The sequence below is a fragment of the Mesoplodon bidens genome (genome assembly GCF_964165515.1).
Source record: "Mesoplodon bidens genome assembly, chromosome: X".
Classification (NCBI taxonomy): domain Eukaryota; kingdom Metazoa; phylum Chordata; class Mammalia; order Artiodactyla; family Ziphiidae; genus Mesoplodon; species Mesoplodon bidens.
Window position 1 is genome coordinate 97420773 of NC_138163.1, and position 278669 is coordinate 97699441.

The 278669-nt window shown below is 48.7% G+C and overlaps 16 protein-coding genes and 2 long non-coding RNA genes across 37 annotated transcripts; 6 read left to right on the forward strand and 12 right to left on the reverse strand.

Annotated features, from left to right (window-relative positions):
- The first annotated feature begins 1675 nt into the window (after nucleotides 1-1675).
- Nucleotides 1676-6279, forward strand: PIM2 (Pim-2 proto-oncogene, serine/threonine kinase). The gene is made up of 6 exons (XM_081222033.1): nucleotides 1676-1844; nucleotides 1978-2087; nucleotides 2786-2836; nucleotides 4738-5110; nucleotides 5552-5728; nucleotides 5826-6279. Exons 1-6 carry the CDS (start codon nucleotides 1784-1786, stop codon nucleotides 5987-5989), a joined length of 936 nt encoding a protein of 311 aa, XP_081078159.1. The 5' UTR covers nucleotides 1676-1783; the 3' UTR covers nucleotides 5990-6279.
- Nucleotides 6280-8091: 1812 nt separating this feature from the next.
- On the forward strand, nucleotides 8092-16271 carry SLC35A2 (solute carrier family 35 member A2; the record flags this gene model as incomplete). Of its 4 annotated transcripts, none has more annotated exons than XM_081221756.1 (5): nucleotides 8092-8651; nucleotides 10165-10347; nucleotides 12892-13043; nucleotides 14532-14678; nucleotides 15997-16271. In XM_081221756.1, exons 1-5 carry the CDS (start codon nucleotides 8561-8563, stop codon nucleotides 16162-16164), a joined length of 741 nt encoding a protein of 246 aa, XP_081077882.1. In that variant the 5' UTR covers nucleotides 8092-8560. The 4 variants fall into 4 exon arrangements, with proteins under 4 accessions (XP_081077882.1, XP_081077880.1, XP_081077881.1 ...); XM_081221755.1 differs by lacking the exon at nucleotides 15997-16271 and adding an exon at nucleotides 15770-15830 and having other exon boundaries at nucleotides 8098-8651; nucleotides 13942-14678; XM_081221753.1 differs by having other exon boundaries at nucleotides 8100-8651; nucleotides 13942-14678; nucleotides 15997-16144.
- A 59-nt stretch (nucleotides 16272-16330) lies between these two features.
- PQBP1 (polyglutamine binding protein 1) lies at nucleotides 16331-20076 on the reverse strand. 3 transcript variants are annotated; one of them, XM_081222071.1, is made up of 7 exons: nucleotides 19979-20076; nucleotides 19391-19475; nucleotides 17744-17855; nucleotides 17435-17547; nucleotides 16969-17253; nucleotides 16712-16775; nucleotides 16331-16545 (listed from the first exon to the last, which is right to left on the reverse strand). In XM_081222071.1, exons 1-7 carry the CDS (start codon nucleotides 20033-20035, stop codon nucleotides 16389-16391), a joined length of 873 nt encoding a protein of 290 aa, XP_081078197.1. In that variant the 5' UTR covers nucleotides 20036-20076; the 3' UTR covers nucleotides 16331-16388. The 3 variants fall into 3 exon arrangements, with proteins under 3 accessions (XP_081078197.1, XP_081078198.1, XP_081078199.1); XM_081222072.1 differs by lacking the exon at nucleotides 19979-20076 and adding an exon at nucleotides 19823-19958; XM_081222073.1 differs by lacking the exon at nucleotides 19979-20076 and adding an exon at nucleotides 19586-19685.
- Nucleotides 19990-23889, forward strand: TIMM17B (translocase of inner mitochondrial membrane 17B; the record flags this gene model as incomplete). Of its 2 annotated transcripts, XM_081222075.1 has the most annotated exons (6): nucleotides 20060-20157; nucleotides 20943-21042; nucleotides 22117-22180; nucleotides 23100-23228; nucleotides 23315-23425; nucleotides 23516-23889. In XM_081222075.1, 6 exons carry the CDS (start codon nucleotides 20132-20134, stop codon nucleotides 23602-23604), a joined length of 519 nt encoding a protein of 172 aa, XP_081078201.1. In that variant the 3' UTR covers nucleotides 23605-23889. The 2 variants fall into 2 exon arrangements, with proteins under 2 accessions (XP_081078200.1, XP_081078201.1); XM_081222074.1 differs by lacking the exon at nucleotides 20943-21042 and having other exon boundaries at nucleotides 19990-20157.
- A 1380-nt stretch (nucleotides 23890-25269) lies between these two features.
- Nucleotides 25270-40921, forward strand: LOC308609558. 2 transcript variants are annotated; one of them, XR_014014304.1, is made up of 4 exons: nucleotides 25270-25387; nucleotides 27015-27324; nucleotides 31367-31418; nucleotides 40835-40921. It is a non-coding gene; the product is annotated as an uncharacterized lncRNA (long non-coding RNA). The 2 variants fall into 2 exon arrangements; XR_014014305.1 differs by lacking the exon at nucleotides 40835-40921 and adding an exon at nucleotides 38765-38855.
- A 5332-nt stretch (nucleotides 40922-46253) lies between these two features.
- On the forward strand, nucleotides 46254-51673 carry PCSK1N (proprotein convertase subtilisin/kexin type 1 inhibitor). Its single transcript, XM_081221971.1, has 3 exons — nucleotides 46254-46446; nucleotides 50451-50923; nucleotides 51312-51673. The coding sequence occupies exons 1-3, from the start codon at nucleotides 46333-46335 to the stop codon at nucleotides 51502-51504; spliced, it is 780 nt and encodes a 259-aa protein (XP_081078097.1). The 5' UTR covers nucleotides 46254-46332; the 3' UTR covers nucleotides 51505-51673.
- A 1084-nt stretch (nucleotides 51674-52757) lies between these two features.
- ERAS (ES cell expressed Ras) lies at nucleotides 52758-57197 on the reverse strand. Its single transcript, XM_081222082.1, has 3 exons — nucleotides 56303-57197; nucleotides 55996-56053; nucleotides 52758-53743 (listed from the first exon to the last, which is right to left on the reverse strand). The coding sequence occupies exon 3, from the start codon at nucleotides 53697-53699 to the stop codon at nucleotides 52998-53000; it is 702 nt and encodes a 233-aa protein (XP_081078208.1). The 5' UTR covers nucleotides 53700-53743; nucleotides 55996-56053; nucleotides 56303-57197; the 3' UTR covers nucleotides 52758-52997.
- Nucleotides 57198-57299: 102 nt separating this feature from the next.
- Nucleotides 57300-77225, reverse strand: HDAC6 (histone deacetylase 6). 4 transcript variants are annotated; one of them, XM_081222079.1, is made up of 29 exons: nucleotides 77090-77225; nucleotides 75937-76059; nucleotides 75706-75834; nucleotides 75482-75570; nucleotides 73456-73540; nucleotides 73327-73367; nucleotides 72499-72595; nucleotides 72255-72352; nucleotides 70925-71029; nucleotides 70732-70800; nucleotides 65691-65817; nucleotides 65529-65594; nucleotides 65378-65437; nucleotides 65210-65299; nucleotides 64803-64909; nucleotides 64646-64713; nucleotides 64235-64406; nucleotides 64012-64140; nucleotides 63674-63842; nucleotides 63230-63363; nucleotides 62628-62696; nucleotides 62326-62518; nucleotides 60698-60847; nucleotides 59200-59374; nucleotides 58623-59089; nucleotides 58435-58539; nucleotides 58155-58301; nucleotides 57929-58057; nucleotides 57300-57721 (listed from the first exon to the last, which is right to left on the reverse strand). In XM_081222079.1, the coding sequence occupies exons 2-29, from the start codon at nucleotides 76027-76029 to the stop codon at nucleotides 57653-57655; spliced, it is 3432 nt and encodes a 1143-aa protein (XP_081078205.1). In that variant the 5' UTR covers nucleotides 76030-76059; nucleotides 77090-77225; the 3' UTR covers nucleotides 57300-57652. The 4 variants fall into 4 exon arrangements, with proteins under 4 accessions (XP_081078205.1, XP_081078204.1, XP_081078202.1 ...); XM_081222078.1 differs by having other exon boundaries at nucleotides 75706-75831; nucleotides 75919-76059; XM_081222076.1 differs by having other exon boundaries at nucleotides 75919-76059.
- Nucleotides 77226-84176: 6951 nt separating this feature from the next.
- Nucleotides 84177-92994, reverse strand: GATA1 (GATA binding protein 1). 2 transcript variants are annotated; one of them, XM_081221501.1, is made up of 6 exons: nucleotides 92807-92994; nucleotides 87080-87318; nucleotides 86196-86573; nucleotides 85931-86076; nucleotides 85272-85397; nucleotides 84177-84830 (listed from the first exon to the last, which is right to left on the reverse strand). In XM_081221501.1, the coding sequence occupies exons 2-6, from the start codon at nucleotides 87297-87299 to the stop codon at nucleotides 84462-84464; spliced, it is 1239 nt and encodes a 412-aa protein (XP_081077627.1). In that variant the 5' UTR covers nucleotides 87300-87318; nucleotides 92807-92994; the 3' UTR covers nucleotides 84177-84461. The 2 variants fall into 2 exon arrangements, with proteins under 2 accessions (XP_081077627.1, XP_081077628.1); XM_081221502.1 differs by lacking the exon at nucleotides 92807-92994 and having other exon boundaries at nucleotides 87080-87358.
- Nucleotides 92995-97112: 4118 nt separating this feature from the next.
- On the reverse strand, nucleotides 97113-107046 carry GLOD5 (glyoxalase domain containing 5; the record flags this gene model as incomplete). The annotated part of the gene is given in 5 exon segments (XM_081221503.1): nucleotides 97113-97241; nucleotides 98515-98545; nucleotides 98547-98665; nucleotides 101910-102047; nucleotides 106773-107046. Coding segments are annotated over 5 exon segments (444 nt in total). The 5' UTR covers nucleotides 106800-107046.
- Nucleotides 107047-156579: 49533 nt separating this feature from the next.
- On the reverse strand, nucleotides 156580-168850 carry SUV39H1 (SUV39H1 histone lysine methyltransferase). 2 transcript variants are annotated; one of them, XM_081221499.1, is made up of 6 exons: nucleotides 168779-168850; nucleotides 166511-166656; nucleotides 164556-165218; nucleotides 159080-159226; nucleotides 158868-158997; nucleotides 156580-158129 (listed from the first exon to the last, which is right to left on the reverse strand). In XM_081221499.1, the coding sequence occupies exons 1-6, from the start codon at nucleotides 168795-168797 to the stop codon at nucleotides 157996-157998; spliced, it is 1239 nt and encodes a 412-aa protein (XP_081077625.1). In that variant the 5' UTR covers nucleotides 168798-168850; the 3' UTR covers nucleotides 156580-157995. The 2 variants fall into 2 exon arrangements, with proteins under 2 accessions (XP_081077625.1, XP_081077626.1); XM_081221500.1 differs by lacking the exon at nucleotides 156580-158129 and having other exon boundaries at nucleotides 158875-158997; nucleotides 164569-165218.
- A 5043-nt stretch (nucleotides 168851-173893) lies between these two features.
- On the reverse strand, nucleotides 173894-180702 carry WAS (WASP actin nucleation promoting factor). Its single transcript, XM_081222034.1, has 12 exons — nucleotides 180518-180702; nucleotides 180007-180147; nucleotides 178947-179033; nucleotides 178737-178839; nucleotides 178583-178624; nucleotides 178436-178489; nucleotides 177601-177775; nucleotides 176571-176613; nucleotides 176214-176367; nucleotides 175598-176004; nucleotides 175242-175356; nucleotides 173894-174199 (listed from the first exon to the last, which is right to left on the reverse strand). The coding sequence occupies exons 1-12, from the start codon at nucleotides 180647-180649 to the stop codon at nucleotides 174144-174146; spliced, it is 1509 nt and encodes a 502-aa protein (XP_081078160.1). The 5' UTR covers nucleotides 180650-180702; the 3' UTR covers nucleotides 173894-174143.
- Nucleotides 180703-209178: 28476 nt separating this feature from the next.
- WDR13 (WD repeat domain 13) lies at nucleotides 209179-215501 on the reverse strand. Its single transcript, XM_081221757.1, is given in 11 exon segments — nucleotides 209179-209452; nucleotides 209853-209971; nucleotides 210846-210987; nucleotides 211088-211268; nucleotides 211992-212299; nucleotides 212908-213038; nucleotides 213151-213260; nucleotides 213974-214180; nucleotides 214889-214968; nucleotides 215308-215374; nucleotides 215376-215501. Coding segments are annotated over 11 exon segments (1641 nt in total). The 5' UTR covers nucleotides 215487-215501; the 3' UTR covers nucleotides 209179-209267.
- A 10691-nt stretch (nucleotides 215502-226192) lies between these two features.
- RBM3 (RNA binding motif protein 3) lies at nucleotides 226193-229845 on the reverse strand. Of its 4 annotated transcripts, none has more exons than XM_081223231.1 (7): nucleotides 229735-229845; nucleotides 229003-229122; nucleotides 228659-228765; nucleotides 227907-228012; nucleotides 227712-227805; nucleotides 227139-227217; nucleotides 226193-226803 (listed from the first exon to the last, which is right to left on the reverse strand). In XM_081223231.1, exons 2-6 carry the CDS (start codon nucleotides 229103-229105, stop codon nucleotides 227160-227162), a joined length of 468 nt encoding a protein of 155 aa, XP_081079357.1. In that variant the 5' UTR covers nucleotides 229106-229122; nucleotides 229735-229845; the 3' UTR covers nucleotides 226193-226803; nucleotides 227139-227159. The 4 variants fall into 4 exon arrangements, with proteins under 4 accessions (XP_081079357.1, XP_081079356.1, XP_081079355.1 ...); XM_081223230.1 differs by having other exon boundaries at nucleotides 227135-227217; XM_081223229.1 differs by having other exon boundaries at nucleotides 227139-227220.
- An 8156-nt stretch (nucleotides 229846-238001) lies between these two features.
- On the reverse strand, nucleotides 238002-252051 carry TBC1D25 (TBC1 domain family member 25). Its single transcript, XM_081221937.1, has 6 exons — nucleotides 251778-252051; nucleotides 250073-250182; nucleotides 248949-249103; nucleotides 240194-240321; nucleotides 239865-240053; nucleotides 238002-239595 (listed from the first exon to the last, which is right to left on the reverse strand). The coding sequence occupies exons 1-6, from the start codon at nucleotides 251892-251894 to the stop codon at nucleotides 238234-238236; spliced, it is 2061 nt and encodes a 686-aa protein (XP_081078063.1). The 5' UTR covers nucleotides 251895-252051; the 3' UTR covers nucleotides 238002-238233.
- A 2567-nt stretch (nucleotides 252052-254618) lies between these two features.
- EBP (EBP cholestenol delta-isomerase) lies at nucleotides 254619-258881 on the reverse strand. Its single transcript, XM_081222809.1, has 5 exons — nucleotides 258789-258881; nucleotides 257538-257893; nucleotides 255970-256006; nucleotides 255715-255845; nucleotides 254619-255088 (listed from the first exon to the last, which is right to left on the reverse strand). Exons 2-5 carry the CDS (start codon nucleotides 257836-257838, stop codon nucleotides 254865-254867), a joined length of 693 nt encoding a protein of 230 aa, XP_081078935.1. The 5' UTR covers nucleotides 257839-257893; nucleotides 258789-258881; the 3' UTR covers nucleotides 254619-254864.
- On the forward strand, nucleotides 257915-268390 carry LOC308609212. The gene is made up of 3 exons (XR_014014287.1): nucleotides 257915-258313; nucleotides 260403-260469; nucleotides 268326-268390. It is a non-coding gene; the product is annotated as an uncharacterized lncRNA (long non-coding RNA).
- On the reverse strand, nucleotides 258904-270905 carry PORCN (porcupine O-acyltransferase). Of its 5 annotated transcripts, none has more exons than XM_081222804.1 (15): nucleotides 270573-270905; nucleotides 269734-269906; nucleotides 268315-268507; nucleotides 267947-267990; nucleotides 267380-267561; nucleotides 267168-267298; nucleotides 267036-267053; nucleotides 265799-265813; nucleotides 265574-265699; nucleotides 265313-265413; nucleotides 264182-264258; nucleotides 264025-264088; nucleotides 263820-263905; nucleotides 262458-262568; nucleotides 258904-259083 (listed from the first exon to the last, which is right to left on the reverse strand). In XM_081222804.1, exons 2-15 carry the CDS (start codon nucleotides 269867-269869, stop codon nucleotides 258985-258987), a joined length of 1383 nt encoding a protein of 460 aa, XP_081078930.1. In that variant the 5' UTR covers nucleotides 269870-269906; nucleotides 270573-270905; the 3' UTR covers nucleotides 258904-258984. The 5 variants fall into 5 exon arrangements, with proteins under 5 accessions (XP_081078930.1, XP_081078929.1, XP_081078931.1 ...); XM_081222803.1 differs by lacking the exon at nucleotides 258904-259083 and adding an exon at nucleotides 260068-260321 and having other exon boundaries at nucleotides 270573-270897; XM_081222805.1 differs by lacking the exons at nucleotides 258904-259083; nucleotides 267036-267053 and adding an exon at nucleotides 260068-260321 and having other exon boundaries at nucleotides 270573-270896.
- Nucleotides 270906-278669: the final 7764 nt, after the last annotated feature.

The following is a 278669-nucleotide window of genomic DNA, read 5'->3' on the forward strand; positions in this document are numbered from 1 at the left end:
AGGGCTTATTTCCAGGTGTGTCAGATGGTGACTGAGTGTGGGACTCCATCTGTGACAGTTTGTGTCTGTTTCTGAGACAAGTGCATGTCTGTGTGGGTCTGTCTGTGACAGTGCATCTGTGGTTTCTTTCTGATAGGGTGGATGTCCGTTTGTATTCCTGTGACAGATTCTGGGTAGCTATTTCTGGACAGTTTCAGTGACAACACTGCATGTCTGCTGGTGTGTGTGTGTGTCTGTGACTGGGTCAATCCATGTCTGTTTTTGTGACACTGCCTATCTGTGGCTCTATCACATAAGTATATGTCTGCCTTTGGAGCAGTGCATGTGTGTCTTGAGCATCTGTGTGTCTTCCTGTGACAGACTCTGGGTCTCATTTCTGGGACAGTACAAGTCTTTCTGTGACACTGTATGTCTGATGGTGCCAGTATCTTTGTGACAAGTTCTGGTGGTATGTCTGACAGGACATTTCTGTGTCTTTGTCACATGGCAGTGTAGGTCTATGTGAATCTATCTGGAGTGCCTTTCTGTAACAGTGCATCTCTGGTGTCATTCGGGGACATAATTTTCTGGCAGCATGCCTGCCTGACAGTAGATTTCAGCCTCTGTGTGACAGTACATATGTACATGTGTGTCTAGGACAAGTTCATGTGAATGTGTCTGGCCGTATGTGTATTTCTCACATGGTGCTTCTGTGTGTGTGTCTTTGGAGTGCATGTCTGTCCGCCTGCAGCATGAGGCCTATTTTTCCCAAATTGGTGACTGAGGGTATTTTACCACCTCCCTGAGCCCTCGTAGCCCCTCTCTCTCTCATCCAGAAGCACAGCCCAAGCCACCACCACTCTGGCTTGCTCCCACCCCCAAGAACCCCACCCCCCTCGCCATTCCAGATTCTAGACCTGCTGACTGGGTTCATGGCTGGGTCAAGCCAGGTCTGTCTACGTTAAGGGTTCCACAAACACCCCACAGGCCGTGGCCTCCGGGCATGGGAACGGTGCCTTGGACCAGCGCTTCCCCTGAGGTGGTTGTCAGGGAGGTTAGCCCTCCCTGACGGCTGAACAGGTTCTTCCAGGATCCCCGGCTTCAGTTTCCGGGCGGAGGCCGCCGGGCGCTTAGAGGGCTCTGGTCCTGGTTTGAGGAGCACCCTTCCGGAGACAGGGTCCTGGATAACCACAGGCCGGGATTCTTAGAACCCTTAGAGGGCCTGGCGTTATCTCCGCGCTAATCTCGAGGCAGCGGCGGCCGACCAACTTCCTAGGAAAGGAGGCGGTGCAGTTTTTTGTTAAGTTTATATATTCACATACAGACACATATAAAAACAACTCCGCGCAACAACCAAAACAAACGCGCTTGCTGCAAAAGGGATTCCCAAAACCAGTTTCCTCTTCGCACGCGCCCCCTCATTTGCATGCAGACCCCGCCCCCGCGGAAGATCCGGGCATGTTATTTGCATAACGGGGTACTTGAAACGTTGAGGGTGGCATGCAAATAAGGGCTGGCTCCGATTGGCTGGGGTACAGCAGGTGCTGCGTCCGGATTGATCAAAGCCAAGTGGGCGGGGCCGTCGCCCGGGGCGACTCTCTCGGGAAGCTCGTGCCCTGCCTCAGTAGCGTCGGGGCTGGCGCGCGCGGCGAATTTTAGCGTTGCGCCTGTTGCCGGCTCTTCTGGGCCACCAGTTTCCTTACCTTCCACCCTGGTGCCCCTCAGTCCTGGTTTCCCGGCCTCGCTACCCCGGGCGTCCACGCCTTGCGGGCTCAACGGACTCAATCTACGCAGCTCCTCCTCCATGTTGACTAAGCCTCTTCAGGGGCTCCCGGTGGCCCCCATGACCCCCACGCCGCCGCCAGGTGAGAGACTCGCCTACCGCGCGACCAGGCCGGGCGGGCTGAAGTGGTTGAGGGCGGCGCGGGGGGAGGGGGAGAGGGTCGCGGCCGGCCTCAGCACGCCGCCACCCTGACTTCCTCGCCTCCGCCTGCGTAGGAGGCAAGGACCGGGAAGCGTTCGAGGCCGAGTACCGACTCGGCCCCCTCCTGGGTAAGGGGGGCTTTGGCACCGTCTTCGCAGGACATCGCGTCACAGACCGACTCCAGGTATCCACCACGAGGGTCTTGGGAGGGCCAGGTGTGTGTGTGGCAGCGGCGGGAGCCCCGGGGCTGGGATGCTAATTGAGCAGGGAATGAGCCTACAGTGTGCGAGTGGTAGGGTCTTGAGGGCCGGGATCCGGTTTGCTGAGGGTGTCTGAGTGCGCGCGCGCGCGCCTGTGTGTGTGTGGCGGTCCAGGTGGGTATGTGGGGGAAGGGGGTGTTTCAGGGCAAGGATTCTGGAAGTCCAGGGAGTGAGACTGGAGAGTGGGGGGTCGTGAGGACTCTAGACCTTGCGATCCAGGAGAGGTGTAAATATGTGGGAAGGTGGGGACCTAGAGTTGAGATTTTTGGGATTTTGGAGGCAGGTGTCCAGGGTGGAGCCGTGAGGACCAGGACCACCCCTACAGGGTTGGGGTGTCCTGGGGCTGGATGGGAAGATCGAGGGCTTGGGGCGTTAGGAAATTCAGAACTCGTCACGTGGAGTGAGGGGTCCTGAAGCCTTGAGAAGGAAGAGCCCAGGGCCAAAGATGGTGGGAGAGGTGTACTTGGTTTTGGAGACTTGGAGGGCAGGGGAGAAGCTCCAGCTCATTTGGGGTTGTGGTGTGGAGTGGTTGGTTGGGACCAGAAAGACTAGGGTGAGGGTCCAGACCGGGAGAGGTCTGAGGGTCATGTGCTGGCCCCCTCATCTCAGCCCGCTTCTTCAGGTGGCCATCAAAGTGATCCCCCGGAATCGCGTGCTGGGCTGGTCCCCCTGGGTGAGTATCTTTGCAGTCCTTTTTGACCTGGCGACGCCATCTCTGACGATGGATTTCGCCTTTCTATGGTTTGTATAACTCCTTGGGCCCTGTAACGGTGAGAAGAACACTCCTACCAGCCCATGTTTACTCCTCTGTGGTGATATCCATACCTCCATACAGTTCTGACTCACCCCAGTTCCCCTAGAGCCCTGGATTCTCCCCTCCCACCCTCCTTTCTCAGCCTCCAAACGTTGCCTCAGGGGCTGCCCGCAGGGCATGCTGGTGAGGAAAGAGGGGCAGAGGTCATTGGTTGCCATGGTGACGGTGGCTGCTTCTCTTCTGCCTTAGAGCGCTAATGGACAACAGGGCGGGTCTGGGCAAGTTGTAGGGGCGGGAGCGCTCCCTGGCGGGCTCTGGGGAAACTGCGCCTGAGCAGGCTGTGGGACCCAGAGGGAGAAGGTGCGCCTGCGCAGTAGCGGAATTTTCATCACCGTGAGAAAACCTGTCTGCGGCTGTGCAAGTCAGTGCACTGGCCGGCAGAGGGCCCTAGCTCAGGCAGGAAGGCTGCTTCTGGCAGTCCGTGTGCCCGCGCAGGGCTTCGAGAGTGGGGCGGGTTTTGTGAGCAGTAACACGTATGCCTTTTATTGAGCACCGACTGTATGCCTCAGACTTTGCTTCATCATAAAAGCTTACTGTGTTCCAAGTTCCACTAAGTACTTTCATTCAACACGGTTCTAGATGCTTGGTGACAGTGACAAAATATCACATAATGACACTATTGAGTTCTTACTTTGTGCCAGTTCCTTTGCAGTTAATCACTTTTAGCCACTTAACAACTGTATATTAGCACCTAGAACGTGCCAGGTACAATTCTAGGCACTTGGCAAAATATTACATTTATTGAGAGCTCTTTTTGTGCTAGTCCTTTTCTACTAGTTGCTTTCACCTATTTAACAACTATGTATTGAGCTCTGCCCTGTTACCAAGCATTGTTCTAGTGTTTGAGCTATGGCAATGAACAAAGCAGACAAACCGTCACACAATAATAGTATTTATTGAGTGCTAACTGTGTCAGATTCTATGCTATAAAGTGCTTTTATCTATTTAAGGAACATTTATCAAGCAACACTGTGTGTAAGGTACTATTCTAGTCTCTTTACAGATGTCAGTGGACAAAACAGATAAATTACTACGTAATAGTGTTTATCAGTTGCCTCTGCTGAAGGCCTTTTGTTAAGGCCTTCAAATAACCACCTTCATTTATTCCTCAAACATTTCCTGAGGGAATTAATTCCCTGGTGGTCCAGTGGTTGAGATTCGGCACTTTCACTGCTGTGGCCCAGGTTCAGTCCCTGGTTGGGGAACTAGGATCCTGCAAGCGGCACAGCCCAAAAAAAAAAAAAAAAAGAACTGAGCTCCTATTACATGCCAGATGTGCAAAGGCTTTGGCTTTTTTAAAATTAATTTTTATTGGAATATAGTTGATTCACAATGTTGTGTTAGTTTCTGCTGTACAGCAAAGTGAATCAGTTATAAATATACATATATCCACTTCTACTTTTTTTAGATTCTTTCCCAATATAGGTCATTACAGAGTATTGAATAGAGCTCCCTGTGCTATACAGTAGGTCCTTACTAGTTATCTGTTTTACATATAGTAGTGTTCACATGTCAATCCCAATCTCCCAATTTATCCCTCCCCACCCCATAGCCTTAAGCTTGAATCGCCTTCCCAATGGCTGTGTGAGTTTTAAGCCCTTAAGATGAGAGAACTGAGGCCCAGGGAAGGAAGCAGGTTGCTCAAGGTCACACAGTCAGGAGGCTGAGGAGCTATGATTTAAGTTCAGGCGAGAAGTCAGCCTCAAAGCTGCTAGCCTGATGTCTGTATTCTCTTTTCTCTCCCTGCTCCCCCCGCCCAGTCAGACTCAGTCACATGCCCACTGGAAGTGGCACTGCTATGGAAGGTGGGTGCAGGTGGTGGACACCCTGGTGTGATCCGCCTGCTTGACTGGTTCGAGACACCAGAGGGCTTCATGCTGGTCCTTGAGCGGCCTCTGCCTGCCCAGGATCTCTTTGACTACATCACAGAGCAGGGCCCGTTGGGTGAAGGCCGAAGCCGCTGTCTCTTTGCCCAGGTAGTGGCAGCTGTTCGGCACTGCCACGCCCGTGGAGTTGTCCATCGTGACATCAAGGATGAGAACATCCTGATGGACCTCCGCTGGGGCTGTGCCAAACTCATTGATTTTGGTTCTGGCGCCCTGCTTCATGATGAACCCTACACTGACTTTGATGGTAAGGCTTCCCTAAATCTCTGGGGGCGGGGGGAGTTTTCACCTTTTATCTTTTTGGCCTCTTGACATTTGACCTCCAGTGCCGGGATATCCTGTAACCCTTGATCTATAGTACACCTTTATAAGGTTCTTGAATTTCAATATTAGGGGCTTTCAAGCCTCGCCCTCTAATAAGTCCATCTTCTGACAGTGCCCTGATCTTGTTCTGGGCTCTTATTCTGATGGGGGGATCCTGCTATTATCCTGAGTCTTCTTTTTCTGGTAAGGAGGTCCTACTGTACCTTTTAAGTGCTTTTATTCCATTGAGCTTCTATTCTGGTGAGGGGACCCTGCTCATACAGTGAGTTCTCTTAATTCCAGTGAAGCAACCATACTTCCTGGGGAGGGTGGGATGGGAGAAGGGCATTATCAGAGAATGGTCTAACCTGTGGCTTATGTGCAGGGACAAGGGTGTACAGCCCCCCGGAGTGGATCTCTCGTCACCAGTACCACGCACTCCCAGCCACTGTCTGGTCACTGGGTATCCTCCTCTATGACATGGTATGTGGGGACATTCCCTTTGAGAGAGACCAGGAGATTCTGGAGGCTGAGCTCCACTTCCCTGCCCACGTCTCCCCAGGTGAGGCCCCACCTGCCCTAGCCCACCAAACTTCATCCCTCCCAGGGATTGGTGCCCCCAACTCACTGCTAATCTCCTGTGTGCTTCTCATCTGCAGACTGTTGTGCCCTAATCCGCCGGTGCCTGGCCCCCAAACCCTCTGCCCGACCCACACTGGAGGAGATCCTGCTGGACCCCTGGATGCAGATACCAGCCGAGGATGCATCCCTCAACACTCCCAAAGGGAGTTCCACCCCTTTGGCCTGGTCCCTACTGCCCTAGTCCTGGCCAGGGCCCCCATTAGTTGGAATAGCCATCCCATGGCCACGCCACAGGGATAGATGGACATCTGTTGATCTGGTTTTACAGGTCATTAAAAATCCAGTGTTACTAGGGTCAGAGATTGGGGATCAGGGGTCAGAAGACATAAGCCAAGTTTACCTAGTCCCCATCCCAATCCTGCTAAGGAGCCTTCCTCCCAGAACGTATGCTCTGTTATTCTGGAGGGGGTCCTTCTTTGCTTCTTGTTTTGTTAAGGGTGTTTATTTGGTTGAAATTACTTACATTCTGAGCCTCCAGGGCTCTTATTCTGATGAGCAGTAGCCCCTACACTGGCACCTCCTGCTACCACCACACAAATTTAGTTGAAATGCTCTGACTTGGGCAAGGGTGCTTTCCTTCCAATCCTCCAGCGGCTCTTAGTTTAGCAAAGGGACACTTTCCCCTAGCCTAGGGTCCCATATTCAGTCAAGCTGCTTGCCTACCTCAGCCCAGGGTTGTTTATTCTGGGGGAGGTAAGCCCTATTGTTGTCCCAGGGCTTTTGTGTGTGTGTGTGTGTGTGTGTGTGTGTGTGAGGGGACCCTACTCTTTTATCCCAAGTGCTCTTATTCTGGTGAGGAGAAACCCCACTTTCATGATTTGGGAGGGGATGGGAGATGGACACTACTAGAGTCCACTAGGATGGGGTGGATGGTTTTGGGGGGATGGGTTGGGGGAAATAAATCTTGTTGTTTGTTCTCCTAGGGCCCCACCCTCCACCTTTTTTGGGTTCTTGTTGCCTCCTGAGCCAGGGTTGTCCAGTTGCTGAAATGTAAATACTTATGTATTGGGGAAGGAGAGCTCCAACTGTATCTTCCTCTTCCTTCTCCCCCGCCTGGATTATTTAAAAAGCCATGTGTGGAAACCCACTATTTAATAAACGTAATAGAATCAGAAGCGACTGGCCATTTGTAGATGTGGTGAGGCATTCGTGGAGCATCTACTGAATGCTGAGCCAAGAGGGAGATGGATTGGACCTCTCTGCCCACGGGAAGCCTCAGTCTTGTGGTGCCATCCTGAAGGTCTTTTATGGGTTCATTTAAGGTGAAAGAAAAACTTGATTTCCCCCTCAGCTCTTACGTAGCACCCCGTATGTGCAGAAGGGCTGCTTTGGAGATACCGTAGACATTGAAGATGTATGGGACACATTCCCAAATCAAAGATGGTCAGCTCAGAGGCAGAAAAAACTCCTTTCCCCCAACCCCAGGGGAGGAAATACCTTCCCCATGGGAGAAGAAAAGCCCTTTCTGGGGCTTGGTGAGGGCAGGGCGGGGGTGGAGCGCTGACAGGAATCTTCCTAGCCCGCCCTTGTTTTCTAATAACCTCCAAGGTGGAGTCACCTGTTTTGCCCCTACCTTTTTCACCTCTTCCTTGTCTTCTTACCTGTTCATCCCGCTCACTTCAACTTCCTCAACTCTTGACTTACCTGCCCTGCCCTATTCTATCATAGTTGCACTTGTCCCGACCTCAGCTGTACCTTCTCTTGCCCTGCTTTCAACAGCTAATCTAGGGAATTTCCTGGCGGTCCAGTGGTTAGGACTAGGTGCTAGTCCTAACTGAGGTGGCCCGGGTTCAATCCCTGGTCGAGGAACTCAGATCATGCAAGCCAGGCAGCGTGGCAAAAAACAAAAAACGGGGCTTCCCTGGTGGCGCAGTGGTTGAGAGTCCGCCTGCCGATGCGGGGGACACGGGTTCGTGCCCCGGTCCGGGGAGATCCCACATGCCGCGGAGCGGCTGGACCCGTGAGCCATGGCCGCTGGGCCTGCGCGTCCGGAGCCTGTGCTCCGCAACGGGAGAGGCCACAACAGTGAGAGGTCCGCGTACCGCAAAAAAAAAAAAAACAACTAAGCTGTAAACCTCTCACCTGCTGGCTTACCTACCCCCTTCTCACTTTTCTATTCTTAATGGTGACTCACTTGTCCTCCCTTCTCAGCCTGAACTCTCCTGTGCCATTTCACTAGTGTATCCTCAACTGCCCTGCCTTTATCTGCTCGCTTACCTGCCTGACCCTCACCTGCCCTGCTCCCTCAAAGTCTCACTTCCCTCCCAGGAGCCCTCTGTCACTCCAGGGGGCGGGGGTTGGCCTCGCCGGCAGAAGGGGAAAGAACTTCAGTCCAACCCGGAAGGACCCAGGAGTTTTGATGCAGAAAGGGCGGTGCCATCAGAAGGTGGCAATAAAGAGCCGAGACAGGAGACGGACAGCGGAACCAAAGAGACGAGGAGACAGAATGGGCGGGCGATATGGAAAGCGGGGTCAAAGAAGATGAGGGCGGGTTTAGTCATGGGAGTAGGCTAAAGAGGCTCTGTAAAGACGGCGGGAGACTGAGCCGGCTGCGTGCCCTGTCTCCGGATCCCAACGGAATTTGGAAATCCTGAGGCCACTCTTAAACTAGCGTTCAGGAGCGAACGGGGAGAGTCACCGCTCTGGGCAGCTTCTCGCTCGCCCCATCCCCACCCTGGGGTCCCGGAACCGGAAGTAACAGACACGGAAGTGGCCTACTGTTGCCGAGGGGACGGGCCAGGCAGATGCCAACATGGCAGCGGTGGGGTCCGGGGGTTCCCCCGCGGCGGCCGGGCCAGGGGCGGTCTCCGCAGGGGCGTTGGAGCCTGGGACCGCGACTGCGGGTGAGACAGGCTGTGGCTGAGCAGTCGGTGGCGGGCCGGGGGGCGGGATCGCTGGGGGGTCAGAAAGGTTCCTCACTGAGGCGAGAGGGAGCATCCCGTACGGACCACCTATGTGTGGGGAGTGGGGGGTGGGAGGAGGACGTGTGTTTTGGGGGCGGGGAAGAGACCATTCTGAGGGTGATGGGGAGGTCCCTTCTGCAAATGGGGAGTAGAGACCATTCTGAGTTGGAGGCGGGTGTTTCCTTTTGGGGAGGCTAAGACCACTAAGACCATTCTGAGTGTGTGTGGGGGTCCGTCCTTATACAAGGGAGAGACCATTCTGAGAGCGGGAGAGTTCTTCCTTACAGAAGGGAGGGGCTGTTCTGAGAGTAGTGGTTTCTTCCTTGTAAAGGGACAGGGGTATTGTGAGTTAGGGTGGGGCGGGTTCTTCCTTATATGACTTAGAATGTTTTGAGGATAGGGATGTCCACTATATGGGGAGAAGACCGTTCTGGGGGTCCCTTCCTGATGGAGATAGTTCATTGTATGTTGCAGTGGGAGGGGCCTTCCTTATATGGCGGAGAAAGGACGTTCTGAGGGTGCCAGGCCACTCCTTATAATGGGGAGAGTTCACTGTGAGTGTGAGCAGGACAAGGGGTAATTCCTTGGCTGGAGGTGGGGGTATGCGGTGGTGGGAGGATGATTGGTGTATAGGGAAATATTTCCTTATATCGTTAAGGGACCCAGACCATTCTTAGTGGAGGAACCATTTACTACATGGGGTTCAGTCCTTTGGACAGTGAGGGAATCATTTCTTATATTTGTTAGACCATTCTGGGGCAGGGGGGAATCAGTCATCATAGGCGGGAGGGGTTGGAGAGACCATTCTGAGTGTAAGGGAATGGAATAATTTAGATGAGAGAAAGTTCCTCAGGGGATGGACATGCCTTATACAGTGGTCTCATTCCTTGTATTAGGGTATCATTTTTCACATAAGACAATCCTTCACTAAATAGAACCATCATTTCATATACATCTTTGGTTGTTCATCCATAAAATGGGAACACTGATAGTTCCTTCAGAGATCAGAGCCATGTAGGGGTCTGTTGAGGTGATCCATATAAATCCCTTATCCCAGTGATAGGCACGCAGTAAGCACTCAATAAATGTCGAGGATACAGTTGATATTCTGCCCAGGGCAGGGTTGCTTCTCACTCAGGGGAGGGAGAGAGAGGGCTGAGGTGGGTGTCCAGGACCTGCCCCACCCATTTCCTGACACCTCAGCAAGGATTCCAGGTATGGGCTGGACAGGGCGAGGCCCACTTCTCCCTTTCTGGCTCTTCCTGCCTGTGGCTGAGGCAGTGGAAGCTGGCAGGGATGGGACTCACGTTGGGTCAGGATAGGCAGGCAGAAGGAGGAAGTAGCGGTGGCTAGGAGGATCCTGGTCGAGAAAGGAGAGGGGAGGGTGGTAGTGTGGTTATGCCACAGCAGCTTTTGACCCCTTCTTCCCCCTTACTCCTTCCATTCCCCACAGCTCGCCGGCGCCTCAAATACATATCCCTAGCTGTGCTGGTGGTCCAGAATGCCTCCCTCATCCTCAGCATCCGCTATGCCCGCACATTGCCTGGGGACCGCTTCTTTGCCACCACTGCTGTGGTCATGGCTGAAGTGCTCAAAGGTCTCACTTGCCTGCTGCTGCTCTTCGCACAGAAGAGGGGTATGAGCCAGGGAGGGGGGCTGCAGGGAGGGGGCTGCATTGGAGTCGGTGGGTGGCAGTGTGTGTGTGTGTGTGTGTGTGTGTGTGCGCGTGTGCGCGCGCGCGCGCGCGTACCCGCTCCCACGTGGAGGATTTGGTTGGGGGAGTATCTCTGTGTCTATGAAAATGCCTGGGGACTGTGTAAGTGCGGCTTGGCTGCCTTGTACCTCCAGCTATGAGTAGCTGCATCCACATGTTTATACCCCTAACTCCCCAGGAGCTGGCCAGTAGACACTGAAGGAATGAGACAGTCTGTGCCCATAAGGTAGCAGGTGACCCTTACATGATGATTTATTGATTTCTCTCTAACTTTTCATTATGGAGAATTTCAAACACAAAATCAGAGAAAATAATAAAATGGTAAAATATCCACATCCCATCACCGAGATTCAACAACGATCAACTCCTGGCCACTCTGCCATTAAACAGCATCAGTGATTATCCACTCACTACCAATCTATGTGTCTGTTTACCTACTCCTGCACCTTGTTCTATTGAAGTATGTCCCACATGAAGTATTATTTTGAAGTAAATTCCCTCTTATTATCTTGGGTAAATATTTCGGTACATTTAAAATAATGACTTCAATCAGTCATGACTGCTAGAAATCGTACATCCAAAAATTAACAATAATTTTTTAAGTTAATAAAATAATCAAATATCCAGTCAGTGTTTAAATTCGTAATGATTTCTCAAATGTCATAAAAGTTTTAAAAACTGTGTTTGAATCAGGTTTATATAAAGTCAGTGCTTTGTAATTGGTTGGTGTCTTCTAGGTCAGCTAGCCTCTAGGTTCCCCTCCAACTGTTTTTTTTTCTCTGTTCTCGAAGACATAAGGTTGTTTGTCTTGTAGACTTTGGGTAGCCTGGATTTTGCTGAGTGCCTCCCAGTGGTCTCATTTAACATGTTCTTCTGTCCTCTATATTTCCTATAAGTTGAATTTATTTACTAATTTAAACAGCTCCCCAAAGGCCTTCTTCTTTAAAATGTTGCCCAGTCATTTCTCTATAGAGGCCTCGCATGCGGCTCTGCCCTAGGTATTTACACTGAAGAAAGCATTCTCACCCACTCATTAGCACCATTAGCACTCATTAGGAACTCATCTGCTCTGTTCTAGATTGATTCTGAGACGGTTCGAGTGAACACTGTGGCAGGCCGTGTTCTGGCTGTGGAGGTGGACATGTTAGCGATGCAGACGTGCATCTTGCCCTCAGGGGGCTGATATTTTAGATGGGGAGAAACAAATAGCTACAGGTTAATCACAGCTTTCATTTCTTATCTATAATTTCATCAACCCCCCCCCCCGTTTTATTTTTTTTTAGTTTTCTCATTTGGTGTGAATGTGTCACGGGTCACTGCAGAAATATGAATGTGCTTGATTACGGTGTGCAGCCCCGTATACCTGGTGTGTGTTATGTGAAATATATAGCATATATGCTGTGTTACCTTTCTAACACCTGGACATTTTTGAACACCCAAACCCCTGGGCCCAGGGAATTTGGGTAAAGGGTTAGAGATTGATAATTACTCCTGGGATTAATGCCATGAAGGGCAAGGGCAGGGTTTTGTGAATGAGCATCAGCAGGAGTTCCTGCAGTAACCTTGTGCAGTGGTTGTGGGGTTTTCCCTGAGGAGGGACACTCAGATGAGTCTTAGAAGATGAACTGCAAAAAAGTGGGGTGAGATTTGCAAAGGTCTTATTATATAGGAAAGTATTCTCATTTACTGATTGGAGCAGGTCCCAACCAGACTTTCTGCTTTAGAGTCAAGCCTGCATTCTTCCATGTGACAGGGGCAAATGCTTGGTGTGTGGGGGGCTGACAGAAGGAGGCGGCCAAGTGGAAGATGGCCCCTGCCCTCAGGCAGCTCTCAGGCTACGAAGGAACTAGAAAAAGTCTAAAAGTTGAGTCTAAGGGACTTCCCTGGCAGTCCAGTAGTTAAGACTTCGCCTTCCAATGCAGGGGGTGTGGGTTCATTCGATCCCTGGTCAGGGAGCTAAGATCCCACATGCCTCGCGGCCAAAAAACCAAAATGTAAAACAGAAGCAATATTGTAACAAATTCAATAAAGACTTTAAAAATGGTCCACATCAAAAAAATCTTAAAAAAAAAAAAATAAAATAAATAAAAGCTGAGTCTAAAACTTTCCCTCTGCTTGGTAAACAGCCTTCCACCCACACTCCTGGAGCTTCTACTTTCACAAGTTCCTAGTTAGTGCTGATTATTTCATTGCACAAACTGTACTGAGTGCTTGCCCCGGGGCTTTGTGCCAGGGAGGTGGGCTCTAAGATGAGTGAAATATGGTCTGTGATTCTCAGACTGAGTATCCGAAAGGCTTGCTGGAGACATGGTTGTACTGTAGAGAAACCGAGAGCGCAGACCTCATTCTAGCCCTCAGGGAGTCAGAGTGTGGTGGGGAGACACAGGACCAGGCCCAGTCCTGTCCTTTAGAGGATCCCCATCTTTGGAACTCAGTGCTAAACAGGGCTCTCCTCCCTCCACCTAGGTAACGTGAAGCACCTGGTTCTTTTCCTCCACGAGGCTGTCCTGGTGCAGTATGTGGACACACTCAAGCTCGCAGTGCCCTCTCTCATCTACACCTTGCAGAATAACCTCCAGTATGTTGCCATCTCCAACCTGCCAGCTGCCACTTTCCAGGTGAGCCCCAAGCCCAGGAACTGGCTGGGGTGGGGGATATAGGATGTTGGGGAGGGAGGGCTGCAGAGAGCAGGGGCTGTGTTTCCTCCAGAATGTCCTTGGATCTTCCTCAACCTCGGTTTCTTCATCTGTGAGAACTGGGAATGGAAATGGTAATAGTAGCTACTCACTGAGATGATTAAAAGAAGTAATATCTGGGAAGAGCCCTTGGTTGGTGATGGATAAGCTTTAGGCTATTTACAAGCAACCTTTAAGATGGTTAAAGAGCCTGGATTCAAATCCCAGCTCTACTTTCCAGCTGTGTGATATTGGGCAAGTCACGTAACCTCTCCATCTCATCTTTAAATTGGACATTACAATAACACACTTCATATGTGAGGATTAAATGAATTCATGTGAAGTGCTTAGACCCACACCTGGCACATAGTAAGCTCTATGTAAATGTTTACTGACGTCATTTCATGGCTGATTCATTTGTATCAACACATCCTTATCAAGACCTCCCTCATCAGGATGTTTACCATTCATTCATTACCTGCTGTGTGAGGTGCTTCACATACATCAATTGTATTTACAGATGGTATGTCAGGGCTCAAGACAGGGCAAGTGCTTTGTCCCTCGTCACACAGCTAGGACATGGGGTTGGGATGTGGACTTGGGTGTGGCCCAGGACGTTCTTGCACAGCCATCCTCCTGTGTACTTTCTGGGAGGCACCTCAGAGCTACTTAGCCGCATCTCAGTCAGTGGCCAGTGGCTGGATATTTTTGCTGTTTTTATGGTTATCTACCCCACCCTGTCCCTCCATTGTGCCTGGGGGCCCACAGTGGGTGCCGTCCCCGACATGTACGTGTTGGGGGTCGGGAGCAGCCCTCAGTGTCTTCCACATGCCACTCGCAGGTGACGTACCAGTTGAAGATCCTGACCACGGCACTGTTCTCCGTGCTTATGCTGAACCGCAGCCTTTCCCGGTTGCAGTGGGCCTCCCTGCTGCTCCTCTTCACCGGAGTCGCCATTGTCCAGGCACAGCAAGCCGGCGGTGGGGGCCCGCGGCCTCTGGATCAGAACCCTGGGGTGGGCCTAGCAGCTGTCGTGGCGTCCTGTCTGTCCTCGGGATTTGCAGGTGTCTACTTTGAGAAGATCCTCAAAGGCAGCTCAGGCTCCGTGTGGCTGCGCAACCTGCAGCTGGGCCTCTTCGGCACAGCCCTGGGCCTGGTGGGGCTCTGGTGGACCGAGGGCACTGCTGTAGCCCACCGCGGCTTCTTTTTCGGGTACACGCCTGCTGTCTGGGGCGTGGTGCTCAACCAGGCCTTCGGCGGGCTACTGGTGGCTGTTGTCGTCAAGTATGCCGACAATATCCTCAAGGGCTTTGCCACCTCCTTGTCCATTGTGCTGTCCACTGTTGCCTCCATCCGCCTCTTTGGCTTCCACGTGGACCCTTTGTTTGCCCTTGGCGCAGGGCTGGTCATCGGTGCCGTCTACCTCTACAGCCTGCCCCGAGGTGCAGCCAAAGCCATAGCTTCCGCGTCTGCCTCCACCTCTGGGCCCTGCACTCGCCAGCAGCCTCCGGGGCAGCCACCGCCACCGCAGCTGTCTTCCCACCGTGGAGACGTCAGCACGGAGCCCCTTCTGCCAAAGTCAGTGCTGGTGAAGTGAGGGCTGGCGGTGGTGGTGGGGGGAGACAGGGAGGGACACTGGGTGGAGGGTGTTGGGCATCTGCAGGACCCAAGTTGCCACCAGGGCCTGGCTCCCCTGGGGTTGGAAGGGTCTTTTCTTCCAGGTTGTCGAGACTTCTGGAAGCTTGTGGGACTAGGGCAGGGCATCCCGTGAACCCTTCCTTGTAGCCAGGGGTTTTTAGAGCTGCCTCCTCTGTCTCAGTCTAACCCCTTTGGGGACCGGGTTGGGGGTGTTGTCATTCAAGGCTTTTTTTGTCTGCCCCCCTCAGCCAGAGGCGTCCTGTGTCTCATGCCTGGGAGAGTCCCTCCCAGCAATCCCTCCACCTTTGTAGGGACAAATTGGACAAAAATCCTACAGCTCTTTAGTAATGACTGATGCCTACGTGTGGGGTTCTGATTCTGATAGCTTGAGGCCTTCTCTCCTCCCTGACAACCACACTGGATCATATTAGTAGCTCTTTTTGTGGCCTTGGGGCAGCTTCCCTAACACAGGGACTTGAAAATGGGCCTCTTGTGAGCACCCAGGGAGAGAGGAAGGGGGGCGACAGCTGAGAGTTTTGCATCAGCCCATTCAAGGGGAGGGTGCAGTAGGGGCCATTTGTTTGTGATTTGGGGGTTTGTGGTGTAATCAGATGAATGATCCAGGGTGTGGGAAAAATGGAGAAGGGAGGTCCTTGAAGTGGCCTGATCTCATGCAATCTAAGACACCATCCGTTGCTGGATGCAGGGTTATTTTCTAAGATAGATCCTGAGAGGAAAAATAAAGCTGCCAGCCACACTCGTGATACCCCACTGGCTGTATGAGGCACCCTTACTTCATGGGGAGGGGTGTCTTTAAATTGTTGAAATGTGGAACCTGCCCCCTGCACTCCCCAAAGCTTATTGACCCCTTAACTGTCTCCCAGGGTGTATATGGGGGTGTGTGTGTGTGTGTGTGCGCGCGCGCGCGTGCGTGTGCACAGTGCCTGGGCTGTCTTTGCTGTATGTACATGGGGCCGTTGGATCTTTATTTTTGATTAATTTGTTCTGATTTTTTGGGTTGTTTTGTTAAGGAACTGTAATGAACAAATGTCAGGATACCCAATGCCAAATAAAGATACTGTATTTATTTAGTCCACGTGTAGCTCTCTGACCCAGGGGACCCGCTCTCTCCACACGGGCTCTGTTACTAACCCTGGGGACTACCAGCCTCACTAGTCATCCTCGCTTGCTCAGGACGTCCACCTGCCAGCCCACCCCAGCTTTCTGTGTTTTTCTTTCCTCCCCGTTCCCACCACAGGTTGCTCACCAAGGTGAAGGGTTCCTAGCCGCTGGGATTGAAGACGCTGGCCTGGCCTCGCTCTCCCTTCTTGCCCTGGTCCAGCCAGGACCAAACGCTCTGATCAGTATTGGGAGGGGTAGACACCGAACCCCCTGTCCCCACACCCCCTCTCCCACGCAGGGCTGACATGACTAAACTCTGGCCCAGACAGGACCCAACCACCCCCATGCCCCTGCTACCCGTACACTATTTCTTAGGTGAGTTTTTGTAAATAAAACGTGTTTTGCATCTTGCTGGCTTGGGTTGGGAAGTCTCAAAAGTGTGAGAGAAGGAAGCACTCAGGTCTCATGGGCATGATTCACCGAAAAGCTTTTATTCAAAACCCCAGGGCGGGCCGGGGTGGGGAAGGTTCAGTCCTGTTGCTTGGTTCGGGAGGCCTCGGCATTGGCCCGGAGCACAGCCCCCGGGGATGGGTAAGGGCGCTGCTGGAAGAGGGGCCCGGCTGCTGTCGTGTCTGCACCCGTCTTGGCCTCATTCCGCTTGGGGAGTCCTGTTGACCACGTGCCCCTGGGGGTGACAAGGGGTGGGGGCGGGAATGTATAATATGTGTACTGTGGCAGGCACCTCCCACCCACAACTGACAAAGGGGGAAAGGAGACAGGAAGAAAGGAACGGTCAGCGGTGCAGTGAGTCAAGAGGAAAAAGGAAGGGCTCTTGAGGGGTGGTCAATTACCGGGGTGCATCTGAGTACGAGCTGGGGTCCATGGGGTCTAATTCTTCATCCTTCCGGCTTGCCACTGTGGAAGTAGGTGGCAGAGTGGGGTCTTCGACGGGGGGCACAAGGAGTCCCGGATCACCGAGCTCTCCCATCCCCGGAAGAAATGGAGCCTGAGGCTGCCAGGCCCCAGGCTCAGGCACTCGCGTGAAGCCAAGAGAGGGCTTCCTTACACTGTGCCCCCCTGGTGCCCCCCTTGCCTCACCCCAGCTTACCCTTCTTGTTCTTGGGGTAGGGAGCCAGATCCTCCCGGCGATGGTGGCGCCGTTCTTTGCCCTCTTCCCGGTCCACCTTGTCATACCCGCGGTCCCGGTCGCGATCCCTGTCCCGCTCTCTCTCTCTCTCCACCTTGTCATAACCACGCTCCCGGTCTCTGTCAGACTTCTCGTGGCTCCGTTCTGACTTCTCATGGCCGCGATCTGACTTCTCGTGACCTCGGTCCGATTTCTCGTGGCCCCGGTCCGATTTCTCATGGCTCCGATCCAACTTCTCCTCAGCATCTGGTGACTCAAAAGCCTTGTGACCTTCCTCCTCCCACCTCAGGACCCAGCAGCCTCTGCCTTCAACAGCCTCCTTTGCCTGGGGCTGGGTCTGCCTGGTCTTACCTGCCCTGGTCTTTTACCTGATCCCTCTTGGAGAACTGCTAGAACACCTGCGGCACCCTTGTATCTGCCAACTCACCTGCATTACTGCTCCTGAGCTTCTTGGCAGATTTGGAAACAATGGAGTTGGGATCATGTGGGGACAGCCAGGACACGAGGTCTGTGTCTGCATTCCAGTAGTAAGGGAGCCCGCTGCAGGGCAGTGGAAGGGAGGGAGGGAGGGAAGGAATGTCAGCACGGATATCCTCTCCTTGTAGCCTCAACTCTTGTCTCCCCAATCTCTGCCTGTACCTGCCCCATGCCAGGACCCTACAGGGAGGACCCCCAGATCTCTTCCCTTGTGGCCCCCATTTACCCCCAGCCCACGCCCCTGCATCCCCAGACTCACCAGGAAGGGTCAAACACCTTGTACCAGCTTGGTGGCAGGCCCTCCAACCGGGTAGCCTCATAGTCCACTGGATCATCATCATAGTCCTCGGCAATGATCTCTTCCTCTGGCTCTGGCAGGACAAGGAGGGAAGGAGGACAGCAGTAAGGACCAGAGGGATCCCCCACCCTGCACTCAGGGCCTGAGGAGACACACTCACATTCACATGGACCACGTGTGTGTGCCAGGTCTCAAGTGCCCTAAAAAATACTGTTCACATTCCAAATCCAAGTATCTGAATATCAGGATTTACCAAAAAATTTACCCAAATCTGTTCTGTTTCTGGGTTCAGATATGACATAATGTTACCTGAACTTATCTGGTTTCAGACTTTAGACAGGGATTCATTGAAAAAACATGTATCCATATTTATTCAGTTCCTGAGTTCAGATAGTATGTGATACCATACTATCCAAATCTATTTGGATAAAATTAGTTTCAACAGCAAGGGGTTTATCTAAAAATATGTCCAAATCTGTTCAGCTCCCAAGCTTGGCAAATATGAGGTTTCTGACTCCAGTATATTGACTAGCAAGTTTGGATAGCAAGGGATTTATCCAAACGCTTCTCTGAATCTATTCAGTTCCTGAGGCCTACAACTGTCGTCAGTTACTATCAACAGAATAAAAAAGGTGTATGAGTACCTGGACCTCCATACGTCTATAACAGATTTCACCTATGGATATAGCTAACAATGAAATGTATATGTCAGCAACAGCAGAGTGCTTGTCACACAACAGGCCCAAAATAGATGTCAGCTATAATCATCGGTATTGTTAGTAAGATATATACAATCAGCACGGGGCCTGGTACCAACAGCCTTAAAGTAAATGTCATATCAATGATCATTATCAGTATTATTAACCAAAGATCTGTGCTTGGCACACAACAGGCTTGTAATAGATGTCACTTATCAATAAAGTGAAAATAAGATGAGCTTTCCAGTACCTGGAACACCTTAGCCCAAACTAGATGCCAGCTTTTGCTATTATTTCCAATAAGGTAGAAATACTAGCAACAGCAGCACAGTAGGCCTAAATGATAGATCCTATCATTATTTTATATACTGTTTACCATAATGTGTATGACAGACACTTAAGTAGACCCAAAATACATGTCAGCTATTGATACCGTGAACAGTAAGGTACATATCACCAGCACAGTGCCTGGCTCCACAGTAGGTCTAAAATAATGTTATCTACTAGTATGGTAAAGAACAAAGTATTAGCATCCTGCCACTGTGCTTGGCCCACAGGAGGCTGCGGTAGATGTCAGCTTCTGTCAACTGTTACTATCCTTACTATTAGATAATTTGTAACCACTTCCAGGGATTGATGGATGGATTAAACTTGGGATATAGAAGACCCCAAAATACACGTCAGCTGCCAGTATTATTAAGGATGAAATGTCTATTCCCCGTCCCCACCCGCCTCCTCATACGGTAGGAATGGGTGTCAGGAATACGCATTGTTAACAATGAAATGCCTGCCACCCCACTGCTTGGTGCGAAGTAGGTCCATGCTAGGTATCAAGTGGCAGTATCAACAACAAAGTGCCTGTCAAGCCTGCCACATGGTAGGCCTATCTGCTTGCTCTTAGCTCTCTCACCGGGCTCCAGATGTTTGAGAATGCCTCTCTTGGCCAAGCGGGTCTGCAGCGCAACGGGCAGCGGCATAGCGGATAGCAGACAGACCTAGGGAAGAACAGACAGACCAAAAAACACCTCAGATGAGGACTGAATCTGATCTTGTAACCAAGCGCCTCCCCCCCAGCAAGTACTCATCTGGACCCCCACCTACCCACCTACACTAGGAGCTGGGCGACAGACCCTACGCTAAAAGGTGTAAGGGATAAATGGCAATATCACCAAAACTCTCAACAATCCTCCTCTCCCGGGCCGGGTGCTCCAGGACCGCGCCCCAGAAATGGGCTCACCCAACTTCCCCCGAAGACTACTGGGTGGAAGGAACCAAAGCGCTGGGATGGGGGAGCAGAGTGCAACACCTCCAGCTCCAAAAAATGCGCCCACCCCGACATTACCAATACAGTCACGCGGGTAATGGAAAGCTGATGGCCTGGCCGTCTCTCTCTCTCGTCTACACGACTCTCTTCTCCCAAAGCCCAGATCAAAGTCCTCTCTCTGAGCCTGAAGGAAACTGCACCACGCTCAGGCTGCAGCGAACAAAAGACGCAAACCTTGCTGGCCAATGAGAGTGCGCCTTGGTCTGACCTCTGGCAAAACGACCCAATCATTGCCCTGGAATAGGTGGAACGCTCGGTCGCCTGTGAGCATTTACGGTGGGGGTGTGGCCCGGCCGGTGTCAGACTGCGTGGCCGGACGTCGGCGCCATGGAGGAGTACGCTCGGGAGCCTTGGTACGGCGAGGGGCGCTGGCCTCGGGACTGTTGCTGGGGCGCCACGGCCAGCGGTGGGAGGCGGGCGGGGGAGGCACTGGCCACACAGCGCCACGTCCCAGACTCGGGAGACTCTTAGACGTTTGTTGTCTCCTTCTGCTCCCCTCCACTTGCTTCCTCCTACTCGGGCTCCGTTAAGAGGGGCCACAACTGTGTGCCTAAAGGAGAAGGTGCGGTGCAAGGACGAACCACTCCACGTTTCCCTTGCCTTCGTACCACCCAGTCTCTCTTTGTTAACGAAAAGACACACTGGCCAAATCCATTAAAGCCGAGGGGGTGGTGCGGTGTTGAGCGGTGCTGGATCATCCCCCCGGTCTGCGCTTGGTTTTTCCCAGTTGTACGGGTTAAAAAAAAAAAAAAGAGGGCGTAGCTTGGTTGGACGTGCTCATTGTGGGAAAAGGGGGTGCGAGCCCGTTCTGCTTTAGTAACAGTGCTAGCTTAACACTTCTGTAGCGCTTATTTAAACTTGCCAACTCTTTGCTTGTTATCAATTCATTTAATCATTGATAGTAGTAAAGCGGTTGATTCCTTGGTTGGCTGCGAAGGGGAGGGGCGCACAGGGCAAAGACGACTACTATTTTCCCTCCTTCGCACTACTTCTTGCTTAAATGAGGGGGAGAGTAATCTATTATCTGAAATTCTGCTTCCCACTTGGGTGACTTAGTTTCTCCCAGTTGGAAAGAGTCCTTGTGACACGGCAAGAGGGAGGGCTCACATTAACCCCATCCTCCCCTTCCCGCTTGCAGCCCATGGCGAATTGTGGATGATTGCGGTGGCGCCTTCACTATGGGTGTTATCGGCGGTGGAGTCTTCCAGGCCATTAAGGGCTTCCGCAATGCCCCTGTCGTGAGTCCTGGCCTTCCCTGGGTGGTGCGGGGGTCCTGCCCTGCCCACATGGGACACTGTTCTGAAAACTGCTTGGAGCTGCCAGTCACATGCACTTATTCATTCTGGTGCCTGCTCACCTACTATATGCCAGGCCTGGCTCCAGGATCTGGAAGTTTGGGGGAACTGCAAACATGATCTCTGCCCCTCACCCCCCAACCCAACTGGAGCTCCTCTGTGGAAATGCTGTGGTGTCAAAAGGGTCATCACCAAAACCTAAATGTGTGTGTGCAAAGCCAGTCAGATTTTACCTAGAGGCAGATTCTGGGTTGGAAGCCTGGATAGAGGGAAGTGACGGGAGTTTAACTGGCAGGAGGAGGACAGCCTTAAAGCTGAGAAAATGCTTTTAATTTAACGTAATCGATTCCTTCTCTCTCTCTCTCTCTCTCTCTCTCTCTCTCTCTCTCTCCCTCTCCCTGACAACCCCCCTCCCCTTCCTGGGAGACCTCATCAAATGTAATGACTTTAAATGCCATGCATTTGTCAAGGTCTCTGCAGTTTCTGTCTAGCCCTGTCCCTCCCCTCATCTCCTGGAGCTCTCTTTCCTGGATCTTTGTCCAGGTTTCTCCCTCTCATCCTCAAGGTCTCGGCATAAATGCCCCCCTCCTTAAAGAGGTCTTTCCTGACCCTTCAGCCACTGTCATAGCTCTTTATCCTATTTCCTCTAGGGTTCTTATTTCTGTCTGAAGCTACCTTATCTGTACCCTTATTTAGGATCCGTCTCCCCGACTATAATGTGAGCTCTGAGAGGGTAGGGGCCAGGTCTACCTTGTTTACTGCTGTATCCCTGCATACAGCACGGTGCCTGGCACATAGGTGCTAAGTAATGAATGAATGAATGATTTCTCATCCCAGCTCTGAGAGCACCTATATTGGGGTGCTCCCCAGCCCCCTAGTTCTTGGCCACTTCCCCACATCTCTACCCCTGCTACTCCTCCAGGTTTCCTGCCCCCATCCCTCTCTTAAAAGCTAGAAACCTTGTCTGCCAGTGGCCTCAACTGGGCTCTGATTTCCTTCCTCCTCACTTTCCTCCAGGGAATTCGGCACCGAATGAGAGGCAGTGTCAATGCTGTGAGGATCCGAGCCCCTCAGATTGGAGGTGAGAGGTTTGGGGAGACATGTGATAACAGAGTTGAGGTAGTTGCTCCTTTGAGTCTAGACTGCAAGTTGGGGGTCCAGATTCTAGTCCCAACTCTGCCTGGGACTTCCTGGGGGAGTGACGTTTCCCAACAATTTCATACGGGTGAGTTCTGGAGTTTAAATCCAGGACCTGGCTCTTCCCTGCTGTGTGACCTTGGGCTAGTGGCTTAACCTCTCTGAACCTCATCTGCAACATGGGGATGACAAAGCAGTAAGTTCTGTAATTTATGTAACTTAGGTAGTACTTACTAAGTGCTGGTTGCTCTGTTAAGCGCTTTGATAGTATTAACTAATATAAATTTTCAGAAGTCAAGTAACATGCAGTGCATAGATCAGGTCCTGGCACACAGTAAGACTTGAGTAAACATTTTAACTATTGTATTGTTAACTGGCTTTGCTAACCCCTTTCCTTCTCCCTGAAACCAAGGTCAGAATTCCAATTCTGTGTGGTAGTTACGAAAATCAAAGTTGCTCTGTTAAAAGCCATATAGAAGGGAGTTCCCTGGTGGCCTGGTGGTTAGGATTCCGGGCTTTCATTGCCGTCACCCGGGTTCAATCCCTGGTCCGAGAACTGAGAGGAATGAGTGCATGGGGAGGCCAAGAAAAAAAGCCATATAGAAGCAGATGAATCGACCCGTAAACACTTGTCAGCCCCCTATGAAGGTGAAGGGAGTGCCGATGGCAATTACAGGCAGATTGAAGGAGCTACCACAGAGACAGATGGGGGCTCTCCCCTAGGAGTTTGCCATCTGCCTTTGCCTCTGGGTTTTTCTCCCCGTTCTTTGCCAGAGCGTTCAGGCCTTGGGAGTCCCTGGACCCTGAGCCGTATATTCTGGGGATTCTCCACAAACACTAATTAGGCCATGGTCCCCCAACAGGTAGCTTCGCAGTGTGGGGGGGCCTGTTCTCCACCATCGACTGCGGTCTGGTGCGGCTGCGGGGCAAGGAAGATCCCTGGAACTCCATCACCAGTGGAGCATTGACCGGGGCTGTGCTGGCTGCCCGCAGTGAGTGCCCCATCCCCAGGCCCCAGCCCCTTCCACCCTATTCTGCCTGCTCTCACCCGTCTCCCCGTGCCTCCTCATTCCTCCAGGTGGCCCATTGGCCATGGTGGGCTCAGCAATGATGGGAGGCATTCTGTTGGCCCTCATCGAGGGTGTTGGCATCCTCCTCACTCGCTACACCGCCCAGCAGTTCCGCAATGGTGAGTTCCTGGTGAAGCTGGCCAGGGAGAGGTGGGAAATGCTCTGCCTTGCCTCCTCCACTCACCTTTATCTAATTCTCCCCACTGCAGCACCGCCATTCCTGGAGGACCCCAGCCAGCTGCCCCCTAAGGAGGGTACCCCGGCCCCAGGCTACCCCAGCTATCAGCAATACCACTGAGGAAGTGACCGCCTGTCATCGCCACCGTGGGAGCTCCTCCTTGGTTCCCTCCGCGATGATCTACCTCGGAAGGGAGGGCTGGCTCCCAGGTGGCCCTGGGACCCTCCAGAGAGGGCCTCTACTCTGTTCCCTTATCCCAGGTTGGGGGTGGGGCACCCCAGCTGCCCGGATGGACGGGTCCCTTCTCTCTCAGGCACCCCAGCCCCCACTCATATGTAACAAGCTCTCACCCCAGTCCCTTTGCATTGCGCCCTGATCAGTATTTAAAGCCAGTTTTGAAATGCCTATGTATGTACTCCTTGAGCCACCCACTGGAGCTGCTCACTAGGACAAGGGGTAGAACCCTCTTCAGGGACTTGGGAGCCCTAGGATTTGGAGTCCCACAGAGAGTGGGCTCTAGTAAAGGTTTGTGGGATGAATGTGTAGGAGGGGGAATGAATCCAGATGTGAGTAGTACATGAATAAGGGGGCCAAGTGTTGAATCACAAGCAGACAGAAGAGGAACAGGCTTGGGAAAGAAATGAGTGAACACAGGATTGCTGGGGTGGAGGGGTGGTTCAGCATGCCGCACCTCTGACCCCTCTCCCCCATGTCCCCATTGGAAAGACTGGGAAATCTGACCTCACAGTGAACTCTGTCTTTCTGGATACCAGTCACCCCGTTTGTGAAGATAATTCCCCCTCCATGTGGCCTCACCAGGGACCTGGGATGGAAGTAGGGGTCGGGGAGACCCAGCTTCCTTGAAGACAGTGCCCTTAATCTTCTCTTCTGCACTACAGAGAGATTCCTGCTCTGCGATGCTCAGGGTTGTCAGTATTTAAGGGTACCAGATGAGGTTTCGTTTTGGGGGCGGAGTGGGGGTTATGGGGGAGAGATTTTCTTGGATGGACATCAGCTCCAAACACTGTCTCGCATGCAAACACGTGTGGGGCAGACGCCTCCACTGGGGTGCAGATGGCCTCGTGGGAGACACACCAACTGTCCCTTTTATGCAAGCCATTGCAAAGAGGTGGAAATGCCCTCTCTCTTATACAGGCTCGCTCCCTGGGGGTGCAAATGCGGAGTTCTCAGGCCTCCCAAGGCCCCAACGAGGTCCTAGTGGTCCTCGGAGGTAGAACTGCAGCGCTGCTTGATGGACTCAGTGCCAGGCGCGGGTAGCAGGCGCCGTGCACACAGCTCTCAGTGCCCCAGCAGGGCCCTGGCCTCGAACTTGCCGACTCCATGGCCACGCCAGCAGCAGCAACACACCTGCCTGGGTAGGACCGGGATGCCAGTCAGACCCTGGGTATCCCAGGCTGCAACCCTTGTACTTCCAGGCCACTTCCTTTGGTCCCGCCCATTCGGTACACCTAGGCCGCGCCCTTCCTCACTTCCAGGCCCCATCCCCGCTGCGTTTCCAGACCCCACCCTGCTCCTATCAAACACAGGCCCGCTAGCTCTTCGGAGCCTTTTCCTTCCTTGAGCCCTCAGGTTCCGCCCACCTCAGGCTGCTGTGCTGTTCACAGACCCCAAGTCTCCAGGCCCCGCCCCCAGGTCCACCCGCTTCCTATCTTTCAGCCCTGCCCTCTAAGCCTCCCGCAGGCCCACGTTTCCCGCCCTCAGCAGCCTCTAGACCCTACCTCTTCCCGTCTTCAGACCCCGCCCTCTCCTGCTCCTTAAGGTCCCGCCGCTTCGGGAACCTCAAACGCCCGGGCGCCCCGCCCTCCTCCCACTTTGGGGGCCCCGCTCAAGGTCTCCGGGTCTGGAAGGATGTTGGAGCCGTGGGGCCGTGGAACGGTTCATGGTGAAGTTCAGGGCCTTGTGCTCTGGCTCCTGGGGCTGCCGGCTGGGCCGGGCGGGACCAGTACTGGGTTTAGTAGCGGAGGACTGGGCTTCGGCTGAGAGTTGTAGGGCGGCATCGAGTGGTGGTGGGGCATCGTGGGAGCCTAGCTGCCGCGGTGTCACCCGGCTCCTAGGTGGCGCTGGGGCGTCCGGTGTCGTGCAGGTCTCCGGAGTTGGGGGGAGTTGGAGCCAGGGCGAGTCCTCAGGCCCCGCCCCCTGACCTGACTGCGGGCCCGCTGCTCTTCCCAAAAGAAGGGAATGCGGGGTCACACCCCGGATGGTTTCCACCGGGGGTTGTGGGGGGGGATTGCAGAGACCCAGAAAAGGCAGGAGACGGGGAAGGCAAGAGTGAGAGAAACGGATGGCGAGAGAAGTAGGAATTGAGGGACATACACAGAGGGACATAGAGACACTAATGGACACGTAGAAAGACAGAGATGGAGGCAGAGAGACATACAAGAAATAAAGGAAAAGAGACAGAGACGAGGAGAAAGGGCAGAGACAGGAAGAGGAGCAAGAAGAAGCCGTTTGAGGGTCAGAAATGCAAGTAGGAAGACCCTCAGCGTCAAGGAGGCCAAGGCGGGAGAGAAGGCGAGGTGGCGGTGTAGAGTTCTGAGCTGGTTTGAGGGGCTGAGCCGACAAGGGTTGTCAGGCCAGGCCTCCTCAGGCTGCCTGCCCACTTACCCTCCAGCTCAGGGGCCTCAGAGAGGCAGAGATGCCCAAACTGCATTGCAGTCTCTCTCTCTGTCTCTCTCTCTGTCTCTCTCTCTCTCTCTCTCTCTCACCCTCTCTCTCTCTCTCTCTCTCTCTCTCTCTCACCCTCTCTCTCTCTCTCTCTCTCTCTCTCACCCTCTCTCTCTCTCTCTCTCTCTCTCTCTCTCTCTCTCTCATTTCCAACTTAATCCCATCTGTTTCTAATAAGGATTTCAGTGGCTCTCCCTCAGGTTCTTCCTTCCGGTCTCCCTCCCCGCCTGAGCCCCAACTCTGCCTCTATGCCTTGATCTGTCTCTCAGCTCTTTTTCCTCATTTCTCTGCTTTGATTTCTCTGGCTGGTGGCTCTCACCCTCCCTGAGTCCTGGGGTTTGCCATCCACCTGTCTGCATGCGGTGGGGAAGGGAAGATATTTGGTGGATGAGGAGGGTTAGAGAGGTGGACAGAATCAGAGAAGAGCAAGAGGTTCCAGCCCTGACAGTGGATTGGGGAAATCCCTTTGTCCACTTCCTCAGGCAGAGACCCTGAGAGGCTGGGGAGAGAGACCAGGGGAAATCAAAGACAGAGAGAAAAGATAGAGAGAGAGACAAATAGCCAGTTTACAGAGACATCAAAGGAGAAATGGAGTTGCAGGGAAAGAGATACCAAGAGAAAAAGCAGTACACATTAAAAAAAAAGGGAAAAGAGGGAATGAAAGTGAGGAGATAGAGACATTGGGAGAGACAGAGATAGCAAAGAAAAAAAGAGAAGCAAGGGGCAGAGAAAAAAAGAGAAGTGGGAGAAAGAGAAAGTAAGAGAGTCAGAAGAGTTGGGTGCATACCTTACTCTGAGTCTGGGAGTTCCTGGTCTGAGCGTTCTCATTTCCTCTGTTCTCTTAGTGGCAGTTGGAGAACGGGACCTGGCTGGGCAGGACAGCCCTGATAGCCCCACCCCTGCCTTCCCCAGGGATACACCTTTAGAGATCTACGCTCTGATGTCGGGACCTGGCAACCATCCCAAGGAGCCCATTTAGGGCCAACCTCTGGAACTGACCGATCGGGGCCATCTCCACGGGATCTGCAGTGTCATCAGATGCCCTGCAAGCCTGTGGAAGAGGAAGGATATGCCAGTGACCACTTCGGAGGTGACAGGGGAACCTTCCTTTCCTTACGCTCATTATACATATGAGGAAACTGAAAGCACAAAAAGGTAAAGCAACTTGCCCGTGCTTATACTGCCTGAAAGTGGCAAAGCTGGGATTTATAGTCTTATTTACGGTGTATAGAGTTTCAGAGGTCACTTGCAACATAATTTCCGGGACAACACATTATCCATCCTAATTGTGGGTGTTACTTGAAGGTTTTCATGGATGGTGTGAACTATTTTTTTAATAAATTTATTTATTTTTATTTATTTATTTTTGGCTGCGTTGGGTCTTTGTTGCTGTGTGCAGGCTTTCTCTATATGCGGCAAGCGGGGTCTACTTTTTGTTGCAGTGCCTGGGCTTCTCATTGCGGTAGCTTCTCTTGTTGTGGAGCATGGGCTCTAGGTGCACGGGCTTCAGTAGTTGCGGCTCGCAGGCTCAGGAGTGCAGGCTCAGTAGTTGTGGCGCACGGGCTTAGTTGATCTCGACATGTGAGATCTTCCCGGACCTGGGCTCGAACCTGTGTCCCCTGCATTGGAAGGCGATTCTTAACCATTGCACCACCAAGGAAGTCCTCTAGAGTGGATTTCTTGAGTGGAGTTAAACAGTAGCAGCAAAACAGGCTAGAGTGTGTTTGAAGAGAAAAAACTGCCCCAACTGTTAGCTCCCATTCCTGATGGGCTGGGTCTTGCTGATAGGGTTGTAATGACTTCAGCAGAAGTATTCTCTGAGGCCAACAGCCAATTTTTACAAGATCAAGGTTTGGGATTATTTTTTTAAGGGAAATGTGAGAGGACCTATAGAAAGAAAGCTACCTTCTGAGGTATTTAAAAGATGAGCTATTACATTTTTGTCAGATTGAGGTAGGAGTGTGAGTCTGCATGAGAGAGAGAGAGAGAGAGAGAGAGAGAGAGAGAGAGAGAGAGAGTGAGAGAGAGAGAGATCAAGATTGAGAGATCCAGCAATCAAATTCATAGTACTGTAGTCTGAGAAAACACACAAGGTAGTTTCGTTTTTTCCCTAAGTGACAGAGGGAATCCATAGCAGGTCAAAAGTAACAGGGTGAGAGATATTTTACTTGGTTACTAGAAGGTATCAAGGTACAGTAATAGTCAAGATTAATAGTGAAGTAAAAAGAAAAAAAGGTGCTGAAGAATCAGAAAATTAATCTTGTTCTGTCACCTTGAGCAGAAGCCATCCAAGTCTGCAGTCATCAGCTTCTGGAGAATTCCTAAGAATCCTCAGTTTGAAGCCTATTAATAAGGTCTTTTTCGCTGAGGCTCAAGGGCAGTTTTCCCTTTGATCATGCAGACTTTTTTGGAAATGCAGCTTGAACCTATTATGGAGACATCTGGAGGCATCACACGAGTCTCTAGTAGTATGAAGTCACATTGGCCTGTAAGAGAGTAGAATCTAGGATTTGAGGTGCAATTACAAAACACTTAGGGTAGTCTGTTATTAACTCAGAAGTAGCTAGCTATAGGTGGTCCCCAGAGGGGTTAGAGCTTATTGCCATCAAGGCTAATGGCAATACTTTAGTCCCTGGAAGTTTGAGGGTTAGGATTAGAAGTTTGTTGATTTTACTTTCCAGATTCCATTAGGTCTCTCTACTTTTTCTGAAGATTATAGGTGATAATGGCTGTAGAGTTTCTGAGGAAGTTAAAACTTTACAGAGTTTTTAAATAACAGAGTTCTTTAAATAAGTGCAATGCCTGTCCCTGCTACTGGAGAGGTAAGTTGAGTCGGGAATACAAAAGCAAGCAGTTTCCCTACCTTTACAGTGATAACTCTCTGACCAGTAGGAAAAACTCAGTTCACCTGGAAAATAAACCACAGCCAGAACTTGCTCATAGCCCTTTGGAGGTGTTCAAAAGAGCCTCAAGCTATTGGTTTCTATCCACACCCTACCTTTTCAGTCTTTGTCATGATTGTTATGAGGTGTGACATGCAAGGGAACCATCTCAGCAAGACCCTTAAAGTTACCCCATCAATGTTGGTTCAGTGTGAAGGCCAATTTATCTCTGCTATTGTGGCTATTATCATGAAGCATTTTTGTTAACCTCCACTCTTCTTATGGTGATCTCAAGTGTCAATTGGAGAAAAAACACACAACATAAGAGCTGTGAGTTGAGTTTTATTCAGTGTTTCTGAAAACTGGGAACTGCTTCAAAGAGGTAGGGGAGGAACTAGTAAATGTATAATTTTTTTGGCTGGGAAATACATGTAGCCAAGTATGCATCTTGGTAAAAGATTACTGCTAATCACACACACACACGCGCACATACACACGCGCGCACACACACACACACACACACCATATCTCAGTTAAGGATTTTAGTGCTTATCTATATATGGGAAGATGCAAGAATCTGGGGTCATTGAAATTCTTCTTTAGATATGCATCTTAACTATCTAGGGGCCCATATATCCAAAACATAGAATGTTTCCCCCTGAATTCCTTTCAGGGTATACCTGTAGGTGAGTGATTGCAACGGCTCCTCGTAGAATTGGAATGGTAGGCAACATTCTTTGTTTACACAAGTAATGGAAAGCTATATAGAAATTCCTTCATTTGTTGTCCATTTTGATAAGGGTTTTGTAGTGGCTTCAGATGAATATGAAATTATCACTGTAAAAGGCTAGTTACATTTCCCTATGAAAGGAGAAGGGGAGAATTTTGGCTGCAGGAAAATGCGATTTGACATAAACATACTCAAAAGAGGGTTATTATAGCTGGTTTAAACAATAATTCAGGCAATTTGACAATTTTATCAAGGCATACTATTAAAAAATAAGCACTTCTTAATCCCCAAATACAGAAATGAAGAGGAGGGTGTCTCCTATGTTAAACAAAATGATCTCTCTCCTTGAGACAGATAAAACAAGCAAGCTTGGGATTCCTCTGGTGGTCCAGCGGTTAAGACTCCACGCTTCCAATGCAGGGGGCCGGGGTTCCATCCCTGGTCAGGGAACTAGATACCACATGCCGCAACAAAAGATCCTGCAGGCCTCAACAAAGATCCTGAGTACCGCAGCTGAGACCTGGTGCAGCCAAATAAATAAATAAATGTTAAAAAAAATAAAAGAAGCAAGCTCTTCGTGTGGTTTTTTGCCCTTTTGTTCTAAGGAATCTCTCAAATGGACAATCTTGTTCATGGCAAAAGTTTCTCAAAGTGGTTATTTCAATTCCAAAATTTCCCTGGTGAAAATTGCCACTTAGATAATGTGTTGACATTACAGTGAGAAAACATGAAGGAAGCAACCGTGCCTGCAAGGGGCACGGTTTTAGACTGAGAAGTTCTCCCGAGAACTGCAGTGTTCCAGAAGGGTGGTGCTTGTGTGACTTGGTGTCTCCAGATTTTGGCCAAAGGCCAATCATCACTGATATTGGGCCAGGAATAAAAACCTTCCTGATTCTGGGCAGATGAAACTAAACAAAGCAATTCTCAGGGACACAAAAACAAGACTGAGGAAAGTTCACGTAAGGTTTTTTTTTTTTAGTGGTGAGGTACACATAACGTTAAATTTACCTCAACCATTTTTTGTGTGTGTGTGTGTGGTTCACGGGCCTCTCACTGTTGTGGCCTCTCCTGCTGCAGAGCACAGGCTCCGGACGCGCAGGCTCGGCGGCCATGGCTCACGGGCCCAGCTGCTCCGCGGCATGTGGGATCTTCCCGGACAGGGGCACAAACCCGGGTCCCCTCCATCGGCAGGTGGACTCTCAACCACTGTGCCACCAGGGAAGCCCTACCTCAACCATTTTTTTTTTTTTTTTTGCGGTACGCGGGCCTCTCACTGTTGTGGCCTCTCCCGTTGCAGAGCGCAGGCTCAGTGGCCATGGCTCACGGACACAGCCGCTCCGTGGCATGTGGGATCTTCCCAGACCGGGGCACGAACCCGTGTCCCCTGCATCGGCAGGCGGACTCTCAACCACTGCGCCACCAGGGAAGCCCTCAACCATTTTTAAGTGCACAGTTTGGTGGTATTAAATACATTCATAATGTTGTTCAACTATCACCACCATCTATCTTCCTAGCTCTTTTCATCTTGTGAAGCTGAAATTCTGTACTCCTTAAACAATAACTCCCCATTCTCTCCTCCCCCTAGCTCCTGGCACCCACCATTCTACTTTCTGTCTCTATGAATTTGACTACCTCATGTAAGTAGAATCATACAGTATTTGTCTTTTTGTGACTGGCTTATTGCACTTTGCATAACAACCACCTTGCATAACAACCACAAGGTTCATCCATGTTGTAGCATGTGTCAGAATTTCCTTCCTTTTTAAAGCTGAATAATATTCTGTTTTATGTATATACCACATTTTGCTTATCTATTCATCCACCATTGGATGCTTGGGTTGCTTCCACATTTTAGCTATTGTGAATAATGCTGCTATGAACAGAGGTATACAAATAGCTCTTCAAGACCCTGCTTCCACATGATGTGATCCAAAGTAGGTTTGTCCAAAGGACGCTGGTCTGAGAAGACTTTTTGACTTCTTCAGCCCCCAGGGACAGCTGGAGAATAGAGTATCACAAATATGCTCATTCTCTCCCTATAGACTTTCCCACTTCTTGCAAAATAACACTCATCTGTGTAATTAAATATAACACTCATACTATACAAGTGGACAGACTATAGGAGCAGTGGTAGAGAGGTAGAAAACAACTTTACCAAATAACAAAGCATATCTGATCAGGTAACCAAAGTCCTGGGGAACCTTTTCCCTGGGAAAACAAAGAAATCCAAGGCAGAAAGTTCTATATTCAATTCACTGTGTACTTACTCCCAGACACTGGCAAGGAGGTGTAACTCAATTAGCTGAAGGCACGAGGGGTTACAGATGTGTGCACTACTGTGTTTTAAAAAAAAGTTATTGGGGCCTCCCTGGTGGCGCAGTGGTTGAGAGTCCGCCTGCCGATGCAGGGGATACGGGTTCGTGCCCCGGTCTGGGAGGATCCCATATGCCGCGGAGCGGCTGGGCCCGTGAGCCATGGCCGCTGGGCCTGCGCATCCGGAGCCTGTGCTCCGCAACGGGAGAGGCCACAACAGTGAGAGGCCCGCATACCGCAAAAAGAAAAAGAAAAAAAAAAAAAAAAAAAAAAAAAAAAAAGTTATTGGATTTGAGATCGTGTTAGGTAGTTTTATAGTTTCAGTGTACGAATCTTGTACTTATTTTTCAGTGTTTTTATTCTTTTTTAAAAACTTTATTTTATTTATTTATTTTTGGCTGTGTTGGGTCTTTGTTGCTGCATGCAGGCTTTCTCTACTTGCAGCAAGAGGGGGCTACTCTTCGTTGCGGTGTGCGGGCTTCTCATGGCGGTGGCTTCTCTCTTTGTGGAGCACAGGCTCTAGGTGCATGGGCTTCAGTAGTTGCAGCACGCGGGCTCAGTAGTTGTGGCTCATGGGCTCTAGAGTGCAGGCTCAGTAGTTATGGCGCACGGACTTAGTTGCTCCGCGGCATGTGGGATCTTCCCGGACCAGTGCTTGAACCTGTGTCCCCTGCATTGGCAGGCAGATTCTCAACCACCATGCCACAAGGGAAGCCCATTTTTATTCTTTTTGATGCTATTGTATTGTCGTTGTTTTCTGGCCGCACCGCGTGGCATGTGGGATCTTAGTTCCCCAACCACGGATGGAACCCATGCCCCCTGCAGTGGAAGCGTGGGGCCTTAACCACTGGACCTCCAGGGAAGTCCTGGAATTGTTTTCTTAATTTCATTTTTGGATTGTTCATTGCCAGTGTATGGAAATACAACTGAATTTTGTAATGTTGACCTTGTATCCTGAAACCTTGCTGGTCTCATTTATTAGGTCTAAACAGATTCCCTGTGGATTTTTTTTTTTTTTTTTTTGGTGATACGCGGGCCTCTCACTTTTGTGGCCTGTCCCGTTGCGGAGCACAGGCTCCGGATGCACAGGCTCAGCGGCCATGGCTCACGGGCCCAGCCTATCCGCGGCATGTGGGATCTTCCCGGACCGGGGCATGAACCCGTGTCCCCTGCATCGGCAGGCGGACTCTCAACCACTGCACCACCAGGGAAGCCCTCTTGTGGATTCTTTTAAGACTATCCATGTACAAGATCATGTCATTTGCGAACAGAAATGATTTCACTTCTGCCTTTCCAATGTGAATGCCTTTTATCTCCCTTTCTTGCCTAATTGCCCTGGCTAGCACCTTCAGCACAATGTCAAATAGAAGTGGTAAAGCAAACATCTTTGTCTTAATCCTGATCCTTGGGGGAAAAGCTTTCAGCCTTTCACCATTAAGTATGACGTTAGGTTCTTTGGAGCATTCTCTGCTGCGTCTTGGGGTGTGTGGATGGACTGGCTTCCTGGTGGGATTGGTAACCCCTTTTCCATCCAGGATGGGTGGCTCCAACCACCTTCAGGAAAGGCGTTCTAGTTATCTTTCCTTTTCTTCTTTCTTTTTTTAAGAAACTATTTAATTTTTAAAATATTTGTGGTTGATTTTTGCACAATGAAGTTTCAGCTTCTCAACCTTTTCCCCCGCCTGGGGCTGCGGACCCAGACTGGCCTGGATCTGCCGTCCTTCTCATTCCCACGTCCCTCCCCCCACTTCCTCCAGGGTCTGTCCACTTGTCACTGTGTTGTGCTGGGGATTGGCACTGAGGTGGCATGAGATTCCACTTGTGTAGAACTTTGTTGAGTAAAGATCAGTTTCTTGTGACAAAAAAAACGAAGTGTGATATTAGCTGTGGGGTTTTTGTCCTTTACCATGTCGAGGAAGTTTTCTTCTACTCCTAGGTTGTTGATGATATGTTGTTGATTCACGATAAAAACGTATGAAGGGGTGTTGAATTTTGTCAAATGCTTTTCCTACTTCTGTTGAGTTGATCGTGTGGTTCTTGTACTTTATTCTATTGTTATGGCCTACTATATTAATTGATTTCAGATATTAAACAACCTTACATTCCCGGGATAAATCCCACTTGGTCATGGTGTATAATCCTTTTTATATGTTGTTGGCTTTAGTTTGCTAGAATGTTTTTTTAATTTAATTTTATTTATTTTTTTATACAGCAGGTTCTTATTAGTCATCCATTTTATACACATCAGTGTATACATGTCAATCCCAATCTCCCAATTCATCACACCACCACCCCTAGTTTGCTAGAATTTTGAAGAGGGGTTTTGAGTTTACATTCATAAGAGATATTGCTCTGTACTTTTGTAGGGTTGCCTTTGTCTGGTTTTGCTTTTGGCCTCATAGAATGAGTTGAAAAATGTTCTCTCCTCTTCAATTTTGGGGAGGAGTTTGTGAAAATTTTCTATTAATTCTTCTTTAAATGCTTGGTAGAATTCGCCAGTGAAGTCATCTTGATCTGGGCATCTCTGTGGGAAGTTTTCAAATTATTGAGTAATTAATAATTAATTTCAATTATTATTAATTAATTTCAGTAACATACAGAGAATTTGCTCCAATATAGCGCTGTTCCTTTTCTCTTCCTTTGCCCTATTATCATTAGGTAAATTACATCTTTATACATTATAAGTCCATCAACAATTTTATAATTATTGCTTTATGTATTTGTCATCTAAATCAGATAACAGAAGAAAAGAGTTACAAAACACATATTTATACTGTCTTTTATATTGACCTCTGTAGTTACCTTTAGCAGTGTTCTTTGTTTCTTCATGCAGATTCGAGTGACTACCTGGTGTCCTTTCTTTTTTTTTTTTTTTTTTTCTGCCGTGCCACTGCCTGCAGGATCTTAGTTCCCCAACCAGGGATTATTGAACCCGTGTCCCCTGCAGTGGAAGGGCGGAGTCCTAACCACTGGACAACCAGGGAAGTCCCCTGGTGTCCTTTCAGTTCAGCTTGAAGGACTCTCTTTAGTATTTCTTGTGGGTCTGTTTAGTGATGTTTTTGTTTACTAAACAAAATGTCTTCACTTTCTCCCTCATTTAATTTTTTTTTTTAAATTGGGACTTCCTTGGTGGCGCAGTGGTTAAGAATCCGCCTGCCAATGCAGGGAACATGGGTTCGAGCCCTGGTCCAGGAAGATCCAACATGCCGCGGAGCAACTAAGCCCGTGCGTCACAACTACTGAGCCTGTGCTCTAGAGCCCACAAGCCACAACTACTGAGCCTGCGTGCCACAACTACTGAAGCCCGTGCGCCTAGAGCCCGCGCTCCACAACAAAAGAAAACACCACAATAAGAAGCCTGTGCACCGCAATGAAGAGTAGCCCCCTCTCGCCACAACTAGAGAAAGCCCACGCCCAGCAATGAAAACCCAATGCAGCCAAAATAAATAAATTTATTAAAAAAATTTCTTTTTACTTGTGGTAAAATACACATAACATAAATCTACTCCTTTATTTTATTTTATTTTATTATTATTATTTTTTGCGATACTCGGGCCTCTCACCATTGTGGCCTCTCCCGTTGCGGAGCATAGGCTCCGGACGCGCAGGCTCAGCGGCCATGGCTCACGGGCCCAGCTGCCCCACGGCATGTGGGATCCTCCCGGACCGAGGCACGAACCCGTGTCCCCTGCATCAGCAGGCGGACTCTCAACCACTGTGCCACCAGGGAAGCCCAACTCCTTTATTTTTAAAGGGTATCTTTTCTGGATATAGAATTGGTGGTTGACAGTCATTCCAGGGATTGGACCCGGGGCCTTGGCAGTGAAAGCACAGAGTCCTAACCACTAGATCACCAGGGAATTCCCTCTTTAAGCACTTTGAATATGTTGCCTCCCTGCCTCCTGGTCTCTATGGTTTCTGTTGAGAAGTCAGATGTTAATCTTCTTGTGATACCCTTGTACATGATGAGTCATTTTTCTCATGTTGCTTTCAAGATTTTCTCTGTCTTTAGCTTTCAACAGTTTGACTACTATGCATATAGATATGGATCTCCTTTAGTTTATCCTACTTGGTATTTGTTGCTCTTAGATGTATAGATTCCTGTTTTTCACCCAACTGGGAAGTTTCTTGTCATTGTTTCTGTTTTTTTTCTTTCAGTTCACGCTTTTGCAATTCTTTCAGAGATGGTTTGTACATAATAATCAAAATTGTAGATATCCTAAAAGATCTTTATTTTGCCCTCATACTTGAATACTAGGTTGACTGAGTAAAGAGTTTTAGCTTAAAAATTGCCTCTCATAGCTTTTAAGATATTGCCCCATTGTGTTAGAGTACTGTGCTGACCGAGAAAACTCCGATACTCCTGTAATATTTTATGTGACCTATTTTACATCTTTTTTAAAAATTTTTTTAAGATGTTGCGGGTAGGAGTTTATTAATTAATTTATTTATTTTTGCTGTGTTGGGTCTTCGTTTCTGTGCGAGGGCTTTCTCCAGTTGTGGCAAGCGGGGGCCACTCTTCATCGCAGTGTGCGGGCCTCTCACTATTGCGGCCTCTCTTGTTGCGGAGCACAGGCCCCAGACGCGCAGGCTCAGCAGTTGTGGCCCACGGGCCCAGTTGCTCCGCGGCATGTGGGATCCTCCCAGCCCAGGGCTCGAACCCGTGTCCCCTGCATTAGCAGGCAGATTCTCAACCACTGCGCCACCAGGGAAGCCCTATTTTACATCTTTTGAAGCTTCTTCTTTACCTTTGGAGTTCTAAATTTCCCCAGGATCAATTAATTAATCAAATACAACATGCATACTTTATGTTGGACATAGTGACGGGGGATGCAGCCATGAACATTACAGATGGCATCCCTGCTATTTATTTATTTATTTATGGCTGAGCTGCATGGCTTTTGGGATCTTATTTCCCTAACCAGGGGTTGAACCCGGGCCACAGCAGTGAGAGTACTGAGTCCTAACCACTGGACTGCCAGGGAATTCCCCCTGCTCTTTTTTACAGAACTTTCATTCTAATGGGGGAAGGAGGTAGATAACCCACAAATACATAAATACAGGCTGCAATAAATGCAATAAAGGGAATGAACAGGGTGTAATGTTAGAGAGTAATGTCTGGAGGACAAGGCTGATATTTATACAAGGTGCTCAAGGGAGCAGCTGATTCTAAATAAGTATAGCCTTTGCAAATGCACTGAGAAAAGGAGGATGCATGTTGAATTTTCAACGTCAATATTTCATAGCCCTTAACTTCCCTTTTCCATTGTCTATCTCTTGGTCTTTTTGGATCCTCATACCTGAAAGACTTTTTCAAAATTATTTTTCGAATTACTAATTCTGTTTTCAGTTATGGCCATTCTATTTATTCAGCCCTCTGTCTGCTGATTGCTCTTTTCATTGCAGCCTCTTTTTTTCTTTTTAAAGACTGTACTTTCGGGAATTCCCTGGTGGTCCAGTGATTGGGACTCGGCTCTTTCACTGCCAGGGCCCAGGTTCAAACCCTGGTCGGGAAATTAAAATCCCGCAAGCCCTGTGGTGCAGCAAAGAAAAAAAAAGACTATAGTTTTAAAATTTTTGATATTTATTTGGCTGTGCCAGGTCTTAGTTGTGGCACGGATCTTGGTTGCTGTGTGCGGGATCTTCCTTGCAGCATGCAAACTCTCAGTTGTGGCATGTGGGATCTAGTTCCCTGACCAGAGATCGAACCTAGGCCCCCTACATTGGGAGTGCAGAGTCTTAGCCACTGGACCACCAGGGAAGGCCCAAGACTATACTTTTTTTTTTTTTTTTGCTGCATTGGGTCTTCGTTGCTGCGTGCGGGCTTTTCTGTAGTTGCGGCGAGTGGGGGCTACTCTTTGTTGCGGTGAGCGGGCTTCTCATTTCAGTGGCTTCTCTTGTCACGGAGCACGGGCTCTAGGCACGCGGGCTTCAGCTGTTTTGGCACGCAGGCTCAGTAGTAGTGGCTTGTGGGCTGTAGAGTGCAGGCTCAGTAGTTGTGGTGCACGGGCTTAGTTGCTCCGCAGCATGTGGGATCTTCCTGGACCAGGGCTCGAACCCATGTCCCCTGCATTGGCAGGAGGATTCTTTTTTTTTTTAAATAAATTTATTTATTTATTTATTTATTTATTTTTGGCTCTGTTGGGTCTTCGTTTCTGTGCAAAGGCTTTCTCTAGTTGCGGCGAGTGGTGGCCACTCTTCATCGCGCTGCACAGGCCTCTCACTGTCGCAGCCTCTCTTGTTGCGGAGCACAGGCTCCAGACGCGCAGGCCCAGTAGTTGTGGCTCACGGGCTTAGTTGCTCCGCGGCATGTGGGATCTTCCCAGACCAGGGCTCGAACCTGTGTCCTGGCAGGAGGATTCTTAACCACTGTGCCACCAGGGAAGTCCAAGACTATACTTTTTTAGAGCAGCTTTAGGTTCACAGAAAAATTGAGAGAAAGATACAAAGATTTTCCAATGCCCCTTGCCCCCACACATGGCCCATTCTTATTTTGCAAGTGTAGTGTCATCAATATTTAAGAAGATTCCATACTCCTTTGATTACTTTTGTTTCCTCTCATTTTTTTTCCTGTTCCATTTGTTCTTAGTCCTTATGTTTTGTATTATTGGTTATTCTTAAATTAACTCAATGCTTTATACATACTTACTGAATTCTTACTATATTCCAGGTGTGGGGATGCAATGGTGAAGAGATTGAAGACTCTGTCCCCGTGAAACTTACACTGTAGTTGGGGAGACAGTATGTAAAGCATTATAGAGGTAATATGATGAAGGGAATTGTTAAGTGCTACAGTGTAAAATAAAGCAGACTCTAGAGACAGAAAACTTGAGGTAGAAATATCAAGGAAGGCCTCTTTGAAGGGGCGATATCTAAACAGACCAGGATGAAATGAGGGAACAAGGCACATGCAAAGAGAATAGCAAATAGCGAAGAGCATGAAGTTGTGAGCACACTCAGCATGTATGAAGAGCAGAAAGGAGACCAGTGTAGGTGCAGAGAGAGTGAGGGGGACAGTGGTAGGATGGGAGGTCAGAGATGTAACAAGGACTAGATCTCACAGGGCCTTGTGGACCATAGGACTTTAGCTTTTATTCTGATGGGAGCCAGGAAGGAATTCTGAGTACATAAGAGAAATTACTTGAGTTAGAGTAGGATACCTCTGGCTGCTATGAGGAAAAGAAACTGTAAGGAGGCAAGGAAAGAAGCAGGGAGACTAGTGAGGGAGCTACTGCAAGGGCCCAAATGACTGATGACAGTGCTGACAGTGGAGGGGATGAGAAGGGGTTGGATTATGGATCTATTTTGAAGGTGGAGCCAAAAGGACTTCCTCAGAGACTAGATGTGGGGGTGAGAAAAAGAGAGGCATCAAGGATGCTTTATGGTTTTTAAAAGAATGAAATAATGCCATTTGCAGAGACATGGATGGACCTAGAGATTATCATACTAAGTGAAGTAAGTCAAAGACAAATATCATATGATATCACTTTTTAAAAAAAAAATTATTTTATTTATGTATTTATTTTTGGCTGCGTTGGGCCTTCATTGCTGCACGTGGGCTGTCTCTAGTTGCGGCGAGCGGGGGCTACTCTTTGTTGTGGTGTGCGGGCTTCTCATTGCGGTGGCTTCTCTTCTTGCGGAGCATGGGCTCTAGGCGCGTGGGCTTCAGTAGTTGTGGCTCACAGGCTCAGTAGTTGTGGCTTGCGGGCTCTAGAGCACAGGCTCAGTAGTTGGTGTGCACGGGCTTAGTTGCTCCGCGGCATATGGGATCTTCCCGGACCAGGGCTCAAACCCATGTTCCCTGCATTGGCAGGTGGATTCTTAACCACTGCGCCACCAGGGAAGCCCCTGATTATCACTTTTATGTGGAATCTAATTTAAAAATGATACAAATGAACGTTTTACAAAACAGAAACTGACTCACAGATCTCAAAATCAAACTTATGGTTACCAAAGGGGAAACATGGGGGGAGGTGATAAATTAGGAGATTGGGATTAACATATACACATTACTATATATAAAATGTATATATACTGATTCACTTTGCTGTACACTTGAAACTAACACAACACTGTAAATCAACTATACTCCGATAAAAGTGTAAAAAAAAAGGATGCTTTATGGTTTTTGACCTGAGAAGCTGGGTGAATGAGGGACCATTTACAGAGATGGGGGAGACTGAGAGAGGAATAGAGTTTTTGTTTGTTTTGTTTTTGTCTTTGTCGTGGAAGGGCAGGCCTTGGAGGCAGTAACTCAATAGTTCGATTTTGGGGAAGTTAGCATTGAGATGCCTATGAAACATCAAAGTGGAAATGTTGAGGAGGCAGTTGGATTTTGAATCTGGGGAGGCCCGGGCTAGAGATGTGAATTTGGGAGTTACAGTGAATACAGGCTATTTAAAGGAATTAGAGGGACTTCCCTGGTGGTCCAGTGGGTAAGACTCCATGCTTCCAATGCAGGGGCCCTGGGTTTGATCCCTGGTCAGGGAACTACATCCTGCATGCATGCTGCAACTAAGACCCGGCACAGCCTAAATAAATAAATATATATTTTTTAAATAAAGGAATTAGAATGACAGAGCTCTGGAGGAGCTCATACTGGCAATTGAGTGCTCCAGCCTGAAGCCACACAGTCTGCTTCCACTCAGGATGGACTTCTGCAAAAGTCCATCCTTGCCGCTTGTATTTAGATTGTGGTTCCCTTAGCTCTTTTTTCCATATGGCTTGACTCCATCTGCAGTCTCCTAGAGAATATTCGGTCCCCTGATGGCTCCCTTGAAAAGCACCACGGGCAACATGGATGGACCTGGAGATTATTATACAAGTGAAGTAAGTCAGACAGAGAAAGACAAATATCATATGATATCGCTCATATGTGGAATCTAAAAAAAAATGATACAAATGAACTTATTTACAAAACAGAAATAGACTCACAGACTTAGAAAACAAATTTATGGTTACCAAAGGGGAAAGGTTGAGGGGGGGAGGGATAAATTGGGAGTTTGGGATTGACATATACACACTACTATGTTTTAAATAGACAACCGACAAGAACCTACTGTATAGCACAGGGAACTCTGCTCAATATTCTGTAATAACCTAAATGGGAAAAGAATTGGAAAAAGAATATATATATATATATATATATATATATATATATATATATAAACTGAATCACTTTGCTGTACACTTGAAACTAACACAGCATTGTAAATCAACTATAGTTCAATATAAACTAAAAATTAAAGAAAGAATGAATGAAACAGAGAAAGAAGGAAAGAAAGGCACCACTGAAGATTTTCTTTTCAGGGTATTTTTTGGGTTGCTTTGGGAGAACTTGGGGAAGGAAGGGAGGTATCAACAGATGTGTGTGCTCATTAGACCAATTTGCTACACTCTCCCAGAAGGCTTCAAAATGCAGCAAATCAGAACATGTCCCTGCTGTGCTTCAGGCTCACTGGCCTTACTTTATGTGCCATGAATGTGCCATGCTGCCTCTCACCTTAGGTCCTTTTCTTGTGCAGTTCCCTCTGCCTGAAATGCTTTTCCCTTATACCCAGCTTCCTGGGTAACTCCTCCTGGACCTTTAGTTCTCAGCATGGATACCCTTTCTCAGGGGGAATTTTCCCAGCCCCCCTTCACTATGGGTGGTAGACCCTCTTACCACTGGGTACTTGACAACTCTGGTGTAGAGGCTAAATTTGGTTGAGTGCTGCCAGACAACTGTCCAGAATGGCTGCTCAAGCCCAGACTCTCACCAGCAGTACATGAAGGTTCTTGTATCCCCACATGACTTCCAGCACTTCGTGTGATTCGGTTTTCTAATTTTTGCAAATATGATGGGTGTAAAGTAATATTTCACTGTTTTTTCTAAAATTTGCACTTCTCTAATCATTAGTAAAATTGAGCATGTCTTCATATGCCTGATAACCCCATGGGTTTCCTCTTTTGTGATCTGTCTGTTGCTATCCTTTGTGCATTTTTCTTTGGGGTTCCTGTCTTTTTCTTGCTGATTTCCCAAAGCACCTTTATATTCCGGATGTTTAACCTCTGGTGATTTCAGCCATAGCAAGTAGATATTTGCTGTTATGTCTGTTAACTTTGTGTATAGGGGCTTTCATTAAACAGGAATTGTACATTTTTTTTGGCCGTGCCGTGTGGCTTGTGGGATCTTAGTTCACTGACCAGTGATTGAACTCATGCCCCCTGCAGTGGAAGCAGGGAGTCCTAACCACTGGACCACCAGGAAATCCCCCAGAAATTGTAAATTTTTTTTTCCTTTTATTTATTTTATATTTTTTGCTTTATAACAAATTTAATCAGTTATACATATACATATGTTTCCATATCCCCTCCCTTTTGCGTCTCCCTCCCACCCTCCCTATCCCACCCCTCCAGGCGGTCACAAAGCACCGAGCTAATCTCCCTGTGCTATGCGGCTGCTTCCCACTAGCTATCTACCTTACGTTTGGTACTGTATATGTGTCCATGCCTCTCTCTCGCTTCGTCACAGCTTACCCTTCTCCCTCCCCATATCCTCAAGTCCATTCTCAAGTAGGTCTGTGTCTTTATTCCTGTCTTAGCCCTATGTTCTTCATGACATTTTTTTTCTTAAATTCCATATATATGTGTCAGCATTCGGTATTTGTCTTTCTCTTTCTGACTTACTTCACTCTGTATGACAGACTCTAGGTCTATCCACCTCATTACAAATAGCTCAATTTCATTTCTTTTTATGGCTGAGTAATATTCCATTGTATATATGTGCCACATCTTCTTTATCCATTCATCCGATGATGGACACTTAGGTTGTTTCCAGCTCCGGGCTATTGTAAATAGGGCTGCTATGAACATTTTGGTACATGTCTCTTTTTGAATTATGGTTTTCTCAGGGTATATGCCTAGAAGTGGGATTGCTGGGTCATATGGTAGATCTATTTGTAGTTTTTTTAAGGAACCTCCATACCGGAAATTGTAAATTTTGATGTGTATACTGTCATTAACATTCTTCCTTGTGGTTTGTGCTTTTGAAGTTTTGTTCAGGAAGTCCCTCCCCATATCAAGGTCACATAGGCTATTTTTTTCTATTAATTTATAGTGTTTCCTTTTACATGAAGGTCTTTAACCTGTCTGGAGTTACTGTTTGTATATGGTGTGAGGTAGGGCTCCAGCTTATTTTCTTCCAGTTTTCCAAGCACCATCTACCTTCCTGGCCTTAGAACACATCCTAATACCTGGTAACTAAAGTCTACCTTCTTTACTTCTCTTTTTCAGAATTAATTTAACTCTTCACAGACCTTTATTCTTTTATATAGATATTTATTTATTGAGATATAATTCACATACCATAAAGTTCATCATTTTAAAGTGTACAATTCAATATATTCTCTCAGAGCATTAATGTCTTCATCTGTAAAGAGAACAATTCCATCTCAAGAAATTGTCGTTGGGACTAAATGGTATTTTAAAGGTACTTTTGAATAAAAGGAAATTGTTAATTGTTAGATAAAGATATCTTTACTTGAAATGAAGATAAGTCATATATTGCCCTAAAAAAAAAAGTGTACAATTCAATGGTTTTTAGTATATTCAGCCATCACCACTATCTAACACCAAAACATTTTCATCACCTCAAAAAGACACACTGTACTTATTTGCAGTAACTGCCCCCCGCACCCACTGCCATTCCATTCTCTTCTCCCCTCAACCCCTGGCAACCACTAATTAACTTTCTATCTCCATGGATTTGCCTATTCTGGGCATTTCACATAAACGGAATCATGCAATATGTGGCTTTTTGTGTCTGGCTTTTTTCACTTAGCATATTTTCAAGTTTCATCCATATTGTAGCATGTATCAGTACTTCATTTCTTTTTATGGACAAGTAATATTCCATTGTATGGATGTACCTCATTTTGTCTATCCATTCATCAGTTGGTAGACATTTGAGTTGTTTCTAGTTGGGGGCTATTATGAAAAATGCTGCTTTGAACATTCATGTATAAGCTTTGTGTGGACTCTTTATATACATTTTGAAATGTTTTATTGATTTTCTTTAAAATATTCAGCTGGGATTTAAATTAAGATTATATTTAAATTATATATTAATTTGGATATAATTGAAATATTTATAATATGAAATAGTCTCATCCAAGAGCATGAAATGTGTCTTCATTTATTCAGATCATCTTTTATAACTGTTAGTGAAGTTTAACATTTTCTCTATAGCAGTCTTTTTTTTTTTTTTTTTGGCCACACTGTGCAGCATGTGGGATCTTAGTTCCCCAACCAGGGATCGAACCCATGCCCCCTGCACTGGAAGCATGGAGTCTTAACCACTGGACCGCCAGGGAAATCCCTCTATAGAAGTCTTATTATCCCATTTATACTAGTTTCCTATTGCTGTGTAACAATATTACCATAAGCTTCTTAACTTGAAAAAACATTAACTCACAGTTTCTGTGGGTCAGGAGTCAGGGTGTGGCTTAACTTGGTTCTCTGCTTAGGGTCTCACAAGACTGAAATGAAGGTGTTTACCAGGGCTGCAGTCTCATCTGATGCTCGACTGGGGAAAGATCTGTTTCCAAGCTCACTCAGGTTGTTGGCAGAATTCAATTCATTGAAGTCATAGGACTGAAGGCTTCAATTTCTTGCTGGCAGTCAGCTGAAGGCCACCCTAGGCTCCTAAAGGCCACCCTCTGTTTCTTACCATGTGAGGTTCCCCAAAGTGGCCACTTGTTTCATCAAAGCCAGCAAGGGAGTGGGAGTTGCCTCACAAGTTGATCATTTCAACCTCATTTTTAACATAATTATCTACATGTAATCATGTACATCTGGTCACCGTTGGACACACACACACACTCGAAGGGAGAGGATTACCCAAGGATGTGAACATCAGAAGGCAGGGATCATGGGAGTCATCTTAATTGCATGTCCATTACATCATCCCTGGGTATATACTCTTCAGGTCCAAAGGGGATGTGTATAAGGATTTTCATTGTAAAGTTGTTTGTAATACTGAGGAGAGAGAGGCAGTTAGAATAAATGGATTAGATATATTCACAACGTAAATGGATCTTTCTTTTCCTCACTTTTGATTTATGTCATGTTACCATACTTTAATTCCAACCAAAATGAAAATATCTTTATTTTTTATCTGATTATAATAGTAATACCTATTCATTGAATCTTTCTTCCCCAGACAACTGAGAAAAGTGTAAAGGAGAACGTGACAAACCATCAGTTATCTCTCCCTGCCCCCAGTGACATGCCCTGCCATACCACTGACATGCCCTTCCTAACATTTTACCCCCTATGGATACACAAATTTTACCAAAGTTTTGTTTCCTTTGATGAAAGAATGCAAAGAAATCCTTTGAATCCTTTTGATGCTTGAAATCCTTTTGGAACAATATATGAGTAAAATCTATCAGTGTATCTATCTATATATCTATGGAAAAACAAGTAGATACAGAGAACAAAATAAAGACAGACGGGAGGAGTGTTGTGGAGATGAAGGGAGAGAAAGAATCAGAGGCAGGGAGAGACAGATGGGAGGGGAAGACAGAGAGAGCTATGGACACATAGGGTCAGAAAGAGAAACACAAAGCCATGGAGAGATGAAGATACTGGCAAACAGACAAGGAGAGGATAGAAAGGAACTTTTATTGAGCTCCTGCTGAATGTCATTAAACCTTCAAAGCCACTCTGGGAAGCAGTTACCAGTAACCCTTTTATGCAGGTAAGGGGCTGCACATTAGAATGGTGAACTGACCTATGTATGGTCACATCACCTGGAATGAACCCATCACCCTGTAAAGGCCCTGGTCCATAGGGCATCCGTAACTGTTTATCCAATGAACAAAGTCATATATCTCCTCCCCAAGGAGGGAGAGGCCGACACCAGACCCTCATTCCCCTCCACTGCGTCAATTTTTCCTGCCTGTCTGCTGAGGCGACAGCAAGGTCTGTTGCCCTGGCAACTGCCCTCCGACCGCCATGGCAACCGCCATCGCAGTCTCCAGCTCGCCACCTTGCCCCTTGGGCATCTCCATGGCAACGGGCGGGATGGAGGGGCTGCGGGAGCTCCTAGGCGGCACCTGCGTGGAGTGGCGGGAGGGGGTGGGCAGGGTTCCCCGGCGTGCGCAGCCGCAGAGCACCGCATCCGTGTCCGCTAGCCCAGGCGCTGCGCACTTGCCAGCCAGTCAGCCCGTCCGGAGCCCGGCTCGCTGGGGCAGCATGGCGGGGTCGCCGCTGCTCCGCGGGCCGCGGGCCGGGGGCGTCGGCCTTTTGGTGCTGCTGCTTTTGGGCTTACTCGAGCCGCCCCCCGCGCTCTGCGCAAGGCCGGTAAAGGTGCGACCCGGGTCGGGCGCGGGGTGGGGGTGGGGTGGAGGATGCTACCGGCGAGGGTCGGTGCCTGGCCTCTGGCTCCTCATTTCTCGCTGGTCCTGCTCCCGGGACGTGCGGAGAGATCGGCCAGGGTGGCCGGGGGTCCAGCCGCCCGTCTGCACCCAGGCCATGCCGGGGTTGGTCTCTTGGGTGTGCGGGTGGCAGTGTCCGGGGCTAGTCGGGCCGCCGCACTCTGCCGGTCCGCCCGGGCTCGGCCCGCCCGCCGCCTGTGGCTCTGTCCATGGGACTAGCGCGCTTTAAGGCAGGGGGTGCGGGCATCGGTTTGTGTGCGCATGATGTGATGATAGGGACGTGAGGGTGTGCTCTCCCTGTGTGTGTCTTTTCATGTAAGAGCTTCCGAGCATCCATACAAAGGTGCCAGTGTGGGTCCGGGTGTGCAGTGTGTGATGCTTCTGCGTGTGACTTTTCTCAGTGACACTGTGTGCTTGTGAATTCTATGGCAATGGCGTGACTTATGGGCGTGTCTTTCTGTGTGTCTGTGTGGTCTTGTTTTTGTTTGGGAGAGAGTGGTCTCTGCATCCCTGAGTGCATATCCCATTTTGGTTCTGTTGAACTGAGTGACTAGGATTTTGTATGTGTGTTCACGAGGCTGTTCCTCCCTGCTTCTTTGTGGAGCTGTGTCATTGTGGGGAGAGGAGCCATGATGTCTCTTTCTGTGCTGCATTATGTCTTTAAGGGTGGTGCTTGTTCTTGCATCTGGATGGCTTGGCGATTGTAACCGCATGAGCATCGGTGTGCATGAACATGTGCAGTTCCTTGCGTGTGGGTGTGGCAGTGTTGAGTTGCATATGTGACGTCTCAAGGCCTGTCAGTCCAAATGAGTGTGTGTGAGGCCATGATTGTGTGTGATTCCCCGGGGTGTCTGAGGGGTGGTGGGTATCAAGGGTACTTGGAGCACATCCTCTTCATGAAGAGTTCAAGGCTGTCTGCGTCAAGGATGGTGTTTTTCTTAATTAAATATTTTTTATATATGACATAATACATTTAAACATATGTATATACAATGTAATAATGATAACCCTCTTGTGTACCCATTACTCAGCTTAAGAAATCGAGCATGACCAATCGTTAGAAGCCCCTGGGTGCCTCTCCCTAAGGCAGCCCCTCTTCTCCATAATTATCCTGTATTTTCTGTTAATTGATCCCTTACTTTTGTTTGCAGCTTATCACATATGTATGTATCGCTAAACAATATCTTGTCTAGTTTTTCCTCACAGAAATGGAATCATACTGGGTGTGTGGCTCCTGGTAGTCACTAGGGGTCACTAGGTAGTCATCAGGGTGTCTGGTAGTCGCAGGCAGTCTGCAGTGGAATTCTGTAACTTGCTTTTTTTTTTCTCTACCTTGGTTGTGAGATTCATCGCATTGAAGTATGTGGCTATAATTCATTTATTTTTATTGCTGCATAATTTTTTTTTTTTTTTTTTTTTTGCGGTACGCGGGCCTCTCACTGTTGTGGCCTCTCCCATTGCAGAGCACAGGCTCTGGACGCGCAGGCTCACCGGCCATGGCTCACGGGCCCAGCTGCTCCGCGGCATGTGGGATCTTCCCAGACCGGGTCACGAACCCGTGTCCCTTGAATTGGCAGGCGGACTCTCAACCACTGCGCCACCAGGGAAGCCCATGCTGCATAATATTTTATCCCATGTGTATATCATGGTTTATAGATACATTCTTAATACGTCAGCAACAACATTTGGGTTGTTTCCAGCTTTTCTTTCTTTTTTTTTCCTCCCTTCACTTTTATGTTAGTACAAACAGTGCTGCTGTAGTTCTTCATGCACTTGTGTCCAGCAGTATATGTGCAAAAGCTAGTCTGGGGTGTAACACCCCAGGAGTGTGGCATAGGATATGTGCATCTTTTAAGACATTGCCAAATTGTTCCTCAAAGGTATCTTAACAATTGAGTTCCCAGCAGCCATGTATAAGAGCTTCCATTTTTTCTATATCCATGTCAACATTTGACATTATCAGACTTTAATTTTGGCAATCTTTTGGACGTATTCTGCATAGTGTATCTCACTGGTATTTTAATTTGCATTTTCCTGATTACTAATGAGGTTCACTATTTTTCATTTGTTTAGTAACTTTTTTGTATTTTTTTTCCTTTAAAATTTATTTATTTATTTATTTATTTATTTATTTATTTATGGCTGTGTTGGGTCTTCGTTTCTGTGCGAGGGCTTTCTGTAGTTGTGGCGAGCGGGGGCCACTCTTCATCGCGGTGCGTGGGCCTCTCACTATCGCGGCCTCTCTTGTTGCAGAGCACAGGCTCCAGACGCACAGGCTCAGTAGTTGTGGCTCACGGGCCCAGTTGCTCCACAGCATGTGGGATCTTCCCAGACCAGGGCTCGAACCCGTGTCCCCTGCATTGGCAGTCAGATTCTCAACCACTGCGCCACCAGGGAAGCCCTAGTAACTGTTTTTGGTTCCTCTTTTGTGAAATACTTGATCATCAATTTTGCCTATTTTTATATTAGTTTGCTTTTCTCCTACTGCTTTTTAGGCATTCTCTGTTTATTGGACATTAATCCTTTATTGACTGTTTGTGCTACAAGCATCTTCTCCCACTCTGGTTTTACTTTTCGTTCTTTTTAGGGTGTCTTGGGATAAAAAGAAATTCTTAATTTGAATGTAGTTAAAATTATTTGTCTTTTCCTTTCCATTGTTCCCAAATTTGGATCACTTGTTGTTCCTGCACAATTTATTGAAGGAGTTGGTCCTGTCCCCACTGCTCTGCAGTGTCCCCTCTGTCGTAGCAAGTGTCAGTGTGTGTGGGTCTGTTTCCAAGCTCTGTTCAATCCTATTCCTTCCGCTGCAATCGAATCTGCGGTTTAACTTGCCCATTTAATTTTTGATTTCATTAAAAGTATTTTTCTAGATGTTCTAGATGTTTCTTTTTCAAATCTTCGTGGTCATTTTAATGGTCATTAGTTCCTCTCTCATACTTCTGATAGTCTTTTATTTCTTTAAACTTATTGAAATTGTTTCAAAACTGCCTGAACTGAAAATTAGTCATTGGGTAATTTATTTTACAGATAGACTTGCACACATGCCAAATGATATATGGACACGGTTATTCATCCCAACATTATTTATGAGAATAGCAAAAGATTGGAAGCATCCTAAATGTTCATCAATTGGGCTGGTTAAATAAACTATTATACATCCATACAAAAGAGAATCAATACAGAAGAAAGGAAGGAAGAGAGAGAGAAAGGATGCTCTTAAGGTACTGATCTAGATCTAGATTCCAAAAAGCAAGGTGCAGAACAGTCTGCTACCTTTAGGGTAAAACAAGTGGACAGTAGGAATCTATAAAATGCAAATACAGGTTCCTGTTGTCCACAACATCAATATAGAAAAATCCATAGCTGTCATATCTACCATCGCTACTCCTATGAAACAAACAAACAAACAAACAAAAACAAACAAACAAACCAAAAAACCTGGTCTTGGGCTTCCCCGGTGGCGCAGTGGTTGAGAGTCCGCCTGCCGATGCAGGGGACACGGGTTCGTGCCCCGGTCCGGGAAGATCCCACATGCCGCGGAGCGGCTGGGCCCGTGAGCCATGGCCGCTGAGCCTGCACGTCCGGAGCCTGTGCTCCGCGACGGGAGAGGCCACAACAGTGAGAGGCCCACGTACCGCAAACAAAACAAAACAAAACAAAAACCCTGGTCTTCAGCAGCCCTGGGACAAGTTCTGAGTCACTAGGAAATCGTTAGGGGTGGTGAATCTAGGGGTCTTTGGTGGTCCTAAGAGTGTCCAGAGATATTTGGGGGTCTCCATTGACCTTAGGGGTGTCTACTCATATTTGAGGGGCCACGGTGCCTTTGTTGGCATGTTGGCATCTAGGGATATTTGAGATCCACGGAGTCCCCCGGGTTGGGGGTCCCTGGCCTGACGGACGCTGACGACCTCTCGCTCCCCACCTGTCTTCCCGCAGGAGCCCCGCAGCCTGGGCGCAGCCTCTCCGCCCAAGGCTGAGGCCAGCACTCCCCGTCGCTTCCGGCGGGCAGCGACTCGAGGAGAGGCGGCGGGGGCTGTGCAGGAGCTGGCGCGGGCGCTGGCGCACCTGCTGGAGGCCGAAAGGCAGGAGCGGGCGCGGGCCGAGGCGCAGGAGGCTGAGGATCAGCAAGCGCGCGTCCTGGCGCAGCTGCTGCGCGTCTGGGGCGCGCCCCGCACCAACGACCCGGCGCTGGGCCTGGAGGACGACCCCGACGCGCCAGCCGCGCAGCTCGCCCGAGCCCTGCTCCGAGCCCGCCTGGACCCCGCCGCCCTCGCAGCCCAGCTTGTTCCCGCCTCTGCCCCCGCCGCGGCACTCAGACCCCGGCCCCCAGTCTACGACGACGGCCCCACGGGCCCAGATGCCGAGGACGCCGGCGACGAGACGCCGGACCTGGATCCGGAGCTGCTGAGGTCCCCCCCCACAAGGGGTGGTCGGGGCGGGGGCGGGCGCCTACATCCCGGGAGGAGGAGGGCGAGGAGCGGCGGGGGCCTGCTTCACGGGGTGGAGGTGCGAACACCTAGGTCCTGGAACCCTGGGAGGGAATTTTCTAGTCCTGGACCTAGGGTGTGGAGGCAGAGATGCCTGGCCGGCCTCCTTCGTCCGAATGGGAGGCGGGGAAACTATAGTTTCAGGGATGGAAGGCGGAGACATCCGTCTCCTGGAAGCAGTGGGATGCCTGGGTGGGAGGCGGCTGCCAGGTCCCCAGGCGGTCAGGGGTAGCGGCGCTGTCCAGGTCCTAGGGCCGGGGCGTTGGCGCACGGACACGTCCTCACTGCGTTCCACTCTGCTCCCCTGCAGGTATTTGTTGGGGCGGATCCTCGCGGGAAGCGCAGACCCCGAAGCTGTGGCTGCCCCGCGTCGCCTCCGCCGAGCCGCTGACCAGGACCTGGGCCCTGAGGTTCCCCCTGAGGGCGTGCTGGGGGCCCTGCTGCGCGTAAAGCGTCTGGAGACCCCCGCACCCCAGCCCCCAGCGCGCCGCCTCCTGCCTTGAGCACCGCCTGGATCAGCGCGCCGCCTCCTGCCCTGAGCACCGCCTGGATCCTGCGCGTACTCCGGGGGCCCAGGACCGCCTCGCCCCTGACACCCCGACAGCCAGTTGCTGCCCTGGAACCCCAAGATCCCCACCCCTGACCCCACAATAAATATGATCTGAAGCAACTATGTGCTTGTTTGAGTGGCAGTGTCTAGGGGGCCGGTGGACTGGGTGGAGACGGCTGCCCTCAGACAAGGGGAAAGGGGCCCCTGCCCTCCATCCTGCACTTTTGAGACAACCCCTGCCTCAGTCTTTGCCTCTCCTCACTGGAGAGATACCCATATGGACAATGGCAGTGCCCACCCGGATTTTGTGCCGTTTCTAGGCCTCGCTTGGGAATGGGGAGCCAAGAAGACTTTGAAGCCACTTTCAGCGGCATCTTCTGGGGGTCCATCCTCCTGGGGACCAAGTGGTGGTCAAGGGGTGGCTGTTTGTGAGGCATGTGAGTAGAGCTTGGGCGGTGCTGGCACGACCACTTGCACACGTGGTGGGCTGCCGGCCAGGGGCCAGCCCTCCCAACACCATCACCTCCTGGCCTGGAACTCTCTGGGCCTTGAGGAAGTGTATTAGTCAAGGTAGGAGGCTAGGATGTATTTTGTTAGTTTGATATGTAATGTTTAGTTATATAGTATAGAAGCCATTCTATCTGTACTCTTATCCCAGCCCTGAAGGTACTGGGAGTTGGTGTGGTAACTGGTTTGTGGTCATGGCCTGTGCACTGGCTATTCCCTCTGCCCCTAGTTATCCACAAGTTTTTACCCAAATGTCACCTGCTCAGTAAGGCTTTCCTTGACCTCCCTGTCACTCTGTTCCTTTGCCTGCCTTCAATACATAGCCTTATGTTATATCTACAAGGGCAGGGGCTTTTAGTCTCTTGCTTGCCTCTGTTTTTTTTTCTTTTTGAGGTACGCGGGCCTCTCACTGCTGTGGCCTCTCCCGCTGCGAAGCACAGGCTCCGGACGCGCAGGCTCAGCGGCCATGGCTCACAGGCCCAGTCGCTCCGCGGCATGTGGGATCTTCCCGGACCGGGGCACGAACCCGTGTCCCCTGCATCAGCAGGTGGACTCTCAACCACTGCGCCACCAGGGAAGCCCTCCCCCACATTTCTTGAATGAAATAATTCTCACAATTCAAGTAACATTCTCCCCAGTCTCATTCCCACCCACATAACACTTGGCATGGAGGCAGCTTTGAAACCTAAGAACACTATTTAATTTTGCACAAAATCAACTTGACATAACATATAACCAACGCTACGGCCCCACATTGCCAAAAAGCCCATCACCAAAAGAAAACATCCCCAGGAGAAGGGTCCATCTATCCCCAGTACACCGACAGTGTCCCACACAGCTAGTTGCTGGGGTCGGGGGGTGGGGGGGGGCGGGCAGGTCTCAAGTGAAGGAACCACCACCCTGGTCTGGGGGAGGGTCCACTTTTCTAGACCAAGAACTTCAGGCCACAGAGCAGCCACAGCGGCACATGGCCTTCTGGTGCCGGCCTTTATCCCCACCTGGCCCTGCCATGGCCTCCTTTGCCATGGCCTCCCGGCCTCTTTGGATCTCATGGATGAGCAGGGAAAAGGCCTCCTCCACACCTTGGCGTGTCTTGGCTGAGGTCTCCACAAAAGGGGCCCCCCAGCTCTTTGCGAGGGCTGCAGCAGCAGCACGAGCATCTCCGGTGGTGGTCACAAGGTCACACTTGTTGCCCACAAGGACGAGGGGCTGGGTGTGGTGTGGGCCCCAGGTGGCCCGCATCTGCTGCAGCTGGGCTAGAGACGAGGGGTCATCCAGGGCGAAGACACCCAGCACACCATCCCCAATCGCCACACACTGGTCACGCAGGGCCCGATGAGTGGCCTGCCCCGCCGTGTCCAGCACATTCAGAATGCAGCCTCCGTGGTCCAGGGCCATCTCCTTCCAGTAGGAATCCTGGATGGTGGGGTCGTGGTCTTCCACGAAGCACTGGTGGTTCAGCTGGATGGTCAGCGCGCTCTTTCCCACGCCACTCGCGCCCACGACCACGGCCTTGTACTCAGGCAGCTGCTTGCCAACACCCCTGGAGGGTGCCCGAGCCCTGTGGCTCTGCTCCTGGGAGCTAGGGCTCCAGGTGCCCAGGCCCAGATCAATCATGCTAGGCTTTGTTGGCAGCGCCATGGCCCCAAGAGGGCAGCTCAGGGAAGAGATGTGGATAGCAGGCCCTGCAGGTGGAAAGAGAAGAAAGACAATGGGGGTGGGGGGTTGGGAGGTTAGGTGAGACCATTTAGGGGCAAGGGGACAGCCGGGTGTCATCGAATCAACATTTATTGAGTGCCTAGTGTGTGCTAATCACCTAATATACCATAATACATTACTTATGTTGTTTATTCTCTCTCACTCCCTTTTACCACATAAACGCTGTGAGATTTTAAAAACAGCTTAATTAATTTATAGACCGTAAAGTTAACCTAGCTAAAGTGTACAATTCAATGTTTTTTAGTACATTCACGAAGTTGTGTGACCATCGCCATAGTCTAATTTTAGAACATTGCCAGTCACCCGGAAAAGACACCCCCTGCCCATTAGCAGTCCCTCCCCATTCCGGAGGGAGGGCAGGGATTTCGTCGGTTTTGGTTTCGGATTGTGTCACCATTGGACCCCAACCTGGCACACTGCTAGTCATAGTTGGTGCAAAGCAACATTCCTGCCCCCAGGAGCTTACGTTTTAAAAGATGGAGACAATAAACCAAATAGGTAAGCAAATGATGAGGTCTGTTAGCCATTGTCATTGGAATTTAGTCTTTATTACTTATTCAACATACAGCTGTTGAGAACCTACTGTGGGGCAAGGACAAAGAGGTGGGGAAAAAACAGATTAAGAAACCCCTGGCCCTCATGAACGTGACATTCTAGTCAGGAAGACAGACAACAACAAAGATAAATCAGTAAAAAATGTTTCAGCAATAGGTGATAAGCAGGCAGAAGGTGCTTGGTTAATGTTAGGTATTTCTATTATAATTTAATTTTCATTCATTAATTCGAGGACCTTCCTGCCTGCCAGGCATTGTGATGGGTGCAGGGATGGGGGGTGGGGTGGGGGGCGGGGATATGGCTGAGAACAAAATAGAGTCCCTGCCCTTGGGAGGGTTAGATTCTGAAAGTGACAAAGAGACAATAAACAAGATAAGCAAGTAAATTACCATGTAGTTAGAAGAGGATGGGCACACAGCAGGTACTCAATTAGCGTTCACTATTAATACTAAGTCACCATTAACCCATTCAATACACATCCTGGTCTTGGTTCGGTGTGTGGCCTCAGGAAATGCATCATAATGGCTGCGGCCCCAAGTGTCCCAGGAAGCCCTGGGACAGTGGCAGCTGGGGGGCAGGTGGTGGGTTTGAGGGATCCACAGGGGGTGGGGGTGGAGGGGGGTTCTGTGGAATTTGGGATCCGGGGGTCAGGGTTGGGGGGCTAGGTCCCAGGTGGGGATCCAGCTGTGGGGCCCTCAGCCCAGAGAGGATCCCTGAAAAGAGTTGTGGAATGTGCTCGCCCAGGAAGAAGGGGGCCATGATGAGGAGATGTAAGCAGAGGACAGAGCTGAGGGGAGGGGGGCAGCGAGGAGGCCAGGGCAGTAATGCGGGCCACCAGTGGGGGATCTGGATGAGCCGGGTGGGATTCAGAGAAGTTCCGAAGGCAGGCCTGACAGGATTTGCTGAGGGACTGGGAAAAAGGGGAGGGAGTCCAGGCGACTGGAGAGGTGGGTGCCGTCTCCCGAGGCAGGGCCTGGTGAGGGGGCCCTCGCTCCGGGCGGGGCGGTCGCTGGGGCTGACACCGAGAGCACCGGACACTGGCAGCAGAGGGCCGGCCGACCTCCCGACACCTGGAGGGGCGCTAGGCTGGCGGCGCCATGGCCGCTTCGTCAAGGAACCGTGAGGCTCGGGGAAGTGAGCCGCGGTGACTGGCCCGAGGTCACACAGCCCATGGCAGGGCGACACGGGAATATGGAAGCACCGCAGTGCCAAGTGCCAGTGGAGCACTGTCGGGGGTCCCTCCCCCACGCCCGTACCCCTTCCTTTGTGTCACCTCCCTGACCTGAGGGGAGCGGGGGGCGCCCCCCCAAGCGCAGTCCCACCCCCTTCCAGGCTGGCCCGGGCCCCGTACACGTATCCCCTAAGCCCGGGCGGCTGGCCAGCGTGGGGCTGGGAGGGGGGACCCCCAGTTTCACCCCGAAGCCGTTACCCCGTGCTCGGCCTGGACCTCCCCGCTCAGCTCCCGGCTCCCTGCTCGGCGCCCACACCCTCACCCAGGTCCGTCCTCACAAAGGCGGCCCGGGGTTGCTGGCCCCTGAGGATGGGAGGAAACAGGGGAGGGTCCCCGATACCCGACCTCGGCCATACCCCCACAGCCCTAAGTGGAAGGACCTCTCAGGTCGGTGCCGGTGGGGGGGGGGTGCGCCTGGGCGGCCCGGCTCACCTGTGTCCCAGGATGGCCGGTGGCGCTGGGACCCGAACCCTCCGCTGCTCTGACAGGACTGACAGGGAAGGAGATGTTCGTTCCAGCGGGGGGGTATGGGGCGAGGTGGGGAATGGGCGGGAAGGGAGTGCGCATGCGCAGCCAGCCGCCCTCGGGCCCCTCAGCAGCTCACCCGTCCCCCGCCCCGGGGTGAGTGCTGGGTCACTGCCCGCCAGGCGAGTGTGCGCAAAGGAGGTCTTCTTGGGGTGCGCTCTGAGCGCTGACCTCCGCTGTGTGCCCCGTGCATCCCGCTGCACCTCTTCCTTACCTTATCCCCATCTGGGACGTGATTTCGTGTTTTTACTGCGTGGGGGGGGTGTCAGATTTTTGACCTGAATGTCCACTTTGCCAAATGTTTTGTGAGGGCCTAAGGCCCTGGAGCTTGTGCTGCCTCAAGCGGGCTTTTTGGTAGCATGGGAGAGAGTTGCGTCCGGTCCTGGAGGGAGAGAGTTGCAGAGGAGGGGTTATTTTGTAAAGGCAGAGAGAACCTGATTTGAGGTGGATGTGTTCCAAGCTACACAATTTCGTAGACTCCCTTGCAGCTATGGCAGTCATGTGACACAATTCTGACCCATAAAATGTAAGCAGGAGTTGTGGGGCGGGGGCAACCACAATGCTCCTTCAAAGAGGATGACTGAGCTGACCCTTCCCCTTTCCCATTCTCCTCTTCTTGATTGGGTGGGTCTCTGGTGGTCATCTTGGGTGATGACCAGAGGGTGGTCTCGGAAGAAACCACCAGAGGGTGGCCATGAAGAAAAGTCCAGGAAACCTCAACCCAGACTCCTTTGAGTTGCCGAAGCAATTCTTATTATGTGGGAGAAATAAAACCCTAAAATTATCCCACAATTCCCCACCCTTGGTCAGTGGTAGACACTCCTTCCCCCAGGAAGCTACCCATGACCACCAAATCCAAGTATGTTAAACCTGGACCCCCCCACCCCCCAATCAAGACAAAGACAGATGGGGAGACTGAGGCCTAATGAAGACACTTCATGATAGTTTTCTTGCCTTCCCAGCCCAGGGTGTAGCTGGGACTGGCTGTGAGGCTCCTATTTCTAAGGCAGGAGCTCATTTTCTCACAGATTCCCACCATTTAATCTCTTGTGGAGCCAGTCAAGCTGCTTGCTCTATTTCCAGTTAGTTTTTGGATGAGCAGGGGGTTGACCTGATAAAGACCCACACCCTCATTCCTTCCTTACTCATCAGCCCTGTTGGCCAGGAAGGTGGGCTTCTTTACCCACTCAAGATTAAAAGCTTTCTCCAAGTTTTGTAATAGCTTGTACTTTATTACATATGCAACCCCGCCATACCTGCCAGTTGATCCCCCTTCCCTCCAAAGTATCATCTTTATATCAGCCCCCTCTTGGGGTCACTGAGCTGCTCCCCTTGCCTTCTGGGGCAGAGCAGATGGAGTCCCTTGAGCAGGCAGTGGGAGATCTGTAACTGATCACAGTCCTCTTACAAATATATACACTTAAATCAGCACCCTGGGGGAGTTGTAAAGGGTCTTCAGGATGGGGTGGAGTGAGGCTACCCCCTCATCAAAGGTATAGCTTGGGATGAACTAAGGCTGGTCTATCTTGGGTCTCAGAAGGTGAAGAGGAGCACACTCTGGGATTTAGTGTGAGTGGGGCGTGTTCTCCCCAAACTTGTTCTGCTGGGCGATGTTCTTCACAGCTAGGAGAGCCTGAGGAGGAGGCAAGAGAGGGGAGGTAAGAGTGAGCATCCCTCCACCTCAGCCAGGAGGCTACCCCCACTCCAGCCCTCAACCGCCCTGTCTCTTGGCCTATCCCACATGCAGAAGGGTCTCCATTAGCCCCTTATGCAATCACAAAAGGTGGGGGGGGGAGTGTGAGTGAGCGTGCACACATTAGAGGGTCTGCCCAGGGCCCACCTCGTGGTGAACGTAGTCTTGACAGTGGTAACACCAGGTAGACAGGTCGGCGTAGCTGAGTACCAGCGGGTGCCCCGAGCCTTCATGGTGTTGGAGCATATGGGCATTGATGTAACGACTGCAGTAGACCTGAGGTTGGGGAGTGAGCATTGGGTGGGGAATCAGCACCCACCTGTGGTTTGCTCCTGGCCCAACCTCCACCCTATCCCTTTCCTCGGCTGCATACCTGGTAGCAAGACAGACACACCCAGTTCTCCTGGAGTGCTCCACAGTCCTGACAAGGTTGGGTCACATCCAGGCCTGCTTCAGGTACGGGGCATACTGCCACCAAATGGGGACACCAGGGCAGTGGTGTTACAGGATAAAACATGGCCTGGGGGTGGGTGAAACTGAGTAAGGTAGGGACTCCAGCTTCCCATTATATGTTCCTATAGCCCATGCTCCTACGTGGAGGCACAAACGGGCATGAGAAGGAAGCCACTGTTCTAGCCTCTCCCAGAGCTCACTTGGTCAGTGTCAGCATGGTCTCCAGTGACCTGCATCAGTACTGACTCTTTCATGTCCTGACCTCCAGCTGCCTCTCCTAGTAGCTCCTCCTCTTCTGGGGGTTCCTATACACACAGAGATAAGAGATGTATCCGGGAGGCCTGATTCTTGTCCCTTCTTTCCCCTACCTGGGTGTGGTGGGCCTTACCTGTGCCTTGTCTAGTTCCAAGGTCCTGAGATTTCCAGTCAGCTTACTGGGGGATATCTGGGTTGTGGCTCCTTGCATGGGTGACGCTGGAGGAGTCTGATTGTCAGTGCATGAGGCTGGAGGGGTTTGGATCAGCTCAGCTCCCCCCACAGCCTCCTCCGAGGTGGTCTGGTCCAGCGTGACATCCCCTGTGGCTGCCTCTGAGGTGGCCTGGTTCAGCGCAGCAGCTCCTCCCATGGCTGTCTCTGATGACTGGTCCTGAGTGAACTCCATCACAGCTGTCTCTGATGTAGTCTGGCCTGGAGTGGACTCTTTCACAGATGTTGCTGAGGTGGCCTTCCCCGTGCCTGTCTCCAGAATGTTCCCTTCTGGCATGGTCATCCCCTTGGCTGACCCAGGATTGGCTGGCTGTGGTGCCTTCTTGGTGATCAACTTAGAACTGGAGGGTCCCTCTTTATCTTTGACCTCTGGAACCATGGAAGGGAGATCCTTGAGTGAGGGTGCTACCCCTTCTCCTGCCTCTAATCCCTGCCCTCCCCTGAGCCCCCACTGCCCGCAGTTCCCCTCACCCACTCACTTGTGACCCGCAAACTGCACCAGTATCTGCGATGGACTTGGATGGTCTCGGTGATCGAGGCCAGGGCCCCTGACAGTGGGGGCCGCAGCAGGGTCAGCAGGGGTGGCGGGTCCCCAAGGAGGGAGTGGGTGCAGGCGGCCATGGACTCCGAGATGGATGTCAGGTTATAACCACCCTTTGTTAAGGAAAAGAGGAGGGAAAGGTATGATGGGGGGTTCCTCAGGGAATTTGGGAGATGAGATGTCCTGCCTCCCAATCTCCCCTTGGGGTCCTGCAAGTCTGGAGGGTAGGTACTGGGGACAAGTAAGTAGAACCCACATCTGTCAGATGGACAGCACCCACTGTGTGAGGTGGTCGTTGAGGGGGATAGAATTGTGACGTAAAGTGCAAGATAATAATAACCACAAGAATGACAGTACTGATGGCAACATTAGTAAGCGCTGACGTTCACTAAGTGCTTGCTGTGTGCTAGACCCTATTCTAAGCACTGAGTCCTCACAACCACATGTGCGGAATCGGTGCGGGAACCTGCCTTCATAGTATGGGAACCTCTGGCCCCACCCACACAGAAGGCCCGGCCCTGCCCTGGTACAGGAACAACTGGTCTTTCTCTCTACGTGAATCTCTATCCTGACCTGGTACGGGAACCCTCTTTTCTCACACTCTACAGGAACCCCAGTCTCTGCTCTTTTTCCAGATAAAGTAACTGCGGCTCACAGTGGTTAGATGACTTGTCTGAGGTCTTAACAGCTGGTAAGAGGCGGCACTGAGGGTGGAACCTGGGCTACCTGAGGAAACAGTCCACCACCCTGCTCCGCCACAGGCAGGCCTGGGCACACAGTGGGACATCTTACCAGCCAATTAATCTCTCTGTGACTTATTGTCCTCATCTGTGAAGGAGTACAAATGACAGCACAGAAGGTTGCTGAGTGGGTTAAATTCGTGTACGAACAACGCATAACCATAAGAAGCCACAGCTCTTGTACAGGGCTTACCATGTGCCAGGCACCCCTCCACGATTAGCCAGCCACACCTTACACACAAGGAAACTGAGGCACACGGGGTGGGGGCACTGAGTGCTTTACAAAAGGTCAGTGAATTTCCTTTGTCTCAGGATTTTGTTGGAGGTAGTTCAAGTAGAGGTAAAAAGCAAAGACTGGAGCCAAGCTGCCTGGGTTCAAGGCCTGGCTCTGCCATTATTAAATGTGTGACCTCCGGCTAGTCACCACAGCTCTCTGTACCTCAGTTTCCCTGATCTTGAGAGAGGAAAATGATGAGGTCAGTAGACCTTACCTCACAAGGCTACTTTGTTAAGTAAATGCATTAATAATGCACGTAAAGTGCCAAGAAGAGTGTCTTGCACATAGTGAGTGCTCAATTAAAGTTGCTAATGCTGGTGTTATTACTAATGCCCAGTGTGTGCCCACAACCCCAGGTGGGGACACCCAAGTCTTCCCGACCACCCTCCCACCACAGGAAGAGGGACCGAGACAGCTACCTCTAGGATAAGGATAATGCGGCCATTGGCCAGGCCCATCAGCAGGTGGGTGAGGTGGGCATAGCCCTCAGGCGACACCTGGCAGCTGCCCAGTGGGTCCCCCAGGGCAGCATCGAAGCCAGCTGAGACCAGCACCAGTTCCGGGTTAAACTGAGGCAGGGAGAGAAGAGACACGTGAGCATGAGGGTGGGGGCGTGGGGAGGCAGCAGTTCAGGGAGACCCAGAGACACAGACAAGGACAAACGAAGACACGGCAATGCAAGTCAGAGAGATCGAGACGCAAGACCGGAGCCCTGAAAATAGGGAGGGGAGGACATGGAGACACAAGAGAGATTCAGAGACGTGGATACATCACACACAGATTTAGAGACCCGAGACACAGAGATATGGAGATGTGAGAAACAGACGGACAGGGGCATGAAGCAGAGTTGTGAGGTGTGGAGACTCATGTCAAGAGACAGTGACATGAGACGGAGAGATATGTCCTCATATACACACCCAAGGGTGAGACCAAGAGGCACACACTCCCCTCCCTGGGTCAGACATGGGACACATGGGCACAACACAGGGTTTTATACACATGGCACCAAAGAGAGGTGCACACGTTTCCATCACAGAAGATGACAACCCAAGTGCCACACACAGAAGATGGTCACATACAGTCACATACACCCACACACAATCAGACAGCCTCACACAGACCAGACTATACATGGTACTAGTCACACACACACACACACACACACAGTTTCTCAGAGGGAACAGTAATCCACAGCTACCCCTGCACAAACACAATCATACACATGCCACCACCACAGTCACAATAGTCACATGTGCTGTTGCACCCACAGGAGGTGGTCGCTTGCACATGGTCACACACACATTATTTCATAGAGTTACACACGCACAGAGATAGTCACAGCCAACTGTGCACAGACACACATACACATCTGAACACGCATGTCTGCACAGAGGTCACAGAGATGGCACTCACGTTCATCCACCCTCAGAGTTAGTCATGTACACATGATTTGCCACACATACACACAGTTTACACACGGAGGAGGCAGTTACCTACAGCCACTCACACAGAGTCAGGGAAATGTATATAGGCCATAGGAGAGAGAGATGACTGTCACACACAGCCTTCCACATGCAGAAAGTCACACGCTGGCTGTCAGAGAGAGCAATGTGCAATGACGTACAACATCACACCCATCACACAGAGCAGCGGTAGTGACAAATAGCTCCCTGCGCAGAGTTTCACACGTGCTCGAACCCCTCCCCACCTGGCACGTGCAGTTCCACAGAGATGGCAGTCACATGGGGCCACCATCACACACAGGTAGGCACTAGTGATGGTGTACACACAGGACAGGTACACAGCCAGGCACACCCCCAGGCAAGACCACCCCCGCACACTCCCAAGTCCTCACAGTTACACACAGAAGGCAGTCACATACAGCCACTGTACAAACATAACCAAAGGCCATCAGAGTCACATCCCCTCCCCCAAAGCCATCACAGCAGCCACCTGCAGGTCCTCTCACAGGATCAGTCACTGAGACGTCGGACACATGCACGCCTGCTGCCACCCACAGTCTTGTCACGTGCGTCCTAAATCATACCTCATAGGCAATAGGAAGCACCAGACGATGCCAGGCAGCCAGGTAGTCGGCATCACCCAAGCGGGGCCCATTCCAGGCCACGTTGACGGTGAAGCCCGTGCCTGCAGCCTGACCTATCTGGCTGCTGGCACCCTCGTCGCCCATAGGAAAGAAGGTGCCACGATCATAGCGGTGCAGAGAAATGTACAGCACGCTGCAGGAACATGGTGGGAAGGAGGGATGTGCCTGGTTAGCGAGGCACCCATGAGGCATGGCCCGCCCACCTCCCTGACCACACCCCACCCCCTGCCACAGCCCCTCACCTGGGGTCCTCCTCAAATATGTGCTGAGTTCCATTACCATGATGGACGTCCCAGTCCACGATCAGGATCCTGAGGAGGGAGGGGACAGCTTCTCAGTTACCCTGGGACACTTGCCCCCTGGGGGAGGGCAGGGACTAGACCCCTGGAGTCTGTATGCAGGGGCATTTATTGCAGATGGGGGGACCCTGGGTCCCTGGGGAGAGCACTGGGTGGCAGGCCTGTGGGTCCTATCAGAGTCCTAAGGGCTTCACTGTGGGCCCGAGTAAGTGCTCAGGGCCAGATCCTGGGCCTTGTGTGGGTAAGTGCCAGGGGCTAGATCGTGGGTCTTTTGAAGGAAGCACCAGAGGCCAGACCCTGAGTTCTGTTGGGATAGTCATCAGGGGCCAGAAATTCTGGGGAAGGGGACCTTGGATTCTGTTTTATAAGCACCTGGGTGCCGCAATCTGGGGATACTATCTGGGTAAGCACTGAGAGGCTAGATCCTTGGTCCTTTTCTGGAAGTGCTGGGCAGTTGGACCCTTGGGTGGTTCAGGGTAACTTTGGGGGCTGCACTATGGGGCCTGCTGCATAAGCACCAGGCAGTGGGGGCAGGGAGCCCTCACCGCAGCGCACGCCCACTGACGGCCTGGGCATGGCGAGCAGCCACAGCCACAGAGTTGAAAAAGCAGAAACCGCAAGCGGCATCCCGCTCTGCATGGTGGCCGGGGGGACGTACCACAGCAATGCCATTCAAAACCTGGGGGAGGGGCAGGGAACAAAGATTAGACCACCCACCCTCCCCGCTTCCCCTTCCCTTTCCTCTCCTCTTCCATCTCTCCTGTCCCTCTACTATTCCACCAGCTGCTAGGGGCCCCCACGCCTGTAGCCCCCATCCCGCTGGGTGCACTTCCCCAGCAGCCAGGCCTCTGGTGAGCTGGGATCTCCTCCCATTGCACGCCTCCTTTCCTCAGGCCTGGCCCACCTCTCAGAGCCGCCTCTTTCCCCACCCTCCACCCCCAGGACTTCCTCTCCTGGAGCCCAAGGTCCCCTCCCCGAAGTGCAGGCACCTCTCCCGCCAGCACGGCCTCCACCAGGCGGCAGGCGGCGCCAGCAGCCAGCTGCGCACAGGTGAAGGTGCTGGGGCAGATGTAGATGGAGTCATAGCTGTCGCCCTCGCGGTGCAGCTCCCGGGTCTTCATCTTCTCCGTGGCCCGCAGACGATCCACGTGCTCAGCACTGGAGGCACAGAGGGGGCACTCAGGGGGACACCCAGGGGACTGTCTCCTCCACGTCCTCTCCTGTGTCTCTCAGCAGCTCCATGTAACAGAGGCAAGCCCAGACTCCAGCCCCCAGGGTGGCTTGCGTGCTCTGAGGCCCCATCCCAACCCGGCCACAGGGGTCTGACCTGTGGCAGGCGAGCAGCTCAGCGTCCGTGGCTGGACGTGCCGGTAGGGCGAGACAGCGCCTGGCAAGACCCAGCTCCTCCAGGTGGTGCATGATACGCTTGATGCGCTGAGGCGTCTCGGGGTGGTGGCTAGGAGTGGGGGAATCGGAAGCAGGGCTTAGTGCGCTTGAAGTGGGGGCTCCCTCCCCTCCTCCCACTTAGCCCGGCTCTCTCGACTGCATACTTGTCCCACAAGTTGTAGTGATCCATCATCTGTGGGTCATAGACCAGCCCTGTGCGAGCCTGCAGCACCGGCCACGTCAGGACTGGGAGCTCAGGGGGCTGCCACGGTCCCTCCTTCTCCTTCTCCTCCACGTCGTCCCCCTCCACAGTGTCCTCCTCCTCCAGGGTCTCAGCTGCATGGGGAGGCCACGTTCACCCTACTCCCCCACCCTGGATCCCCTTAATACTCTGGAACTCAGTTTACCCAAACCTAAAAAGGGGTGGGAGGCCTGAAACAAGGGCCCAGTGAGAGAGAGGGCCTGACCCTCCCCCATCAAGGCGGCGAGGAAAGTCAGAGTGGGGTCTGGAAGAGTCTCCTCCCACAGCTCCTCCCCTGCCCAACCCCCCACCCAGCGCACTCCCTGCCAACTACCTGATCTCACAAAGACCTCCCAGAAGGGCTCAAGGGCTTCCAGAGCACAGGAGATCGACGCCTGGGCACTGGAGGGCAAGGGAGAGGAAAATGTGACCAACTGGCCCCTGAGTGGGCAATGAGGGGCCTACTTCTCCCCTCCTCCACGTGGGCTCACCTCGGGCAAGGGGCGCCAGGGAACTCCAGCACGGGGCAAGGGTCTCCCAGAAGGGTGTGGAGCGAGGCACTGACGCCCTCAGCCAGGGAGCGGAGATTGTAGCCACCCTGGGAGAAGGAGTTCACATGAGGGACAGCAGGAAAGAGCCAGATGTTACCAGAGACGAGTAGGGTGTTGTCAAGCAACAGGGCATTTGAAGGCTGACTTCATTTCACGTGCTGGACAGTATTATGGGGTGATTACTACAATTATAGTGCCCATTTTACATAAGGAAAGCAGAGGCACAGGGAAGCTGAGTGACTTAGGAGAGGTTGTCCAGCTAGTAAGTGGAACTGCTGGGACAGGACTGAAAGTTGTTCTTACGTCTTTCAGGATCCACGGACCGAGAGACGAAGTGAGTCACTCACCTCCAGTGAGAGGATCAGCTTGCCTCCTGCCAGACCCATGAGCAGGTGGGTTAGCTGGGCGAACCCTGCCGGAGTGGCGGCCATCTCGCCCTGGAGGGACGTGGAGGGTCAGCCCTGCTCCGTGCAGCCCCCTTCTGCCCTCCTGCCATCCCAGTGCACCTGCCTTACCTTGGGGTCCCCTTGGAGGGCATCAAATCCAGCAGCTACCAGGACCAGCTGGGGCTGGAACTGAGAGGGAAGGAACTACATGAGGCCACCTGCCCTCACAGCCCTTCCCTCAACATCGCCTCTGCCCCAACACACCCCAGACCCCCAGGACCTCAAGGGAAACCGGCAGCAGGACGTGCAGGAAAGCGGCGATGTAGTCGGCATCTCGCATCCCCACCTGCAGACAGGGAGGCATGATGGGGACATCCTGCCATCTGCCCTGAAGGGCAGGGGTGGGCCTCATTTCGGGGGCAAAGGGTGGGAAGATACTGACCTGGTTCCAAGGCACATTGATGGTGTATCCCTGGCCTTGGCCAAAACCTGTGGTGGACCAGTTGGAGGCTGTAAGGTGGGGCCAGAACCGACCCTGCTCGTAGCGGTGGATGGAGAAATAGAGGACGCTAGAGGCAGAGAAAAAAAAGAGGTGGGGGCTGAGGAATCAGTCCCCCCAGAAACCCCCAACCCACAGCTACCACAGTTGACTCAACCATTCATTCATTCTCTCATTAATTTCCCCATGAATTCTTTAATTCATATATTCATTCATTCTTCCATTCAGTTGCCGGCTTCTTCAGCCTCTCATCCATTAATTCTTCCATTTATTCATCCATTACCTCACTCACTCATTCATTTGCTCTCTTACTGAAATTGCTCCCTCAGCAAACACTGCTGCCCCGCTCAGTGCCCACCCAGTTCTAGCTCTGAGACCCTGAGAGCTATCAAGTCTATCCCACCCCCTAGGGCTCCTGACCCCGTGGGGGACTCTAGATCATGCCTGCCCACCCACCAGCAGGACAAACCCTGTGACACTGGAGGTCCACAGAGGCATGAGACTCTTAGCTGGCAGGAGCCAGCTAAGGCTGAAAAGAACACCAGGCAAGGCTAGGGAGCTTAGTATTTTCCCTGAAGGAAGTGGGGAGACTCGGGGCCTAGGGGTTAGGAGGGGTGGGACTCGGTTCTGTATGTGGAGCTGGAGTGGGGATGCTGGCTGGGGCTCCATGAGGCCAGTGAGGGGGCAATTCCTTGTCTCCAGTACCTTACAGGCTACCTCTACTATTTCTTCTATTTTCTAGGTGAGAAACTGAGCACTCAGAGCAGTGAGGGGGGCTGACACAGAACAGATACTGAAAAGACACAATGGTATATGTTCTGATAGTAAGCCAAGTAGGAGGGCTTGATTCTGACTGAGGCGATCAAAATGAATATCTCTCATCCATCCTTCCATCCATCTGTTCATCCACTCCCTGCCTTGTTCCAGAAAGGACTTAAGGCAGCATTTTTTTCCTTTTTTAGGGAAATGCAAGAAACAGTGGTAAGCAATAAATCTAGACAAACTTAACAGTCACATTTTAATAAATGTTGATAATACAGTTGTGAAATTAAATGCAATTGGTATACAAGGATTTTTGGAATTGGGGAATAAAGACCATGTGAAAGCTCTGGTCTTGAGGAGATGGGGGATGACTGTTTTACTTTTGACTCTAACAGATAAACATACAGTAGAACATAAATATTATCATCGGGAAAGATAGGAATAAAGAAAAGATCTGAAGAAAGTCCACCCCACATAGAGCCACCAAAGTCAACAAAGAGAAGAACTAACACACAAGGAAATTAAGTTTATAAAGCAAATAGAAGGAGATTTTAAAATAAGTTCAACCGACTTCCAGTAAAAGAATGGTGGACTGGGCTTCCCTGGTGGCACAGTGGTTGAGAATCTGCCTGCTAATGCAGGGGACACGGGTTCGAGCCCTGGTCTGGGAGGATCCCATATGCCGCGGAGCAACTAGGCCCGTGAGCCACAACTACTGGGCCTGCGCGTCTGGAGCCTGTGCTCCGCAACAAGAGAGGCCGCGACGGTGAGAGGCCCGCGCACCGCGATGAAGAGTGGCCCCCGCTTGCCACAACTAGAGAAAGCCCTCGGACAGAAACGAAGACCCAACACAGCAAAAATAAATAAATAAATTACTAAACTCCTACCCCCAACATCTTCTTCTTCAAAAAAAAAAAAAGAATGGTGGACTGATAGCACAGGTTTACCTCCTCATTCTCCTACAATCCTAGAGTCAAAAGATAGTAAAGGAATTTTAAACAAGTATCAACCCAGGAAGACAGAGAGTGGGAGAAAGGATGTCAGACAATTAGAGACTTCAACACCTCTCTGGAAAGTAGTCTGAGGCTCCAGGGGCCCCAGCAGGCCCTCTCCAATGCTGAACAGGTTGGGAAGTCACCCAAGACAATCTGAGGTTTCCCTTCTGGAGAAGTCAAGCACAGATCCAGGTCAACGCTCACAAAATCAATTCTGAATAGCCAATTCACTGCATAACCAACTCACTAAATTTACTTGTTCCTTTTAACTACTAAGCTTTAGTTTACTAAATGAATTCTTGTTAATTTTCTTAGGCATAATAACAAGAATTCCTTAATATCATTAATCATTCCTTTTTGTTTTAAAAGTGCATTGGAGGCAATAGCTGTGTTATTTTGTGGCTATATGACTATGTGCATAGATATGAAGAATTGTGAATATATTCAATGCATTCTTCTTTATGAATAAGAATGTATAAATAAAAAAAATCTAATCATGACCTTCAATCTCCCAGCTCCCCACCTCTCAATCTCTTAACTCCATCAGGAGGGTCCTGGCTGGAGACAAATTGGATAGCCCTTAAAATACTATTATGAAGACAAGGAAAACAACTAAACTAAAGCTTAGTAGAGCATAAACACAGAGAGGAAGAAAGTGCTCTTGAAGCTTAAAAGAAGGAATGGAAGGTAAAGTTGAGGAAATCTCCCAGGACACTGAGCAAAAGGAAAAAAGAGACAGAAGACATGAGATAAAAAATAAGAGACACAGAGGATCAACCCAGGATGTCTAACATCTGATTAACAGAGAGACCAGAGAGGACACAGTAGAAGAAATCATCAACAATCTAATAGAAGAAAACTTCTGAGGATCTAAGAAAGGCATGAGTCTTCAGATATAAAATATCTACCACTGGTAAGCAGAATGAGGGGCAGGGTGAAAATTCACAACGCCAGGGATAATGAGAAGAACCTAAAACCTTCCAGAGAGGAAAATGCAGCTCAATAACAAAAAACAAACAAACAACCCAATCCAAAAATGGGCAGAAGACCTAAACAGACATTTCTCCAAAGAAGATATACAGACTGCCAACAAACACATGAAAGAATGCTCAACATCATTAATCATTAGAGAAATGCAAATCAAAACTACAATGAGATATCATCTCACACCAGTCAGAATGGCCATCATCAGAAAATCCCGAAACAATAAATGCTGGAGAGGGTGTGGAGAAAAGGGAACACTCTTGCACTGCTGGTGGGAACGTGAATTGGTACAGCCACTATGGAGAACAGTATGGAGGTTCCTTAAAAAACTACAAATAGCACTACCATATGACCCAGCAATCTCACTACTGGGCGTATACCCTGAGAAAACCATAATTCAAAAAGAGTCATGTACAAAAATGTTCATTGCAGCTCTATTCACAATAGCCTGGAGATGGAAACAACCTAAGTGTCCATCATCGGATGAATGGATAAAGAAGATGTGGCACATATATACAATGGAATATTACTCAACCATAAAAAGAAACGAAATGGAGCTATTTGTAATGAGGTGGATGGACCTAGAGTCTGTCACACAGAGTGAAGTAAGTCAGAAAGAGAAAGACAAATACCGTATGCTAACACATATATGGAATTTAAGGAAAAAAATGTCATGAAGAACCTAGGGGTAAGAGGGGAATAAAGACACAGACCTACTAGAGAATGGACTTGAGGATATGGGGAGGGGGAAGGGTAAGCTGTGACAAAGCGAGAGGGTGGCATGGACATATATACACTACCAAACGTAAAATAGATAGCTAGTGGGAAGCAGCCGCATAGCACAGGGAGATCAGCTCGGTGCTTTGTGACCACCTAGAGGGGTGGGATAGGGAGGGTGGGAGGGAGGGAGACGCAAGAGGGAAGAGATACGGGAACATATGTATAACTGATTCACTTTGTTATAAAGCAGAAAATAACACACCATTGTAAAGCAATTATACTCCAATAAAGATAAAAAAAAGAAAATCAGACTGACATCTAGACATCTGTCAGCAACACTGAATGGTGGAAAATAATGAAGCAATGTCTGGAGAACAACCAACCTAGATTAGATAATGGGCCACAGGAGCTCAGGAACCATGGGAAAAAGTGGAATTTATGCAGTCAATTCAATAAAAGGCTGGATAAAACAACAACTGTTTAGTAGTGTCCCCTACTGACAAGGATGGGCTCAATCACTTTCTGCAGGAAGGGTAAGGTGGTTCTCTTTCTGGAGGGAAGTCTGGCACTAGATTCTAGACTTTCAAGCACAGTGACCCTCTGACGAATTGGAAATTCATCCTACAGATATACTCAGAGGAGTATAAAATTATATGTTTACAAGACTATTCACTGTAGAATTATCTGTATAGCAAAGACTGGGAAGACCTATAAACGTCCTGGGGTTACATGACCAAAGGTATAGCCATACAATGGAACACTGTACAGCTCTTATAAAGAACGAGATGCTTTTCAGAGGCACTAACACAGAGAGGTGTCCACACCATGCTGTTAAATGCAAAAAGCAAGTTGTTGAAGAAAATGTAGTGGTAGTATGTTAATAATAATAATGATAATGATGAATATTCATACATCTACAGGAAAAATTCTGTAACTATCAACAGTTACTTTTGAGGTGATAGGAATTACAGGAGACTCACTGCTTTAGACATTTCGATATTTAGTTGTTTTGTTTGTTTTTTGGCCATGCCATGTGGCTTACGGGATCGCAGTTCCCCGACCAGGGATTGAACCCTGGCAGAGGCAGTTAAAGGCCAGAATCCTAACCACTAGGATGCCAGGGAACTAACTCCCTTTAATTTTTTAAAGAAATAAAATTTGCAGTATTGTCATAATCGGAAAACATAAAGTAGTAATTTGAGGTTCACTCCAGCTCCAGGATAAACTGGTGAATGAGATCTCCAAACATTTGTGGGCTCAAATCTCGTCTCCTCAACTTCTTCTATGACCTCTTAACCTGTAAGCCTCAGCTCCCTGATCTGTAAAATGGGGAACCCAACAGTCCCTGCCTCAGAGTGGAATTAAGAGACAGCAGACACGCAGAGGGCAGTACCGAGCCTGTTGCCAGGGCAGGCCCAACAAATGTGAATGCTTCCCCTTCCCTCCTGGGCCCCTTCTGGCTGCGCCTGTAAAGGTGGCGGGTGGCTGGGAGTCTAGCATCTAGGGTGGTACTCCGGGCATACCTGGGGTCTTGGTCAAAGGTGAACTGTGTTCCTTGACCATGGTGCACATCCCAATCCACGATAAGGACCCTGTGAGTGGGAGAGAGGGGGGCACTATGTAAGAAGATCAAGGAGCATCTGGGGGAAGTGCCTAGACCAAGACACCCAACCCTGCGCCACCCTCATTACACCCACCCTGCTGCTTGCTGCTGACCTCTGAATGTCATGCTTCTGTTGAGCATAGCGGGCAGCCACAGCCACGTGGTTGAACATGCAATACCCGTCCATAAGACTGTGCTGGGCGTGGTGTCCAGGAGGCCTGGGAAGGGCAGGGAAGGCCACAGATTGATGGTGGTGAGGGGTCCTACTCTTCAGAGATGGACTCTTCCCTGCTCTCTAATCATGGACCACCAACTCCCCCAGTGCCGATGCCTGCACATCTGCCAGGAACTGAGTAATTGGGTCCCTCAGATCCTCACCCCCAGTCTACTCTTCTCTCTCTGAAGGAAATTTGATAATGCTCATTAAAATTATCAATGCATACACCCTCATACCAAGTCCTTCTGCTCCTGGGGACTTAGTCCACAACCTATATAACAAAAAGGGTGAAATAACATGTTTATAAATGGATGATAGGGCTTCCCTGGTGGCGCAGTGGTTGAGAGTCCGCCTGCTGATGCAGGGGACGTGGGTTCGTGCCCCAGTCCGGGAGGATCCCACATGCCGCGGAGTGGCTGAGCCTGTGAGCCATAGCCGCTGAGCCTGCGCGTCCGGAGCCTGTGCTCCGCAACGGGAGAGGCCACAACAGTGAGAGGCCCGCGTACAGCAAAAAAAAAAAAATAATAAAAAAAAATAAATAAATGGATGATATTTGGTGCAGCATTTTTTGGAAACAGCAAATGATTGGAGAGAACCAAAATGCCCAGTGGTAGCAGGCAGGTTAACTTACTGTGCATTTGTATAATGGCGTTCTACATGGGTCTAGGCTATACACTGTTAAGAGAAAAGCTTTCCAAGATATATAAGTGAAAAACGCATGAAACAGGGAGTGTGTCGAGTGCTACCATAATTTGTGGCTAAAAACGGGGAGGTAGGAGAAAAGCTACGTCTTCTGCATTTCATCACTTCTGGGATGCCAGTGATGAGAAGATGTACTGTGATTTTACGTGCCAATAACAAAGCAGAAAATGTTGCCAAAGGAATTCTGAGACACCATTGTTTATAGGATGCATCTGGATTTCAAGATGTTTCAAATATGGAAACAATATACATCTTAGAATCAACAAAATATGGTATTTATTCCATGAATGGCACAGACTATTTCTGGGAGGACACAAGAGCCGTTGGTGACAGCAATTGCCTCCAGGAGAGGATTCAGGTGTCTGGAGACGGGGGTGGGGAGGACTTTTACTTGTACCTGACCCCCAACCTTTTTTAACATTTGATTCTTGAACCATGTGAATATACTTCCCATACCATTACCTGTTACAGTTGAGAAAGGAATTTTTTGTAAAGTGAAAAAGCCTTATGCTAGTGGGTCCTACCTGATTATCGCCATGCCATTCCGGATCTCAGCCCCCAGGACTGCATCCACCAGCCTGAGGACGGAGCCTGAGGCCAGGCAGGCGCAGATGTACGAGTTCTGGAGAGACAGTGGGGAGCCAGAGAGGGAGTGAGGGAGACAGCAGCCCTGTCCACTCAGCTGCCCCCCTCCAAGGTGGGGTGGATGTGGGGATGGGGGACCCCGGGATTGCCACCACCCTCTGCCCTCACAGTTCTCATCCATACCGGATGCAGATAAACTGAGTCATAGGTATCTGCTAGGACACGGAGTTCCCCCTCATTCATGTACTGGGTCGTCTCCATCAGATCAATGTATTCTAGACTGGGTACATAGATGGGGGATGGGATTCAGGGGCCCGCCTCCCTCCCTGGCCCTGAGCCAGGGCCCTATCCCCTTCCCAGCTGAGTCCTCCACGCACCAAACCCCTGGACAAGTCAGGCCTCCTCAACTGTCAATCCAGGGAATAGCTGGGATGTAGGATACCTTCCCTGCTTCTTCCCCAGCCTGCCTCATTTCCAGTAACAACCCTTGCCCTCTGCTCTGGCCACATCCAATCCTACCTCCAGGTCTTTGACCAGACAGTTCCAGCTGTCTGCATCTCCCTTTCCTCAGCCTTCTGCTTCACGGGACTCATTCTTTTTCTCCTCTTAAAGCTCAGCTCAGATACCCCCTCTGCCACACTAACTTTCCTTGAGCCATACCACATCGGGCCTCTTACTCTGGGTTCCTTCAGCCCCCTGGGGGAACCCCTTGATCACTCTGTCCACATATCCATCATCTGTTTACACATCAGATTACAATAACAAAAAGAGCTCATCAGAGACTGATGATATGTCAGGCACCATTCTAAGCACCTGACACATATCAAGCCCTCCTGAGGAGCTCATGTTTACTAGCCCCCAAGTTACAGGCAATGCCACTGAGATTCAGAGAGGCTCAGTGACTTGCCCAAGACCACAGAGCCCATGACATTCCTTCCCAAAGCATCTGGCCTGCCCTGGTTGGCCCAGGGCAGCCTCCTCCCGATCCCTACAAGGCCCCCAAGCCTTCACCTGTGAACCAACATCAGCTCCTCCTTTTCGGCGAATCGGGCCTGGGGAGACACAAGGAATAAAGGGCTAAGGCTCTGGCTGTCCCACCAGCTGCTTCCCTCTGCCCAGGATGTCGGCTGGGGAACTCACCTGAAAGGACACACAGCGATCCAGGAGGCCCTCCTGGATCAGCTGCTCCTTGATGGCATGGAGCCGCTCAGGGCCTTCAGGGAAGCTGGGTTGACAGAGATACAAATACAGATATAGATACAGATATATATATATATATGACACTGGTGAGCACCACATCTGCTTCTGCACATCTTCCCCATCTGCCCTTCCACAGCTGCTGATGCATGAAACTTTGGAGTCATCCCTGGCGCCTGTTGGTCTCCGTTCTCATGATATATGCAGAGCCTGGCCCTCTCCTATCACCCCCACTGCTGCTACCATAACCTCTCGCCTGGGCTATTGCACTCAGCTGGCCTCCCAGCTTCTGCCCTTGCTCCCCCAACAGTCCTTTCTCTGCACAGCAGCCCAGACACTGGTTAAAACTCAAATCAGGTCACGTCCCTTCTCTACTCAAAAACTTCTCCTGGCTCCCAGCTCACTCAGGGTAAAAGCCAAAGTCCTCCCCGTGCCCCAGAAGGCCCTTGACGACCTGCGCCATCCCCTCTTTGACCCCTATCTCCTACTGCTCTCCCCCTCACTCACTGCTTCTCCTACACTGGGCTTCTCCCTGTTCCTCAATCAAACCAAGTACGTTTCCGCTAGCTCTTCTTCCTGCCCAGGACAATCTTCTCCCAGATGTTTCCATAGCTCACTCCCTCACCTCCTTCAGATCCCTGCTCAGATAGTAAGGCTTTCCTTGATCATCGTGTTTAAAACTGAAGAGTCCCCTCCACTGCACTTTCTGCTACTTCCCCTCCTGCTTCAGTGTTTCTCCACAGCGCTTCTCTTTCTAACACACTTTATCACTTGCTTTTTCCTTGTTTACTATCTGTCTCCCTCCTCTAAAATGTAATCTCCACAAAGGCAGGAGTTTTGTTTATTTTGTGTACTGCCTGTCCCTAGCGCCTCAGGAGATGGTAGATATGTATTCAATAATGAAGTCTTTTGCCATCCTGAGTCTTCCACTGGGATAGGGGAGATAGATACTAAACTAGTAAACACATAAGTATAATAATGGACAAACAGTGGCATGGGCTAGGAATATCTTGATGCTCAGGTGTGGGGGAAGCGGAGTGGCTAGGCAAAGCCCTCTCAGAGGGCCTCCTTGAGATGTGAATGTTAACTAGGAGACGAGAAGGTGGAAATGAATCTCTGGAAAAGGGATTGGCCAGGGTAAAGGCCTGAGATGAGAGAGTGCCTGGCATGTTGGAAGAACAGCAAGGGGATCAGTGTGTGTGAAGTGAAGCGAAGCGAATGAGGGGGAGGATTGGCTGACGAGGTCACCATGGTGATATGGAGCCAGATCATGTGGAACCTTAGAGGCCAGGATGAAGAATTTGAACTTTACCTTCAGGGCAACACCCTGCCCTTGAAGGACTTTAAGAGAGAATATCATCTCGTACATATTTTTTTAGGCTGTTGTGTGAAGAACAGGCAGAAGGGGTGAGGGTGGAAACAGGGAGGCCTCTGCAAGTCTAGGTGAGTGATGATGGTGGTGGCAGTGGAGGCGGTGAGGAAAGGTCAGATACTGAATACATTTCAAACATAGAGCCAAAAGAATTTGCTGATGGACTGTAATGTGTGACTGAATGGGAAGTGTAATTCTTCCATTTCAGCACAAACATCCCTTCTTCAAGGAATCCTTCTGGGAACCCTGGATGCTAGTCTAGGGTCCTCTATTAAACACTCTTGAAAGCTCTGGTCTTAGGTCCTCCTTCATTAAACACCTCACACTGCTGATGGCGGTTTAGTGACCTGCTCTCCCACTCACCTGTCAGCTCCCTGTCTTGTCTGACACATTTGTATCACCATCTCCAGCACACAGAAGGCACTCAATAAATGTTTGTTGGCTAAATGAAAACAACCCATTCAAGCCTGAGCCCCATCTCCCTAAATCATCTGCTTCCGGTCTCTAGGCTAGAGTAAGAAAGGATTCGTTCTTCTAATGGGCTCTAAGTGTATGTCTTTGTATGGCTTGGGTATGACCTGGAGGAGCCAGCCTCACCTGTCATCCCAGAGGCAGTGGAATTCATTTAGCTGCTCATCGAACACCAAGCCAGTGCCAGACAGTGTCCTGGCCTCCCGGTTCAGATCCTGCAAGGAAAAAAAATGGGAGAGACTGATGCACTGAGGGCCTGAGTCGGAGGGAGCATCCCACACTGTCCAGGATGGAGAAGCTCAGGGTTTTGATTGTCACAGGAGGTTAAGTTGCGGCCAGGCCCCTCTCACCAGCCCTTGCAGCCCCACGACTAGGTCTTGCTCGGCTGCTTGACTAAGCTTCTTCATTCTGCCTTTCTTCTTTACCTCCGCTAGATTGGGGCTGGAGCGGAGTACGGCACCCTTTTTAACACCTCGCTTCTGCCAAACAGAGAGAAGGGTCAGAGTCCAACGCACAGCCCGCTGCTCCCCATCCCCCTCATCAGGGCAGGTCTGGGGCCTCACCGAGGTCTGGGGCCTCACCGAGGTGATGCTGGAGTCGTGGGGGGCTGGATGCGGATTGTGCCTACTCCTTCGCTGTCTGGTTGTGGTGGAATCCTGGCCGGTGGAGGTCATGGCTGGGGAGACTTCACCCTTGAAGCGTTTCTGGGGGGTGGGGTGGAGGTGACTCTGAAGGGGCCCAAAGCCCTGAAAACCCTACATCCCAGCCCTTCCCAGGCCCCGCCCCCTACGCTAGTCTCTATCCCTTTTGCTATCTATTCCACACCACCTTCTAAACTCTGCCTCTCAAGGCTCTCTCCCTCCATTCTACCTGGTCCCGCCCATTCCACTAGGTTCCACCCCTTTAACACTATTCTTTCTCCTTTCAAAGTCTTGCCCTTTCACAGAGCAATTAACCCCCTGGCTCAGTCCGTTCTAGAGCCTGCCCTTTCCAGCTAATCATCGCCCCTTCCACTCTATCAAGCCCCATTCCCAGACCCTTTCATTCCTCAAAGCCTCACCCAGACCCCACCCCTTCTCAAACCTGCGCATTCCAGCCAATCTCCCGGGATAATCACCCACTCATTCACTCAGCCAGACCCAGCCAGGGCCCCGACTCCACCCTTAACGATCCACTTAACTCCACCCCTTATCGGGCCCGACCGGCACCTTCTACTTGGCTAGATCCCGCCCCTCACATTTCAACAAGCCCAGCTCCTCAGGGGACTGCCCCTTTCCTCCCACCAGGCTCCACCCCCTACCCAGGCCCAATCCCTAACGCTTCACCAAGCCCCTTCACCCAGTTCCGAGCCACCTCCCGCTAGCCCCTCCCCCTTCCCGCCCCCACCGTCGACGCGGGCGCAGCCCCTTTCTCAAACTCCGCCTTTGGCTGACGCCTCAAAATTCCCCGAGCGCCCTCTTCTCCGTTGGGCCGGGGTTCTCTACAGTCCGCCCCAATCCCCCCCACACTGGGGGTCTTGCCGCAAGGCCGCACCCCTCGTACGGGCCACACCTCCCGCGAACTCACAAACTGCGGGTCTGCCCGAGAGCTGGCAACGCAGGCCGTGCTGCGCCTGTACGAAGCGTGCGCCAACGGCTGGACGATGCGCTCGGGGTCAGACTCGCCCCTCTCCCAACCACCGCCGCTGTCGTCCTGGCGGCCGTGGCCGCCGTCCCTCCGTCCCTGTCCAGTTACCTTAGGAGCCCTCCGGACCAGCGCCAACTGTACCGTACGATTAACTCAAGAGTGCAAGCAAGCAAGCAAGGCCGTTAGGAAGGGGCGTCTTCTCTCCTCCCAGTGGCTTCCCGCGCGACGCGCCGTGATGACGTATGAGGGTGGACCTGGAGCGGGGTGGGAAGTGGACAAGGCTGGTGGCGGCCAAAATGGGAGTGGTGATGTTAATAAATGTGAGGATTTTCTGAGTTCATATTCACTAAGGTGGTACACAGGAAGCACTCACCAAATGATAGCTACTAATATTCTGCCGTGAAAATGAATGGTGGAGCGGAAGGAGTCTTAGTAGAGGCAAATAACTGTGATGATAGCAAGTAACATGTGACAGGCATTGTCGCAGGCCACAATTCTGTAAGGTAGTTCCTTAAGGCTGCTTTGAAGATAAGGAAACTGAGGTTATGCGACTTAGCCATGTGACCTTGAGCAAGTTACTGAGCATCTCTGGGCTTCAGTTTTCTCATCTGGAAAATTTTGGTAATTATAGTGCCGGAGCAATGGACCTCAGGAGGGGAGTTTTTCTTTGGGCGGCGGCTCTCCCTGTCGGCCCCCTCCACTGGGTCACCTCTGCCCCCAGGCTGTAATAGAAAGTGTGTGCCTAAGGGGTAGGGGGAGTTGCCACTGTGCACCACCCCCCAACTCCCCCCACACACACCGTGTCTAAATGCCTAAATGTCAGACCCCTAGGAGGCCGGTTTGTCCTCCTAATCTCCCTCTCTCATTCTTCACCATTTCCTACCGGGCTGTAGGCTGGGGCGGGAGAGATAAGCGGTCTGGGGTTCAGCATCGCTGACTAACTAACAGATTGACAGCCCCACCGCCCAGTAGCCGGGCCCTCTTACCCACTTGCAAACCCCAGTTCCAGCCTTCTCTTCCCTTCCACTCTTTTTCTACCTGGACGTGTCTTTTTGTCCCAGTGGAAGAGGGTCACAGCCCTAAGACTTTTAAACCTCCAGACACACCAAAGAAAACATATATACAATGATACACACTGAGGAACATTCTGAGGTTGTGATGCCTGCAAAGTAAAAGAGTAGGAAGTCTTGTAAAGGCCAAGGCCTATTTTTTCTGTATAGTCAGAAGAGAGGTTCCTGTAGAGCCAAGGTTAGCAAACTTTTTCTATAAAGGGCCAGATAGTAAATATTTTAGGCTTTGCAAACCACGTACTGCTGCTGTGACATTTTCTTTCTTCCTCCCCTCCCCTCCTCCCTCCCTTTCTTTGTTTTCCTTTCTTTCTTTTCCTTCTTCTCTCCCTCCCCTTCCCTCCCCTCCCTTTCCTTCCCCTTTGTCTCCTTTATTTTCTTTCTTTCCCTTAAACAAATGTAAAAACAGTTTGCAGTCTAGCTTTGGCCTGAAGCCCATAGTTTGCTGATCCCTGCCGTAGGGTGTCAGTCTTTGGTTTCCTTTATCTGGCTGGGATTCTTTAACAGGTTGAGTGCAGAGGTTACATGTTTCCTGAGGAGAGGTATTCCTTTTGTGTGAGTTGTGAGGACAGGGGTTCATGGACAGGGTCAGGTCATTTCTGGTGTTCTTGTACTGGGTCAAGCAAATGTTCCTAGACAGAGTGAGAATAGGGATTCCTATAGTTTCTATAGTGTTGTTCCTCTACTGAACTAAGCAGGGGTTTCTATACAGGGCAGACCAGTTGTTTCTAGGGAGCTCCAGACTAAGGGTTCCCATACAAATTCAGGATGGGGCTCCTTAGACTGCATCATGACAGGTTCCTATGAAGAGATTAGGCAGCCCAATTCAGGGTCAGCACAGGTGTTTCTGTACAGGTTCAGAACTGTGTTCATATAGGTATTAGGATTAGGTGTTCATGTCCAGATTCAGTCAAGAGATTGTTATTAATTGGGCTAAATTATGTTAGCTGCTGTAAAACCCAGAATCTCGGGCTTCACAAATACATGTTTCTTTTTTTTAAATAAATTTACTCATTTTATTTTTGGCTGCGTTGGGTTTTCATTGCTGCGCACAGGCTTTCTCTAGTTGTGTCGAGTGGGGGCTACTCTTCATTGTGGTGCGCGGGCTTCTCATTGCAGTGGTTTCTCTTGTTGTGGAGCACGGGCTCTAGGCGCGTGGGCTTCAGTAGCTGTGGCCCTCAGGCTCAGTAGTTGTGGCTCACAGGCTCTAGAGCACAGGCTCAGTAGTTGTGGCACATGGGCTTAGTTGCTCCGCGGCATGTGGGATCTTCCCGCACCAGGGCTCAAACCCATGTCCTCTGCATTGGCAGGCGGATTCTTAACCACCGCGCCACCAGGGAAGCCCCAATACATGTTTCTTACTCATACAAAATCCACTGTGAATATTTATTACTGGTCATTCATGGACCCAGGCAACTTCCATTTTGCAGTTCTGTTCTCCTCTGAGCCCTTGGAGTTCTCACTATTCAGCTGGTAGATGGGGAAAGAGAAAGTGGGGGATTGTGTGAGAGACTTTTAGGGGCCAGGCTTGGAAGTGTGATATGTCACTCCCACACTCCATGGGTCAGAGCTCTGTCACATGTCCACATCTAACTGTAAGGGAAGTTGGAAAAGTGTGTGAGCTTAGGAAGAAAAGGGACAGGTTTGAAGAGCCTATAGCAGTGCCTGCTACAGGATTCTATAGACTTCACAGAGCTATACTGTCCAGTGTGGTAGCCACTAGCCACATGGGGCTGCTGAGCTCTTGAAATGTGACTAGTCCAACTTGAGGTGTGCTGTAAGTGTAGAATACACACTGGATTTCCAAAAAAAATAGTATAAAAAATTAAATATGTCAATAACTTTTATATTGATTGCATATTGAAATGAAATACCATTGATCCTTGAACAACACGGGTTTGAATTGAGTGGGTCCACTTATATGCAGCTTTTTTTCAATAAATACTGCAGTACTACATGACCTGAGGTTGGTTGAATCCACAGATGTGAAACTGCAGATATGGAGGAGCCGAGGATATGGAGGGATGACTATAAAGTTATACACGGATTTTTCTACTGCCTAGGGGTGTCAGCACCCCTGACCACCCTCTCGTTAAAGGGTCAACTAACTGTATTTAACTATATTGGGTAAAGTAAAATATATCATTAAAATTAACTTCACCTGGTTTTTTTTTTTTGCTTTTTAATGCAGCTACATGAAAATTTTAAATTACACATGTGACTCAAATTGTATTTCTTTAGGACAGCACTGCTATAGAGAATTCTCTTTAAAGTATCAGCACAGGGGTTCTTGTGTAGTTGTAGGGGTTTCTCTATAGGGTCAAGTTAGTGTCTCTTGTCTTGGGTCAGGAGAATGATTCTATTATCTGGTAAGGCAGGTTTGTAGAAAAACATGAAGGTTGGAGACATTGTAGAGTGAGAGGGAAGAATGTGAAGGCATTTTTTTCTCGTGCAGATTAAGATTAGCTGTTCCTTTAGAGGCCAGAAGGGTGGTTTTCTGTAGAGGGTCAGGCCAGAGGATCACAACATACTCAGGCCAGGTATTTCTGCATGGGATCAGAGCTAGGTTCCCAGAGACGCAGATCAGGTGATCCTATTAGGGGTTAGGCCTGGGGTTCTTGTACAGGCTCGGGACAGGTGATCATGGTGATTCAGATTCTGGATTGTTTAACAAGGTCAGAGCAGAGGTTTCTATGCAGTACAGGTGTTTTAATTTTTTTTTTTTTTTTTTTTTTTGCAATACGCGGGCCTCTCACTGTTGTGGCCTCTCCCGTTGCGGAGCACAGGCTCCGGACGCGCAGGCTTAGCAGCCATGGCTCACGGGCCCAGCCACTCCGCGGCGTGTGGGATCTTCCCTGACCTGGGCACGAACCCGTGTCCCCTGCATCGGCAGGTGGACTCTCAACCACTGCCCGACCAGGGAAGCCCCAGGTGTTTTTATACTGGTTCATTTCTTGGATGTCTCTCAAGTCAGAGGTTCCTGTTGAGGGTGAGAGCGGGGTTTTCTGTACCAGCTCAGGACACAAGTTCCTACTGGGACTCAGAGGGTGGTCCCACGCAGGGTCAGGACAGAGATCCTGTGCAGAGGTAGGACACTGTCACCTTCAGAGATTCAGGTTAGTGTTTCTACTGTTGGCTCAGGACAGTAGCTCCTATGCAGGGCGAGTGTGGGGCTTCTGGGACAAGCCCAGGGCAGGGGCTGTCATAGAGAGTCACAGGGCTTCCTGTGCAGGGTCAGGAGAGTATTTCCAGAGGGGAAGGTTAGGAGTTCCTGTAAAGGATCAGGTAAGAGTTTCCTATAAATGAGTCAAGTTAAGGATTTCTGTTGAGAGTCAGGAAAAGGTTTTCTGCAGAGAGTCTGGTCAGAAGTTCCAGTACAGTTGTATTCACGGCTTCCTGTAGAGGGTCAGGGCCATGGAGCTAACACAGGATGAGGATAAGAAGCCCTGTACAGTGTCTGGGAAGGAAGTCCTGTGCCAGGTGAGGCCATAGGTGCCTGTATCGGATGAGATATGGGCTTAAAGTAGAGGGTCAGGACAGGCGTCCCTGACACAGGGTCAGGAAAGGGTTTTCTGTGTAAGTTCAAGACAGAGGTTCATGTTAAGAGTTAGACCATGGGTTCCTGCGTACTCTACGGGGTGGATCACAAGATCAGGATTGTTGTGCAGAGTGAAGTCTTCGGGAGTCATCAACCGTGGAGGCAAGGGCTTCTACACTCAGTCTAGATTTTCTACACTCACTAGATTTTCTTGTGAGCGAAGTATTTTAAAAATGCTACCTGGGCTTCCCTGGTGGCGTAGTGGTTGAGCGTCCGCCTGCCGATGCGGGGGATGCGGGTTCGTGCCCCGGCCCGGGAAGATCCCATATGCCGTGGAGCAGCTGGATCCGTGAGCCATGGCCGCTGAGCCTGCGCATCCGGAGCCTGTGCTCCGCAACGGGAGAGGCCACAACAGTGAGAGGCCCGCGTATCGCAAAAAAAAAAAAAAAAAAAAATGCTACCTGGAGGGCACGGCTCCAGTACAGTGTGAGGACAGAGGTGTCCTGTCCAAGGTCAAGACAGGATTCCTATAAAGAGATTGAGACTTGGGGAAAGGGTCAGGACAGGCATTTCTGTTAGGGATGGTACAGGGACTTCCTTACAGTGTGAGCTCAGAGATTCCTAACCAGAGTAAGGCAGAGGTTCCTGTGCCATATGGGAGGACTGGGGTTACTCCTGTGCAAGGTGAGGGCTGCTGTTCCTGTCCAGACTCAGGATGGGTTTCCTGTTGATAATTAGAGAAAGGGTTCCCTTAGAGTTCTAGAACCAGATTCCTGTACCAGGCTAGTGTACCTGTTCTTATAGGGAGTGAGGACTGGGGTTCCTGAACAAGGCGGGGCCAGGCACATTTCCACACAGGTTCTGAGAGGGGTTTCTTTTTCTTAAATATTTATTTATTATATTTGGTTGCACCGGGTCTTAGTTGTGGCAGGTGGGCTCCTTAGTTGCGGCATGCAGGCTCTTTAGTTGTGACATGAGAACTCTTAGTTGCAGCATGCATGTGGGATCTAGTTCCCTGACCAGGGATCGAACCCGGGCCCCCTGCATTGATAGCGTGAAGTCTTAGCCACTGGACCACCAGGGAAGTGCCCTGAGAGGGGTTTCTGTTCAAGACGAAGACAGGGGCTCCTCCAGGGTAAGAGGGCTGGGGTTCCATGGGGCAGCCAGGCAGGAGGCTTTTACAGGGCCAGGGCATGCTCCTGTAAGGAACGTGGACTACTGTGATTCTCGAGTGGGCTAGTGTGGTGACTTGCTGAAGGGGTGCTGTTCTGTTGAGGACATCTGCTCACGCATACTGTGTTCAGGATGTGCGGGCCCACAGTCCCCACCTCTGGGGCTTCAGGGGGGAGAAGCTGTAAAGAGAAGCAGCCCAGTTAAGTGTGAGCAAGGCTCACTTTGGTAGGGGAGGGTCGCCCATCTAAAATCCACTCCTTAAACTCAGCATGGTCAGGGCAAGTTCTGAGCCTCAGTTTTTCATTAGTAAAAAGAGCATGAGTGTACTTTCCTCAGTCTTTTTTTTTTTTTCAGGTATTCATGAACTAAAGCAACTGAAGCCTCTCAGCCATTGCCGACCCACAGTGAGCACTCAGTTAAAGACGCTGCTTGCTGTTAGGAGCCGTTGGGAAGCCTGAGCCACGGAGCCTGGCTAACCCTGTGCCATCAGCTGTGTGGCCTCGGGCGAGCCACTTAACCTGTCTGGCTTAGGACGTCACCTGACTGGGTGACTGTTTCTGTGTAAGCGTTTGTTAAATGGAAGTACAGATTCCACTCTGGGGGGAGCAGTTCACCCAGGTGAGTAGGCGCGTTGGGGAGGGAGATGGTACTGTGGGGAGCTCCCCGACCTCCAGGGTCTAAATATCACCCCCAGAGGCTATTTTGTCCTCCTAATCTACCCCTCTTGTTCTCTACCATTTCCCACAGGGCTGCAGGCTGAGCTGGGCTGAAAGAGATAAGAGATGAGTGACAGGAAGGCCCATGGACAACCTCATGGTCCCATACTGGCCTTCTGACCTTCTTGACAGCTACCATTCCTGCCCCACCCTTCCTCCCTTTCCTGTCCTCAGCATGTCTAATGTCCCTTGGAGGAGGGTCCTAGCTTACACCGACTGAAACTATACATGTTGACACTTCCATAAATATGTGTACACAGGGCTGCTCCCATTGTCAGCCACTTAGAGACACTGACACGGCCCACGCCACGCAATATGCTCACACACACACACACACACACACACACACAGACTTGCACACTGTTATGCCTCACACACTGTCACACAGTAGTTCTTGTTCAACTTTCCAAAATGTGTATGGATCCACTTCTGTGCCCAGTGCATATGCTGTCTCAAAGGTCACCCCGAGTGGTGCACAACCCCACGTGTTTCCTCAGCACACACTGTTGCGGGCACACCTCCACGTCCGCTCACACAGTCACCCGTGCCCGGCCTCTTACAGGCATTTGGAGTCACGCACATCGTCTCATACAGCCTCATCCCCACTGCCCGCTGCACACCAGCTCTCACCATGACATGTGGCTGCATGTGCTATTTCATACAACCTGGACGCCGTCACACGCGGTGTCACATATTCTGTTACAACTGTGAAGCGTCGTGTGCCATCTCACATGGTCACACACGGCAGCCACACACTGTCATCAAAGAATCACGGACACTGATACACAACACCCCCACCACTGTTCTTTATTTGGTCCCACACAGACTCACACGTTCAATTTCAGGACTCTGGTGGTTTTATTTTACAAAAGCTTTGAACGTCCACACCAAGGCTTGTCTGGGGCCCAGAGGGTTGGGTTGGACAGACATCTGGCTACAAGAGGGGAGGGACACCAACCCCTGCCCTGAGGCCATGCTCTGTGCCCTCATGAGCTGAGTGGGGCCACCACAGTGGTGGTGGTGGTGGGAGGCATGGGGCCTGTGGGGAAGGAGCCTGTGGGTGAGCCCAACAGGGGCCCTGGGAAAGGCATGAGGTGGCTAACAGGCCCTGACAGCACCACGGGGCCCAGGCCTTGGTAGAGGTGGGCAGTACCAGGTGGGCCCAATGTCAAGCCTGAGGCCACCTCCCCACAATTCCCACTACTGCCCCCAGCCACCACCATGAAGCTGCCAGCTGGCCCTTCAGCTGCTCCTGTACCTCCTAGACTCGATCCCCGTTTCTTTTTTCCTTTTCCAGATGCCTTGCGGTTTCGAGTCTGGATACCATCCTTCCGCATGGTCAGTGGTCGGTTCACCTGCCAAGAGGGAGGTGTTTCCCAACTCCACATCTTGCCTCTATGTCTCCTCCAGGGATGCTCTCTCCACCCCACTTCTTAAGAATAGGGAATTGGTTCAAGGACTAGGGAGTGCGCCCCTGGTGTGGCACAGGTATCGTCCTCAAGAATCCCGAGGTTGTGAGGCCCTGAGCTTGGGAAAGCCTTTCAGGCTAATGGGAGCTGCCCCTGGTCTAGGACGGGGGAGTGGAAGTTAGCTGATGGCCAAGGGAGGAGGAGGGAGGAGGGAGCAGGAGGAAGAAAGGAGATGAAGGAGTGGAGGAGGGCGGGGTGGGGAAGATGGAGTGGGGATGGAGGAAGAGGGAGGAGAATAACAAACGGAGAAGGGAAGGGAGAAGGAAGGAACAGAGAACGAAGGGAAGTGGGAGGAGAGGAGGGAGGCTCCGAGGGGCCCCAGGGCACCTGGTGTAGCTTGTAGTAGAGGCCGCAGGCATTGCACACAGGGTCGCCACTGGCGTTTCTCCGCCACAGTGTGGTGGTGGTTGTCTGGCAGTTGGTGCACTGGGTACCTGCCCGTTTGCTGACAATCTGGGGGAGAGAGAATGTGAGGATGAACACACTGGTGGGTGGAGGACTAAAAGAGGTGAGGGTCAGGTTAAGGCAGGGTTTCCGACAGGGCGAGGGCTGGGGGTTCTGTGTGGGTGAGGACAGGACTTCCTGGCCGGGATAGGGGTTTTGGGTATTATATGGGTGAATACGCCAGTAGTACCCAACTTTGGCCATCCACTGGAATCACTTGGGGAGTTAGAAACAGTCCTGATGCCCAGGCAGCATCCCAGACCAATTAAATCAACACATGTGGGGAGGGCCCCAGGCCCTAGTGGTTTCAAAGTGCCCCAAGGTGATCCCAGTGTGAAGCCGAGGATGAAAACTGTGGTGCAGGGAGAAGATGGGGTTCCTGCTTGCAGACTGTGAGGATAGGTTGAGGATAGGCGGTCCCGTACAAAGCTGGCTTCCTTTGTGGATGGGGAAGGGGTGGGGGATGTGGGTTCTTGCAGAACGTGAGGACTGGGATCCCTGCACAGGGTTAGCACAGCGGTGGAGGCAGGCCTGGGTCTTACCAGGCGCTTCTTGGGCCGGATGAGGGGCCTGTTCTGCCCGTTCATCTTGTGATAGAGACCACAGGCGTTGCACAGGTAATGGCCCGTCCTGTCCCGCCGCCAGAGCGGGGTGGCCGTTGCTCCGCAGTTCACACACTCTCTGGCCTCTGGTGGGGTAGACAGAGGGGAAGAGGGAGCCAGGCTCAGTCCAGCTTCGCCCTGGACCACCCCCCCACCCCCCACCCCCGCCAACCTCCACCTCCCAGTCCCTTTTAGAGAACCTCACCACAGGGGGTTAGGGGCAGAGTTCCACGAAGCTTGGGGGAGGAATAGGCTGCTGGATTGAGGGGGCTCCCAGTGGGAGAAAAGAAGGTACTGGAAAAGTCAGGGCCCCCATAGGCACTGCTGGGGACTGGAATTGATGAAGGCAGTGCAGGCCCCAGTGTCAAGAGGTCTGGACTCAGCCGCTCTGTCTTTAAGGTCTCCAGGAAGCTGCCGCCGCCTTTCCCATCCAGATCTTCTGGGGCCTGGGGAGGGGAGTCCTCGCGGGTGGGGCACGCAGTCGAGGCAGGGTAGAGCCCGGTCTTGCCATAGGCCCAGCCAGCATATGGTGAGCTCCCTGGGATGCCTTCCATACAGTTGAGCAGTGGGTACACCTGAAAGACTATTGGGGGGTATGGAAAAGGAGGAGGAAAGAAGAAGCGCAATCAGTCTAAAGTCATCTTGCTTTCAGGGTCTAATGATGCCCAAGAGCCCCAACATGGTGGCCAAGTTTCCAACCTTTCTACAGGTGACCAGAATAGCTACTGGCCATTGGGTGACTCCTGGGTCCTGAGCCCCACTGGTCACTCTGGCAACTGAAATAACCTCCAGCCATTTCCAAGTGGGCTTTGAGGATGACTTGTTGGGATTTGGAGCCCATAGGTCAGTTGGCAACTCGGGCCACCACCTACTTCCAACATTGCTTCCCAGTATGGCTATCCCAAGATGGCAGGCTGGGGAGCATTGGCATTCCCAGGTCTGGACTTAACTAGGGGTCAGCACAGCCACATGAAGGCTTCCGGCCATTTTCAGGATGACTTCTTAGTAGGATTCTGCCTTAGCTAAGGGTCTCCATGGCAACCCCAATAACACAGAGCCAGTGCCAAGACAGCTACCCAAAGAAGTTACCTGGGGAGTGTCTGTAGGCCTCAGCATCCCTGTAGTAGGCCAGTGCAGCAGCTGCAGCCGTGGCGGTGCTGGGGGTGGTGGAGGAGGCTGCTGTATCCAAGCCCTCAGGCCCAGAGGGGAAGAAGACCCCCGATTCTGGTGGTGAGGACACCAAGGCAGGGTCCATAAACTGGGGCAGGGGTTCGGAGGTCCCCAGGGCCCCGAGGCCAGGGAACTCCATGGGGCCTCTGGGGTTTGACCTGTGAGCACAGGAGGGGTCCTCAGACACAGAAGCCCTCTTCTCCCCTCTCCACCCCTTCTTCCCTCCTTTCTCCCTCTTCCCACTCCATCCCCTCAATCCTCTTATCCCCCCTTTCCATCTCCCTAGTACTCTCCTCTTGCCTCCTCTCCCCCTCCTCTTCCTCTCTCCCCTCCCTCATCTCTCCCTTATCTTCCACTCCATCCTCTCACTCCCCATCCTGCTCCTTTCCGCTTCTTCCTCATTTATCTTTCCTCTCCTCCTCTCCCTCTTCCGCACCCTCCTCTTCCTCCTCTTCCCTTTCTTCTCCTCCCTCCCCCTTCTCTTCCTCCTCCCTCCTCTCAGCTGCCCTTCTTTCTCCTCCTCTTCCCCTTCTTCCTTCTCTTTCTACTCCTGCCTCCCTCCCTCTTCTCTCTTCTTCCCCTCTTCCTCTCCCCCTCCTCCTCTTCTCCCTGGTCCCCCTTCTCTCCCTCCATCTCTTCCTCCTCCACCTCCCCTTTGCTCAGCCACCTCCCCCCTTACCCTTCCTATATCTGCTCCACTCCTCTCTCCTTCTCCTCCCTTTCCCTCCCCTCCTGTCTTCTGTCTTCATCCTTCTCCTCTCCCTCCCCTTCTGCTCATCTCTTTCTCCCTCTCATTTTCTCCTCTCCTCCTCCTCCTCCGCCTCCTCTTCTCCCTCTGCCCCCACACTTTCTCCCCTCTGCCTCTAAAAGAATCGAGGTGGGGTGGGCTGGGGTGTGGAACCAGAGTCCCTTGAACTCCTTGGTCACCCCCCTGGACCTTGGGGTTCACCCTCCTGTGCTCCCCAACTTCATCCCTATCTGTTGCATCTTGCCTTCTGACTTTCTCAGAAACCCCATGGTTTCCGGCTTGACTCTCCCCTCCCCCACCTCCGTTGGGTCTGCAGAGGGAGGGCCCCTCAGTTCCTCCCTGCTCCATGGGGGGGTCAGTACCCCCACTGCTTATCTCTGCCATCCCCGCCCAACTTTTGAAATCACCCCAAGGCCACTGGCTTCCTCTAAGGAGGGGGACAGGTGGGAGGTGTTCCCTCCCCATACCCTGTCCCCTGGGGAGGTCTGCCATAGTTCTGCTTTCAAGTTCCTTCAGTCCCCGCCATCCTCAGGCCTCAGTTTCCCTATCTGCCAGATAGGAGGTGGTGACAGGGCTCGAGCTAAGACTTAGGAGAAGGCAGCTTGGTCTCTCTGCCCCTTTGCCTCTGTCCTTCCCTGTGTGTATCTCTGTCTCCCTGTGTCTCTTTTTCCCTGGCCATGTTTCTTCTCAAGTCTGGCTCTCTGTATTTCCCTCCCATTTTTCTATGCTACCATGATACATCTTGCTCTCTCTTTCTGTGCTTTTATAAATGTCTAATGTTTTTCCCCCTCCCTTTCTCTGTCCCCCCATGTCTCTGATTGTTTCTCTCCTTCTTTATCTCTTTGTTTCTCTATCTCTTTCTTTGCTCTCTGTGTCTTTTTCTGTTTCTCTTTTTCCCTCTCCATTCATCTCTCTGAATGTACATCTCTCCCACTCTGTTTCTTTCTGCTTGTTTGCCTCTTCCTTAGTCTCTCTCTCTGGGTCCTCTGGCCTTATTTCCATGTCTGTCTGACTATTCACGTACCCATGAACACACCCTCCTGCACAGAGCCCCAGATGAAGAGGCAAGAAACCTACCCCTGCCCCCGACTTGCCCAGTGAATCTGAAGGCTCCCTGTCTCCCTGTCTGTAGGGTGGAGTGATGAATATAGAGAAGACCATCTTCCCCTGCTTATGTGACCCACTGTATAGACAGGCTACGAGTTCGGCCAGGGGTTAGGGGTTGTGCTGAGCTAGAGATGGGCCTGTCAGTGTGCCCACCACCAACCTCCTCTAGGGTCCAGGGCACCTGCTGTCTCTCCCAAGGGAGAGTGTCTTGCCTCCTCCTCATCCATCTCTTTCCTCTCTGTCTCGCCATGATTCTATCTGTCTCTCTCTCTGAGTTCCTGTCTTGCTCTCCTTTTCTGTTCCTGGGTCTCCCCCTCTTTCTTGTCTCTCTGTCTCTCTTACTCTTTCTTTGAGTCTCTGTTTTTTCTTCTTTCTCTTCATGTCTCTGTCTTTTGCTTCTTTTCTCTCTCCATCTCTCTTTGTTCTTTCCTCCCTTCTCTCTGTCTCTGTTTGTCTCTTGCTCTTTTTGTCTCTATCACCACCCTTCCTTTATCCCCTCATTCCCACCTCACCACCACCCCCAATCTCCCTCCAGCCCCACTGCCCCCCATCCCTGCACCTTGTACCTTGGTGGGTCCAGGACTGCCCACCCCTCCCATGGCAGGGGCCCAGCCCCCCCACCCCCAGTTATCACTCTCTGGACAGAGATAAAGTTTATCTCGAGGCTGGGGGATATGAAAGCTCCTTATCAGCTGCCCCACTAGAGTAAGTGCTGCCCCAACGGGCAGCAGGCAGCAGGCCGGCACCCTCAACTCTCCCTCCGCCCAGCCCCTCACCCCAGGTAACGTCCCTCTCCCAGCCCTCAAGGGAGGGTCCCTCGGGACTGAAGGGAGCGGAGCTGGGATATGGGGTTAGATGACTCTTGGGAGAGTTTGAGGTGGAGTTTGAGGATTAGGTATGGGGGTGAGGAATCAGAAGTTTGGAGAACAGCTATGGAGTTTGGGGTAAGCAGATATGGGTTTGAGGAGCAGAGAAGGGTCTGCTTGAAAGGTCCCATTTTGGGATCAGAAATAAGTTGGGAAAGCAGAGACAGGGTTGGGGATCGGAGCCAAAGTTTGAGAGAGAGAAAGTTGAGAAGTTGGAAATGTAGTTTAGGGGTCGGGGTGGATTCCAAGAGTCATGGAAAAGTCTGAGGGTCCAAGGATTTTGCTGGAGCGGAGGTGGAGTTTGGACAGGCAGTCAGAAATGTGTCTGAGGATTAGAGATGGCTTATGGGAGCACAGGAGGAGTTTGAGAACAGAGATAGAATTGGAGTACAGAAAGATCTGGGGCCAGAGAGGACACCGGGGGGGGGACACAAAAATATTTGGGGGCTAAGGTGGGGTTTAGGGAAGGCAGGCATGAGGATTCATGTGACAGAACAGATTTTGGGGGGGGTAGACTTGGTGTTTGGAGTGACAGAGGGTTGGGGCAGAGATGGTTTTAGGGGATCAGAGAGGAGTCACAGGGAACAAATATGGGGTTTGAGAGGTGGAGATGGGGGTAAGAGCATGAAGCTAGGGTTTGGCAGGCCAGAGAGGTTTGGGGGGTCAGAGAGAGGATTAGGGGCAGAGACAAGGATGTTGTGGAGTAGACAAGGGCTTGGGGAGCAGAAATAGGTATGGGGGGACAAGAGTGAACCTTTGTGGAGAATTCAGAGACAGAGAGAAGTTTGGGCAAGTGAAAGTCAGATTTGGGGCAGAGGTAGGATTTGGCAGGATGAAAGCATGTTTCAGGGGGCAGAGGTGGGGTATGGTGGGCAGAGTTAAGGGATCAGGGGAGCATAGATATCTTGGAAGGAGTGGATGGGAGGCAGGGCAGAGAGAGGTGGGGTTTGGGCAGTAGATTTGGGGTACAGATGGGGGTTGGAAATACAGAGGTGGTCTGGAGGAGCTGTCAGGGGATTCAGGGGTGGTAGACACTTTGGGGACCAGTGGTGGGTTGGGGAGCCTAGAGCAAGCTGGGGGAATAGCCTTGAAGTAAGGGGCAGCGGGCCCAGGCTTTGCCTTGCTGGGGGCTCTTGAAGGGCTGAGACTGACCTGGGCTGGTTGGTGCGGAGGGTTCAGCTGCTTTGGGGATGTGGCGAGCTCAGTGTGATCCCAGGGGGTGTCCTGGCTGGCCTTGGCCTTTGAGGCTCCCTTCCTCCTTCCCTCCCTCCCTCCCCTCTCCCTCCTCCCTCCTCCCCAGGGAGTGGCTGGTTCCCCAGTGGGTGGGGCGGGCCAGGGGAGGGGGCGGGCCCCCCTCCTGGTGGGGCACCTCTTGGGCAGTGGGGGCCTTCCTCCACCCCACCTGCCCACCTCGTGGATTCTTGGACCCTGTTTGACTTGGGCTTCTGTGGATTTCAGTGTCCAGCCAAACAAAATGGGCTGAAGCCAAGATAAAATGAAAATAGCAGATGTGGTTTCATGACCCCTCTGGGCTTTTCAGTGAGTGTTTGTAAAGCCCCTACTGTGTGCTTAGCCAGGTGTGGGCTGGGCCCTTATGTATGTGTCTTCCTGGCCAAAGGGAGAGGAGGTATGTGACTGTACCCATTTTGCAGGTGACAACAATGAGGCTCAAAGAGGTTTGGTGGGAATTTGAATCAAGGTGTCCGTGGGACATCTTCAGGACCCAGGCCCACCCTGGGGACCAGGCCAGGACTGGCGGGAGGCAGAGGCACATTCACTCAGCGCCCCACTTGGGGCTTACGCCAGCTCCGGCCTGCCCTGGGGCAGCAGATAAGTCTTATCAGATGGAGGCCAGTGTGGCTGTTGGCTCCGCGGTGGTAACAGGCTGTCTTGGGATGGGGGGCGGGGCTCGGTGGGGGACACCCAGGGACAGCGGCCTCAACTCCTTGCCCTCAACTTCTTGCCCGCCATGCGGCTTTGGAGGCGGGAAACAGGTGGGACTTGGGGCTGATTCCTCTGTGGGCCCTTGAGTAGGATAGGGTGGGGGAAGGGAAGGAGGATTGAAGGGATAGAGAAGGGAGAGGGGCAGAGAGACAGAGAGATGGGAATGGGGAGATGCAGATAAACAGAGAGAAAGAGACCTAGAGCTGGGAGGAGACAGAGGGCACAGAAAGGAATGAGAGACAGAGGGGTGAGAGATGCACAGAGAGAGCCGGAGACAGTTAAGGACAGATAGAAAGAGGGGCAAAGAGAGTGGGACGCAGGTAGAGATGGACAGAAGGGGAAAGATAAAGCCTGAAAGTGACAGAGGCCAAGGATACAGGTGGAGAAACTGAGAAGGGAGAAAAAGATGATGTAGAGAGGGGGACAGAGACAGAGATTCAGAAACAGAGAGTCTGAGAGGAAGTCCATGAGACCCCAGGTAGCAGCCTGGGGTATGCCCTGGGCAGGTGGTGCCAGGGTGGGGTGGGAGGGGGTGTGGATTGATGTGGACCCATGTGGCCTGTGGCTCTGCCCTCAACTTGCTGAGAGGGACCTCCAGAGAGTCACTGGGCCCCTGTGCCTCAGTCCCCACCTTCTTGCCCTGTCCTACCTCCCCCAAATAGTAACAACGGTGACAAGACCAGTGTCTCATTGCTGACACAGACCTGTGCCTGGCCTGTTCTGGGCACTTTCCCCATGTAAAATCATTGAACACACATGTATGCAGTAGGTGTCTAACTTGGGTCCCTGTAGGACAGTGGGTAAGACTAACCAGTCAATGGCCCTGGGACTCCATGGGACAGGGAGCTCCCCTGACCACCCATTCTGTAGATGAGGAGACTGAGACCCACCAAGGGCAGAGGGCAAGGATGGAGCCCTGGGTCAGTAGGGTCTGCTCACTCACTGGCCCACCCCACAGGGAGTTTACCATCCTCATCTTACCTCTCTGGGCCTCAGTGTCCTCATATGCAAAATGGGAGACTTGAGAAGGAAAGAGAGCAAGGCCATTTATTGAGCTCCTGCTCTGTGCCCCACTCTGTGCCAAGCCCTCGTCAGTAAGAACAAGGACAAAGACTCCTCTGACTCAAGTGGCGATAGTTTCAGGACATCCACTGTGGAGCCAGTCCACCCTCATTTATAGGCTGCCCTTATCACCGACTGGCGTGTGGCCTTGGGTGAGTTACTGTCCCCTCTGGACCTCAGTTCCTCATCTGAAGAGATGGGGTAATAATAGCGGCTACTCCATAGGGTGATTAGGGTGACTGAATGAGATTTAATCCATTAAGTAATTTTAACTCATTTGATTCTGAAATCTCAATAAATATTAAGTATTCTTATTTATTGAGTACCTACTGTATACGAAGGATAGTATTTGGCCCTTTTTTATCAGCACTACTACTAATTCTAGTACTAATGCTGATAATATGCTGACACCAATACCAGTACTAATTCTAATTACTACTATTCTAATATTGATATGAGCACTAATGCTAATTTTCATAGTGACAGTAATAATAATACCAACTGTAATCTAACACGAGTACTTTATGAATATTAATACTAATTCAAAACTAATAATTATTCATTTTAATTCTATCAACAACTGTAATGGTAATAATAATAATAATTCTGATACTAATACTTTTCCTAGCATTAATATAATAACAACAGCAGCATTATTTTGCCCTGCCACCCCAGGCACTGTGCTAAATGTTCTCCATGCATGATTTTATCCTATTCTCACCAGGTCCTTGTGGTATAAGTGCATATAATTGCCCCCATCTTCTAGACTGGGAGTAGGTGCAGAGAAATGATGTTCATCTAAGGCCCTTGTCTCAGCTCTAACTGATTTGCTACATGATTCCTGGGGAGGCCACCCTCTGAGCCTTAGTTTCTTTGCCTGGAAAATGGGTATAATCATAGAATCCACCTCAAATGTTGTTGAAAGGCCACTCATCACAGGGCCTGCCTGCACGCCATAAATGGTGAGCTCTGTAGTGGTAACTCTCCTCATTGTTACTGTTACTAGGAATAGCGGTTGCAATGTTGGGATGAGGTAGGGAAAGCTGCCCCCCCCTTGGGAAGGGCAGGCTGGAGGCATGTCTCAGACAAGGGTTTGGCTGCTGGACCTACAGTCCATTTCTTCATAACTGGAGCAGAGGAAGGGCTCAGGAAGGGAAGTAAAGGGTGGGGAGTGGGGGCCTCAGGGCTCTGCCTCCATCAAGGGCCAAAACCCTGTGGCTCTGAGGCCAGGCCTCACCCCATTCCCTCCCCCATCCCTGTGGAGGGGGCATAGGCCCAGAAGCCTGTGGCGGCAGTTCAGCCAGCAGGGAGGCAGCTGGGAGTGGGCAGATAAGGGAATCGGCAGGGCCAGGCCAGGCTTTGGGGGAGACCGACGAGGGTGGGGGCAGGGGTGGGGGTGGGTGTTTGGGCCAAGCATCCTTTCCATCAGGCCTCCATTTGAGACTCAGCCCCAACAGCCTTTCTTCCCCTCTCTTCCCGGAAGCCTTCCCTGACTTGTTCCCTCCCTCCTGACATCTTCTGGGGCTCCAGAGCTTGGTCCAAGCCCATGGCATTTGGACTATTCTTGTCTAAATCCTACTTGGTCATGGTGTATAATCCTTTTATATGTTGCTGAATTCTATTTACTAGTATTTTGTTGAAGATTTTTATATCTATATTCAAAAGAGATATTGGTCTATAGTTGTCTTTTCTAATTATGTCTTTGGTTTTGGTATGAAGTAATGATGGCCTCATAAGTTCATTTCCTTTTATTGCCAAGTAATAGTCCATGGAATCGATATACTATAGTTTAGTTAACTGTTCATCTGCTGAGGGACATCTGGGTTGTTTTCAGTCTTTTTCTTACTACAGCAAACCTGTAACTTACAAACTCATATGTCTCTCTCTGTACACACACACGTGGAAGAGTTTTTTCCTGGGGCAGGGGATACCAGTCTATCCACCCATCCACCTACCCAACCATCTATCCATCCACCCATCCACCTACCCAACCATCTATCCATCCACCCATCCACCTACCCAACCATCTATCCATCCACCCATCCACCGACCCATTCATTTATCCACCTATTTGCTGCCCTTCCTCCCTTCTTTCCTCCCTTCCATTCTTTCCTTCCTTCCTTCCATAAATCATCTATCTCTAGGCACATAACATCTGGGCCCAAGGCAAGCTGTTTTGTAAAAATAGGCAAGAAACCTGCTACAGCTTTTGGCAAAGCCTTTCGTGTGCTGAAACTCACATCCTTAACCATCCTCTATTCCCAACATTTTGGGGGCTCCCTGGGAGTTTACTCATAGGGCATGGCTGAACTACCACCTGGAGACTGTTTAGAGACCAGAGTCCACAGGACTAGGGGCTCCCTCACGTCCAGGAGATCCTCATATGTACTCCTTCATCCATCTCTTATTTGCTCGGGGACCGTACTCTCCCTTTTCCTCTTTTCCGGCCTCATTTGCTGGTTCCTCCTCTTGTTTCAGAACTCTAAATGTCCCTGGGCCTCTTCTCTAGTTGACATTTTCTCTCTTGGCAAACTCATCCAGTCTCTGTCTTCAGAGTATCTCCAGAATCTAACCTTTTTTTTTTGCGGTACGCAGGCCTCTCACTGTTGTGGCCTCTCCCGTCACGGAGCACAGGCTCCGGACACGCAGGCCCAGGGGCCACAGCTCACGGGCCCAGCCGCTCTGCGGCATGTGGGATCCTCCCAGACTGGGGCACGAACCCGTGTCCCCTGCATTGGCAGGCAGACTCCCAACCACTGCGCCACCAGGGAAGCCCCTAACCATTTTTTTTTATCACCTCCCCTGCCAGCACCAGCATCACTCACCTGGACCACTGCAATGGCCTCCTCCTCAGGGTCCCCCAGCTTCCACCCTCAACCCTACAGTCTATTTTCCTCATAGCAGCCAGAGGAAGCCTGTTAAATCCTAAGTCAGATCATGGCCCTTCTCTGCTCAAGACCCTCCTGCGGCTCCCCTGTCATTCAGAGTAAAAGCCAGAGTTCTCTCCATGGCCCGTGAGGCCCCACGCGATCTGTGCCTCCACCTCTCCCACCTCACCTCCTGCCGCTCCCCCTCACTCCCTCTGCTCCACTGCACGGCTTCCTCCTCGCTGTTACTCACACATATTAGCCACGGCCCCTTCATGCCTCAGGGCCTTTGTACTGGCTGTACTCTCTGCCTGGTATGCTCTTCCTCCAGCTATTGGCGCGGCTCCCTCCCTCATCTCTTCAGGTCTGTGCTCAAATGTCTCCTTAGTGAGGTTTCCCCTGACCATCCCGTTACACACTGGAAACTGCCCCAGTGATTTTTATCTGTGTCACCACTTTTCCATATTTTCTTTTTCTCCAAAGCACTTATCCTCTAACACACTTGATATTTTCCTTACTTAATATTATTTCTTTTCTGTCTCTCCCACTAGAATGGCAGCTCCACAAACATAGATGTGCTTATCTCTTCTGTTCAACACTGTGTCTCCAGTGCCTGGAACAGGTCCAAGCACGCGGTAGGTGCTCAATGTATGTTTATTGGTTGGTTGACTGAGTGAATGGTGGGGGAAGGGGACAGAAACAGAGGAAATTTGTTCTTGTCCCATCTGTCTATTCTGTCAAGAGCTGAGCCTCAGTTGAGATGAGTCTGAACGTACCAGATCCAAAGGTAGAAAGTGCCACATTCCCCGGGGATGAGACCAGCTAAGGCACTCCAGGACGAGGTAGTATCATCTGGGCTGTGAAGGCCCCATGGGAATCACAGAGATCTTGGGGTTCAGTCAAGCCAATGTGGTGGAGGAAACAGCAAGCAGCACTTGGAAGGAATGAGATGAATCAAAAAGGATGAAAAGGATGGGCTCACTGACAAGGAGAAATCTGTCAGGGGCCTTGAATCCGAAGGCGATGACCCTAAATTTGGTCCTCAGCGATGTCATACCCTGGTCACTGACCCCCAAACAGCTCAGAGACCTCACGTCCTAGACAAACACCCATACATAAAGCTGAAACAGTAATTAATGAAGAGCTCATATTAATTGAAAGTTATTAATTTATTGGGGCAGCTTGGATGGAGGACACTCAGACATGTTGGTCCCAAACCTGCCTCAGATCCTCCAGTAGGATGTATGAAGTGCCTAAGTCCTCAGTCCTTAGAGGTTTCTGGGCCTGGGCGAAGGTTTGCAGGAAGGAAGGGAGAGGGCGACATAGCAGGGGACAAGATGGCAGAGAGCTAGCCTCCATCACAAGGAGATGTAGTTGGACACCTCAATCAGGTTTCTGTCAGGGTCTTGGAAGTAGATGGACATACTTTTGCCCCCTTTTGCCCCCATTCTGGGGACTGGACCCTCCTCAATGGGGACATCACAAGCTTGAAATGGGAAGAGAAAACAAAAGTCATTCGTCACAGTCCATGTGTGGGACCAAAATTTCATTCTTTACAGTGACCTAGAAGACCCCTGTATCTTTCTCACTTCATCTCCTACCATTCTCCCCTCCCTCACCCTGCTCCAGCTACTTACTAGCTGTATGACCCCAAGCAGAGTACCTAACTGCTCTGTACCTCAGTTTCCTCATCTGTCAAATGGGGATGATAATGTACCTACTGTTACCTAGTAAGTGACAGAGTCAGAATTCAAACCCAGGCAAGTCTGGGCCAAAGTAAGTCCGTACCCTTAATCCCGATGCTTTACCCACTTTCCTTCCAAACCAGACTTTTCCACTGATATTTTCCAAAGGAGTCCAGGTCAATTTGCATGAAGTGTATTTAATACCTCAATCTGTGTTCCCCAAAAGGAGAACCAATGACCCCTTCAAATGAAATCATTTTAAGTATTACAAGGACACTAAATTAAATAACAGTGAGTCAGTAATTATTCCCTCTTCAATCCTCTGATTATACAAAGAAGAAAGTCTCTGGTGGATGCGAAGTCCTTAACCACTTGCCAAATCTAAATTTGTCAGGCCCAGAGAGTGGGGGCCATGGAAGTGGCTCTAATCTAATGACACTGTGATGCTTTTATAGCTGTTTGTTTTTACAGTTACCTCCCCTTTATGCCAAGATATAATGGGTTTTCATTTACTTGGTCGAACATTTTCTTTTTACATAAATGTATTTATATAAATAGAGCTTAGGTATAATTTTTTTCACAAGGGTGATGTAAAGTTTTCTTTTAAAATACATTTGTGAGCTTCCCTGGTGTCGCAGTGGTTGAGAATCTGCCTGCCAATGCAGGGGACATGGGTTCAATCCCTGGTCTGGGAAGATCCCCCTAAGCCTGTGTGCCACAACTACTGAGCCTGTGCTCTAGAGTCCACGAGCCACAACTACTGAGCCCGCATGCTGCAACTACTGAAGCCCGCATGCCTAGAGCCCGTGCTCCGCAACAAGAGAAGCCACCGCAATGAGAAGCCCGCGTGCTGCAATGAAGACCCAACACAGCCAAAAATAAATAAAATAAGTTTATTTTTAAAAATACATTTGCTTAGAGGGAAAAATGATGTCAATAAAAATAGTGAATAAACAATTGTGCATAGATCTTATCTGGGTGTGATGAAACCTGTTATGTCTGAAGTTTGAGTCATGCTTCTGTTTTCACTGCATCTGCAGCAGCTTTCTCAAAAGAGGATGGAAGTCTGACTCACCGCGAGGTGCTGGACCATTTCCTTCAAAGGCTGTGATCAAGCATATATCCAGGGAGCCAGGGACTGGGTGAGTGGCTTTGGGTTCAAATTCCTTTCCCGCCTCATGGAGGTTAAATTTCTGGTCTCCAAAACACAATGCTTTCCGGTCTCCCTTTTTGGGGAGAGAAAACAACCTGGAACTAAACCTCCAAGATGAGTGTGAGGCAAAGCCCCCTACCTACCCCAACAAGGTTAAAAAATAAAAAGTAGAACAAGGTTTTTGATGAAAAATAGCAGCCTGTTGTCCCACACTTGTCTCATTCCCTAGAGGCAAACTGCTTTCAACGTGTGTACATGTTTCTTCTGGAAATTATTTCCATACCTCCAAAATAATATGTTTATACTACCCATGGCAGAGACTGCGATCTGTCTACTTAATATACATTTCTCTCCTTTTCTTTTAAACACAACCCAATTTTCAGTGGGGCTTATTGTACACCCAGCTTTAAAAACCTGCATTCCCCAGCATTCCTTGCTGGGTGACCATGTAAGATGAGACAATGAGATGTCAGCAGAGCCTGTGAGCAGTGCATCTGGGAACCTCCCCACCCCACTAAGCTCATGCTTTTTGCCCACTCACTTCCTCCTTCCAGCCACTGCCCGAGCCCTGCCTGCCTACCTCTGGACTGATTGTTGAATGAGAGAAAAAGAAAACTCTTATTTTATTTAACCCGCTGGTAGTTAAATTTTCTCCCACATGCCTCCAAACAATCCCTAACTGATGTGCCACTATGTTTTGATTTAGCAACTTCAGACATTTTCTATCCTTTCCCTGCTAAGATAAATGAGAATTTAGCTCATCCACATTACTACCCCTCCCAACAAAATTCTGTGATCGGTTTTAGCTCCTCTTTTGGTTCCTTTACAATTTTAAAATAACCCACTTTCATCTTTATGTTTTGATGGACGAACATAGTATCTCATTGGCCCGACTGTCCTCTTCATCCTGCCTCCCTCTCCTGTGCCTCTCAACTTCTGCCATTTGTTAAAAAATCGTCTTATGTCCCTTTCATCTCACCACGATGGATACTACATCCATTCTATCAGAAAATGACTTTATTTCACTTGAATGATAGTTCGGCTGAGTATAGAATTTGAGGTTGTAGGTTATTTTCCTGCAGCCTTTTATTTTTAATTAAATTTTTTTTAATATTTTACTTTTTAAAATCAATGTATTTTATTTATTTATTTATTTATTTTGGGTCTTCATTGCTGTGCTGGGGCTTTCTCTAGTTGCGGTGAGTGGGGGCTACTCTTCTATGCGGTGCACAGGCTCTAGGCATGTGCAGTAGTTGCAGCACGCAGGCTTCAGTAGCTGCAGCACTCGGGCTCAGTAGTTGTGGCCCACGGGCTCTAGAGCACAGGCTCAATAGTTGTGGCACACGGGCTTAGTTGCTCCGCGGCATGTGGGGTCTTCCTGGACCAGGGATCGAACCCATGTTGCCTTCATTGGCAGGTGGATTCTTAACCACTGCGCCACCAGGGAAGTCCCTGTTTTTTTACTTTAAAAAAAAATATTTATTTATTTGGCTGTGCCAGGTCTTAGCTGCAGCGTACAGGATCTTTTTCTTCAGTTGTGGCATGCAGGCTCTTAGTTGCTGCATACATGTGAGATCTAGTTCCCTGACCAGGGATCAAACCCGGGCCCTCTGCATTGGGAGTGCAGAGTCTTAACTGCTGGACCACCAGGGAAGTCCCCTCACAGCCTTTTAAATATGTGGCTTCGTTGTCTTCCTGAATCTGGTGTTGCTGATAAGAAGTCTGATGTTAATCTGTTTTTCATTCTTTTTATAGATGATGCATCCACCCTCCACTACTGCAGCTCTTAGGACTTTTCTTGATCCTAGATGTACTGAAATTTCACTCAAGTGTGTCCAAATAACGGGGGTTGAGGCTTCATATGCCTCACTATCATTGTTGGGTCACGCAAGACCCTTCTCTAGTTTTATTTGTATGTTTAATCTTTTTCTTTCCATTCTTCATTCCTGTCCCCACCCTGGGCAATGATTTTAATGTGTTTGATGTTCATCCTTTGGTTTTGCATAAGTTATTGTAAAAGGTGTATTTTTTTTTATGTGTGTATGTTATAAATGGTACCATGCTATATACCTGATCTGGCTTCTTCATTTTGCATTCAGCATGATCTTTTAAGAGCTGTCTGTCTTGCTATGTATATATCCAGTCTGATATTGCATAATTCTATTTTTATGCATAGCATTCTGTGTTAGTTTTACATTTTTTACCCTGTTTGCCATTCCATGGGCCCTTTCAATTTAAGACACATTCAGTGTCTGTGCATCTCCCACTTTTGAAGTTGTTCCAAATTCTCAAGGATTGTAGTCAATCTATGGAAACCTCCTTTTTACCTTGAAGCTCTTTTTCTTGAGACCTTTCCTTCTCCTGATCCAAATTGGACTGATTGTTTTCTAGGTATCTTTCTGGATCTTCCTCTTGGGATCCACGGTGTCCTGACTTTGATGTCTTTCTTATTCCTGGATTAATCACTCTTTTTTTTTTTTTTTTTTTTTTTTTGCTGTACGCGGGCCTCTCACTGTTGTGGCCTCTCCCGTTGCAGAGCACAGGCTCCGGATGTGCAGGCTCAGCGGCCATGGCTCACAGGCCCAGCTGCTCCGTGGCATGTGGGATCTTCCTGGACCAGGGCACAAACCCGTGTCCCCTGCATTGGCAGGTGGACTCTCAACCACTGCGCCACCAGGGAAGCCCTAATCACTCATTTTGATATAGCATGTTCTCAAGTAATTTTCAAAGCAAGTAGGCAAAGTTTCTGCGTCTTTTTATGTCTAAGAATGTTTCATTCTACACTCACCTTGAATAATAGTTTGGTCACAGAATTCTAGGTTGAAATGTTTTCCCTCAGAATCTTGAAGTTGTTCTTCAACTGTCTTCTGGTCTCTGATTCTTGGGAAATCTGAAATCTGCATATTTCCTTTTCCTTTGTAGTTGAACTACTTTTCTTTTTAACCTCTCTGAAAACTTCTAGGAGATTTGTTTTTATTTTGATGTTCTATAATTTCATAGGAAGATATCTAGGTGTCGGTGTGCCAGATACTCAGTTAACCCTTTCCATATAAAGACTGGAAAGTTCTCTTGCATTATTCTATGGTAATTTCTTCCCTTCCTTTTTCTCCATTCTCTCTCTGGAAGTCCTACTATTCAGAGTTTGGAATCTCCTCCATTGATCCTTTAAATTTTTCTCAGAGATCTCATGTGTGTGTGTGTGTGTGTGTGTGTGTGTGTGTATGTGTGTGTGTGTGTTTGGAGTTTTAAGTTACTTTTTAAAATAGTATAATCAAGTTTTACCCCACCTACAATTTGGCATTTGGGGAAGTGATTACCTTGAAAGTCATGACCTCCATGCCCAGGATCTTAGAATAAAACCTAGAGGTGTCTTTGATGCTCTTTATTGTCATCACAGTGGGGTCAAGCTTATGGATAAGACACAGGGAAGGGGTCTGACTGTTGTGCCTCCATGACTAAAAAAGGAAAAAAAAGAGAAGAGACCACACTGCCACTGGTCACACCCATGTTTCCTGTGTTTCTTTCTCCCCACCTCCTCTCACCTCCTCGGTGACTATACTTCCTTCTACCCCCGTTTCAGGGGGAAAGTCCTGGGAGGAATCTTCAGTACTTATTGCTCATGTGTAGATTCACAAGAGTCCATGTGTCTGCCATGACCACTCTCCACTGTTTTCTTGTTCTTTTCCTCCTTCCAGAGGGATAGAGGTGAAGATAGGGGAGTGGAGACCAAAACCAAACTCTCCCTTGTTTTCGCTGAGCTGGAATTGATCTCTTTTGTAAGAAATGATAAGACACAGAGGAGGCCCAACCCCATGAGTACAAGCCCTTTATTGGCCAATTTAACCCAGTCCCCTCCTTTCTCACTCTACAGTTAAGATAACAGAGGACAGGACAAGAAGGGAGCATCTCAGATGCAGTAAATGTTTCTGGGCATGTGTGCCTAGATCAACCTTGACACCCAGTGGGAGGGCACACTGCCCCACCTCTCACTTCCTGCCTTCAGCACACCTCCCACCAGATCTTTCTCTTGATTCGCATTCTTTAGTAATTTGTATATTTACATTTCATCTGCTACAGGATTATAAGATGCCTGTGCACCATAAATTGCAGAGTATAGTGGTTAAAATAACAGATTCTGGAGCCAGACTGACATTTTACTCTCTGTGCCTTGGTTTCCCCTTCTGGAAAGTGGGCATGATTTTATATGTGTTTTATAGGACCGTTGTGAACAATTTAAAAAAAAAGAGTTGGGGGGAATTCCCTGGTGGTCCAGTGGTTAGGATTCAGCTCTCTCACTGCCAGGGACCCAGGTTCGATCCCTGGTCGGGGAACTAAGATCCCAAAGGCTGGGGGGGGGGTGTGTGTGAGGGGGGTGGCCAAAAAAAGTGGGGGATGCTTAGGACAATGCCTGACATAGCAAGTGCTGTAAGAGTTAACAATGATGATGATGATGTCATCGTCATCTTGTTAAAATTCCAGACTCTCTACCATGACCCCCAATCTCTACAGCCTCATCCATTTCTCTTGAACTCCAAGCCACATTGTCCTTTTGCCTGTTCCTCATAAGGGCCAGCCTTGTACCTTTAGCCCTCAGGCCCTTATTTTTTTTAATTAATTAATTTATTTATTTTTGGCTGCATTGGGTCTTCGTTGCTGTGTGTGGGCTTTCTCTAGTTGCAGCGAGCGGGGGCTACTCTTCATTGCGGTGCGCCGGCTTCTCATTGCGGTGGCTTCTCTTGTTGCAGAGCACAGGCTCTAGGCACGCGGGCTTCAGTAGTTGTGGCACGCGGGCTCTAGAGCGCAGGCTCAGTAGTTGTGGTGCACGGGCTTAGTTGCTCCGCGGCATGTGGGATCTTCCCGGACCAGGGCTCAAACCCATGTCCCCTGCATTTGCAAGCGGATTCTTAACCACTGAGCCACCAGGGAAGTCCCAGGCCCTTATTTATTTTATTTTTTTCTTTTTGCCGTATGCGGGCCTCTCACTCTTGTGGCCTCTCCCGTTGCGGAGCACAGGCTCCGGATGCGCAGGCCCAGCGGCCATGGCTCACGGGCCCAGCCGCTCCGCGGCATATGGGATCCTCCCAGACCGGGGCACGAACCCGTATCCCCTGCATCGGCAGGCGGACTCTCAACCACTGCGCCACCAGGGAGGCCAGGCCCTTATTTTTAAATTAATTTTTATTGGAGTATAGTTGCTTTACAATGTTGTGTTAGTTTCTGCTGTACAGCAAAGTTAATCAGCTATATGTACATACATATCCCTTCTTTTTTGGATTTCCTTCCCATTTAGGTCACCACAGAGCACTGAATAGAGTTCCCTGTCCTATACAGTAGGTTCTCATTAGTTATCTATTTTATACATAGTAGTGTATATATGTCAATCCCAATCTCCCAGTTCATTCCACCCTCCCTTTCCCCCTTGGTATCCATACGTTTGTTCTCTACATCTGTGTCTCTATTTCTGCTTTGCAAGTCAGTTCATCTGTACCATTTTTCTAGATTCCACATATAAACGATATAATATGATATTTGTTTTTCTCTTTGTGACTTACTTCACTCTGTATAACAGTCTCTAGGTCCGTCCATGTCTCTGCAAATGGCACAATTTCGTTCCATTTTATGGCTGAGTAATATTCCATTGTATACATGTACCACACTTCTTTATCCATTCATCTGTTGATGGACATTTAGATTGCTTCTATGTCCTGGCTATTGTAAATAGAGCTGCAATGAACATTGGGGTGCATGTATCTTTTTGAATTATGGTTTTCTCCAGGAATATGTCCAAGAGTGGGATTGCTAGGTTATATGGTAGCTCTATTTTTAGTTTTTTAGGGAACCTTCATACTGTTCTCCATAGTAGCTGTACCAATTTACATTCCCACCGACAGTGTAGGAGTGTTCCCTTTTCTCCACATCCTCTCCATCATTTATTGTTTGTGGAATTTTTGATGATGGCCATTCTGACCAGTGTGAGCCTCAAAGCCTTTTGCACATGCTAATATCTGTCTCCCTGATTAGAATATCAGCTTCGTAAGAGCAGAGGTTTCTGTTTTGTTCTCCACTGAATCCCAAACAACTAGCAGATGTTCAGTAATATTTGTTCAGTTAATGAATATCTACTACAATAATTAGGCCCAGTGCCTGGCACAAATCTGACTTCTATTCTATTCTATTCTATTCCATTCGACCATGCTATACCATTCCTCCCTATGTTATTCTATCCTGCTCTATTCTACTGTGTTCAATTCCATTTCAAACCATTACATTTTAAACAATTGATTTCACTTGAGCCCCAGCTTTAAAAAGTACTGTGCTTTTCTGTTTTCATGAGTGAAGGAGGCATTAGCAAATTCCTGAGTTCTGCTGTCCTCATGGATATAGAGGATCCATATGAACACAGAAGCAGTAGAATGAGAAAATGACTGGCGTTTGGGCTTCATTGAAAATAAAGTCCTATGTTTAAAAAAGTCTTATTAACCTTTTAATGTCTGTAGGATTCGTGATAGCACTCCCTTTTCAGTCCTGATATTGGTATTCTATATTTTTTCTCTTAACTTATTAAGAGGAAAAAACAGAAATTACTAATTGGTTATTAATCTGTTCAAAGAACCAATTTTTGACTTTATTGATTTTCTCTGTTGTATGTTTGTTTTCCAATTTACCAGTTTCTGCTCTTATCTTTATAATTTCCTTCCTTCCACTTTCTCAGGTTCAATTTGCTGTTACTTTTCCAGACTCCTGATATGAAATCTTAGGTACTTGATTTTCAACTTTTCTGATCTATAGGCATTTAGAGCTACAGATTTCCCCTAAGCACTGCTTTAGCCACATCCCCCAACTTTGATCAGGTTTGGGAATCAGCTCAACCTACTCTTCCCATTATTCAATGCCCTGCTAGCTCACATTCACTCCCCGGATTCTGCTTTGCAGATGCAGAGCTCCATCCTTGCAAATTCAAGGGTAAGCAAAGCTGGCTCTCTTAAGGAACTGGAAGAAGGCCCATGTGGCTTAGAATCCAAGAGTGAGACAGGAGGAGGAGGGGAAGGCAGGGCCAGATCATGCAAGGTTTTCAAGGCGAGGTTAGGGAGGCTGGTTTTGAAAAAGATGACTGAAGAAAAATCCACAACCTAAAAGTTGCGAGTTATGCTTTATCTCAGGACCTTACTGAGGACTGAGGATTGTAGCCCAGGAGACAACCTCGCAGATAGCTCTCAGGAACTGCCCCAAAGAGGTAAGGGAGGAGCCTGGATATATAAGAGTTTTTGCTGAAAAAAATCCCCAAAACAACCATGTAGTCAAACATCAAAAGATTACTGCTAATCACAAAAAGCAGACGTTCCAAGTTAATGATTTTAGTGCTTTATGTATGAGAAGATGCAAGAGTCTGGGCTCATTGAAATCATTTCTCAGATATGCATGTTAACTATCTAGGGCCAGTATCCTGTTTTTCTCTGTCCTAAATTCCCCCAGGGCGCACCGCTGGGGGTACAGTGGCTGATGGCTTGAGGGCAGGCAACATTCATTGTTTACTGGAATGGCAGGCAGCTTTCCCTTTCCACAAGCAAGACATAGTAATCACTTAAGCTTACGGTGTGCCAAACCTTGTTCTAAGCACTACACAAAATATAATCCATTTTATTCCTCACAACAACCGTATATGTATATACGTGTATTATATATGTAAATATATATAAACTAGAGTATCCAAAATATGATTCTCTCCCTCCTGCCTCCTCCACAGGGAAGGCTTCTATCTTTCAACAAAGTCCTCTTCAAGGTCTCCTTCAGGGTGCCAGGGACCCCTGGAATTCTTCTAGCAAACCTCAAGGTCAGCGCTGTTTCCTGGCCCCTGCCCGCCTCACCCCACCCCATCCAGATGGCCCTGGCTGAACTGGCTCCCCGGAACCGCCCCGAGGGAGCCGGGAGCCGCGTGGAGCAGCAGCCCACTCCTGGCAGACGTGCTGATGGCAGACTGTGTGTTAGAGCAGGGACTTAACGTGTCCCTCTGCTGCCCTCTGCTTGTCTTTGAAAGAGGAAGGAAGAGAGGACGGGAAAATGGATGAAAGCACACCGGGATAGCCCGCATGAAAGGGAAGCAGGTTACCAGGCCCAGCTGGGAATGCCCAGCCTTGGTGCTAATACCCGTGCCCCAGACCCCCATGGGCCACGCTGTTCACCTGCTTCTCCGAAATCCTGCTCCACATCCTGGCTGGCAGCCTGGAGGGCAGATGGCGCAGCTTGGTAGGCTTCCTTGCCCCTGGCCTCCGGACAACCCTCTGGCTCAGTGCCTGGAGATCAAGGGGCAGGAATGGGAGGGCCACGGACTGGGGACTGCTGGTGGTGACCGAGGTAGATGGGGCAAGTATAAGGACTCTGACATAAAACTCAGCACCTCGAAAGTAAAAGCTTAAGGTGTGTCTTAGCCAGCTCAGGCCACTATAATATAGCACTATAGACAGGGTGGCCAAAACAACAGAAATTTATTTTCTTACCATTCTGGAGGCCAGAAGTCCAAGATCAGAGTGCCAGCATGGCTGGGTTCTGGTGACATCTCTCCTCCTGGCTTGCAGATGGCCACCTTCTTGCCATGTCCTCACATGGCAGAGAAAAAGAAGAAACTTTCTGGTGTCTTCTTATAAGGGCACTAATGCCATCACCAGGACTTCACCCTCATGACCTCATCTAACCCTAATTACCTCCCAAAGGCCCCTAGTATCGTCACATTGGGGGTTAGGGATTCAAGGCATGGATTTGGGGGGGCCGCAAACATTCAGTCCATAATAAGGGATTACTTTGTAATAACATAGAAAAACCACCCATCCCAAAGTTTTGGGGGGACCTTTATTCTAGGGTGTGAGGCCTCTGATCTATTTAGAGTGTGTCTCCAGAATGTGAGATCTTTGATCTGTTTGGGAGTCTGTGTCCTGGGTATGAAGTTAGGAACAGTCCGAGTTAGAGTATAACCACTCTAACTTATAATGGGTCTGTTTCCAAGCCAAGATAGCGAAGCTATTAAGTGTTCTCTGTCCCAGGGTGCAATGATTCTGAATTCTTTTGGGGTGTGAGCCCTGGAGTCCTCCCCGTCCCCACCCCTCTCTCAACCCCACCCTCACCCTATTGCTGTTCGCCTTACCTTGAGCTGAGCGCCCTCTCTTTTGAGGATGACCTGTCCAGCCCCTGGGGCATGTGAGTTTCAGATTCTTGTACCTAGACACACCCCAGATACCCAGTCAGACAGACACACATGCGCTCTGTGCTATGCGTATTGTTTTTTGCATAAGATTTTCCTTTATGAAGAGTTACACAAATAATATGCGAATAGAGGTTTGTATAAAAGGTTCCAACAACACATCAAGTATATGGACTACACAGGTGATCCCCACTCCACTCTCCAAAAATGACCACTGCTGTCAGTTTCTGGTGTTTCCTTCCAAACACAGGCATGCACACACACACAGACACACACACGCGCATGCAGTGTCACCATAACCATCTCCCACCCACTACTTTTCCTTGTCAACAGCATGTCTTGTGGAAGGCACCCCCACCCCAGAGGCACACACAGGTCCCACTCATTCTGCATCACATCGGGCAGGGGCTCTGTGGTACATCGTAAACCCCCACCATTCATTTCACTCTGCAACAGTCATTGGCTAGAAATGGACATTTACAAGGTTCTCCCAGTTGTTTGCTCCTACCAGCCTTGCCCACACAGTTCTGTGCATGTGTGTACATTTTCGAGTTAGAAGTGGAGTTGCTGGGTCAAAGGGTTCATTCGTTCAACAGACACCTAATGAGCAAGGTCTGTGTACCAAGCACTGTTCTAGGTGCTGGGGAGACATCAGAGAACAAGACAGACAAATGTCCCTGCCCACGTGGAGCTGACATTCTAGTTGCAGAGGAGGGTGTCCAATTTTAGATGTTTCACAAGGTCCTGGAAGGTTTCACTCTCATCAGTGGTGCCTTTACTGGCTTCTTCTCCACTGCTTTCTGTGGGGCAGGGTCTGCAGCAGGAGGCTGGCTGCTTTGGCCTTTGCTCTTTACAAGACCTGCAGGGGCTGAGGCTGGGACTGTCTATTTGGGGATGTGGGTGTGCACGCGTGCGTGTGGCTGGGGAGGGGGAAATGGAAACCGGATGGTCCCCTGGAGAGCATGAGGGGAAATAGGGATAGAAGAGACCACTTTATGGTGTTGAAGGGAGCTAGGGACAGAGCGATCCCCTGAATCAGGCCTGAGCAGCAACCCCCCAGGTCACACCCACAGAGGGTGTGCAGGAATGGCAGCGCTGAGGAATCTAGTACCGTCTCAGAACATCCCATTGGGTGGTTGCTGTGTGGACAATCATAGGGCCACACAGACTCGTTTGTGGACACCCTTGGGGTCACAGAGACAGGGGTGTGGATAATCCTGGAGTCACATAGGGTGGGGTGTGAACACTCCTGGGGCCACATAGACAGGAGTGTGACATCCACATGAGGCAGAATACACAGTGGACAATGGGGGTCGGGCTTTCCAGAAGTCACACACGTTGGGGCGTGGACATTCCTGGAGTCACACACACTGGACACGGCACACTCTTGGGATCACACAGAGTGGAGTGTAGACGCTTCTGGGATCAGATTGGTTAGTGTTGTCAACACTATTACAATCAAACAAACTAGGGTGTGGATGGTCCTGGGGTCAAACAGATCTGTATGTGGACACTTCTGGGCCCACACACACTAGGGGGTGGATACTCCTGAGTCACCCAGAGTGGTTAGTGGATATTCGTAGGGTCACACATACTGGGGTGTGGACACCCCAGGGCTCAGTTAGCCTGGGGCATGGACACAGATTGTAGAGTAGAACCTCTTGGGTCACTCAGACTGGGATGTGTGCTTCTGGGGTCAGACAGCCTGAGGTGTGGGCAGCAGTGAGGCCACATAGAGTGGGTGTGGACAGATGTGGGGCCACAAAGATGGGGGTTTGGACACTCCTGGAGTCACTCAGGCTGGAGTGTAGACAGATGTGAGGTCACTCAGAGGCGTGAACACTCCAAGGGTCACACATGCTGGAGAGTAAACATTCCCAGGGTCACAGAGGGAGTTTGGGACACTCTGGAAGTTAAACACACTGGGAAGTGGACACTCCTGAAATCACACATGTTGTGGACTGGGCACTCCTTGTGTTGCACAGACTGGGGTATGAATATCCATGGTGTTCCACAGAGGACGGGACACTCCTGGGGTCATAGTGACTGACGCAGGGACAGTCCTACAGTCACATAGGCTGTGTTGTAGACACCACTATAATCTCAGTGAAAGGGATGTGGACATTCCTGTGGTCAAAGAAATGATGAGTTGGCACCCCTGGGGCTAGAGACTGAGGTGTGGACACTCCTGTGGTCACACAGAGTAGCTGATGGACACTCCCCGGTATAGACTGGGGAGCAGACACTGCTGAGGTGACAGGCTGTGGTGTGGGTGGCTCTGGGGTCACACACATGGGTATTTGGACTCTCATGGGGGTCACACATATTGGGGAATGGACACTCGTGGAGTTACGCACATTGGGGAGTCAACACTCCCGGGGTCCCTCATATGGGGGTTTGAACACTCATGATCACTGGGACTGGGGTGTGTATACTGCTAGTGCGACACAGCTTGGGGGGTGGGCACTCCTGGGGTCACACATAATGATATTTGGACACAACCGTGGTCACACAGATCGGCGTTTGGATACCCCTGGGGTCACACACTGGGGTGGGGACACCTCTGGCCTCACACACAGTAGTGTGCACACTCATGGTGTCACAGAATAGGGAGAGGACTCTCCTGGGGTCCAGGCTGGGGAGAGAATGATGCTGAAGGTGTGCATTCGGGGACCATTGATGAAGAAGGGAAAGTTCAAATACCACCTGTTCAAGTAGTTAAACAAGGAGCCCGTTAGATTGAGGCGACTCTGATGCCTTGCAGCCAACATGAGCCTGAGTCAATGCACTTGTATCCGAGAAATCGAAATTTAAGAAAAACCAATCACAAACAGCCAACTGGGTTTTCCCAAATAAACACCCTCTTCAGCTCTAGCCAATCAAATAATCTCGCTTTGCTTCTACATCTGCCCCATAAAAGACTTGCCTGGAGCTCTTGTCATGGAGCACTCCTAACCACTTCCAAGCACTGCCCAGTTCCGATGTTTGCTCAAATAAACTCCTGAAAATTTAAATGTGCCTCAGTTTATCTTTTAACACACGTAAGCCACACACATGACAGGCTCTAGAATGTGTGCTTCACTTTTAATCACCACGTAAGACCCACAGACTGCCTCTTTTGGTCCATATTGGCGATGCCCGAGGAAGGGAAACGTCTATAATCTATTGCTTGGAAGGTCTGTAGTGCCTGTGACCTGGGGCTTCTCACTTATCTTCAGAGTTTATCTTACTGTTTCTTTTTTTTTAATGTTTTTATTTCATTGTACAGTCTTACACCTCCACTGAGATTAGGAGAGCAAGGACACTGAAATCTACTGTATTTAGGACTTTTGAATGTACACATTTCCTTTTTTTGGGGGGTGGGGGGGGCTGTGTTGGGTCTTCGTTGCTGTGCACGGGCTTTCTCTAGTTGCAGCGAACTGGGGCTACTCTTCGTTGCGGTGCGTGGGCTTCTCACTGTGGTGGCTTCTCGTTGCAGAGCACGGGCTATAGAGCACGTGGGCTTCAGTAGCTGTGGCTCATGGGCTCTAGAGTGCAGGCTCAGTAGTTGTGGTGCATGGGCTTAGTTGCTCTGAAGCATGTGGGATCTTCCCGGACCAGGGCTGGAACCCGTGTCCCCTGCATTAGCAGGCAGATTCTTAACCACTGTGCCACTAGGGAAGTCCCCTACCTTACTGTTTCGTTATCTGTGAAATGGGGATCACTTATTTCCCACCTCCTTTGCCAAAACATTTTGAGGGTGAAATGAAGTTCTCAAGTTAAAACTGCTTTGTAAAATAAAGCACCAGGCCTAAGACTTTTCCGAAAATTCAAAGCAGTGAACTGGCTGGTCCAGTGGCATGGGGCAAGGAGCTGGGAGAGTGGACACCAAGTTTGTAATCATGGATCTAACTGTGTGACCTTGAACAAGTCACTTGCTTGCACCAGCCTGAGATTCCTGGGGATAATACCCATCTGACAGGGTATCACAGTGACAGTTGGCTGTCCCCAAAAGTCATACTTCATCTTCCCTAATGTTGAGCTATTGCAAAGCAGCTGCCCAGCCAGAAATTACATTTCCCACCCCCACTTGCACCTGGATGGGGTCATATGACCAGTCCTGCTGAATGGAACTTGAGCTAAAATGATGTGTGTCCTTAACAAACAGTGGTGTTTTCTCCATTTGCATTTGTCCATCTTTTGGAGGTCTAGAACCCCAGAAGAGAGTGAAGCCACAGTGTACAAGGACCCCGGGGTTCTCAGCCACCACATGGAAGTCCACCTATCAACCAGGAACACTCACAGTAGTCTGTGATGTTTATTATTGTGTGAAACCATTGACATTGTGATGTTGGTTTGTTATTGCAAGAGAATTAATTCCTGAACACATAAACAGTGTTGTGTGGATCGAATCCTCTGTGGAAATGGGCTCTGCAAGTTGAGGAGCCCATGGACAGGAGAGGCTTCTTCTGGGAGGTCCTACTGGCTTCTAGGAGCTGCTTGTCCTTCCTTTACAGCAGGCAGAGCTCTGGCCAGGGGCTGGGAGGCATTTGAACCTCCAAGCTGGACACTGGCTCCACTGCCGGGGGTGGGGGGACCCTGGACATGGAACCCTGTTCTTCAGAGATCCAGAGGTGAATGAAGTGCTGGTGCTCCGAAGCCTGGTTTGGCTTTAATAATGGGCTTCGGTGTACATCTAGAGTTGGTAGAATTCAGCCACAACTTTCTATAGATGGATTAAAGACAGCTTTGATTTCACTAAATGTCTCCAACAGTGGATTTATTCTTCTCCTTAGAATGAAGGCACTTTCTGTTGTTGTAACCGAGACCTACCATGCTCTTTCCCCGCAGTGCTGGCCCCAGTGCTTCTTCTGGGACAAAGCCCCTGGGGCTAGTGGGGCAGCAGCCAGGGTTTCCCAAAACATGCAACCTTCAGGGCCATTTGATGTTCCTACGACACAGGCCCACACAGTGTGCTGGGACAGTGCTTGTTTAAAGAGTGTTATTTCTACCCCAAAGAAAATGCCTGCCTGAATTCCCCAGCTGTCCAGTGGTTAGGCCTCTGCACTTTCACTGCCAAGGGCACGGGTTCAGTCCCTGGTTGGGGAACTAAGATCCTGCAAGCACTGTGGCACGGCCAAAAAAAAAAAAAAAAAAAAGAAAGAAAAAGAAAACAAAATGCCTGCCTTTCCACCAGATCCAGACATTTAAACCACATAGGCTCTGTAGCTCAGTTTCCATGTCCATAAAAAGGACATGCTAGAACCTAGCCTGGCCATCCCAAAGGGTAGTTAAGAGATTATGTGATTTGGATTCCTTTTATTTCTTTTTCTTCTCTGATTGCTGTGGCTAGAACTTCCAAAACTATGTTAAATAAGAGTGGTGAGAGTGAGCAACCTTGTCTTGTTCCTGATCTTAGTGGAAATGGTTTCAGTTTTTCACCATTGAGGACGATGTTGGCTGTGGGTTTGTCATATATGGACTTTATTATGTTGAGGAAAGTTCCCTCTATGCCTACTTTCTGCAGGGTTTTTTAAAATCATAAATGGGTGTTGAATTTTGTCAAAAGCTTTCTCTGCGTCTATTGAGATGATCATATGGTTTTTCTCCTTCAACTTGTTAATATGGTGTATCACGTTGATTGATTTGCGTATATTGAAGAATCCATGCATTCCTGGGATAAACCTCACTTGATCATGGTGTATGATCCTTTTAATGTGCTGTTGGATTCTGTTTGCTAGTATTTTGTTGAGGATTTTTGCATCTATGTTCATCAGTGATATTGGCCTGTAGTTTTCTTTCTTTGTGACATCTTTGTCTGGTTTTGGTATCAGCGTGATGGTGGCCTCGCAGAATGAGTTTGGGAGTGTTCCTCCCTCTGCTATATTTTGGAAGAGTTTGAGGAGGATAGGTGTTAGCTCTTCTCTAAATGTTTGATAGAATTCGCCTGTGAAGCCATCTGGTCCTGGGCTTTTGTTTGTTGGAAGTTTCAGTTTCAGTGCTTGTGATTGGTCTGTTCATGTCTTCTATTTCTTCCTGCTTCAGTCTCGGCAGGTTGTGCATTTCTAAGAATTTGTCCATTTCTTCCAGGTTGTCCATTTTATTGGCATAGAGTTGCTTGTAGTAATCTCTCATGATCTTTTGTATTTCTGCAGTGTCAGTTGTTACTTCTCCTTTTTCATTTCTAATTCTATTGATTTGAGTCTTCTCCCTTTACTTCTTGATGAGTCTGGCTAATGGTTTATCAATTTTGTTTATCTTCTCAAAGAACCAGCTTTTAGTTTTATTGATCTTTGCTATTGTTTCCTTCATTTCTTTTTCATTTATTTCTGATCTGATCTTTATGATTTCTTTCCTCCTGCTAAATTTGGGGGGGGGTTTGTTCTTCTTTCTCTAATTGCTTTAGTTGCAAGGTTAAGTTGTTTATTTGAGATATTTCCTGTTTCTTAAGGTAGAATTGTATTGCTATAAACTTCCCTCTTAGAACTGCTTTTGCTGCATCCCATAGGTTTTGGGCCGTCGTGCCTCCATTGTCATTTGTTTCTAGGTATTTTTTGATTTCCTTTTTGATTTCTTCAGTGATCACTTCGTTATTAAGTATTGTATTGTTTAGCCTCCATGTGTTTGTATTTTTTACAGATATTTTCCTGTAATTGATATCTAGTCTCATGGCGTTGTGATCGGAAAAGATATTTGATGTGATTTCAATTTTCTTAAATTTACCAAGGCTAGATTTGTGACGCAAGATATGATCTATCCTGGAGAATGTTCCATGAGCACTTGAGAAAAATGTGTATTCTGTTGTTTTTGGATGGAATGACCTATAGCTATCAATTAGGTCCATCTTGTTTAATGTATCATTTAAAGCTTGTGTTTCCTTATTTATTTTCTTTTTGGATGATCTGTCCATTGGTGGAAGTGGGGTGTTTGCAGATGACATGATACTATACATAGAGAATCCTAAAGATGCTACCAGAAAACTACTAGAGCTAATCAATGAATTTGGTAAAGTAGCAGGATACAAATTAATGCACAGAAACCCCTGGCATTCTTATACACTAATGATGAAAAATCTGAAAGTGAAATTAAGAAAACACTCCCATTTACTACTGCAACAAAAAGAATAAAATATCTGGGAATAAACCTACTTAAGGAGGCAAAAGACCTGTATGCAGAAAATTATAAGACACTGATGAAAGAAATTAAAGATGATACAAATAGATGGAGAGATATACCATGTTCTTGGATTGGAAGAATCAGCATTGTGAAAATGACTCTACTACCCAAGGCAATCTATAGATTCAATGCAATCCCTATCAAACTACCACTGGCATTTTTCACTGAAGTAGAACCAAAAAATTTCACAATTTGTATGGAAACACAGAAGACCCCGAATAGCCAAAGCAATCTTGAGAACGAATAATGGAGCTGGAGCAATCAGGCTCCCTGACTTCAGACTATACTACAAAGCTACAGTAATCAAGACAGTATGGTACTGGCACAAAACAGAAATATAGATCAATGGAACAGGATAGAAAGCCCAGAGATAAACCCATGCACATATGGTCACCGTATCTTTGATAAAGGAGGCAAGAATATACAGTGGAGAAGAGACAGCCTCTTCAATAAGTGGGGCTGGAAAAACTGGACAGGTACATGTAACAGTATGAAATTAGAACACTCCCTAACACCATACAGAAAAATAAGCTCAAAATGGATTAAAGACCTAAATGTAAGGCCAGAAACTATCAAACTCTTAGAGGAAAACATAGGCAGAACACTCTGTGACATAAATCACAGCAAGATCCTTTTTGACCCACCTCCTAGAGAAATGGAGATAGAAACAAAAATAAACAAATGGGACCTAATGAAAGTTCAAAGCTTTTGCACAGCAAAGGAAACCATAAACAAGACCAAAAGACAACCCTCAGAATGGGAGAAAATATTTGCAAATGAAGCAACTGACAGAGGATTAGTCTCCAAAATTTACAAGCAGCTCATGCAGCTCAATAACAAAAAACCAAACAACCCAATCCAAAAATGGGCAGAAGACCTAAATAGACATTTCTCCAAAGAAGATATACAGATTGCCAACAAACACATGAAAGAATGCTCAACATCATTAATCATTAGAGAAATGCAAATCAAAACTACAATGAGATAGCATCTCACACCAGTCAGAATGGCCATCATCAAAAAATCTAGAAACAATAAATGCTGGAGAGGGTGTGGAGAAAAGGGAACACTCTTGCACTGTTGGTGGGAATGTAAATTGATACAGCCACTATGGAGAACAGTATGGAGGTTCCTTAAAAAACTACACATAGAACTACCATACGCCCCAGCAATCCCACTACTGGGCATATACCCTGAGAAAACCATAATTCCAAAAGAGTTATGTACCAAAATGTTCACTGCAGCTCTATTTACAATAGCCAGGACATGGAAACCTAAGTGTCCATCAACAGATGAATGGATAAAGAAGATCTGGCACATATATACGATGGAATATTACTCAGCCATAAAAAGAAATGAAATTGAGTTATTTGTAGTGAGATGGATAGACCTAGAGTCTGTCATACAGAGTGAAGTAAGTCAGAAGGAGAAAAGCAAATACTGTATGCTAATACATATATACGGAATCTAAGAAAAAAATGTCATGAAGAACCTAGGGGTAAGACGGGAATAAAGACACAGACCTACTAGAGCATGGACTTGAGCATATAGGGAGGGGGAAGGGTAAGCTGTGACAAAGTGAGAGAGTGGCATGGACATATATACACTACCAAACGTAAAGTAGATAGCTAGTGGGAAGCAGCCGCATAGCCCAGGGAGATCAGCTCGGTGCTTTGTGACCACCTAGAGGGGTAGGATAGGGAGGGTGGGAGGGAGGGAGACACAAGAGGGAAGAGATATGGGAACATATGTATATGTATAACTGATGCCCTTTGTTATAAAGCAGAAACTAACACACCATTGTAAAGAAATTATACTCCAATAAAGATGTTAAAAAAAAAGATTATGTGAAAAGGGTCTTTCTCAGTAAAACATTATTCTCCCCGCAAGTACCAGAAAGGCCTATTAGAGTGCCTTCGAGTGAGAGAGGTTTATTTCCTCCCATTACCAGAAAATTTGAGGTGGGCGGTCCCAGGCTCAATGATATTGTAAGCAGGGTCAAATTTTTCCTTCCCTCTTTCATCTTGACCATCTTTAAGCATGCTGACTTTTGACTTCATGCTTATTGCCTTGTGATCCCAACATGGCTGCTGCACTTCCAGCCCTGACATCTGTATCCAGTGCAGGAAAAAGGGATCTGGACAAAGTCGTTCTCTTAATGATGCATTGTCTTTTTATTTGAGATGGACAGCCCTCCCTATAGATTATCCTTCATATCTCATTGGCCAAAACAGCATCAAATGTCCCCCTCCCCCAATTTATAACTCTCTAAAGGAGGCAAAATAACTATGACTGATTTAGATCAATCATAATCTATTCACTTGGTCTCGGGGAGGAACTTATCCTCTTTAAGGACAGGGGATCTCCATCTACCATCTGAAAAGAGTGTGAACGAGGTAGTAAAGAGGGAGGGAATAGGGTAAGGACAGTAGGGGAGGCAGTGGGAAGCATAGAACCACAGAGTGGGAGGCAAGGTGAGTCGAGTTCTAGCCCTATTTCTGCATTGGAGTTGCTGTGTGGCTTGTTTTGTCCCTTGCACTCTCTGAGCCTTGGTTTATCTTCTGTACCAGAGGAAGTTGAGGTCAAAGGTTTCAAAGGACACACCATGTGTTGATTGCCCCGTAGACTTGACCTGGACATGGGGGCTGGGCTGTGGAATTCACTACATGACAGCGAAGGTCCACTGACTCCTTCAGTGGGGAAGGTCCAGAGGCTACTTGGCTCATGTCTCCTTCCACCTGGCAGGGACAAGGATCTCTTGTTCTTCTGGGATCAAGGTCATTTTGGTTGTCCTTGAAGAGGTCATTCTGAGTGTGTACAAGGGACTCCTGGGGCAGAGCAGGGGCTCACATCTGGGTCCAGTTTTCAGCTTCCAGCTTCAGTTCTGTTACTGTTGTCACACTAGGTGACCTTGAAAGGTCCCTGGCCCTCTCTGTCCCTCAATTTCCCCATTTGTTCAGTGAGGAGTTTAGACAGGATGGCCTCTGCTGGACTTTACAGCCCTAAACTGCTGAGGCTAAGTGGGTTCAAGAAAGAAGAGAAAGATGAGGTCTGCATTCCTGGGACCTTGGGAGGCCCTTGGAGGCAGGGATGGGGGAGTTAGGAACTACCAGTGATTGCAGCTGAAGCTTTGAAGCTGATGCCCACTCAGTGTCCCTACTCCTGCCTCAGAGTCCTTGGGGGAAGGGCAGATTCTCTGGTGCCCCTTCCAGCCTCCCTCTGTCCACCGTTTCACTGCCACCTGCGAGCAGGGCTCAGTCAAAGCTGTTCTTCTGGTCTTGAGGCTTTGTCCCCACAGCTTTCCTCTCAGTAAAACCAGAACTTTTGTGGATGGCCTGCCCCCCCTTCCTTCCTTTCTTCCCTTTTTATTATTTATTGGGTGCACTGGTGACGGGTGCTGGGGATACAACAGGGAACTTGGCAGACCCGCTTCTGTTCTCCTGGAGCTCAGAACCTGCTGGATGAGTCTGCAGCTAAGCATTAATATTCCTCATCAGGAATGTTCTAAAGGGGGGCCACCAACAGAACCAAAGAGGGTATACTGGTGTCCAAGGGATGTTGTAACAAGGTACCACAAACATGGTGGCTTAAACATAAAAATTTATTCACTCATAGCTCTGGAGGCCAGAAGTCCTAAGCAAGGTATGAGCAGGGCTGCGCTCCCTCCAGAGGCTCTAGGGGAGAATCTATTTGTTGCTTCTTTTAGCTTTCGGTGGCTGCTGGCATTCCTTGGCTTGTGGCCCCATCACTCCAATCTCTGCCTCCATGGTCACACTGCCGCCTCCTCTGTGTGTGCGTCTTCTCCTCTTCTGTCTATGTCAAATCTCCCTCAGCCTCCCTCTTATAAGGACACTTATGGTTACATTTAGAGCCCACCAGATAATCAAGATAATCTCCCTGTGTCCAGATCCTTCACATCATCACATCTGCAAAGTCTTTTTTTTTTGCCGTATAAGTGAACATTCACAGGTTCCAGGGATTAGGAGGTGGATAACTTTGTAGGGCTATTAGTTAACCTTCCACAGTTGGGGATGCCAGGAAGGAGTCCTTGGGTAGGTGACATCTCAGTCGAAATCTGAAGGATAAGGAGTTTACCAAACAGAAGACCGGGAGACAGAATGTGCCAGTGCTATGTGTAAAGCTCTTGGAGATGAGAATGGACAATTTTAACGTGGGAAAACCAAGGAGTTGAGGGTAGCAGACTGGACCGTAGCGCAATAGGCGGGTTGTAGAGGCTCAGATTAGCCCAGCCAGGGAGAGGCAAGATAAGGAAATAGGCAGCCTGACAATATCCCAGTGCAGCTCCACAGTCGTGTGTAATGGACAGGCTGAGGGCTGGCTTGTGCCTGAGAGACGCAGCCCCTCACCAGACCGGGAAACTTGGGCCGCCAGCCCCCACTCACTCACTCAGGAAGGCCGGTCTCTGGACCGGGGTGCCCCCACTAGCACAGGTCAGTGTGGACTGACAGTGGTTAAGAGCCTGGCTTCTAACGTTGGATGGCCTGGGCTGGGATCGCAGCTCTGCCACACCCTGGCAGGATGACCTCGGGCAATTTGCTTAGCCAGTCTGGAGCCTCCTCCTCCCTTTCCTGCACTCGAGGTAGTAGGTACTTGGCAAATGTTAGTAATTATGGATGCCAAGAAGTCCTGGCAGCCTCGGGATATTTCAGGGGAGAGAGGTAAGAGGAATCTGGGGCCTCTAGGTCAGCATAAAGTGAGCCCAAAGCCCACTTGCTCTTTTGTGAGCTGATCTAGTCTCTTATTTATTGGTCAAGCTGGTTTCTGTTACTTGCAGACAGAAACATCTTATCTGATAAAGGTTTTTCATAATCTTTTTCAAAAATTTATTTATTTTATTTTATTATTTATTTTTGCCAGCATTGGGTCTTTGTTGCTGCACGCGGGCTTTCTCTAGTTGCGGCGAGTGGGGGCTACTCTTTTATCTTCTCACTGCGGTGGTTTCTCTTGTTGTGGAGCACGGGCTGTAGGTGCGCAGACACAGTAGTTGTGGCTTGCGGGCTCTAGAGTGCAGGCTCAGTAGTTGTGGTGCACGGGCTTAGTTGCTCCGTGGCATGTGGGATCTTCCCAGACCAGGGGTCGAACCCATGACCCCTGCCTTGGCAGGCGGATTCTTAACCACTGTGCCACCCAGAGAAGTCACTTTTAAAAAATGTATTTATTTGGCTGCATTGGGTCTTAGTTGTGGCGCGCGGGCTCAGTAGTTGTGGCGCGTGGGCTTGGTTGCCCCACCGCATGTGGGATCTTAGTTCCCCGACAAGGGATCGAACCCGTGTCCCCTGCATTGGAAGGTGGATTCTTAACCACTGGACCACGAGGGTAGTCCCTAGGTCTTCTTAAGTTCCTTAAAATAATGATTTATTTCTTTAACCAGACAATCCCCTTGTTTGGGTTCAAACCACAAGTTTTGTCTCGCCTTTTGTGGACAGTAGTTCTGATGTCAGTTCCATTTTCAAAGCTTTGCTATCCTGTTTGGGTCTGCTCATGCATGTACAGCTCAGGAGAAAGCTTGAGACTTGTCTAAGTTTATGCACAGAATTAGGGGATTCCTTTCTCTAGCTCTCTCTTCTATGGCATTGCCCTCCACATTCTCCAGCTTTCAGGGGCCTGTTTTCCTGGTCCTCTGGCCAGAATGATGTCATTTCTCTTGGAGATTTAGCAGGCTACACTACTGCCATATGGTTCTGGACTGGGGCCACCACTGGGGGAAAGCCAGGAGAGAAAAAAGAAAAACAAGTCCCCAGAGATTCCCACCCCCGATCCTCCCCACACTCTTTAGATTATAGTTGGGTATTGCGGTTCTGGGTATCATGGTTCTAGGTGGAAGATCCTTATACTGTTTGAAGATCATTTTCTAGAACATGTGATCTCTCAACTCTTTTGGGGTTTCTATCTGAATTAGGATTTATTTCAACTATTTGGGCACCTGTGGCAAAGAATTTGAGAACTCTGAACTATGTGTGTGTGTCTGTCCAGTGGGTGAGATCTCTGAGAACCTTTGGCTTCTGTGTCCCGTGACATGAGTTCCCTAAGTTGTTTGGGGTATATTTCCAGGTGTTAAGTCTCTTTTCCATTTCGGGGTATCAGTCCCAGGGTGTGATGTTACTAAAGTACTGCTTCTAGTGACTGAAGTCTCTAAGCGATTTATGAGCCAGAATCCCAAGGAATGACAGCTCTAAGGTGTTTGTAATTTGTATACTTGGGTGTGAGGTCTTTGAGCTATTTTGGTGTCCAGATCTTAGAATGTAAATTCTCAGAACTCCTTTGGCATCTGTCTTGCATAGTGTGAGTCTCCTGAACCATTTGGGGTATGCTTTTAGGCATGATGTTTCTGTTCCTTTTGGAAAATCTTAATTCCAAGGCTGATGCTCTGTGCCTTATGGTATGTTGTATCTGAACTCTTTTGGAATGTGTGTCCAGAGTATGAGATATCTGAAATTTTATGCATTTTTTCTTAAGAGTTTGAGGTCTTTGAACTACAGCATGTGTAGGATTTTGTCCAATAGCGTGAGACCACTGAGTCACTGGGGTGGGGGACTCTGTCCCAAGATATGAGCTCTCTGAACTGTTTGAATTACTGCGTCCCTGGGTGTGTGCCACAGTGTGCTGTCTTGGAAGTGGTTCCATATCTGTGTCCCAACACATGAGGTCTCTGAGTTTCTCTGGGTTGTTTGTTAATGGTATGATGATTATGAATTATTTTTTAGTCAGGGTCCAAGAAATGAGGTCTTTTAGCTGTTTGGGGATCTGAACTGTCTGAAGGGTATGAGGTGTCTGAGTTCCTTTGGGTCTGTGTACCACTCATGAAATCCCGGTGTCACTTGGGGTATGTTCCAAAGTGTGAGGTCTCTCACATTTTTGGTGGTTTCTGTGTAAGGGTGTGATGCCTCTGACTAATAAGTGGTCTATTAGAATTTGATCAGGTTTGTGTCTCAAGTTGGAGATTTCTTTGCCAATTGGTTTCCATGAAGTTTGTGAGCTATTTAGGAGCCTGTTTGAAATCTGTTACCAAGGTAGGAGGTTTCTGAATAAGTTTGTTTGTTTGTTGTGGGGTTTTTTGTGGTCTGTGTCCGAGGTGTGAGATGTCTGAACACTTTGGGTGACTGGTGACTATGTCTAGGCTGCAAGGACTCTCTAGGGGGCATGTACCCCATAGTGTGAAATCTCTGGGAAATTTTGGATCCTGGTCCCAACACATGAGGTCTGTGAACTCATGGGCATCTGTGTTCATGGCCTGAAGTCTCTGAATTGTTTTGTGGCCTGTGTCCAAGGGTGTGAGTTCTCTGAGATGTTTGGGGTCTGGGTCCCAGGATGTGAACTTTCTAATATTTGGGGATCTGTGTTCAGGCTATGAAGTCTCTGTGTTTTTTGGGGTTCTGTGTCACATGATGGGAATTCTGAGCCATTTGGGATGTTTCCAGGTGTGAAGAGTCTGTTCCTATTGACAGTCACTGTCAAGGGTGTGATATCTCTGACCTCTATTCTGTTTCCAAGGGATGGGGTCTATTTAGCCATCTGTGTGACTGTGTGGGATCGCTGTCTGTTCATGGATTGGGGTTCCAGAGCATGAGATCTCTGAGCTGTTTGGGGTTTTGTGTCATGTCCTCTGAGCTGTTTTGGTTAGCTGAATCTCAAGGAGATGAGATCCCTGAGGCACTTTCCATCTATGCCCCAGAGTGAATTGTTTGAGCCCTTGGGGGGTTGTGTATCCTAGGGTAAGAGTTGTCAAACTTTTTGGGGTATGTGTTCAGGTCTGAAGGTCTCTGAGGTATTAGTATTCTGTGTGACAAGATGTGAGATCTCTGTTCTGGATTTTCTGTGAACTCGCGAGGTCTGTGAGGTTGGGTGGGAGTAGGGGGTGGAGAGAGTCCAGGTCCAAAGCTTAAGGCCTCAGAATTGTTTTCTGCTATGCCCAGAGTGTGAGATCTCTGAGCTCTTTGGGGCACTGTGTCTCAGGGTGTGAGTTCCCTTTAGTGTTTCTGAGTCATTGTCCCAGCCTATGAAATCTCTGAGCTTCTTGGGAATCAGCATACAAGGACTTGGAAATGCTTTATGTTCTGTGTCCAAGTGTGTGAGGTCTTTGTGGTCTGCGAGTCTAGTACCACAGAATGAGATTGCTGAGGTGTTTGTATTTCTTTTTGTCTCAGTGTAAGTTTTATGAGCTGTTGGGATGTATTTTTCCCCATGCATGTGAGGATTTGGGTTTTGGGGGAATGTGGGCTCAGAGTTTAAGGTTTCTGAACTTTGTGGAAGCCTCTGTCAAGGATATGAGACCTCATAACTCTTATGGATCTAAATCCCATCATGTGAAATCTTTGAGCCATTTGGCAGATGTTTCCACGTGTGAGGTCTTTGATGTTTGTGTGGGTCTCAGTTACAAGAATGAGGTCTTGTACTTATTTCTGGTATATTTCCAGAGCCTGGGGTTTCTGAGGTATTTTTGTTGAGTGTGTCATGCCGTGGTGTGATGCCTTTAAGGTGTTTCAGGGTCTATGTCCTGACGTGTGAGGTCTCTGAGCTGTTTGGGGTCTGTGTCCAAGGTGTGAGTCCCCAGAGCTGTTTCAGCCTTTGTGTTCCAGGGTGTGAGGTGTCCAAGGCCTTTGGATTCTGAGCTCGTTTGGGATGTGAAATTTCTTTTCCTTTCAGAGATGTCAGTCTCGGGGCGTGGTTTCTCTGTCCTATTAGGATTACATCCTTTTTTAAAAATATAATTTATTTTATTAAAGTATAGTTTATTCACAGTGTTAATTTCTGCTGTACAGCAAAGTGATTCAGTTTTAACTATATATATATATATATATATATATATATTCTTTTTCATATTCTTTTCCATTATGGTTTATTAAGGATATTGAATATATTTCCCTGTGCTATACAGTAGGACCTTGTTTATCCATTCTCTATATAATAGTTTGCATCTGCTAATCCCAAACTCCCAATCCACCCCTCCCCCACCCCCACCTTGGCAACCACAAATCTCTTCTCTGTGTCTGTGAGTCTGTTTCTGTTTCATAGATAAGTTTTAGATTCCACATATAAGTGATATCATATGGTATTTGTCTTTCTCTTTCTGACTTACTTCACTTAGTATGATAATCTCTAGGTCCATCTATTGCTGCAAATGGCATTATTTCATTCTTTTTTATGGCTGAGTAATATTCCATTGTATATATATACCACATCTTTTTTTTTTTTTTTTTTTTTTTTTTTTTTTTTTGCGTTACATGGGCCTCTCACTGTTGTGGCCTCTCCCGTTGCGGAGCGCAGGCTCCGGACGCACAGGCTCAACAGCCATGGCTCACGGGCCCAGCTGCTCCGCGGCATGTGGGATCCTCCCAGACCGGGGCACGAACCCGTGTCCCCTGCATCGGCAGGCGGACTCTCAACCACTGCGCCACCAGGGAAGCCCTATACCACATCGTTTTTAAAAAAAATCTTTATTGGAGTATAATTGCTTTACAATGGTGTGTTAGTTTCTGCTTTATAACAAAGTGAATCAGCTATACATGTACATATGTCCCCATATCTCCTCCCTCTTGCATCTCCCTCCACATCTTCTTTATCCATTCACGTGTCAGTGGACATTTAGGTTGTTTCTATGTCTTGGCTATTGTAAGTAGTGCTGCTATGAACACAGGGTGTATGTATCTTTTCGAATTAGAGTTTTATCCAGATATATGCCCAGGAATGGGATCGCTGGATCATATGGCAACTCTACTTTTAGTTTTTGGAGGAAACTCCATACTGTTTCCCATGGTGGCTGCACCAATTTACATTCCCACCAACAGTGTAGGAGGGTAGGGATTACATTCTTGATTGTGATGTCCCTGCCCTATTTGGGGTTAGTTTCCAGAATTATTTATGGGGATGTGTCACGCGAGGTAGGGCATCTCTATTCTCTCGGCAGGTCTCTCTCCCAGAGTGTGTGATCTCGGAAATGTTTTAGAGATCTGTGTCTAGTGTATAAAGTCTATCAGGTTCTGGGCACCTGTGTCTGGAGATCTCTGAGTGGTTTGGGACTCTTGGTCTTCGTGTGCAAGTTGTCCAAGCTCATGTGCATCCTGAGTTCCATGATGTCGTGTTTTTGAGTAATTTGGGTTTTGTTTCCAGGCATGAGGTTTCTGATCTTTTTGATGGTCTCGGTTGCAGAGAGTGAAATGTCTGATCTATTAGGGTCTGTGTCCAGGCAGTGAGGTCACTGAGTTGTATCAGTGTCCCTTTTCCCAGGTGTGAGGTGTCTGTGTTGTTTGAGTGTCTGAGTTCTTAAGTATAAAGTCTCATAGGCTATTTGGGGTTTGTTTCTAGGGTCTGAAATCTTTGATCTATTTATTTATCTAACTTGTGTGCCAAGTTGTAAGGTCTCTGAAATGTTTCCAGGTCTGCGTCCAAGGTATGAGATCTTTACGTTGTTGTGAACTTAGTGTCTCAGGGTTTTGGGGATATCTGAGATGTTTAGGGGCCTTTATTAGAGGGTATTAAGTCTCTGCACTGTTTTGGAAACTTTCTTCCAGGGTGTGGGGTCTCTGAGTGTTGGGATGTCTGTGTTCCTGAGTATAAAGTCTCATTAGCTGTTTAGAGATCTGTTTCCAGAGTCTCAGGTCGCTGTACTATTTTTGGTTCTGTGTCTTGTCCCAGGGTGTGAGGTTCCTGAGCTGCTTAGGAACTTATGTGCAGGATGTCACCTTTCTGAGATGTTTGGGGTCAATATCACAGGGAGTGGGATCACTGAAGTGATTATGATTTGGGGCACAAAGTTTGTGTCACAGCTCTCTGAGCTGTTTGGGTGTGAGGTCTCAGAACACTTTGCAGGGCCGGTGCTCATCTTATACCTTTGAGCATTTTTTTCCCACTTGCTCACCCATTAACATTACGTCCTTTAGACAGTCCTTCCTGCAGGTACATGTGTGGCACCCTCATTCTGTTTGTGTCCAGGCCTCTGCATTGTTTTGTGGTGTATGTCAAGAGTGTGAGGTCTTTGTCCAGATTCTTAAAAAATTTTTTAAATTTATTATTTATTTATTTTTGGCTGTGTTGGGTCTTTACTGCTGCATGTGGCCTTTCTCTAGTTGCAGCGAGTGGGGCTACTCTTCGTTGCAGTGCACAGGCTTCTTTTTGCAGTGGCTTCTATTGTTGTGGAGCACGGGCTCTAGGCACGCGGGCTTCAGTAGCTGTGGCACACGGGCTTAGTTGCTCCGCCGCATGTGGGATCTTCGCAGACCAGGGATTGAACCCGTGTCCCCTGCATTCGCAGATGGATTCTTAAACCACTGCGCCGCCAGGGAAGTCCTGTCCAGATTTTTAATGTAAATCTCAGGTGGCAAGGTGTCTGAGCTGTTTTGAGGTCTATGTCCGTGGTATAAGGTATGTGAACTATCTGGGGTTCGTGTCCCAGTGTGGAGGGTCCCTGAGGTGTTTTGGTGTCCCAGGGAGTGAAGTCTCTGAGATGTTTGTAGGAGTCTGTGACTGGAGGATAAGATCTATGAACTAACTGGTTATCTATGCCTCATCGTGTGAGTTCTCCGAGCTCTTCTGTGCTCTGTGTTCAATGATGTGACAACCCTGGGCAATTTGGGGTATGTTTCCAGTGTTGGGGTCTTATTCTGTCTCACAGCCAGCCCATACTCCATGGTATAAGATGAATCACCCTTCCCCACCAGTTGTGTGCTCCTCCCATTCCTGTGCACACAGACCTGTGCATGTGTATTTCCTTAGAACACATATTTAGAAGTGGAACTGCCGGGTCAAAGGAGTCACTTATTCAACAACCCCCCTTTGAGCACCTACTGTGTGCAGGGCACAGTTTTAGGTGCTGTGGAGACACAGGGGAACTAGAAATCCATATACACCCTGCTGGTACAGCCCTTCTAGTGGGAAGGGGGTGTCATTTTTTTGTTTTGATAGATACTGGCACACAAATTCACACTTCCATCAGTGGCATCAGGGGAACGAATGCCTTCTTACGGGCCACTGCTCTGCAGCAAGGGGTCTGATCCCTTGGCATGGCTCTCAACAAGATCATCAGATTATGGGGCTGGAACGGTCTATCGAGGGATATGTAAGAGGGAGACGGGGCTGGAACATGGGCCAGGGGAGGAAGATATGAAAAAGAGAGAGAGTCTAGTTGTTTTGGCAAGAACCGAAGTTTGAATGACCGACCCTCAGGACATTGACATGAAACAGCCCTTCTTAGATCACACACACGAAGAGCGTGAGGGTTGGGAATGAAGAGTTAAGGATGAGACTTTGCAGCTCCGGGACATGCTATTGCGTGATGCGAAGATGGAACAGTCTGCTCTGGGAGGTACCACGGGGGTGAGGGGTCGTGTATTTTGGAAGAAACCACTGTATGCTTGGGGACACGAAAGATCCCACGCGTGGATTGGCCCCTACCGCAGACGGAGAGAATGGCGATGCCCTGACTGGCCTTGGCCCCGGGGTCCGGGGTGGGGGGAACCCCACCCTCAGCATAGAGCCCCCCCCCCCCCCACCTATCTGGAAGCCGCCGTCTGGTCCCGCCTGCGTTGGCTCTACCGATTCTAATCAACAGCGGGGGTGTGGAGTGGGTGGAAGGGTGCGGAGCGGTGATTGGCTCCTGGATGAGTAGGGCGGGATCAAATCCTGCTCTGAGGCTCTGACTGGCCGCCGCTAGATTGCTTACCCAAGCTCTTCCAGGGTACCGAGGTTTTCCAGAATTACGTATAGGCTGCGAGCTGGGTCCTCCAGCTCCGGGCTGCCATTGGCTGCTGGTTCGGCGCAGGCGCTATGGTTCCCGGGTTGGAGTTCGGGGTTGCTGAGGCAGGGCTTTGGCTAATGGAGACTATAGGTTCGAATCCTATCTAGGAACTTCAGTTTGCGCACCTGTAAAAGAAGCTGGCATTATTGGCTGGCACAGAATGTGTCGGGTAATCTTTTCTATTCTCTTCTACCTGTTCTTTCTCTTTTTAAAACAATGCTTATTACGTCCCATTATATTGATTAGAGGATCCATTCACCATTCACAACAGCACTGAGAAAAATTCTTCTCCAGGGTTCCTGACATCGTTGTATCAGGCTGCCTCTGTAGGTCTGAGTCCTGCAGCGAAGGTTCAAGGCGATCTCATGATCCTCCTTCAAGCCATCCCCTCCTCCCCGCGGAGAGGATGACTTGGAGGTTTCCTGCCCCCTATGGACCAGGCCTGACTGGGGGTGTGTGGTGGTGGTGTGTGTGTAGGAGTAGGGTGAGGGGTTGGGCCATAAATGACTAGAGAGCAATGCGTGATTTCATGCTCTAGGATAGAGGGGTGTGTGGCAGTTAAAGGAGAATTTTGAAGGGAGGCAAGTCTTAAGTCAAAGGAGTAAACTTTTTAATGATGGGATTTTAAGCATCAGGCAGGGGAGGTGTTTGGCTGAGTGTGAGTAGGAGGAGAGTGGTTCTCAATTCAGGCAACTCATAAGGTGGTTATTATATGCTGTGTGCAGTTTGGAGGACTGTGTCCAGAATGTGAAATCTCATTTTTTGGAATCTCAGTTCAGGGCATGACATCTATGAGCAGACTGTGAAATTTCTCTCAGCTGTTTTGGGGGTCTGCGTCACAGTGGTTTAGGTCTTCCAGACGTTTGTGGATCTCTGTCCCAGGGTGTGAAGTCTCTAAGCTCTTTGAGGGTCTTTGTCCTTGGGTATGCTGGGTTTGTTTTTCCTTAAAGTTGAATTTCATTTTTGTTTTTTGGCATTTCTCTGACTACTAAAGGAGCTTAATATTGTTTTCTGAGCTTGTGGAACGACGTATTTAAGTTTTATAAATTCACTTTTATGTTCTTTGATCTTTTATTCCTTTAAAAAATTATTTTAAAATCATTTTAGACTTAGAGAAAAATTGCAAAACTAGTGCAGAGTTCTTGTATACCCTTTGTCCAGCTTCCTCTAATGTAAAGAACTTACATAACCTTAATACAATTTTAAAAGCAGGAAATGAATGATACTATTGTTCATGAGGTGTTGTTCACCTATTTGGTGTGTGTCCAAGGTGTGAAATAGCTGAGCTCTTTAGACCCAGAGCTCTCTTGGGGTCTGTGTCCCATGCTATGATATCTCTGAGCATTTGGTGTCTGTTTCTAGATGCTAGGTTTTTCATCTTGGTGGTTTCTGCCCAAGAGAATGTTGTCTTTGACTTGTTAAGGGTCTCTTGAGGGCATGTCTTCTCTAAGCTGTTTAGGCTTCTGTATTCAGTGTGTGAGGTCTTTGAGCACTTTGGGGGTCTATGTCCAAAGCTGTGTGTACTCTCAGTTACTTTTTATTGGTCTTTATCAGAGATTCTGAGGTTAGTAAGTACTTTCGGGTTCTGTATCTAAGGCAGGGTTCCTCAACCTCCACACTATTGACAGTTTTGTGGGGTTTTTTCTGGATATTGCTGAAATTTATTATGTAAGTGAAAACTCAGACCATGAATGTTTGGATTATGGTATTCTAGATGAATTTTCCCCAAATCAAGAATAAGTGGATATGTATAGCACAGGGAACTCTTCTCAGTATTCTGTAATAACCTATATGGGAAAAGAATCTGAAAAAGAATGGATATATGTATATGTATAACTGAATCACTTTGCTGTACACCTGAAACTAACACAACATTGTAAATCAACTGTACTCCAATATAAAATAAAAAATTAAATTAAAAAACTAAATAAAATGTGTGAAAGAATAATAAAAATCCTCTGTTTAAGCCAGTGTGAATAGATTTCTGTTATTCATAGCAGAATTAAAACAACCGTTAAACTTAAAAACAAAAAAAAAAGACGAATACACTGAAAAAAAAGAATAAGCAGATAAATAATACATTTTTAAATTGAAGTATAGTTGACCTACAACACTATGTTAGTTCCAGGTGTACAGCATAATGATTTGACATTTCTATACATTACAAAATGATCACCACGCACTACTGACATTTTGAATTGGAAAATTCTTTACGGAGGGCATTGTAGGATGTTGTATTCATTTGCTAGGGCTGCTGTAAAAAATAGTGCCGCAAACTAGGTATCTCAAACAACAGAAATTTATTTTCTCACAGTTCTGAAGGCTGGAAGTCCGAGATCAAGGCGTCAGTCGTGTTGGTTCCTTCTGAGGGCTGAGAATCTGTTCCATGCCTTTCTCCTAGCTTCTGGTGGTTTGCTGGCAGTCTGATGTTCCTTGGCTTTTGCTGCATCACCCTGATCTCTGCCTTAATCTTCACATGGCGTTCTCCCTGTGTGGGTCTCTGTGCCCAAATTTCCCTTTTTATAAAGACACCAGTCATACTGCATTAGGGGCTCACCCCACTCTGGTATGACCTCGTCTTACATCTGCAATGACCCTATTTCCAAATAAGGTCACATTCTGAGGTCCTAGGGATTAGGACTTCGACATGTGAATTTTGAGGGGACACAATTCAACCCATAACAGATGTTTAGCCTGAGAAAGAAAGGAAAGGAGGGAGAGAGGGAGGGAGCAGCCCCCAACATTCAGAAGCTATCCTGGCACTCACAGCTAGGCTATGTTATTGTCTTATTAGACATAAACAATCTCACAGAATACTAACCTCAGACAAGGTTATTCTGAGACCATGCTAAAATGAGACAAAGCAAAGCCACTTTATAATGTTATCTAAGCACAGACAAAAACAAGTTCGCTGTGCCACCCACAAGATACCAAATATTCCCCTCGTTTGGTTAAAATGAGTGACTGCTACTCCTCTATCAATTTCAGCTTTATCCTTACTCTAGTCTGCCCTCCCCATAGATTTAAAGGTTTACTGAGATACCCAATCAAAATTTCCCTCACTTTCTGACAGCCTCCAATCTAGAGTGAGCCCCCGCTTCCTTAGACCCTCCCCCAAACCACTCAACTGAAGCCCAGATTCTGTGATCCGTTCTTTCGAACACCCTCTTACCAAGATGTCCCATGGTTCCCCACATTCTTCTTCACTGCAATGAGTAATAAGCCCAACTTGTTTAACTACAGGTATGTTCCTGGGGGGTGGGGGTCTTTGGCTGAAGAGCACTGACAAGCATCACATCTCCACTCGCTAGATGCTAATAGCACCTCTGCCCTCCCAGCCTTGACAACCAAAACTGTCCCTAGATATTGCCACATATTCCCTGGGGGCTAGGGTGTGACGTGTTTGAGCAGTTAGGGGTCTTTTTCTGAGGTTTGTGTTCTCTGAGAGATGTTTGGATCTGTGTCTCAGGATGGGAAGTCTCTGGTCTGTCTCAGGGTCTCTGCCCCAATGTTTGAAAGCTCTGAGCTTTTTGGGGTGCTGTGTCAGGAATGAGTGACCTCATCATGTACCAAAATCCAGACATGAGGTGTTTGTGGCACCCCCACCATCCCTGGCCATTTCAGAAAGGCAGTGAGAGGTGGGGGTCACGTGATTGGTTGTGAACTCCTTCACATGGAAGCCCAGCTTCCTCGTCTGGATCATGAAGTATAGGTGGTCGGCTTCCTTCAGAACCTGTCTTGCCCTTTGTTCTGGAGGTCACAGGGTCTCCTTTGACACTCTTTGTGGAGATTGTATTATAGGGAGGTATTTGTTGTGTCTCCTGACACCAGCCCCAGAGTGGAGACCCTGGTCTCTCAGGATGGACATTGCTCATATGGATGTCGGGATCCATCTCCCCTCAGGCCTTGTTCACACCTAGTACTACCAGTTCACACCCAGTACACATGGGTTTTGGAGCCTGGTAGACCCTATTTCAGAGTCTGGAACCCCCAAGTCCTGGTTGGATGGTAGGAGAGTCTAATTTTTTGGATCATCTTTCTAAACCTTAATTTGCTGAGGTTTTACAAGACTTCTCTGAGTCAATAGGACAATGTACAATCCACGCACCTACAATCCCCTGACTTCTGAAAGCAGAATTCAGGGGTCAGGGGAGGGATGCAATCCAGGTAAGTGCCATCTCTGGCCAGGGGCCAGTGTGAGTCTGAGATTGTCTCAGTTGGAATGTAGGAGTAACGTGCACATATCATTTACTATAAATGTATGTTGGGTTCAAGAAAGAGTAGACACTCTCCAGAATTGTGTCTCCCATCTCTACAAAATCCACAATTTTACTTCAGCTGTTCTCTTGAGAACAGACGTAATAGGCTGTACACCATGAGGCAAGGGTACACAGTGAGGAAAAAACACTGTTCCTTTTGTGAAAACTGTAAGTCTGGTTATAAGAGAGACAGATTTGTGCATTTATGCAAGAGGCAGGGTCTGAGGGGGAGGGTGCAGAGGCTCAGTGAGTCAAAGAAGCCTGAAGAATAATTTTAAAAATAGCTTGAATGAAATGAAAATGATAATAAAACTTACCAATTTGTGGATGCAGCAGAACAGTGTTTACTTAGAGGGAAGTTTAAAAGGCATTTTGGCTTCTGCCTTGCTCTTTCTTGGATCTCTTGCTCTAGTGGAAGCCAGCCACCATGTTGTGAGGACACTCAAGCAGCCCCTTGGGGAGACACCTGTACCACAGAACTGAGGCACCTCAGCCAAAAGCCAGCACTAACTCACCAGCCATGTGAGTGATCCAACATGGAAGTGGAGCTTCTGGCCCCACCACTCCAGCCTTCAGATGACTGCAGCCCAAGAGACCAAAGCCAGAATGATGCAGCTAAGCTGCTCTGAGTTCCTGACTCCCCCAAACTGTGTGAGATAATTAATGTTTACCATGCTGCTAAATTTTGGGGTAATTTGTGGTGTTTCTGAGCTCTTTGAGAGTCTCTGTTCAGGGTTCCAGTTTCCTGAGTTTTTTGTAACCTGTATCCATATCTGCATGTTTTAAGCATTCTGTGTTTCACATTTTTAGGTCTCTGATCTCTTTGGGTTCTCTCTCTGTGTTTTATTTATTTATTTATTTATTTATTTATTTTTTGCGGTACGCGGGCCTCTCACTGTTGTGGCCTCTCCCGCTGTGGAGCACAGGCTCTGGACGCGCAGGCTCAGCGGCCATGGCTCACGGGCCCAGCCGCTCCGCGGCATGTGGGATCCTCCCGGACCGGGGCACGAACCCGTGTCCCCTGCATCGGCAGGCGGACTCTCAACCACTGCGCCACCAGGGAAGCCCTCTCTCTGTGTTTTAGATCTCTGAACTATTTGAGGATCTAGGTCCAAAATTAAGGGAGTTCTGGGCTGTTTTTCTGTTCATGTCTAGAATGTGATCATAACTATTTGGGATCCTTAATCCCAGGGTATGACGTCTCTAAAATACTTTGTACTTGGGTCCAGGATTTGAAGTCTCTGAGCCCTCTAGCAGTCTGTTCTGGATATGAGGGCATTGAGGTGTTTGGGAGTCTGTGTCTCAGGTTTCACAGCCTTGAACTCTTTGAAGGACTGTGTACAGGTTTTGTTTCTTCTTTGAGGTATATGGATTTTTATGTCCTAGAAAGAGATATCACCAAGGTGACTGGAGTCTGCATCCAGGGCACTGGGTGTCAGAGCTGTTTGGGCCACTGAGTTCCTGGATATGAAGTTTCTGTGGTGTTTGAGGGTCTGTGTCCAGATATTGATACTACTGATTTTGAGGGCAGGGGGGATCTGTGTCCTAGGGCTTCAGCTCTCTAAATGGTTTATGGGTGTTATAAGGTTCCTGTGCTGTTTATGGATGTACATCCCAAATGTGTGGGATCCCAGACATGACTGTGACTGAATGTTGCAGTATATGACGTCTCTGTTCATGGGTATATATACCAGGGTGTGAGGTATCTGAGCTCTTTGAGTGTGTGTCTCAGGTTATGATGTCTCTCTGATCTGTTTGGGTGTTTGTTTCCCAGGATGAGAGATTTCTGATTTGGTTGTGGGTGTATATTCCAGGATGTGAGTTCTCTGATCTATTTGGGTGTATATGTCCAGGGTGTGAGGTTTTTGCTCTGTTGTGGGTATATGTCCAATGGTATGAGGTTTCTGATCTGCTTGTGGGTATATATCTCAGGGTATGAGACCTCTGATCTGTTTGTCATTGTATGTCACAGGATGTGAGGTCTCTCTTCTTGGGTGTATGTCAAATGTATAAAGTCTCTGATCTGTTTTGGGGGTTTATGCCCTTGGATGTTAGAGCTCTGATCTCTTTGTGGGTATATGTGCCTGTGTGTGAGCTCTCTGATCTGTTTGTGGTATATGTGCCAAGATATGAGGTCTCTGAGCTCTTTGTGGATATATTTCCCTGGTTGTTATATTTCTGAGCTTTTTTGGTTGTGGTTTTCTGGGGGTATAAGTACTGTGACCTGTTTGTTAAGTGTGTGTTGCAGGATATGAGGACTATTCTATCTGAGGGTGTATGTCCCAGAGTGTGAGGTCTCTGCTGTGTTTGTGGGTGTGGGTGTGAGGTCTCTAAAGTGTTTGTGAGTATAGTTCCCCATATGTAAGTTCCTTGAACTTTTTGTGGGTGTATGTCCCACAATGTGAAATCTATCATCTATTTCTGGGTATATGTCCCAGAATGAGGTCTCAGATCTCTCTGTCCCTGTATATGTCTCAGTATGTGAGGTCTCTCTTCATGGGTATATGTCAAGGATATGAGCTCTCTGATACTTTTGTGTTCATATGTCCCAGGGAATGAGGTCTCTGACCTGTGTTTTTTTTTTGGGGGGGTTGCATAATGTGAGTTCTCAAGTATGTTTGTGGCTGTATGACCTATGATGTAGGTGTCTGACCTCTTTGGGCATGTGTATCCCATGGTGAAAAGTCTCTGAGCTCTTTGTTGGTATATATCCCAAGGTGTGAGGCCTCTGGTCTGTTGGGTGGTATATTTCCTACAATGTAAGGTCTCTGATCTGTTTTGTTGCTGTACACTAGTATGTAAGTCTGTCTTCCTTGGTGTATGTCAAGGTCTGTTGGTGGGTGTATTTCCCAGAGCATGAGGACTCTGATCTGTTTCTCGGTGTATGTCCCACAGTAAAAAGTCCCTGATCTGTTTGTCCATATAAGTCTCTGTATGTAAGGTCTCTGATCTTTTCATAGCCGTATCAAGAGTTTGAAGTCTTTCATCTCTTATGGTTATAATTCCCAGGTGTGATGTCTGTGTTGTGTTTGTGGCTTTATGTCTTGGAATTTTAGGTATCTGGGTTGTTTCTGCAATATCCCAGGATGTGAGGTCTCCAATCTCTTTGTGTGTGTAGGTCTCAGTTGTGAGGTCCTGATCTATTTGTGGGTATAGTCACCAGAATGGGAGAGCTCTGATATGTTTGTGGGTGTCTGTCACAGACTGAGAGGTCACTGATTTGTTTGTGCATATAGGTCCCGGGATCTGAGATCTGTGATCTTCTTGTCACTATAATTACCAGTATGTGAGGTATCGTTCATGGGTGTATGTCAAAAATGTAAGTCCTCTGATATGTTTGTGGGTTGAATGAACCTGGTTGTAAGGTTTCTTTTTGTTTGTGGGTTATGTCTCAGTGTGTGAGACTTGTGAGGTCTTTTTGGGTATAGGTCCCATGGTGTGAGGTCTCTGATTGGTTTGGGGGATTATTTACTGGTTTATGACCTTTTTTGTCATTGTATGTTCCAGGATGTGAGGTCTGTGACTGTTTGTCATTGTATGTTCCTATATGTGAGGTCTCTTACATGGGTGTGTGTAAAACAATGTCGTCTTTGACCTATTTGTGGTTGTGAGTCCTTGGGTGTAAGGTTGCTGATTTATGGATTTAATTCCTAGAGTTTGGCATTGCCAACTTGTTCGCAAATATATGTCCCATCATGTGATGTCTCTTATCTTTTCGGGGGTGTATATCCCTTGACGTGAGGTTGTCATCTATTCCTCAATGTATTTCCCCAATGAGAGAGGTAAGGTCTCTCACCTGTGTAAGGGTGTATGTCTTGTGATGTGAGGCCCCTAATTTATTTGCAGGTGTATTCCCAGGATATGAGCTCTCTCCTCTCTTTTGAGTGATATATTCCAATTTGAGAGGACTCTGCTTCATTTCTGAATGTTTTTCCCAGTATGTGGGGTCTCTGATCTGTTTTTGGTGGATACTGCAGGATTTGAGTTCTCTGGTATATTATGTATATATGTCTCAGGTTGTGAGGTTCCTAATCTCTTTGTGGGTGTACATCACAGAATGGGGGTCTCTGATCTGTTTGTGTGTGATTATCAAGGGTGTAAGGCCTGATCTGATTGTGCATTTATGTCCCAGGATGTAAGAACCCCAGCTGTTTGTAGGCATTTGTCCCAGGATGTGAGGTCTCTGATCTGTTTGGGTATATTTGTCCAGGGGTGAGATTTCTGATCTGTTTTAGGGTGCATATCCCAGGATGTAAGGTCTCAGATCTCACTGTGGGCCTAATTCCCAGGATTTAAGGTATCTAATTATTTGTGTGTTTCTCTACTTTTTTTTTTTTTTTTTTTGCGGTACGCGGGCCTCTCACTGTTGTGGCCTCTCCCGTTGCAGAGCACAGGCTCCGGACGCACAGGCTCGGCGGCCATGGCTCACGGGCCTAGCCGTGCTGCGGCATGTGGGACCCTCCCGGACTGGGGCACGGACCCGCGTCCCCTGCATCGGCAGGCGGACTCTCAACCACTGCGCCACCAGGGAAGGCCTCTCTACCTTTTTTTTTTTTTTCTCGTGGTACGCGGGCCTTTCACCGCTGTGGCCTCTCCCGTTGCGTAGCACAGGCTCCGGAAGCGGAGGCTCAGCGGCCATGGCTGACGGGCCCAGCCGCGCTGCGGCATGTGGGACCCTCCCAGACTGGGGCACGGACCCGCGTCCCCTGCATCGGCAGGCGGACTCTCAACCACTGCGCCACCAAGGAAGGCCTCTCTACCTTTTTTTTTTTTTTTTTGCGGTATGCGGGCCTCTCACTGTTGTGGCCTCTCCCGTTGCGGAGCACAGGCTCCGGATGCGCAGGCTCAGCGGCCATGGCTCACGGGCCCAGCCGCTCCGCGGCATATGGGATCCTCCCGGACCGGGGCATGAACCCGTATCCCCTGCATCGGCAGGCGGACTCTCAACCACTGCGCCACCAGGGAGGCCCTACTTTTTTTTTTTTTTTTTTTTTTTTTTTTCTCGTGGTACGCGGGCCTTTCACCACTGTGGCCTCTCCCGTTGCGTAGCACAGGCTCCGGAAGCGGAGGCTCGGCGGCCATGGCTGACGGGCCCAGCCGCGCTGCGGCATGTGGGACCCTCCCGGACCGGGGCACGGACCCGCGTCCCCTGCATCGGCAGGCGGACTCTCAACCACTGCGCCACCAGGGAAGGCCTCTCTTTTTTTTTTTTTTCTCGTGGTACGCGGGCCTTTCACCGCTGTGGCCTCTCCCGTTGCGTAGCACAGGCTCCGGAAGCGGAGGCTCGGCGGCCATGGCTGACGGGCCCAGCCGCGCTGCGGCATGTGGGACCCTCCCAGACTGGGGCACGGACCCGCGTCCCCTGCATCGGCAGGCGGACTCTCAACCACTGCGCCACCAGGGAAGGCCTCTCTACCTTTTTTTTTTTTTTCTCGTGGTACGCGGGCCTTTCACCGCTGTGGCCTCTCCCGTTGCGTAGCACAGGCTCCGGAAGCGGAGGCTCGGCGGCCATGGCTGACGGGCCCAGCCGCGCTGCGGCATGTGGGACCCTCCCGGACTGGGGCACGGACCCGCGTCCCCTGCATCGGCAGGCGGACTCTCAACCACTGCGCCACCAGGGAAGGCCTCTCTTTTTTTTTTTTTTTCTCGTGGTACGCGGGCCTTTCACCGCTGTGGCCTCTCCCGTTGCGTAGCACAGGCTCCGGAAGCGGAGGCTCAGCGGCCATGGCTGATGGGCCCAGCCGCGCTGCGGCATGTGGGACCCTCCCGGACTGGGGCACGGACCCGCGTCCCCTGCATCGGCAGGCGGACTCTCAACCACTGCGCCACCAAGGAAGGCCTCTCTACCTTTTTTGTTTTTCCTCGTGGTACGCGGGCCTTTCACCGCTGTGGCCTCTCCCGTTGCGTAGCACAGGCTCCGGAAGCGGAGGCTCGGCGGCCATGGCTGACGGGCCCAGCCGCGCTGCGGCATGTGGGACCCTCCCGGACTGGGGCACGGACCCGCGTCCCCTGCATCGGCAGGCGGACTCTCAACCACTGCACCACCAGTGAAGCCCTCTCTACTTTTTAACGGGTGTACATCCCATGCTGTGAGTTCTCTGATCTGCTAGGAGGATTATTTCCCAAAATTTGAGATTTCTGATTTGTTTTTGGGTACATACCATAGAATATGAAGTCTTAGATCTCTTAGGGTGTGTATGTCCAGAGAGTGTAAGGTCTGTGACCTCTCTGTGGTTGTGTTTCATGGTATGAAGTCCCTTCTCTGTTCATTCCTATGTTTCAGTATGTGCTGTCTGCTCACGACTTTTGTCGGGGACGTAGGTGTTCTGATCTGTTTGTTTTATATTCCAGGACTTGAAGTCTCTCATCTGCTTGGTGGTGAATGTCCCAGAGTGAGGTGTCTGAGCTCTTTGTGTGTGTATGTCCCAGGGAGGGAGGGCCATGACGGGTTTGTGGGTATATATTGTGAGGTTTCTGATCTGTTTAGAAGTGAATTCCAGCAAGTGCTATATCTGAACTCTTTATGAGTGTATGTACCTGGCTTTGAGGACTCTCACATGTTTGTCAGTATGTGTGCTGGTGTGAGAACGCTAATCTATTTCTGGGTGTACTACCCCGTATGTGAGGTCTCTGAACTGTTTGTAGGCTTGTGTTGCAGGATTTGAGGTCTCTGATTTCTTTTTTATTTATTTACTTATTTATTAATTTTTGGCTGCATTGGGTCTTCGTTGCTGCACGTGGGCTTTCTCTAGTTGCGGCGAGCAGGGGCTACTCTTCGTTGTGGTGTGTGGGCTTCTCATTGAGGTGACTTCTCTTGTTGCACAGCACGGGCTGTAGTGCATGGGCTTCAGTAGTTGCAGCAAGTGGGCTCAGTAGTTGCGGCACATGGGCTCTAGAGCGCAGGCTCAGTAGTTGTGGCGCACAGGCTTAGTTGTTCCACGGCACATGGGATCTTCCCAGACCAGGGCTCGGACCTGTGTCCCCTGCATTGGCAGGCGGATTCTTAACCACTCTGCCACCAGGGAAGTCCCTGTAATTTCTTTATGGCTATATTTTCCAGGTTTTTAGGTCCCTGATCTGTTTGTGGGTGTATATTTCAGGTGTGAGCTCCCTGATTAGTTTGTGGATGTGTGTATTCCAGGATATGTGTCTATGCACGTATGTCTCTGTTCAGCTGAAGACTGGCCCGCAGCGATATCCATGTCTCAATCCCTGGAGCCTGTGACTATGTTAACTTTCTGGCAGAAGGGACTTTGCAGATGCAGCTATGTTAAACACCTTAATGCTGGGAGTTTATCCTGGATTATCCAGGTGGGCCCAGTGTAATCACTAAGGTCCTTACGTGTGGGAGGCAGGATGGTGAGAGTCAGAAATAACACTGTGACAATGCAAGCTGTCAAAGAAGGTGATGTCATGATGGAAGCAGAGTCAGAGAAGGAGATATGACACCTGAAGCAGAGAGCAAAGAGATCAGAGAGACATTTGAAGATGAAACACTGCTGGCTTTGAAGATGGAGGAAGGGGCCGTGAGCCAAAGACTGCAGACAGCCTCTAAAACTGGAAAATGCAAGGAAGTGCATTCTCTCTTGGAGCCTCCTGGAGGAAGGTAGCTCTGCCAACAACTTGATTTTATCTATGTAAGACTCAGTTTTGGGTCTCTGACCTATAGAAATGTAAGATAATAAATTAGTGTTGTTTTACAACACTAAGATTGTAGTAATTTGTTACAGCAGTGATAGGAAATGAGCACAGTGTCCCGGGTTGTGATGTCTCTATCTGGTTGTAAGTGCACATCCCAGGATGATAACTCCATCATCTGTGAATGTGCGTCTGATGGTGTGAGGGTGTGTGTCCCCAAATTTGTGGTCTCTGAGCTGTTTGTTGGTTTATGTCTCAGAATGTGAGGTCTCCGATCTGTATGTGTCCTAGGATGCTAGGTCTCTGAGCTGATTCAGGGTGTATGTCCAGTATATGAGGTCTTTTTTTGGCCTTGTGGCTTATGGGATCTTAGTTCCCCAGACCAGGGATTGAACCCAGGTTCATGGCAGTGAAAGCACTGAGACCTAACTACTGGACTGCTGGGGAACTCCCATAGTATATGAGGTCTTTAAGATGTCTGTGGTTTGCATTCCAGGTTATTAGGTCTCTGGTGTGTTTTGGAGGTATTTCTGATGATAGTGAACTTGCTGCTTTCCTTGGTGGTACATCTACCAGAATATGAGGTCTCTAATCTGTTTAGTTATGAATATCCAAGTTGTGAGGTTTCATAGAGCTCGCTGTGAGTGTACATCCCTTGGCCCGAATCCTCTGATCTCTTGTGAATACTTGTCCTTGTCTGTGAGCTCTCTGATCTCTTTGCAGGTACATGTCACAAGATATTCGTTCTGTGATCTATTTCTGGCTCTTTTTCATAGCATGTCTGGTCTCTGACATGCTTGTGTGAGTGTACATTGCAGGATCTGAGATCTCTGATATAGTTGTGGGTGTCTGGTTTTATACGGTCTCTGATGTGTTCTGGAGTATATCCCGTGACGTCCCCTGTTCTGTTTGTTGGTATATTTCTCAGAGTGTGAGATCTCTGATCTTTTTTTTTTTTTTTTGCGGTACGCAGGCCTCTCACTGTTGTGGCCTCTGCCGTCGCGGAGCACAGGCTCCGGACACGCAGGCTCAGCGGCCATGGCTCACGGGCCCAGCCGCGCCGCGGCATGTGGGATCTTCCCGGACTGGGGCACGAACCCGTGTCCCCTGCATCGGCAGGCAGACTCTCAACCACTGCGCCACCAGGGAAGCCCCTCTCTGATCTCTTTGAAGGCATAGATTGCAGGGTTTGAGGTCTGTGGTCTCTTTGTGGTTACATGTCCAGGTTGTGAGGTCTCTAATCTGTTTGTTGAGGTGTATCCCAGGATGTGAACTCTCTGATCTTTGTGTGTGTGTCAGGAGTGGGTGGGGTGGTATATGTCTAATGGTGTGAAGATTCAGATCTGTTTTCTGGTAAATGAACCAGGTTAGAAGGACTCTGATGTGTTTGAGGATGTTTTCCCAGGATGTGAGTTCTCTGATCTGTTTCTGAATACAGGTTCTAGGACGTGAGGTCTCAGAGCTCTTTGTGGATGTACATCCCAGGCGTGAGTTCCCTGAGCTGTTGGAGGTTGTATACCCCAGGGTGTTAGATCTCTGATGCTTTTGGTGTTATTTGCAAGCGTATGAGATTTCTGATTTATATGCTCAAACATATAACAGGATGAGAGGTTTATTATGTGTTAAAGTGTGTATATCCAATGTATGAGGTTTCCAAGCTCTTTCTGGATGTATATCTCAAGGTTGAGGTCTCTGATCTGTTTGCAGGTATGTGCCTTAGGATTTGAGCTCTCTCATCTCCTTGTTGGTATATGCCCCAAGATGTCAAGTATCTTTAATTACTTATATGAGCTCATTACTTTATATGAGCTCTCTAACGTGTTGTAGATTCTTATTGCTGGGTTTGAGGTCTCTGAGCCATTTTTGGTTGTATTTCTCAGATGAGGTCTTTGATCCATTTGTGTGTGTATCACAGTATGTGAAGTTTTTTTTTCTGGTCTCTTTTGCGTGTTAGTCAAGGGTGTGAGGTCTGTCTGTCTGTGGGTATGTGTCCCACAATGTACATCTCTCTGCTCTCTTTATATATATGGCTGAGGGTAGCAGGTCTCTGATTACTTTCTAGATGTGTGACTCTGGATGAGGGATGTGAGCTATTTCTTGTGCATGCCCCAGGATTTTCGCTTTTCGAGCTTTTTGGGGGTGTGTGTTTTGTGATGTGAAGTCTCTAATTGTGTGTATATGTCTCTGCTCTGCCGACTTAAGGCCTCCTAAAGATGTCATAATCCTTGTCTCATGTTCTCATCCTTGGAAACTGTGAAGATGTGACCTTACATGTTAAAAGGTACTTTGCAGATGTGATTAAATTAAGCATATTGAGATGGGGAGATTTTCTTAGATTTTCTAGGTGGGTCCAATGTAATCCAATGAAATGAGGGGGACAGGATGGTTATTGTCAGGAACGCAAAGTAATGACACGGGCCAGGTCAGATACAGTGATCTCATGATGGAGATGTTTGTGGGTATGTGTCCCAGCTTGTGAAGTCCTTGAGCTGTTGTTGGGATGTGACATTTCTAATTGTTTGTGCATATATGTCTGTAGTTGGGCAAACAATAGGTCCCAGCAAAGGGCATGTGACCAGGGAGCCCTAATCGGGGAGGAGATATGATGATGGAAGCAGAGTCAGAGATCAGTGAGATTTGAAGATGAAGTGATTATGGCTTTGCAGGTGTAGGAAGGGGCCAGGGACCAAGAATGCTGGCAGTTCTGGAAACTGGAAAAGGCAAGGAAATGGATTCTCCCTAGATTCTCCAGAAGGAAGACAGCTGTGTTGGCACCTTACTTTAGGACCGTAAGACCCATTTTTGGGTTTCTGACCTACACAAATGTAATATGATAAGTAAATTTGTGTTTTTTCATGATACTAAGATTGTGGTGATTTGTTAGAACAGCATTAAGAAACGAATGGGTTTGCAGTGTCTCTATCTGGCTGTCCGAGGATGTGAACTCCACAGTGTTTGTGAGTGTGTGGATGATGGTGGGGGTCTCTGATCTGTGTGTGGCTGTGTGAACCAGGGTGAGAGATCTCTGACCTGTTTGAGAGTGTGTGTCCCCCTAAAATTGTGGGCTCTGAGGTTTTTGTGGGTGTACATCCCAGGACATGCAGGCTCTGGTCTGTTTGTGAGTGCATGTCCCAGGATATGAGGTCTCTGCACTGATTATTTTTTAACTTTTTCTTTTATATTGGAGTATAGTTGATGAACAGTGTTGTGTTAGTTTCAGATGTACAGCAAAGTGATTCAGTTATACATATATATGTACCTATTCTTTTCCAAATTCTTTCCCATTTAGGTTGTTCCATAATATTGAGCAGAGTTCCCTGTGCTATACAGTAGGTCTTTGTTGATTATCCATTTAAAATATAGTAGTGTGTACATGTCAATCCCACACTCACTAACTACCCCACCCCCCCATCCTTCCCCCCTGGTAACCATAAGTTTGTTCTCTAAGTCTGTCTTCACTGATTTTGTGTGTACGTATATGAGGTCTCTGAGATGTCTGTGAGTTATGTCTAGGTTGGTAGGTCTTGGATGTTTCACAGGTATTTCTGAAATAGGAGATTTCTGATTCATTGGGTGATGTATGTATATACATATATAGATACACATATATACATATATATAAATACATATGTATATGCATATATACATACCAGGATGAGTGGTCTCTGATCTGTTTTGGTGTGTATATCCAGGTGTGAGGTTTGAAGCTCATTATGGCTGTATTTCATAGGGCTTGAGGTCTCTGATCTTTCTGTGGGTCTGTGTCCCAAGACATGAACCCTTGGAACTCTCTGTGGGTGTTCTGTGAAGATGTCAGGTATACAGTCAGCCTCGAGGTGTTTTTCTTAGAATGTGAGGTCTCTTCTTTGATTGTGGGTGTGTGTTGCAAGACTGGAGATCTCTGATCTGTTTGTGGGTGTATGTCTTGGGATGCAAGGTCTCTCTTCTGTGTGTGGGTGCATTTCTCAGATGAGGTCTCTGTTCTGTTTTCGCCTTTCTATCTCAGTATTTGTTTCTGATCTCTTTGTGTGTGTTTGTCAAGGATGTGAGAAGTCTTCTATTTGTGGTTATATGTGCCAGTTTGTGAGGTCCCTACCCTGTTTGTGGGTAGATGACACAGAACGTGTGCCTCACTTCTTTTTTGGATGTATGGCCAGGGTTGGGAGGTGTCTGACCTCCTTGGAATTGTATGGCATGGAATGTGAGGTCTTTGAGCTACTTATGCGCATACATCTCAGGATGGGGTGTTTTTAATTGCTTGTGGAAGTATATCTGGGGTTGGTGGAATAAAGGTCCCTGAAAGCTGTCCATGTCCTAATCTCTGGAACAAGTTAAAAAGTCCTCTGCAGATGTGATGAAGTAATCATCTTGAGATGGAGGAGATTATCCTGAATTTTCCAGGTGAGCACAGTGTCATCACAAGGGAGCTTATAGGAGAGAGACAGAGCGGTCAGTCAGAGAAGCAGATGTGATGACAGAAATAGAAATCAGAGAGAGAGATTTGAAGATGAAAACATTGCTGGCTTTAAAGTTGGAGGAAGGGGCCACGAGCTAAGAAACGCAGGCAGCTTCAGGTACTGGAAAAGGCAAGGGAACAGATTCTCCCCGAGAGCCTCCAGGAGCAATGAAGCTCTGCCCACAACTTGAGTTTAGCCCGTTGAAACCCATTTTTTGGCTTCTGACCTGTGGAAACATCAGGTAATGAATTGGTGTTGCTTTATGATACTAAGATTGTGACTTTTTACAACAGCGATTGGAAATGAGCAGTGTGCTGGGTTGTGATGTCTCTATCTGGTTGTCGGTGCACATGCCAGGATGTGAACTCCATGATCTGTTTGTGAGTGTGTGTCTGATGGTGGGAGGTCTCTGATCTTGTGCAGGTGTATGAACCATGTTGAAAGGTCTTTGAATGTTTGAGGATGTGTGTCCCAGAACTTGTGGTCTTGTAGCTGTTTGTGGGGATATGTCTCAGAATGTGAGGTCTCCACAAATTTTTTGTGTGTGCATGTCCTAGGATGTGAGGTGTCTGAGCTGATTTGGGGAGCACATTCCAGTATGTGAGGTCTCTGATCTGTTTCTGGTGTTTTCTTACCCTGAAAGATCTCTGACTTGATTGTGATTGTGGGTTTCAGAACTTGAGGTCTCTGATCCATTTGTGGGTCTCAGGTATCTATGACCTCAACATTGTGGAACATATCCCAGGATGTGAACTTTCTGATCTGTTTGTTATACATGACCCAGGGCTTGAGGTTTCTGATCTATTTGTGGGTATGCGTTGCAGAGTTTGAAGTCTGTGGTCTTTTTGTGACTTCATGTGCAGGTTGTGAGGTCTCTAATCTGTGTGTGGATGCATATCCCAGGATTTCAGCTCCCTGATCTGTTTGACGGTGTATATCACATGGTGTGAGACCTCTGAACTATTTGTTTGAGGTCTCTGATCTGTTTGTGGCTACATGTCCGGGTGGTGAGGTCTGTAATCCCTTTATTGGTCTGTGTCCCAGGATGTGGATGCCCTGATCTGTTTGTGGGTATCATCTGATGGTATGAAATGTCTGATGTGTTCACTGGCCAGTGAACCAGAGCGTGAAGTCTCCAACCTGTAGGAGGGTGTTCTCCCAGGATCTGAGTTCTCTAGTCCATTTGCTTTTGGCTTGTCCTAGGAAGTGTTTGGTCTCTGAACTCTTTATGAATGTTCATCCCAAGGATGTGAGTCCTCTGAGCTCTTGGGGTGTGCACGTTCCAGGTTGTCAGATCTCTGAAATTTGGGTAGGATACTTCCAAGCTTATGAGATTTCTGGTTTGTTTGCTGATATATGTGTGAGTCTGTGTCTATATATCTATATCTATGTCTATATCTATATACTTACCTGATCTGAAGGTGTGTATGTCCAGGCTGTGAGGTTACTGAACTCTCGGTGGGTCATTTCCCTTGTTTTGAAACCTCTGACCTGTTTGGGAGGATGTCCCAAAATACAAGCTCTCTGACCTTTTAATGGGCATATGTTGTAAGATCTCAGGTCTGTGATTGGTTTCTGGTTCTTTCTTTCCTAGCATATGTGGTCTCTGACTTGATGGTGGGTATATATTACAGGATTTGAGATCTCTGATTTGTTTGTTGGTATCTCTCTCAGGTTGTGAGGTCTCTGATCTGTTTGTGAGTGTTTATCACAGTATGTGAGTGCCTGATCTCTTTGTGTGGGTTTATCCAAGGCGTGAGGTCTGTTCAGTTTGCTGCTCTTTGTGGGTTTATGTCTAAGAATGTGTTTCTCTCTGCAATTTGTGTGTGTATGTCCCAGATGGTGAGTTTAATTCCAAGTGATTGAGGACTCTGAGCACTTTTGGGGTATGTGTTCCAAAATGTATGTCTCTCTGTTCTTTTTGGAGGAATATGACAGGGTGGGAGGTGTCTCATCTATTTGGAAGTGTATGACTCAGAGCGTGAGGTCTGTGAGCTGTTTGTGCCTGTATGTCTTTGGTGTCTGAATAACAGCCCCCCGCCAAGAGGTCCACTTCCTAATCCCTGGAAACTGTGATTATGTTAATTTACACGGAAAAGGGGACTTTGCAGCTATGATTAACTTAGGCATCCTGAGATAAGGAGGTTATCCCAGATTACCTGGGTAGGCCCAGTGTAATCACAAGTGTCCTTATATGAGGGAAGCATGAAGGCAAGAGTCAGAGAACACAATGTAGTGACAGAAGTGGAGTCAGAAAAGGTGACGTGATGACATAAGCAGAGATCAAAGAGAGATGGAGATAGAGATAGATGAATACAAAGAGAGAGACATTTGAAGATGAAACCCTGCTGACTTTGAAGACAGAGGAAGGGGCCATGAGCTCGGGAATGCAGGCGGCCTGTAGGAACTGGGTTCTCGCTTAGGAACTCCAGAAGGAGGCCAGCTCTGCCGACACCTTGACTTTTACCTTGTAAAACTCCTAGCCAGTCTTCTGATCTGCAGAAATGTAAGATAACATATTTGTGTTGTTTTATGACAATAAGATTGTGGTGATTTGTTACAGCACCAAGTCCTGAGGAGATAAAAGGCCTGCACCTTCAAGAAATGGAATAGAAGGCTTCCCTGGTGGCGCAGTGGTTGAGAGTCTGCCTGCCGATGCAGGGGACACGGGTTCGTGCCCCGGTTCGGGAAGATCCCACATGCCGCGGAGCGGCTAGGCCCGTGAGCCATGGCTGCTGAGCCTGCGCGTCCGGAGCCTGTGCTCCGCAACGGGAGAGGCCACAACAGTGAGGCCCGCATACCACAAAAAAAAAAAAAAGAAATGGAATAGGGAATTTTCTGGTGGTCCAGTGGTTAGGACTCCGCGCTTTCACTGTCGAGGGCCTGGGCTCAATCCCTGGTTGGGGAACTAAGATCCCACAAGCCTCATAGTGCAGCCAAAAAAAAAAAAATTTAAAAAAAGAAGTAGAATAAATGTGGCCTTCTTTTCAGAAAGAAGAAAGGAAGGAAGGGAGGGGAGAGAGAGAGAAAGAGGGAAAGAAAGAAAGAGGGAAGGGAGGAAGGAAGGAGATGAACACAATGTCCCAGGTTGTGATGTCTCTATCTGGTTGTCAGTGCACATTCCAGGATGTGAACTCCACCATCTGTGGGTTTGTGTCTGCTGGTTGGGAGGTCTCTGATTTGTGTGCAGGTGTTTGAACCAGGGTGTGAGGTCTCTGATCTCTTTGATGTTGTGTGTCCCAGAATTTGTGGGCGCAGCTCTTTTGGGGCATATGTCCTAGGAGAGAAGGTCTCTGATCTGAGTTTGTGTACAGGTCCCAGGATGTGAGTTCTCTGAACTGTTGAGGTGTGCATGCTCAGGGTGTAAGGATTCTGAGCTCTTTGTGGGTACATTTCCCCTTTGCTTGAAACCCCAGATCTGTTTCTAGGTCTATGTCCCATGATATGAGGCTTCCTGATTTGTTTGTCTCAGTCTCATGGTGTGAGGCCTCTGGTATGTTTGCTGGTGAGTGAAGCCAGGTGTATATGCCATGATGGGAATTCCCTCATCTGTTTGTGGGTACTTGTCTCTTGTCTGATAGTGTGAAGTATCTGACCTTTTTTTTTTTTTTTTGGCTGTGCTGGGTCTTTGTTGCTGTGCACAGGCTTTCGCTCATTGTGGTGGGCGGGGGCTACTCTCTGTTGTGGTGTGTGGGCTTCTCACTGCGGTGGTTTCTCTTATTGCGGAGCACAGGCTCTAGGTGTGCGGGCTTCAGTAGTTGTGGCTCCCGGGCTCTAGAGCGCAGGCTCAGTAGTTGTGGTGCACGGGCTTAGTTGCTCCGCGGCATGTGGGATCTCCTTGGACCAGGGCTCGAACCTGTGTCCCCTGCACTGGCAGGCAGATTCTTAACCACTGTGCCACCAGGGAAGTCCCTGAAGTGTCTGACCTTTTCACTGGGGAATGAACAAGGGTATGAGGTCTCTGATGTGTCTGAGGGTGTTTTCCCTGGAGGTGAGTTCTCTGATCTGTTTCTCAATGCATGTCACAGGATGTGAGGTCTCTGATGTTTTGTGAATGTACATCCCAGAGTGTGAGGTCTCTGAGCTGTTTGTGGGTATTTATTCCAGGTTGTAAGATGTCTGATGTCTTACGGGGATATTTTAAGCATTTTTTACTTGTTTGTTGGCATATATGCTGTGAAGTGAAATTCTTACCTATTAAAGTCTATGTATATCAGTATTGATATAGATATAGATAGATCGATAGAGATAGAGATAGATATATTCCAGGATGTGAGATTTCTAAGCTTGTTCTGGGTGCGTATTTCAGGATGTGGGCCTCTGATCTGTTTGTGGATGCATGTCCCATGTTGACAGCTCTCCGATGTGCTTCTGGGTTTATTTCCGTGCACTTGTTTCCGGGAGGATCTCTTGTTTGTGGGTGTGTATCCCAGGATCTGAGTTCTCCCATCTCCTTGAGTCTGTGTGCCCCAAGGTTTCCAGTGTCTGTATTTATCTGGGTGAATTTACCAGCATGTGAGGTCTGTAACCTGTTTGTCAGTTCATGTTGCAGGATTGGAGGTCTCTGGTGTGGTTTGGGTTGTATTTCTCAGATCGGGTCTTTGATCTGTTTGTGCATGTATGTCACATGTGAGTGTATCATCTCCTTGGATGTGTTTGTAAAAGGGTATATGAGGTCTGTTCTATTTGGGGTTATATGTCCCAGTTTGTGAGGTCCCTGATCTGTCTGTGTGTATATGTCAGAGAATGTGGGCTTTTTTTCTGCTCTTTGTGTGTGTATGTCCCAGAGTCAGAGGTCTAGTGTATTTGGGGGTCCTAGAATGTGGATCCTTGATCTCTTTGTGCATGTATATCCCAGCATGTTGGGTCCCTCTTCTCTTCGGGGGTGTGTGTCCCAGAGAGTGCATTCTCTTATGCCTTTGTGAGTTTAATTCTCAAGGTGTGAGGACTCTAAGCATTATTTGGTGAACGTTCCAGAATGTGCGGCTCTCTCATCTTTTGCATGTATGTCCCTGGGCGGAAGGTCTCTGATGTCTTTGGAGGTGAGTGGCTCCAGATGTGAATTTTTTGAGCACCTCATGGATGTATGTCCCAGGATGTGAGGTTTCTTTCTGTTCGTGCATGTATATTCTGTTTGCTCAAATAATGGATCATCAAATATGTCCTCACCCCGTTCCTGGAACTTGTTAATGTGTTGTCTTACCTGGAAAAGGAGACTTGGCGGATATGTATTAGTAAGCATCCTGAGATTGGGGCAGTTATCCTGCATTACTTACGAGGGTCCAGTATGATCACAGTATAATCTTTTTTTTTTTTTTTGGTACGCGGGCCTCTCACTGTCGTGGCCTCTCCCGTTGCGGAGCACAGGCTCCGGACGCGCAGGCTCAGCAGCCATGGCTCATGGGCCCAGCTGCTCCATGGCATGTGGGATCTTCCCGGACCGGGGCACGAACCCGTGTCCCCTGCATCGGCAGGCGGACTCTCAACCACTGCACCACCAGGGCAGCCCAACAGTATAATCTTTATATGAGAGAGGCAGAACCTTCAGGATCAGAGAAGACCAAGTGACTGTGTATGTCGAGACAGGGAGGGCTCTGTGGTGACATAAGTAAAGTCACAAAAGGCAATGTGATGGCACAAGATGTGAGGTCAGAGAGAGAGAGATTTGAAGTTACAATGCTTGGATCCTCTGACCTGTTTGTGGGCTATGCCACAAGATGTCCCGTCCGCCATCTGGTGTATTTTCTGGGTGTATTTTTCAGCTCATGGAGTATCTAACTTGATTGTGGATGGATGTTGCAGGCTTTGAAGTCTTTGTTTGTTTGTTTGTTTGTTTGTTTTGTATCCAGACTGTGATATCTCTAATCTTTTTGTCAATGTACATCCCAGGACTTGAGCCCTCTGATCTATTTGTGGGTGTATTCCCCTATATAGGAGGACTGATTTCCATGTGCGATTTGTAGGTTTTGATGTGTCTGATCTGTTGGTGAATGTCCAAGGATGTGAAGTCTCTGAGGTGTTTGTGGGTGTATTTCCCAATATGTGATTTTTGGGGGAGCTGTTTGTGGATGAGTATTCCAGAACGTGTGTCTCTCTCCACTTTGTGTGTTTATTTTGCTGATGCGAGGTCTCTGATCTGTTTGCTGTTGTCTTCCCAGAACCTTAGGTCACTGATATGCTTTTGGGTGTCTGTCTGAGGATGTGTTATCTGTATTCTCTTTGGGTGTAGTCGCCGATCGTGAGGTCTCTGATTTGTTGTATGTTCCAGGATGCAAGGTTTGTAAATGGTTTGTGGGTGTTTTGCAGGATTTCATGTCTGTGATCTGTTTGAGGGTGTGTGTCCTAGGATGCGAGGTTTCTGATCTGTTTCTTTCTTTCTTTGTTTTATTTTTATTTTTATTTCTTTGGCCACGCTACACAGCTTGCGGGATCTTAGTTCCCCAACTGGGGATTGAACCTGGGCCCCGGCAGTGAAAGTGCCGAGTCCTAACCACTGGACCGCCAGGGGATTCCCTCTGATCTGTTTCTGTGTGTACTTCCCAGCATGTGAGGTCTGTGAACATTTTGTCGCTATATGTCCCAGTATGTGATAGCCCTGATACCTTCATGTGTATTGTCAAGCTTTTGACGTCTCTGATTTGTTTCTTGCTGTTTGTTGCACGATGTGAAATCCCAAACTGTTTGTTGGTATGTGTCCCAGGTTGTGTGGCCTCTGATCTGCTTGTGGGCAAATGTCCCAGTGTTTGAGGTCTCTAATCTCTTTGTGGGTGAGTATTCCAGAATGTGTGTCTCTCTCCACTTTCTGTGTACATTTTGCTGTTTCCCAGGATTTTAAAGTATATTTCCTGGAATGTGCCTCTCTCTGTTTTTTTTTTTTTTTTTTGCGGTACGCAGGCCTCTCAGTGTTGTGGCCTCTCCCGTTGCGGAGCACAGGCTCCGGACGCGCAGGTCTGGCGGCCATGGCTCACGGGCCCAGCCACTCCGCGGCATGTGGGATCTTCCCGGACCAGGGCACGAACCCGTGTCCCCTGCATCGGCTGGCGGACTCTCAACCACTGCGCCACCAGGGAAGCCCTCTGGTCTTTTTTTTTTTTTTTTTTTTTTTTTTTTGCGGTACGCGGGCCTCTCACTGTTGTGGCCTCTCCCGCTGCGGAGCACAGGCTCCGGACGCGCAGGCTCAACGGCCATGGCTCACGGGCCCAGCCGCTCCGCGGCATGTGGGATCTTCCCAGACCGGGGCACGAACCCGCGTCCCCTGCATCGGCAGGCGGACTCTCAACCACTGCGCCACCAGGGAAGCCCTCTCTGGTCTTTTTTGATGTATGTCCCAGGGTGGGCAGTATCTGATCCCTTTGTGGGTGTACATTCCGTGGTGTATGCTCTCTGTCTGATGTTTTGTGTCTTAGGGTCTGAGGTCTCTGTTGTGATTGTGGGCATATGTCCTAAGACATAAGTTCTCTGACCTCTTTTAGGGTCTATGTCCCAGGATGAGAGGTCTTTCACCTAGTTCTGTATTTCCAGCTTGCAAGGTCTATTACCTGTCTGTGGGTGTATGTCCAAGGGTGTGAAGTCTCTGATCCATGTGGGGGTCCCTGTCCCTGGCTGTCACATTTGTTTGTGGGTGTACTTCAAGACGTGGGATACCTGATCCCTAGTGGTGGTGTGTCTCAGGATGTGAGGGTCTGTTTTTGTGTGTGTGTGTGTGTGTGGTACGCGGGCCTCTCACTGTTGTGGCCTCTCCCGTTGCGGAGCACAGGCTCCGGACGCGCAGGCCCAGCGGCCATGGCTCATGGGCCCAGCCGCTCTGCGGCATGTGGGATCCCCCCGAACCGGGGCATGAACCCGTGTCCCCCGCATCGGCAGGCGGACTTTCAACCACTGCGCCACCAGGGAAGCCCAGGGTCTGTTTTTGTATGTCCGTCAACAGTGTGTGGTGTCTCACCTGTTTGGGACTCTGTGTCCCAGGTCACACGGTTTTGATCTGTCTTTCTTTGTCCCAGCATGTGAGGTCTCAGAGGTGTTGTTTTTTTTAACATCTTTATAGGAGTATGATTGCTTTACAACGGTGTGTTAGTTTCTGCTTTATAACAAAGTGAATCAGTTATACATATACATATGTTCCCATATCTCTTCCCTCTTGCGTCTCCCTCCCTCCCACCCTCCCTATCCCACCCCTCTAGGTGGTCACAAACCACCGAGCTGATCTCCCTGTGCTATGCGGCTGCTTCCCACTAGCTATCTACCTTACGTTTGGTGGTGTATATATGTCCATGCCACTCTCTCACTTCGTCCCAGCTTACCCTTCCCCCTCCCCATGTCCTCAAGTCCATTCTCTAGTAGGTCTGCATCTTTATTCCTGTCCTGCCCCTAGGTTCTTCAGAACCTTTTATTTTCTTAGATTCCATATATATGTGTTAGCATACGGTATTTGTCTTTCTCTTTCTGACTTACTTCACTCTGTATGACAGACTCTAGGTCCATCCACCTCACCACAAATAACTCGATTTCATTTCTTTTTATGGCTGAGTAATATTCCATTGTATATATGTGCCACATCTTCTTTATCCATTCATCCGATGATGGACACTTAGGTTGCTTCCAACTCATGGCTATTGTAAATAGAGCTGCAATGAACATTTTGGTACATGACTCTTTTTGAATGATGGTTTTCTCAGGGTATATGCCCAGTAGTGGGATTGCTGGGTCATATGGTAGTTCTATTTGTAGTTTTTTAAGGAACCTCCATAGTGTCAGAGGTGTTTTGGGTTTGTGTCCCAGGATTTGAGTCTCTGGTCTCTTTGTGGGTGTGAGTACCCGGTCCATCCATTCTTTGGCGTATTTCCCAGGATATGAATGCTCTGATCTGTTTGTTTGCAAGTATCCCGGCATGCGACGTGTCTGTATTTTTATGTGCAAATGTTGCAGGGATTGAGGTCTGTGATCTGTTTGTGGGTATATGTCCCTGGATGCTGTTTCTCTGGAATGTTTGTGGGTGTATATCTCAGCCTGTGTGGTTTTTGAGCTTTTTGTGAGTATGTCACAGGATGTGAGGTCTGTTCTTTCGGGGCATGATTTCCTAGAATTTGAATTCTCTGAGCTGTTTGTCTCTCTGTGTGTGTGTGTGTGTGTGTGTGTGTGTGTGTGTGTCCCAGGGCGTGAGTTTCCTGATCTGTTTGGGTGTATATGTCTCACGATTTGAGGTCTTTTGAGTTATTCAGTGCTCTGCATCCAGCATATTTTCTTTGAATTATACTTTAGGGTCTATATCCTAAGTCTCAAGGATTTCTGAATCCTGGATTTGGGGGTTCTGAGCTTCTTCTGGTCTACATTCCAGGGGTGAGTTCACTGAGCTGTTTGGGTGACTGTCCTAGAGTCTGTGGTCCCTGAGCTCTTTTGGTTGGAGAATTCCTTGACCTGTTTGGAACATATTTTCAGGTGTGAAGTCTTCTTTTCAGGAGGCCTCAGTCCCAGGGTGTGAGCTATCCGACTCATTAGAGGTTTGTTCCAGGTTCAAGTTCTCTGAGCTTTTAATGGGGGGATGGGGGTGGCTGGGTGTCAGTTAGTGAGTTTTCTGTGCTATTTGGAGGTCTTTATTCGGTGTGTGAAATCTCTAAACTCTGTGGTGGTCTCTGTGCAGAGTATGATGTCTCTGAACTACTTAGAAGTCTCTCTTTCCAGGGCGGGGGGTGGCTGAGCTGTTTGGTTGTCACCCCTCTGATCCGTTTTGAGCCCATGTCCCAGGGAGTGAGCTCTCTCTGATGCTGGGGGTTTTGTCTTTGGGTGTGATTTTTCGGGGCAGTTTCAGGATCTGCTTCCAGGGTTTGAGGTCTTTCTGCTGAGGTCTTTCTACTGGTTCAGACCTCTGTGTCCCAGAGTGTGAGATCTCTGATCTCTGTATCCCTAAATATTGAGGTCCCTAACCATTGGGGTATGTTTCCAAGGGTGAGGTAGCTCCTGTTGGGGGAGTCTCTGCCCCAGGATGTGAGGCCTCTGACTTACTAGGGGGTCTGTTTCCAGGGTTTGAGGTCTCTGAGCAGTTTGGGGTTCTGTCACCGGTTTATGATGTCTCTTGGGTGTTTGGGGGGTCTGTGTCCAGGTTGTTATGTTTCTGAGCTGTGTAGGGGTCTGTCTCCTACACATAGGGGTCTGTCTGTAAGGTTTGTTAACTGAGCATTTTGGTGTTGTATGTCTGACATGTGAGGTCTCTGGCCTGTCTGTGGGTCTACTTTCCAGGTTGTGAGGTTAATGAACTCTTTGGGGGTTTCTGTCCCAGAATGTGAGGTGTTTGTGTTTGGGCACACGTAGCCAGGATGTGCTGTGTCTGAGCCGTTTTTGTGCCTCCATGATGCGAGGTCCCCAAGCTGTCGTGGGTCTGTGTCCCAGTTATGAGGTCTCTCTGCCATTTGCGGCAGACTTTGCCCAGGTTTGTGAGCTTTCTGGGCTGTTTGGTGATCTGTGTCCATAAAGGTTAGGTATCTGAAATCTTTCTGGATATGAGTACAAAGTGCAAGTTCCCTGAGTGGTTTTGAGGTCTGCGTCCAAGGTGTGCTATTTCTCAGTCGTTTGCGGGTCTGTGTTTTTTGCTGGGGATGTTAGCCTAGGATGTGAGGTTTCTAAGCTGCTTGGGGTCTGTGTCCAGGACGTGTGACCTCAGAGTTATCTGGGGTCTGTATCACAGGACCTGAAGTCTAGAAGCTGTGTAAAGGATCCATGTCCAGATCTTCGGATCTCTGAGCTCTTCTGTGAACTAGAATATGAGGCCTTTGAGCTGTTTGGGGGTCTGTCTCAGTGTTTGAAGGCTCTGAGCTATTTGGGGGAAATCTGTGTTCGGTACGTGACATCTCTGAACAGGAATCTGTCGAGAGTGTGATGTTGCTGAGCTGGGTTAGGTCCCGTGTCCCAGCGGATGTGATTTTGGTGCTGTCTAGCATCATGTTCGTGTTGTGAGGTCTCTCGGCTGTCTGGTGGTCTGAGAGGAGGGTTTGAGGTCTCTGAACCATTTCTCCATCTTTACCCAAGTTTGTAAGTTCTCCAAGAAGTTGGTGGGTCTTTATCCCCAGCTGTGAAGTCTCTGAGCTTTGTGGGGGCCTGTAGTCAGATTTTCAGGTCTCTGAACTCTTTGGGTATGTATGGGGGTTGCAAAGCGTGAGGTCTCTGAAATGCTTGGTAGTCTTTCCTAGGATGCCCTGGCTCTGAACTGTTTAGGGGTGTCAGAAGTTGTGAGGTCTCTGAACCATGTATAGATCAGTTTCCCGGAGTCAGAATTCTCTGAACTGCGTCTGTTTCTGGGCTCTGAGATCTCTAAGCTCTTTGGGGTCTGTGTCCAAGACTTGAGTCTGAGTTGTTTGCGGCACTGTGTTCTAGGGAGCAAGGCCTCTGGGGTGTTTAGTGCTCTGTGTTCCAGGGTGTCTCAGCAACTTGGGGGTCCATGTCTAAGGTATGAGGTTTTGGAATAACTTAGGGATCTGTGTTCAGAGTATGAAGTCTCTCGGGTGTTTGGGCGGTCCATGTCAGGGGTGTCACATCTCAGCTGTTTTGTGGGGGTTATCTGAGGCTGTGAGGCCTCTGGGCAGTTTAGGACTCGATGATCAGGGTGTGAAGGCTCCAAATAGCTTGGGGAGCAGTATTGCAGACTGTGAGGTATTTGAGATGTTTGTGCATCTCTATCCCACGAATCCAGTGCAGTATATGAGGCAGCATCTGAAGTCTCAGAGTTCTTTGGAAGTCTGTGTCCCCTGGCTTCAGTGCAGCCTCAGTGATGTGGGGTTTGTGTCCAGGTATGAGATGGCTGAGCTGCAGGGAGATGTGTGTCCCAGGGTGTGAGGTCCCTGAGGTTTGGGGGTCAATATCCAGTGTATAAGGTCTATGAGCTGTTTGGAGGCCCATGCCCTAGGTGCCCTGAGGTCTCTGAGCTGTTGAGGATTCTGTCACCTGTGTGTGAGGTCTTTGAAATATTTGGGTATCTGTGTCACAGCATGTGCGGTCTCTGAGCAAAACCAAAGGGCACTGGCTCACGTTCAGGTTGAGGGGTGATAAAAACAAGTACATACACTTGAAACACCATCTCGTTGTTACCTGCTTTATACCCTGGCACATATAGGTGCTCAATAAATATTTGCAGAAAAACCTTCCCCCAGCACACACAAACTTTTCTCTTTGTATGTAGTAGGCAGGCTTTGGGCTCAAAACTTTGAAGAGCAGGGAGGATCCAGCTAGAATTGTGTCATATTTCTGTATCTATCTCCACTGTATTTCTCTGGTTTTTGTTTATGGCCAGTGATAATGGTTTGTCCATTTAAACAGCAATGGATTTAGCTTGCTTTTTCAGTGCATTATAAAATTTAAGTATAAAGCAAGCTTATTTTAGGTCAGGATGTTATGTAGATGACAGTGCAAGTGGTGCACTGTGGGGAGTGTTAGTCAAATGGCTGAGGTTGGAGGACCGCATTCCCGGGCGCCCCCGGCCCCCAGCCTCTCATCTCCCCAACCCCCACCTACACAAGGTCTTCAATCCCCACACCTTGGTTTGTTCAGTCAATAATTTGTTTTATTGATGCCCATCCCAGGCTGGGTAGGGCTGAGGGATATACAAGAGGAGAATCAAGATTCAGTCCATGCCTGAAGGTCAGTCTGGGGTGGGGAACACGGACACATAGACGGACATACAAACAGACACACAGATGTGGCATCTGGTGGCAGGGCACACAGTCTCACGTAGGGACACTCTACGCACAGGTAGTCAGGGAAGGCTTCCGAGAGAAGACCTCACAGAGGAAGCAAGGGGCGAGGCAGCCATCAAAGCCGTCGCCTTTTGTACATTTGTGGGCAGGTAACTTTTGAGACCAGTGGACCCAAGGTGAGCGCAAAGGGCCAGGGCTGGGAGGCAGCAGAGGCTCCCCTCGCCTCACCACACCCTCGTGGGTAAGCCACCCCCACCCCCATTCTCGGCCTGCGCTTTGCCTTCTGCCACATGGGCCCGTTCCTGGGATCCACCTCCGTAGTTTCCAAGGCTTCCCTGAGACAATCCACGTGGACCAGGTGCTCTGCCCAGTGCCTGGCACCTCGTCAGCACCCCATCAATGCACGTTTTGTCCTAAGTGCTATCTACAGCCTAGCCAGGTCTCAGTTCCAGCTCTGGGTACTCCCAGCAGTCGTCGCACCCCAGGTTTAGAGCTCCCAGCACCCTTTGAGCTCCTGGGAGCCCTGGGCACCTTTTAGGTACTCCCAAAGGTAGAGCTCAGTCCCAGCCCACCTTAAGGGCTGGGAAAGTCTGGACTGCCTTTCACTGGCCAACAGGCCATGGGCATCCACTGTCCTTCCAGTGGCATGTGGGTGTCCACTTCTCAGACGCACAGCCCTGAAAAAGAGACCCTACGGCTCTTAGGCCAACACTAGGAGCATGCAAGCATGAGCAGGAACCAGCCTCAGACCCCAGCCTTGGAGACCCCCTTTCTTTCACTAGCACAACGTTTCTGTAGTAAGGGAGATGAGTGGGCTGGGAACCCTGGGCTCTGGTATCAGCCTGTCCTGGGGCCGCTTCCCCACACCCTTGGGGCAGTGGGGAGAGGGCCTGCAACAGACCCCTCAAGCTCCAGGCAGAAGCAGGTGCAAAAACAAACGTCTTTCTATCCTGGGTCTGGGCTGGGGCTCAGCCCTTGGACCTTCTTGCTAGGCGATGAATCCCAACTGCAGAAAGTCCTGGTGCTGAAAAATCACTTCCGAAGGCGGGCAGGGGTAAGTGCAACCCATGGATGGGGCTGGGACAGGGAGAGGGGACTCCTGGAGTCTGTCCTCCCTATGGCCCCGCAGCGCCGAGCATGGGGCAGGTGGGGGCAGGCGGAGGCAGGCAGGAGGCCCTGGCAGTCGTTCCTCGACAGGAGGGCAGCACTGGGTGGGTGGGGTAGGCATATTTAGGCCCCCATGGTCAGTCTGGCCTCAGACTTCAAAGGGCTAGAAGAGGTATTTGCGGCAGGATTCAGTCCCACACTTGCATTCAATACGGACCCGCTTCTTGGGGGAGCCGGGGAGCCCGGCCAGGCCAAAGTTGGAGTCCATGCGGGTGCTCTCCATGTCCACGGGGTCCACTGTGGAGTCATAGCCGGGGGTGGGGGGGTACTTGTTAGATAGAAGGCCTAGATGAAGTTGTCCCACTGCCCTTTTTACCACGGGACCCAGGGATCTTAGGGGCTGGGAGCAGGTCTGAGATCTGAGTCAGGAAGGGGTCATGGGGTTGGTGGTTTCAGGCAAGGGCCAGGGCTTAGCACTAGACGGGTGTTCAGGTATTAGGAAGATGGCCAGGGATTGGGGGTTCTTGGGGGGGCGGTCAGGGAGCTGTCAGGGGCAACCAAGAGGGTTGTGTCAGGCAGGGGTCAGGAATGGAGGGTCACCTGGGCATCCAGAGGGGCATCTGAACTCTCCTGCCAAAGATCCCCCCTCGAGTGTCTCAGAGGTGGCTAGTTGGTCAAGAAGGGGACTGGTTGGAGGCCACAAGGGTGTCCAGAGGCTTAGAATGAGGAAGGCCAAAGCAGGTTAGGAGCGGGGAGGGTTGGGGGACTGGGGAAATTCAGACAAGATTGGAGTCAGGAGGAGTGTCATAACTCTTGAGCCAAACATCCTCCCCCGGGAGCCCTGGGAGAAGGTGGTATGAGTGTCTCAGAATTGGGGTCCAGTGGCTGGGAATGAAGGGACCCCCAAAGGGTAGGCAGGGGTCCAGGAGTCCAGATATGAGACTGGGAGTAAGAGCATCTTAAAGCTCCTTGGGGAGGGGTCCTTGTGCCCCACATCATCATGTGTCCCTGCCCGCGGTCCCCTGCCACCCCCACCTTGCATGTTGTAATCGAAGGTAAGCTCCTCGCCTGCCCGGATGGTTCTTGTGGCAAAGAAAGCGATGCGGGGCAGCCGCTCATCAAGGTTGTCTATGAAGACGTTGTACACCTGGAGGTTGGGGTCACACTGGGCAAAAAAGAACAGTGGGAGGGTGAGGAGGGGCCCAGCCTGCTCCTCCCGACCCCCCGCCCGCCTGCGGGGTACCCACACTGTGGTTGACAAAATGGGAGATGTTGCCGTAATAGGCGGCGTCCACGGTGTACACATCCTCCACGTAGTCCAGGTCGAAGAGGTAGGTGGCGCCCTGGCGGTCGTAGATCTGGCCCCGCCGCTCTGCCTCCTCTGAGGTAATGATCTGAGGAGAAGGCCACGGGGGAGGGGAGGTTGGCCAAGAAGGTTCAGGAAAGGCAGCACAGCTCCCAGCCCCCTAGCGTGGCCCCTCTGGAGGAGAACAAGGAAGCAAGGAGGCACCCGCACCCTGCAGCTGGCTCAGCGGGGCTGGGCGGTGTGGACACGTGCGAGGCAGTGACGCACAGGGTGTGTCAGCCCTTCTCAGGCCTCTGGAGGGCACAGGGAGTCTCAACGGTAGGTAGGCGTAGGGCGGCCACAAGGTCCAGGAGTGACAGACAGAGGTCCCCATAGTGAGAGGCCCATAGTAGGATATAGTGAGGGGACCCAGATCAAGGGCGAGGAAGAAAAAGACCCAGTGCTCAACAGAGAGGGGTGGGGAGAGGGGGGGTGAGAGAGGCTGACTGATCCAGGGCGAGAGAGCCTGAGGCGCTGCAGGACCCAGCACTAGAGAACTGAGCCAGTGCAGGGTGGGGCGGACAGCAAAAGGAACACAGAGAGTAAGCTGAGAGAGAGAGGCCTGGGAAAAGGGAGACGGAATGAATGAGAAAGGGACTCAGAAGAGAGAGCTAGAGGCGGAGTTAGAAATAGACAGAATCTTAATGCAAAAGATCCAGGGCCAGAAAAAAGGCCCAAGACCCCAAGGAATCTGAGATCACAAAAAAGAGACCAAGGCCAAAAACTCAGAGACGGAAGAGGAGAGAAAGGGGACCAGAGCACAGAGTAGAACACCTCGCTCAGCCCTGACACCACGCACCGCCAGCAAGTGGTATTTAAGACAGCAGTAGGCACTTCCTCCTCCCCAGGTGGGTCCCCATCTGTCCTAGTAACTGGACCATTATCCTAGCCCAGTCTGTCCTTGCCTCCCAAGTGCTGGTGATGGATTCCTCACCCCAGCCGCTGCCACACCCCATCCCTCCTCTCCATCCCTCACGTCCCCTCTTCTGGGCCCATGCCTCTGGGTGAGGTCCCACGGTAGCCAAGATTGCCCTCTCCTCAGCCTGGGTGCCCCTAGACCAGGGCCGGCCTCATTCTCCACTCCCGGGTTTCTGCCCGGCCCTCAGACACAAGTGTCAGCACAGTACACAGCAGACACACAGCAGATGCCTGTTATTTGTATCCTGCTTTCTAGCTTAGAGACCTGACCTCTGTCCAGCAGTGGTCCTACAGGCAACTCGGGCACTCTCTTCTCGCCACACCCCTTATTCCTTCCTTCTCCCTTCATCAGAGACCCACTGCCCACCACCACCCTCCTGCCACACTGGGCATAAGCCCAAGACCCACCCGGGCCTCCTTCCTTGCTCATCCTCATGCCAGCCAGTGGCCTCGCTCTTCCTACTTCTGGTCTTGACCAGCCTCCATTTTCTCTAGCCTCCTCCCTGCCTCCTCCACCATCACCTCCAGTCTCTGCTCCGTGCTGAATGCCGATCAACAACCCCCTTAGAAGACCAAGGCCTATCCCTCAGGCCACGCTGCTCACTGCCCCATACTCCAGCTCCGTTCCTTGGGGAACCTGGCTCCCCCATACCCCCTATTTTTGTTTGTTTGTTCACTCATTCATTCAGTGGACTTTCATGAGGCCTACCCTGTGCCTGGTCCCAGTACTCAGGGGTTACAGTTGGGTGGGGGAGACACAGGAACCAGGCTTGGTCCTGGCCCTCAGGGGTCAATTTGGTGGGGAAGTCACAGGGACCAGGCCGGGTCTGGCCCTCGTGGGTCACAATCTGGTAACACAGATGGACTCAGACACCCACAGTGCTTAGAGTTTGAGAGGCAGTGGAGAAGAGATACACCATCTAAAGCAAACTGCAGATCACACGAGGGCTTTGACCAGATTGAAAAGTGGGGACTCTCCTGAGGGACAAAACAGGAGCCACAGAAGCATTTTGAGGAAGAGTACATCAAGGTCAGTTTCCCTCCACCTCCCAGAGAACACATACTCTTCCTTGTGACATCAGCTCCCAAAGATGTCACTTCTCTCTGCAGCCTTCCTGAAGCTCCCAATCCCTACCCACCGCTGCCTTCAGAAGCCTGGGATCAAAGGACAGCCTCTCCTGGGCTCATGAGCATACTGGGTGGTGTCTGGGCCAGCTTTTCCCTTTGGGCCCCTCCCCAACCAGAGGGAACGCCCACCTCCTCCCCAGTCTCCATCTTCCTGCCTGTTCTGCCCCTACCTGCTCCCCCAGTCTCCCCAGGAGTGAGTCACACTGCAAACCCTGCAGGGCACAAACGGTTCCTTCTGTCTTTTTTTTTTTTTTTTTTTTTTTTTGCCGTACGCGGGCCTCTCACTGTTGTGGCCTCTCCCGTTGCGCAGCACAGGCTCTGGACGCGCAGGCTCAGCGGCCATGGCTCACGGGCCTAGCCGCTCCACGGCATGTGGGATCTTCCCGGACCGGGGCACGAACCCGTGTCCCCTGCATAGGCAGGCGGACTCTCAACCACTGCGCCACCAGGGAAGCCCCTCTCTGTCTTCTTTTCACTCCCACTCTGTAAGGGGTGGTCCACCCTGAAAACTTGAGAACAAATCAGTCCATTTCCCTGCTCCCCAGCAATTCTCTGGAGTGACTGGGGAACACAGATGGGCTAGAATCTGGCAGCCGGGAGAGGGTTTTGATGGGAACGGGAACCAGAAGACTCAGAGTCCAGTTGCTGCTCTGCCCCAGTCCCGGATATGGGATCCTGAATGTTCTCTCCCTGCCCCTGTTTCCTCAGCCAAACCCCTCTCCCAAATCCAAAAAACAATACTCCACCAGGTTTGGCAGCACACCAATTTTAAACATTCGGGCCTCTTTTACCCACTTTACTAGCTTGGTGACTCTGAGCACTTTACTATACCTCTCTGGGCCTCAGTTTTCTCATCTGTCGAATGGAGATGACAATGACAGTCATCCCAGCCTGATAGGGGCTGTTGTCAAAATCCAACAAAATCAGAGACGTGAGAGGGATTTCTGTTTGTTTTTGTGTTAGGAGTGGTTATGAGTACCGTAGCCTGTCAAAATCTAACAGGCTCCCTGATTTTGTGCGCCCTTTGCCAAGAAAGGAAAAACTGCTGCTAATTAAATGATGATATGCCATCATTTAATTAAACTAAAGGGAGACTCACTTTCATTTCAGAGTTGTTAAAATATGAAGAAAGTGCGTGTTTCAGAATTGATAAAACAGGCTATGTTCTCTGCTGGGTGAGGGTGGGGATGTTCTGACAGAACGTGGAAGGGCAGCTCCCGGGGAGGGACTGTCAGTGCAGAGGTGGAGAGTGAACGGGGGTCCACATTGGAGGACAGTGTGGTGAACAGGTCGGGGATATGCCCTTGATTACATAACACCCGGTAGGACAGCACCACAGGGTCCCCAGAAACCGCCATGTTTACAGCTGGAGGAGTAAGGACACTAAGGAAGAATGGTGGGAAAAGTATTGGGCCCAGGGTACCTTGGGGTGCCAGTGAGATGCAGACTCTTCCTCCTCCTTGCCTGTCAGGATTCTCCTGTGCTGTTGACTGCTCCTCCAAAGACTGTCAGTGCAGTGAAGCTAGGGATACCCCCTGCTCTGGACTTCCTCTAGGACTGTTGACTCCTGCGGGTGTGGACACCTCATCCCCTGCACTGCTAACATAGCTCTGGGGCGTGACATCTCTTCCACACTGTCACTGTCCCTCTAAGGTCTGGACATCTCCACCAGAGTGTCAGGGCGCTGAGGGTGTGGACACTTCCTCCAGGCTGTCAGAGTCTCTTAGGTGTAGACCTGAGCTCCTTCAGACTGTCATTATCCCTCTGGAGTGAGGACACTTCATTTTCCTGAGTGTCAGGGCAGTGTGGGTGTGGACATTTCTTAAGTCAGACCGCCAGGGTCTTCTGGAGAGCCTGCTCTCTTCCTCAGGTTGCTCTGGGACGTGGACACTTCTTCCTACAGATTGTCAGGACCCCCCTTCTCTAGACTGTCAGGAACCCTCTGGGCTGTGGTCACCACCTCCTTCCTCTAGACAGTCAGGTCCTTCAACATGTGGACATTTCCTCCACCCGACCACCGGGATTATCTGGGGTGTGGACATCTCCTTGTCCAGACTGTCAGGGTCCTCTGCAGTGTGGACTGCTCTGCTTCTAGACGGTCTCTGCCCCGCCCCCAGCCCCGGGGGCTATGACCCTCTCTACTTTACAGTTCCGCAGAGCAGGAGCCTCTCCTCTTCATCAGTGTTATCACTACAGTGTAGACATCCTCAGGTGTGCATCCCTTAGGCCAATTCTGTCACTTCCCAGCCATGTCATACCCCTAAGAGACCCACAGAAATACGGAGGTGTTTGGGGTTGTCATCGTGACAAGGCACACACGTGGATTTAAATGGTCATGGTCCAGGGACGTTAAATGTCCCCCAATGCATGAGACGGTCCTACATAACAAAGAACTGCCCCACTCCAAATGCCCACCACGTCCCATCTTAGAAGATGACACTTGCTGTTGCAGATATTTGCTAGTTATTCACCCAAATCCCTTTTTGTTTTCCACCTGGGCATATGGCTGAATCACACTTCACAGCTGCTTTGCACTGAGGTAAGGCCAGTGACTCGGTTCCAGCCAGTAGGTGCGGGTAGACATGATGTGCACCACGTCTGGGCCTGGCCCCTTAAAAATCTCCTCTTCTGCACCCCCCGAGCCTACTTGTCAGGCAATGCTGAGGATCAGAGGCGACTCTAAGGCATGGCAAAGGCACAAGAGGGAAAGAACCTAGGTGGCCACGCCGTCGTGTGGAAGGATAGGACCCAAATGCCCACACTGGAGGAGCAAACGGACTTAATAGCGTGCAAAGCCATTAAGATGTGGGGCTCGTCTGGTCCAGCGGCCAGCCTGCTGGACACAGCCCCCCTTCCCCCAGTGTCCTGTGCAGCTAAAGGAGGAGGTAGCCAACCTCCCCAAGGCATGTCTATGTCCTACTCCAGACTGTGTTCCTTTTGTGCAGATTAGTAAAAGGTGCTCCTTCCGGGTAGGCACTGCTTGGTGATAAGCTGGACCCTCGTGAAATGAGAAGAGGAAGTGCCTTTTCAGGTGATGCAATCCTGTGCAGACCACACGGCCTGTTAAAAGGAACGCTGCCTGGATTTCAGTTCCCGCTTTCCTCTTTGCTAGGTACCCTTATGAAGTCAACCCAGTCTGGAGGTATTTCAACGTGCCTTTACCAGCTTGGAATACTCGCCCCTGCCAGGATGTCCCTCTCACACTCAGGTTAACCCCCTCAACACCTTTCCCACAGGGAAAGCAGGGAAGCTGCAGGCACACAGTGGGGAGAGCTGGGTGCGCACGGTGGGAACACACGTGGGGAGAGCTGCACACAGCCCCGTCTCCCTACCTCTCCCACGTACTCCATGACGAAGCTGTTCTTGCGGATCTTCTCCAGCGTGCGGACACCCCAGCCACGTCCATCATCCGTGCGGAAGATGCAGAGGTCATAGCGGATGCCCTTCTGTACCACGCGGTTGGGGCAGTCATAGCCACAGCGGCAGCGGGAGTTGCACTCGTAGATGGGCAGCCCGGCTCGCAGGCGCACCTGGCCCTGGTCATTGTAGGCAAACTTGTGCAGCGACGCCCCAGGGCAACAGCCTCCAGCAGGTGCCCACAAACAGTCTTGGCACTCACAGCCCACGGCCACCTGGTTGAGGGTGATGCCCTCACCGACACGGTACTCGTTGATGTACACGAAGGCCCGTGGGGGGCCGTCCAGGTCCACCTCGTTCTCCACAGTGATGCGTCCCAGGTGGCTGCGCTTGGCGTTGAGCTCCTGCTCCCAGCGCCGGAGCGCCCGCCTCTGCTTGGCCTTCTGCACCAGGTAGTTGGCCAGGCTTGGGTCCAGGTGCCGGGGTGGCTTTGACCGGTGGTGCCGCCGGAGCAGCTCCCTTTCCAAGTCCTTGTGAAACTGCTTGAGAATGCGTACACACTTGAGATTCTGCCGTGGCTCCCAGGTGCTCTCTGAGTCTGGGTACCCACGCCATTTTACCAGGTAATACTCCTGTTCCTGGGGGGTGGGGTGGGGAGGGATGGGGTCACTGTAAGTGACAGACGAGACCCTTGGGCCAGCCCTCATGGGACTTCCATCCCAACGCCTGTGGACAACACCCAAACTGTTCCCCCCGTTTCCTGGAATGACTCTGTGCACTCTAGAGCACGGGCTCTAGAGTGAGGCTCACTGGGTTCAAATCCCTCACTCCCGCTTACTGTCTAAATCCCAACTTTTAATTTAATCTCCCAAACATATTCCCTCCTGCTAGCTGTTCAGCCCAGCTCTCGAAGTCATCCTTGACTCCTTTTTCTCACACTCCCCACATCCACTCTCAGGAAATCCTGTCAGCCCCCGCCTTCAAGCTACATCCAGAATCCTACACTTCACACCTCTGTCACCGTCACCACCGTCATCGCTCGCCTGGAGTGCAGCAGCAGCCTCCTCACCTGTCCCCCCACTTCCACCCTTGCCCCTACAGTCTGTTCTCCACGCAGCAGCCAGAGGGATCTTTTCTTGCTGAGTGGCAGCTATAGGATAGAGTTTAACTACACAGATTCTACAACTAGACAAATCCTGAATCTGCCGCTCCCTAGCAGTGTAAACTTAGGCAGTTATTTAACCTTGCTGGGCCTGTTTCTTCATCTGTAAATAAGAAAAAAAAAGCTGACATTTTTCTAGCATTCGTTATGTAGCAGGTACCGTTCTAAGCAACTTAACATGTATTATTAACTAATCTAACCCTCACAACTCTATATGAGGTACATACTACTAATTATACCCATTTTATAGATGAGGAAAATTAAGTACAGAGAATTTGGGTAAGTATCCCGGGGTTACAGAACCAGTATCTGAACCCAAGCATGCTGGCTCCAGGCTGCTCTCTTAACTATCCTGCCATTACCTCCTCTGGCAACAATAACAGTTCCCATTTTACAATGCTGTTGGCAGGATTAAATGAGTTTTTGATGAGTTAATGAGTTTCTGAAAGGAAGTGCCTGGCATGCAAAGTGCTCAAAACCATTAACTGTCATTATCTCCACTCCTGGGCTCAACATCTCAATCTCTGCAATTTGGTTTGTATTCCTAGGGAGGTGGGAGGAGAGATTTATTCTGGCTCCTGCCCCTCTCGGAAAGCCACTTAGTTTTCCCACCTGTAAAATGGAGATGATAAGAGGGCCTACTAATCCTATTTTTTTAAGATCAGAGGAGAAAATTACTTTTGGAAACAGATGTGGGTAATTGGGGGTAAGGGGGCAGGTGACTTCCTTGAGTCACCCCTGCCCCGGCCATGGTCACCCCAGACTCACGCGGATCTTTTTGTAATCGCACAGGTACTCGACTTCAAAGTCATAGAGATTCCTCTTGGAGATGCCAAGGGCAGGGCAGGAGAGTTTGGCCAGCCGGCACAGGTCCTGTAGCTGATTCCAAGAAGACTTGCAACACACACTGCAGCCTAGAACAAAGGGGGCCAGAAGGAACTATTGCTGGGCACCCTGGCAAGGCCAGGGGTCAAAGAGGACCCCAAATCCTCCCTGGGACTTCCAAAGGACTACCTCAGAGTCAGTGAAATTTAATCCACAGGCCTTCCTAACGCTAAGACCCTTCTACAACAAAAATGTGCCACTCCCATCTACCCCAGTGTTCACTGTCCAAGGCTTTCCCTGGAGCAGCAGACTTCCAAGTGGGATCTGCTGCATGGATTGTCCTAAAGGAATCTATTCCCAGAGCTTCCAGCTCCCTCTATACCATTCCTTAAACTGCCTGCAAACCTGCCTGGAGTTCAAGACCTAACCATCCTTCTCCCCACTTTGCAAAAGAAAGAGAACAACCCCCTCCATCTCAGTAGGGTGCATTTCCCCAAGGGGTGTGGGTAGGGATAGGATTAAAACCTCCAGGGCACCAAACAAAGGCGTAACTAGAAAGACTGGTCCATAATCCTTTATCTGAAGCTCCTGGGGCCAGATGTTTTGGAATCCAAATTTCTTTTTTAGATTTTACAAGTGCAGTTCTAGGTACATCCCATACATTCCCTAACAACCCCTAGTGTGGTCAGGGCATCAAGCCATAATCAAATACATCAATAGTTCTGTAGCAAAAGTCTGAATTTTCACAAAAATAGGAGAAATAAAGCTGCAAGATAGTGGCACTGAGAAGTCCCTCCATATAGCCAGCCTAGTTTTACCACTGGATGATACCAAATTTAAGTTTTCAGGGCTTTTTGGATTTCAGAATTATGAATAAGAGATTGTGGAGTGGTATCAGATTACAGGACGCTTCCCCAAATGGTTAGTGTAGGTGCCTTAAACCCACAAGGTATATTTTTTCACGCTGCATTTTGATTTTCTCTGTCTCATCCACATTACTGTGAAGGGTAAAGCTGGCCCAAAGGGATGTGCTCTGAATTCAAGAACACACAGAACAATATAGGTTAGTGACAGCAATTATTTTAAATATACCTGGAATGTTTTGGGGGGCTACCAAAAGTTTTCAGGACACACAGATTTTATTTTTAAAAAGGCTTCTTGTGGTTCAAGGCGTATTCTTCATTACTGTGCTTTAGAAGCCATTTTATCAAATCATTTTACAAAACCCTTATTCCAAATATAGTCAGTCCTCAACCTATTTCATCTTTTTAAAATGTTTAATATTTTCTACCTTCCATTACAAAAACCAAACATTTAAACTCATGATGAAATACTCTAGATGTCAACCTACAAATGTACAAGAGCTTTGCAAAATTATTACGTGTGCATTTTCCCCCCCTCCACTTAGGCAGGCCTAGTGGAGACTCGGCCTGTACCCACGCCTTCCTTTCCCTGTGATGCCTCTCCCTTTCAAACCCTTAACTTGCTTTTGAAGCCCCGCTAACGTGGTCCCAGCTCACGTCAGCTGCTGTCTCCGCACTGACCACAGATGGACTCTCCTACCCTCAAAGCTCCCCCTCACACCTGTGGAACCCATCCTCCCCGCAGCTTCCCTCACCCAGAGGGGCCCACCTTCCCCAACACACTGAGTCACCCCTCCTTCCCCGCGCATGGGGGAGTCCAGCTCTCCCCTTAGGGAAGCCCCCTTCCCCTCTTCCTGGGTGAGCCCTCACTGCCGCAAACCCCTCCCCCACCAGGCTGTGAGGAAATACCCTCCCCCAGAAGAGTCCCCCGTCCCCTAACTCTGAAAAGGAGGTCCGTCCCCTTCCCTCCCCTCCCCTTCCGGCGTCTCGCGTGGACACCAGGAGGGTAACGGTCACCGGCGGCCAATTTTCCCGCGCGCGGGCGCGGCCTCCCAGACAAACCCCCGCGCGTGCGCGCGCCGTCCGGTCGCGACCTGCGGCGCGCGCGCCCCTCCCGTGTCCCCACTTAGCCCCGTGCCCGCCGCGTTCCGAGGCACGCGCCCCCTCCCCTCAGCCCCGCCCAGCCCCGCGCGCCAGGCCCGCGCGCCCCGAGCTCCAGCCTTTCGGCGCCGAGCTTCCGGCTCCCGACCCCGTGGCCTCGGACGCCGGGGCCCCGAGCCAGCGACGCCACCCCTCCAGCCCACCCGGCCCGGCCAGCGGGCCCCCGTCGCTGCCGCCACTGCTTCACCTTTTAAATTTTCCGCCATCTTTCCCCACGGCTAACTACATTCGGGCCTAACCGGCCTCGCGAGAAGAGAGCTCGCGCGGGCGTGGCCGAGAACGCGCAGCCTATTGGCCGCACCGTGCCGCGAGCAGCGTCCGCGCGGACCAACCGGCGAGCCGTGACCGGACCCCTCCCCGCCACCCGGCTCGGTCCAGAAGGCGGGTGCTCGCCGGCGCTTTCCCAGAGTGCGTCTGGGAGGCGGCGGCGGCGGCGGCAGCTGAGGTTGCCGGAGGCCCTGCCCGTAAGCCGGTCTGTCTGTCACGCTGTCAGCCAATCACGTTGTCAGCCAGCTGCACGGGGGGATTCTCCGTCCTGTCAGACCCCCAATTACCGCCGTCAGTCCGTCACCACATTTTAACCCCAAGCAGGCCGTGACTCCCCGGGTGGATTACCTCCACATACAGCTTGCTCAGTCAGTCACCCGACTCAAATCAGACAATCACCACGACCACTGTCTTATCAGACCTCCGCCCCCCATTCACACTGTCAGTCTGTCAATAGCAGCATCCATTCGTGCCCTCGGGCCAGCTGCGAGGCCCTCAAGGCAGACACACGGCACTGACAAGAGCTACGCTGCTCGCTGCTCGTCAGCCAGCCTCTCATTCCCTTAGACTGTCCCTTCATCGCAGCGATAGTCGGTCCAGCAACTGGGCTCTCTATCTACCCTGGCTATGGGAGTAACTCCGAATCCCCTAGGGAGAATCTTCTCACCCAGGAAGCCACAGCAACCAGCCGGGTCCTCGGGCTGGCTGTGATTATGTCAGGACAGGCTGTCATTGTCAGCATCTAATGTAGCCCTGGCAGTCGCACTCTCCACTGTCAGTTGGTCACTCTGTAATTCCCTCAGGTTCCTCCTCATTCACACCATGATCAGGCACTTTATTCCCTCAGAGCACGTAGTCACAGCAGCTAAAGCCTCCAGGCCACCTGTCAGTCGTCAACAATCTGTCATTTCTCAGGCAAGGCATGCCCCCCATTGGTCGATCAGTCAGCAACCTCTGACCCCGGGGCCCTCTTGGGGCGGCTGTGATTCTATCCATGGACAGCCATGGGGTCAGGCAGCTATACTGATCTTTCAGTGGGTCAGCTGGTCTGTGACTTGTTCAGTCTGCCCCTCATATCAGTCAGCCAGGTAGCCATTCTCAGCATCCGACTGACCACATGGTCTGTCAAGCATCCTGTGATTTGGTCAGGATAGACAGTCAGTCACCAGATACAGTTGCCTATCAGGAGGCCACAGATGTGTCCATCAGTCAGCCTGAAATTCCCTCAGGGCAGATCTCCTTTACACATCGCCAGACAGTGTAACATCCAGACAGCCCCTCGGGCTGGGTGTGATTCCTAGCAAGTCAGCCATTTGCAACGTCCCGCCACCGAGGCAGGCAGCAACAGCGTGGATCATCAGTCAGCCAGCCTGTAAGTCCCTCAGGAGGCTGCCCATCTTTTGCACCATCAGGTCACCAGCCCCAGCCTGTCCCAGGCGGGCTGTAATTCAGTTCGATTTTCAGTAGCTCACAGTGTCAGGAAACTGCACTGTCATTTCCTCAAATTGCCCCTCTCCCTGTCAGTCCATGAGTTATGTAGTCAACCAAACGGTTATACAGTTAACCAAACGGTTATTCTGTGCCTGCCAGGCCAGCTGTGCACCGGTTGGAGAAATGGCTGGTCAGGCTGAGGTTCCATTAGTCCCTGCTTGCTGTGAGTGGAACAGTTAACAGTGAAGTCCCACCATAGATTCCCCTTCCCTCCCTTATTCCTTCTAGAACAGAGTCTGATGCTGGTCCTCACATGCCCCCAGTCTCCCCCCGCAGGCAGGACCCTCCCAATCCCAGGAGTCCAGAAGGCTTGTCCAACCCACGAAAGTGGTTTAAGGCATGACCTCTTTCTGCCTGAATCTGGGGGAAAATGTAGAGGTTTATGGGTGTTGGGAAGCATCCCTTGGTCTTCCCCAAACAGTACAGTGTAGTGGGTAAAGGCTTGGATTCTAGAGCCCAAGTACCTAGGTTCAATCCCAGGTCCACCATTTACTAAAGTGTGTGACCTTAGGCAGTTTCTGCGTCTGTAAAACCTCGGATGAATGACCTTGGGTGGGAATCTCCTGCTCATCTAGAAAATGAATCTTTCTGGGGCTTCCCTGGTGGCACAGTGGTTAAGAATACACCTGCAAATGCAGAGGACACAGGTTCGAGCCCTGGTCCAGGAAGATACCACATGCCACGGAGCAACTAAACCCATGCTCCACAACTACTGAGCCTGCACTCTGGAGCCCACGAGCCACAACTACTGAGCCCACGTGCCACAACTGCTGAAGCCCACGTGCCTAGAGCCTGTGCTCCGCAACAAGAGAAGCCACTGCAATGAGAAGCCTGTGCACCGCAACGAAGAGTAGGCCCTGCTCGCCGAAACTAGAGAAAGCCCGCGCACAACAACGAAGACCCAACCCAGCCAAAAATAAAATAAATACAATAAGCAAATTTATAAAAAAAAAAGAAAATGAATCTTTCTGGACTAGCACCTTTTCAAGAGACTTCAAAGTAAGAGGCTACCCTGTTATTACTGTGTCCTACTCCCAGCCACTCGTCTGTTCATTCAGAATTAATTTAGTACCTGTGTATACTGCATCTCCCAGTGTGAGGCCAATACAAGGTTTTATCCATTCCAAGCTGCACAGGTTTGACCTGCTTTTAATGTAAACCTCATATGGACTGTACCACACATACAGAAAAGCACATAGACCATGGGTGACCCATGTCATGAGTTTCACAAGCAAACATACATGTGGAGCCAGAATGCAGGTTAAGGAACAACATCACCAGCCAGGGCTCCAGAAGCATTTAATTTTTTAACAGCTCTGAAATCAGGCTGTGTCTCACAAGCGCTGATGGGTCATAATTTAATTGGCAGTACTTTTTTGTCTTTCTTAGCGATACATAGAATAACGATTCATTTTGTAATCAGTGGTGACTCAGGATCAGGGACATCCAGTAATAACAATAGTAACAATAGCAGTAGCAGCATCTGATGCTTATAGATGCCTACAAGGAGCCAGGAACTTTGCAGACACCATCTACTTTAATTTTTATCTTCATTTTTATCTTCATTTTAAAGACTGAGGAAACTGATTTCCAGGAAGGTCAAGCAACTCACCCACAGTCAACTCTTTTACCACAGGTCTGTGCTTGTTCTAGCCTGTGCTCCTGGGGCTTCAGAGGTTGTGTGATGTAAGGTCTTTTCCAGGACAAAGCCTGCCCAAGGGGTTACAGAACTCTGGGTTTGGCGGGGGGAGGTGGGGGAGAAGTGATATGATAGGCCCTTCCTAGACTCAGTGCTTGCCACGGGAACCGACCAGGGTTGGGTGGGGAGTGGAATAGGGGATGAATAATAATGAAAGAATTAAAGGGAACCTGAGGCTCCCCCCTTCTCCAGCTTCCACGGCTGCGGGAGAATTCTTAAGAGGCAAAGCCAGCTCCACTCCCCACACCTCCGCCCTCCCCTAACCCCTCAAGCTGCCCTTGGATGGTTCAGAAATTCTTCCACTGGTCTTGCAGATGGAAGAAGTCTGCCCTCTTTGAATTCCCCCTCACCTTTATCTTCCTCTCCCCTTTCTTATTCCTCTAAAGGAATAAGATCTAAGGAAACCTGAGATTTTGAATCCACCAGGTTTCAGAAATGGGAAGGAGTAGGCACCTCTATTCTAGGCTTTGATGTACAAGAGTTTCTAATTACTCCTTTGGAAACAGCTTTAAACACCACGGACAGTTTTGAGTTGTGCCTTTTTTTTTTTTTTTTCCTGGAGAGAAAGTTCTAGAGGAGGAGGGTGACCCAGTGGGATCCCAGTTGGAAAAGTTTACATATTTTTGCCCCCATTGTATAGATGAGGAAACTGAGGCTCAGAGGTGAGGCATCTTGCCCGGGTTCTAGAGCAGATCTATCTGATTATTAAGTCATTGCTTCTTCCATTGCCATTGGCCAGGACTTGGTTTGCACTGGGAACTGGGCAGAACCAAATTTGAAAATTGAGAGGGAGATCCTGCCCATCAGGATCGTAGTGTGTGAGTTGTGTGCATGGAGAGTGGGGAAGTCTGACCATCGAGTACTCTCTTGACCTAATATTATGTTGATTGAACGTTTTTTAAAAAAAATAAGTAAGTGAATGAACAAATAACTCTCACTCATTCACCCCACTCAGCCTCACACCAAGCTTTTTCCCACCTCAGGGCCTTCGCACTGGCTGTTGCCTCTGCTTGGAATGCCCTTCTCCCCAAATATTCACATGGTTGATTTCTCTCTCTTTAGATCCAGAATAACGGTCACCTCCTCCAAGTGGCTTTCCTTGAACATTCCATCTTGATGTCACTTCCCCTCAGCACATCATAGCACTTATCATGATCTATAACTATCTTTTTTTAGATTAATTAATTAATTATTTTTATTTTTTGGCTGTGTTGGGTCTTTGTTGCTGCACGCAGGCTTTCTCTTGTTGCGGTGAGTGGGGGCTACTCTTCGTTGCCGTGCGCAGATTTCTCATTGCGGTGGCTTCTCTTGTTGAGGAGCACGGGCTCTAGGTGCGCAGGCTTCAGTAGTTGTGGCATGCAGGCTCAGTAGTTGTGGCTCGTGGGCTCTAGAGTGCAGGCCCAGTAGTTGTGGCACACGGGCTTAGTTGCTCCGCAGCATGTGGGATCTTCCCGGACCAGGGCTCGAACCTGTGTCCCCTGCATTGGCCGGTGGATTCTTAACCACTGCGCCACCAGGGAAGTCCTATAACTATCTTTTGTTTCGATTTAATTCCTTGTTTCTTGTGTGTCTTCTGCCCTAGAATGTTGACCTCACGAGACCAAGAATTTTTGTTGTTTTTTTCCCACTGCCTTATCCCTAGCTCCTAAAGTAGTGCCTGGCAATAAATATTTGTAGAAAGAAAGAAGGGTAGAAGGAAACAAAGAAGTACAGGCTGAATGACTGAGGGAACAAATGAATGAATGAATGTATACCTATAAGGTTAAATAAATGAAATGGGAATAAAAGGGACTTTGGGGAAAAAGGACCCCAAATTCCCACATTTGGAATATAAAGGAAGTAAGATTTAAAGAAACAAAAAGACCGTTATTTTATTTTTGTTTAAAAATCCTTGAGTGAGGAGAACTGAGAAATTTTGTATAAAAAGGTCCCCTGCTATTGCTAGGGTGAGTGTTGGGGGGGGGCAGTCAGAGATAACAGCATTGAAGGGGTGGGTGGGGAAGAAACGGGGCTTAGGGGCCTGGAAGCTGAGAGTGGAGGGTGGCGAGCAGGGCTGCCAGGGGAGTGAGCACAGAACAGTGGGGGTGGTGGTGACTCAGTCGTCCCATTCATCCTCCTCATCGTCATCGCCAGCCTGGTCCTCCCCTTCGTCTAGAGGGAGAGAGAAAGAGTGGAACCCAGGATGGGCAGGAGGGTTCAGAAGCCCTGGGGAGGGGGTTACTAGGGCCTGGGAGGTTGGGACTCAGGACCCTGGGGGACTGAGATCTCATGCTTGGAAATTAGATCTGGGGCCTGTGTGTTGGATGAAGAAGGGGTTCCCTCAGAGGAGGGAGATTTAGGGGCAAGGTAGGGACTATAGCTGGGGTCTGGGTTCTAGTTGGAGTCGAGGTTAATATTATTGTCAAAAATATGTGGTTAGTTGGGATATTATTGTCACACAAAGGGTTAATTTTAACAGACTTATCACTTAATGGGGTGGATTTAAATATTAGCAAAGGTGGAGGAAATTACAGTATTATTGTTTCATAATGGGTTAAGGTTAACATTGTTGACACGGAATGGGGTTAATGATGATGTCATGGTCAAAAGACAAGGTTTGTTATGATATTGTCATGTAATGGATTCATGTTTATCTTGTGAACAGACTCTGGGGTTGATGTTAGTATTATTGTCAAAGTTGGAGTTAATTATATTACTGTCACATAATAGGTTGAGGTTAATATTATCCTCATATAATTGTCATATAATGACAATATTGTTGACACATGAAGGGATTAATGTCAACGTTATTGTAAAAGATTGGGTTAATTATAATATTATCACATAATGTGTTAAGGTTAATCTGTTGACACATGGAGTTAGAGTCAATATGATGGCCAAAGATGGGGTTCCTTATAATACTCTCATCACATAGCGGGCTAATGTTAATACTATTGAACATATGGGATTAATGTTAATACTACTGTCAAAGATAGAGTTAATCATATTACTGTTACATAATGACAGTTAACGTTGTAGAAAAAGAGACTGATAAAAGATTCATGTTCATGCTCTCATCAACATATGGGCTAATGTTACTATTGATGGTGGCTGTTAGGGGTGTTTTTAGGCTGACACTAGCTGGGAACCAGGGTCGGGGTTTCGGCAGAATGGGCTCCAAATGACAGGCTTGCAGGGGAGTGGGGGCTCTCACCCGAGGAGTGGATGGCTCTGCTTCTCTTCTGCATCACGTTCATCAGGGCCCCCACCAGCCCCTCGGAGCTCTGAGGTGGCGGTTGCAGCGCTGAGCTCTCTGGGGCTCCAGGGGTCTGCAGCAAGCAGGGTCCAGCAGACAGGGCTCAGGGCCTGTGAGAGGAGTGCTTCTCCCCGCCCCTCATCATCCTTTCTCCTCCCACACACTCCAGTCTCCCCACCAACCTCCCAACCCTATCACTCAACCCCCAAATCCTGGGACCCCCATCAGTCTCGGCCCTAGCCCCTTAATATCCTGACTCGTGCAGCACACCCCAGAGTCCCAGTCCCCCAATCCTCCATCACGCCGGCCCTCACCTTGTTCAGCTGAATTCCCTGCCGGATTTGATCCAAAAGCGCCCCCCGACCCCCACCAGGGGCCTGGCCCCCCACGAGCCCCAGAGAAGGAGGGGGTGGGGGAGCGATCGGTCCGACCCCAGAGCTGGGTGGTGGCGGTGGTGGCGGCGGTGGCGGAGGCAGGGGCGGTCCCCCAGCTCCAGGGGGTGGAGGGGGCGGTGGTACAGAGCGTCCAGTGGCTGGAGGGGGTGGTGGCGGAGGGCCCCCTCGGCCCGGGGGTGGGGGTCCCCGGGGAGTTGGCGGGGGAGGAGGACCTCCCGAAGGTACAGGGGGTAGTGGGCCAGAGCGACCCTTGTTACTCCCCACAGCTGGGGGCCGGGGGGGCTGGTTCCCTCCTCGGGATGGCGGTGGGGGCGGTGGAAGCGGCTCTGAGGGGGAAAGATAACACAGAGCTATTATTACAGTTTTCTTCAGAGCCTCAGTTTTGCTCATTTATAAAATGGGTACCCTAACCGACCAACTCCCAATTCGAGCGGTATAGGGGTTTCCACGAGGACTGAGTGCCTGCAATGTATCTCTTAGAGATCAGCTACCAGGGTTGGAGAAGAAGGGGGTGTCCAGAAAGAGGGGGGCTCACCCTGGCGCCTCATCTCCTTCCGCACAGCCTCCAGCCCTCCCTGGTTCTCAATGAAGTCATAGATAAATTTGGAGGTCTCCGCATCAGTGAGCTGGGCCTCACTGATTCCCGCCCTGGAGAACAGGCTCCGCAGATCTGGGTCCAGATTGTTCACCTGCCCAGGAGGAAAAAGGCCGGGGCAGGGGTGTGGGAATAAGGTGGGGAGGGAAGGGGCACAGATTATCATGGGGTCCACCCCAGAGAGGGATCTAAGAGGGGTGTGGGAAGGGTGGGGTCTGGGGGTTAGGTCTGGAGCAGTGGGCTATGGAAAGGTAGGTGGGAGTTGAGTGGGGTCCAGGGGACTTTGGAGTTACTCACGTCAAATCCATTCTGGGGGTCCCACCCCACGTGGCTGACATGTCTGGGGGAGGTGAGGAGACCCCAGTGAAGCCCCACAGCCCTTCCTTCCCTCTCTTCCTAGTGAAGCCCTCTTGCCCTCTCCTGCCCAGAGGGACTCTGAGGGGCCAGAATTAATGAATGAGTCTTAAGTGAATGAAGGAGTGAGAGCAGTAGTTATGGAACTAGAAGGGGTCCATAGTTTGTGGTACCCATCTGTCCGCCCAGCCCTCTTTCCACCATCCATCCACCCATCTATTTGCCCACGTAGCCATTCATATTCACCTGTCGGACCATTGATCTATATACATTTGTCTCCCCACTCATCTGTCCACACACGTCTATTTACCCATTTGTCCACCAATCTGCCCTAACCCACACTTGTCCATCCACCCATCCATCTACCCATGTGCCCATCTTTCTATCCATTCACTCACTTGACTACCCATTCAACCACACACTTCTGTCCATTTACCCATTGAACTGTCCATTCATCCACATATCTGGCCACCTATCCATCCCCATCCACCTTGTCTGTGAACAAATCAGCCTATATACCCATCAGACCACATAGTCATCCACTCAACCATCCATCTACCTACCCACTTCCCATTTACCCATCCATCCATTCTCCAACCCACCCATTCATTCATTCATCCAACTATCCATCTACCCACCCATCCACTCACCCACCAGCCCACCCAGGGTGCGACTAGCTTGAGGTGAGTGAGGAGCAAAATTTCAGGAGGCACTCACTCTCTGAGTCATGAATCGTAGTTGCATGGCCCGGAGAGTGACTGCCTCTGTAAAAGTTGGGAACCTTGGTGCCTTTGGTGCCTCTCCCTAGTCCCCGGCTTTGAACCCACCCACCTACCCATCCACTCGTCTACCTACTCCCCCACCCACCCATCCATTTTCCCATCCTTCCATCCACTCAACTCTCCTCCTATCCACCTGCCCATCTGCTCCCCCACCCCCAGGATCCGTGGGCCCACTGGGGAGAGGTTCTCACTTGAATCCACTGGGTGCACCAATATCAGCCTTGCTGATCTTTTTCTTCCCTGAGCGTTTCTTATCACCTGGACCAGGCCCAGGTGCAGGGAGCCCACGGTATCGTGAATTCGTGATGTCTGGGTTCTGGATGTCCACTGTCACCAGCCCCAGGGACAGTGAGCCAGCTGCTGGGCCTGTGGAGAAAAATGGGTGACTGGGCCACTGACCCACTTACTTACCAACCAGAGCATAGGAGCAAGAGACAGGAAGATGGTTGAGGGAATCTGTGTGTTTGATGGTCATGGAGGGAGTGGGTGAAGGGTCCAGATAGGGTTTATGGAGAAGTGGGTGGGTGGGTGCCACAAACCATCCATACATTCACTGATTCATTTATTTATTTATTTACTCATGCTTATTACTTAAGTACTGACTCATTTATTCACTGGCTCATCGACTAATTTGTTAAATTATTTGTTCACTCATTCAATAGTTACTTTCTTCACCGATTGAAATGTTATGTCACTTATTCATTTATTCACTGCCGAATTCATTCAATCACTCATTCATTAATTAATTTACTCAATCATCCATCCATCTATTCATCCATTTATCCACATACCCACTCGCCTATACATCTCTACACCCACTTATACATCTATCTATATTTTCATCCCTCCATCAATTCATGTCCCCGTTCAACCATCGTTCCACCACCAATCCATCCACCCACACACTCACCCACTTGTCGCTGCACCCACTCACCTACTCATCCATCCACCCACTCCCCACCTGTGTATCCATTCACCATCACCCCCACCTGCCCATGTAGAGACACAGGGAAGAACAGCACTCACCCCCTTGGTCTCCACCTGGGTGTGGGGGCAGGGGTGGGAGCCCTCCTCTTCTCTCTGGGAAGACGGAATGGGTAGAGAGCTATCGCAACCGTGCCACAGGTTCCTGGGCTAGCCCCTTCTTACTCTTCCTTGCACTAGAGGACTCACCTTCATTGGCTGGCACTGGTGGAGGGGGAAGCTGGCGCCTGTCTGTGGAGAGACAGGTGAACTGGGAACCAGAACCATGAGAGGGGCTTTTCCAGCTCCCCACTCTTGCGCTCACTTCTGCTCAACCTCTTTTCCTCCCCCAAGGCCTCCTCACCTCCACTTTGCCTCTGATTTCGTTTTTGTATCTTCTCCTGCACCAGGGTCCGGAAGGCCTGGGCCTCACCCTCGTCTGCGAAGTTCAGCCCCGCTTGGCAGTCCTGCACGTGCATGGGGGTGGGGGGTCAGTGGCCTTCCAGGCCCCCCACACCTTTCCCATCTCCTCCCTGCACCCCAACAGAGGGCCAGGGGTTAGGTGGTCACTTACATCTCCAGCGAAGGTGTGGAAAAAGGGGGTGGGAGTGGAGTAGACCAGCTGTGAGTACAGCTCCTGTTCCCAGAGCAGCCGGCCAGCCTGGAGAAGTGGGGAACACACTGGCACTGAGGCGTGCCCTGGGTGGCAGGCCTCTGTTTTCTGGACAGGGAACATGGTATATAAACTTGGGGCCCCGGGATCTGATTTGGAGATTTCCAGCTCTGCATCAGAGAGTTGGGGGTCTAGGTGTCAGATGTGGAGGGTTGGGGTACAGTATGGGAATCAGACACTTCAGTGAGAGATTTGGATTTGGGGTCCAGGGCCCTAGATGTGGAACTTGGGGGCTTGAATTTGAGGATTTTGGGCTCTAGTCCTAGGAAACTGAGCCCATTCATAGAATCATCCCAAATCCCCCCTTTTATGGGGGCCTTCATTTGGGCAGGTAGGGCTCCAGTATTAGGAGTTGGGGTTGAGATTTGAGGTTCAGACATATAGACTTGGGAGGTTTTTTTGGAGGCGGGTTCAGCCAACGTATGTGCAATTTGAGGTTTGTAGAGCAGAGTTATGGCTTAGGGGTTTGGTCAATATTTTATGGCCCTGGGATCTTGATGTGGTCCTACTGGATCTACCTTTATGGTTTAGAAGGATGAATTTGGGGTTTATGCTTAGAGAGTTTAGGTTGAGGATTTGTGGAACAGATCTATGACTTAGGAGCTAGGCAAAATTCTGGAGTTCAGGAGTTTTGATGGGCGATTTCTGAGACCCAAAATGTTGAGTTTCGAACAGATTGGAGGTTCAGGTAAAAATACAGTACTCATTTTTTTTGGAGTTTGTGGAACAGATTAGACTTAGGAGGTATACTAATATTGGGGGTTATAGATCTTGACATGAAGACTCTGGGGTCAGTCATCGCGGACTTAGAAAGACAAACCAGAGGTTGACATTTGGATGACGTCTTTGATTCTGGGGCTCAGGGGTTCATTGATCTGCCTGAGGGCTCAGGGCTATGGACACAGCTCTGGGTTTGTGGGTTGAAAACTGGGTTGTCTGTCCAGTGGGGGGCGGGGGTCACCTGAAGGCCATAAAGGCGAATGAAGTAAGACTTCTGGGGGTTATCCTTCACGAAGCACACAGCCCCACAATGTTCCTTGGTCCAGCGCTCGGCTCCACGGGGCAGCGCCAGGTACAGCTGAACAACCGCGGTGGCCAGCGTCTGGGAGGGGAGAGCAGGACTCAGTGGAATCTGGTCAGGGGCAGCCAGAGGGTCTGGGAACCAGACCTGGTCCTTCCTTGCCCATGGCTGTCATGGCTCTGAAGGAAGAACTGCAGCCAGAGGGAAACTGAATGGACATCGAGATCTTCCTGAGATTGGTGAATGAGGGTAAGTGGATTCTAGGAGAGATGATGGAGAGGAAGAGGAGGAGGGGAAGAAAGAGAAAGAGAGGAGGATGGGGAAGATGAGGAGAGAGGAAGGAGGGGAAAGGAGGAGAGGGGGAGGATGGGGAAGATGAAGAGGCGGAAGAGGAGGAGGAGACGAAGAAGAGGAAAGGGAGACAGGGAGGGCCAGGAGATCCCAGGCTCACCCAGCATTTCCGTCCGAGCATCTCAAAGAGTCGCTGGTTCTCATGGTCCTGGAGGAGGGTGGAGGGTATGTTCTGCTGAACCCCGGGTCCTCCACGGCTCCCAGGCCTGCCTCCCGAAGGGCCCCCACTCATGGTGCCTCCTGCCCTTGTCCTCTCCGGCTAGGCTCTGAGTGCAGGGTAAGAAGAGGAACTTTCGCAGTGAGCAGGGGAACAGGAAGTGCAAAAAACCACAAGGGAAACAAGTCCTCCAGGGGCCCCTCGATGGGCATGGCCTCCTCCTCCTCCCTTAGACTGGGGCCCTCCTCCATTTGACTGGTTAGACCCATGTTTTGGACCAGCTCATGTCCTCCTCCTTTTTTCTTACTCTCTGGGGCCCATCTCCCTCTAACTCGCTCGGGCCCTCCTCCCCCTGGTTGGCTGGCAGCAAGAGCTAGGCCACTGCAGCATTTCTGCAGTGTGGCGGGGAGCAGTCATGGGCTGGGCAGCCTCCTTTCTCCCCAAAGCATCTAGTTAGTCTGGGCCCGAGGTCCAAGGCCCCTAGCGCTGAAGGGTTGCTGCGCTAAACCTTTTCCTTTAATTACACAGCGAGCGCCTGGGATCCCACCCCTCGCCTGAGACCCCAACAACTTGCTCACACCCAGCTCAACTTCCCCATCCCTACCCCTGCCTCCCTGCAGCTCGCAAATTATTTGCTGCTTATCATCCCTTTTTTGTAAGAAATGGATTTTATAGCATATATAAATGCCTAAACAACATTTTGTTTAGTTGCTGTTGCCTTTGAACTTTTGAAAGTATGTGATATTTGGAGACTTGTCTTTCCCCCCGCTCAACGTTCTATTTTTTTTAACATGAAACTTCATTCAATTTTTTTAATGTATTTTATTTTATTATTTTTTAATTTTTTTGCGGTACACGGGCCTCTCACTGTTGTGGCCTCTCCCGTTGCGGAGCACAGGCTCTGGACGTGCAGGCTCAGTGGCCATGGCTCATGGGCCCAGCCGCTCCACGGCATGTGGGATCGTCCCAGACCGGGGCACGAACCTGTGTCCCCTGCATCGGCAGGCGGACTCTCAACCACTGCGCCACCAGGGAAGCTCTCAACATTCTATTTTTATCTAACAAACATTCATGTAGCACTGAACGTGTGTGCCAGGCACTGTTCTGAAATATTGACTCATTGAAGTATTGACTCATTGAAATCCTCACATCAGCCCGGGGGACACACACAATTTTTACAGTGCCCGTTTGATGGAGGGAAACTGAGGCACAGAGTGGTTAAATGATTTCCCCAGTAGCTCCTAGCTAGCAAGTGGTAGAGCCCAGATTGCATGCCAGGCAGGTTGGGTACAAAGTATGCACTTTTCATCAGGATGCTCCACGCCTGCTCTGTTACTAAGATTCATATTTGCCTGTTACTGCTATATAGTATTCTATTGTGTTACTGTACAATTTGTTCATATTCTCCTGTTAACAGACATCTGAGCTGTTTCTGGCTTTTGTGGTTGGCAGTAAGGCTGCTGTGTTCCCTCCTGTATGCATCTCCTGGTCCACGTAGGCATGCACACTCAGGAGGGGAATTGGGGCATTGTAGGGTTTGCATAGCTCTAACTTTGACAGACTGTTTCCCCAAGTGAATGCCAGCTTGGTCCCCACTCCTCCCTGGGCCTGTTGCCTGTTTGGAGACGTGAAGCTCTCAGGTACACATACAGCAGCTTGGGGGAGCTGAGCATGTCTGGGGTGTGCCTGGCATTCCCAGGTACCTGAAGGGAAACAGCACATCTCAAGGCAGGACCCACAGTCCTACCTGGAAACCTGTATGGCTCCCACACCTGCAGGTGCCAAGCTTCTCTCCTAAGCCTAGGCTCAAGGCCCCTTCTGGTGTGGCAATTCCAACCTCCCTCCCTCCTTTCTCTGCTCACAACCCAGCGAATGGTGCTCCCAACTTACCGGGTGATTTCATACCTCCCGGCCTGGAGCCCCTTCCAGCCTGTTCGTTAGGGCAAGGTCCTGCTTTTTCCTTAGGAAGCCACTGCATTCATTCATGTTGACACTGTTCATTGACCTCTCACTGTGTGCCAGGCATCTCTCCAGTATCTGGCACAAACTAGACACTCAATAAATGTTTCTTGAAGGAATGAATGAGGGATTAATGTCTAATTTGATTTAGTGTTTTCTGATCTTTTTCTAAGTGCCTCACACTTATGTACTCATTTCATGGGCACAGACGACCCCCTGAGGTAAGCACTCCAGCTATCTACATTTTACTGATAGGGAAGCTGAGGCCCAGAGAAGCTTAGCTAACTTGCCCGAGGTCACACAGCTTGTGAGTAGTGGAGCTGAGGCCAATTATGTGAGAAATGGTTCCTAAACTGTTAAATGCTACATGGGGCCCGAGAGAAAATTCTTCTGCTCCTTCTCTGTCTTTTGTTCTCCTTCTTTCTCCGCTCCTAGATCTGTCCCCTTTAAGTCTACATCAGGGGGCTTTAAACCTCTGCTACATTTGCTGGTTATTTTGTAAATTAACATTTAAAAGTTGTATATTTCCTGTTCTTACTTCTAAGGAGCAGACAGGTTTAAAACTTATATTTTTCTCCAAATGGAAAACCGAAAGTAGATTTTTATTATTTTAGTCCCTAATAGAATGAGTCTCCCCACCCTGGAAAACAGTGATTTATTCATCATTTTACAATCATTTTTCATCTTATTCAGATTATTGAATTGCTCTGGTGACCTGCACTAATATTTTGGAGCTGGTTTATTTTACTTTTATTTGCTCCCACCAACTCTTGCTTTTCTGTACTGGATGACAGTGTTTGGTGAGGTGATGACCTCAAAGGTAATTTGCTCTCCAGGGCCTTCAAATAGATTTAAAAAGAACAAAAACCCTAATCTAGCTTTTCCGGTTGTTCTCAGCAGGAGAGTGGACTGAATACTTACAAGTCAGCCCACCACAGAGGGGAGCAGAAGTTTTAACATACTTCTTAGTAATCCAGTGAATACCCAGGAACCCCCAAGAACCAGGATATGCCTAACAATTTACACCCACCTGATGCTCTCAATCACCTCTCTCTGCCAACCCCCAGGGATCACCAGAGAGTCATTTCCTGTTTATATCTTGTGCTTATTTTGCTTTATTTTGAGGGGATATTGCTTACAAGATTCTGACTGCCATGCCTCAAGTCCTGAGTAGGTAATAAGACATTGTCGGTTATAAGACATGGGAGTGTCTTCAACACCCCAGTCACTGCCACGCGATTGAACCCACGGAGGAGATATAGGAATGGGCAGGGTCCTGCTGAAATCACGCACAACTGAGATTGGGACTTGAACCCACAGGCTGGGACTCGAACCCAGCCAAAACCCAGACTGGGACTTGAACCTACTGTCATTTAATTGAGATCACACACCTGGTCTCAGAACTTAATGAAGCTCAGGTTCTTGATGTCTCCTTACAGAAAGAATTCAGTGAGAGACAAAGTGATAGGTAAGAAGTGGATTTATTTAGAGAGAAACACACTCCACAGACAGAATGCGGTCCATCTCAAAAGGCAGGAATAGCCTTAGGAGAAGCACTCCACAGAGTGTGGGCCATCTCAGAAGGCAAGAGGCCCCGAAATACAGCGTGGTTAGTTTTTGTGGGCTGGGTAATTTCATAGGCTAATGAGTGGGAGGATTATTCCAACTGTTTGGGGGAAGGGGCAGGGATTTCCAGGAATTGGGCCACCACCCATTTTTGACCTTTTATGGTCAGCTTTGGAACTGTCTTGGTACTGATGGGTGTGTCATTTAGTGTATGCCAACGTATTACAATGAGCGTATAATGAGGCTCAATGTCTACTGGAAGTTGAATCTTCCACCATCTTGCACCCAGTTGGTTCTAGTCAGTTTTTGTCATGTCCTATAGCTATGCCATTCTTTTAAAAGTTGTGTCCTGCTCCTTTCCCTCCTGTTTCACTACCGCTGTCCTCAAAGGCCAAACTGAGGCCAAGGTGGCAAAATTTCCTTTGCCATGCCATCCTTCTCCTCCCCCTTCCTTCCTGCCCCTCGTGGTCCTCCCTACCCCTGACTGAGGGGTGTTTCCCGGGGACAGGCCTAAGGAAACAGCAGTTCCCAAACCTTGGACCCAATGCTCCCGTTTCATAAGAAACATTTTGGGAGGCCTCTTTTTACCATCCAGGAGTGACAATCATGGATGTTATGAGTCTTGGTGGTGTGGAGCTGTCCCCAAGCATCTCAGGCCCCTGCCTATTCAATGCCAAAGCACCTCCATCATTGTGATAACCAAAGTCTGCCTACCAGGAATTCCCCAAACACACTCCCAGGGCAGGCAGGAACCGGACGCTCATCTGCCTTGTTCATTGCCATACCTCCACCACCTAGCACAAGACCCTGCATGCAAAAGCTCAGTCAATATTTGTTGAATAATCATTGTACGGTCTAGATTTCTATGCTGTGATTTACTGCCCTCTCCCCACTGGGCTCCCCTGTCCTCTCTTCACCTTCCTGCATGGGGAGAGAGGGAAGAAAAACAGCTCAGAGTGTGCAGGGGCCAGCCCCTCCCACAGAGATGTCTACACTGTTCACTGATGCTATGGGCAAATGGGTGCTTTAGGGGCCCTCAGGAGAGGCGCTGATTTCTAGTCCTGGTCAGGATGGAGTGAGGACAGGGTGTGCACAGAAAAGCAGAGACGACTGTAGAGATAAGAATTGCTCAGTGGACAGAACCAGATTCTGGAGCCCTACAGCCTGCCTCTGGCTCTGGCACTTACCAGCTGTTTAAAGTCTGGTAACTCCTCAGTGCCTCAGTTGTCTCACCCATAAAGTGGAGATAATAATAGTAGTGACTATTGGGAAGATTAAATGAGATAATTCATGTGATGAGGGCAGAGCTTAACGCCTTATAATTTTGCATTGTTGTTTGTTTTCATGGAATAGCTGAGTAACTTGGATGAATGAACTATCCTTCCCTCAGCCTAGCATTCTCCCCACTCCTGCACCAATCCTCTCCTCACCCTCCTCCATCAGACGTTCAGGTCCCACCACCATTGGTGGGTGGTCAGAGACGGAACACGGCCACCTTCCCACTGCCCTTTCTCTACTTTTCCTTGCTGCAAAGTCCATCTCAGAGATCCATTGTGTGGGCCCAGCTAGACTCTTCCAGGGCCGTGACATGTTCCTGGAGACCTCCCTGCCAACCTCGGAGGTCCCACCCACCACACGTTTCCTGCCCTACTCCTCCCACCTGCACGGGAAAACACTGTGCCAGCCAGCTCTCTCCTTCCCTTCTAGGTTTGTGCTGCTAACCTCGGACCAGCCGGGGAGCTAAAGGTCCCACAACCTCAAAGTCACCACCAACTTTCCCTAAATGGGTACTCCCTACCCCCTACCCCGATCTGTGACCCCGAGTGTCTACTTCCCAGTCTGTGACACCAGAAGGATACACACGCGAGTGTGTGTGACTCTAAGAGTTTCAACTTTCCGGTCAGTGGGTCCCAAGGGCCGCCTACTCCCTTGACTGTGTGAGCCCAGGAGTGTTAACGGGGCAGTCTGGAATGGACCACTGCGGGCGTGGGGAGGAACGCAAAATGGAACTGTCGCCCAGGATCATACCACTGCGGAGGGGGTGGCCATCTTGCAACATACCATTTTGTTTGTGGGGGAGGGATACGACGGCTGCCTCATTCCCTAATGAAGAGGGGAGTGTCACAATTCTGCTTTTCCCAAGATCCCCATCCTGTCCTCCTGATTCCCACCCGCTTCGGGGGAGCCTCACTCTGTGGTCTCGCCCTCAGCCTTCTCACATCTGCCATCTTAACCACTTTCACCACCCCCTCGATTCCTTAATTTCGAAGCAGCTCGCGACGCACTGGAGCCGGCAATTGGCTCACAGGTGGGGAATAGCAGGAGACCGCTGTGGCCTCTGATTGGTCAATGACCGAGTTCTCGTCCTTGTTGTTCTTTGAAGCTACGCGAGTTCGGAGAATAACATAGTCCCGCCTCTGCTCCCTTGCTCCGGGCCCCCATTGGTTGTGGGTTCGAGGCATGCGCAGTAGATGCCAGAAGAATGTGCCGGGCCACTTAAGCCGGGCTTTGGGGATTTTGGGTGGTGGGTTTGAATACCGCTTCAGAAGTTCAGATTGTTCAAGTGTAGGAGGAGCAGAAGGTGGAGTTTACTGTTGGGGTTTACTAAGATCATACATCAGGGCGTGGTGCCTGGTGCACTGGGCGTTACAATCGTAAACTCTGTAACTCACCCACTAGAGTTTTCATGCCTGTGCCCAGTGGTTCTTCGTTCATTTATTCTATAGTTTACTCAAAATAAAAAGCGTTCTTTGAGTTAGGGTTTTAGGAAAACTCTCAAAAGTTACTTTATTTTTTTTAATTAAAAATTTTATTTTAAAAAATTTTTTAATAAATTTATTTTTATTTGTTTTTGGCTGTATTGGGTCTTTGTTGCCGCGTGCAGGCTTTCTCTAGTTGCAGTGAGCTACTCTTCGTTGCAGTGCACGGGCTTCTCATTGCGGTGGCTTCTCTTATTGCGGAGCACGGTCTCTAGGTGCACCGGCTTAGTAGTTGTGGCTCACAGGCTCAGTAGTTGTGGCGCATGGGCTTTGTTGCTCCGTCGTATGTGGGATCTTCCCGGACCAGGGCTCAAACCCGTTTCCCCTGCATTGGCAGGCGGATTCTTAACCACTGTGCCACCAGGGAAGCCCTTTCATGTGTATTCTGACCATTTGTGGTGTTTAAAAATAATAATAATTTGTCATCCTTTACCCATTTAAAAATTTTGAATTTTTTTTTTTGGTTTGTAAGAATTCTTTATGTATTAAAGAGAACCTTTGGATTTTATTTCTGTATATTTTACCATTTACTTCCCTTTTATTTGTGTGTTGTAAGTTTTGTAATAAACACAATTTTATTTTTCAGCAAGAAGAAGAGTAGATGTTTTTGTTGATCTTGAACCCCTTATGGACCTTCATGTTGGACAACTTGAAGGATGGGTGGATCACCCCAGGCTGATCCCAAGGCCCTTCTTGTTCACCCCACCTCTTCCCCACCCCTTGCCCCATCCACCTCCTTCCCTGACTGGCTCCCACTGGCAATGGCTGACAGAGGAGCGTCCTCACCCATCCTTTCAGTGAAGCTGAGGCCCCCTCACCACAGCATTCCCTATCACTTTGGTAAATGGAGGAGCCCCTGGAACTTCCAGGGGACGTAGTCATCCTGTGGGTTTTTCTGGGGGTTTTCCAGCTTCACATCATCTATCCACTCCAGCACACCCACTTCTTTGACCCTTCTTCCACCGTCTGCTACAGTAGTCCTGCCATTTATAGTTCATGTAGCATGAGGCTTTCTCCAGGTTTCACAGATAGCAGTGAAACTTCAAAAATGTAAAGATCAAAAGAAAATCCTAAAAAGGTAAAAGAAAAAAGGACAGATTAAACTTGTGAGAATAGGATCAAAGTGATATCTCATTTCTCATTCGACTGAATGGTGAAGATAAGAGCTGTTTGTTCATTGTTTTTCCTCTCATGTATGCAGTCTCTAGAACAGTACCTGACACCAAGTGGACACTCAATAAGTATTTGTTATATGACTGATTGGAGTAGTAGCTTGAAAAATAGCTTTAAACCTAGATCTATATCACTACTCAGTTAACGAATAGGACAAAATACAGTTATGACTGGACAAATAAGGATGCGATCATCAATGCCCACAGACCTGAGGTGAAAAATGTACCAAAGAATGTACTCCAGCTAACAGGAATATGACACAACGAAGTAGTGGGATGCAAGGGTCAAAAGTGAGCAAAGAACTTGGTATAGAATGCTGGTATAGATAAAAAAACATTGACTATCAAAAAGGATAACAGTAATTATATACTTTACACTTCTGATAAGTTTTGATAACAAGCTAGGCATTAAATTACCAAAAATATTAACAGGAGAGATGGGAGGAAGAAGAGTGTCCTGTGATGCTGATGAATCTGTTTTGGTTAAAGTGATTCCTCGGACTTTTAAAAAGCAGACAATAGAGATACTAATTAACTCTAGTCATTGGTAGGAATAGAAAATATAACTTCCAAGCCACTGAGGAAAAAAAAAGAATAAAAACTCCTAAATCAATCCAAGAAGTAAAACAAATAAATGTACACATACATTGATATTTTGTTGTAAAAATATTTATAGCCATATATGGGTAGATTAAAATTAGAAGTTATACTGCTAGTTAAATTAAATCATACTGCTAATTAAATATAAAAGTAATTAGGTCTGAGGAATAGGATTAGCCTGTTTAGGCCTTTACTTTTTGGATAATTTTTGGAATACAAACTTGTGAGTAATGATCATAATATGAGGATTAGAGAAATATTATATAAAACTGTAGAAACTCATTTCATTTTTATGTGAAATATAAATATTATTCATGCAGAAAATGAATGCACCTAGAACTTTTAAACATGAGATTTTATATGACGGTTAAAAGTAAATGATTTTCTCATTTATAATTTCTAATTTTTCTAAACTTTGTAAATGAATGTGTTGACTTTCCAATTAGAATAAACACTAGTTTTTTTTTAATCTATTAAAAAAATAAAGAAATAGCAGGCACTTTGAGAATAACTATATGGGACATTGTTATAACATGAGGGTGAATGATGAATTGAGGGCACGAAACACTATATGTGATACGATCTTAATTGTATAAAAATGTGTAATGTGTTGTTTATAAATATGTTTACATATACAATTAGAGGTATCTTACAAGATGAATATTATATGGATTGGTCTGACGAACCCTGGGCATTTGTATCCATGCTCATATATATTAGATATAATTGAATGATTGTATACAAATAGCTATAGTTTGAAATTATGCAAATCAAGCTGGTAATGTTGGATATATTTCTAGAAAGTTAGGTTGAGATTTGAAATATTTATTTTATGTTTCTATATTTAAATTTTTTCACTATAATCAAGTATTACATTTTAATTTTAAAATTGTAAAATACACATTCAGAAGTTATCATTACTGGGAAACTGCATATTATATAACAATACATACAGAAGTGAAAAAGTATGATCCAAAATATAATAGCATGTACAAGCGAACCTAATTTTAGAAAAATATATTTATGTAAATGAAAACACGGAAATTTAGAAATATATAAACATTTAAAGTACAGAAATGAGAAACTATTCCCAGGATGTTGGGTTTATGTTTGTCATTTATTTCTACTACAACGTAGTTCCTTCTTTTCTGAAAAACTTGCAAGCAGCGTGGATGACCTTTCTAATGATAAAAGAAAACACCATTTCTGGAATGAAAGTAAAAGAAATAGGAAGCAACGGAAGGCTATTTAATGGGGTGGGAAAGGGCTCCCGTTCCAATATAAATGATAAAACCGCAAGACAAAACTGTATCCCTCCCCTAGAGCGCACGCGCGCGTCCGCTGTGTGAGCATTGTATGGTGCACACCGATCAATTGATGGGGACCCTCTGACCGGGCTTTTGAGGACTTGCCCCAGATAGTTATTTCCCACTTAGCACACCTGGCCTAGTGCACTGGTTCACAGAATCTACTGGAGGGCTTGTTAAAACCTAGGCTGTGTCTCCCTCCCTCCCACCCTCCCTATCCCACCCCTCCAGTCGGTCACAAAGCACCGCAAGAGGGAAGGGATATGGGAACAGATGTATATGTATAACTGATTCAATTAGTTATAAAGCAGAACCTAAAAAAAAAAAAAAAAAAACCTAGGCTGCAGGGCCTCATCCCCAGTTTTCCCCTTCAGTGGGTCTGGGGTGGGGTCCGAGGATTTACATTTCTAACACGTCCGCAGTATGCAGCTGCATCCTCGCTTTGAGAACTACCGGCCTCCCGTCTGGGTCCACAAACAGAGGAGGACACCCAGAGCCTGGCGGGTGTGTGAGGCCCGGGACCTCAGGGCTTGGTGGCTAGGGACGCCCTCCTCCAGGCCTTTAGCCTACAGCATTTCTTGACAACTTGGGAAAATTGCGGGGATCTAATGTGGGGTTAAGTAGTGCGGATTTAAAAAGCCTAGATCGAGTAGAAACGGAATTCTAGAAGTGACGTCTGATGAGACTTTGCAGTTTAGACCTCAGATTTATTTCATATTCAAAGGAGAAAGAAAGGCAAGTTCTGTGGCAGTGAGCAGGTTTCCCGCAAACCCTGCAGCAAGCAACTTCCTTTCCAGCAGCCATCTGGCTCGGAGGCGTTTTTTTCAGACGCGAAAGGCGGGCGAAGAAACAGTGTAGATGCAGATGAGGTGAGGGATTTGAGGGCATCTTGGCATTTCTGGAGCAACATTGCCATCAAGAGGAAAATTTAACAAAACCTCAAGCCATGTGGGCAAACAAAATGAGGCTACAATACCAGAAAGGAAAGCTTTGTTGGAACAGAAAAACCAGAAGTCATGAGTGATTGATTCAGAAAACAAATTGAAGATGATCCCACTGATTTGTAGATGGGACGATTTGAGAAGGCTTCAGAGTAAATCATCAAACCTAGGTACCCCCGACACAGAGCCTCTTGTCCACAGTAGCATGCCATCATTCTCAGAGCCCCTCCATTCATTGCTTTACTGCTTGTATTGCTGCCAGCCCCTCGGAGGCAGAGTCCTTACCTTAGTCATCACTGTATTCCCAGTGCCAGGAAAAGAGTAGGGTGCCAGTGTCTGCTGAGTCTTTTGGCGGGGGGAGCTTCAAACAACAGACATTTTGGGAATTCCCTGGTGGTCCAGTGGTTAGGACTCCACGCCTTCACTGCCGGAGGGTCCAGGTTCAATCTCTGGTCGGGGAACTAAGATCCCACAAACGGCACCGCGTGGCGTGGCAAAAAACAACAACAAAAAACCCCCAAATTTTTGATGGCTCTGGAAGTTACAAGTCTGAAATCAAGGTGCTGGTGGCAGGGCCATGTTCCCTCTGAAGGCTCCAGAGGAGGGTCCTTTCTTGCCTCTTCCAGCTTCTGATGGGTTGCCAGCAATCCTTGGTGGTCCATAGCTTGCAGACACATCACTCTAATTCCTGCTTCCATCGTCACACGGCATTCTCACTGTGTATGTATCTCTGTGCCTCTTCTCATCAGGAGCCAGTGACTGGAATCAGGATCTACCTTAATCTAGTATGACCTCATCTTAATGTACATATTTTTTTTAAATTTTTATTTATTTATTTATTTTCAGCTGCGTTGGGTCTTCGTTGCTGCGCACGGGCTTTCTCTAGTTGGGGCGAGCAGGGGCTACTCGTCATTGCAGTGCACGGGCTTCTCATTGCGGTGGTTTCTCTTGTTGCGGAGCACAGGCTCTAGGCACGCAGGCCTCAGTAATTGTGGCTGGCAGGCGCAGGCTCAGTAGTCGTGGCACACAGGCTTAGTTGCTCTGCAATATGTGGGATCTTCCCAGACCTGGGCTCGAACCTGTGTCCCCTGCATTGGCAGGCGAATATGTGGGATCTTCCCAGACCTGGGCTCGAACCTGTGTCCCCTGCATTGGCAGGCGGATTCTTAACCACTGCGCCACTGGGGAAGTCCCTTAACTTACACCTTAATTACACCTGTGAAGACCTAATTTCCAAATAAGGTCACATTCACAGGTACCAGGGGTTAAGACTTGAATATATTTTGGGGGGCGGATACAATTCAACCCACAACACCTTGTTTTGGCTGTACCAAGATGCCTCATTGATCAATGCTAATGATTATTGACAATAATTTTTTTTTTGCCACACTATGCAGCATGCAGGATCTTAGTTTCTTGACCAGGGATTGAACCCATGCCCCCTGCAGTGGAAGCATGGAGTCCTAACCACTTGCCCGCCAGGGAATTCTGACAATAATTTCTAATTTTCCCTGAGCACTTGCCATATTGCAGGCACTGGGCTAAGTACTTTATATGCATTATCTCATGTGATTCTCTCCCTCCACCATAGACACTATTATTATGCCCATTTAATTGATGAGGAAACTGAGGCCTAGTGAGGTGAAGAAACTTGCCCAGTGTCTTATTCAGTTAGTGGTAGATTATAATTTCCAAAAATGGTCACAGCAATATTTCTGGCCCCATGTGCCTCTCCAGAAACTTGTCGCTACCCATCAAGAAGCAGAACCTTTTTTCTTCTCCATCTGAACTTGGGCAGGACCTTGTGACTGCCTCAATGAATAGGAGATGGGGGAAGTAACACTATGTAACTTCCAAAACTGGTCATGAAAGGTGATACAACTTCCACCTGCCTCTCTCTCACAGGGCTTGGCCTTGGAAGCCAGCCACCATGCTGTGAGGAAGCCCAAACCAATCACATGGAGAGGCCCAGGCTGCAACCAGCATCAACTGCCATGCGTGTGAGTGAGGGAGCCTTCAGACGATCCAGCCCCTGGCCTTCAAGCTTCCCAGCTGAGGCCCCAGACAAGGAGGAGCAGAGATAAGCCATCGTTGCTGATGTGCTCTGTCTGAATTCCTGACTCACAGCATACAACTAGGAGGTTCAGGTGTAGTTTGACTTTGGACAAGGCTGGATCCAGGGGCTCAGATAATACCATCAAGACTCAGGATCCCTGCATTCCTCAACTTTGCCTTCTCCATGTTGTCTTTATTTTCCAGCTCCTCTTGGGGTCCCCTGGTAACCTCTGGTTCCCCATATTAAGTGATGTTTTTGAATTTCATCCACGTTGTAGCAGGGATCAGTACTTCTTTCCTTTTCATGGCTGAATACTATTCCATCATAGGGATAGACCACGTTTTGTTTATCCATTCATCAGTTGACATGTCTCCTTAAATTTTACACTCTAGACACTTTGTTTGCCTCATCTCAGCCCTGGGAGGGGATTCCAGGAAGCAATAAAATCTAAAATGGGTATTTCTAATGCGCAGGTGGCTTCTCCTCCAATCACTGACTCAGAAACCCTGGTTCCTGACATCCCATGGTGCCACCATCTCTGTCACACTGTGTAAGAGCTCTGCTGAGTCTTTAATTGTGTCAGTGGAAAGCAAACTCTGCACAAAAACATAAACAAACACTTATCCAGACTACCTGGAAGGAAAACAAGTATAAATTCTTTGCAAGTTTTAATTATAGTTTTAGAATGCAGTTTCATATTTTAAAATATATCCAGTAACTCATGGTTAATAAGAATTATTCAGTAGCTCTTTTGGGGGCTTTTAAAATGACACACATCTGTAATTAGCACAACTTCTAATATACAAATGGTAGCTGCTGACAAACTTAAACATGAAGATCTTTCCATTTTGGAAAGCTAAATATATCCCCCCTCTGTTTTCTCCACTTCACCCCACCCTTGAACTGAATTTATAAAGTTCTATTGAACAAATTTAACCAATAGTATTTGTACTAGCTACCTTTTGCTGTGTAACAAATTATCCCCAAAACTTCGTGGCTTAAAACCACAAACATTTACTATCTTGAACATTTTCAGAGGGGCAGGAGTCCAGGAGTGCCTTAGCTGGATAGTTCTGGCTCCAGTTCTCTCACAAGTTTGTGGCCAGGCTGGTAGTTGGGCTGCGGTCTCATCTGAAGTCTCATTTAGACAGAAGGGTCTGCTTCCAAGCTTACTTACAAGACTGTTGGCAGGAAGCCTCAGTTCCTAATCACATAGACCCCTCCATATGGCCGCTTGATACAGCCTCACAACATGGCATCTGGCTTCCCACAGACAGGTGATCCAAGAGAGAACAGGCAGGAAGCTGCAGTGTCTTTTATTAGCTAGTCTAGGAAATTACATACTGTACATTTCACCAAATTCCGTTCATTAGAAGTGAGCGTACTCACTATACTATACTTAGACTATACTAAGTCTAGCATACTCTCAAGGGGAGGGGAATTAAGTAACATCTCTGGAATGGAAGAGTGTCGAAGAATTCATGGACATATTCTAAACCCACCACATTAACATATTATAAGCTAACTTTCTTTAATAGTTTTCTGATGAAAGATGATATGGAACCTAGTATATCTTGTACATAAGCCACAGGCAGTGCAAGTAGGATCCCTGCTCCGGGCCCTGAGATGCAGGGGCCCCCATGCTTTGGAGTGGCTTCCTCAAAGTGGCCTAAAACCCTGTCTGGTGGCTGGGACTGGCCGGGGCAGAAGTACCACTTGAGTGAGGTCCTGGTCTGGACCAGGACCCACATGGGCCCTGATCCCTATTTTTCCTTTTTGAAGGTGCTCTCTCTTACCCTTTACCCTATGTATAGGGTGAGACAGATGTCCTGATGAGCTCTGGTACTTAGACCTATAGGGCTGTCCCAGAGCTCTGTGGCCAGTTCTGGGCTGGGGCGTGGGGCTGGCAAGTAGATCGCTCCTGCTGGCTGGTGTGGCATTTCTTTTATAAGATTTTATGAGACTGGGGCATCAAAATGGTGGCGACAGCCTGATTTTGAGTGACTCTCACTCATGTTGTTTATAGGCCAAGTTCAAGGCTCTAGGCCTGAACATTCAGTGCCATCCCTTGGGCTTGAGTTGCATGTGTATCAGCTCTCACCATGACTATTCCAACTGTGGGACTACCTCCAGTCTAGGGCACCTAAAGGTGCAGAGGTGGTGGCAGGTGACTTTACCTTGTATGGCACCCAGGGCCGTCATTCCCTCTACAAGCTCTGCACCAGGTGTCAAGCAGTCCTCTGGGCATGTCCACTTCCTGCAGAGACTTTCAAGACAATTGCTTCACAACTCCAATGGGGTCTCTTGGCTCATCAATGTGGTGACATCATGCTCCCCAGGTCGGTCTCAAGCGATGCCAGATGAAGAATGGACATTCTTTGTACAATTGGGACTTCTGCCATGGGCACCTTTCTTTCCTTCCCCCTGGTGGTGGTGAGTGGAAGGCAGGGGTGCAGTCAAGCTTGCAATAGATCTCATTCTAGGATGCACTGATTATTGTCCAAAGAGTTCAGGAGAAGACGTGGTTAGAAGTTATCTTGTTCTACCTTTATGCTATAAAATTCCAAACAGAAAATTTAACATGACCAGAAAATGAAGTATTATTCACGTTTCCCCACATCCTCTGTGTAAGGCTTGCTTTTGTGGTTCTTATCAACAAAACACAGTAACTTCTGTATGAGGAGTCACTGGAAGCCAGTATTTATGGGCAGGCCAATGGATGATGCAATGTCCCAAGTAAGATGTAACCAGCATTAAATAAATGGTATTAAGGAACTGTGGAGGCAAGAGATCTATATTTTTCCAGTACAAACAGGTTCTAAAGAGCCATGGCATTTTGAGTAATAATGGATTTGCTACCTTCTTGTGGTGGAAGATGAAATTAGCCAGGAATGGCACTGTGAGATAATAGAAAATATATATTGTTTCTGCCCCGGTTTCTGACACAGAGCTCCTGAAACCCTTGTAAATTCCTACATGATAAGAGCACTAGCAGCACCTTTATTTTACTGAGGCGACTCTGGGTGGGCTCCTGGATGGTCACCAGAAAGACCAAACCATGATTAGGAGCTTGGGATTTTCAGCCCCAGGTCCCCATCCTCCAGAGAGGGGAGAGGGCTGGAAATGGAGTTAATGATCAATCATGCCTACGTGAGGAAGCCTCCATAAAATCCCAATAGCACGGACTTCCAGAAGCTTCCGGGTGGGTGAACACATCCACAGGAGGGTGATGCACCCCAACTCCACAGGGACAGAAGCTCCTGCACTTGGGACCATCCCAGACTTCACCCTATGTATCTCTTCACCTGGCTGTTCATCTGCATCCTTTATCATGTCCTTTAATAAACTGGTAAATGTAAGTAAGTATTTCCTTGAGTTCTATGAGTTGCTCTACCAAATTAATCTAACCTGAAGAGGAGGTCATGGGAACCTCCAAGTTGCAACCAAATCAGACAGAATGTGTGGGTAACCTGGGGACCTACTAATTGCAACTGGCATCTGAAGTGGGGTGGGGGGCAGTCTTGTGGGGCTGAGCCCTTAACCTGTGGGATCTGATGTCCTCTCCAGGTAGACAGTGTTAGAACTGAGTTCAATTGTAGGACACCCAGCTGATGTCACAGAGAATTGCTTGGTGTGGGGAAAAAACCCCGCACATCTGGTGTCAGAGGTGTTGTGAGTGTTCTGTGTGAGTAGTAAAGGAGGCACATTGGAAAGAGAAACACAAAAGGAGGTGGAAAACTTGGTTTTTCCCTACGTGGGAGGTGAAAAATGGTTGTTTTCCCTTTTTAGGCATATTTGACAATAAAGAACATAAGGAGATGGTTCCTGGACCTAAGAGGAAGAGATGGAGCCTGGACACACAAGGATTATTCAGGTGTATTGATTGGACAATGAATGAATACATAAATACCTCTTCTCTATACTTTTTTCTAAATCTTCATCAATAAATCATAATACTTCATATGGACCTATGATTTTAGTACATTTTTATTCAAATTATTCGTATAGACAGAGGCCTTGCAAAAAATATTTGTCTGTGGTCCCACACACCTTATTTTTTAATTTATTATATTTTTAAAATTTATATTTACTTATTTGTTTGTTTATTTATTTATGGCTGCTTTGGGTCTTCGTTGCCGTGCACAGGCTTTCTCTAGTTGCGGCGAGCAGGGGCTACTCTTCGTTGAGGTGCGCGGGCTTCTTACTGCGGTGGCTTCTCTTGTTGCGGAGCATGGGCTCTAGGCACTCAGGCTTCAGTAGTTGTGGCTCGAGTGCTCAGTAGTTGTGGCTCGAGGGCTCTAGCGCGCTGGCTCAGTAGTTGTGGCGCATGGGCTTAGTTGCTCCTTGGCAGGTGGGATCTTCCCGGATCAGGGATCAAACCCCTGTCCCCTGCACTGGCAGTCAGATTCCTAACCACTTCGCCACCAGGGAAGTCCCCCACACACTTTAGAGGCAGCCTCTAAGATGGTCCCCAATGACCCCCGCCTCCTGGTGCTCATGCCCTTGTGTCATCTCTTCCCCTTGAGTGTGATCTAGATTTACAGAGTCACTTCTAAAAAATAGAATAAGGCAGAAATGATGGAACATCATCTCAGGTTAGTTTATAAAAAGACTGCAGCTTGTCTTAGGTGCACTCTCTCTCACTTGCTGGTGCTCTCTCTCTCTCTCTATTTCCCTCCCTCAACTGGAGCCCAGCCAATATATAAAGAAGTCCAGGCTATCTTGTGAAGGCCACATGGAGGAGAGAGGCCCTGGAGGGGCTAGCTGCAAAAGGTACAGCCTAACAAACCAGATACCCTGTGGTCAGATCATAAAGGCAAATCCCCAATCACTGCTGCCATCGATGGGCAATAACTTGGTTACAACAAGCCGAAAACATTTAACACACAGCTCGGCAGGCAGTGTGGCCTGGCCTCAGCTATCTATTTTTCTTTATTTGACCCCTGCAAGGAGCAGGGTGACACGAAGTAAAATTTTCTTCTTCCTGCACTTTTGTTATTGACTGCTGCTGGAATAGCCCTTCTAAAACTCACACTTATCTCTTTGCTCTCCTGCTCAAGAAGCCACAGTGGCTCCCTCCTTCCTGTTATCACATGGTTCCCACTGATCATTTCCTCAGCTTCCATACCAGCCAGTCATCTGTCCGAATATGCATTGAGGCCACGGCACTCACTGTGTGTCACAATCATCAAAAGCAAGGCCAGAGGTGACCTCTGCTCTGAGGCTACATCACTGGATGCATTTTACGGGTCGCTGGGAATGCTGGTTTCCTGAGGGCAGAGGTTTTGCCTGTTTTGTTCCCTGTTAAATCCTGGCACTGTGCCTGGCACACTGTAGAGGTGCAGGCAATATATGTCAGAAGAATGAATGAACTGACTCCCCAACTCTCAACTGGGTTTGGAGGAAACTGAGGCACAGAGTGGAGAGGTGACTGGCTCAGGACCATGGATTAAAAAACTGGGTCCCCAGTTGCTCACCCAGTGGCCAGCCGTTTCTTTCCCAGCCCCTCTCCTCAGGTCTCTCCTGGCAGTGGTAGATGCGGATGTGCACCACCCAGACCCCCTTCCAAGGAAGCACTGGCTGCAGCTGTCAGCTTGGCAGGGTGGGCCTCCGCTGCTGAGAGCCACCTCCCTGAGGTCAAGCCCTGCCCGGGCCAGCCCACATCTGGTGACCCAGCGAGGCTGAGACGCGAAGCCCAGCATTTCCTCCCAACAGGGGGCGCTCTGACGAGCAGACCGCTGCACCACCAGGGAAGTCCCTGTTTTTTGTTTTTTGTTTTTATAACTTGAGGGTTTCTTGTGGTTCAGTAATAGAGCAGTGCACATCTTTTTTAGTCAGACGAGGCTGTGAGGTAGAATTTGACCATCAGTGACTTCTTCTTTTGAATAAGCACCTGAAAATGGACCTTGTGGGAGGTGGACGCTCATAGATGCAGAGAGCAGATTGGTGGTTGCCAAAGGTATGGTGGGGGGAGTGTGAAATGGGTGAAGGGAGTCAAAAGGTACAAACTTCCAGTTATAAAATAAATAAGTCATGGGGATTTAATGTACAGCGTGGCAACTATAATAATACTGTAATATTATAGTAATACTGTTAATAATTCTGTATTGCACATTTGAAAGTAAATCTTTCTTTAAAAATATTTATTTATTTATTTGGCTGTGCCAGGTCTTAGTTGCAGCATGTGGGATCTAGTTCCCTGACCAGGGATCGAACCCGGGCCCCCTGTATTCGGAGTGTGGAGTCTTAGCCACTGGACCACCAGGGAAGCCCCTGAAAGTAAATCTTAAAATTTCTCATCACAAGAAAAAAAACTAACTATATATGGTGATGAATGTTAACAAGACCTATTGTGATCATTTCACAATTTATACAAATATCAAATCATTATATTTTATTATATTTACACCTGAAACTAATATAATACAGTACGTCAAGTATACCTCAATTTAAACTAAAAAAATTTTTTTTCGGCTGTGCTGCACGGCATGCGTGTTCTTAGTTCCCTGACCCGGGATGAACCCGTGTCTCCTCAGTGGAAGCGCAGAGTCCTAACCACTGGACCACCAGGGAATTCCCTAAAAAACAATTTTTAAAAAAAACACGGACCTAGCGTCGTCAAGATCTAATAGGAACGTTAAACATTGTACCTGTGGCCACTCATATTCACTGCAAGAGAGAACACCCAAGGCCATGAGAGTATCCCTCTTTGAGTCCGGGATAGGAAAACAAGTAGACCGCTTCCTCTATTTTGCTTCATTTTCCACTAAACCTAATTTATAAGACTATATCATATTTTTAATGTCTGGTGTGAAGACTGCTCAACTTGATCCAACCATATGGATAAGTTGGCAAGGGTTCAATTGGCTGTCTTCTATTTCTTTAGCTAAAGGTCTGGTCTCTGTTATATGGACTATAGAAATTCATGACTGTTATATTTTCAATGTTGGTCATGACCTGGATCAATAAAAAGGGTCCTTTTTAACTGCTTAATGCTTTTTTCCTTAACTTTATCTTGAATTTATACTGCAACTACTGTTTTCTATGTCTTTACTTTTCTCACACATTTTTACTCATTGTTTAAAACAATCTTTCTGAATCACTTTGATTTAGACATTATTTGGTTGATTTTTGAATTTTTACTCAATCTGCGTGCCCTTGTCACTTAATGTATGGACTTTAATCCATTAATGTTTATTGTCAGAAAGTGAAATTCTGTGTTGTTTTATGTTTTCGGTATTTTTTATGCCTTCTTGGTATTTCCTTAGTGGTCTACCTTTTGTTATGGAATCATTTCTCATTCTTTTTCAAGTGATTAGAAAGTTCTCTTTCCTGTCTTTAATTCAACTTGTGATTATCGTTAAGTTTTTTTTAAAAAAACTTAGTTGAATCTACATTTATCTAATTATCCACAGCAGAAATGAAAGAATATCTATTCATTTCTTCTCTCCTTTGTGAATGGAGTGTGAACACTCCTATGGTCATAAGATAGGTGTCTGAACAGTTAGGGTAACAGACCGGGATGTGGAGTCCCCTGAGTCATGTGCAGAGCACTTCGGAAACAGGTCAAACAGACTGGGTACAGACACTCCTGGTGTAACACAGACTGCGGTATGAACACTTCTGGAGTCATACAGACTAGGGTGTCGACATGACTCATGTCACGAAGACTAGAATGTGGACACTCTTGGGTACATATGTACTAGGGTAGGGACCTCCTGCAGTAACACAGATTGGGGTGTAGACACTTTGGGGGTCATACAGACTGGAGTTTGGACATATGTGGTCATGCAGACTAGGTTGTGGAGACTCCTCGGCTCACACAGAGTCAGGTATGGATCATGGGAGTGTCTGTGCTCCAGTCTGTGACTCCACTAGAATCTACATTTATCTCTGAGAACAGTTTGGTCCACATTGCAATATCCCACCCCATTATATCTGACTGTAGTCTGTATTTCACTGGTAGTGACCGCTTTGAAGTCCTTATAAGTTCAGTAGTTTTCATCCCTTATATTTGAATTCAGACAAGAAGGCCATTAATGCCGGAGTATTTTCCATAAGCCCAGGTTTGAAGTCTTAACCAAAGGGGCACAGATGGTGAAAGACTTAACAATGGTCCAGGTTCAAGGTCAGAACGTAGGGCATGGATAATGGACTAGTTAACATGCTAGGGTCCGTGCTCTAAAAGAGTACTGATGGTGAAATTACTAACCTTGTTTAAGGTCAGGCCAGAGGGGCAAAAACGGTGCAAGCCTTATCAGAGGCCCCAGTGGAAGGCAACACTGCCAGAGGGGAACTGACAGTGGAAGAATTAACAGGGACTGTGGTTCAAAGTCAGATAAGAGGAGCATTAATGGTAGAAGAGTTTACACACAGGGTTCAATAACAGATGAGAAAATCACTGATGGTGGAATAAAGAGACCCAGATTTGGGGTTATGTAAGAGGGGCCGGGATTTTTTTAATTAGTTAACAATCGTTCTGTTTGATTATCTAGACAGAGAGATGTTGATGTTAGAATAGTTAGCAAATGACTGAACTCAGACTAGAGGGGCATTTAGAGTTAACAAAGGCCCTGGTTTAGGGTCAGACCAAAGAAACAGAGATGGAGACAATTGAATAAATATCTGGGTTTGAGCTCAGTCAAGAGAAGAACAGATTCTAGAATAGTTAACAGAGCCAGGGGTTTGAGTTCAGATTCCAGGAACACTGATGTTGGAAGAAATAACTGTACAAGTTCAATGACAGACTCACAGGCTACTGGTAACAGAACAGTTATCAGAGGATAGGTTTGAGGTCAAATCACGGGGGAGTTAATGGTGGTATATTTAACAGAGGTTTGAGGATAGGCCTGGAGTGGAGGGATTTAAATGGCTGTGTTGGATAATTAGATCAGTAAATCATTGAATTTGGAAGAGTAAACATCAGACAGATGGGAGAGCAAGGATAGTGGAAGAGCTTTGATAAGGAAGCAGGATGACACTGAAGGTGGAATGACAATAAAAGAGACCCTGGTTTGAGAATAGACCAGCAGGACATTGATGTTGCAGCAGTTAATAGTGGACCAGGTCTGAGGTCAGACCAATGGAGCACTGTGGCTTAAGAGTTAAAATGGCCTGGGTTCAAAGTCAGATCAGAAAGGATTGAAGGTTGAATAGTTAAAAAGAAGCCTAGGTACAACAGTGTAGGAGTCTTGGATGAAGAATTAATAAGAGGTCTGGGTTTGATTTGAGACCAGAGGGGCCTTTCAGTTAGAATATGAAATGAAGGCCTGGGTTCAAGGTCATGCCTAAGGAGCAGTGACGGGAGAATACTTAACAGAGACCTTGTTTTTATGGCAGACCAGAGGGAACTGATGGTGGAATTATTAATAGAAGAGGTCAAACCAGAGAGGCTGGCATCTTGGCATAGTTCAAAATCAGATCGGAGGCTCCCTGACTTCAGACTATACTACAACGCTACAGTAATCAAGACACTATGGCACAAAACCAGAAATACAGATCAATGGAACAGGATAGAAAGCCCAGAGATAAACCCACATACATATGGTCACCTTATCTTTGATAAAGGAGGCAAGAATATACAATGGAGAAAAGACAGCCTCTTCAATAAGTGGTGCTGGGAAAACTGGACAGCTACATGTAAAAGAATGAAATTAGAACACTCCCTAACACCATACACAAAAATAAACTCAAAATGGATTAAAGACCTAAATGTAAGGCCAGACACTATCAAACTCTTAGAGGAAAACATAGGCAGAACACTCTATGGCATAAATCACAGCAAGATCCTTTTTGATCCACCCCCTAGAGAAATGGAAACAAAAACAAAAATAAACAAATGGGACCTAATGAAACTTAAAAGCTTTTGCACAGCAAAGGAAAGCATAAACAAGACGAAAAGACAACCCTCAGAATGGGAGAAATAATTGCAAATGAAGCAACTGAAAAAGGACTAATCTCCAAAATTTATAAGCAGCTCATGCAGCTCACTATCAAAAAAACAAACAACCCAATCCAAAAATGGGCAGAAGACCTAACTAGACATTTCTCCAAAGATACACAGATTGCCAACAAACACATGAAAGAATGCTCAGCATCATTAATCATTAGAGAAATGCAAATCGAAACTACAATGAGGTATCACCTCACACCAGTCAGAATGGCCATCATCAAAAAATCTACAAACAGGGCTTCCCTGGTGGCGCAGTGGTTGAGAGTCTGCCTGCCGATGCAGGGCACACGGGTTCGTGCCCTGGTCCGGGAAGATCCCACGTGCTGTGGAGCGGCTGGGCCCGTGAGCCATGGCCGCTGAGCCTGCGCTTCCGGAGCCTTTGCTCCGCAACGGGAGAGGCCACAACAGTGAGAGGCCCGCGTACCGCAAAAAAAAAAGAAAAAAAAAATCTACAAACAACAAATGCTGGAGAGGGTGTGGAGAAAAGGGAACCCTCTTGCACTGTTGGTGGGACTGTAACTTGATAGAGCCACTAGGGAGAACACTACGGAGGTTCCTCAAAAAACTACAAATAGAACTACCGTATGACCCAGCAATCCCACTACTGGGCAAATACCCTGAGAAAACCATAATTCAACAAGAGTCATGTACCACAATGTTCATTGCAGCTCTATTTACAATAGCCAGGACATGGAAGCAACCTAAGTGTCCATTGACAGATGAATGGATAAAGAAGATGTGGCACATGTATACAATGGAATATTACTCAGCCATAAAAAGAAACGAAAGTGAGTTATTTGTAGTGAGGTGGATGGACCTAGAGTCTGTCATACAGAGTGAAGTAAGTCAGAAAGAGAAAAATACCGTATGCTAACACATATATGGAATCTAAGGGAAAAAAAAAGGTCTTGAAGAACCTAGGGGTAAGACGGGAATAAAGACACAGACCTACTAGAGAATGGACTTGAGGATATGGGGAGGGAGAAGGGTAAGCTGGGACAAAGTGAGAGAGTGGCATGGACATACATACACTACCAAACGTAAAATAGATAGCTACTGGGAAGCAACCACATAGCACAGGGAGATCAGCTTGGTGCTCTGTGACCACCTAGAGGGGTGGGATAGGGAGGGTGGGAGGGAGATGCAAGAGGGAGGAGATATGGGGATATATGTATATGTATAGCTGATTCACTTTGTTATAAAGCAGAAACCAACACACCATTGTAAAGCAATTATACTCCAAGAAAGTTGTTTAAAAAAAAATCAGATCAGAGGACCTTGATGTTAGAATAGTTAACAGAAGTCTCCACTCCCAGTCAGACCAGAGGGCTGATGATGGTGGAACAGTTTATAGAGGTCAGGGCAGAAGGGCACCAGCAGTGGAATAACTGAAAAAGCTCTGGGCTTTGGTTGAATGAGCAGCCTATCATGTTGGATTAGTTAAGAGATACCCATGTGAAACTTCAGATCAAAGGGGGTCTTGAAGGAGTAAAGGCTAACAGAGCCTGAATTTGAGGTCAGACCAGAAATGCCTTGATTATTCTAGAGTTCAAAAAGGCCCAGTTGGGACTGCCCTGGTGGCACAGTGGTTAAGAATCCGCCTGTCAATGCAGGGGACATGGGTCCGAGCCCTAGTCTGGGAAGATCCCACATGCAACTGAGCCCGTGTGCCACAACTACTGAGCCTGTGCTCTAGAGCCCACAAGCCACAATTACTGGAGCAGGTGTGCTTAGAGCCCGTGCTCTACAACAAGAGTAGCCCCCGCTCACCGCAACTTGAGAGAGAGCCCGCATGCAGCAACAAAGACCCAACACAGCCCAAAATGAATAAAATAAAATAAAATAAATAAATTTTAAAAAAGGCTCAGTCAGAGCAGAAAGCCAGTGATAGTGGGACATTAACTAGAGGCCTGCATTCAAGGTTGAACAAAGAATAGTCAGCAGAATTTCAGTTCCAGATAACACCAAAGGGGTATTGATGGTGGAGTGGTGAAGAGTTCCAGATCTGATGTTAAATCAGAGGCACAGTGATGACGGACAAGTTAAGAGGTCCAAGTCTGACCAGTAAGTTTACTTTTTATTATTTGCTTTTTATTTATTTCCCCTTAGGTTGTAAGTCAAGAAAATCATGATGAAGAATTTAAAGCAGAAGGTCAACTCTGTTACCTCAAAATTTTGCAAGGAGGAAGTCTCCCAAATCATGTATAACAACATCTGTGATCAGCCATCTTGAATCCAGATGCAATGAAGACATGAAAAATGTGAAGAAAAGAAGAAAGTATTAGAGAAAAATGAGGCTCCCCAAAATGATTTTGTGATCTGCTAACCTTAGTGGAAACCAAGCGTCTTTTTGATGCTCCATACTGGGCAGAAAAGAGTTAACAGCAGGCCTGAATTGCTGTCTTTGGAAAGGCCTGCTTCAAGGGGGGCCCTTGGCTGGCATCTGGAAATTTAGATTCCAGGAAGATTCCCACCACTCTCTAATTGATAAGAGTGACCCACTGTGCCTGAACTGTTCGTCCAAGCACCGTGATTTATGCTAAACACCTGCTTTCCTTCAGGGAGCCTGGGAGTTGGGTATGTGCCAGGCAGAAGGTGCTTACATGACCAACCCCTAATAGAAACCATGGGCGGAGTCTCTAACAAGCTTCCCTGGTTCACAGTGTTTCACATGTGTTGTCACAACTGAGGGAATTAAGGGTGTCCTGTGAGGCTTCACTGGAAGATGACCCTTGGAGGCTTGTGCCTGTTTCCCCTGGACTTCACCCCATGCGCCATTTCCCTTTGCTGACTGTGCTCTGTATCTTTTCGCTGTAAAAAATCATAGCCATGTATACAACCATATAAGGAGACTGAGAATCCTCCTAGCAAATCACTGAGTCTGTGAACAGTCCAGCTTTCTGGACTATCACCACCATCTCATCACCATTTACCTTAAGGTCTGTCAGATGGAAGTACCAGATAGAAATGCTTCTGGCTACAAGTAACTGCACTGTCCGATAACAGTGGCTTGAATGAACAAGAGGTTATTTTCCTCCCTCAACAAGACTGCTGGTGTTAGTTCAGCAGCTCAACAATGTTGGGCCCGGTCGGGGTCTCTGTGGCTCTGTGGACTGACCCTGAGGTCTCAAGACGGTGGCTACACTTCCCATTGATACATCTGGATGCGGCAGCCTATGGAGCTGGAGGGAAGGGAGCAGCTTGAGCAAGAGGCTCTTTGATACCCTGGAACTTTGACATTTCCTGGTGACTCAGGTCATTGACAAGGGATTTGGGTTATCTATCTCCCTGTCTACACCCCAAGCTTTCTGTCCTCACTCAGGGCTCCTCTCAAATACTGAACATTACTCTGTGTTCTCTGAGCTGTTCCAGGCCTCGAATTTGGGCCCTGGATGGGCGTGGGAGGAGCTAGGGGTAGTCTGGAGTTTCTCTGGGGTGGAGAGAGATGCCTCATCCCTTTCCTCCCACAACAGAAGCCGCTACCTCAGCCTCAGGCTCCACAGTTGCTCTGCACCACCTTGGCGCTCTCAACACCTCGGCTCCCTGCTTGTGGAAAACAACCAATGCATGGACAGGTGTGGGGCCCAGGGTGCGGCTGGCCCGGGGGTGGGGGGAGCCTGGGAGCCCCAGCCTCCCTGAGGAGCCGGCGGAGTCCTGCAGACTAATAGGATGAAAGTCAAGAAAGTGGTAGAAGCCAACATTCCCTACCTCAGCCCCTCTGCTGCCACCACCCTGGTGCAAGTCCTCATCACTGCTCACCTCAACTACTGCAGGGTCTCCTGACTGATCCCCCTGCTCCCGCTCCCCCGTTCCAGTCTGTTCTCTTCACAGTGCCCACAAGGATCCTCTTACAACCAAGTGAGATCATGTCCCTACTCTGCTCAAAATGTTCTGGTGACTCACGCCTCACTCAGCAAAAATGCTCAAGTCCTCACTGTGGCCCCCAAAGCCCTCCAGGATTGGGCCTGTCCAACCTCATCTCTTACCAAACCTTAATCTAGCCACACCAGCCTCTACAATGGTCCTCCTGGCACACTCCAGCCTTGGTGCCTCTGAACTGCCATTTCCCTACCTATGATATTCTTCTTCCTCACACACTATGGCTCTCTCACTTCATTCAGGTCTTTGTTTAAATTTCACACTGTCAGAGACCCCAAATAGCCAAAGCAATCTTGAGAAAGAAAAACGGAGCTGGAGGAATTAGGCTCCCTGACTTCAGTCTACACTACAAAGCTACAGTAATCAAAACAGTATGGTACTGGCACAAAAACAGAAATACAGATCAATGGAACAAGATAGAAAGCCCAGAAATAAACCCAGGCACCTATGATCAATTAATCTACAACAAAGGAGGCAAGAATATACAATGGAGAAAAGAGAGTCTCTTCAATAAGTGGTGCTGGGAAAACTGGACAGCTACCTGTAAAAGAATGAAATTAGAACATTCTTTAACACCATACACAAAAATAAACTCAAAACAGATTAAGGACCTAAATGTGAGACCGGATACTATAAAACTCTTAGAGGAAAACATATGCAGAACACGCTTTGACATAAATCGCAGCAATATCTTTTTGGTTTCACCTCCTAGAGTAATGAAAATAAAAACAAAAATAAGCAAATGGGACCCAATTAACTTAAAAGCTTTTGCACAGCAAAGGAAACGATAAACAAGATGAAAAGACAACCCTCAGAATGGGAGAAAAGATTTGCAACTGAATCAACTGACAAAGGATTAATCTCCAAAATATATAAATAGCTCATGCAGCTCAATATTAAAAAAAACAAACAACCCAATCAAAAAATGGGCAGAAGACCTAAATAGGCATTTCTCCAAAGAAGACATACAGATGACCAAGAAGCACATGAAAAGCTGCTCAACATCACTAATTATTAGAGAAATGCAAATCAAAACTACAGTGAGGTATCACCTCACACCAGTTAGAATGGGCATCATCAGAAAATCTACAAACAACAAATGCTGGAGAGCGTGTGGAGAAAAGGGAACCCTCTTGCACTGTTGGTGGGCATGTAAATTGATACAGCCACTACAGAGAACAGTATGGAGTTTCCTTAAAAAAGTAAAAATACAACTACCATACAGCCCAGCAATCCCACTACTGGGCATATACCCAGAGAAAACCATAATTCAAAAAGAGTCATGTACCACAATGTTCACTGCAGCTCTATTTACAATAGCCAAGACACGGAAGCAACCTAAATGTCCACTGACAGATGAATGGATAAAGAGGATGTGGTACATATATACAATGGAATATTACTCAGCCGTAAGAAAGGAATGAAATAATGCCATTTGCAGCAACATGGATGGACCTAGAGACTACCATACTAAGTGAAGTAAGTCAGACAGACAAATATCATATGGTATCACTTACATGAGGAATCTAAAACAATGATACAAATGAACTTATTTACAAAACAGAAACAGACTCACAGACTTAGAAAACAAGCGTATGGTTACCAAAGGGGAAAGGTGGGAGGGAGGGATAAATTAGGAGTTTGGGATTAACATATACACACTTCTATACATAAAAAAGATAATCAACAAGGACCTAATGTAATACTCCAATATAAAATAAAAATTAAAGAAAAATAAATTTCACACTGTCAGGAACACCTTCCCTGATCAGGACGCCAAAAATAGCCTAACCCTGGGGCTTCCCTGGTGGTGTAGTGGTTGAGAGTCCGCCTGCTGATGGAGGGGACGCAGGTTCATGCCCCGGTCTGGGAAGGTCCCACATGCCACAGAGCGGCTAGGCCCGTGAGCCATGGCCGCTGAGCCTGTGCGTCCGGAGCCTGTGCTCCGCAGTGGGAGAGGCCACAACAGTAAGAGGCCCGCGTACCGCAAAAAAAAAAAAAAGAGCCTAACCCTCCCCTCAGTCCTGCACTCTATCCCTGCCCTTTTTCCTCACAATGCTCAGCCTTAGCTGACCTACTATATATTTTTGTCTATTATCTACCTGTCTCCACTAGAATGTAAGCTCCACGAGGGCAGCCATTCCTGTCAGTTTAAGTCACAGCTCGTACCCTCAGTGCCTGGAACAGGTCCCGGCGCACAGTAGGTGCGCCACAATGTCTGTCCAAAGTGTGTCTGTGTAAAACACTTGAAGTGGTGCCTCTGACATGGCAGACGTTCATAAATCGTTGTTGAATGAATCCATCAATGAATCAATGCATGAAGGCATGAATGAGGAGCTGAACCCCATCCCATCTTGGGTCCTAGAGCTGCCCTCTCCCCCATCCCAACCCCAGAAGACCTGGGAGCCAGCCATCGGCACAACCACAGGAACTTTATTTACAAACACAAGGCTGGGGCCGGAGGCGGGTGGGAAGGTGGACAGTGGCGAGGCTGGAAGTCTCCTACTTCTGCTCTCGCCTCCAGACGATGACCATGCCGTTAGCATCGCTGGAAGCCAGCAGGCTCTCATCGCAGTTGAAGCTGACATCCAGCACGGGCGCGCTGTGGCCCTGCAGCTTGTTGACGGCAGCCTTGGCTGCCCGCTCCACGTCAAAGAAATGCACACACATGTCCTCGCTGCCCGTCACTGCCCAGATGAGAGAAGACCATCAGGAGGTGTTGCAGGAGGCAGCGGGGTGCCCTGCATGTGAAGTCTCTGAGGTGTTGAGGGATTTATGTCCAAGGTGTGAGGTCCCGGGGCTGGACCATCCCCAGATGCAAGGTCACCTAGCTGTTTTGGCTCTGCGTCCAGAGTGTGAGGTCTCTGAGCTCTTTGTTGGCGGCGGGGAGGGTTCTGTGTCAGGCTGTGAGGTTTCTGGGCTGTTTGGGGGGTCTGCGTTCAAAGTGTGAGGTTGCTGGGGTGTGAGAGTTCTTGAGGCCCAGGAAGTCAGGGCATTAGGATGTTGTGACAGCTGAGCCAGATCAGTACCAGCCCTGGTCCCTGCCCCTCCCTGGCCACCCAGACACACCGACCCCATGGGACTCACCCACACAGGCCCCCTGGCGGAAGGACATGAGGGGGCAGAAAATGCTGCGTATGGGGTGCGAGCTCTGCTCAATGGGGAAGCTTCTCTTCAGCTGCAGGGTCCCCTCATTGTCCACCACCCTGAGAGGAGGAAGAGAGCGGGTCAGGGGGCAGCCTCAGCCCCAGAGGGGCACGAACGGTGGGCCAGTCTGTGTCCCCACCCCTGCACCTGAGGTCTTTTCAAGGTTCATGAAATCCAGTTCTGAGACGACTGTATAAACCTATAAAGCACGGGCTGGTGTGTGAGTTAGTGACAGTTTGTATCTGTTGATACAAATGGGGAGCTTCTGCTGTTTCACTAGTTTCTTTTCCTAAGGGTGCCTAAGAGATTCTGATCTAGGACGGGCACAAAGAGAGGGTATGACTGACAAAACTACAACACCCCTGCACCGTGGAATACCACATGGCCATTCAAAGGAATGAACCCGAGCTACTGCAGGGAGCCTGGGGCATTTCCACAGGCAGTTCGGTGAGAAAAGCATTCCAGCGTTCATCCCAGGCTGAGAACTGCATTTAGATGACAGACATAAGTGAGTGGGGATAGTAAAACTCCCAGATTCAAAAAAAAAAAAAAAAAAAAAGAAAAGAAAGGAAGGAAGGAAGGGAAAGCAGGCCACTGCTCTAAGGGGACTCTAGTCTATTTTATGGCTCAGTTTGCTCATCTGTAAAATGGACATGATTACAGCACCCACCTCACAGGGTTGCTGTGAGGATTAAATGAGGGGATATGAACAGGCCCTGGCCCAGCAACTGCTACGCACATGATAGCTACTGCTATTACTATTACTGCTCCTATTGCATTACTGCTCCGATTGATGTCACCATTATCATATTATTACTATTATTAGGAGACCGGACCTCCCCCCTCAATGAAGTTAACTTCCATGGCTTAGTCTGCTGGGGAGACAGGGCTCTCGTCCCAGTCTGACAGAGGCGGCCGAGAGAGGAGACCCACCTGTAGAGCAGCAGCTTGTTGAGGCAAGCATTGATGAGCAGCGAGGGGTCCCGGGCCTCGCGGCTGACCCAGGAGCGGGCAGAGATGCTGGTCACAGGGCTGCCCTCATGCACCACCAGACGCTTGGCTTTGGTCAGCTTCCCTGTGGCAGCAGAGGGAGGGGAGGCAGCGGTGAGGGCTGGGTCTGTGCACCAGAAGGGTGAGGGTGTGAGCAGCCAGATGCAGGCCTAGGGTCCGCCTACCTGTGGCCATGTCGAAGAGGAAGGAGAAAACACTGCCGCGGTCATCACCCGCCCAGAGCAGCCGGCCAGGGGCATCAAAGGACAGGGCGAGGACACGGCCTGTCAGCTTGCTGGAGCCACCCTTCACTTTCTTGCCCGTGGAGATGTTCATGACATGCACGTTGTGCTTGGTATTCCCCACCTGTGGGTGAGACCCGCACACCGTCACCCTGCTCCCAGCCAGTCCCTCCTTGAGTCTGACCACAGCGGGGCTGCTGTTGATGGGACTGGCTGATCCCTACTGGACTCTCATCACAGTGAGGGTGGGCCTGTAGACTGGAAGGTGACTCAGGCCGGTCATCCTCCCCAGCCAGTCCCTCCTGCAATCTGACCAGAAGAGATAGTTGCTCCCAGGACTAAAGGGGCCTGCCTGGTCCTTCCTGGAGCCTTGACTATACTAGGGCGGTGGCTGCTGCTACAGCTGAAAGGATCCCAGAGCACGGGCTCACTGGGCCAGCTCCCCCTACTCCCCGCTCAGGACCAGGCCAGACTTTTCATTTCCTTCCCCTGCCCTCTGACTCTCTATCCGGGTCGGACCACCGTGACGCTGCCACTGAGATGAAACAAGGTTTCCGACTAGTAATCCTGCTCCCCAACCAGCAGCCCCTGCAGTTGGAAAACGGTAGGACTACTGCTGATGGGACCGTGACCCTAGCCCCAGGCCGCCCCCCATCCCCGGAGTCTACCACAGTGAGGCCATCCCAGGCCAAGAACCACGTCCCCTGTTCTGCCTTGTTTCCCTCTGAGTCTGGCCAGAGGAGGATGGAGGCGATGGACTAGAGGGGACCCCCTTATCCCGAATCCCTGCGACAGCCCTCCTGGCCCGGCATTCTGCCCTCGGCAAGGGGGTGCTCTGGAGCCTGACCACAGTGAGGTTGTTGTTGACCGGCTGGAAGGTGCAGCAGAGCAGTTCGGCGCTGTCGGGGTCAGGGATCTCCCGGATGCAGCGGCCGTCCTCAGAGGCCCAGATGCGCATGGTGGCATCAAGCGAGGTGGACACGAGGATGTCGTTGGAGAGGGACCAGGCGAAGTCGGAGACCCCGCGGGTGTGGCCCCGCAGCACTCGGAGCACGGTGGGCGGGGCGGGCACCAGCTGGCACAGCGAAATGCTGCCGTCAAGTGAGCAGCAGGCCAGGCGGTGCCGGTCGTCATTGGCGAAGCGCACCCTGGGGACTGCATGGCCAAGGAGCCATTTGTGAGAGCCGGCATGCTCACCAGGTGCTTTCATTTACAGAAGGTTCTGACGTGTGAGCCAAGGGCCGGGACCCACTGCACCAGGCACAGTGGCCTCAGCAAAGGGCTTTCCTTGGCTGAGAAAGAGAGGTGGAACCCCAGAAGGCCCTCTGCCCAAAGCTCCCTAAATCTTGGCAGGTACTTTATGGATTGCAAATGACTTCTGCAATGCGAAAAGCCTTCTACATCTCAGTAAGCACTTTACAGTTACCAAGGTCTTGGCAGTTTGCAAAACCCACTCTGCCCTTTGCAAGGAGATTTCTCCGCAGCAAAGGTTTTAAGCTCGTTCAAGCGACTCATGACCCCAGAAGCCTTCTGCAAAGTGCTCTTTTAAGCTGCTGAGCCCCTTTATGGTAGACAAAGTAACCAAGACTTTGCAGATCACTTTGCAGAGGGCTTTTAGGTTTTGCGAAAGGTGTGATGAATAGCAATTCCTCCCTCAGAGGTGGGCCTGAGACTCTGCATTCCAGAAAAGGATGCACTGGGTGGTTGTCACCCAGTTGTTTGGGCGAATGCATGGTGACGGGACCCGCCATCCACTGGCTCACCTGCCTCATCCACGTGCTGGTCAAAAACGTGGTACATGCCCGCAAAGGCATAGTTCTCGCTCAGCGATGTGTCCCCAGCCATGGCTCGACTTGCTTCTGCCGCTGACGTGGGCACCACGCTGCCGGGGGGCCTAGGCCCCAACAGGAGTGAGGGGTGAGAGGAGGGAGGTACTAGCGTTTGGCCTGCCATTGCCCCGTGGCTCCCCTCCTCCTCACAAACCTTCAGCTGCCCCTGGTGCATACCTGTCCTCGTAGACGGCACGGTTCATCTGTGCCTGCAGCTGGTAGGAGCCTCGGCTGACGGAGCGGCGGTGCCCACGGGCCCCCAGGGCCCGCGGGTCATCCTCGAAGTCCTGTAAACAGAGGGTCAGGGTAGGTACACCTTGCAAACAGCCCTCAAGAACCTATGAGATCTAGAGTCTTCAAAATATACCCAGAACCATGGGACTTCCCTGGTGGTCCAGTGGTTAAGACTCTGCGCTTCCACTGCAGAGGGTGCAGGTTCGATCCCTGGTCGGGCAACTGAGATACTGCATGCTGGAACCAGATCCCTTCTCACCCCTTCCACTGCCACCACCGTCACCTGGACTACTGTGGTGGCCTCTGCACTAGTTCCCCTGCTCTCACCCTTGCCCCACTCAGCAAATACTTAACAAATGCTCTTTGAACAAAGAATGAACACTTTTCCCCCAGAAAACCACTCAGCTTTGTCTCTTGCCTCATTCAAGTCTCAGCTCAATTGTCACCTTCTCAGAGACGCCTTCCCTGAGCATCCCCATTAAAAATAGCTTCTCTCTGTTCCGAACACCTGTCCTGTTTCATTCCCCAAGTCAGCTTTATTTTTCCATGTTAGCACTCCTCACTACAAGCCATGGTAGTTATTCACTTGTTTACTGCCTGTTTATCAACCTATTTATCTTATTACCTGTTGATTTATGTCATACGTTATCTCTTTTTGTCCTCCGCTCATCCTAAGAGCCAGAAACAGTGCCTGGAACATAGCAGTTGCTCGACAAGTCTGTGGAGTGAATATATATGGAGGCAGGTGGCGTGGGGAGGAGCTCACCTCCATGCGGTCAAGGGTAGTGCGGCTGCTGCGGACGATGCTGTTGCTATAGGCACGAGCACTGCCTGGCTCAGAGAGGGGCCCGTAGCGCTGGCCCAGCAGCTGCCCACGCAGCCTCAGGTACTGCCGACGCAATGCTGGAGGGTGCCCAGCCTTGGCATTCTCCCGCAGTAGCTGGCTGCGCCGTCGGATATATTGTGTCCGAAACTGTGGAAACGTTGGTGTGCGGTACGCATTGTACCTGCGATGGCAGGAGGCAAGGCGGGCAGCAGGCACAGGACAGAGGGAATCAATCAGCTCAGGGGATAGGGAAGGAGAATGAGGTGTGTGGCAGTGATAGGTCAGGATGGCAAGTGATCAGCAGTGGTGATGGGGGTCTCTCTGGTGTTGTGATAAGGGTGTGTCCACAGTAATAATGGGCATGGCAATGAGGGCAGTGTGGGCACAATGGAGGCAGTCTGCAGTTCTGCTGGAATTGGTATGGGGTGACTGAGTCAGTGCAGACAATAATAGGGGCCAATCTGACATGGTGATGGGGGTTAGCATGGGGCAATGGTGGGGGTCAGTATGGCGATTGGGTCAGACTGGGGAAGTGATGGTAAGAGAAGTCTGGGGGCAAAAGTGGGGAACAGGATATCACCAGCATGGGCTCCATCACCGCCCCCCGACAAAGGCTCCAATACCACAGACTCTGCGCATGCCCACATGTGACTGCATTATCCTAGCATGCTGTTTAATGACCCTCGCTTGCTAGTCATTCCCTACGGGCAAGCCCCACACCCTGCTACTGCGCATGCTCACCTCCAGCAAGCCCACTCAGCCGCATAAGGCAAGGTCTCCGCCCAGCCTCACTTATCGCCATTGCGCATGCACCACGTAACTTCCGCTCCCGCGAGCTTCGACCCCACGCCTCACCTCGCGTCTACTGCTAAGACCTGCTGCCACACCGCGGCCATTCCCCGGCCTCCTCTTCTGGCGCGTCCGCCCGCGGGAGCCTGCAGGACAAGGGCCTGGAATGTCAGCGTCTCAAGTGAAGAGATCTAGATCCGCCCCTTCCGCCAGGCGATCGCTGCCACAGACACCGAGTCCCTCCAGTCCAGGATGTGACGAAATCCCACCCGGCTGTTAGCATGGTCACCACCCCAGTCCTGCCCTTCCCAGGCAGCGCCCAGATGAGTCACAGCAGACCTGGCCCCGCCCCTCCCCGGTCACCACAGCAACGCCCCTCCTCCCGCCGCCTAGTAATCCTTGTTCGCATTCTCCACCCATCTTGCCCCCACCGACCCCGTCTTCCCTTCTCGGGTCCAAGAGCAGGACCCGGGATCAGGGACCACCTCCGGGGCTGCCTCCCGCTCTTGAGGCTCCCGGGGCGGCCCTGAAACCAGTGTCACCCTTCTCTCCTGTCTCTCTCAAGCTCCAGCAAGATGGCCGCCTGCTGCCAGGAAGAACTGCTGCGCACAGAACAAATCGATAGGAATCCTCCCCAGGGCGTGGGAGAACCACGCAGGCGCATTAAGGGACAGTAGCTTCTGGCACAAGGATGGAGGCTCCGCCCTTTTAAGTTCTATCCAGCCTCAGTCCCTAATGGCATTTTTTTGCGTACACAAGAACAATGTCCAGGGGCCACAGGGACAGGGGCGAGTATGCAAATCACTCACTGAAAATCAGAAATATGACTGTCAAAAAAGAAAAAGAAATGAAAGGACTTTTTTTGAAAGAGGTATAAGCTGCCTTCTAGCAGCACAATCTTGGCCAAGCAAGATTTGAAGTGCAGAATAAAAAATAATCACACATGCAGAGGCCCCCAGAAAATTCTCCAGTTCCTAGGTGACTGACGGGCCTTCAGACACGCCCAGAGTAAGAAGAGTCCTTTCTGTGTGTCTGTGTTGGGGTGGGCGGCTTGGATACTCCCAGGGAGCTTGGTCTGGGCGTGAGTCTCTGAAGGCAGAAGATATAAATAGGTACAATAAGCTTTGGGGTTTGGATCCCAGGAGGCTATCTGAAATCATCCTTATTTCAACTCCAACAAGAAGCTGCATCTCTATCCATCTTAAGGTGATCAGGATATACAATGTACGAAGTTGGAACACAATGTTTAGTAGCTTCCTTTCGGATCTTGACTTTGACACAATTCTCATTATTGTCCAGATTATTGTACGTGTTATAAAAAGTGTTATTTTCACACTGTTTTTATTTTTATTTATTTTTAAAATAAATTTATTTATTTTTTGGCTGCGTTGGGTCTTCGTTGCCGTGCGTGGGCTTTTCTCTAGTTGCAGCGAGTGGGGCTACTCTTTGCTGCAGTGTGCGGGCTTCTCATTGCGGTGGCTTCTCTTTGTTGCAGAGCACAGGCTCTAGGCATGTGGGCTGCAGTAGCTGTGGCACGTGGGCTCAGTAGTTGTGGCTCGTGGGCTCTAGAGCGCAGGCTCAGTAGTTGTGGCACACGGGCTTAGTCGCTCCGCGGCATGTTGGATCTTCCCGAACCAGGGATCAAACCCGTGTCCCCTGCATTGGCAGGCAGATTCTTAACCACTGCACCACCAGGGAAGTCCCCACACTAGTTTTACAATACAATAATCTGAACAGTATTTTTTAAAGCAACCTTAAATAAGATACAGCCAAAAACGTATTTCCCTTTGTATTCTAACAAAAATAGACCACACTGTACTGTACTGATGTGGCAACCTCCCTTGTCCATGTAACTAAGCTATGGGTGGTCTTTTCAGGATATTGAACACTCTTTTGTTTCATGATTGCTAAAGAATAAACTTTGCACAAACGTGTAACCACTAACATTTATTGGACAATGTGCTGGATACTGTTTAAGGTGATTTACATGTATTATCCACTTAATCCTAATAACTGAATGTTGTGGGTCCATTACTATCCCCATTTTACAGATGAGGAAACCTGAAGCCCAGGAAGTTCAAGGGTGACATTTTGTTGAACTGGACCCCTATTTGTGACCAGCATTGGGTTTACAGTCAGCCCTTGAACAACACAGGTTTGAACTCTGCGGGTCCACTTACACACAGATTTTTTTCAATAAATATTACAGTATTACACCATCTGTGGTTGGTTGAATCCGCACATGCATAACCGCGGATACGGAGGACCAATTATGGGATTTGAGCATCTGTTGATTTTGGTATCCATGGCAGGTCCTAAAACCCATCGGCCACAGACACCGATGAACAACTGTATTTCCCAGTTCTTTCTTTTTTTTTTTTTTTTTTTTTTTTGCCATAAAGGATGATACAATCAATGCCTTTCCCATTCACCTTGACCCTCCCAGGACAGAACCCCACCCCTTCACTCCACCATTCAGCTTCCAAAGAAACGTGGTGGGGGGACTTTCCTGGTGGTCCAGTGGTTAAGACTCCACGCTCCCAATGCAGAGGGCCTGGGTTCGATCCCCGGTCAGGGAACTAGATCCCACATGCTGCAACTAAGATCCCGTGTGCCGCAACTAAGACCCGGTGCAGCCAGAAAACAAACAAACAAAACAAAGAAACGTGGTGGGAAGAAATCACAGGAGAGTCAGCGATACCAAGAAGATCTACTGTCTCACTGCCAAAACTGATGTTTTGTTCTTGTTGTTTTTACAATATTCATGTTAAATTTTCAAAAATTATTTAAAAAACCTCATTCCTATAAGGCTATATATAAGATACTATATATAAGATACTAATGACAGGGTTGTTATAAATATGAATTAGATATTAATGCAGAGAAAGTGTTCAGAACGACACCTGTTGCGAGAACATTTGCTGTCATTCCAGGAAGTAGTACAGTACTTTTCAGAAGGCAGTATAACCTGGCCATTGCCACAGGCTCTGACAACTATGTGGTCTTGGGCAGGTCACTTAACCCCTTTGTGACTCAGCCTCCTCATCTGAAAAAAAAACTGCCTCATAGACTTAGTGTGAGGACAAAATGAGTTAATATTTTTAAAGCTTAGACAAGCATCTGTAACAGAGAAGACATCCACTAAATGCTGACTACTGTTAGTTGTTTTAAAAACTTTTCCCGATAACAGATCCATCTGCCGGAGGTAAATCTGGTGCAGAATAATATGAATGAGAATGACCACAGCCACCTCTTGCATTTATGCGCTCTGCATTTTTTCAATTTTTGCTTTTAAACGTTTACACACTCTTACTGGATTAAAAATGGGTTTTGAACAACAGGCTGATGACAGAAGGCACTTTGTTTGTTGGGAGCCTGGAGAGAAGGGGGCAGAATTTATGTACGTGAATGGCAGGTCAGCGGGTGGGGAAAGAAGGGCCTCAGGCCTGGGGGTATCAAGTCACCAGAAGCAGCTCCTGGAGGTTGTGAGTGACCTTGGTTACAATCATGACATCTAAAAAAGCTCAAGTCCATGGGGGACCACAAGTCCCACCCACTCTAACAGAGTCTGGGGTTATTTTACTGTCAGAGTGATGGTTGAGGGTCCTAGCTGAATGAACAAACAAAAACACATTTGGACAGAAAAGACAGGTAAACCAGAGCTGTTTGAATAGTAACTTAAGTGATGGCAGAAACAGGCAGGGGCCATGTCTTTTTTGAACTCCTTTCTTCATGTGCCTCCTGCCTATTTGGCATCCAGAGTTTATAACTGCAAAGGCGAGCATTGGACCCCACTGGCTGTGTCTGCTTTTCATTATTATCACAGGCTGAAATGAAACCTGAAGTTCGGCCTCATCCTCGGGAACTAAAAGGAGCACGATTTGAGGGAAAGCTTAGGTGGCTTGGGGTGACAAGGGTGTGCTGAGAATCAAGGCCAGAGAGTAAAGTGGGAGGACACACGGAGCTGAGGTGTAACTGGCGTGTAGACCCTGAGTCCTTATTCACTTATCTCATCCCTGAGGTTTCTTCCAAAATTGGAAAAGTGGGGGTTGGGACATAAGATCATAATTTAAATCTGACCATTTCCTGATAGGAAAACGTTTGCCCCTGAAGCCAAAGTTCTCACAACCCCCAAAGTCTTAATGGTGACAACTCTCCATGGTCTGAGTCAGAAACCAGATTCCTACACTTGGGAAAAGCCTCACAGACCATTTGAGCAGCCTCCAGCAAGCTGCAATAGCAAGCCAGCTTTCCGACAAATATTTATCAAGCCCCTATTAGGTGCCAGGCACTGGAAAAACAGCAGTAACTCAGACAAAAGGTCCCCACTCTCATGGAACTGCCATTTTAGCTAGAAAGATAAGTGATAAATAAGATCACTTTTTAAAATTGGTGCTCACTATCATTAAAATAGTAGTTTGGTTAGCATTGCTGAGCAGTGGGCGAAGGGGGCAGGGATGAGAAATAAATTTAAGCTGGTCACAACACTGTAAATCAACTACACTTCAATAAAAATTTTTTTTAATAAAACAAAAATTTAAGCTGTAACCTGAATGAAAAGGAGCCAAATACACAGAGCTCTGGATAGTGAATGTGTGGAAAGGGCCAGTGAGGCCAGGAAGTGATTGATTCAGAAGAGAAATCACTTCACAGGGCTAGAAGCTAGAACTGGAGTCACACTACTCTTTTTTTTTTTTTTTTTTTTTTTTGCGGTACGCGGGCCTCTCACTGTTGTGGCCTCTCCCGTTGCGGAACACAGGCTCCAGACGCGCAGGCTCAGCGGCCATGGCTCACGGGCCCAGCCGCTCCGCGGCACGTGGGATCCTCCCGGACCGGGGCACGAACCTGTGTCCCCTGCATCAGCAGGTGGACTCCCAACCACTGCACCACCAGGGAAGCCCTACGCTTTTTTTAAAAATTTATTTATTTTTGGCTGCATTGGGTCTTCATTGCTGTGCGGGGCTTTCTCTAGTTGCAGGGAGCAGGGGCTACTTTTCGCTGTGGTGCGCAAACTTCTCATTGCAGTGGCTTCCCTTGTTGCGTAGCGCAGGCTCTAGGTGCGCGGGCTTCAGTAGTTGTGGCACGTGGGCTCGGAAGCTGTGGCTCGCGGGCTCTAGAGCACAGGCTCAGCAGTTGTGGCACACGGACTTAGTTGCTCCACGGCACGTGGGATCTTCCCGGACCAGGTCTTGAACCCGTGTCCCCTGCATTGGCAGGCGGATTCTTAACCACTGCACCACCAAGGAAGCCCCACTCTACTCTTAAGATCTCAATTGCATTTACCCAGGGAGTGATTCAGGGCCAGACTGAGGGCCTGAGCAAGACTGGACCCTGGGTTTGGTACCTCAGTCTCAGGTGATATAGCTACATGGGCACAGCCCTTGATTCGTCTCATTTCTTTCTGTTAATACACTGACCTACATCTGGTTGCTTTTTAAATATTAAGCCAACCTTGCGTTCTTGGGGTACGTTTCACTTGGTTTTGGTGACCGCCTGCATTTACCAAGCTCTTACAATATCTATCTTATAGAACTGTCACAACAGCCCTAATGAAGTAGGTGCAACATTTAGCCCCACTTTGAAGATGAGGAAAGTGAACCCTGGAGGGGTTTACTGTCCATGGCCACAGACATAGAAAATATTAAAACTAGCATTTGGACCCAGGCAGGAAGTAGAACTGGACTGTTTCTTATCCTGGATACCAGAAACCACCCCCCCCCCCCGGTAACTAGCCAGGAGTGTTGACAACAGTACCCTATCCCTCTCTCACCTCTCTGTATGTGCCCCCACCACCCCCATCCCCGCATCAAGTCCCAAATCAATTTCCACTCCTGTCTCTCTTCTGACCTTCTGCACTGGTAGATCGGCCCTGAAATCTACAACAACTTCCAGTTGCTGTGAGAAGCCGACCTCTTTAGGCCTCCTCTCCAACTTCATCCCCTGTTGCTCTTACTCTGTCTGGCTATGTTCCAGTTACACTGGCTTTCTTGCACATCCTTTTCAAACTGCACAAATTGTTCCTGAGATCTGGAACACTCTCTTCTGTGCCTGCAAACAAACACTTCTACTCATCCTACGCTAATATTACTGATAACAAGCACTTTGTGCCAGACACTGTTCGAAATATTTTACATAGAAAACCTTCTTTAATACTCACAACAATCCTATGAAGTTGGTACTATTATTATCCCATGTCACAGATCAGGAAATGAAGACAAAAAGATGAAGTAACCTGCCCAAGGCTGCACAACCAGTAAGCAATGGAGCTGGATTTACACCCAGGCCACCTGGCTCCAGAATTCTTGCTCTTAACCACTACACTATTTAACACCAATTCCCAAGTTACTTGTGTGGGGTTCACCAGTGTGGATTCGTAACAATTTCTTTCTCTCATCCCACCCCCTTTGTTTTTGATCTGTCAGCAGATCCTGTCGGTTCTACCTTCAGAACGTATCCAGAATCCAACCTCTCCTCTCCGCATCCACTGCTGCCACCACCACTGCTGGCCTGGACTACTGTGGTGGTCTCCTCACTGCTTCCGCCCTTGCCCCCTCCCCAAGTCTGTCCTCACAGTTGCCAGAGGGTCCCGTTACAACGCAAGTCAGCCCATGGCCCTCCTCTGCTCAGACCCCTGCTCTCTCTCTCTCAGAGAAAAAGCCAAAGTCCTCCCCGTGGCCAGAGAGGCCCTACAGAACCAGGCCCCGTCACCTCTCCGACCTCACCTCCTGCCTCTAGTCCCCTCACTCACTCTGCTCTGGTTGCACTGACCTTCTTGCTGCTCCTCACACACACCAAGCAAGCTCCCAACTCAGGGCCTTTGCACTTACTTGCTTTTTCTTCTGCCTCTAATTCTTCTCTTCCAGATGTCAAGGAAAGGCAAGGCTGAGATATTTGGCTGGTAAAGAAACATACCCTGGTTCAACTCAGATGTTTGCTACCTACATAGACAGCAGAAGCAAGAAGAGCCACAGATGCCAGCTCATGTCTCTCGTGCAGGGTAACGCAGAAGCAAAAAGGGGCCAGATGACTGCAGCACGGGTGGTAGAATACTGTGTTGCCGAGAAGCTAGTACATGCTAAGCAGTTCTATAACCTTTAACTGGGGGAGAGAAGGAACAGAAAGCCTCATACCTCACCAGAACCTCGGGAGATGAGAAACCGTCTCATGGCAGCCTCCTTGGTAGAGAGGATGTTAATGAGAAATGGCCTTGTAGCCTCTCGTGCTCTGTGTTCCGAGGATCACAGGGCGTTCTGCCAATATTTAGATCAGCTTGCCTACGTGGCCTATGAGGAGACATGCTAGGCAGTCAGAGCACCGTGGCGGAACCATTCCCCTACCATTCTCCTTCTAATTTCAAGTCTCTGTTGTAAGGTCACCTCCTCCGAGTCGCCTTCCCTAAACCACCTTGTGTAAGACCCCAACACTCTTCATTCCCTCTGCTTTATTCTCCTTAACATTTGTCACTTTCTAACATTACATCACACACCAATTTATTACTTCATCATCCGTAGACCCCAATATGTGATTCCTAAGCAAAGAAATTTGTCATTATCTGTTGCTGTGTTCCTACTATTATTATCTGGCACACATAACAAATGCTTGCTAACATTTATTGACTACACGTAACTACCAGACACTGTTCTAGGTGTTTCCCATGTCTTGACTCATTCAATGGGTATGATCCCCATTTTACCCTTAAGGAGAAAGGTTTCTAAGAGGTCCTGGGTTTTGAAGGAAGGCAGGCAGGACCTCTGGTGCTGGGAAAAGGAATGGTCCATCTGCCTGGAGAAGCCAGAGGGGTCCTGAGGGCTGTGATTGGGGAGGAGAGGCAGGAAGGGGTTCTAGGACCTGTATCTGGTTTTGTTTCTTTGGCCACGCAGCATGGCATGCGGGATCTTAGTTCCCCGACCAGGGATCGAACCCGTGACCTCTGAAGTGGAAGTGCAGAGTCCCAACCACTGGACCACCAGGGAATTCCCTAGGACCACCACCTGGAAAGTATTCAGATGTCAAGAAATACAAGCTAGCATTGCAGGGTTTTTTGAGGCCCTTGGAATAGAAATGCCTGTAACAATGGAGAAGGCTTTGGGGAACAGGGGCAAGCCAGCCAAAAATAGCTGACAGCCATCTACTTCCCATGCCAACGCAAAGGTCTAACAAACCACACCCCTAACAGTTTTCTTTTGAACTTTTTTATTATGGAAAGTCTCAAACTTACAATAGTAGTGATTTAATGTACTTCCATGTACCTATCACCCAGGTTCAACAATTATAAACACACTGCATTTTCTAAACTGCAGGCTCCATAAGCATTTGAGTGGTTTGGAGCCAACTGTTTTTGTTAAAATATAACAAACTAGAAAACATCAGGGCATTTTGCACATTTAATTCATTAAACCTTTCTTCCACTTAAATAGACAAATGGGTAGACTGTATCCCAATTTTAAAAAATGTACTTCTTACTAAGGATTGCAGTCAAAGTTTAAAATGGAGACCACAAGTACTGTGCTTGAACGACTATTAAGTAGACAGAGTAAACTTTCTGAATTTTACTTGAAGGAAGCTTAAAACTGAATTTAGAACAGCATATTAGAAATGTTTACGCAGAACAATGCCACAGATTGTTTTCAACAATTTAGAAGCCTTAGGTTTCTCTGTGCCTTCACTGGTTATGTTAAAACTCATGTCCCATAGACTCTAGGGCAGTTCTCCATAACCTAACACTAATACTTCTGCAGTATATTGCATACATATTCACACTAAGTGGGAAAAATAAAGATTATGAAAAGCTTCAGGTCTTGTCACTGAATTTGAAATAAAACGACTTTTAGTTTTGCAGATCTCTGTGCACTTCGAATTATAAGGGATCATGCTAGCCTGGAGAGGGGTGAGAGGTGGAAGAGGAATGCAGCTGGGCAGGAACTGTGGCATGCTTTGTCTCCAAAAGCAGGAGTGGAAGGAACACTGCCCACTGTTATGCGATATGCTTTCTTACATACCTAAAGTATTTACAGCAACTTATTTTTAAAAGCTTTTTGAAAGTTTACATCCCCAGAACCAGAATGTAGGGCAAGGTGTGGGGGTAGCATCACAGACCTACCTTGTTCTAAACGTCACCTCCAGCACCGCTCTGTGAGGTGACACTATTATTCCCATTTTGCACATGTTGAACCTGAGGCAGATAAAAAAAACTAAGCTAGAAAGCAGGGTCTGTAACTTCCGCCACATGTGGTGAGAGGGGCAGGGCTTGGGATTTATTTTGGACCTCAAAATGGGTAGGGGTTGGGGGTGTCTGTGAGATGTTTGTATCAAGTTTGGTGGGGGGTAGGCAAGATCCAGGGATTGAAAATACAAATACTTGTAGGCCAGGGGTCTGGTCTTCACAGGCTTTGGGACACAGGTTCTCAAAGCACCTTTGAATGTGTTTGTGGTCTCAGTGGGTTCTTGGGCAACATGCACACTAGTGAGATTCTGGTCAAAGTGAAGAGGACTAAGAAGCTTTTAATAAGGGTTTTGAATCTCAAGTCCAGAAATTGTATTGCTGAGTATGTGCCAAAGAAAACTGTGTCTTCTAGGCCCCTTCCTTAGAGCAAGTAAACAAGAGACTGGGCCTCCGAAGGCTGGATTACTACACAGCACCTTCTGAAAGGACATTCATGGTTTTTGTTGATGTCACTTGGGGGATCATTTTGTTGCAGGAACTTTGTGATTATGGGACCCTGTCTCAGGCCACATTGTGAGACTGACATTTTACTTCCTGAGAGGTAGGATGCAGAGGTGTCCCCCGTCCTAGGCAGTTAACAGTGGTCCTCCTGCCAGATCCCACAGCCTTAACTCCCTGGAGGCCCAGCACAGAATGCCTTAGACTGAGTACTCAACCAGTAAGGAGTAGCCACAATGTCCCTTTACCTGGGCCTGGATCAGTGGGCCAGGCAGGTCTCTGAAGTTCCCAAGTCTCTATCCACCTGGCAAAAACAAATTCATGACTGGATGGGAGAAATGGTCCTGGGGCCTGTCTCAACTACCTGAGAGGTACAGGAGACAGGCCATCAATACCGGAACTCTCACAATACAGGGACCCATGTAACCTGTCAGCTCTGGTTACCGTTTACCAGCACCATATACTGGGTGGTTTATAAACAGAAATTTCCCATACTTCTCGAGGCTGGAGTCCTAGATCAGGGTGCCAGCATGGCCAAGCTCTCCTGGGGGACAGCTTTCTAGATTGCAGACTGCCAACTTCTCGTTGTATCCTCACATGGCGGAGAGCAGGAGATTGAAGCACGCTTTCTTAGTGACTATTATAAGGGCACCAATCCCATCATGAGGGTGGAGCCCTCATGACCTCATCTAACCCTAATCACCCCCCCCCCCCCCCCCGCCGCCAAAGGCCTCACCTCCTAATACCATCACATTGGGGAGAGTACACAATCAGTCCACTGAACACCTGCCCCATGAATGAGTGAATAAGGCAGTTTAGGATGTCCTGAAACTTACAATCTGGTGGTACTTGGCTCAGTATCTGCCAGTTAGAAGCAATGGACATAGCTGATCAGAAACTCTATATAGAGGGATAGAGCCCATGGGACTCCAATGCAGGCACCAGAACCACTAAAGGGAGTTAAAACTGAGGAACTACCACTTTACCACTGAAGACCCTCACACCACCATGGAAGACTGAACGCCTGTGGTTGATGCCTCTGCCAACTGTTTTTAACAGCTATAAACATGCTTATTAAATGCACTTGACGCCCCCAACAGAAAATGTAAATTGTCCATGAGGCTGAGACATGAGGCTAAATGACTCACTGAAGGTCAAATAAGTGGAAAGCAGCAGAGCCTGGATTTGAATCCTGGAATCAGAACCCAGAGGCTGTGCTGCTAGAACCGACTTCAAACCAGGATTCTGTGTCCCTCACACCAAGGTTTACTATACCTGCCCCCACCCCCAGTATTTCAGGAGGAGCTAGCTCCACTGTTTACAGCAGGATTTAGCCTACATTCTCAGAACAATCTTGTGAGAAGGGCACCTACCTGATGCTCAAAGACAGGGAGATTCAAACCCAAGCAGTCATTCCAAAGGTGACACCTGAGATGATCACAATGGGACCAAGAGACCATCTCAGGAAACCCAATTCCAGCCATGAGGGGATTTCACCTGGCCTCCCCACCCTTCCCACAAGCCTTATGTATACCAAAACCAATCCCAAACTCAACCAAACTTTGAACTCAAGGTCTCTACCCTTTCGGCAGTCCCTGCCCACCCCCTAACTAAATCCTTTTCTCAGTCTCCCTTTTGACCTTCTTCTATTTTTAATTTGTAATAAGCCTCTATATCTTAATTTGAATAAGGAAAAAGCACTCTCAATATCGATTTGTTTTCATCTTTTTAATCAACTTGGTGAAAGACATCCTAAACGCTACATGAAACACAACAGAATATTTTTTTCTTCCAGTATTAAAAAAAAATGACACACAAATATTTTTAAGAAACTTCTATATAATCAAGGCAGAGATCTGGAGTAAAAAACACCTCTAAGTAATCATGTTCTTCATTTCCTATAGTTACAGTCAGAAATTGCTTCCTAATCATGATTAAACATTGTGCACAGGTATTTAAAAATGTTCCTAGATGCACATTATTTAAAAAAAAAAAAACAAGTCTGGCCAGACATTTTTTTTGCCAGAACCAACATTCCTGAGAGCCCGAACTAAAAAACTGGTAAAAAAGGAAAAAATATCCAGACTCCACAAATGTCTCAGAATTTGTCTTTAAATGGGAGAAAAATTAAAAAAAAAAAAAAAAACAACAACACATGGAACTTTCTGAAAGGTCTTTAACAAGCTACCTTGGGAGCTCTACTCAAAAAACAAGGTTGATGTAACTAAAACAGATGTTTCAGTGCAGCTCCAAAAATCTTTATAAATACAGCCATTTGGAGGGATGGTCCTGGATCAGAAGAAGTTTATTCCTTGTGTATCTGAGAACAGTAAGAAGGGGGAGAATTATGATGTTGGGAATAGGCTAACATGCTCACTTCCCAGGGCTGATGAGGATGCTGAAAGGCTAGACAACAGGGACACACCCCTCCACCTCTTCCATGCTCAATAGGAATAGATGATTACAGACAAGACAGGTTTGACACCCCCACCCCCCGCCAAAGCAGACTAGCCTTTAACAGGCACCTGAGAGCAAGGGAGGCCTAGGAATGGTGTCAGGTGGGCTTGTTGAGGTATGCATAGGCAGGAGAAAAGTGAGAGGGACAGGACTGGTACACAGAAGTCTGCTCGGTGGCAACATAGAAGCCTCACCTACATTAGGTGTGCATGCCTCATCTCAGTTGTCGTAATTATCCCTGTAATTTCCTCCTGAGTAGCGGTCATAACCACCCTGGCTTCTGGGAAAAAACATACACAGTATCACGGGGACATCTTATATACACCTTCTGATAATACTAAAAACCACATATATTTACAAATCCTGTCACATTTTTTATGTACTATAATATAAACTTTAACGTGTAAAGTGAGATATATTAAACACGAACACCAAGTAAACATCAAATAATCACATTATGTATAACTTACATATAGCATTTTAAACCATGTTAAACATTAATAGAATACACACAATTAATCAAGACAGTGCAATAAACGTGTATGTATGTGTCACTGTCTCCTGCACATTGCAATTATATGACCTAATAACTTATTGTTATATTTAACCCAAATAATTGTTTCACACTTATTTTGTAGTTTCATTATAATTTGTAAAAGCAAACACTAGTAGCACCACAGTAAGAAAGGTATGAACACTCAGGCAGCCGAGCTGAGATCTTGGGGAGAGGGAAGAGCACCACCAGAGTACCCCAACCCCTTGGCTACCCACCTGCCGCCATAGTCTCTGGATCTTCCATATCCATATCCATATCCTCCAGGTCGGCTATCATACCTGCCACTTCCATAGCCCTGGTCCCCACCACCTACAGCAGATAAAAAATATTCAAATGGCAATTGTCCAGACATAGGCTAACACAGGCAACTCTCCTCCACATCCCATGATCGAACTTACCACTGCACTTACCTCTAGAGTAGCTGCGACCACGCCCATAGGCCCCAAAGGCACCCCCTCTTGTTCCCCGGGCCGACTTGCCCGCGTGGTCTACACGGATCTGACGACCGTCCAGAGACTAGGTGTGGGGAGACACAAGGAGGATGGATGGGTTGGTGGTCAAACAGAGCAGGGATGAGGTAAGAGCGGGCTGGGCAGGTAGGCAAAAGAGCCCAGAAACTCCTGCTGGGCACCAGGTCTGGGTACCACATTCCAGAACAAGCTCCTTTGACCAGAATGGCTTTATCTGGAGCTACAGAATCCCACAAAATGACCTGAATCCACCGTGTTCCCCCTGCTACTACTTACATCTTGACTGAACTCAGGTTGAGTTCTCCTCCCCACTCCTCTAAGCTGCCCGACTATTAGGGCTAGATAGACACCTCTCTTGGTTTGAGGCTTCAGAGTCCATCCCAGAAGACTCACGAGGTCCTCTCCGGGCCAGGCCCACAGGTCTGCAGACTCTACTACCTAAGCCCAGAGCAGGTCAACCATCCACAGGTGGCTTCTCGGCCTCATGCAGGACCAGTCGTCGCCTCCCAGGCGGCCCGGCTCTGTCTGCCGCTGCCCTCCACCCCCTAGAACAGAAGGCAGTCACGCTCCTGTGAGTGGGCACTGCGGAGCTTGGTGGCCGCGCTGCCCCTAGCAGACACAGAGGGAAAAACAGAAAGAATGGTCGAAGTGACAGATAGGAGCAGGGCCCCTATGCAGGTAGGCGGCCTCACCTCTCCATTCATGGCTCTCATGGCATCTGAGGCATGCTCTGGATTGGTGAAGGTGATGAAGCCAAAACCCCGGGATCGCTGAGTGTCCCGGTCCTTGACAACAACCACTGGAAAAGGGAGAGGGGAGAGAAGGTAAGAGGACAAGTGGCAAAGGGTGTTGGACCCTCCTCCCACCAATCCTCAATGGAAAATTATCGAGTTCTCAGTCTTAGACCTAGCAACAAAAGCAGGAGAGGAGTAATGTAAAGGCCTGGGGTCCTGACCCTTTCCTCCTGTTTCCTGAAATGCATGGGCCCCAGACTTCCTTCCACACACCCCCATCACGTGTCTGGCCCATGTCTCACCCTCAGAAATAGGTCCGAAGCTGCTGAAGTGGTCTTCCAGAGCCTGCTCATCAGTGTTGAAGTTGAGCCCACCCACGAAGAGCTTCCCTTCTTCAGAGGACATGGCGGTAAATTCAAGTCCTGTGGAGAGAATATGGAGAAGAGTGGAAGACGCAGTGTAATTGGGGAAAAGAAGAGATTGGAGAAATGAGAAAAGATAAAGAGAAGAGAGGAGAGAACACAGAAGAGACAAAAGGAACACAATAAAGGGTAACTATGGAGAAACACAGAAAGGCCAAACAGGCGGGAATCTACGGGGCGAACTCAGCGAGGTAGCCATTTGAGGGCCGCCTTCGCGCATGCCCACAACATCCCCCGCCACAGCGCCCGTCATTTTGTGCGGCCGCGCATGCCCAGAACACCCTTGAGCTTCCTCCTCACCCGCAAAACAAGATGGCGGCGGTAACGTAAGAAAAACCCCCCCACCCCCACCCAGGCCTCCGCTGTCGCGCGGTCACTGCCACCACCCACGCCGCCAGCCCTCCCGGCATTCCTCGCACTCGGATATAGCGCGCCAGCCTCGTACCAACCAAAAAGTGTCACCTCCGAGCACGGGTCCCACCCGCCCCGGAGAAGCCCAAGCCTACGTGTCAGAAGCCGGTACTCTCCCCACTCGCGCACCTCGCTCTCGCCCGGCGTGGCACACGTCAGTGGGGCGAGGAGCGGTCGCTCCGCAAAACACACGCTGCTTACCTGGAAATTAAGTAAAAGGCCGAAGAGACAGCTACCGCCAAGAAGCCGAGAGACTGGGAAGGGCGCCGCGCGGGAAGACTCCTGATAAAGCGTACGTAGCGGCACGTCACGCATCGTCCGTCACGCGTGCCGACGTGCGCGCTCATTGGCTGACGCCAGTGAGGGGGCGGAGTGGGAGGAAGGGACGGCAACGCAAAGGGATCGATGCGCTGAGCACGCTTCCGGGAATGGAGGCAAGGTTTGTGTAGTTGGTTCCCCCTGGCATCAGCATCTCTCCACTGGCCCCAGCCGTCTTCATCCCTTACACGCACGAGCCTTTTCGCTGTCACACCCATTTCCGTCCCGGACATCACCCTCACCATCCTTGACGTCGTCTCCCCCATTGGTTTTGACGTCTTCCTCTAGGTCCCTGAGGACATAATTACCGTCCTCTGATAACCTCTTTCACCTTCTAGTCCTCTAACCTCATACCTCTCGAGGCCTCGATGTTTTATCTCCCCACTGTCCCTGACGTCATCGCCCTTCACAGTCCTTAACATCAGACCCTTTGTTTCTTAGTCCCTGACCCTGACCCCTACGTTTCCTTCTCTGTGCCCAACATCTAGCCACCTGTTATGGGACCCTTTTCCCTGGCATCGTTCCTTCTCATTTATAACTTCAGCCCTCATCCTTATCTGACAGCCTCCTGAAGCCAGTTTCTCGAATTCCCTACCAGTGGACCGCCTGAGGTGCTGCCTTCTACAGAAGACGATGCTTCAGTCTTCAGGAGTAAATCCCAATCCAACAGAACGATTATTTGCTGTCACTCAGAGTTGCTGAACCCTTGATCCACAGAAAGGACTTTCACAATACATAATGGACTTATCCAAAGCAAAAAGTGTCTGAGCCCACTCCCCACAGTTTGTTCTTGTTCAGCCTTCTGAGTGTCTGAGCTACCTTTACAATGAATGGATTTGACAGACTTTTCATTTCTGAACTCCCCATCAAGGAAGAATGGGTTAGTTTGCCCTCAGAGACTCTAAATATGTCATCCATAGAATGGACTTGTCCAGCCTGCTAAGGGTCAGCACCCCAAACACAGACTAGATTTAACTTTTGGAGTACAGTATGGTATGCATCCACAAAATGGACTTGTCGGCTTTTGCCACATCGACTTCTATGCCCAGGATGGACGTGAAGAGATTTCACATTGTCCACATATGTGCTAGTCTTAGCCCTCTGATAATCTGAGCCCCCATGCAAAAATTAGAGGTACTTATTTACCTCTCAAAGTGTGTCTGAGCTCTGATCATATTTCACAGTTCATGACACATCGTCATGGTTGTTCTAGGCAAAGCCTCTCATTTTATTTATTCTTTTATTCCCGCACCCAGCTATCTTCTCCCATGGTTAACTGTTTTATTGGGTTTAATGTTATCTCTTGGTGTGATTTCATATAAAATGTGCATTTTTGTGTATGCTTTTTTAAAAAAAGTATTTATTTAGGCTGCGCTGGGTCTTAGTTGCGGCATACAGGATCTTAGTTGCAGCATGCAGACTTCTTGGTTGGGGCATGCGAACTCTTTAGTTGCAGCATGCATGCAGGATCTAGTTCCCCGAGCAGGGATCGAACCCAGGCCCCCTGCTTTGGGAGCACAGAGTCTTACCCATTGGACCACCACGGAAGTCCCTTGGTATGCTTTTAATTTAAATGGTAGTGTCATTTGTTTTTGGGGTTTTTTTGCTCTTTTTTTCAACCAGCATGATATTTTTATTCCATTTGTGGGAATTCCCTGGCGGTCCAGTGGTTAACACTCTGTGCTTTCATTCCTGGGGCCCGGGTTCGATCCCTGGTCGGGGAACTAAGATCCCACAAGCTGTGCAGTGTGGCCAAAACAAAAAAACAAACAAAAGAACAAACAAAAAAAGACTAGTGGGAGTTTTTTTGGGATTGCATTGAGTTAATAGATTTGGGGCAAAATAATATCTTAATAATATTACCTGTGGAGGTTTTAAGATATATTCACAAACTCTTTGATAATGCCCCCTTCAAGAGTTGAAGCCTAGTTCCCTTACCCTTGAGGGTAGGCTGGACTTTTGACTCACTTGTAATGCACAGAATGAGCATGTCACTTCCAAAACTAGGTCATAAAAGGCACTTCGGTTTCCTGCTTTCACACAGACTGCTTTCTCTATGGGACGGTACCTGGTACTTCATGCAGCAGCCCTATGGAGGAAATGAAGCCTCCTGCTAACAGCTATGTGAGTGGGCCTTCTTGGAAGTGGAGTCAAGCCTTCAGATGACTGCAGCCCCCTTCCACATCCTGACTGAAACCTCATGAGAGACTCAGGTTCAGAACCACCCAGCTAAGCCACTCCCAGAGTTCTGACCCTCTGAAACTGAGATAATGATTATTGTTTTAAGTCTGGGAGTAATTTGTTACCAATACATGGCTAAGACATCATGAAATCTTCCCAGCAAAGAGCATGAGATGTCTCTCCTTTTATTCAGATCACCTACAGTATTTGTTATTAGAGTTAAAATTTTTTTCTTTTTTTAAAAATAGATTTTATTTATTTATGTATTTATTTATTTATTTATTGGCTGCGTTGGGTCTTCGTTGCTGCGCGCGGGCTTTCTCTAGTTGCGGCGAGTGGGGGCTACTTTTCGTTGCGGTGCGAGGGCTTCTCACTGCAGTTGCTTCTCTTGTTGCAGAGCACAGGCTCTAGGCGCGCAGGCTTTAGTAGTTGTGGCTCACAGGCTCTAGAGTGCAGGCTCAGTAGTTGTGGCGCACGGGCTTAGTTGCTCCGCGGCATGTGGGATCTTCCCGGACCAGGGCTCTAACCTGTGTCCCGTGTTGGCAGGCAGATTCTTAACCACTGCGCCACCAGCGAAGCCCCCAGTTTTTTTCTTATAGAAGTCCTCTGTATTGGTTAAATTCTTTCCTAGATACTTTATTTTCTTATTTAGAGAAATGGTTTTTATGGGTTGATCTGGAAACCTTGCCGAACTGTCTTATTGGTCCTAACAGTTTATCTGGTCATTGTTAGTTCCTTAAGGTAGTCAGTCATATCATTTACAAATGGGTTTTTATCAATTCCTTCCAAAACTTACATCTCATTTCTTTTTCTTTCCTTACAGCACTGGTCAGCTGCATATTAAGTAGCAATACTGAGAGGGAACATCCTTGCCTTATACCTGATCTTAGAGGGAAAATGTGTTTAAGTTTTCTCTATTAGGCATTTTGTTTGTTGTTATCCTTCAAAAAAATTTTTTTGTTTTTTTCTATTGGGCATTTTTGCTGTTTTTGCCACATAACCTTTATCAAGTCAAAGATGTTCTCTTCTACTCTTATTTTGTTTGCTCAGTTATTTTTTTAATATCATAAACAAGTGCCGAATTTTATCAAATTTTTTTCTGCCTTGTGACTATCATATGATTTCTCTTCCTTATTTTTCTTTTTTCTTTTCTTTTTTTTTTTCTTTTTGCGGTACGCAGGCCTCTCACTGTTGTGGCCTCTCCCGTTGCGGAGCACAGGCTCCTGACGCGCAGGCTCAGCGGCCATGGCTCACGCCCAGCGGCACGTGGGATCCTCCCGGACCGGGGTACGAACCCTCATCCCTTGCATCTGCAGGCGGACTCTCAACCATTGCGCCACCAGGGAAGCCCTCTCCTGCTTACTAATGTGGTAGTTCACTCATTAATTTTCTAATTTGGATTATGTTTGAATTCCTGGGATAAGCCCTACTTGTGATTTTTTTTAAACTAACACTGTTGAACTTGGGTAGCTAATATTTTATTAGAATTTTTGCATCCATATTCGTAAGTGAAATGGGTCTGTAACTTTATTGTCTTGTATGTTCCTTATCTGGTTTTAGAACCAAGACTAAACTAGCCTCAAAAAATGAGTTGGGCAGCTTTTGCTTTTTTCCTATTTTCTGGAACGATTTGTATATTTGGGAATTAACAGTTCCTTAGAAGTTTGATGAACTACATCTGCAAAACCATCTGGGTCTGGGCCTGAAGCTTTTTGTTACAATGAGATGGAGTGTTTTTGTTTTTTTTTTTCCTTTGCGGTACGCGGGCCTCTCACTGTTGTGGCCTCTCCCATTGCGGAGCACAGGCTCCGGACACACAGGCTCAGCAGCCATGGCTCACGGGCCCAGGCGCTCCACCGCATGTGGGATCTTCCCGTACCGGGGCACGAACCCGTGTCCCCTGCATCAGCAGGTGGACTCTCAACCACTGTGCCACCAGGGAAGCGCGAGATGGAGTGTCTTTAACTATCATTTCAAATTTTCTTAAAACTTGTTATATTTCTCAATTTCTTTTTGCATCACTCTGAGCACATTTTAGTTTTTCCAGAAACTTAAGCCTTTCATCAAGGTTTCCGAATGTATTAGCTTCCAATATTGAGCCTTTTTGTGTCTATAATTTCCCTTTTTCTGTGCTGGATTTTGCATTCTTTTAAAGCAGTCTTGGCAGAGGCCTATCATTAATATTTTCAAAGAACCAGCGTTTCATTTTGCTATTCTTTATCCTTACTTTAAAAATTCTCTTTGGCACTTATTTCCTTCCTTAACGATATTTCCTTCATGACTCATGGAGTCATGGGTTTGTTCCTCTGCTGTTTTCTCAACTTCTTGATTTGAATGCTTAGGTCATTTATTTTTCAACCTTTCTTCTCTCCTGATAAATGTACTTAAAGCTATGTATTTTCTTTTAATAACTGATTTGACTGTGTCCCAGAAATTTTGCATGTAGTGTTTTTACTGTTTAGGTCTAAGTATTTCTAAAGTTCCTTTATTTCCTCCTTTACCCAGGGGTTATTTAGTAATGCTAGTTTCCAAAAATGGGGACCTTTTTTTTTTTTTTTTTGGCCGTGCTGTGTGGGATATCAGTTCCCCAACCAAGGATTGATCCCAGGCCATGGTAGTGAAAGCCCAGAATCCTAACTAGTAGGCCACCAGGGAACTCTTGGGGCCTTTTTTTCTTGCTTTTCATTACTGCTAATTTTATTGCATTGTGGTCAGAGAACATGGTTGATATTGATACTTTTGAATTCATTGAGGCTTTCTTTGTGCCCTAACAGGGTCTATTTTTTGTAATTAAGTGTAAGCATAAAAGGAGTCTTCTCCATTTGTTAAGTGGAGGGTTATATAGGAACGTGTGTCATATATATGAAATTATATATCAAGCTTAAAAATGTATTGTTCAGGTCTCCTTAGGAGTATATGTGTTTATGCTAGACATATATTCTTTGTTAATGAGTTTTTTTGTGATCTGAAATTTCATTTCGTTAGCTATTAGGATGTCTCTCCCAGCTTTCTTTGGGCTTTTATTAGTCTGCTATATATTTTCTTCATCCTTTCATTTTCAACATCCCTGTGTGTGTGTGTGTGTGTGTGTGTGTGTACAGTTGGACCTTTTTTTTAAAAAAACAAAATCCATTGAGGGTGGTGTTCTAAATGTTTTTTGTACTTACTATTATATTAAAACTTCTGACATCTCATTTCATCTTCTCCATTTATAGTATTTTTGTTTCTTTTTTTTTCTACCATCATACTCATACCTTATTTTGAGTCCTTTTTCTATTTCTTGTTCCTGTTTTATATTTTCTTATTGTACTTATTTAAAAGTCTTCATCTGTATGTCCCAGTACTTCTGCTTTAGGTACTGTATGTCACCCAGTGTGGTAGCCAGTCTGATATAGCCCCCAATGATCCCTGCCTCCTGATGTTCACATCCTGCATGGTTCCCCTCCATGTTTTACTAGGGTTGGCCTATGTGACCAAGAAAATACAACAAAAGTGACGGTATGCCATTTCTGAGGTTAAGTTATAATAGACACTGCAGTTCTGTCTTGGTCACGGTCCCTTGCCTGCCTGCTGGGACCATGTGTTGTTTGGAGCCCCATGGAGAGGCTCACATGGTGAAAAACTGAAGCCTCCTCCCAACAGCTCTGTGAGTGGGCCATGTTAGCGTTGGGTCGTTCGGCCAAGTCATGCCTTCAGCTGACTGCAGTCCTGGCTGACAACTTGACTGAAACCTCAGAAGAGACCCTGAGCCAAAACCTCATGGCTAAGCTGCTCCCAGACTCCTGACCCTCAGAAACTAAGAAAATAAATATTTGTTGTTTTAAGCTAAGTTTGGGGGTGATTTGTTATACAGCAATAGATAACTAATACATCCAGTTTATTTTTCACTGGAGGTCGTTATACTGCCCGGGTGTCTTGTTCTTTTGGTAGTGAGCTCATATTCCCCTGACGTGAGCAGCTGTTCTGGCTGGTAACTGTACTGAGGGAAGGCTGAAGGCCAGACTTGACTCTGGTTAATCACCTGGAGTCCAAGGGGTAAAGGGGTGTGAGGGGAGATGAGCCAGAGGGTGGAGAGTCCCAGGCACCACACAAGTAGAGCTCTTACTGCCATCTACGATCACACCACCCAACAATTCTGCTGGTAGGTATCATCTTTAAACCCTAAGTGGGGGGTCATCTCCCAGGTGTTACCACTAGCCCTGGTGTTTAGAGGTGGACAGTGGGTGAGTAATCACTCCTCTGGCTGCTCATTTCCTCCCCTCAGCAGGGTTCTTGATACCCTGATACTAGCCCCCCCGCCGCCAGACACCTGTACCAGTGGTCTGGATGACTTCTGCAGTGAGGGGGCAGGCAAGGCAACATGGGGGAGAGGCACCAGCCAGAACTTAAATCTCTAACCTGTTCTGTATTTGCTGCCTCCAGCCATCTACCACTCAAAACATAGGTCAGTTAAAGATAACCTTCCATCTCCTCATAGGTCTTCATAGCTGTGCTAGTTTCTGGAACTCATGTTTCCCTCTGTAGTTTCTCCAGAGTAGTTTTTGGGCAAGGGAATCAGTGGCTTGTGCTGTCTGCCGTCTTAGCAGGAACCAGAAGTCCCAAGTAACTTCGGAAACTAGTAGAGATTTCTGTCCTTCAGGTTGTCTGAGCTTCCTGTTCACAGAAAGGACTCCTCTGGCCTTCAGAGGTCCCAAGCTGCCATACACAGAATTGACTTGTCTGACTTCTCAAATATCTAAGCTCATAAATCACAGAATACACCCAGAGGGTGTTGGCTGGTTACTGACAAAGGGGACATTTCAGGTACTCAGAGGGCCAGATTTTCCCCTGTCTTGGATGGCCCCTGGGGCCAGCGTGCCTGAGCCCCTTATCCACACTTGTTAGACCCACAGTCTTGGAGACCCTAGGCACAGAATGGTCTTGTCCCGCCTCCGGTGACTGAGCCCTCATCTGAGGAGTGGTCAGCCTCCTGTCCAATACTGGGGGGTGATGGGAGCCTTTTAAGAGTTAACTCCAGCTTTATATGACATTGTTTTGGGAGAGACAGATGAGAGGATAGCTGCCCTCGTGCCTCTCACCTGTCGGTATTGCCTAGAGCAGCACCTTCTGGCCAGAACCTGGCACAGTGAGGCCACGACCTGAAGGACCCCAAGTTACTTCATCCATCATCTGCCATGTCTTCTGTGGAGGGACAGCACTCGGCCTTGTGAGAGAATCTGCCTTCTGAGAAGGTAAGTGGGAAAAATGAACTTTTTTGGGATCATTATCCTCCACACAGGTAGGTGACTCCTTTTAGGGCCTGAGCTTTATCAGTGCCTGATTTGTTTGTCCACAGTAGTGGGACGGAGAAGGCAAATAAATGGTTTCTATTGTTGAAGTGGTTAAGACAGGTATCCATGAGCTGGAAACCCAGTTTAGTGCTGACAGCCTGAGGCATGGCAAGGCCACAGTCCCTTAAGCTGTCCCCAAAGCAAGTGACGAGAATAGGAACCTTAGACCCCTGCCCAGGACCACTAGCATTAGTGCATAAGACTCACAGAGAAGGGGCTGGATCCTAGAAATGGTGACGTATGGAATGCTAGAGGTATCTGGCGCAATGTTTCTAAGTAGCCCATACTTCCCAGTCTTTGTAATGAATCCTGCCCTTTCTGAATCAGGAACTCTCTCTCCCATCCCTCATTCAAGGGCCTGTCCTAAAAACATACATTCACAGACATCATCCAGACCCTTACAGGCATACAGATGTACCACAAAACAGCCTCAGGCCTCCTCAAGCAGTCCTCGACCTGGGCTCACCTTCTAGAACTGATTTCTCAGCATCCATTCTCCTGCCACTGGGGAAGCAGGAGCCGCCCTTCACCTGAAATGGGAAGTATTTCAGCTCCAGCAGGTAAAGAGGCCCTGGGGACTCCATCTACAACAAAAACCAGGGAGAAGGCAGAGAAATACACAGACCACAGTGACCTTCATGTGTGCAAAGTACAGTTGTTAAAAACAAAACAACAAAAACAGAAAAAAGAGGCCGTGGCCGCCGTGGGGCAGTACTGAAGCAGAGCCCCATACTCTCAGACCTGGGGAGAGAGGGCACTATGCTCCCACATGTCTAGGGCTGGCAGGCAGGGAGGTGGGGTCTCATGTGTAGACCCTCTTGGCAACGAACGGATATCTGGTGGGGCTGATAGTGGGCTGGAGGGAGTCTGATCAAGATGGGGCTGTGGCCTCGGCCCCCTCCTCTGAGTCCCACACCTCTGACTGCAGGTAATCAGCGAAGAGAGCCTTGGCCCGGCGTAGGACGCGCCCCAGGTGGTGTTTTCGCACGAGGCGGTCAAAGTGCATGGCCAGCTCGTTGTAATCCAGCCCGTTGCGCATGATGTGGTCGCGGTGCTCCAGCAGGATGGCGAGGCACAGGAAGAGCATGAATGGGTTCCCTCGGCCAAACTCCTGGGGCGGGGGCAGGCCCAGTGGGGGTGGAGGTGGCAGGGACTTCCCAGGGTCTTGTGGGGAGCCCACCTCTGGCATCAAGGGGGATCCTGCAGCCACGTCACCAGTGGGAGAGGCGTCCTGGGTGGACGGTGGAGATGAAGACGATGGGGAATCAGGGTGGGAAGAGGAGGAAAGCAGTGGGTCTGAGGAGTTCAGCAAGGGCTCAGAGAGAGACTTGGAGCTGATGAGGGCAGCTGGGTGGGGCAGCTGGACGAGGAGGTCCCTCCTGGGGCCTGTGTTATCCCTGAGTTGCTGGAGGTCATCCAGACTGGCCTGTCTCAGGAGACGCCCCCCGCCACCAGGCCCCTGGCTGGTGGCGGCCAAGTGGTCAACAGCATCTTCAAAAGCATCACCTCCTCCACCGGCGGGCCTCAGCATGTGCCTCTGCCGCACGGGCCGTCCCCTGTGGCCCCCAAAGCCAGTGTCTGCCACCAGGCTGGGGGGGCCCACGAGCTCTACCTCATGCTCGGGAGGGTCGGGGGGCAGCGAGCTCCAGGTGACCTCCAGCATGCGGAGAGCGTCATCAAAGGCGAACTCGCGCTTGAGCTCGAGCAGCAGCCAGCGGTAACAGAAGAAGAGGTCGTCAGCACCGGCTTCCTGCAAGTATTGGTAGAAGTCAGGGTCGGCGTGTCGCAGCAGCAGCTTGAGGTGAGCAAACTTGGTAGCCATGGCGCGGCCATCAGGGTGGAAGTTCGCAGCCAGGCGCTTCATGATGCCACAAAAGCAGACGAAGGCATGGCCCTCGTGGTCCATGACGGCAAGGATGGGCGAGGCCAGGTCACTCATGCCCTGGCAGTAGGACACCTGTGGGTGGGTAACGGCGTAAGTGGTGAGCAGGTCGTGCAGAGCCCGCAGGTGTGGGCCGTCCTCGGGCCCCGCGAAGTAGGGGTGGGCCCGGTCGGTACGCAGCACGTCCTTGAGGACCGTGCTGCGGATGAACTCCAGGTCCTCGGGGCTCGCCCGCTGGGCCCACTCGCTCTTGAGCTGCTCATACTCGCGGCTCTTGCGTTTCATGTAGTCCATCCGCTCGCGGCCTGTCAGCCCGTCTGGGTACACGTTCAGAAGGTACCTCCACACCACCTGGCCAGGGATGAAAGGGATGAGGCTGAGGGTCTACAGATGAGCAGCCACACCCTCGTGTGGATCCATCACCACCCAGCCACCCTGGGCCTCTGCCCTCCTTTGGAAAAGCCTGCCTTCCTGCCTCTGACTCCTAGCCCCTCCTGAAGGTAAGCCTGCTGTGCTGGAATACTTCCACGCCATCCCCCGAGAGTGTGGCCCACAGCATGTGTCTCTTGAGCTATTCATGACTGCTGTGATGGATCCAGTGAGTGACCAAGAAGGCTCACCTTTCGCAGGGAGGGCTCAACACCACCATGGTAGATCCGCAGGCGCAACTCCTCAGGGCGCGAGAGCTGGCCCTCGTGGTTCAGGTATGTGTGAAACTCTGCATCGCTCAGGGGAGGCTTGAAGGGCTTGACGTCTTCCCCATATGACCAGCTCAGCACCTGCTGGACCTTGGACAAGGTGCGGCCCACCTGTGAAGGAAGGAGGGAGGGAGGCCACCGCTCAGCTGGGCAGGCCAGGGGCAGGTGCCAACTGGCATGCTCGGAATCCGGGGTGCCAGGGATGCCCTGCCCTCCAATCACAGCTGGGCCCCAGGGCTCCCTGAAAGCACCTGAGAGAGGATGGACTGTGTGAAGGGCAGGGCAGCTGTCGTCAGCGATGACCGCTTCTCAGCCAGCAGCACGTCGGAGCCAATGACATCCTTGGGGCTGATTATGTCCCAGTCTTCCAGCAGCGGGCCTGGGCACACAGAATGACGCCGTATGAGAATGCAGATGAGAACCTCCAGACCTCAGGGCCGGGTTCCTCTCCCTCCAAAAGCCAGGCCACCCACAGGGCAATGAGCCACTCCACTCTCCCTTCCCATGTCATCCCATTTTTACATTTTACATTATTTTTTACCTGTATTTATGTAAAAAATAAAACCATGGATAATCCTCTTGTGGAAACTGTCTCACAGAATGGCTGGGCAGACTCTAATAGTAGTATTTTAATGACAGAAGGTAATATTTATCAAGCACTTACTATGTGCCAGGCACTGTGACAGGGCTTAACGTCAATATAAACAATAAGAACAGTAGACAACACTTCCATACGGCTAAGTGCCAGGAAACGTTCTGAGCCCTTTGCAGATCTTAACTCATTTAATATTCACATCCATCCTCTAAGTTAGGCACTATTATTATTGCCACTCTATGTGGAAACATGCATAGTCAGGACTAGAAGTTGCCCAAGGCCCCACAGCAAGTGGGTGAAAGAACCGAAATTTGAAGGCCAGGCCCAAAGCACAAGAGTCCAAACTCTTAATCTTATATTCCTGCTAGTCGTCCTCCCACAATTGGTATAGACTACCATTACCATTCTTATTTTGCAGACCATGACAAACAGCTTGGAACAGTTGGTAAGTGGCCAAGGAAACGGTAGAGCTGGGATGTGAATCTCATTTACCTTACTCCAGGGCCCAGATAAATTTTAGCAAAAGTATTTGTAGAACAGGTATGCCCTGCATGTTAGACAGAAGAAACAATGCTATGCTTGATATTATCCAGTTCTGGCCCTTGGAACATCAGCAGAAGTCTGTCCCTTCTCTCTCTTCTTTACTCCCCCTTGCATCCTTTCTGCCCACCTCAAATGTCATGTGGCTGAAGCAGCAGTGGCCACCTGAGTAAGTTCGAGAGACTTAAGAGGTGTCGGCCCTGGCGCCACAGAGCTGCTAAGCTGGCAACAGCAAAGACCAGTGGCTTTCAAACTCTATTATACGAAACAAACCAACTGGGATTTGTTCAAGCCATTGTCATTTGCAGGCAAATGCCATCACTAAGCAACATTTCCATGAAGTCCACTGTACTTTCTCCCACAGAGCTGAGGGGGAAGCAAACCCTGGGCCACAGGTGGATGTCACTGCCTCTCCTTAGGTGTCCCATGGGGCACTGCAAACCTAAGGGGTCCAAAAGGGGAGCCCAAGATCCACTCTAGACAAAACCTCCTCCTCTGCTCATGTGAGTGAACAGCGTCTCTACCTGTTCAGTTGCTTAAGTCCCACACCTCACAGATGTCCTTGCCGCCTCCCACTCTCTCAACTCCCAGGGCCAAACCGTCGCCAAGCTCCATAGCTTCTGCATGCAGAACACACTTCAATTCCACCTCTTCTCTCAGCTCATACCATGCCTCTCACCTGAAACTGCCTCCCAACCAGTCCCTGCCTCCCCTTTGCCTCTCTGCACCCTCTCCCAACAGCTGCCAGAGTGGGCTTTCTAAAACATGAAAACACGTTAACATGAAGGTCGCACTACTCAACAGGTAAAATAAAGAAGGTCACACCGATGGTGTGAAAGACCAAAGAGAGGAGCCCCTGTCAAGGCACAGAGCTAAAGCTTGATGATCTGAGAGGAAAGCAGAGAGACTTGGAGGACAAGTCCAGGAGACCTGACAATGCAAACCCTAAGAAATGCAGGAGGAGCAAAGGGGTCAGGTGGAGACAGAATTACCCAGATATGAAGGAAACTGTCCCTGAGAGGAAGAAGTGGCTCGGTAGGTCTCAGGTAGGATGAATCAACGAACAGCACAGACCACGGGCTCCCCCAACTCTATTCACCTGCTGGTGAAATGCCCACATTCTAAGAATGAAGACAAACTCTTGCCAGCTTCCAAAGACGAAGAACAGGCTGCTTACAACTGAAAGGTCAGAATGCCGACGGGCTTCTGTTTCACAACTCTGGAAGCAAGACACTGGCTTGCAGCACCCACGGAGTACTGACAAGAGAGGCCTGAGATCCAAGGGTCACACATCCAGCCAACCCAGTACGTATCCATCACGACTGAAGTTTCTGATTATTAGCATACGTCTAACGCATGCACCTTACTGGAGGAGAACAAAGAAGTTCTCTAAGAAATGACTACTGAATGACTACAAGGGCTCAAGGTGGGTGGGGGAAGGCAAAAGGGAGGGTAAGTGGGGACAGGCCACAAGTTTTTAATATATACAGTTAAACATAAAATGACAAAGAGACTGTGACTGGGAGTTTGTAATATTGTTACGTTAGGATTCCTGAAACATAAGCGAGTGACTCTAAAGAAAAGATAATGATAGCCTGGAATTGAAAAAGAGAAAAAATTACTGTCGGGGCAAAGCCCAGAAGTTAAGGGTTAGGGAGCAGGAGAAGGATGAGAATGAGAAGTGTTCCAAAGCTTCCATTTCACGGGCTACGGAGGGTGGGGGAGACTGGAGGAGAAAAGTGCTCAAAAGATTTCACTGTCAATTGTGTAAAAAAGCATAAATCCAGCTATGGAGATTTTGTGAGAGACATACTAAAACTAGGTGACAAAGAAAGGTTAAAAATGGAAGAAACATGAAGGTATACCTGGCAAACACAAGCAGAAAGCAAGAGCAGCCATGTGAATGTCAGAAAAAGCACCACTCAACACCAAAAACATGGGACTTCCCTGGTGGTGCAGGGGCTAAGACTCGGCGCTCCCAATGCAGGGGGCTCCGGTTTGATCCCTGGTCAGGGAGCTAGATCCCACATGCAGGCCGCAACTAAAAGTTCACATGCTGCAACTAAGGAGCCCGTGAGCCGTAACTAAGACTCGGTGCAACCAAATTAAAAAAAATAAATAAAGTGTACAACTCAGTGGGTTTAAAAAATAAAAAAAGACCAAACACATGACAGGAAAAGAGAGATATTCTATATTGACTTTTAAAAGAAAGAAAGAACCTGTTAATAAAATGGACAAAGGATTTCTACAAGCCCAAACTCATCTAGTGGCAAAACCGGATCTGAACTGACGAGTGACTACATGTGGTCTTTTTTTAAAAAAATAAATTACTTTATTTATTTATTTTTGGCTGCGTTGGGTCATCGTTGCTGTGTGTGGGCTACCTCTAGCTGTGGTGAGCAGGGGCTACTCTTTGGTGCGGTGCACGGGCTTCTCATTGCAGTGGCTTCTCTTGTTGCAGAGCACGGGCTCTAGGTGTGTGGGCTTCAGTAGTTGTGGCACACAGGCTCAGTAGTTGTGGCACGTGGGCTTCAGTAGTTGTGGCTCGTGGGCTTTAGGGCGCAGGCTCAGTAGTTGTGGTGCACGGGCTTAGTTGCTCCGCGGCATGTGGGATCTTCCCAGACCAGGGCTCAAACCCAGGTCCCCTGCATTGGCAGGCAGATTCTTAACCACTACGCCATCAGGGAAGCCCTATATCTAGTCTTTATGTAACTCACTAAGTGTGAATATGCACACACTTCCCTGAAGAAACATGCAAGTTTCATTATGGGGTGCTGCCCCAGGCCCTTCTTGCAGTATTACACAATATGTACTATACATACTGCACCTCCTTATCATAAAATTGTCAAACCTCCCAAATCCTAAATTATATATTTTGTGCAATGCCAATCAGTGATGTAGTGGGTTTTTTCCTTGAACTGGATAAAATTATTTTAAGGTTCATATGAAAGAATTCACATTTAAGAATAGTTAAGAAAAAGGAGAGCCAAAAAAAAAAAAGAATAGTGGGAGGAAGGTAATGCTTGCCTTATTAAAATGTATCACAAAACCACTGTGATAAAAATATGGTGTTAGCATAGCATGAGACAAACAGAGCCAACTGGTGGAATTCAATATAGAGAGCCCAGAAATAAATCCAAGGACATATGGGAACTCAGTACATGACAGAAGTGGCATTTCAAATCAGCGTAGAAAAAGTGTTATTTAATAGATGATGCTGACATACCTATTTGTCTGGAATTTTTTTTAAAGCTAGGTCTACTAATCACAATGCTGACAGAGATTTATATGTAGAAAAGAAATTAATAAGCATATTAGAAGAAAATGTAGGAGAATATTTGTATAAGCTTGTGGATGGGGAGGATGTTCCAAAGTAAGGAGAAATTCAGAAATCATAGAGAAAAAGACAGATATATGTATAAGACTGCATACATAGTTTAGTTTTTGATAGGATCAAAAAATCACCATAAACAAAGCCATAAAACAAAAAGATAAGCTTGGAAAGAAATATCTGCAATACATATGACAGAAAGAGAATTCATATCACAAATACAGATTGGTTGATGGTCTAGGCTTGGTAATCTTCCAACTGTAGAGGTGACAGAAACTGACTTCTTCCCTGAAAGAGGGACTGGGCCATCTAAGTGGTCACAACGTGCCTGTTGCTTTCACAGTCACGAACACAATCCCAAGAATTCCATTAATAATATTTGTAACAGCTCCATCGATTGGACACTTACTTACTCACTTATTTATTTATTTTTTTTGCAGTACGCAGGCCTCTCACTGTTGTGGCCTCTCCCGTTGCAGAGCACAGGCTCTGGATGCGCAGGCTCAGCAGCCATGGCTCACGGGTCCAGCCGCTCCGCGGCATGTGGGATCTTCCCAGACTGGGGCACGAACCTGTGTCCCCTGCATCGGCAGGCGGACTCTCAACACTGCACCACCAGGGAAGCCCTTACTTACCTATTAATGTATAGCATGATCCCATTAATGTTAAACACATACCGTCTGTGTATATGTACAAATATGAATATACTTACGTATCTCTATATGTAGATTAATTTGTCTGTGTGTATATGTGTGTGAATAAATAAAGGACCTGTAAGGTTACACATCAAACTGATCAAAGTAGCTTCTGCAGGGCAAAAGGGTAGGGGAACAAGATTAGGCACAGTGGGGGCTTCCCTGGTGGTGCAGTGGTTAAGAATCCGCCTGCCAATGCATGAGACACAGGTTTGAGCCCTGGTCCGGGAAGATCCCACATGCCGCGGAGCAACTAAGCCCGTGAGCCACAACTACTGAGTCTGCACTCTAGAGTTCGCAAGCCACAACTACTGAGCCGGTGTGCCACAACTACTGAAGCCCATGCGCCCAGAACCCGTGCTCCCAACAAGAGAAGCCACCACAATGAGAAGCCCGCGCACTGCAATGAAGAGTAGCCCCTGCTCGCAGCAACCAGAGAAAAGCCCGCGTGCAGCAACAAAGACCCAGTGCAGCCAAAAATAAAATAAATAAAATAAATAAATTAAAAAAAAAAGATTAGGCACAGTGGTTCCAGGAGACTTCAGCATTATTTATAATAAGGAGAATGTATTTACTGGATAATTAAAGATTAGTTTCATTAGGGAATTCCCTGGCGGTCCAGTGGTTAGGACTCTGTGCTTTCACTGTGGAGGGCCTGGGTTCAATCCCTGGTCAGGGAACTAAGATCCCACAAGCCACGTGGTGCGGCTAAAAAAAAAAAATAGTTTCATTAAAAAATGCAACTCCAGGGAATTCTCTGGCAGTCCAGTGGTTAGGACTTGGCACTTTCACTGCCGTGGGCCCAGGTTCACTGGGTTCCATTCCTGGTCAGGGAAGTAAGATCCTGCAAGCTGTGTGGCACAGCACCCCCCCCCACCAAAAAAAAAGCAGCTCCAATCAAATTCCCATCAGGATTTTAATGAAATGATAAGCTAATTCTATTAAATGAAAAGAACAGTGGGACTTCCCTGGTGGTGCAGTGGTTAAGAATCCACCTGCCAGTGCAGGGGACATGGGTTCGAGCCCTGGTCTGGGAAGATTCCACATGCCATGGAGCAACTAAGCCTGTGCACTACAACTACTGAGCCTGTGTGCCACAACTACTGAAGCCCACGCACCCTAGAGCCCATGCTCTGCAACAAGAGAAGCCACCACAATGAGAAGGCCATGCACCACAATGAAGAGTAGCCCCCACTTGCCGCAACTAGAGAAAGCCCATGCGCAGCAACCAAGACCCAACGCATACAAAAAAAATAATAATTAAAAAAAAACAGTAAGTGCGTGAGAATATTCAAGAAAAAAATTTAAAAGGAGAACATTAAAACATATCATAAAGCTACATGATTAAAACAACATAGAATTGGCTTAGGGTTGAACAAAGAGATCAGTGTAAGGGGATCAGGAATTCGTGTATTTGCAGGAGTTTGGGAAACAAGACAATGGTAGGAATAGAACTAACTCATCAGTAACTGGAAAGTTGATGCTCTTTAAAAAGATAACTTTTAAATGTCCTTTTGCCAAACTGATGGGTGTGTGTCTCTCTGTAATTTGCATTCCTCTCAGTTCTTGTGCAGTTGGGGTTTTCTTCACGTGTTTATTAGTGGGGCAGATTTTATTTCTTTACTGAAATAGTGCTATTGTGTCTATTTTATAGGTGAGGAAATGGGGGCTTGGGGACTTAGCTAAGTGACTGACACATAGTAGCACATAGGGCTGCTCAGTGTAGAGGTTCCTGTGTCTCTGGCTACCTGTCTTTTCCCATTTGTCTCTCTGCCTGTCTCTGTCACTATCTTTCCCTCTGACTCTTGTTTCTCTCTCTCTCTCTCTGCCTATCTTTTTCTCTAATTTCCTCTTCTTAACAAGCCCCACATTTTGTAGAGTTAAATGGTTAAAAGCAAGGACTCTGAAGACAGTTCAGCCACCACCTGGGTTCAAATCCTGCTCCTCCACTTACTGTCTGTGTCACATGGACAAGTCCTGTCCCCTCTATGAGCCTCAGTTTCCCCATTTATAACATTGGGATAATGATTGTCCCTACCCTGTAGGATTGTTTTGACAATCCAATGAATAAACATTATGTGTGCAGAATGGCCCCAAGTGTTCGACACATGTTAGCTATTTATATGTTATTATGACATCAATAAAATGCCTCGGGACTTCCCTGGTGGCACGGTAGTTAAGACTCTATGACCCCAATGCAGGAGACCCAGGTTTGATTCCTGGTCAGGGAACTAGATCCCACATGCATGCCACAACTAAGGAGCCGGCAAGCCGCAACTAAGGAGCCCGCGAGCCGCAACTAAGACCTGGCACAACCAAATAAATAGATAAATATTAAAAATAAATAAATAAAGTAAAATAAAATGCCTCAGTCACCCCAAATAGACACTGTGAATTCCCCAAGGCTGGGAACCGTGTCTTCCACTCCACAACTTTTTATTTTAAAAAATTTCAAATCTATGACAAAGTTAAAAGATGAATACATTGACCATCCGTATGTCCTTCATCTAGCTCCCCCAACTGTTCACATTTTTGCCACATTTGCTTCATCTTGCTTATATATAATTTTTTTAATTTTTTAATTTTTTTAACATCTTTATTGGAGTATAGTTGCTTTACAATGGTGTGTTAGTTTCTGCTTTATAACAAAGTGAATCAGTTATACATATACATATGTTCCATCTCTTCCCTCTTGTGTCTCCCTCCCTCCCACCCTCCCTATCCCAGCCCTTTAGGTGGTCACAAAGCACCGAGCTGACCTCCCTGTGCCATGCGGCTGCTTCCCACTAGCTAGCTATTTTACGTTTGGTAGTGTATATATGCCCATGCCACTCTCTCACTTTGTCACAGCTTACCCTTCCCCCTCCCCATATCCTCAAGTCCATGCTCTAGTAGGTCTGTGTCTTTATTCCCGTCTTACCCCTAGGTTCTTCGTGACCTTTTTTTTTCCCCTTAGATTCCATATATATGTGTTAGCATACGGTATTTGTTTTTCCTCTTTCTGACTTACTTCACTCTGTATGACAGACTCTAGGGCCATCCACCTCACTACAAATAACTCAATTTCGTTTCTTTTTATGGCTCAGTAATATTCCATTGTATATTTTTTTGCTGAATTATTTGCAGATATCATGATGCTTTACCCCTTAATACTTAACTGTGTTTTTCCTGAGAACAAGGATATTTTCCTTCTATAACCATAATACCGTTACCATACCCAGGAACTTTAACACTGACACACTATTATTTTCTAATGTATGCTCCATAATCAAATTTTGGGGACGGTGTCTTAATTTACCTGTGGGCTCTCAGGGACCAGTACAGGTAAGACTAGGGGAACAAATATGAGAAGACTGGAAATGGCTGAGAGATAAAAGGAACAAACAAATGAATATGAGTGCAGGGTGAGTGAATGAATAAATACAATTACCATGACTATAATCAGCATTGTTATATTTACAATATTATTATAACTGAAACATATAATACTGTGGCTCTATTATTATATTGCATTATGCAATTATATATTACTACATTATATGCTATAATAAATGTGATCGTTATTGTTATTAGAGCTAATACTTTTTGAGCATTCACTATGCAGCCATGCACCTTTCCAGGCTTTTTACATGAATTTCCCTGTTTAATCATCATGATGGCCCTAAGATACCATTATCTCTACTTTACAGATAAAGAAATTGAGGGCCATTGGCCAAGCCAGGATTTGGACCCAGGATTCCTTGCTCTCTAGCCCACTGTGAGGGAGTGCATTGTGAGGAGTGGAGTCATCCCACGGGAAAAGGGGGGCATCCCAGAGCAGTGCCTGCGAGGCACCAGGTACTCACTATCCTCAGTGGGCCGAATATCTACACGCAACTGCAGGTAAGGTTTGGAGGCGGTGGCGAAGGCCGTGCTGAGGTCCCAGTCAGACAGGAGTGAGAGATAAGCTTCCTGCCCCAGCCGATCCCGGCCCAGGTAGCCGATACCAAAATTCTTCTTCCTGGCCAGAGGAGACATGGCAGCTTTCAGTGCCCCAGTGCCCTGGAGGCCTCAGGGACAGTTTCCAAAAGAAGCCGAGGAGGATAGATGATTTTGAAAACAACTTCCTACTGTGTGCTGGGCACTGTGCCAAGGATTTCAGGCAGCCTGAGGTCAGATCATTTATTTCTATTTTGTTTCACAAACAGAAGCAGACACACACCTGCTTGTATCTGGAGAGCACATTGGAAACTGGTAATGTGGTCCCCTCTAGGGAGGGTAACAGAGTAGCTGAGGGATAGAATTGGGAAGAAAGCAGCCTTGTGCATAAAAAAAGCAATCTGTATGTTTGTTATTTTTCACAACAAAAAATGTTTATGCACAAAAAGTCAAATAACAACTAAGAATTTGTTCTTCAGATACACCTGTGCAACTATGCAAAGAAGTATGTTGTGTGATAACTATTGTAACCATGGAAACATCCTAAATACCCATCGCTTTTGTATTCTTTGAGTTTGTTACCATGTGCATTCGTCCAAAATAACAACGACAACAAAATAGTCATCACACCTGCCTCCAAGAGACACTACTTTTCATCTACCAGGTTGGCAAATTTTCCAATATTTTTAGTAGCCAGTGTTTGTGAGGGTGTGAGGGAAACAGGAATTTTATGTGCTGCTGGTGAGACTGTAAATTGGTAATACCTACCTGGAGAACATTTTGGAAACATCTGTTGAAATTTAAAAAAAGCATACACCGTTTAACTCAGCAATATTACTCCTATGACTAGATTTCCCCAAATATTCCAAGATATGTATGTGGCTGTTTGTTCACTGTGGGATTATTTTAATAATAATAATAATAATAATAATAATAATAGTAATAATAATAAAACAACCTCCCCCTTTACCAAACAACAACAATAAAAATTCCAAACAACCGCTGTCGAGGTGGGTGGCCCACTGGTTTTCCCCAGCATCCCGTTACTCACCCGTTCAAGTCAAAGGCTCGGATGAGGATGTGCTGTAACACATCGAGTGAGGTGATCTGGGGGTCCACAGCAAAAGAGCGAAAATCAGGTGGCAAGAAGCTCTCACATTTCTGGGGAGAGAAGACAGGGGTAGGCCATCAGGGGTCACATCACCATGCTGACATGGAGTGAGTGGCAGGGACCAGATCAAGGTGGGAGTTCTGAGCCATGGGGAGAACTGCTGTTTTTGCTCTGAGTGGAGGGTGGCGGAGGCTTGGGAGGGTTCTGAGCAGAGGAGGGATGTGGTCTGACTCAGGATTTAACAGGATCCTTTTGGCTGCTCTATGAACAGTCTGTGGGGGACAAAGGAGAAAGGAGTGTTCCAGTGAGGGGGCTACTGCAATAGTCCAGGCACCCAATCCTTCTTCTACATCCCCTCAATGATGGTTGCCTGGATCACCACGTCCAGTCTGGCCCTCACTAAACCAGTCCTCTGCGCTGCAACCAATATAGCACATCTATCTACAACACTCCCCTGCTTGAATCTCTTCAAAGGGAACCCCAGGAGCCCCAACAGGTGGGCCTATAGGACCCCAGCCAGCCTCTCTCCAGTCAGCTTTTTTGAACTTTACACTCTGGCACTACCAAACTCCTGGAAGTTACTCTGAACACATTCTGGCTCCAGGCCTTTGCTTATGCAGACCCCCCAGTCTGGTACGTCCTTCCCACTTTCTTCAGCTGGCTCACTCACAGCTCAGGCATCTTCTCTTTTCTGAACTCCCAAACCTCTACCTTTGAGCTTCCTCTATTACACTGAAGTGATCTGTTTACTTCTCACCAGAATCTACCCTCTTCTCATCACCACCAGTGCCACGACCCTAGTCTGAGCCACCATCACTGACTGCCTGCTGGAACTACTGCAACAGCTTTCTTACCCAAGAGTACACGCCAAAGGCCCTTCGCAATCTGCCCCTCCCTTACCTCTCCGATTCACCTCCTACCACCCTTCCCCTCACTCTCTGGGCTCCAGCAACATGGGAACCTAAGGGAACATGCCAAGCTCATCCCCACCTCCCAGCCTTTGCCCTTGCTGTTCCCTCTGTCTAGAACACTCTTCCCCCCTGATATGCACATGCCTGACTCCTTTTTATTTGCGTCTCTGCTCCTTCAGTACCTCTCTGGGGATTTCCCTGTACGACCTTGGCTAAAGTAACTCCCTAGTTCCAAACCTTTTTCGTTATTTCCCCATGACATTAACCAGTGTCTGAAGCATCTCATTTATTGAGCTGTTTGTCTCCCCGACGAGTATGTCCGCTCATCCAGGGTGGGGACTTGCACAAAAGTGCACTCTCAACACATATGTTGACTGATGTCAGCGGCTCCTTTTCAGACAGCAACAGCCTCCCTCATTTCTCAAGGCCCCACTCAACTATTAAGGCCCCTCCTCCAGCCCTATAGTCCCTCCTCTCTTCCCACAATCTCCACCCATCCATTCCAGAGGCCTCTACCTTTCCATTTGCAGTCCTCACGCCCCATGCCCTGCCCTCGCATTCCCAGGTCCAGCCTCTCCCCCACCCTCCACTCACGCCACCATCACTCTGCCCTCAAGCCTCGCCCCTCACGTAACACCCCAATTCTCAGGTCCCGCCCTCTAGCCTAGGACAGTCACCGCCTTCCCTTCCCCCGGGAGCTCTGGGCGGGCTGGACGACGGGCCGCCAGCCTCACCTTGACTCGGACCCGCACCACCTCTCGCTCTTCCTCCTCAGCTGCCGCTTGGGCTCCCCCACCAGGCGGGGGCGCTCCGGAGCCGGCCAAGTCCGAGGATCCAGAGGCCGTCGCCATCCCTCCACCACCCGCCTCCGGGTGACAGTTGACTGTTGCCCCCTACCCTTGCGCACACCCCAGAATGCGGGCGCCTGCGGCCCCACCTTGCGCCCGGGCGCAGGCGCAGAGGGCGCCACAGGACCCTACCCCCCCCACCACCTGGCACAGGGTGGAGGTCGCCTCTGCGCATGCGCACAGTGTGCTGTTGCCAGGAGCCCCGCCCCGCAAAGCCGGGCATTTTGCCTCACTTTAGCCAGTGTGCAGGCGCCTATTGAGGGCCCGCCCCGCCCTTGTCCTTGGTTTGGTTGTTTGGGCAGTTTGCTTCCGGGTTCACCTAGGTGCGTGTTAAAGTGACGACCTATTCAGGCGAGAAAAGTGGGCGGGGAAAGGAAGCTGCTGCGCGACGACGTCAGGGCTTCCACATCCCGCCCCAACTCGCCTCGCGTCTCTGCTTAGAGATGATGTCATCTATTTCAAACGCCTGTAATCCTCACTTCAAATGAATCCGCTGAACGGAAGAATAATCCTTTTTCCAGAATCTTTTAAAACATAGTTTACACGTTGTGAAAATTCATGGGAGCTTTACATTTATGATTTTTGCAGTTTCTGCCCGCATGTTATACTTCAATAAGTAATTTACCCAAAAAAGCCATTTGTATGCTCTCTGGAGGTCCTAGCTTTTTAAAGTTTGCCTTTGTTTTTATTGAATCCTTACAACACGTTGAGATCGGTCCTGTTATTAAATGGTGTGTGTCCACCAAATATCAGCTGAATACTGGACATAGCTTAGACTCCTTTGAGAAACTTTATGTACCACAAAATGCAAAAAGGCATTCTCCTCACTTTACTGTATAACATCTGTATGGTTTGGACAAAATACAGGCTGCCCTTACAAATGTAATTTCTCACAAAGGAGTCCTGTAAGTTACCTGGACTCCAGCTGTTGCTGCAGTATTGTATGGATGCTACCCTTAACGTTACCTTTTTAGAGAAGTCTGCAATTCTAAAACACTTCTGTGGCACTGCTGGATTTTCTGATGGAAACAGGGAGTTTGAAAGTCTGTTTCTCATTAAAATTACCATAGGGTGGAATGAGCAAAACATTAGCCTAGAGCTTGGAGTTTTATCCTGAGGGCCCTGGAGCACAGGTTTTAGATGGGGGTATGATGTGATCAGATGTCCCTGTCTTGGCTTGTGGAGAGGGCCCTGGAAGGAAAGATACTGGAAGCAAGGAATTCAAAAAGGAGGTCCTTGTCATAGTGCTGGGGAGAACTTTCTCTTTCATTTGTTCATTGTTCCATTCAACAAAGTGTATGCCAGATAGTCTAAATATATTAATTCCTTTAATCTGCATAAAAACCCTATGAGATAGGTACTATTATTATCAGCATTTTACAGATGGAAGCACTGAATGAAAGAGGAAAACGTGCTCTAGACCAAAGCGATAGTAAGTGGCACAGAGCGCAGACAGTGCAATGGACGGAAGGTGGGCCTGTGCCTGGTGTGTCTGAGGAAGAGCACAGAGGCCAGCATGCCTTAAGTAAACCATGAGGTAAGTGATGGATCTGAGGTGAGAAGGTGAAGCACGGCCTTAACAGTGAGGCATTTCTCAAAAGCTACACTGTAGGCTTGAGCAGAACCAGGATTTAAACTGAAGTCTTGCTCCGCACAGGTTACCTGGAGCCAGTCTCCAGGTATCTGCAGTTTTATTATTCATTCTTTGTCATCTCAAAATTCCTCAAGTACCCATTTGTTTTATGACTGAAGGTCTATGAGGTTAATGACAGAGTGCAGGATGAGTGATGGGGGCCTGTAGGGTGAAGAGTATCTGTGGGTACATGATAGGTGGTCTGTGGGGTTGAGTGATAGGATATGGGGTAAGTGATGGAAGATCTGGGGATCTTCCCAGATCTATAGGGTGAGTGATGGGGTAAGTAAGGTAAGTGATGGATTCTGCAGGGTGAGCTATGGGGAGCTTATACGGTGGTGATAAGGGATCTGTATGGTGAGTGATGAGGCCTATGGGGTTAATGATAGGGGGTTTGTGGGGAGAGTGAGAGGGTTTGTGTGACACATGATAGGGAGTCTATGAGGTGAGTCTTGGAGTTGTACGTGATGGGAGGTCTGTTGGGGCGAGTGATGGGGTCTGTGGTGTGAGTGACAGAGGTCTGTGAGGTGAATGATGGTCTGTCTATGGAGCAAATGAAAGGCTGTGGGGAGAGTGATGGGTATCTTAGTTGTTAATGATGGAGTATGTGGTGTGAGTGATGGGAAGGTGGTGTTTTGTGGGATCTCTGGTTTGAGTGATGGGATTGTTAGGGTAGTGATGGGGGTCTTTGGAGTGAGTAATGAGGGGTCTGTGGAGTTAGTGATGGGGTAGTTGTGGGGTACCTGATCAGGAGACAAGAGGTTGAGTAAACTGAAGAACTTGGATTTGGAAAATTCTCAGCCTGTCCATATTGCAAAAAGAGAGGTGTGTTCCGGAGAGAACGCCAAGGGTGTGGGTGGATGATCACGCCTTAAAAGAGCTGACAGGTGTGATTCATGGATCTAATCAGCCATCAGAGGAATCTGTGGGGTCAGTGGGGATTTGTGAGGTCATAGATTCGAGGTCTACATGATGATGATGGCAGTCTATGGCTGAGAGAATGGTGGTCTGTGGAATGAGTGCTGGATGGGTCTATGGGGTCAGTCATGGGGCATCTCTGGGTTAGTCATTAAACATCTCTCAGTATAGGGTCAAGAGCTTTATTTCCCGATTAAAAAAAATTGTCCCCATCACAGACTTCCAAGGTTCTCTTGTACCTTTGTCCCAACAGCTGCTGACAGTAGCTCCACACAGCTCCTTTCTTCCCCCTGTCCACCCATCAGCCTGAGTTTGACAGATCAATTCGATTTGTCCTTCCAACCTGTGAGAGCAAGGGTTGGAATCTTCTGGCAGGTGGAGAGTTCCTCAATAGCCAGTGTTCAAGCCCAGTTCATCACTCATTAGTTCTGCTTGCTCTTGGCTTTTGTGGCTCTGGTGTCCAGCGTGCTCTGGGCACGAGCCAGTTGCTTTATAGAATCAAGCACGAGGATTCCGGGCAGCACCAGCCACAGGGCGTTCAAAAAGACAAAGTAAAACCAGAAGTACAGCGGGTGGCCCAGCTCCCCATGCTGGAATCCCTCACGGTGCTCTGTCAGGAAATATAGCACATCCCCGTATATCTGACCTGTGGGAGATAGAAAGGGAAGAAGGAAATCCTGTAAGGAGGGGGAACAATTCCAAGCCATTTTCCAAGTCATCAGAGCTCAGCATTCCCAAATTCAGAGACATGAGAGTTCTGCAATCATACGGCTGAGGATTTGAGAAAACAGAAAAGTGAGATTTCCAGAAATCAGAAGCTGAGACTTTCTGAACTCAGGAGAGTTCATATCTCTAGAGTTTAAGGAAGCTCAAAATCCTTTCATTCAAGACAGCTCAGGATTCCAGGACTAAAGAGAACTCACATTTCCAGAAAGTTAACAAAGTAAGAACATAAGAGGACTGAATCTCAGATGAAGGAAACTCAGAATCTTGCTCCTGGAGGATGCGGGGGCCTCCCACCAGCATGGGCCACCTCATGTAACCGTAACCTTCATGGGAGGCTTTGTGATGGGGTGGGAGGAGAAATGAACCCTCCTCGCTTGAGAATTCAGGCCAAGAGGGGCGTGGCTGTTCCAGAACCTCAGGGAGTTTGTCATTCAGTCTGACTCAGCCCTGGATGGGCACATTGAGAGGTCCCACCTGCAGGGATGCCCCCATGTCTGTGGGTCCCCCATCAAGCCCTCAAGCACCCAGTGTGGGCCCTCTCCTCACCCACAGAGACCACAAGCTGTAGGACAAAGCGGAGGGGCTGCTGGCGGAGAAAGGCGATCACCACCCATAGGCTGAGTGGTCCCCACAAGCAAGCTGTGATGGTCTCCATGCATATCATGAAGCTATCATTCCTGCAAGGGAAAGGATTGGGGGCACTGGCATCACTGTGCTCTCCCCACAAGGCACCCCATTAGTGGTCCCTGACTCACCACCCCTCCAAAACACAGGTCTCCCTTGACAGAGGCAAACACTTACAGGATGTATCGGCTGTCTCCCTTGGCATACTCTTTCCCTGAAGAAGACAAGAGACATACATGAAGAATATCATCAGGAAAAGGAACTCAGACTAACTTCCCCATGCCTCAGTTTCCTCATCTGTGAAATGGGGTAGTTGTTTGGACTCTAGGGTTAATTATACAAGATAATGTGTGCAAACCTGGCACAGAACAATAAGTGTTGCTGTGATTGTCTGGTATTCAATAAATGTTTGTGAAATAAAATGAGGCAGGTGTAAATGATGGAGTGAGGGATGTAGCCAATGAGTGAGTGACAGCGAGAGAGAGAAAGAGAAGGTGAACAGATGAGTAAATGAAAGAGTGAGCAGAGAATCAAGAAAAAGACAGATCACCCAATGTAAAAATAGGAGACTGGAATAGGTTTTTCACAAAAGAGGATTTCCAAATGGTCAATAAACACATGAAAGCTACTCAAACTTTTGTTAGTCATTAAGGGAAAGCAAATTAAAACCATAATGAGATATCACTCACATCCACTGGAAGGACTAAAATTTAAGAAACACCTGACCTTACCAAGTGTCAGGATGTGGGAAACTAGAACTCTCATATACTGCCGGTGGGAATATAAAATGGCGCAGCCTTTTTTTTTTTTTTTTTTGGTGCAGCCGTTCTTGAAAAGTTTGGCGGTTTTTCATAAAGGTAAACACACATCTACCATGTGACCCAGCCATTTCACTCCTCCATATTTACCCAAGAGAAATGAAAGCAGATCTCCACATGGAGACTTGCAGAAGAATGTTCTAGCGGATTTATTCTTGAGGCCAAAAAGGAGTATTGTTTGTAACAGCAAAATGTTGGTGGAAAATGCTATCAATACTGGAAAAGTCCAATAGTTCTGTAAGTGTCCTCATTTAAAAAAAGCAAAGTTCAGAAGTGTACATAGCATGTTACCATTTACACAAAAGAAAAAATAAAGATGATGATAATAAAGTAATATGGCATCTACTATCTGCCAAACACTGTTCTAAGTGTCTTACATATATTTGGATATGACTTATTATCCCTCTTTTATAATTGAGCAAACTGAGGCTTATGTGTGTTAATTTATGTGTAAAACCCTGAAAAGAAACATATGCAATTATTTGGGGAAACTTGGTGGATAGAACGCAGATTTTCACCACATACCTCTTTAAATTGCTTAGTTTGGGATCCATGTGAATATATATGCAACAAAAAGTTAAATAAATTTAAAAGTTTTATTTAAAATGGGCTTCCCTGGTGGCGCAGTGGTTGAGAGTCCACCTGCTGATGCAGGGGACGCAGGTTCGTGCCCCCGTACGGGAAGATCCCACATGCCGCGGAGTGGCTGGGCCCGTGAGCCATGGCCACTGAGCCTGCGTGTCCGGAGCCTGTGCTCCGCAATGGGAGAGGCCACAACAGTGAGAGGCCCGCGTACCACACAAAAAAATAAATAAATAAAAAATAAAATAAAATGAATGGCAAAGAGTTGGTAAGTGGGTAAACATCTAAGCCAATCCCTGCCCAGGAAATTCCCTTCCACAGCACACTGAAGAACTCAGGACTCACAGAGTTGAGACAAGATGGCTTGGTCTCCGAGAAGGTCCTCGTGGTAGAGGCTGAACCAGCCCTCAATCACCAAGTGAATGAACCCACACACTGCAAACCAGCACAGGGACAGTCTCCGCCAAGTCCCCAGTGGGATGACCGCAGCATGACCTGACAACAGCCATGTGGTCACAACTAAGACCCCAGAGATGGAGAAGAGGCCAGCCAGGAGATGCCAGGTGGGGCAGTCATTAGGCACAAAGTTGTCCAGCCTCAGGTGCCGGGGCCAGTATGGGTGCACGGGGCTGGCATTGGTGGTCATGTCTTTGTAGGCTGATGGAGGTGTGTGGAAAGGAGAATAAAAGGAAAGGAAAAACCTGAACAAATAGAGAGCACAGAATGAGATCATAAAATCAAATCCAAATAGTTTATTATGACAAGAAATGTAAATGGACTCAATTAACCAATTAATACAGACATGATTAAAATAATCTAATTATTTACTGTTTTAAAAAACATGACTATAAGGCCACAGAAAGACTGAAAGCTTGTTTCAGCCCTCCGGGAGCCATAGGATGCGGTGGACACAGGAACTAGAACAGGTCCCAGCCCTCATTGGTCAGTTTGCTGGGGAAGATAGGAACCAGGCCCAGTCTCTGCCCTCATTGGTCACAGTCTGGTGGGCAGACACAAGAATCAGACTAGGTCCCAGCCCTCATTGGTCACGCTTTGGTGGGGGAGCCACCTGATCCCCGCCCTCAGGGGTCACAGTCGGCTGGGGGAGACACAACGACCAGGTAAGGTCCCATTTGCAGGGGTCACTGTCTTGCATCATGCAACGGAAAGCTATTACCCTCCCCGTAGTCCTGGAAACTGCAGGACAGAAGAGAGAAGACTAATCAGAACGACGACCCTCAGGTCCAGTGTGTGGGATCGCCCGACCCCTCCCGAAATTGCGCAGCCTGCGGCTAACCGGCAACAAAGAGGAGCCTTGCGCGGGGCGGTAAAGAGAAAAAGGAGGGTCAAATACAGAGACCACCAATCAGAACTAGAACCCTCTAGTTCAGCTGCCCAATGAGAAGGCGGATCTTCTGTCGTCCGGACGACCGCGCGGTAGCCGGGGGTCCTGCGCAGGCGCGTGGGGGTGGCGGGGGTGGTGGGACGGCGCGTGTGTGGGGGGGGGGTAGGCTCTCGCGCAGGCGCGCCGAGGGCTGGCCATTTAGCAATTGAGAACTAAGGGATGGAGTGGCAGGCCAGGCGGAGGGCACTCACCCAGCAGCGCGGCTGCAGCGGTCTCTCCCACCGGCTCCAGGGTCTCTCTAGGATCGCTCGCTGGCTCCGAAATATCCCTAGTTCAAACCCAACCCCTCACAGGTTCCGCCTTACGGAACTGGCCAATGGAGGGGGTGGGAAGGAGGCCAGTGCCGCTCGCAACCAATAGTAATTCTCTGTGCCGCCGACCCCGCCCTCACGCGTTGGTACCATTTTCGCTGTTGGTTGAGACCCAGTCAGGCGTGGAAGAGGTTGGGAGGGCCAAGGTTGGTGGGCGTTTTCGGCGGAAGCCAACCTGCAGCGAGTCGCGGCTTTAGTTTCCTATCCCCTTATAAATCACATCGGAAGTCGGGTGTTTCTGTGCTGTTGCATCAGCATTGCGTTGTGTCCTTTCACCTTTGCCCTCATTTTCAAAGGCAGAGCAACGAAATCTTTTCCCAGACCAACCTTCAATCCTAATCCCCGAATGGGCAAGGTAACTGTTAATACAACAGGCAGATCAAATCCTACACGCTGCCTCTGCCTCTCCCTCAGGCCATCTTCACCCCTCCCGACTTCAAGTCAGAAGAACCAATCAAAACCCAGGCTCTTCAGCCTTGTTGGCCAATTGGCATGGAGACCCTCAATCTCCCCCTGCCAACTCTAAAGAACCAATCAGGACTCCATAACTCTAACCCAGTGGGCACCCAGACTAAGTCAGTATCCAGATCCAACCCAGGCCTCCTATGCAATTAGAACCCACACCCCTCAGTCCTAAGGACCAATAAGCATCAACTCTTCATCAGTCTTTCTCTCCTCTGTCCCAGAGAAAACAAACCGAATGGGGATCCCTCAGTTTTTCCAGCCAATTAGTATCAGGCCTCCCCTACATCCAAGTATCCAATCTGTCCTGGCCCCACTCAAATCAAGCAGTGCTATCCTCAGGCTCATCATCCAATCATGAGTGATAATAAATTAACCATGAACCAATCACAACCTCCCTCTTCATGGTTTCTAGCTTCCAAACCTTTATCCATGCTGTGCCCCCTTCCTCACTCACTTCTATTCCCCACTGAGCAGTGAAGAGCGAGCCTTTTGTATACTTCCTACTTTTATTTGATAATAACAAACTGTATATAAAAAGGAACAAGGAAGGCGGGGAGGCCCTGGATCTCCCCCTCTCTGCTTCCCCAAGCATCCCCCGCCCCTAGGCCCCAGCAGGGACCACTCCCTTCCCGCCTTGTGGTGGGGTGGGGATTGACAGGCATGGAAATGGTGTGTGTGTGTGTGTGTGTGTGTGTGTGTGTGTGTGTGTGTGTGTGTATGGGTGTTGGGGGGGTCAAGGATGGAGAGAGGGTCAAGAATTAGAGAGAGGGCCTTCCCTCATCCCCCATCAGAGCTGGCACCCTGAGGAGGGGTCTTGAGAGAGTTGTGAGGGTCCACAGATGTGCCTCAGCCTATGAGACGGTAGAAGATCCAGCATCCAAAAGTGACCCAGTGACTGGCCCAGCTGAGCTCTGACCATTTGTGGACAGTGTATGCCATGCCGTAGCCCTGTGGGAGAGAAAGCGGTGATGGTCGGTCCCACTCAGCAAGAACGAAGAAGGTCTCAGGAAAACCTATCCTTTGCTCAAGGACGTTGCTGTGACTCCACTGCAACCCTGAGTGAGGCCCCAGAGAAGAGATTGGGTACATATGAAAGGTAAGCAGATTTAGTTTTTTTCTTTTGTATTTTCTTCTCTTTCAAAAATTTAAAAAAGACAAGGCAATCCCACTCTCTGACCTGTACTCTCCCTTATATATAAAGAGCTCCTAGAAATTGATTTTTTAAAAAGACAAAAACTAGCAAAGGAGGTGAGTAGGCCATTTTCAGTAATGGAAAAAAAAAAAACCCAAATGGCTCTTAAATATACGAAAAGATACTCAGCCTCACTCATCATCTTCCTCCACTCAAACTGGCAAACATATCCATGAGGTCTGAGAGGCACTCTGTTGTCGGGGCATCAAGCACGATCACACACTGCTGGTGGGAGGGCAAAAAGGTAACTTCTCCATTTCTGTCAGGACTAGATCCTACAGCTCTGTGTGCACCTATGTGAATCCACATGGATGTGAGGGTATTACTTGCTGCAGCACCACTTACCATAGGAAAAGAGTGGGAATCACCTGGGTGTCCACCAATAAGGGACAAACTACATTGTGTCACAATGGAAAAAATGAACGAGGACACTCTATGTCTTCATGTGGAAGGTTTTCAGGAATTATGTGAAAAAAGCAACATACAGCACAGTGTCATTCATGTGTTACCTTTAGGGTAAAAAGCAGGGGGGAGGGAATTAAAATATATTTCTATATCTGCTTATTATGCTTCAATTTTAGAAGGACAGTTTAATAAAATGAATAAAAGTGGTTACCTGTAAGAGGGTGGGGGTAAGACGGCAGGAATAAGACTTTCCCCTGAATATCGAATACTGTTTGGTTTTTCAACCACGTGATATGCATTAACTTTTTTTTTTTTGGTCATGCCGCATGGCTTGAGGGATCTTAGTTCCCCAACCAGGGATTGAACCCTGGCCCCCGCAGTGAAAGCACCGAGTCCTAACCACTGGATAGCCAAGGAATTCCCTTAAATTTTTAATTGAAAATAAAACTTTATTTTATATTTTGTCATTAAAAGCAATTTTTAATTTTTTATTCAGGTTGAATGTGCAAAATCTGGGTTTTGCTTCTTTTTAAATAAAATTTTTGTTTTATTTTTATTAAAACTTTAAAAATAGTTAATGCAGGGTATTCCCTGGCCGTCCAGTGGTTAGGACTCGGCGCTTTCACTGTGGGGGCCAGGGTTCAATCCCTGGTCGGGGAATTAAGATCTCGAAAGCCGCCCAGCATGGCCAAAAATAAAAAAGGAAAAAAAATGAACTAAAAGAGGAGCTAAACTGGGATCCTGCTAGTGCCATATGAATAAACATTATTTTGAAATTGTTTTTCATTTAAAAAGGAGTAAAACCTGGAACGTGCACACTCCACCTGCATAAAACTAGTACATACATTTTAACATACACTTTTTTTTTTTTTTTTTTTTTTTTTTTTTTTTTTTGCGTTACGCGGGTCTCTCGCTGTTGTGGCCTCTCCCGTTGTGGAGCACAGGCTCCGGGTGCGCAGGCTCAGCGGCCATGGCTCACGGGCCCAGCCACACCGCGGCATGTGGGATCTTCCCGGACCGGGGCACGAACCCGTGTCCCATGCATCGGCAGGCGGACTCTCAACCACTGTGCCACCAGGGAAGCCCAACATACGCTTTTTAAGTAGAATCCAGGATTTGCACAGTCAATGTAAGTAAAACTATTTTTTTAACAAATTAAAGGAATCTTGCGAATTCTACCTAAATAAAAATATGATGAAATAATTAACTTTTAAAAAAGCAAAACCTGGATTTTGCACTCCATCTCTAGAAAATAAATTTTATAAGTAAAATAAATGTATTTTGCACACTTCACCCACGTAAAAGACCCAACAGTATGAATCAACCAGAGGGACAATGGGACAGAAAGATGGTGGAGCAGTGGCTACACAAGCTGGAGACAGATGACACAAGGTTCCCATGCCTTGGCCTCCCCACCTTTGTCCTCATGGTTCCCATGAATAGGTAGCACACCCCTGGGTAACCCCGAGCCCAGGGCCCCACCTCACCTGCTCCTCTGTGGTGTCGTCCACATCAACATCGAACAGGGAGCCCAGGTAGGCCAGGTGGAAGATGGCCAGGGCCCCAAAGAGCAGGTTTAAGGCTCGCACCCCCAGGCCCTGTGGGGGACAGATGGATATGCTTGGCAGCTGGACCTGTCATCATCCCCCAGCCCCACTTGGGCAGGGGCACACAGGGAAACGCACAAGACACAGGAATGAGGATGTCCAGGGCACCCACCCCCAGGGTAGGAAAGAGATGGTTCTGATCCTCCTATGGGAGCTCAAGGGGTATCCAAGGATGAGGGTACTGTTAGCATGAGAGCGTCCAGGTTGGGGGAGATGTGAGTATTCAGGTAGAGGAGGAAAAATGGTGGGTAGGGCTTTGAGTTGGGGGTTTATGGTGATAAACATTGGTTGTCGGGTGGGAGGCAAATCTGAAATTCTCCATACTTCTTGTTGCAAAAAGAATGAGAATAAAAAAGACTCAAACGAAAGCAAATCCCCACTGTGACCTACAGGGCCCACCTCTCCCCGTCTCACTCACTCTGCTCAACCCATACCGGCCTCCTCCCTGTTCCTCAAATATTCCAGGCCCTCTCCCATCTCAGGGCCTTTACACTGGTTGTTGCCTTTGCCTGGAATGCTTCCCTTCCTCACCTCCTTCAGTTAAAGAACTCAAAAGTCACCTCCCCATTTAAACTTGAAACCACTCAGCCCCTGATACTTCCCTTTCTCTTTCTCTTTCTCTTATGTATTTTCTCCTTGGCACTAATCACAATCTAACAAACTATTATACTTTACTTATTTTTTTTTTTTTTTTTTTTTTTTTGCGGTATGCGGGCCTCTCACTGTTGTGGCCTCTCCCGTTGCGGAGCACAGGCTCCGGATGCGCAGGCCCAGCGGCCATGGCTCACGGGCCCAGCCGCTCCGCGGCATATGGGATCCTCCCAGACCGGGGCACGAACCCGTATCCCCTGCATCGGCAGGCGGACTCTCAACCACTGCGCCACCAGGGAGGCCCTACTTATTTTTTATTTACTGTCTCCCCTGTTAAAATATTTGCCCCAGAGGGCTGGGACTTTGGTCTGTTTTGTTCACCACTGTGTCTCCAGCACCTAGAACAGTGCCTGATACCAGCAGGTGCTCAACAGATGTTCACTGGGGAAAATAAATGCTAGGTGAGTATACAGCAGTTGCTTGATAAATGTTCATTAGATAGATGGATGCCAGTGAATAGAGGTGAGGTTATGGGGGTGGATTGGGCACTGGAAGAGGAAGCTGGGCACTCTGAGATAGATATAAGATGGAGACAGAAGTAATTTTTGAGGGGGAGAGTTGGACAACAGGCTGCCTAGGCTGAACCCTCACCAAGCGATGCTGGTGTGAACAGTCTGGTGGGCACCGTTTCGACAAGATGCAGGCACTGAGGATCCGAGCCAGGCGCTTTCGGAGGACTAGGGCAGATGCGGGGGGGGAGGGCAGAGGTAAGGGCGTCAGGTTAGCCTCAGGGGATGGTGGTTCCAGCCCGCCACCAACCTTCCATCCCATCTACTGGGCTGGGTTCCGCCCTCACCGTGCTCCACGTAAGTGATAAACGCCAGGGACAGCAGCACCGCAGCCAGGTGGAAGCTGAAGCCCTGGGGTGGGGGTGGGGGGCAATGAGGTGAGTGAGGAGGCGGCCCGACCACCCCCATACAGCTACCACCCTGGTCCCGCTCCGCCCTGCTCACGTGCAGGAGGGCGCTGGCTGCATAGGTGACCAGCACAGCTGAGAAGGTCCCCAGGCGGAGAGCATTCTTGAAAACATCTGCAGGGGGGAGATGTGGGGCAAGTGTCTCCTGAGATTCCCCCCTGCCCTTCCTGGAGGGCCATAGGGCAGGGTGAGGATACCCACAACCTCTTGGGGCTCCCAGGATAAAGTCTCTTTATAATGGCCTCCAACTTCACATTGTCTAAAAGTTAGCTCCTGATCTTCCCTCCCAACCTGCTCCTCCTATAGTCTTTCCCAAGTGCAGCCAGTGTCAACTACACCCTTCCAGTTCCTCAGGACAAAAGCCTCACTATCACCCTTGATCTGGCCCCCACCCCCGTCGCCCATAACCAAACTCAGCAAATCCTGTCAGTTCTATCTTCAGAGTTTATCCAGAATCTGACCTCTCCTCCCCATTTCCACTCTGCCCTCCCCCACTCCCCGTCTGTCCTCACAGTAGCCAGAGGGTCCTGGTACAACCTAAGTCAGCCCATGGCCCTCCTCTGCTCAGAACCCTGCTCTGAGATCTCTCTCAGAGAAAAAGCCAAAGTCCTCCCCGTGGCCAGAGAGGCCCTACAGAACCAGGCCCTGTCACCTCTCCGACCTCACCTCCTGCCACTGGTCCCCTCGCTCACTCTGATCCCACCACACTGGTCTCCTCACTGTTTTCCAACTGTGCCAGGTATGCTCCTGCCTCAGGGCCTTTGCACTTGCTGTTCCTTCCATGTGTTAAATTCCTCCCCTACATGTTTGCATTGATTGCTCTCTCACCTTCTTCAGGTCTTTGCTCAAACGTTAGCTCCTCAGTGAGACTTGCTCTGGATGATGTACTTAAAATTGCATCCACCCCTACTCACAGACTCCTAACACTCCCAGATCATCTTTACCTGCTTTATTTATTTATTTTTTTACCATAGCACTTATCACTACCTGAACTATTGTGTATTTTCTTTTTATTATACTGCTACCCCCACAAAAATGTCAACTCCACAAGGGCAGGGATTTGGGAGATTTTTTGGTCCCTACTATCTTCAGCTTGTTGTATGAATGTGTGAAAGGGGTGTGGGTTGAGGACTGCCAACTCTCTTGGAGTGGTGACTTGGTGACTCACAGTTATTTAGCCAATAAGACATGGGCAGGTTCCAGCTTGTGACAACTTCCACCATGGACCGGGGCAGCTCCACGTTCAGTGGCTTAGAGACCGTCAGGTCCCTATGGGCAAAAGAGACACGCAAACTCATTTGGGATTTCAGCCCACCTGATGGCCACACTTTTGTTCTTGGCTGTTCCCTCCCCCGGGAACACCCCCCTCCTCCCTGCAGCTCCTCTAGGCAGCACCCTGTGGGAGATGGGGCTCCCCAGCCCTCCCCACCATTCCAGGTGATCCTTCTCCTCGGTGAAGCCAGCCCCCGCCAACGTGGCTGTGGCCTCGGACAGAAAGCCCACAAAATAGTTGCTGAAGTGGAAGGAGACAGCACTCTCATAGGCTCGCAGCCACCTGCGGGAAAGGAGCCAGGGAGAGAGAGGCATCACGCCCAGGCCCCAGCATGACACCCCACCATGTGCCAGCATCCCTGGCCCCTCTCTGTAGACTCACCTTACCATGGTGCCCCTAGGGGTCAGGAAGGCAGCAGAGAAGAAAGGAAAGAGGGTCAGAGAGGCCCTGGAGGCTGGCCTGAGTTGTTCATCAACAAGACAGACAAATATGGCGGCAAAAGAGGTGCGTTGTGATAGTCCCACACATCTACCCATCCGTACACCATCAGTTAGTTTCAGGTAGCTCAAATGGATGTGTGAGCTGCCCTATAATATGACACGGTCCCGCAGCTTCACGTGGCCAGACATCCAGACCCAAGGACTGTTAGAGGCTGGCCTCACAGCCACATGGCCAGACACACATACTATCAGACTCCAAGCTCTCTGACCTGATTCGGTGACCATAAGATACCCGGAAGTCCTTTAGTTAGGCACAGAGACCGTCAAGCACCCTGTTATGCATGCACACACAATTCTGCACTCAGATAGTCGTCCTGTCAGTTGTACAGTCAGACACGGTCAAAGACAGGCAGCGTCTTACACTGGAAAAAGCATAGGTTCTGGATTCAGGCCTGGAATTAGTGCCTGGCTGCTTAGTTGGGTGACACTGGGCAAGTCATTCCACCCTTCAGAGCCTCATTCAGCATCAGACACAATCAGCGGCCAATGAGTAGGGGAGAAGGTCATACAGTCAAATAGCTGGATGAAATCCTAGTCACACCAGGGGTGGATGGTCGGTTCTGCCCCTCAGCTAGACAATACCAAGGAGCCAGAGAAGGCAGACCCACAGGCAGAATCCATCACAGACATGCGCACGCCACGCCACAGTCAGACCCATTCCCAGCCAGGGTTACAGACAAGCCAGATTTATCCTATCCAGTGACAGCCACATACTCCCATCATGGACAACCGCCCAGTCAGACAGCCAGAACTCCAGTCCCACACAGGAGTCCCTGGCTGATAGGTAAACAACCTATGCAAACCCCTAGCTAGAGTCACAGACAGGTCAGTGTCACCAACCAACACATACTTGTGGCTCCCCATTGCAGACACATAACTTGCTTCTGATGGTGAAATAGCAGAACAGACGGACAGCCAGGCACAGTATGTGACGGAGTATCCATTATACACGGAGTCATAGGGCCAATCTTGGTCAAACCACAGCCACAGACACTCAGTCTCTGTCTAGTCACTGGGTGGATGGTCAGACAGTCTCAGACTCACAGAACCAATCAGTCACAGACTGTGCACCCACCCCCATTCAGCCCCACTCGCCCTCAGCACCTGCCCTCATTTACCTGGCTTTGCGTTTCTTGCTGTAGTAACAGAAGACAGACAGAAGCATTAAGAGACAACTCAGAGCTGGGGAGACCCCAGGTCCCTCCCCAACCCCCTCACTGCTGGGCAGAGGCCTCGAAGGCTGTGCTCACTTGCGAAGGAGGCGGTCACCATCAAGGGGGATGAAGTACGGGAAGAGGTAGGGGCCCACACAGGTGGACAGCACAAGGCACAGCAGGGCCAGCGCCAGACTCCGGGCCACCTTCTGCAGCCATCGGCGGCTCTGTGGGGATCAAGGCTCCATGAACACTGCCCCATGGTGGCTTCCCATGGTCCCTGCCCACCTGTCCACCCAGGACCTCACCAGCGGGCGGCCTTGGACGGCCTGTAGGTAGCTGTGGAAGGATATCCAGGGCCCAAAGACGATGGTGCCCACGAAGTAGAGGTAGCCCATGAACTCCACGGGCGAGGGTACTGCACCCACCTCACCCCGGTCCAGGTCGAAGCCCAGAGACACCGCCTTCATGGCCACAATCATCTGGGCCCCTAGGTGTGGTGCCCATGGTCAAGTGGATGAGCAGAGAGCACGTCAGCATGGGGGGATGGGGAACACCAGGTGAGAGGCGGTAAGAAAGAAGAGCAAGTGTGGAGAGGTGGGCGTGGGGCCAGACAGGCAGTTGAGCAGCTAGGCCCAGGACTGGCAAATGTCCTGACTCACGAGAGTCAGGCATGGACATGAGATGGGACAGACAGATGGGGAAGAGACACGGTAGAGAGAAACACAGATGTAAGGGGAATCTAAGGGCTGCGTGTCCAGTGGGCTAGGCAGATGAGGGAGAAAAGCGGGGAAGGAAAGACAGGGTGGGGGGAGTTAGGAGATGTGGAGTGGGGCTGGAGGGCTGGGGCAGGGGAGAGGGCCAGGGCTGCCTACCTCTCATCTTGTGCCATGTCACGGTGTCCACCATGTGCATCTCACTGAGGAAAAAGGTGGTGGTCTTGGCCCTATGACTCCCCTGGCCTCAGATACCACAAAGGGGGGAAACCAAGGTGCAGAGAGGGTATACCCTTCTCTGCCCTGCACAACCTCATGGAGGAATAGTTCTCCAGGGCTCCCTCCTCCAGGGGGAGCTCAAGTTCAGCCTGTTCTGTGTAGCTTTCAGAAAGAACAAGTCTCCCAGATTTCCACCCCCTCCAGAAACACCCCACGTCCTCCCTGTCCTGGACAGCCTCAGGAGGGGCGGCCTGGGGATCCCCCCGCCCTTCTGCTGACAGCGTGGGGATGAGGACATACACCCATACCCCATGAGTAGGTAGATGAGGATGGTGACGGAGAGGAAGACGCCGCGATGGGAGGAATGTCGGCAGAGGAACAGCACGAGGTAGCACAGGAGGCTGAGCAGCACGACCCAAACCATGTGCAGCTGGAAGAAGTGGTAGAGGCTGAAGAACCCGCCTGCCACGGTGCTTGCATGCTTCAGGTAGGATGGCAACCCTTTGGGTGAGAGAGAGAGAGAGAACAAGAAAGGGAATTAGAGCAGGGCTGGTAGTAGGGCAGCCTGGGCAGAGGATGGAGCTCAGGCAAAGGCTTAGAGGTTGGAACGTGGTGGGATTGCAGGGGGCCCAAAGCAGGTGTTGGGGAGCTGGGGAGGTGGAAGGGCTTGGGTTTAAAGAAAAGAGACATCTATAAAGGTCACTTTGGGAACCCTGGAGGAAATTTGAATAACTTATATTGAATAATATTATGGCATCAAGATTAAATTTCCTGAGGGGTGATGGTTGAGGCTATGGCTGTGGGGGGAAGATGTCTTTGTTCTTGGGGGACACACGCAAGAGGATTTGGGATGAAGTGTCAGCAGGTTATTCAAGTGATTCAGGAAGATGATAGATAGGCAGATGGACGGACGGATAGATAGGTAGATAGATAGGTAGATAGAGCAAGCTAATGTGGCAAGATGTTGACAGTTGGAGAATCGGGTGATGCATATATGGGTGTTCATTGTACTATTCTTTCAACTTAGCTTTTCAGTAACTTTGAAACTTTTCAAAATGAGAAACCTGGGGAAAAAATAAAACATCCATTTAAAATAAAAGAACAAGAAAAAAGAAAGTGTAGAACTTCTGATTCTCAGATTTCCAAGATTCTCAGCATCCCATAGGGATCTCGGGTACTTGGGATCTTGTTGTTTGGATATAGGCTTGCCACGATTTGTGGAAACATTCCAGAATCCTAGAATCCAGAGATTTTATCATGCCTTGATTTCAGAAATCCAGAATGCCAGCATTTTGGAAGCCTGGAATGTGAGACTTTCAACTTGTCAGAATCCCCAAACCCCATAACACGGCACTTTGGGATACATGGTACTTTCCATAACCTTGTGACATCAGCATTTCAGGATCTTATAACCTTGGGATGTAGGCATTTCAGGATCCCAAGGTTCAAGAACCTCAGCTTTCAACAGTCCCAGAACCCAGGGATACGGAAAGGTATGGCTTGGCATGGCAGGATGTGGCTTGGTGTGGTGTAGCATGGGGTGGCTGGGTTAGTGGGACATGGTGTGGTAGAATGGCGCTTAGCCTGGTGGGCTGTGGTAGGCTGGACGTGTACGAGCCTGGCTTGGCTTGGCAAGATGTGGCAGGATAAAGTGGGGCTTGGTATGGATGAACGTGGCAGGTGTGATTTGGCCTGGCGTGGTGGCCCATGGTGTGGCAGGCACTTACCAAGCCTCCACAGGAGGCGGCAGGCGAGGCAGATGGCAAGGAGCAGCCAGATCTGGTCAAGGCCCTGCTGGGCAGTAGGCAGGAGACAGCCCTGCAGCAGCTGCTGGAAAAATTCCTGGCGGCTGAAGGTGGCCATTGTGGACCCCCACGGATGGATGGACAGATGGATAGACCTGCCAAAGGGGGGACATAGAAGGAGCTTAGCTGGGATGTCCACGGGGCAGACGATGCTCAAGAGATGGACTTGAGCACTCAAATTTCAGTCTGGGGCTGTCCAACCCTTGTAGAGACAGGGTACTGGGGGGCTGGGGGAGGGTGTGAGTGTCAGGTATATCAGATTGAGCCGCCAGCTGTGTGTGTGGGGGTGTTCTGGGTGCACACACACAGCCCATGACCTGCGGTGAATGAAGGACCTGTGTTTCTTGTATGCTGGGAACAGTCCGGGTCCGATAGTGATTGAATGGTGTACATTGTAGGCCCGTATATCAAACTGGGGGGCTCCCTGGTTTCCGAGGTAGAGTCACTCAGTGTGGAGGGCAGAGAGGGAGATCCTGTGACACTTGGGGGCCGTGTGCATCTCTCCTTGAACGGATGTGGGGGGTGTCCTGTATCCCCCGCGCGCCCCATCCCACCCCCACCCGGCCTCTCCCGGCCGCCAACAAAGCCCTGCCCAGGCCCGGGGGCTGCAGGGAGGTGGAGGTGGTGGAAAGGGACACAGCAGAAGGGAGAGTTGGAAAGGTGATGGAGAGGGGGCCCTAGCACACGCGCTGCAGACCCGCAAGGGGAGGCCGGCTCAGGATGCGAGCGGGAGAGCCGCACGTGCACTACCAGCGACCTACCTGGCAGTAAGAAAGCTGCGGTCCAGGGGGCCGGGGACGTACAGCCGCCGCCACCGTCGCCGCCTCCTCCGGGCAGCCTCCCCCGCAGGCCGCAAGGCCGGGACCAGCTGCGGCTCCCAGGGCGGCGCGGAGAGCGGGCCCTTTAAATCCCGGGGAGGCCCGGCCGGCCCGCTCGGCCAATAAGAGGCCAGGAGCGGGGCGGGGACGGAGGAGGAGGGGAGCGGGAGGATTGAGGGAAGGAGGAGCGGGAGGTTGAGAGGAGCCGGGCGCGGGAGGACGTCGGCGCGTGGAACGTTGGATCCCGCACCTTTCCGACCGCTTGGTGTGCCAGTCCCTGAAGGGTCGCGTCGGGAGGTCTTCTGGCCGTCCAAGAACAAACTGTCCAAACGCCAAATTCCTAGTCCTTGGAAGCCGAGATGGGAAAGATGGGGGAGGGAGGAGAGAAAGTCCGTTTCCCCAGCCATCAGCCTCGCCCCCAAAACTGCCCACCCGCGCACGTCTTCGTGTCACTGTTGTGCCCCCTTTTCACAGATGGGAAAATAAACCGAGGTCTCTCCTTTCCCATCCTTTGAAGGAGCTATGGGAATTTCCAGCCCTCTCCAGCACCAGGGACCGGCCAGAAACACCAGTACTGACTGTCACCTAGGAGCAAGAATTAGGCGCCTGTGCTTTCCCCTAGGGACGCCTTCCGGAGGCTAGTACGGAGCACCGACTGGGAGCATTTATAAAGCACTTACAGCGTCCCCAACAATGGTTTGTATTGGGCCCTATCTGCACCAACTCTGAGGATTTATGCAGCACTTGCCATCTGCCTACCCTACCCTGCAGTGTCTGGACACTCCGCTCTGTCCCTAGGCTGATGAAGGGCCTTTTTCCAAAGGAGCATTTATTGGGCACGGACTGCATACTTACTTAGCTATCAGGTGGAAGGGAGAAGGAAGCCAAGGTCAAGCTGGACCCCACCCTGACCTGAGGAGCTAAGGAAAACAGGTTCTAATCAGATTGATTTCTGCCTGTATGGAGCTGGGCAAGCCATGCCCACTCCCCGGGCTTCAGTGTCCCTTTCTGTTAAACAAAAGAGTGGGGTTAGCAGTTCTTTGCTTGGAAATACCAATGGCAATGGAAGAGAAATGCGTGTCTCCTCTCTTTAAAAAAATGTTAACATGAAGTTAAATGGAGTTTTAACTCATAAATGAATATGCATATATTACAAATGAAAAATATTTAGCAGTTGACTCTTGAACAACTCAGGTTTGAACTGCACAATCCACTGATAGGTGGATATTTTTCAATAGTAAATACTACGGTACCAAACAGTCCTTGTTTGGTTGATTCCTGGGATGTGGAGGAACTCTGGGTATGGAGGGCCGGCTATGAATTATACACGGATTGAAACCCCCCCCCCCAGTTGTTCAGTGGTCAACTGTAATGGATAATTACATAGGCCAAGTGCACAAATATTAATTCCTTTCCTTAACAGCAGAATACAGGCCATAAATTTTATGACTTAGACTTCATTCTAATTTTTTCCTCAGTTTTCAAACATACTCAAATCGAGTCAACAATGACCCACAGCACAAGCAAGAAATATTTCCTTTGGTTGCAAGACCTGGCATTTAAAACTGGAAGATCCTCACTGTGCGTACCCTGAGCTTCACAGACTTGATTGTTTCCATCTAGTCTTTTGATGTGTGTGACAAAGAACTAGTCTCTAGATTCTAGGACATATAAAGGGCATCTACAAATCAATAAGAAAAGGACAAACAATACACTAGAAAATGGACAGTAGACATGAATAGGTAATCCACGGCAGAAGTCACCTGAAATGGCCAATATGTATAATATATGAAAAGATAACTCAATCTCTTTATCAGGGAAATGCAAAATTAAAACAACAGATATGATTTCATATCTACTAGGTGTGATGTTTCATATTTTTACCGCTGGAGCTTAGTAGAGAGTGGGCACTCAATAAATATCTGTCAGACTTTATAGCCTTTGTAGTCATTTTGGGTTATAGTTTCTAGGACATTTTAAATGGTCTCCCTGTAATTAAAGATGAAAATTAAGATAAAGAGATCCCATTCTTTGCTTATTAGATTGACAAAAAAATAAAAAATTGTCAAGCCTCAGAATAATGTTTTCTCTCTCTCATTTTGTCTCTCTTTTTCTCTCAGTATATCTCTGTCTATAATTTTTTCTAAAGTATTTGATCATAGTTGCAGGTGTGATGCCCTTTCAATTAAATACTTCAGTATAAAATTTCTAAGAACAAGGACATTTCCTTACGTTCCTACCCGCAGAGTATGAGGGTTCCAATTTCTCCACATCTTCACAAACACTTTGTTATCTGACTCTTTGATTCTAGCCATCCTAGTGAGTGTGCCAATACTGTCCTTTTATAGGAAAAGGAAATCCTAGGTCACGAGCTGCATTCCTTTATCAGGTCTTTTTGGTCTCTTTCAATCTGGAACAATGTCTCCATCTTCCATTAACTTTCTCGCGATCTTGATGTTTTTGAAGAGCACAGGTCAGTGCTTTGGAAGAATGTCCTTAAATTTGGGTTTATCTGATGTTTCCTCAAGATTAGATTTGGATTATGCATTTTGGGCAGGAATTCCACAGAAGTGACGCTGTGTTCTCCTCAGTGTATCCGGAAGCACAAAGCATTGGTTAATTCCAAATTGTTGGTATTAGCTTTGATCATTCGATTAAGGTGGTGTTTTCCAGGTTCTCCACCGAAATGTACTCTTGCTCCTTTGTAATTAATAAGTATCTTGTAGGGACATACTTTGAGATTATGTATCTTTCCTATTTTTCGTCAAACTTCCACTCACCAGTTTAGCATCCAATGGTGATTCTTGCCTGGAGCAATTACTACTATGATGGTGGCCATATGATGATCTTCTTTTACATGTATACCTGGGATTCTACCGTGAGAAAGAGCTTTATCTTCTTCCCCATGTATTTTTGTATTCATTTGTTTATTTGTATCAGTGTGGGACTCATAATTTTCAGGTTAAAATCAGTTACTATCATTTTAAAATGAATTTATTAATTAATTTATTTTTGGCTGCATTGGGTCTTCGTTGCTGAGCGTGGGCTTTCTCTAGTTGCAGCGAGTGGGGGCTAGTCTTCATTGCGTGGCTTCTCTTGTTGTGGAGCACGGGCTCTAGGTGCGGGGGCTTCAGTAGTTGTGGTGCGCGGGCTTAGTTGCTCCATGGCGTGGGGGATCTTCCTGGACCAGGGCTTGAACCCGTGTCCCCGGTATTGGCAGGTGGATTCTTAACCACTGCACCACCAGGGAAGTCCCAGTTACTATCTATATGTAGTTATAAAAGTAGCTTAATTGAGATATAATTTACATACCATAAAATTCACCCAAGTTAGTTGTACAAGGCAATGGTAGTTAGTGTATTTATAGGCTTGTGCAAAAATCGCCACAATCTAGTTTTAGGATATTTCGATCACCCCAAAAAGAAACCCTGTGACTGTTAGCATTCACTCCCTATCTGTCCCTGACAGCCCTAGGCAACCACTAATCTCATTCTGGATTGCTTATTCTGGACATTTCATATAAACGAAATCATACAATCACAAATCTTTTGTGTCTTGTTTCTTTCGCTGAACATAATTTTTTAAACTGTGATAAAATACACATAATACACATAACATAAAGTTTAGCATCTTAACCATTAAAAAAATACATTTATTTATTTATTTATTTATGGCTGCATTGGGTCTTCGTTGCTGCGCGCGGGCTTTCTCTAGTTGCGGAGAGCAGGGGCTACTGTTTGTTGCGGTGCACGGGCTTCTCATTGCGGTGGCTTCTCTTGTTGTGGAGCATGGGCTCTAGGCGCACGGGCTTCAGTAGCTGTGGCATGTGGGCTCAGTAGTTGTGGCTCGTGGGCTCTAGAGCACGGGCTCAGCAGTTGTGGCGCACAGGCTTAGTTGCTCCTCAGCATGTGGAATCTTCCCGGACCAGGGCTCGAACCCATGTCCCCTACATTGGCAGGCAGATTCTTAACCACTTCACCACCAGGGAAGTCCATCTTAACCATTTTTTTTTTTTTTTGCGGTACGCGGGCCTCTCACTGTCGTGGCCTCTCCCGTTGCAGAGCACAGGCTCCGGACGCCCAGGCCCAGCAGCCATGGCCCACAGGCCCAGCCGCTCCGCGGCATGCGGGATCCTCCCGGACCGGGGCACAAACCCGCGTCCCCTGCATTGGCAGGTGGACCCCCAACCACTGCGCCACCAGGGAAGCCCCATCTTAACCATTTTTAAGTGTACAGTTCAGTGGCATTAAATATATTCACACTGTTGTGCAATGAACACCACCATCCATCTCCAGAAATTTTTTCATCTTTCCAAACTTAAACTCCATACCTGTTAAACATCAACGCCCCTCCCCTCATCCCCCAACCCCTGGCAACCACCATTTTACTTTCTATTTCTATGAATTTGGCTACTCTAAGTACCTCATGTAAATGGAAGCATACAGTATTCGCCCTTTTGTGACTGGCTTATTTCACTTAACATAATGTCCTCAAGGTTCATCCATATTGTAGCATGTGTCAGAATCTCCTTCTTTTTTAAGACTGAATAGTGTTCCATTATATGTATATGCCACATTTTGTTTATCCATTCATCCATTGGTGAACACTTGGGTTGCTTCCACCTTTTGGCTATTATGAATAATGCTACTATCAACACAGGTGTACAGATGCCTCTCTGAGACCCTGCTTTCGATTCTTTTGGTTATATGTCCAGAAATGGAATTGCTGTATCATATGGTAATTCTATTCTTAGTTTTCTGAGGAACCACCATATTGTTTTCTGCAATGACTGCAGCATTTTACATTCCAACCAACAGTGCACAAGAGTTCCAACGAGGTTATCCTAACCAACCCTTGTTATTTTATTTATTTATTTATTTTTATAGTAGTCACCCTAATGGGTATGAGGTGGTATCTCACTGTGGTTTTTTTTATATAAATTTATTTGTTTATTATAGTTTTGGCTGCATTGGGTCTTTGCTGTGCACAGGCTTTCTTTAATTGGGGCGAGCTGGGGCTTCTCTTTGTTGCAGTGAGTGGGTTTCTCATTGCGGTGGCTTCTCTTGTTGCAGAGCACCGGCTCTAGGCACAAGGGCTTCAGTAGTTGTGGCACGTGGGCTCAGGAGCTGTGGCACACGGGCTTAGTTGCTCCGCGGCATGTGGGATCTTCCTGGACCAGGGCTCGAACCCGTGTCCCCTGCCTTGGCAGGCGGGTTCTTAACCACTGCGCCACCAGGAAAGCCCTTCACTGTGGTTTTGACTTGTATTTCCCTAATGATTAGTGATGTTTATAATCTTTTCATGTGGTTATTGGCCTCATTTACATATATTCTTTGGAGAAATGTCTATTCAAGTCCTTTGCTCATTTGAAAATGGTTGTTGTTGTTGTTGAGTTGTAGGGGTTCTTTGTATGTTCTGGGTATTAGCCCCTTATCAGATATATGATTTGTAAATATTCTTTCCCATTCCATGGATTGCCTTTTCACTCTGTTGATTGTGTCCTTTGATGCACAGAAGTTCTTAATTTTGACATAGCCGACTTACCTATTTTTTTCTTTTGTTGCCTGTGCTTTTGGTGTCATATCCAAGAAATCATTACCAAATCCAATGTCATGAAGCTTTCCCTTTGTTTTCTTCCAAGAGTTTTATAGTTTTAGGTCTAACATTTATATGTTTGATCCATTGTGAGTTAATTTTTTATATGACATGACCCAACTTCATTCTTTTGCATTTGGATATCCAGTTTCCCCAACACCATTTGTTTAAAAGAACTGTGATTATTTATTTTAATGCTCAAATTGTTCTAGTTTTGGCCAGTGGGAGTCTCTTCGAGCTGGCTCCTGTGTCCTTTTGACATGTCTCCATCATTTTTTAAAGCACATCTTTCCTTCAGATCACATCAAGGTGCTTCAGGCTCATCTTGTACGTTCCCAGTCCTGGCCCTGGACTCAGACATTTCTCCAAAGAAGCTTCATTTTCTTTGAGTAGATAATGGCACTTAGGACACCAAGATCTGGGCACTAGAAGTGCTCATTGCTTCTGTAGTGTTGCTGATTCTAGGCCCTCTCCGTGGACAGAATTAGGATATAATATGGATGCATATATGTTGTGAATCCATATACACATATGTATGTAAATCCATACACACATCTATCTTTCTACTTATACATTAAAATCCATGAGTTCCTACGGACATCTATTGTATAATACCAATCCAACACCAGAGTGTTCATCCGAGCCTTTCTCTGTTTCCCTTTCTGTTTGTAACTCCCTTCTCCAACAGTGAGAAACCTGATTCTCATTAGCCACAAGAATTTTACTTATTTGCTCAGTCCTAAAGTACACATTCAGTAGTTTCAGATTCACTAACCTGATTCACTGTGGAAGAGAAGTCTACCAACTAGAGGTCAGTATTTGTTACAGTCCATTTTGTCTGTAGCCTGATGGATACCTTGTTCAAAAGTTACTTCAGTTTGGGACTTCCCTGGTGGTCCAGTGGTTAGGACTCTGTGCTTCCACTGCAGGGGGCACAGGTTCAATCCCTGGTAGGATTTTTTTTCACAGCTTTTAGAAAGTTTTTTGTTGGTTGCAATGATATAAAATGCATCATTTGAATTCCCCCCTGCCATTAAGTGCTTGCTAGCAACAGCATAAGAAAACTTTCTGTACATCTGACAAGCTCAAATGATTTATTTCATGCTGGAAGGGGAAAAATAGCAAACACCACTCTTAACTTGTCTGTCTATAATTAACCTCTCTCTCTCTCTCAAGGCTACATTGGTTAAAATCAACGGACAACCCCTTTTGTATGTCAATTTGTAAATTTTAATGTTTTCATCAGAATAGTCTTTTATATCACTCTCCAACAAGAAACGATAAAATTACTAACAGCAAACTTCAATACAAGAACACTCTCCAGATTAACAACTCAAACAAAATGTAAATCACGTATAACACAATTGAAGCGTCCAAAACAATTTAAATAATTTTAAATACTTTATTTTTAAACTGCTACAAACGCTTTATATAATATTTCAACATAAAGTCCCCATAACAGAAATGTAACAAAATGGGAATGATAATGAAAGGGTTAAAGTGGCGCAAGTTCACCAAACAAGTATTAAACTACAAATTTTAAGAGGTAGATTACTTTTAAAGTTGAGAACAACAACAACAACAAAAAACACGAGTAAAACAGCCATTTTCCACCAACTCAGTCATTAATTAGAGGGAAGGCATATAATAATGCATGGAGAAATGATACTTGTATACTCAGATATAGGCCAATTCGTTGGGTTTTTTAAATCTCTATTAGAGACTGATGTGTAAAACCTGATAAGTAAATTCATTTACCCTTAGGTGTAGACATACATCTGTACAGGCCTGTGATGTATCCCGGCCACTGATATATTGCTACCGTCTCCGATAATATAACAGTTATAAGTTAGTGCCAGATAATAATCTGAGAGGATAATGTCCATTTGGATATATAAACATGACACTGGAAGAGGCATAAAAAAGAGTCCATATCCAATCTGGTTTTCTCTCCATTATGCTGGCAATCGGCTTGTGATAAAAAACAACAAACAAACAACAGCAACAACAAAAAACAGGCTAAGAAAGAAGCTAAATCCCTCTGTCTACAATTCATTTAAAGGAAAGGCATCAAGAGCTGGTGTGCCCAAAACAGTATAAAACGAGTGCATCAGAATCCGTCATCCCTGAAATCTACAACAGACTATTGATGAAACAGCGAACTTGCTTTGCAAGATTAGGTTCAACTCATTCCTTTCTCTGCTCTGTGCCAAAAGCCAGGGCCATGCTCAGGTCTGAGTTTCCAGTCCCGCGAAGAGGAGCCAGGTCAGCTAGCCCTTCCTATAGCGCCCTCCTCTGTGCATCTCAGTCCCCTGCGAGCCCAGCACGTGTGTTGGGCGCCAGCGAAGAAGCGGATGCTTGACTCTAACTAGGGCAACAAGAAGCCCGCTGGCAATCAGCTGTGTGTTAGGGTTTCTGAGTCAGCTTCAACTGGTCTTGCAAGCT

Coding starts and splice junctions, on each gene's coding strand:
- PIM2 (XM_081222033.1), top strand. CDS start 1,784: ATGTTGACTAAGCCTCTTCAGGGGCTCCCGGTGGCCCCCATGACCCCC. Junction 1,845..1,977: donor GACCCCCACGCCGCCGCCAG/GTGAGAGACTCG, acceptor CCGCCTGCGTAG/GAGGCAAGGACCGGGAAGCG. Junction 2,837..4,737: donor TGCTGGGCTGGTCCCCCTGG/GTGAGTATCTTT, acceptor CCCCCCGCCCAG/TCAGACTCAGTCACATGCCC.
- PQBP1 (XM_081222071.1), bottom strand. CDS start 20,035: ATGATTGGGTCGTTTTGCCAGAGGTCAGACCAAGGCGCACTCTCATTG. Junction 17,254..17,434: donor GCTCAGGAGCAGTAATGCAG/GTGAGTTGGCAG, acceptor TTGAGTCACCAG/ATGCTGAGGAGAAGTTGGAT. Junction 16,546..16,711: donor TCGTACTCAGATGCACCCCG/GTAATTGACCAC, acceptor TGTCACCCCCAG/GGGCACGTGGTCAACAGGAC.
- PCSK1N (XM_081221971.1), top strand. CDS start 46,333: ATGGCGGGGTCGCCGCTGCTCCGCGGGCCGCGGGCCGGGGGCGTCGGC. Junction 46,447..50,450: donor TCTGCGCAAGGCCGGTAAAG/GTGCGACCCGGG, acceptor GTCTTCCCGCAG/GAGCCCCGCAGCCTGGGCGC. Junction 50,924..51,311: donor CTGGATCCGGAGCTGCTGAG/GTCCCCCCCCAC, acceptor GCTCCCCTGCAG/GTATTTGTTGGGGCGGATCC.
- ERAS (XM_081222082.1), bottom strand. CDS start 53,699: ATGGCGCTGCCAACAAAGCCTAGCATGATTGATCTGGGCCTGGGCACC.
- HDAC6 (XM_081222076.1), bottom strand. CDS start 76,029: ATGACCTCCACCGGCCAGGATTCCACCACAACCAGACAGCGAAGGAGT. Junction 72,596..73,326: donor GAGCTGATGTTGGTTCACAG/GTGAAGGCTTGG, acceptor CTATGTACCCAG/TCTAGAATACATTGATCTGA. Junction 63,843..64,011: donor GAGCTGCTCGCCTGCCACAG/GTCAGACCCCTG, acceptor CTGTGCCTCCAG/TGCTGAGCACGTGGATCGTC.
- GATA1 (XM_081221501.1), bottom strand. CDS start 87,299: ATGGAGTTCCCTGGCCTCGGGGCCCTGGGGACCTCCGAACCCCTGCCC. Junction 85,398..85,930: donor TCCGGCCCAAGAAGCGCCTG/GTAAGACCCAGG, acceptor TCTCTCCCCCAG/ATTGTCAGCAAACGGGCAGG. Junction 84,831..85,271: donor TCTACTACAAGCTACACCAG/GTGCCCTGGGGC, acceptor CCCTCTTGGCAG/GTGAACCGACCACTGACCAT.
- SUV39H1 (XM_081221499.1), bottom strand. Junction 165,219..166,510: donor GCGATTACAAAAAGATCCGC/GTGAGTCTGGGG, acceptor CCCACCCCCCAG/GAACAGGAGTATTACCTGGT. Junction 158,998..159,079: donor CCCATTTTGTCAACCACAGT/GTGGGTACCCCG, acceptor TTTTTTGCCCAG/TGTGACCCCAACCTCCAGGT.
- WAS (XM_081222034.1), bottom strand. CDS start 180,649: ATGAGTGGGGGCCCTTCGGGAGGCAGGCCTGGGAGCCGTGGAGGACCC. Junction 178,840..178,946: donor TCCACACCTTCGCTGGAGAT/GTAAGTGACCAC, acceptor ATGCACGTGCAG/GACTGCCAAGCGGGGCTGAA. Junction 177,776..178,435: donor CCCAGGTGGAGACCAAGGGG/GTGAGTGCTGTT, acceptor TTTTCTCCACAG/GCCCAGCAGCTGGCTCACTG.
- RBM3 (XM_081223229.1), bottom strand. CDS start 229,105: ATGTCCTCTGAAGAAGGGAAGCTCTTCGTGGGTGGGCTCAACTTCAAC. Junction 227,806..227,906: donor TGGTCGCAGCTACTCTAGAG/GTAAGTGCAGTG, acceptor TATCTGCTGTAG/GTGGTGGGGACCAGGGCTAT. Junction 227,221..227,711: donor TCCAGAGACTATGGCGGCAG/GTGGGTAGCCAA, acceptor GTTTTTTCCCAG/AAGCCAGGGTGGTTATGACC.
- TBC1D25 (XM_081221937.1), bottom strand. CDS start 251,894: ATGGCGACGGCCTCTGGATCCTCGGACTTGGCCGGCTCCGGAGCGCCC. Junction 250,183..251,777: donor TGGTGCGGGTCCGAGTCAAG/GTGAGGCTGGCG, acceptor TTCTCTCCCCAG/AAATGTGAGAGCTTCTTGCC. Junction 240,054..240,193: donor CACAGTCCATCCTCTCTCAG/GTGCTTTCAGGG, acceptor CTTCCTTCACAG/GTGGGCCGCACCTTGTCCAA.
- EBP (XM_081222809.1), bottom strand. CDS start 257,838: ATGACCACCAATGCCAGCCCCGTGCACCCATACTGGCCCCGGCACCTG. Junction 255,846..255,969: donor GGAGACAGCCGATACATCCT/GTAAGTGTTTGC, acceptor TTTCCCTTGCAG/GAATGATAGCTTCATGATAT. Junction 255,089..255,714: donor ACAGCTTGTGGTCTCTGTGG/GTGAGGAGAGGG, acceptor TATCTCCCACAG/GTCAGATATACGGGGATGTG.
- PORCN (XM_081222803.1), bottom strand. CDS start 269,869: ATGGCCACCTTCAGCCGCCAGGAATTTTTCCAGCAGCTGCTGCAGGGC. Junction 267,562..267,946: donor GACATGGCACAAGATGAGAG/GTAGGCAGCCCT, acceptor CACCACACCTAG/GGGCCCAGATGATTGTGGCC. Junction 265,414..265,573: donor GAGAAGGATCACCTGGAATG/GTGGGGAGGGCT, acceptor TTTTGCCCATAG/GGACCTGACGGTCTCTAAGC.